This window comes from Oncorhynchus mykiss, chromosome 29 (genome assembly GCF_057628025.1).
Source record: "Oncorhynchus mykiss isolate SJ-2025 chromosome 29, ASM5762802v1, whole genome shotgun sequence".
Lineage (NCBI taxonomy): Eukaryota > Metazoa > Chordata > Actinopteri > Salmoniformes > Salmonidae > Oncorhynchus > Oncorhynchus mykiss.
Genome location: NC_143050.1, coordinates 16,462,105 through 16,745,189, shown reverse-complemented (window position 1 = coordinate 16,745,189; position 283,085 = coordinate 16,462,105). Strand labels below are relative to the sequence as shown.

At 42.7% G+C, this 283,085-nt stretch overlaps 21 protein-coding genes, 2 long non-coding RNA genes and 1 pseudogene across 47 annotated transcripts; 10 read left to right on the top strand and 14 right to left on the bottom strand.

Moving 5' to 3' along the window:
* The first annotated feature begins 55,756 nt into the window (after positions 1–55,756).
* Positions 55,757–59,974, top strand: LOC149970376 (uncharacterized). Its single transcript, XR_016493143.1, has 4 exons — positions 55,757–56,046; positions 58,170–58,259; positions 58,372–58,461; positions 59,137–59,974. It is a non-coding gene; the product is annotated as an uncharacterized LOC149970376 (long non-coding RNA).
* A 19,858-nt stretch (positions 59,975–79,832) lies between these two features.
* On the bottom strand, positions 79,833–82,713 carry tnfsf13 (TNF superfamily member 13). 6 transcript variants are annotated; one of them, XR_016493127.1, is made up of 6 exons: positions 82,331–82,650; positions 81,036–81,109; positions 80,908–80,955; positions 80,420–80,541; positions 80,196–80,334; positions 79,833–80,071 (listed from the first exon to the last, which is right to left on the bottom strand). XR_016493127.1 is itself a non-coding variant. In XM_021590213.3 (6 exons), exons 1-6 carry the CDS (start codon positions 82,527–82,529, stop codon positions 79,962–79,964), a joined length of 708 nt encoding a protein of 235 aa, XP_021445888.2. In that variant the 5' UTR covers positions 82,530–82,713; the 3' UTR covers positions 79,833–79,961.
* A 557-nt stretch (positions 82,714–83,270) lies between these two features.
* LOC118945265 (uncharacterized) lies at positions 83,271–85,997 on the bottom strand. Its single transcript, XM_090226667.1, has 6 exons — positions 85,267–85,997; positions 85,032–85,154; positions 84,845–84,920; positions 84,513–84,733; positions 83,767–83,938; positions 83,271–83,666 (listed from the first exon to the last, which is right to left on the bottom strand). Exons 1-6 carry the CDS (start codon positions 85,365–85,367, stop codon positions 83,502–83,504), a joined length of 858 nt encoding a protein of 285 aa, XP_090082793.1. The 5' UTR covers positions 85,368–85,997; the 3' UTR covers positions 83,271–83,501.
* LOC110510028 (proteasome subunit beta type-6) lies at positions 85,891–88,959 on the bottom strand. The gene is made up of 6 exons (XM_021591302.3): positions 88,791–88,959; positions 88,448–88,515; positions 88,142–88,273; positions 87,780–87,909; positions 86,618–86,762; positions 85,891–86,210 (listed from the first exon to the last, which is right to left on the bottom strand). The coding sequence occupies exons 1-6, from the start codon at positions 88,884–88,886 to the stop codon at positions 86,083–86,085; spliced, it is 699 nt and encodes a 232-aa protein (XP_021446977.3). The 5' UTR covers positions 88,887–88,959; the 3' UTR covers positions 85,891–86,082.
* Positions 88,960–97,540: 8,581 nt separating this feature from the next.
* LOC110510029 (voltage-gated potassium channel subunit beta-3) lies at positions 97,541–114,861 on the top strand. The gene is made up of 14 exons (XM_021591306.3): positions 97,541–99,062; positions 108,113–108,156; positions 108,320–108,357; positions 108,870–108,949; positions 109,099–109,143; positions 109,460–109,504; positions 109,596–109,639; positions 109,816–109,902; positions 110,112–110,197; positions 110,321–110,441; positions 110,526–110,620; positions 110,784–110,904; positions 111,331–111,419; positions 113,568–114,861. Exons 1-14 carry the CDS (start codon positions 98,809–98,811, stop codon positions 113,655–113,657), a joined length of 1,239 nt encoding a protein of 412 aa, XP_021446981.1. The 5' UTR covers positions 97,541–98,808; the 3' UTR covers positions 113,658–114,861.
* Positions 114,862–118,506: 3,645 nt separating this feature from the next.
* spag7 (sperm associated antigen 7) lies at positions 118,507–123,103 on the top strand. The gene is made up of 7 exons (XM_021591307.3): positions 118,507–118,857; positions 121,449–121,516; positions 121,726–121,814; positions 121,954–122,038; positions 122,219–122,308; positions 122,670–122,826; positions 122,938–123,103. Exons 1-7 carry the CDS (start codon positions 118,701–118,703, stop codon positions 123,057–123,059), a joined length of 768 nt encoding a protein of 255 aa, XP_021446982.3. The 5' UTR covers positions 118,507–118,700; the 3' UTR covers positions 123,060–123,103.
* A 2,136-nt stretch (positions 123,104–125,239) lies between these two features.
* On the top strand, positions 125,240–131,977 carry chrdl2 (chordin like 2). Of its 2 annotated transcripts, none has more exons than XM_021591308.3 (11): positions 125,240–125,906; positions 126,481–126,593; positions 126,828–126,921; positions 127,168–127,313; positions 128,050–128,143; positions 128,238–128,299; positions 128,540–128,708; positions 128,932–129,120; positions 129,222–129,404; positions 129,524–129,616; positions 129,992–131,977. In XM_021591308.3, exons 1-11 carry the CDS (start codon positions 125,831–125,833, stop codon positions 130,123–130,125), a joined length of 1,353 nt encoding a protein of 450 aa, XP_021446983.1. In that variant the 5' UTR covers positions 125,240–125,830; the 3' UTR covers positions 130,126–131,977. The 2 variants fall into 2 exon arrangements, with proteins under 2 accessions (XP_021446983.1, XP_036823931.1); XM_036968036.2 differs by having other exon boundaries at positions 125,712–125,906; positions 129,527–129,616.
* Positions 131,978–141,338: 9,361 nt separating this feature from the next.
* On the bottom strand, positions 141,339–145,244 carry LOC149970375 (uncharacterized). 4 transcript variants are annotated; one of them, XR_016493248.1, is made up of 10 exons: positions 145,080–145,244; positions 144,436–144,535; positions 144,017–144,141; positions 143,649–143,855; positions 143,475–143,547; positions 143,205–143,381; positions 142,637–142,734; positions 142,422–142,522; positions 142,202–142,289; positions 141,339–141,966 (listed from the first exon to the last, which is right to left on the bottom strand). It is a non-coding gene; the product is annotated as an uncharacterized LOC149970375 (long non-coding RNA). The 4 variants fall into 4 exon arrangements; XR_016493250.1 differs by having other exon boundaries at positions 142,637–142,731; positions 143,649–143,902; positions 145,080–145,240; XR_016493247.1 differs by having other exon boundaries at positions 142,637–142,731; positions 145,080–145,240.
* Positions 145,245–145,364: 120 nt separating this feature from the next.
* On the bottom strand, positions 145,365–151,269 carry xrra1 (X-ray radiation resistance associated 1). The gene is made up of 17 exons (XM_021591309.3): positions 150,719–151,269; positions 150,382–150,560; positions 150,157–150,228; positions 149,940–150,012; positions 149,732–149,829; positions 149,377–149,525; positions 148,875–148,976; positions 148,541–148,719; positions 148,401–148,453; positions 148,159–148,281; positions 147,985–148,078; positions 147,295–147,413; positions 146,774–147,073; positions 146,490–146,655; positions 146,259–146,374; positions 146,003–146,108; positions 145,365–145,897 (listed from the first exon to the last, which is right to left on the bottom strand). The coding sequence occupies exons 1-17, from the start codon at positions 150,810–150,812 to the stop codon at positions 145,743–145,745; spliced, it is 2,178 nt and encodes a 725-aa protein (XP_021446984.2). The 5' UTR covers positions 150,813–151,269; the 3' UTR covers positions 145,365–145,742.
* A 29-nt stretch (positions 151,270–151,298) lies between these two features.
* On the top strand, positions 151,299–154,174 carry neu3.1 (sialidase 3 (membrane sialidase), tandem duplicate 1). Of its 2 annotated transcripts, none has more exons than XM_021591310.3 (3): positions 151,299–151,471; positions 151,692–151,940; positions 152,080–154,174. In XM_021591310.3, exons 2-3 carry the CDS (start codon positions 151,710–151,712, stop codon positions 153,073–153,075), a joined length of 1,227 nt encoding a protein of 408 aa, XP_021446985.1. In that variant the 5' UTR covers positions 151,299–151,471; positions 151,692–151,709; the 3' UTR covers positions 153,076–154,174. The 2 variants fall into 2 exon arrangements, with proteins under 2 accessions (XP_021446985.1, XP_021446986.1); XM_021591311.3 differs by having other exon boundaries at positions 151,301–151,471; positions 151,689–151,940.
* A 2,249-nt stretch (positions 154,175–156,423) lies between these two features.
* Positions 156,424–161,155, bottom strand: LOC110510035 (integrator complex assembly factor WDR73-like; annotated as a pseudogene). Its single transcript, XR_016493246.1, has 4 exons — positions 161,034–161,155; positions 157,823–157,863; positions 156,986–157,353; positions 156,424–156,833 (listed from the first exon to the last, which is right to left on the bottom strand). The product of XR_016493246.1 is annotated as an integrator complex assembly factor WDR73-like (transcript).
* A 1,142-nt stretch (positions 161,156–162,297) lies between these two features.
* On the top strand, positions 162,298–174,468 carry st14b (ST14 transmembrane serine protease matriptase b). Its single transcript, XM_021591313.3, has 18 exons — positions 162,298–163,072; positions 165,237–165,396; positions 167,349–167,482; positions 167,569–167,639; positions 167,848–168,041; positions 168,259–168,294; positions 168,408–168,642; positions 168,815–168,957; positions 169,047–169,144; positions 169,247–169,356; positions 169,497–169,630; positions 169,907–170,014; positions 170,102–170,218; positions 170,315–170,437; positions 170,670–170,853; positions 171,048–171,319; positions 171,449–171,585; positions 171,691–174,468. Exons 1-18 carry the CDS (start codon positions 163,028–163,030, stop codon positions 171,850–171,852), a joined length of 2,463 nt encoding a protein of 820 aa, XP_021446988.2. The 5' UTR covers positions 162,298–163,027; the 3' UTR covers positions 171,853–174,468.
* Positions 174,469–174,576: 108 nt separating this feature from the next.
* On the top strand, positions 174,577–200,305 carry nfrkb (nuclear factor related to kappaB binding protein). 7 transcript variants are annotated; one of them, XM_090226664.1, is made up of 26 exons: positions 174,577–174,665; positions 175,057–175,201; positions 175,371–175,572; positions 175,670–175,797; positions 176,129–176,300; positions 176,429–176,533; positions 177,000–177,073; positions 177,203–177,287; positions 178,438–178,630; positions 187,014–187,125; positions 187,533–187,659; positions 187,767–187,844; positions 187,956–188,035; positions 188,135–188,181; positions 188,313–188,373; positions 188,494–188,668; positions 188,759–188,865; positions 188,947–189,070; positions 189,184–189,263; positions 191,452–191,642; positions 191,744–191,996; positions 192,242–192,451; positions 192,622–193,332; positions 194,515–194,621; positions 195,905–196,040; positions 196,179–200,305. In XM_090226664.1, the coding sequence occupies exons 2-26, from the start codon at positions 175,076–175,078 to the stop codon at positions 196,314–196,316; spliced, it is 3,822 nt and encodes a 1,273-aa protein (XP_090082790.1). In that variant the 5' UTR covers positions 174,577–174,665; positions 175,057–175,075; the 3' UTR covers positions 196,317–200,305. The 7 variants fall into 7 exon arrangements, 6 of the variants coding, with proteins under 6 accessions (XP_090082790.1, XP_090082791.1, XP_036823728.2 ...); XR_005040432.2 differs by having other exon boundaries at positions 174,588–174,674; positions 188,310–188,373; positions 195,876–196,040; XM_090226665.1 differs by having other exon boundaries at positions 174,588–174,674; positions 191,455–191,642.
* Positions 200,306–200,312: 7 nt separating this feature from the next.
* On the bottom strand, positions 200,313–205,300 carry tmem45b (transmembrane protein 45B). Its single transcript, XM_021591314.3, has 6 exons — positions 205,143–205,300; positions 203,773–203,975; positions 203,451–203,663; positions 203,066–203,250; positions 202,809–202,951; positions 200,313–202,502 (listed from the first exon to the last, which is right to left on the bottom strand). The coding sequence occupies exons 2-6, from the start codon at positions 203,960–203,962 to the stop codon at positions 202,400–202,402; spliced, it is 834 nt and encodes a 277-aa protein (XP_021446989.1). The 5' UTR covers positions 203,963–203,975; positions 205,143–205,300; the 3' UTR covers positions 200,313–202,399.
* A 5,239-nt stretch (positions 205,301–210,539) lies between these two features.
* gng8 (G protein subunit gamma 8) lies at positions 210,540–212,085 on the bottom strand. The gene is made up of 3 exons (XM_021590274.3): positions 211,975–212,085; positions 211,071–211,189; positions 210,540–210,890 (listed from the first exon to the last, which is right to left on the bottom strand). Exons 2-3 carry the CDS (start codon positions 211,152–211,154, stop codon positions 210,762–210,764), a joined length of 213 nt encoding a protein of 70 aa, XP_021445949.1. The 5' UTR covers positions 211,155–211,189; positions 211,975–212,085; the 3' UTR covers positions 210,540–210,761.
* Positions 212,086–213,917: 1,832 nt separating this feature from the next.
* sycn.1 (syncollin, tandem duplicate 1) lies at positions 213,918–214,589 on the bottom strand. The gene has a single exon (XM_021591315.3). The coding sequence runs from the start codon at positions 214,542–214,544 to the stop codon at positions 214,149–214,151; it is 396 nt and encodes a 131-aa protein (XP_021446990.1). The 5' UTR covers positions 214,545–214,589; the 3' UTR covers positions 213,918–214,148.
* A 7,178-nt stretch (positions 214,590–221,767) lies between these two features.
* selenow1 (selenoprotein W, 1) lies at positions 221,768–224,455 on the bottom strand. Of its 2 annotated transcripts, none has more exons than XM_090226663.1 (6): positions 224,262–224,455; positions 223,960–223,984; positions 223,790–223,843; positions 223,586–223,660; positions 223,377–223,489; positions 221,768–223,166 (listed from the first exon to the last, which is right to left on the bottom strand). In XM_090226663.1, exons 1-5 carry the CDS (start codon positions 224,420–224,422, stop codon positions 223,412–223,414), a joined length of 393 nt encoding a protein of 130 aa, XP_090082789.1. In that variant the 5' UTR covers positions 224,423–224,455; the 3' UTR covers positions 221,768–223,166; positions 223,377–223,411. The 2 variants fall into 2 exon arrangements, with proteins under 2 accessions (XP_090082789.1, XP_021446992.1); XM_021591317.3 differs by having other exon boundaries at positions 223,393–223,489; positions 224,262–224,454.
* A 334-nt stretch (positions 224,456–224,789) lies between these two features.
* Positions 224,790–229,829, bottom strand: ehd2a (EH domain containing 2a). The gene is made up of 6 exons (XM_036967487.2): positions 228,959–229,829; positions 228,658–228,834; positions 228,252–228,349; positions 227,309–227,721; positions 226,984–227,148; positions 224,790–226,559 (listed from the first exon to the last, which is right to left on the bottom strand). The coding sequence occupies exons 1-6, from the start codon at positions 229,180–229,182 to the stop codon at positions 226,020–226,022; spliced, it is 1,617 nt and encodes a 538-aa protein (XP_036823382.2). The 5' UTR covers positions 229,183–229,829; the 3' UTR covers positions 224,790–226,019.
* Positions 229,830–231,307: 1,478 nt separating this feature from the next.
* On the bottom strand, positions 231,308–235,286 carry zbed4l2 (zinc finger BED-type containing 4-like 2). Its single transcript, XM_021591318.3, has 2 exons — positions 234,941–235,286; positions 231,308–234,333 (listed from the first exon to the last, which is right to left on the bottom strand). The coding sequence occupies exons 1-2, from the start codon at positions 235,167–235,169 to the stop codon at positions 231,827–231,829; spliced, it is 2,736 nt and encodes a 911-aa protein (XP_021446993.2). The 5' UTR covers positions 235,170–235,286; the 3' UTR covers positions 231,308–231,826.
* Positions 235,275–245,630, top strand: napaa (N-ethylmaleimide-sensitive factor attachment protein, alpha a). 5 transcript variants are annotated; one of them, XM_090226661.1, is made up of 12 exons: positions 235,350–235,490; positions 236,932–237,014; positions 237,109–237,225; positions 237,410–237,456; positions 237,610–237,716; positions 237,807–237,835; positions 238,000–238,055; positions 238,185–238,269; positions 243,686–243,790; positions 243,876–243,944; positions 244,109–244,159; positions 244,240–245,630. In XM_090226661.1, the coding sequence occupies exons 5-12, from the start codon at positions 237,677–237,679 to the stop codon at positions 244,339–244,341; spliced, it is 537 nt and encodes a 178-aa protein (XP_090082787.1). In that variant the 5' UTR covers positions 235,350–235,490; positions 236,932–237,014; positions 237,109–237,225; positions 237,410–237,456; positions 237,610–237,676; the 3' UTR covers positions 244,342–245,630. The 5 variants fall into 5 exon arrangements, 4 of the variants coding, with proteins under 4 accessions (XP_021446995.2, XP_090082787.1, XP_036823083.1 ...); XR_016493245.1 differs by having other exon boundaries at positions 235,356–235,490; positions 237,610–237,664; positions 237,807–237,896; XM_036967188.2 differs by having other exon boundaries at positions 235,356–235,490; positions 237,610–237,664.
* Positions 245,631–245,756: 126 nt separating this feature from the next.
* rsph4a (radial spoke head component 4A) lies at positions 245,757–251,789 on the bottom strand. The gene is given in 8 exon segments (XM_090226659.1): positions 245,757–246,087; positions 246,205–246,322; positions 246,460–246,601; positions 246,717–246,951; positions 246,953–247,161; positions 247,247–247,537; positions 251,141–251,360; positions 251,443–251,789. Coding segments are annotated over 8 exon segments (1,548 nt in total). The 5' UTR covers positions 251,544–251,789; the 3' UTR covers positions 245,757–245,855.
* Positions 251,790–252,005: 216 nt separating this feature from the next.
* On the bottom strand, positions 252,006–263,383 carry sympk (symplekin). 2 transcript variants are annotated; one of them, XM_021591323.3, is made up of 27 exons: positions 263,198–263,383; positions 262,862–262,972; positions 262,681–262,746; positions 262,359–262,412; positions 261,438–261,511; positions 261,191–261,317; positions 260,836–261,085; positions 260,028–260,198; positions 259,580–259,819; positions 259,283–259,434; positions 259,039–259,189; positions 258,636–258,864; positions 258,388–258,538; positions 257,609–257,844; positions 257,421–257,502; positions 257,200–257,313; positions 256,972–257,119; positions 256,719–256,879; positions 256,471–256,579; positions 256,257–256,357; positions 255,767–255,857; positions 255,582–255,683; positions 255,257–255,444; positions 253,304–253,480; positions 253,049–253,144; positions 252,704–252,934; positions 252,006–252,462 (listed from the first exon to the last, which is right to left on the bottom strand). In XM_021591323.3, the coding sequence occupies exons 1-27, from the start codon at positions 263,219–263,221 to the stop codon at positions 252,295–252,297; spliced, it is 3,804 nt and encodes a 1,267-aa protein (XP_021446998.2). In that variant the 5' UTR covers positions 263,222–263,383; the 3' UTR covers positions 252,006–252,294. The 2 variants fall into 2 exon arrangements, with proteins under 2 accessions (XP_021446998.2, XP_021446999.2); XM_021591324.3 differs by having other exon boundaries at positions 262,862–262,969; positions 263,198–263,363.
* Positions 263,384–263,712: 329 nt separating this feature from the next.
* Positions 263,713–273,396, top strand: hnrnpul1l (heterogeneous nuclear ribonucleoprotein U-like 1 like). Its single transcript, XM_021591325.3, has 16 exons — positions 263,713–263,896; positions 264,339–264,598; positions 264,828–265,199; positions 265,308–265,545; positions 265,650–265,723; positions 267,419–267,558; positions 267,690–267,789; positions 267,900–268,012; positions 268,116–268,382; positions 268,513–268,635; positions 268,726–268,854; positions 270,207–270,375; positions 271,074–271,343; positions 271,417–271,583; positions 272,013–272,222; positions 272,310–273,396. Exons 2-16 carry the CDS (start codon positions 264,376–264,378, stop codon positions 272,427–272,429), a joined length of 2,715 nt encoding a protein of 904 aa, XP_021447000.2. The 5' UTR covers positions 263,713–263,896; positions 264,339–264,375; the 3' UTR covers positions 272,430–273,396.
* A 391-nt stretch (positions 273,397–273,787) lies between these two features.
* On the top strand, positions 273,788–277,939 carry im:7138535 (protein FAM98C). Of its 2 annotated transcripts, none has more exons than XM_090226657.1 (8): positions 273,788–273,950; positions 274,206–274,312; positions 274,812–274,947; positions 275,041–275,309; positions 275,411–275,491; positions 275,608–275,724; positions 277,075–277,221; positions 277,325–277,939. In XM_090226657.1, the coding sequence occupies exons 4-8, from the start codon at positions 275,046–275,048 to the stop codon at positions 277,499–277,501; spliced, it is 786 nt and encodes a 261-aa protein (XP_090082783.1). In that variant the 5' UTR covers positions 273,788–273,950; positions 274,206–274,312; positions 274,812–274,947; positions 275,041–275,045; the 3' UTR covers positions 277,502–277,939. The 2 variants fall into 2 exon arrangements, with proteins under 2 accessions (XP_090082783.1, XP_021447001.2); XM_021591326.3 differs by having other exon boundaries at positions 273,892–273,950; positions 274,812–274,931.
* The last annotated feature ends 5,146 nt before the right edge of the window (positions 277,940–283,085 follow it).

Genomic DNA, 283,085 nt, shown 5'->3' with positions numbered 1-283,085 from the left:
ATAGGGGACTGCCTCGGGCCTAAACTCAATCTTGACCGGTTCACAGTTCAGTAGCCCTATCTCCCCAAGCACATCTGTGCTGATCTCATCTGGTCTGAGGACCAAACCCATCGTGCATGCAATGGTTCTGCTAAGTAGGTTATTAGCATATGGTCCTCGAATCCCAAAGATCCAGAATTTGTACTTTCTTTCAATCGTGGCTATTGGAATTTCCCCATACAATCAATCCTGCCACCTGGGCTGCGAACATCAATTTCAATGTTAACCAGGAGGGGATGCTGTGGCAAGCTCTGGAAAGTGCTCTGAGACGTCAATGTAATATCAGCACCAGTGTCCATTTTTTGTGCCATTCACTGGGAGCTCAACTTGCCACTGATCTTCAGAATCAGACTGCTTATTAACTGATCCTAAAAAGAATGCCCCTTGCATTTCCTCTTCATTCTCAGCTGTAATGTCTTTGACCATTTTTGTTTTGCACACAAATCTCAAAATGTCCCATTTTGTTACACTTCCTGCATCTTTTGTGCATGCTGGACAATCTTCACTGTATTCATGGCTACGGTTACAACGTGAGCAATTTCCCTGTTTTGACTGACTGTTTCTTCGCTTACACTGTTTGATCTGTTTGTTGTAACGCTGTAGTTTGGGTCTCACCTCATCAATGTAGTTCTCAGCTCCCACGTGCATGTCAGCGTGCTGCTTCTTTATCTGCTCTGACTGGAGCATGCTGCTTCTTTATCTGTTCTGATTGGAGCGTGCTGCTTCTTTATCTGCTCTGATTGGAGCATGCTGCTTCTTTATCTGCTCTGATTGGAGCATGCTGCTTCTTTATCTGTTCTGATTGGAGCATGCTGCTTCTTTATCTGTTCTGATTGGAGCGTGCTGCTTCTTTATCTGTTCTGATTGGAGCGTGCTGCTTCTTTATCTGCTTTGATTGGAGCATGCTGCTTCTTTATCTGTTCTGATTGGAGCGTGCTGCTTCTTTATCTGTTCTGATTGGAGCGTGCTGCTTCTTTATCTGTTCTGATTGGAGCGTGCTGCTTCTTTATCTGCTCTGACTGGAGTGTGCTGCTTCTTTATCTGCTCTGACTGGATCGTGCTGCTTCTTTTTCTGCTCTGACTGGATCGTGCTGCTTCTTTATCTGCTCTGACTGGATTGTGCTTCTTCATTATCTGCTCTGACTGGATCGTGCTGCTTCTTTATCTGCTCTGACTGGATCGTGCTGCTTCTTTATCTGCTCTGACTTGTCATGACGTTGGCTTCTTTGGGTATAGCAACCCCATCCCCCTCTCCCTGCCTCCACCTTGCCTCCTGCAACTAGGCTGCTGTGGTCAGAGGTCGTAAATTCCTGAGATGATATAGATATACAGTTATAGAGAGTAGTTTTTCATGGAGAACAAATGAAATCCTTCCACCTCACAGAGCTTGAGGTACGAACAAATTTCATGTTCCGGAGAAGTTATAAAAGATCGGTGAAGAATCCAGCTACGAATTGGTCCGTTTGTCACAACTTGGGAAGCTCATGGGAGACCGTGTGGCCACATTACCATAACACTGTTTAAATAATAGCCTCAGATATGAGGTTTACATCTAATTGTTGTATAAGATGAATGAGTGAGTATGATACTGTTTGAATAATGGTGTAATATGATTGCGGACTGTTTAATGAAGAAAAATACAATTCCCTTTTGATTTGAACTAAATCAGAGGACTGCCCCTGAGCCCAGTTAGGGTCAGACATCCTGGGACAGCCCTCTTCGGCCCTTCCGAATAAAACCCCACCCGGGTTTTCGATCAGCAGACCAAGCTTACCTCAAATACGAGATGGCTTAAGGTTGCAGACCATGTTTTCTCCATTAGGAGGGACAAAGGTTGTGGACCATTGCAGAATCTTTTAACCATACCACGTGGTTAGACTCTTAGACTAACGATACCGACAGAATGGGAACAAGTCTTTGATATTAATTACTAGTCTGCAGCTGGGAATTCGGTATCATTGAACGCGAAGAACAACAACCGCCGAAACATCCATTCTATAATCAATGTAACTCTGAACTATCCCCTCTAACCACAACCGTGAGAGAGGGAGAGAGACGGAAAATTCTACAAAAGAAACAGACTTTTCACCAGCGATCAAGATGACACACTGAGCGGAAATATATATATTGATTGCAATTGTTCCCGAATGAGTGATATTACATAAAGATGTCAAGATGCAGTAGATGATATAGAGTACAGTAAAAACAAATGAGATGGGTAATGTAGGGTATGTAAACATTATATTAAGTGGCATTGTTTAAAGTGGCTAGTGATACATTTTTTACATCAATTTCCATTATTAAAGTGAGCTGGAGTTGAGTCAGTATGTTGGCAGCAGCCACTCAATGTTAGTGGTGGCTGTTTAACAGTCTGATGGCCTTGAGATAGAAGCTGTTTTTCAGTCTCTCGGTCCCTGCTTTGATGCACCTGTACTGACCTGTACTGACCTCGCCTTCTGGATGATAGCGGGGTGAACAGGCAGTGGCTCGGGTGGTTGTTGTCCTTGATGATCTTTATGGCCTTCCTGTGACATTGGGTGGTGTAGGTGTCCTGGAGGGCAGGTAGTTTGCCCCCAGTGATGCGTTGTGCAGACCTCACTACCCTCTGTAGAGCCTTACGGTTGTGGGCGGTGCATGGCCACGCAGTCGTGGGTGAACAGGGAGTACAGAAGAGGGCTCAGAACGCACCCTTGTGGGGCCCCAGTGTTGAGGATCAGCGGGGTGGAGATGTTGTTACCTACCCTCACCACCTGGGGGCGGCCCGTCAGGAAGTCCAGTACCCAGTTGCACAGGGCAGGGTCGAGACCCAGGGTCTCGAGCTTGATGGCGAGTTTGTAGGGTACTATGGTGTTAAATGCTGAACTGTAGTCAATGAACAGCATTCTCACATAGGTATTCCTCTTGTCCTAGATGGGTTAGGACAGTGTGCAGTGTGGTTGCGATTGCGTCGTCTGTGGACCTATTGGGGCGGTAAGCAAATTGGAGTGGGTCTAGGGTGTCAGGTAGGGTGGAGGTGATATGGTCCTTGACTAGTCTCTCAAAACACTTCATGATGACGGAAGTGAGTGCTACGGGGCAGTAGTCGTTTAGCTCAGTTACCTTAGCTTTCTTGGGAACAGGAACAATGGTGGCCCCTCTTGAAGCATTTGGGAACAGCAGATTGGGATAAGGATTGATTGAATATGTCCGTAAACACACCAGCCAGCTGGTCTGCGCATGCTCTGAGGACGCGGCTGGGGATGCCGTCTGGGCCTGCAGCCTTGCGAGGGTTAACACGTTTAAATATTTTACTCACCTCGGCTGCAGTGAAGGAGAGTCCGCAGGTTTTGGTAGTGGGCCATGTCAGTGGCACTGTATTGTCCTCAAAGCGAGCAAAGAAGTTATTTAGTCTGTCTGGGAGCAAGACATCCTGGTCCACGATGGGGCTGGTTTTCTTTTTGTAATCCGTGATTGACTGTAGACCCTGCCACATACCTCTTGTGTCTGAGCCGTTGAATTGCAACTCTACTTTGTCTCTATAGTGACGCTTAGCTTATTTGATTGCCTCCACAAGCAGCAAAATAACTCAGTTTGAGTCATCAGGAAAGCTGATGACAGTGTGTTGGTCTCAGTCTCAGTAGCCTACTCTCTGTAAAGCAAAGTTATTATGAAAAGTTAGCAGAGTATTTGCTCCTGCTGAGATAGGCTCCTTTTATCAGTAGATTCTTACTTCATCATTCTAGTATCTGTTGTAGATACTGAAAGGGTTCTTTGGCTGTCCACGTAGGATAACCCTTTTGGGTTCCATGTAGAACCCTCTGTGGAAAGAGTCCTACCTGTAACCAAAAGGGTTCTACCAGGAACCAAAAAGGGTTCTTCAAAGGGTTATCCAATAACCATTTTCTACAACCAATAACCATTTTAGGTTGTAGATAGCACATTTTTTCTAAGAGTGTAGCTGACTAAGAAATACTAGCCAGAGCCCTTCAACATAATGCCTTGATCACAAATCAAGTGTACTTCTGGTGTACAGAAATGTACTTCTGGTGTAAATTTTGGTACACCAGAGGTACATTAATTTCCAATGGAACGCTACAATTGCCCTGCAGCATTGCACTGCAGAGGCATTAGCAATGTGTTCTGCTTTGTGTGGTGTATACATTGGATTTATCGAACATATGCATCAACTTGTATGCGTAGACGGCTTGACAGAAATGGTAGCAGAAGGTGAATGTTGAACTTGGTTGCATACATATCCAGATGATGCTGTGTACCATTTTGCAATGATTTTGTAGGTGTAATCCAGGTGTTAGACTGCTGCAATAGAAGTCTCTGTCTCAGAGAGTCGGTTTTTGTTTTGGGGATGTCTGTAGACATGACAGCAGTCACGGGACTGTTTTAAAATGGCCTTTTGTCTGGCATCAAGCAAACACACTGTCATCAGCTTTCCTAATGACTCAAACTGAAATATTTTGCTGCTTGTTCACTACATTGTGGAGAAGAAACTAATGCCTCGAAATGAATATATTTCTGGTTAACCAAAACTAAATGACGCTGTCGGTGTGATCGAGGCTTAATGTCTGTGGGCTTGGCAAAGCCTTTGGCCAGAGCAGGGGGTTTTGGTAGCAGGCCACTGAGGTATAAAATACTGGAGACAGCATCCAAGATGGCCAACCGTTGTTTTCTACATCATAATGTAGTCAGTTTCGCATGGGCTGTTTTGTGGCTGGTGGCATCTTGCTAGTTCCAGTTTTACAGGGACTACTCCACCTGCACACCCTACCAGAGCAACATGAACACGAGCAACAACATCATCATGAGCATGAGCGCTGAGCGTGGGAAGCTTTTGGCCATTCTGTCAGTGTTGCCAGGGGGAGGTGGATCTGTGTGGGTTGCTGGATCTGGGTGGGTTGCCAGGGGTAGGTGGAGCTGAGTGGGTTGGGGGAGGGGAAATCTGCTTTTGCACCACCGCCAGTAGGGGAGGGGAAATCATTCACAACAATACATATGACTTGTTATAAAATGGTGAAAAAAGTTTCTGCTAAAGTTATGCAGTTATGATTTGCCTGTTAATAATTTGAACTGTGTCCCAATGAATCAGTCAATGAATCAGTAAAGTGTCCTGTTATAACAACATTAACACAAATTCTAAGTGTCATGGTTTAAACATTTGAAACCATTTTAAACCACGTCAATCCAAGATGGTGTTGCAGTCAGACGTCTTTGTCCTCTCGTGTCCCTTGTACACCATCCTTTTCTTCACATATCTTTTAAAAATATTTTCCTAAACCTCAATTTCTAAACACTCTCCTGTAACCAGCCTCACCCAATCCGGCGTGGATCTGTTTTTTTTCTAAAGTATTTCTATTTACTTCGGATCTGGAATCCCTCAACTGAAGCTAGCCAGCTAACTAGTTACCAGCTATCAGTCAGCAAACCATTGCTAGCGGTCATCAGCTAACCTTTAGCTCGGAAAGCTCTCGCCAGTTCGTACAACGTGACTCAAACCAGAGCATTATTTATTATTTATTTTCTCTCCATATCCCCGGATTCCTAACGCAAACTCTGAACATTTTCATCTGGATCTTCACAGCTAGCTAACCGCAATCCCGGGTGACTTCTCCTGGCTAGCGTTTCCATCCCGGAGCAAGCACCAATTAGCCTGAAGCTAGCCCGGCTAGGGCTTCTGTGCTACCACCGAAGCCCACAAATGGGCTACAATATCCGGACCCCTTCTACTGCCGGTACGGGGCACGGAACCCCGCCAATCCTCTACGACTGGAATATTGACATAATCTGCCCGAGGATTCCAACAGGCCCCTCAGGCGTGATGTCCGCTGAAGGCCCATTCTGCTAACCGCGGCCTGCTAGCTACCTAGAGCTACTTGGAACCCTGCTAATCCACGACTGGTCTATCAACGTCACTGCACAAAGAGGCAAAAACCGACTTACCTCCATCACGACGTCCCCCAAAGGCCCTTCTGCTAACTTGCTAGCCCCGGTCTGCTAACTGCTAGCTTGCTTGCCCCGGTCTGCTAACTGCTTGCTTGCTAACCCGGTCTGCTAACTGCTAGCTTGCTAGCCCCGGTCTGCTAACTGCTAGCGTGTTTAGCCCCGGTCTACTAACTGTTAGCTTGTTAGCATCGGCCGACTAACTGTCTGAATTGCCGTGTTCCCAGCCAGCCCAACCACTCACTGGACCCATATGTTCACTTGGCTACGCATGCCTCTCTCTAATATCAATATGCCTCATCCATTACTGTCCTGGTTAGTGATTACTGTCTTATTTCACTGTAGAGCCTCTAGCCTTGCTCAATATGCCTTAACCCACCATGTTGTTCCACCTCCTACATATGCGATGACATCACCTGGTTTAAACGTCTCTAGAGACTATATCTCTCTCATCATTACTCAATGCCTAGGTTTACCTCCAATGTACTCACATCCTACCTTACTTTTGTCTGTACACTATGCCTTGAATCTATGCTATCGTGCCCAGAAACCTGCTCCTTTTACTCTCTGTTCCGAACTTGCTAGACGGCCAGTTCGTATAGCCTTTAGCCATACCCTTATCCTACTTCTCCTCTGTTCCTCTGGTGATGTAGTTAATCCAGGTCCTGCAGTGCCTAGCACCACTCCCACTCCCCAGGTGCTCTCATTTGTTGACTTCTGTAACCGGAAAAGCCTTGGTTTCATGCATGTTAACATTAGAACCCTACTCCCTAAGTTTGTTTTACTCACTGCTTTAGCACACTCTGCAAAACCGGATGTTTTAGCCGTGTCTGAATCTTGGCTTAGGAAAACCATCAAAAAACATTTTTCAAACAGAAATTTGCATCCTGTAGTACAAACAAAAAAAAGTTCTGGGACACTGTAAAGAGCACCTCCTCCAAGCTGCCCACTGCTCTGAGGCTAGGAAACACTGTTACCACCGATAAATCCACTATAACTGAGAATTTCAATAAGCATTTCTCTACGGCTGGCCATGCTTCCCACCTGGTTACCTGCCTGGCACCCTCCACAGCAACCCGCCAAAGCCCCCACCATTTCTCCTTCACCCAAATCCAGATAGCGGATGTTCTGAAAGAGCTGCAAAATCTGGACCCCTACAAATCAGCCGGGCTAGACAATCTGGACCCTCTCTTTTTAAAATGAGCTCCCGAAATTGTTGCATCCCCTATTACTAGACTGTTCAACCTCTCTTTCGTATCGTCTGAGATTCCCAAAGATTGGAAAGCTGCCGCGGTCATCCCCCTCTTCAAAGGGGGTGACACTCTAGACCCAAACTGCTACAGACCTATATCTATCCTACCCTGTCTTTCTAAGGTCTTCGAAAGCCAAGTTAACAAACAGATTACCGACCATTTCGAATCCCACCGTACCTTTTCCGCTATGCAATCTGGTTTCAGAGCTGGTCATGGGTGAACCTCAGCCACGCTCAAGGTCCTAAACGACATCATAACCGCCGTCGTTAAGAGACATTACTGTGCAGCCGTATTCATCGACTTGGCCAAGGCTTTCGACTCTGTCAATCACCACATTCTTATTGGCAGACTTGACAGCCTTGGTTTCTCAAATGATTGCCTCGCCTGTTGTTTGTACCTCTGGTAGTCTCTATGGGGGTACCACAGGGTTCAATTCTCGGGCCGACTCTGGTGATTCTGTGATCCACCTCTACGCAGACGACACCATTATGTATACTTCTGGCCCCTCTTTGGACACGGTGTTAACTAAGCTCCAGACAAGCTTCAATGTCATATAACTCTCCTTCTGTGGCCTCCGACTGCTCTTAAATGTAAGTAAAACTAAATGCATGCTATTCAATCGATCACTGCCCGCACCTGCCCGCCCGTCCAGCATCACTACTCTGGATGGCTCCGACTTAGAATACGTGGACAACTACAAATACCTAGGTGTCTGGCTAGACTGTAAACCCTCCTTCCAGACTCACATTAAGCATCTCCAATCCAAAATTAAATCTAGAATCGGCTTCCTATATCGCAACAAAGCTCATGCCGCCAAACATACCCTCGTAAAACTGGCCATCCTTCACTCATGCCGCCAAACATACCCTCGTAAAACTGGCCATCCTACCGATCCTCGACTTCGGCGATGTCATCTATAAATTAGCCTCCAACACTCAACTCAACAAATTGGATGCAGTCTATCACATTGCCATCCGTTTTGTCACCAAAGCCCCATACACTACCCACCATTGCGACCTGTACGCTCTCGTTGGTTGGCCCTCGCTTCCTACTCATCGCCAAACCCACTGGCTACAGGTTATCTACAAGTCTCTGCTAGGTAAAGCCCCGCCTTATCTCAGCTCACTGGTCACCATAGCAGCACCCACTCGTAGCACGCGCTCCAGCAGGTATATCTCACTGGTCACCCCCAAAGCCAATTCCTCTTTTGGTCGCCTTTCCTTCCAGTTCTCTGCTGCCAATGATTGGAACGAACTGCAAAAATCACTGAAGCTGGAGACTCATATCTCCCTCACTAGCTTTAAGCACCAGCTGTCAGAGCAGCTCACAGATCACTGCACCTGTACATAGCACATCTGTAAACAGCCTGTCTATCTACCTCATCCCCATACTGTATTTATTTATTTATCTTGCTCCTTTGCACCCAAGTATCTCTTCTTGCACATTCATCTTCTGCACATCTACCATTCCAGTGTTTAATTGCTATATTGTAATTACTTCGCCACCATGGCCTATTTATTTCCTTAACTTACCTCATTTACACTCACTGTATATAGACTTTTTGTTTTCTTTTGTTCTACTGTATTATCGACTGTATGTTTTGTTTATTCCATGTGTAACTCTGTGTTGTTGTATGTGTCGAATTGCTATGCTTTATCTTGGCCAGGTCGCAGTTGCAAATGAGAACTTGTTCTCAACTAGCCTACCTGGCTAAATAAAGGTGAAATATATACATTTTTAAATATGTATTTCTGTGACAAGCTGTCCATTCAGTAGTGCTGCATTTCAGGCTCAGCTGAGCTCCTTCATGCATAGATTTGTATTTTTGCCACTTGTTTGCAATTCCTCCTTTATAATAATAGCCTTTATTCCAATGAATTACATTTATCCGTTCACTTAACATTGTTTGCTTTTGTCAGTCAGCTGTTTAGAGCACTTATTGCTATATTTTCAGGAGTGCGCGGGTACTGTTGTTCTCCCTGCCATCCATGGCCAGAAGTACTAGACCATTTATTTAGCTTTATTACTTTCTATCAATATTTTGTTGTCTTTCCTGAATCGGATGATGGTTGACAATATCACTAGACAACAATGCACATCCAGTCCATTCAACAAGTATATGTTCATGACAGTAGGCCTATAGTTACATAGGCATAGTTACACTTACTGTGCATTTTCCAAGATTTCCAAGATCCATGATTCGTACAGGGTTTAAGTTCAATGTTCTAATTAAATTGTTAAATGCTTAATAATGACAAATAACACTGTCATTTATGTTATTCATGTAAGGAAAGAGGGTATTTTAAGTTACACAGTCTGTGAAAACTCTAAGCATTAACTCGTGAATTATGGACAACTCATATGCTAGGGTGTAAAACATGTTTTGATTCAACTCATGTATTATATTAAATGTAGGATTCCTTTTGTGCGTGTGTTCATTTGTTTAAAATTGCCTTGACTGAGATGGTAGGCTACCGGCAGAGGTTTAGGCCTAGTAGAGGGTAAACGCAAGTAAATGCAGTTTACCCACCTTAAAAAAATGCATTGAAAGTATAGGAAGGGTCATTCTTTTCACTGCGACCAGCAAACAGAGTTTATCCACCTATTTTTTTAAACACTACATCACTGGGTATAGGTCTATTAGAAGTTCATGGTAATACACATTGTAGCTGAGTTTAGTTGACAGTGTGTGCTAGGGTGACCATCCTTTTAGAGTGATTTGTTTGACAATCAGATTAAACTATAATGACTGGTTGTGTTCATGCCCCATTAAAAGGTCATTCCTTTTTACCGTTGAAATGACGTCTTTATTACTAGGGCCAATTATTAGGGCAAGCGTGTGCACTCAATTAGGGGGTCCAGCCTTTCTAACCCCTGCCAAGACATCTTTTGCTTTGCAACGCTGCCTAGAAGCCCAGCATCCCGGAGTCGCCTCTTCACTGTTGACATTGAGACTGGTGTTTTGCGGGTACTATTTAATGAAGCTGCCAGTTGAGGACTTGCGAGGCGTCTGGTCATATGTAATAACTAACTGATAACTAATTATGAGCAGATAAGCAATGAAACTGTTTGTTGCGCAGTACAGCCCACAACTAACCTGCCAGCTTCTAAGAAATACACACAAATTGTTAAAGGGTTTGTGCATTAAAACATTCACCCGTTCGGTGAAGCGCCAATTGAGAAATGTCTCCCCTCCAGAGATTGGACAGCTTAATGAGCTGATCTGGTGATCCCTGTTCTCTACGTCTGGGGGTATAGTGTCCATCAACAGGGCATGGATATCATCAGCCTAAAGGAGGAGTTACTAGGTGTGACAAGGGGTTTCCCCAAATACTGTATATTGGATGGCAATTATTGTGACCAGACTACCTCATTAAGTCAGACACAGTTGTGTCCATGTGCTGTAGATAGAGAGAGAGTGAGAGAGAGAGACAGAGAGAGAGAGAGAGAGAGAGAGAGAGAGAGAGAGAGAGAGAGAGAGAGAGAGAGAGAGAGAGAGAGAGAGAGAGGCATGTGAGCTTTCACATTTTTCAGCATGTTTTTTTTTTACAAAAAGATAGATTTGGAGTTAGATCAACTTGGATTTTTTGGCAGGGACATATACAGGATGCTACCACCCACAGCATAACCTTCACTCCAGATTAAAAACTCCAAACCTACAACCTAATTTTTTGACAAAATTACCTGGAAGGATTACTACTACCAAGGATTCATTTTCTAAGCAAACAAACAGCAGAGACCTGAGGACACCATCCAACCTGGAACTGAGACAGACCAGATACAACTTCAATTAGCACTGAGGTGTGACGTGAAAGGTGTCGAAGCCTTTGAGCCCAACAAATGGCAGGAGTCTCTCACAGCCTATCACACCATAATTTGCAAATAAATTCATAAAAAATCCTACAATGGGATTTTCTGGATTTTTTTCCTCATTTTGTCTGTCATAGTTGAAGTGTACATATGATGAAAATTACAAGCCTCTCTCATCTTTTTAAGTGGGAGAACTTGCACAATTGGTGTCTGACTAAATACTTTTTTGCCCCACTGTATATCCAAAATGTCCATTTATTTGGCGCGTTTGATCCAGAAAAACACCAGTTCCAACTTGCGCAACGTGACTACAAAATATCTCAAAAGTTACCTGTAAACTTTGCCAAAACATTTCAAATTACGTTTGTAATACAACTTAAGTATTTTTTAAAGTAAATAATCAATCAAATTGAAGACGGGATGATCTGTGTTCAATACAGGAAGAAAACAAACTGAAGCATGCTTTCTGGTCATGCGCCTCTATCAAACAGTACACATGAAGTGACCCTCATTCAAGATGGCCGTAATTCTTCATTACACAAAGGAATAACCTCAACCCATTGAAAAGAGAGTGACCTCAAAAAAAAAACTATCTGAATGGTTTGTCCTCGGGGTTTCGCCTGCTACATAAGTTATTTTATACTCACAGACATTATTCAAACCGTTTTAGAAACTTCAGAGTGTTTTCTATCCAATACTAATAATAATATGCATACCTTATCTTCTGGGGATGAGTAGCAGGCAGTTGAATTTGGGCATGCTTTTCTTCCAAAATTCCAAATGCTGCCCCCTATCCTAGAGAAGTTAAACACGACTTTATTAAGTCAGGATTCCTATTTGACTCAGCCATGCCTCCTTGCCCACCCAACATTTCCTTATCTCCGACTCCTTCTAATGCGACTAGCCCCGATGCTCCTCCCTCTTATCCCTGCAGGCAGTCAGTCAGTCCGAGGTGCTAAAGGAGCTCCATAAACTTGACCCCCAAAAAAACATCTGGGTCAGATGGTTTAGACCCTTTCTTCTTTAAGGTTGCTGCCTCTATCATCGCCAAGCCTATCTCTGACCTTTTTAACCTGTCTCTCCTTTCTGGGGAGGTTCCCATTGCTTGGAAGGCAGCCACGGTTTGTCCTTTATTTAAAGGGGAAGATCAAGCTGATACTAACTGTTATAGGCCTATTTCTATTTTGCCCTGTTCATCAAAAATGTTGGAAAAACCTGTCAATAATCAACTGACTGGCTTTCTTGATGTCTATAGTATTCTCTCTGGTGTAAAATCCAGTTTCCATGTCACTCCAACCTTAAAGGTCCTCAATGCTGTCACCATTGCCCTTGATTCTAAGCCCTTGATTCTGTGAGCCCTTGATTCTGTGCTGCTATTTTTATTGACTTGGCCAAAGATTTTGATACGGTAGACCATTTCATTCTTGTGGGACGGCTAAGGATAATTGTTGTCTCTGAGGGGTCTTTGGCCTGGTTTGCTAACTCTCAAAGAGTGCTGTGTAAAAAGTCAGAACATCTGCTGTCTCAGCCACTGCTTGTCACCAAGGGTGTACCCCAAGGCTCGATCCTAGGCCCCACGCTCATCTCAATGTACATCAACAACATAGCTCAGGCAGTAGGAAGCTCTCTCATCCATTTATATGCAGATGAGAGTCTGCAGTCTTATACTCAGCTGGCCCCTCCCCGGATTTTATGTTAAACACTGTACAACAAAGCTTTCTTAGTGTCCAACAATATTCCTCTGCCCTTAACCTTGTTCTGAGCTCCTTCAAAACAAAGTTAATGTGGTTTGGTAAGAATAATAATAATAGTGTGATTTCTGCCTCTGAGGGTTTAGAGGTAGTCACCTCATACAAGTGCTTGGGAGAATGGCTAGACATACACTGTCCTTCTCTCAGCACATCTCAAAGCTGCAGGCTAAATTTAATCTAGACTTGGTTACCTCTATCGTAATCGCTCCTCTTTCACCCCAGCTGTCAAACTAACCCTGAAACAGATGACCATCCTACCCATGCTAGACTATGGAGACGTAATTTATAGATTGGCAGCTGAGGGTGCTCTCGAGTGGCTAGATGTTCTTTACCATTTGGCCATCAGATTTGCCACCAATGCTCCTTATAGGACACATCATCACAGTCTATACTCCTCTGTAAACTGTTCATCTCTGTAGACCCACTGGTTGATGCTTATTCATAAAACCCTCTTAGGCCTCACTCCCCTCTATCTGAGATATCTACTGCAGCCCTCATCCTCCACATACAACACCCAGTCTGCCAGTCACATTCTGTTAATATGTCCCCAAAGCACACATATCCCTGGATCGCTCGTTTTTCAGTTCGCTGCAGCTAGCGACTGGAATGAGCTGCAACAAACTGGACAGTTTCATCTCAATCTCTCCATTCAAAGATTCAATCATGGACACTCTTACTGACAGTTGCTTTGTGGGATGTTGTGCTGCCCTTTGTGCTGTTGTCTGTGCCCAATAATGTTTGTACCATGTTTGTACTGCTACCATGTTGTGGTGCTGCCATGTTGTGTTGCTACCATGTTGTTGTCATGTTGTGTTGCTATCATGGTGTCTTGTCATGTGTTGCTGCCATGCTATGTTGTTGTCTTAGGTCTCTCTTTATGTAGTGTTGTGTTGTCTCTCTGGTCATGATGTGTGTTTTGTCCTATATTATTACTTGTGTATTATTGTTTTTATCCCAGTCCCCGTCCCCACAGGAGGCTTTTTGCCTTTTGGTAGGCCGCCATTGTAAATAAGAATTTGTTCTTAACTGACTTGCCTTGTTAAATAAAGGTGAAATAAATCAAATAAAAACAGGAGAGACAGGGGAGAGGAGTGACAGAGAGGACAGGAGAGACAGGGGAGAAGTGACAGAGAGGAGAGGAGTGACAGAGAGGACAGGAGAGACAGGGGGAGGAGTGACAGAGAGGACAGGAGAGACAGGGGAGAGGAGTGACAGAGAGGACAGGAGAGACAGGGGAGAGGAGTGACAGAGAGGACAGGAGAGAGGAGTGACAGAGAGGACAGGAGAGACAGGGGAGAGGAGTGACAGAGAGGACAGGAGAGACAGGGGGGAGGAGTGACAGAGAGGATAGGAGAGACAGGGGAGAGGAGTGATGGGGAGGAGTGACAGAGAGGACAGGAGAGACAGGGGAGAGGAGTGACAGAGAGGACAGGAGAGACAGGGGAGAAGTGACAGAGAGGAGAGGAGTGACAGAGAGGACAGGAGAGACAGGGGGGAGGAGTGATGGGGAGAAGTGACAGAGAGGAGAGGAGTGACAGAGAGGACAGGAGAGACAGGGGAGAGGAGTGACAGAGAGGACAGGAGAGACAGGGGAGAAGTGACAGAGAGGAGAGGAGTGACAGAGAGGACAGGAGAGACAGGGGGAGGAGTGACAGAGAGGACAGGAGAGACAGGGGAGAGGAGTGACAGAGAGGACAGGAGAGAGAGGGGAGACGTGACAGAGAGGAGAGGAGTGACAGAGAGGACAGGAGAGACAGGGGAGAGGAGTGACAGAGAGGACAGGAGAGGTAGAGGAGAGGAGTGATGGGGAGAAGTGACAGAGAGGAGAGGAGTGACAGAGAGGACAGGAGAGACAGGGGAGAAGTGATAGAGAGGAGAGGAGTGACAGAGAGGATAGGAGAGACAGGGGAGAAGTGATAGAGAGGAGAGGAGTGACAGAGAGGATAGGAGAGACAGGGGAGAGGAGTGACAGAGAGGACAGGAGAGACAGGGGAGAAGTGATAGAGAGGAGAGGAGTGACAGAGAGGATAGGAGAGACAGGGGAGAAGTGATAGAGAGGAGAGGAGTGACAGAGAGGATAGGAGAGACAGGGGAGAGGAGTGACAGAGAGGACAGGAGAGACAGGGGAGAAGTGACAGAGAGGACAGGAGAGACAGGGGAGAGGAGTGACAGAGAGGACAGGAGAGACAGGGGAGAGGAGTGACAGAGAGGACAGGAGAGACAGGGGAGAGGAGTGACAGAGAGGACAGGAGAGAGGAGTGACAGAGAGGACAGGAGAGACAGGGGAGAAGTGACAGAGAGGACAGGAGAGACAGGGGAGAGGAGTGACAGAGAGGACAGGAGAGACAGGGGAGAGGAGTGATGGGGAGGAGTGACAGAGAGGAGAGGAGTGACAGAGAGGACAGGAGAGACAGGGGAGAGGAGTGACAGAGAGGACAGGAGAGACAGGGGAGAAGTGACAGAGAGGAGAGGAGTGACAGAGAGGACAGGAGAGACAGGGGGGAGGAGTGACAGAGAGGACAGGAGAGACAGGGGGGAGGAGTTATGGGGAGAAGTGACAGAGAGGAGAGGAGTGACAGAGAGGACAGGAGAGACAGGGGAGAGGAGTGACAGAGAGGACAGGAGAGACAGGGGAGAGGAGTGATGGGGAGAAGTGACAGAGAGGAGAGGAGTGACAGAGAGGACAGGAGAGACAGGGGAGAGGAGTGACAGAGAGGACAGGAGAGACAGGGGAGAAGTGACAGAGAGGACAGGAGAGACAGGGGGGAGGAGTGATGGGGAGAAGTGACAGAGAGGAGAGGAGTGACAGAGAGGACAGGAGAGACAGGGGAGAGGAGTGACAGAGAGGACAGGAGAGACAGGGGAGAGGAGTGATGGGGAGAAGTGACAGAGAGGAGAGGAGTGACAGAGAGGACAGGAGAGACAGGGGAGAGGAGTGACAGAGAGGACAGGAGAGACAGGGGAGAAGTGACAGAGAGGAGAGGAGTGACAGAGAGGACAGGAGAGACAGGGGGAGGAGTGACAGAGAGGACAGGAGAGACAGGGGGAGGAGTGACAGAGAGGACAGGACAGACAGGGGAGAGGAGTGACAGAGAGGACAGGACAGACAGGGGAGAGGAGTGATGGGGAGAAGTGACAGAGAGGAGAGGAGTGACAGAGAGGACAGGAGAGACAGGGGAGAGGAGTGACAGAGAGGACAGGAGAGACAGGGGAGAGGAGTGACAGAGAGGACAGGAGAGACAGGGGAGAGGAGTGATAGGGGAGAAGTGATAGAGAGGAGAGGAGTGACAGAGAGGACAGGAGAGACAGGGGAGAGGAGTGACAGAGAGGACAGGAGAGACAAGGGAGAGGAGTGACAGAGAGGACAGGAGAGACAGGGGAGAGGAGTGATAGGGGAGAAGTGACAGAGAGGAGAGGAGTGACAGAGAGGACAGGAGAGACAGGGGAGAGGAGTGACAGAGAGGACAGGAGAGACAGGGGAGAAGTGACAGAGAGGAGAGGAGTGACAGAGAGGACAGGAGAGACAGGGGGAGGAGTGACAGAGAGGACAGGAGAGACAGGGGAGAGGAGTGACAGAGAGGACAGGAGAGAGAGGGGAGACGTGACAGAGAGGAGAGGAGTGACAGAGAGGACAGGAGAGACAGGGGAGAGGAGTGACAGAGAGGACAGGAGAGACAGGGGGGAGGAGTTATGGGGAGAAGTGACAGAGAGGAGAGGAGTGACAGAGAGGACAGGAGAGACAGGGGAGAGGAGTGACAGAGAGGACAGGAGAGACAGGGGAGAGGAGTGATGGGGAGAAGTGACAGAGAGGAGAGGAGTGACAGAGAGGACAGGAGAGACAGGGGAGAGGAGTGACAGAGAGGACAGGAGAGACAGGGGAGAAGTGACAGAGAGGACAGGAGAGACAGGGGGGAGGAGTGATGGGGAGAAGTGACAGAGAGGAGAGGAGTGACAGAGAGGACAGGAGAGACAGGGGAGAGGAGTGACAGAGAGGACAGGAGAGACAGGGGAGAGGAGTGATGGGGAGAAGTGACAGAGAGGAGAGGAGTGACAGAGAGGACAGGAGAGACAGGGGAGAGGAGTGACAGAGAGGACAGGAGAGACAGGGGAGAAGTGACAGAGAGGAGAGGAGTGACAGAGAGGACAGGAGAGACAGGGGGAGGAGTGACAGAGAGGACAGGAGAGACAGGGGGAGGAGTGACAGAGAGGACAGGACAGACAGGGGAGAGGAGTGACAGAGAGGACAGGACAGACAGGGGAGAGGAGTGATGGGGAGAAGTGACAGAGAGGAGAGGAGTGACAGAGAGGACAGGAGAGACAGGGGAGAGGAGTGACAGAGAGGACAGGAGAGACAGGGGAGAGGAGTGACAGAGAGGACAGGAGAGACAGGGGAGAGGAGTGATAGGGGAGAAGTGATAGAGAGGAGAGGAGTGACAGAGAGGACAGGAGAGACAGGGGAGAGGAGTGACAGAGAGGACAGGAGAGACAAGGGAGAGGAGTGACAGAGAGGACAGGAGAGACAGGGGAGAGGAGTGATAGGGGAGAAGTGACAGAGAGGAGAGGAGTGACAGAGAGGACAGGAGAGACAGGGGAGAGGAGTGACAGAGAGGACAGGAGAGACAGGGGAGAAGTGACAGAGAGGAGAGGAGAGACAGGGGAGAGGAGTGATAGGGGAGAAGTGATAGAGAGGACAGGAGAGAGGAGTGACAGAGAGGACAGGAGAGAGGAGTGACAGAGAGGACAGGAGAGACAGGGGAAAGGAGTTGTTGGGTGGTCCTTTGCATGGGGGGATGTACGTTTCCTTTAACAATCAGTCTTCCAGATAGATGACACAGACACAGGAACCTTGGTATAAAACTCTTTAGTAATAAAATGCAATTGCAGACAGAGATTCACATACAGAATACCTCAGTAGTCAAAGTAAAGATCTGTGTGTCGAAACAGGAGACAACACTCTTTATATAACCTACCGTCAATCATATCTTAACATTGTTGCATTGGATTAGATACAAAGTATCTAAGATGAGAAAACATGTCTTGACTGTGGTTTCTCACTCTACTATCTCGGCCTTGAGGCTGTGTGACTATCAGCAGGTGCAGACAATTCTCATCCTGAGAACTAAAGCAGTACATCTCCATTTACCCAGCACTTTTCCATCATTGCGCATTGCAAGCATACAAAGGTTATCACATACAGTTGATGTCAGAAGTTTACATACACCTTAGCCAAATACATTTAAACTCCGTTTTTCACAATTCCTGACATTTAATCAGAGTAATAATTCCCTGTCTTAGGTCAGTTAGGATCACCACTTTATTTTAAGAATGTGAAATGTCAGAATAATAGTAGAGATAATTATTTAGTTCAGCTTTTATTTCTTTCATCGCATTCCCAGTGGGTCAGAAGTGTACATACACTCAATTAGTATTTGGTTGCATTGCCTTTAAATTGTTTAATTTGGGTCAAACGTTTTGGGCAGCCTTCCACATGCTTCCCACAATAAGTTGGGTGAATTTTGGCCCATTCCTCCTGACGGAGCTGGTGTAACTGAGTCAGGTTTGTAGGCCTCTTTGCCACTCCAATACCTTGACTTTGTTGTTCTTAAGCCATTTTGCAACAACTTTGGAAGTATGCTTGGGGTCATTGTCCATTTGGATGACCCATTTGCAACCAAGCTTTAACTTCCTGACTGATGTCTTGAGATGTTGCATCAATATAGCCACCTAATTATTCTCCCTCGTGATGTCATCTATTTTGTGAAGTGCACCAGTCCCTCCTGCAGCAAAGCAACCCCATAACATGATGCTGCCACCCCCGTGCTTTACAGTTAGGATGGTGCTCTTACGCTTGCAAGCCTCCCCCTTTTCCTCCAAACATAACGATGGTCATTATGGCCAAACAGTTCTATTTTTGTTTCATCAGACCAGAGGACATTTCTCCAAAAAGTGCGATCTTTGTCCCCATGTGCAGTTGCAAACCGTAGTCTGTCTTTTTTCTGGCGGTTTTGGAGCAGTGGCTTCTTCCTTGCTGAGCGGCCTTTCAGGTTATATCGATATAGGACTTGTTTTACTGTGGATATAGATACTTTGTACCTGTTTCCTCCAGCATCTTCACAAGGTCCTTTGCTGTTGTTCTGGGATTGATTTGCACTTTTTGCACCAAAGTACGTTCATCTCTAGGAGACAGAACGCGTCTCCTTTCTGAGCGGTATGACGGCTGCATAGACCCATGGTGTTTATACTTGCATACTATTGTTTGTACAGATGAACGTGGTACCTTCAGGCGTTTATAAATTGCTCCCAATGATGAACCAGGTCTACAATCTTTTTCTGAGGTCTTGGCTGATTTCTTTTGATTTACCCATGATGTCAAGAGGGGCCTTGAGGCCCTGAGTTGGAAGATAGGCTTTAAAATACATCCACAGGTACACCTCCAGTTGACACAAATTATGTCAATTAGCAATTGTTAGAAAAATTACTTGACTCATGCACAAAGTAGATGTCCTAACCGACTTGCCAAAACTATAGTTTGTTAACAAGGAATTCCATATTGTATATAGACTACATTATATATATTGTATATACAGTGCCTTGCGAAAGTATTCGGCCCCCTTGAACTTTGCGACCTTTTGCCACATTTCAGGCTTCAAACATAAAGATATAAAACTGTATTTTTTTGTGAAGAATCAACAACAAGTGGGACACAATCATGAAGTGGAACGACATTTATTGAATATTTCAAACTTTTTTAACAAATCAAAAACTGAAAAATTGGGCGTGCAAAATTATTCAGCCCCTTTACTTTCAGTGCAGCAAACTCTCTCCAGAAGTTCATTGAGGATCTCTGAATGATCCAATGTTGAGCTAAATGACTAATGATGATAAATACAATCCACCTGTGTGTAATCAAGTCTCCGTATAAATGCACCTGCACTGTGATAGTCTCAGAGGTCCGTTAAAAGCGCAGAGAGCATCATGAAGAACAAGGAACACACCAGGCAGGTCCGAGATACTGTTGTGAAGAAGTTTAAAGCCGGATTTGGATACAAAAATATTTCCCAAGCTTTAAACATCCCAAGGAGCACTGTGCAAGCGATAATATTGAAATGGAAGGAGTATCAGACCACTGCAAATCTACCAAGACCTGGCCGTCCCTCTAAACTTTCAGCTCATACAAGGAGAAGACTGATCAGAGATGCAGCCAAGAGGCCCATGATCACTCTGGATGAACTGCAGAGATCTACAGCTGAGGTGGGAGACTCTGTCCATAGGACAACAATCAGTCATATATTGCACAAATCTGGCCTTTATGGAAGAGTGGTATTTCTTAAAGATATCCATAAAAAGTGTTGTTTAAAGTTTGCCACAAGCCACCTGGGAGACACACCAAACATGTGGAAGAAGGTGCTCTGGTCAGATGAAACCAAAATTGAACTTTTTGGCAACAATGCAAAACGTTTTGTTTGGCGTAAAAGCAACACAGCTGAACACACCATCCCCACTGTCAAACATGGTGGTGGCAGCATCATGGTTTGGGCCTGCTTTTCTTCAGCAGGGACAGAGAAGATGGTTAAAATTGATGGGAAGATGGATGGAGCCAAATACAGGACCATTCTGGAAGAAAACCTGATGGAGTCTGCAAAAGACCTGAGACTGGGATGGAGATTTGTCTTCCAACAAGGCAATGATCCAAAACATAAAGCAAAATCTACAATGGAATGGTTCAAAAATAAACATATCCAGGTGTTAGAATGGCCAAGTCAAAGTCCAGACCTGAATCCAATCGAGAATCTGTGGAAAGAACTGAAAACTGCTGTTCACAAATGCTCTCCATCCAACCTCACTGAGCTCGAGCTGTTTTGCAAGGAGGAATGGGAAAAAATGTCAGTCTCTCGATGTGCAAAACTGATAGAGACATACCCCAAGCGACTTACAGCTGTAATCGCAGCAAAAGGTGGCGCTACAAAGTATTAACTTAAGGGGGCTGAATAATTTTGCACGCCCAATTTTTCAGTTTTTGATTTGTTAAAAAAGTTTGAAATATCCAATAAATGTCATTTCACTTCATGATTGTGTCCCACTTGTTGTTGATTCTTCACAAAAAAATACAGTTTTATATCTTTATGTTTGAAGCCTGAAATGTGGCAAAAGGTCGCAAAGTTCAAGGGGGCCGAATACTTTCGCAAGGCACTGTATGTATACATTGTATATAGACTTATTTTTTTCTACTGTATTATTGACTGTATGTTTGTTTTACTCCATGTGTAACTCTGTGTCGTTGTATGTGTCGAACTGCTTTGCTTTATCTTGGCCAGGTCGCAATTGTAAATGAGAACTTGTTCTCAAATAGCCCACCTGGTTAAATAAAGGTGTTCTCAACTAGCCTACCTGGTTAAATAAAGGTGTTCTCAACTAGCCTACCTGGTTAAATAAAGGTGTTCTCAACTAGCCTACCTGGTTAAATAAAGGTGTTCTCAACTAGCCTACCTGGTTAAATAAAGGTGTTCTCAACTAGCCTACCTGGTTAAATAAAGGTGTTCTCAACTAGCCTACCTGGTTAAATAAAGGTGTTCTCAACTAGCCTACCTGGTTAAATAAAGGTGTTCTCAACTAGTCTACCTGGTTAAATAAAGGTGTTCTCAACTAGCCTACCTGGTTAAATAAAGGTGTTCTCAACTAGCCTACCTGGTTAAATAAAGATGTTCTCAACTAGCCTACCTGGTTAAATAAAGGTGTTCTCAACTAGCCTACCTGGTTAAATAAAGGTGTTCTCAACTAGCCTACCTGGTTAAATAAAGGTGTTCTCAACTAGCCTACCTGGTTAAATAAAGGTGAGATAAATAAATACAAAATACAAATATCTAGGAACTTTCATCACAGTGTGGGTGTTATGACAGAACCCAGTAGTCCAAATCAGAGTTACCAGTTGGATTGTTTTCTGTGGGAAAGGGACCATCAACAGCTTTAATAATAACTTTTAGAAAACAGTACTGTATGTCAGATTTATGGATAGCATTATCAAAGGTTTGTGTGTTATACTTCTAAAGCCACACGGTTATGCCACTCATCAAAGCTCATAAAACATCTTAGATGCACACAAGCACCAGTGTCAATCCAAATGTAGAGGAGAATATAAAAGAGAAACGCTATACCGTTGAGGATATACTGCATGGTTTGTTGTATTGGATCCTCTGCTCAGCTGAGGTGTGGGAACATTGCCTGGTGACGTCAGTGGCCTGCAGCTCCACTGTCGTCAGCCAGGTAGCTCTCTGGTAGCGAGACCTGGAATCAGCAGCGGTGGCAGCGTTGCTTCAAGACTGAAACACACAAGAGGACCTCAGGTAGGTGTCATGTGAACACAAATTAATCTTCCCTCTTTGCAGGGCTTCCTCATCTGCAGATACCAGCCAATTCCAGGCCTCCAGGTGGGTAGAGCTGCCACACTGTTTCCGAGTCAGGGTACCTGAATATAACAAAAGCTGCCATAAAAGCAGACCTAGTGGCACACAATAACAGGAAGACTGGAGTAGTATTCATAGTTCAATTCACAGTGAATATCCAATAATTACTCACTCAGTCATGTTAAATAGTTAGGTTGCAGCTGTGACAGTCACGACAATCACACCTGGATCCATAAAAGTCCTGCAGAAGCAGGAGAGAAAAGGCGCATACACACAGATGGTTATCTGAGCCTTATAAAGTAATGATAAATGAATGGCTTGTCTTGGTTTAAAATATCTTAAATGTAACTAAATTAAATCTACGAACCCCCAAAAGTAATTATTTATCATGAGACTGCCATAAACAATAACTAGTAAAGCTGCATACTCCAAGAAAGGTTCAAATCTCACCTTTCTGGTAAAAATAGTTATAAATTGCTGAGGTGTAGTCACTTTTGAGGACACAAGCTCAAGTACACACTATAAAAATGGCAAATAAACTATGTAAACATGAAATAAAACTATGAATAAGGCTTGAAATGACTTGTATTTTTATAACTGTAAAATACATATTTGTATATTTAGTGTTAGAGAAAATGTGCATATTTTCTAAAGTTCTCTCTTGATCAAAACGTCTGCCCTCGTTGCTGTAAATGTCTCACAAAGCTCTAGCTTGTCTTCCTGAACTCTTTAGGAACTCACCTTTCATATTTATATTGTCCCTCTAAGACAAAAATGACGTGTTCTTTGGGGGGGACGAGACCCGTAATCATCTGTGCAATCCACAATGGCACGAAAGCCAAAACACACAGCACGGGTACTCACACGCACCAACGGACATAGTAACAATAATTGACCCCCAATGGAAACCAAAATCACATATATACAAATACTAATCAGTGGGAATAGGGGACAGGTGTGCGTGATGAAAGTTCCCGTGGGATCCGTTATGATGTAAGGATTCCAGGCAAATTAGTTGTTAGTGGGGCCTCCCGGGTGGCGCAGTGGCATAAGGCACTCTGTGCCAACAGAGACTCTGTTTTGGAGCCCAGGCACTGTCGCAGCCAGCCGCGACCGGGAGGCCCATGGGGCGGCGCACAATTGGCCTAGCGTTGTCCGGGTTAGGGAGGGTTTAGACGGCAGGGATGTCCTTGCCTCATCGTGCACTAGCAACTCCTGTGGCGGGCCTGACACAGTGCACGCTGACCAGGTCGCTAGGTGTACTGTGTTTCCTCCGACACATTGGTGCAGCTGGCTTCCAGGTTGGATGTGCGCTATGTTAAGAAGCAGTGCGGCTTGGTTGGGTTGTTTCGGAGAACGCATGGCTCTTGACCTTTGCCCCTCCCGAGTCCGTGCGGGAGTTGTAGTAATGAGACAAGACAGTAACTACTAACAATTGGATACCACGAAAAAGGGGGTAAACATTTTTTTTTTAATTAGTTGTTTGTGGCTGTGACTTACATAGGGTTCAGCCAGGACTTGATGAACAGTCAGAAGATAAGATCTTCTGGACATCAGAACTGGGATTACTCACAACGGACTGGAAGAAGCTTTTTACTCACAACGGACTGGAAGAAGCTTTTTACTCACAACGGACTGGAAGAAGCTTTTTACTCACAACGGACTGGAAGAAGCTTTTTACTCACGATGGACTGGAAGAAGCTTTTTACTCACGATGGACTGGAAGAAGCTTTTTACTCACGACGGACTGGAAGAAGCTTTTTCCAAAAGTCCAACGAGAAAGATATACTGCTCTCCCGGGAACAGACCCAGACCCAGCCTTTTGTGAAGAAAAGACGGAGGAAAAGAGGATGAGGCTCAGGCTGTCTTTTGAGAATCCGTAGGCAAATGAGTAAACTCCCATTGCCATCAAATCTACTTGCTAACATGCAATCATTGGAAAATAAAATGGATGACCTACGATTACGATTATCCTACTAACGGGACATTAAGAACTGTAAAATCTTATGTTTCACCGAGTCATGGCTGAACAACGACACGGACGATATAGAGCTGGAGGAACTTTCAATACACAGGCAGAACAGAGAAGCTACCTCTGGTAAGACGCGGGGTGGAGTTGTGTGTCTTTTCGCCAGTAGCAGCTGATGTGCGATGCCTAATATTAAAAGAAGTCTTGAGGTGTTGCTTGCCTCGAGTACCTTACGATAAACTGTAGACCACACTATCTACCAAGAGAGTTCTCATCTATATTATTCGTATTCATCTATTTACCACCACAGACAGATGCTGGAACTAAGACCGCACTCAACCAGCTCTATAAGGCCATAAGCAAACAAGAAAATGCTCACGCAGAAGCGGCGCTCCTAGTAGCCGGGCACTTTAATGCAGGCAAACTTAAATCAGTTTTACCAGCATGTCACATGTGCAACCAGAGGGAAAAAAATTCTAGGTCACCTTTACTCCACACAAAGAGATGCATACAAAGCTCTCCCCCGCCCTCCATTTGGCAAATCTGACCATAATTCTATCCTCCTTATTCTTGCTTACAAGCAAAAACTAAAGCAGGAAGTACCAGTGACTCGCTCAATACAGAAGTGGTCAGATGACGCGGATGCTATGCCACAGGACTGTTTTTCTAGCACAGACTGGAATATGTTCCAGGATTCATCCAATGGCATTGAAGAGTATAGCACCTCAGTCATCGGCTTCATCAATAAGTGCATCAACGACGTCATCCCCACAGTGACCGTACATACATATCCCAACCAGAAGCCATGGATTACAGGCAACATCCGCATTGAGCTAAAGGCTAGAGCTGCCGCTTCAAGGAGCGGGACAATAATCCAGACGCCTATAACAAATCCTGCTATGCCCTCAGACGAACCATTAAACAAGCAAAGCGTCAATACAGGACTAAGATTGAATCCTACTACACCAGCTCTGGCGCTCGTCAGATGTGGCAGGGCTTGGAAACAATTACAGACTACAAAGGGAAACCCATCACCATCCTTCTTGGTCAAAGAGCCCTTATACAGCCTGGAGGTGTGTGGGGTCATTGTCCTGTTGACAATGGTGTATCGCTGCAGAATGCTGTGGTATCCATGCTGGTTAAGTGCACCTTGAATTCTAAATAAATCACAGACAGTGTCACCAGCAAAGCAGCCCCACACCATCACACCTCCTCCTCCGTGCTTCATGGTGGGAAGCACACGTGGAGATAATCCGTTCACCTACTCTGCGTCTCACAACGACACAGCGGTTGGAACCAAAAATAAAAAATTTGGACTCATCAGACCAGAGGACAGATTTGTACCTGTCTAATGTCCATTGCTCGTGTTTCTTGGCCCAAGCAAGTGTCTTCTTCTTATTGGTGTCCTTTAGTAGTAGTTTATTTGCAGCAATTTGACCATGAAGGTCTGATTCACACAGTCTCCTCTGAACAGTTGATGTTGAGATATGTCTGTTACTTGAACTCTGTGAAGCATTTATTTGGCCTGCAATCTGAGATGCAGTTAACTCTAATGAAATTATCCTCTGCAGCAGAGGTAAATCTAGGTTTTCTTTTCCTGTGGCGGTCCTCGCCAATTTCATCATAGCGTTTGATGGTTTTTGCGACTGTACTTGAAGAAACTTTCAAAGTTCTCAAAATTTTACGGATTGACTGTCTTAACTAAAGTAATGATGCACTGTCATTTCTCTTTGCTTATTTGAGCTATTTTTGCCATAATATGGACAATTTTGCCAAATAGGGCTATCTTCTGTATACCACCCCTACCTCGGCACAACACAACTTATTGGCTCAAATGCATTAAAGAAGGAAATAAATTCCACAAATTAACTTTTAACAAGGCACACCTGTTAATTGAAATACATTCCAGGTGACTACCTCATGAAGCTGGTTGAGAGAATGCCAAGAGTGTGCAAAGCGGTCATCAAGGCAAAGGGTGGCTACTTTGAAGAATCTCAAATATAAAATATATTTTGATTTGTTTAACACTTTTTTGGTTACTACATGATTCCATATGTGTTACTATATAGATTGATGTCTTCACTGTTATTCTACAATGTAGAAAATAGTAAAAATAAAGAAAAACCCTGGAATGAGTAGGTGTATCCAAACTTCTGACTGGTACTGCATACTGTACAAAAATATAAAAGCAACATGTGAAGTGTTGGTCCCATGTTTCGTGAGCTGAAATAAAAGCTCCCAGACATTTTCCATACACACAAAAAGCTTATTTTCTCACATTTTGTGCACAAATTTGCTTACATCCCTGTTAGTTAACATGTCTCCTTTGCCAAGATAATCCATCCACCTGACATATCAAGAACCTTCTGCAGGGGACAATAAAAGGCCACTCTAAAATGTGCAGTTTTGTCACAGATGTCTCAAGTTTTGAGGGAGTGTGAAATTTGCATACTGACTGCAGGAATGTCCACCAGAGCTGTTGCCAGAAAATGTCATGTTAATTTCTCTACCATAAGCCGCCTCCAACGTCATTTTAGAGAATTATGCAGTATGTCCAACCGGCCTCACAACCGCTGACCACATGTAACCACGCCAGCCCAGGACCTACATGTCTGGCTTCTTAACTTGAGGAATCGTCTGAGACCAGCCACCTGGACAGCTGATGAAATCGAGGAGTATTTATGTCTCTACTAAAGCCCTTTATTGGGGAAAAACTCATTCTGATTGGCTGGGCCTGGCTCCGCAGCAGGTGGGCCATTCTCCCAAGTCGGTAGGCCTATGCCCTCCCAGGCTCACCCATTTCTGCGCCCCTGCCCAGTCATGTGAAATCCATAGATTAGGGCCTAATGAATATATTTCAATTGATTGATTTCCTGATTTGTACTGTAACTCAGTAAAATCGTTGTTTTATATTTGTATTCAATATAGTTACGGCCATGAGTACTATTACAGCTGTTATAATATTACAGTGCCGTTACAGTTATACAATTGCAGTGCTATTATTTTACTACTGCCAAGGTGATTACAGTGCTACACTATATTATTTCTGCCGTGTGTTTATTAGAGAGAGAGAGCGAGAGAGCGAGAGAGCGAGAGAGAGAAACGACGTTCGTCTGTAGGAGGAGAAGCGGACCAAAAAGCAGCGTGGTGGTTATTCATGTTCTTTAATGGAAAACTGAACGATACATGAAATAACTCAAATCTACAAAACAACAAACGGAACGTGAAAACCTATACAGCCTATCCTGTGACAACAAACACAGTGACAGGAACAATCACCCACAAACACACAGTGAAACCCAGGCTACCTAAGTATCATTCTCAATCAGAGACAACTAATGACACCTGCCTCTGATTGAGAACCATACCAGGCCGAAAACATAGAAATGCCCCAAAACATAGAAAAACAAACATAGACTGCCCACCCAACTCACGCCCTGACCATACTAAATAAATACAAAACAACAGAAATAGAGGTCAGAACGTGACAGTACCCCCCCCAAAGGTGCGGACTCCGGCCGCAAAACCTTGACCTATAGGGGAGGGTCTGGGTGGGCGTCTGTCCGCGGTGGCGGCTCTGGACGCGGACCCCACTTCACCATTGTCTTAGTCCGCCTTATTGTCCGCCTCCCTGGCTTACTCACCATGGCCACCCCTCTCAATGACCCCACTGGACAGAGGGGCTGCTCGGGACAGAGGGGCAGCTCGGGACAGAGGTGAAGCAGCTGCTCGGGACAGAGGGACAACTGCTCGGGACAGAGGGGCAGCTGCTCGGGACAGAGGGGCGATAGCAGCTCGGGACAGAGGGGCGATAGCAGCTCGGGACAGAGGGGCGATAGCAGCTCGGGACAGAGGGGCGATAGCAGCTCGGGACAGAGGGGCGATAGCAGCTCGGGACAGAGGGGCGATAGCAGCTCGGGACAGAGGGGCGGCAGCTGCTCGGGACAGAGGGGCGGCAGCTGCTCGGGACAGAGGGGCGGCAGCTGCTCGGGACAGAGGGGCGGCAGCTGCTCGGGACAGAGGGGCGGCAGCTGCTCGGGACAGAGGGGCGGCAGCTGCTCGGGACAGAGGGGCAGCTGCTCGGGACAGAGGGACAGCTGCTCGGGACAGAGGGACAGCTGCTCGGGACAGAGGGACAGCTGCTCGGGCGGCCCCTGGCTGACTGACGGCACTGGCGGCCCCTGGCTTACTGGCGGCCCCTGGCTGACTGGCGGCACTGGCGGCCCCTGGCTTACTGGCGGCCCCTGGCTTACTGGCGGCACTGGCGGCCCCTGGCTGACTGGCGGCACTGGCGGCCCCTGGCTGACTGGCGGCACTGGCGGCCCCTGGCTGACTGGCGGCACTGGCGGCCCCTGGCTGACGGGCGGCACTGGCGGCCCCTGGCTGACGGGCGGCACTGGCGGCTCCTGGCAGACGGGCGGCACTGGCGGCTCCTGGCAGACGGGCGGCACTGGCGGCTCCTGGCAGACGGGCGGCACTGGCGGCGCTGGGCAGACGGGCGGCACTGGCGGCGCTGGGCAGACGGGCGGCACTGGCGGCGCTGGGCAGACGGGCGGCACTGGCGCCGCTGGGCAGACGGGCGGCGTTGGCGGCGCTGGGCAGACGGGAGGCTCAGCTGGCGCTGGGCAGACGGGAAGATCCGGCAGCGCTGGACTGAGTAGCTCTCGTAGCGCCGAACAGGCGGGAGACTCCGGCAGCGCCGGAGAAGAGGAAGGCCCTGGTAGCGCCGGAGAGGCCGGAGACTCCGACAGCGCTGGAGAGGAGGAAGGCTCCGGCAGCGCCGGAGAGGCGGGAGACTCCGACAGCGCTGGAGAGGAGGGAGCCCCTGTAAGGATGGGCCGGAGAGACAGCCTGGTACGGGGGGCTGCCACCGGAGGGCTGGTGCGTGGAGGTGGTGACGGATAGACCGGGCCGTGAAGGCGTACTGGAGATCTTGAGAGCAGGGCTGGCACCAACCGCCCTGGCTGGATCTTCACCCTAGCCCGGCAGATGTGGGGAGCTGGGATGTAGCGCACCGGGCTAAGCACGCGTACTGGGGACACCGTGCGCACAACTGCATAACACGGTGCCTGACCAGCACCACGCCCGCCACAGTTAGCACTGCTAGGAGCACTGTAGTGCTGAGATGGCACAGGATGTGCAAGGCTAGGGAGATGCACAGGAGGCCTGGTGCGTGAGGCTGGCACAGTCTTCACCAGACCCCTCGCACGCACCTCAGGATGAGTATGGAGAGCTGACCCCGGTGCCATTAAATCCCTGACACGCTCCGTCGGGCGAATGTCGTGCCTCATGCACCAAACCAGCAATTCCCTCATATCTCTCTCCTCCAATTTCCCCATTAACTCCTTCACAGTCTCTGCTTCGCTCACCTCCAACACCAGCTCTGGATCTGAGCTCCTCCTTGGCTCCTCACGATAAACGGGGGGAGTTGGCTCAGGTCTGACTCCTGACTCTGCCACACTCCCCCTGTGCCCCCCCCCAAGAAATTTTTGGGGCTGACTCTCGGGCTTCCGTCCGCGCCGCCGTGCTTGCTTCGCCAACCTCATTCTCCTGTAACCTTCCACGCACTGTTCCATCGAATCCCAGGCGGGCTCCGGCACTCTCCCTGGGTCGACCGCCCACCTGTCTATCTCCTCCCAAGTTGTGTAGTCCAGATTCTGCTCCCATGTCCCAAAATCCTGATCTCGCTGTTGCTGTTCCTGCTGCTGCTGCCTCTGTTCCTTCTCCTGCTGCTGCTGTTGCTGTTGCCCGTTACCACGCCGCGTGGTCCTGTTTGGGTGGGTGATTCTGTAACGACGTTCGTCTGTAGGAGGAGAAGCGGACCAAAAAGCAGCGTGGTGGTTATTCATGTTCTTTAATGGAAAACTGAACGATACATGAAATAACTCAAATCTACAAAACAACAAACGGAACGTGAAAACCTATACACCCTATCCTGTGACAACAAACACAGTGACAGGAACAATCACCCACAAACACACAGTGAAACCCAGGCTACCTAAGTATGATTCTCAATCAGAGACAACTAATGACACCTGCCTCTGATTGAGAACCATACTAGGCCGAAAACATAGAAATGCCCCAAAACATAGAAAAACAAACATAGACTGCCCACCCAACTCACGCCCTGACCATACTAAATAAATACAAAACAACAGAAATAGAGGTCAGAACGTGACAGAGAGAGAGAGATGTTTAAGGCTTTATTGGCATGGGAAACATATGTTAACATTGCCAAAGCAGGTGGAGTAGATAATAAACAAAAGTTAAATGAAGAATACATTGCATCTGGTGCAACCAATTACCTACAGAAGTCACATAATTACTTAGATTGCACACAGGTGGACTTCATTTAAGTGTCTCATGATCTGTCACATGATCTCAGTATATATACACCTGTTCTGATAGGCAACCAGAGTCTGCAACACCACTAAGCAAGGGGCACCACTAACCAAGCGGGACTATGAAGAACAAGGAGCTCTCCAAATAGGTCAGGGACAGAGTTGTGGAGAAGTACAGATCAGGGTTGGGTTATAAAAAAATATCTGAAACTTTGAACATCCCATGGAGCACCATTAAATCCATTATTAAAAAATGGAAAGAATATGGCACAACAACAAACCTACCAAGATAGGGCTGCTCACTAAAACTCACGGACCAGGCAAGAAGGGCATTAATCAGAGAGGCAACAAAGAGACCAAAGATAACCCTGAAGGAGCTGCAATGCTCCACAGCAGAAATTGGAGTATCTGTTCATAGGACCACTTTAAGCCGTACACTCCACCGAGCTGGGCTTTATGGAAGAGTTGCCAGAAAATAAATAAGCAAACATATTTGGTGTTCGCCAAAAGGCATGTGGGAGACTCCCCAAACATATGGAAGAAGGTACTCTGGTCAGATGAGACTAAAATTGAGATTTTTGGCCATCAAGGAAAACGCTATGTCTGTTGCAAACCCAACACCTCTCATCACCCTGATAACACCATCCCCACAGTGAAGCACGGTGGTGGCAGCATCATGCTGTGGGGATGTTATTCATTGGCAGGGACTGGGAAACTGGTCAGAATTTAAGGAATGATGGAGGGCGCTAAATACAGGGAAATCCTTGAGGGAAACCTGTTTCAGTCTTCCAGAGATTTGAGACTGGGATGGAGGTTCACCTTCCAAAAGGACAACGACCCTAAGCATACTGCTAAAGCAACACTCGAGTGGTTTAAGGGGAAACATTTAAATGTCTTGGAATGGCCTAGTCAAAGCCCAGACCTCAATCCAATTGAGAATCTGTGGTATGACATAAAGGTTGCTGTACACCAGCGGAACCCATCCAACTTGAAAGAGCTGGAGAAGTTTTGCCTTGGAGAATGGGCTAGATGTGCCAATGGGCCAGTGGCTAGATGTGCCAAGCTTATAGAGACATACCCCAAGAGACTTGCAGCTGTAATTGCTGCAAAAGGTAGCTCTACAAAGTATTGACTTTGGGGGGGTGAATAGTTATGCACGCTCAAGTTTTCTGGGTTTTTTTTGTCTTATTTCTTGTTTGTTTCACAATAAAAAAAAATATTTAGCATCTTCAAAGTGTGTATATCAAATGATACAAACACCCAACAATCTATTTTAATTCCAGGTTGTAAGGCAACAAAATAGGAAAAATGCCAAGGGGGTGAATACTTTCGCAAGCCACAATAGGTCAGTCACAGTGATCAGGTATTCTGCCAATGTGTACTCTCTGTTTAGGGCCAAATAGCATTCTAGTTTGCTCTGTTTTTTTGTTGTTAATTCTTGCCAATGTGTCAAGTAATTATCTTTTTGATTTCTCATGATTTGGTTGGGTTTAATTGTGTTGCTGTCCTAGGGCTCTGTGGGGTCTGTTTGTGTTTATGAACAGAGCCCCAGGATCAGCTTGCTTAGGGGACTTCTCCAGGTTCCTCTCTTTGTAGTTGATGGCTTTGTTATGGAAGGTTTGGGAATCGCTTCCTTTTATGTGGTTGTAGAATTTAGCGGATCTTTTCTGGATTTTGATTATTAGCGGGTAACGGCTATTTCTGCTCTGCATGCATTATTTGCTTTGTCTCTCAGATTGTTCACAGCTTTGTGGAAGTTAGCTGTGGCACTGCTGTTTTGGCCGGGGTCTTGTTATATAGATGGTATTCTGATGCCTTGGACAGTCTTTGGTAAATATAGCCATCATCTGGTTTTATACCCATGACAAACACTAGTTGAATGTGTTTATGTCTTCGTTTACAAAACTCCAGTCTCGTAAATGAGAGACAATCATGGGTATCTGAGGAAATAAAGGCTACAAACACCAGAGTGGTATTCAATAACATTTTTACTACCAATATTGCCAGTTAAGGCATTTAATATGCAATACATGTCTGACAGTGCAAAATACTTCTGGTTTCCATATTCCATTTCTGAAGTATTATAACACAGACGGAAGGGGAAACCTTTCATTAGCTATGGGCTGGTTATCATAATCTTTCATTACACTCTAATACAACACCGACACCGTGTGGTGTACACACGAAGTACAACCACACAAACTCTTCCAGGCTTTGTAATCAATCGCTGAGTCACCGGTTGGTTTAACGAGACCGGGATTGATTCGTCATGCCCTTATCGTCTCCAGACAGTCTGTTTCAATGGGCGCGTTCGACTTGTTTTGAAAGCTCGGAGTCGGAGCTAAATTTGATCGAGGGGTTTGAAAAAGATGCCGAACGATTTAAGTTAATGTTGCCCGATATTTCTTCATTCATGTACAATGAGTATTGATTGTGTGGAGAATCGATGCTGCGAACCATTGACGGTATAGCCAGCGAGTAAGCGACTTTAGGAACATTACTCTTTGGCTAACATCCATCTCGTTCAGTCTTCTCTCACTGCCAGACAGAGGGCTTCCTCTCACTACCATATTTGTGACTGTAGTTAATGGATAGCTGTTTGCAATTGCGTGTAGTGACGTAGTCCAGCTAGCTACAGGCAACTGCCAAATAAAGTAAACACTTGAGTAAATGAGGAACGAAGTATAGACCCCTTTCTGTGTTTACAAATATTGCCGCACGAGGGCGATGCGCGCAAGTTTGTCAGAACTCTGGGGCGTTTAACATTATATAGAATGCCATACAAAAAATACTATGTCCATGTTGCATTTCACCCTACTGCTTATTTTAGGCTCGTATGAACGTCCTGTTTTATATGTTTGTATCATCATCGCAAATCAACTGCATTATACTTTTTTTTTTAAAAACACTTCAACCAGTAAAATGCCTCTTCAGCTAGCTTTTGCTACAGCCTATGTCAATGAGCGTTAGTATTGTAGATAGCAATTTTTGATGCAGCAGTTATTTTGCAAAGATCACAACCAAATATAATCTTAGCGACTGTTGAAGCAATAATCAAAACATAATTGTAAGCTTATGAGAACCCCACAAAGTTATTTTGTTTAGAAGTAATAACGTAAATGTAGTCTATGTTGAGTCTATGTCCATGGCTTTCTTACTGCAGCTAACGCGCATCTGTGCATGACGTCAGTGTGTCATGTGCTGGAAACGGGTCTATATTGTAACAACCCTGGGTTTATAAGCGCGGAAATCGATTCTGCCGCACGAATTTAGCAGTAGAGACGGTTGAACAGGAGCTGCTGTTTAATGGAAACCGAGAACGAAAACCTACCGGCCATGAGGGGTATTATCAACAACGTATTAACTAACACACACTACACAGGAATTACAACCAATCATAACGTTAAGAAAAGTGCAAGGGTGACAATATACACTGCTCAAAAAAATAAAGGGAACACTAAAATAACACATCCTAGATCTGAATGAAATATTTTTATTAAATATTTTTTTCTTTACATAGTTGAATGTGCTGACAACAAAAATCACAAAAATGATCAATGGAAATCAAATGTATCAACCCATGGAGGTCTGGATTTGGAGTCACACTCAAAATTAAAGTGGAAAACCACACTACAGGCTGATCCAACTTTGATGTAATGTCCTTAAAACAAGTCAAAATGAGGCTCAGTGTGTGTGGCCTCCACGTGCCTGTTTGACCTCCCTACAATGCCTGGGCATGCTCCTGATGAGGTGGCGGATGGTCTCCTGAGGGATCTCCTCCCAGACCTGGACTAAAGCATCCGCCAACTCCTGGACAGTCTGTGGTGCAATCCATTGGTGGATGGAGCGAGACATGATGTCCCAGATGTGCTCAATTGGATTCAGGTCTGGGGAACGGGCGGGCCAGTCCATAGCATCAATGCCTTCCTCTTGGAGGAACTGCTGACACACTCCAGCCACATGAGGTCTAGCATTGTCTTGCATTAGGAGGAACCCAGGGCCAACCGCACCAGCATATGGTCTCACAAGGGGTCTGAGGATCTCATCTCGGTACCTAATGGCAGTCAGGCTACCTCTGGCGAGCACATGGAGGGCTGTGCGGCCCCCCAAAGAAATTCCACCCCACACCATGACTGACCCACCGCCAAACCGGTCATGCTGGAGGATGTTGCAGGCAGCAGAATGTTCTCCACGGCGTCTCCAGACTCTATCACGTCTGTCACATCTGCTCAGTGTGAACCTGCTTTCATCTGTGAAGAGCACAGGGCGCCAGTGGCGAATTTGCCAATCTTGGTGTTCTCTGGCAAATGCCAAACGTCCTGCACGGTGTTGGGCTATAAGCACAACCCCCACCTGTGGACGTCGGGCCCTCATACCACCCTCATGGAGTCTGTTTCTGACCATTTGAGCAGACACATGCACATTTGTGGCCTGCTGAGGTCATTTTGCAGGGCTCTGGCAGTGCTCCTCCTAATCCTCCTTGCACAAAGGCAGAGGTAGCGGTCCTGCTGCTGGGTTGTTGCCCTCCTACGGCCTCCTCCACGTCTCCTGATGTACTGGCCTGTCTCCTGGTAGCGCCTCCATGCTCTGGACACTACGCTGACAGATACAGCAAACCTTCTTGCCACAGCTCGCATTGATGTGCCATCCTGGATGAGCTGCACTACCTGAGCCACTTGTGTGGGTTGTAGACTCCGTCTCATGCTACCACTAGAGTGAAAGCACCGCCAGCATTCAAAAGTGACCAAAACATCAGCCAGGAAGTATAGGAACTGAGAAGTGGTCTGTGGTCACCACCTGCAGAACCACTCCTTTATTGGGGGTGTCTTGCTAATTGCCTATAATTTCCCCACCTGTTGTCTATTCCATTTGCACAACAGCATGTGAAATGTATTGTCAATCAGTGTTGCTTCCTAAGTGGACAGTCTGATTTCACAGAAGTGTGATTGACTTGGAGTTACATTGTGTTGTTTAAGTGTTCCCTTTATTTTTTTATTTTATATTTTTGAGCAGTGCATTTGGCCACAATTGTATCTGTAGAACCAACCATGATAACATAGAAAATGTCATGTCTACCCTAAGTTTTGATGGTGCCAACAGTGCCATGTATAACATCATAAACAGTTCAGATTATATAATGTTGGACTGCCATGGCAAAAAAAGGCTGTTCTGACAATGTTTACAATAGAAAATGATTTCTGCGGAATATAAAGTCTTATAGTTGTCTACTGCTGTTGTCGTTCCCCTTGCTGTGAATGTGGATACTGTGTGACACTGTAAATTCATGGAACACAGGAAGGCCTATGAAATGGTCTGGACCCAGGGACTTGGGGATTTCATGGGCACGTACAGTATGGACCTCAAGTGCCTGTGGGTTCCAAATGCTACTCATCAAATTATATTTGTTACGTTCACCAGCAAGAAAACCAAAAATGTCCCTCAAACAGAAGTCACTGATAACAATCTAAATGAAACAGGAGTGGTTCTGAAAGACACATGGGGGTGTCCACAGAAAGTTGCATAGCAACAATAACTGGGACCTAAAAGACACACCATGAGCGGCCACAAAATTTGCCCAATAAAAGAAAAACCCACACCAAACTTTAAGACAGGAAGAAAACCAAAAAGTGAAGCAATACAAAAACACAGAAGATCAGATAAAGGACTTAGTTATCTAGAAACAAATAGGGCGAGCCAACTAAAGGTGTTAACCTTCCACATCTCTCAAGACAACTGGAGCACTGGGCCACCCACTCTTAAATATCACCTCGGACAGCACAGGTGAAACACCTTCCAACTAACGAGATGAACAAGCCAGCACATGTGTAACACGTACTGACTAACGATGTGACAGCAATTGGTGCGCCCGACGTGCTAACGTGCTAACTTCCAACCTCGAAATGTAAAAGGAAAAACCAAAGCCTGCAACATCTTAACAGAACATTTCCATTTTGGAGTAATTCACAATTCTCCTTTATGATTGCACTAACAGTCAAGATGACAACATCAATCAAGCTCATTTGGAGATGTTCATGATGAAAGGAACAGAAAAGGAGTGAATCCTCCCACAAATTATGCATTTGTGCCGCACTTCAAAATCAGTTAACACAAATTGTCCTTTTCACAACAACTATTGTCACGGAGCGCTTTACAACAAACCAGCCAGACCCCCAAAGAGCAAGCGGCAGCTAAGTAAACATTAAAATATGAAACTAGGTGAGACAAACGGTCAATATTCTAGACTTCAATCAACTTCATTCCCATTGAGACTGAAGTCCATAATGAGTGTATCTGGGCATTCTGAGAACGTGACCAAGCCACCAGAGTCATAGTCTCTTGATGTGCTCGGTGACATTTTGACAACTGGTCTTCTTGTATAGCTTACTGTAGTGTATTTTATTCGGCCAGAAGATTCTGTTGAGACATCCACTGCTAAAAGACTCCATCCTTCTCCTGTCATTCTTGACAACACGGCGACACTCCAAACTATACAGCAGAACAGATTTGACGTTGCTGTTGTATTATAGGCGGATATTTGTTTTGAGGCTGTTCTGCTCAGACCTCCAAATGGGCCAATGAGAGATTGTTGTCTAGAGATCCTACAGCTGGGGAGAACAGGGTCCTCTCAATACCTCTGGGTTGTATGATGTGGTTTTAGCCATGAACCAGTCAGTGGTAATAAGGCTGTATCCCAGGCTGTATCACACCCGGATGTGATTGGGAGTCCCATAGTGCGGCGCACAATTGGCCCAGCGTCGTCCGGGTTTAGCCGGGGCAGGCCGTCATTGTCAATAAGAATTTGTTCTTAACTGACTTGCCTAGTTAAATAAAGGTTACATAAAAAAATAAAAAAAAATATATATGTATAAATATATACAGTATATATATTAAATAAGTAAGACGATAGGAGAGATGAGTGTCTCACTACAGACTGCATAGGGAACCACCTGGAGATGGTACTGCCAAAGATCTGCATGTTGCTCATGTGCAGGCTGTCAAATCAAGATTATATCAAGTTGTTTTTGACCAATGAAAACGTGTCAGTTTGTCGCTTTCACAAGTTTGTAGTAACGACATGTTTAGCTACTTGAGAAATTGGCTTGAATATAGGTTGAGAGAAAAGCAACTACTAAGAAAGAAATGTTCACTTCTCCCATTGACTCCCCAACCCCCAGCTGGTCTGTTGAGTCTGCTTCACGAGATGTTGCCGGTAGTATTGGCCACTTGGAACTCTGGGTTTGAAAACTCTTTGGTTTTGCCCATAAGGACATGACATTTGAAGTAGTTGAAAAATGGCCCTATGATTGTATCAATCTTGATTAGAATACCATAGAATCTCAGAAACTTGCAGCCTTTTTTTTTACTGTTTTATGAGGTTTAGGAGTAGCAGTGTGCAGTTGCTCCTGCCTTAGGTGGGTGTCAATGGTGACTCCATGCATAGATTTTTTGTAAAGCAGAATACATTAAAAATAAAAAATGAATGCAATCCAATTTTCAAATCAACAACCAAAATAATATGATATTGTCCGAGGATGCTACGTTGTCCCGAAACAGCGTTTTGATAGGATTTCTTCCCATGGCCGTCCACCATTGCATAATAATCTGAACTGTTTATGTTATTTTAATCATTTGCCATCAAAACATGGGGTAGACATCTTTTCTGTGTTATCATGTTTGGTTAAACTGATATAACAGACAATACATTGTCCGTTTATGACGGAATAGCAACATGGCCGCCTGTAGTTGTTTCTGATGTTGTGCGTGCATAAAGGAGAATTGTGAATTGCTCCAAAATGGAAGTGTTCTCTTCTGAAATATAATTAGAGAAGTGGAGGGTGGAATTTGGAACCCACAAGCACTTGAGGTCCATACTGTACGTGCCCATGAAATCACCAAGTTCCTGGGTCCAGATAATTTCAAAGACCTTCCTGTGTTCCATGAATTTACAGTGTCACACAGTAAACACTTTCACAACCAGGAACAAGACGACAGCAGTAGACAACTGTATGGCTCTGTATGCCACATAAATAATATTCTATTGTGTTTACGTTGTCAGAAACTGCGAATATATAATAAATCAGAAATGTGTACGATGTTGTACATGGCACCATTGTATTCATTGACCTGAGCTGTAGACATTAAAACATAAGTGTAGACATCAGCTTTCCTGTGGTATCATGGTTTGTTCTACAGATATGAAGGAAAATACATTTTCTGATTATGGCGGAATAGCAAAATGTCCTCCATGGCCACCTGAAGTAGTTTTTTATGTTCTGCATGGCATTATTGTAATCCTTGTTTCATCATGTTCATTCAGGAGATATGACGCAAAATACATGATTTGGTTATAGTGGAATGGAAAATGTCCCCCACGGCTGCATGGAGGCATTTTTGTGATGGCTACATATCTGAAAATGTTCAGGGCCCCAAACATGTTCAATTGTACTAAATGTCATGCTTTTATGAAAAAGTTAACATATCACCTTGACATTTGGAAACACAGGATCTTTCTCAATTCGTCTTTCTGCTATTTCTCGCCTCCTTGTCAACCGCATTGGTGGAGAAGGTCTAAGGTCCCTCCCCTAGACCCCTTATCCAATGTGATTTGATTTGAGGAGGCGGTGAGGAGACAGGATGCAAGAAAAAAACTGTATTTTCTCGATTGGATTTGCTAAACTCCTGCGTCCTCTCTCCTATGTCCTCTCTCACTTTTTTTTTTTTTTTTAAAAGGTCAAATGTAATCGAGGAGAGAGAGCGTGGACAAAAATGTGGTGGTATGAAATTAGACTCTCCTTCTCAACTTGTGCAGTATCAGGCAAATGCTGTTTTCAGGGGTTGATCCCAAAATAAATGTGTTAACCTCTGCGCACGGAACCCGGTAGCGGGCTGAAATTCCACAACATACGGTGATCGCTACATAAATAGTCATATTAAACATTCATGAATATACAAGTGTCTCACATGTATCGAAAGCCTAGAATCTTGCTAATCCAACTGCGTTGTCAGATTTAAAAAATGATTTACTGCGAAAGAATATGATGCGATTATCTGAGGATAGAGCCCCATAAAAAAACTATTTCAACCAGCACAGACTAGCTAACAAAATCACAAACTGCATTAAAATAAATAGTTTACCTTTGACGATCTTCATCTGTTTGCAATCCCAATGCTCATTGTTACACAATGAATGATCTTTTGCTTGATAAAATACGTTTTTATAGCCTAACACGAAACATTTTGTGAACCGCTTGTGTCCTGAATTCCGTCTCATTCCATTTTCGACGGCACATTTCGAGGGTTAATACCCACACAAAACGTGACTTTTCCAGTTATGTTTGGTTTCATTGCAATCAACTGGTTTGTTAGTAACACAACCAAACTTGATGGGCCATTTTGCGGGACGTATTGACTGAAAGAAACCGATTTGAAGACAACAAGTAATGACATCACTGTGCACCAATGATATGACCACTGTTTCGTTGATTGACTGTATTTTAACCCAATGACCACTGATCGTCTTGAAAGCTAGCTGGGTAGATAGCCAATGAGCTGAGGTAAACGGCAATATGCAATGGTTATGTGTTGAAAGACCAACCCATTGTAGTAAACACTGCGTAAAGAGAGTCATTCTCTATTGAAGTTTTATACCGGAAGGAGCTATGCATATTACGCACAGTATTGTTTGGTAAATGCGCAGATTCAGCTGTTTATATATCAATCAATATGGCGACTAAGTCAGGGAAAGCTAAATCGAAGTCTAGATATACAGGTGTACACACAATTTTAGAAGAAATTGATCGGAAAAGTGAGACAGAGATTGTTGTAGTACAATTCATTTAGCGATTCCCAAGTGGAGGAATATTTTTTGAACAGTGAAGACATGTTTTGGACTGGTAAGTTCTTCTCATGCTAATGCCCTTGTTTGAAATTATTAATATAAAATATTATTTGTAATTGTATTTATTTTAGAAGCAATATACAGTATAAAAAATGTAATATAATGAAATGTGAGATGCGTGTGTCTGCCGCCCCACCCCAACCCACATGAAATAGCCTATTTGAGGCTGTTGAGGGGAGGGCAGGCCCACAACAATGGCCAAGGTGAAATGGAGACAGTAGATACAGCTGGTCTGTTGTAATATAATAAAGACAGTAGATCTAGCTGAAATGTCATAATATAAAAGAGACAGTTGATCTAGCAGGTCTATAATAATATATTCAACCTTATGCTCTCTGTACTCTCTCTATATATATATCTGTTTATTATACCTGTTGATACTTTACAGCAGAAAGAGACTGCTATGGCACCTGGCATCAGCAGCACAATATTATGTAGAGCTTTGGCAAAGTGGGTGGGGTTATATCCTTCCTTTTTGGCCCTGTCCGGGTGTCTCATCGGATGGGGCCACAGTGTCTCTTGACCCCTCCTGTCTCAGCCTCCAGTATTTATGCTGCAGTAGTTTATGTGTCGGGGGGCTAGGGTCAGTTTGTTTTATCTGGAGTACTTCTTCTGTCTTATCCGGTGTCCTGTGTGAATTTAAGTATGCTCTCTCTAATTCTCTCTTTCTCTCTCTCAGAGGACCTAAGCCCTAGGACCATGCGTCAGGACTACCTGGCATGATGACTCCTTGCTGTCCCCAGTCCACCTGGCCTTGCTGCTGTTCCAGTTTCAACTGTTCTGCCTGCGGCTATGGAACCCTAAACTGTTCATATTTACTCTTTAGGTGCTGTCCTGTTGCAACCTCTACAACTACTGTGATTATTATTATTTGACCCTGCTGGTTATCTATGAACGTTTGAAAATCTCGGCCATGTTCTGTTATAATCTCCACCCGGCACAGCCAGAAGAGGACTGGCCACCCCTCATAGCCTGGTTCCTCTCTAGGTTTCTTCCTAGGTTTTGGCCTTTCTTGGGAGTTTTTCCTAGCCACCGTGCTTCTACTGTAACGACGTTCGTCTGTAGAAGGAGAAGCGGACCAAAAAGCAGCGTGGTGGTTACTCATGTTCTTTAATGGAAAATGAACGATACATGAAATAACTTAAATCTACAAAACAACAAACGGAACGTGAAAAACCTATACAGCCTATCCTGTGACAACAAACACAGTGACAGGAACAATCACCCACAAACACACAGTAAAACCCAGGCTACCTAAGTATGATTCTCAATCAGAGACAACTAATGACACCTGCCTCTGATTGAGAACCATACTAGGCCGAAAACATAGAAATGCCCCAAAACATAGAAAAACAAACATAGACTGCCCACCCAACTCACGCCCTGACCATACTAAATAAATACAAAACAACGGAAATCAAGGTCAGAACGTGACAGTACCCCCCCCCCCAAAGGTGCGGACTCCGGCCGCAAAACCTTGACCTATAGGGGAGGGTCTGGGTGGGCGTCTGTCCGCGGTGGCGGCTCTGGCGCGGGTCGCGGACTCCACTTCATTATTGTCTTAGTCCGCCTTATTGTCCGCCTCCGTGGCTTTCTCACCATGGCCACCCCTCTCAATGACCCCACTGGACAGAGGGGCTGCTTGGGACAGAGGGGCAGCTCGGGACAGAGGTGAAACAGCTGCTCGGGACAGAGGGACAACTGCTCGGGACAGAGGGGCAGCTGCTCGGGACAGAGGAGCGGCAGCAGCTTGGGACAGAGGGGCGGCAGCTGCTCGGGACAGAGGGGCGGCAGCTGCTCGGGACAGAGGGGCAGCTGCTCGGGACAGAGGGGCAGCTGCTCGGGACAGAGGGGCGGCAGCTGCTCTGGACAGAGGGGCGGCAGCTGCTCGGGCGGCCCCTGGCTGACTGGCGACACCTGGCTGACTGGCGACACTGGCGGCCCCTGGCTGACTGGCGGCACTGGCGGCCCCTGGCTGACTGGCGGCACTGGCGGCCCCTGGCTGACTGGCGGCCCCTGGCTGACTGGCGGCACTGGCAGCCCCTGGCTGACTGGCGGCCCCTGGCTGACTGGCGGCACTGGCGGCCCCTGGCTGACTGGCGGCACTGGCGGCCCCTGGCTGACTGGCGGCCCCTGGCTGACTGGCGGCCCCTGGCTGACTGGCGGCCCCTGGCGGCCCCTGGCAGACGGGCGGCACTGGCGGCTCCTGGCAGACGGGCGGCACTGGCGGCTCCTGGCAGACGGGCGGCACCTGGCAGACGGGCGGCACTGGCGGCTCCTGGCAGACGGGCGGCACTGGGCAGACGGGCGGCATTGGCGGCACTGGGCAGACGGGCGGCACTGGCGGCGCTGGGCAGACTGGCGGCACTGGCGGCGCTGGGCAGACGGGCGGCACTGGCGGCGCTGGGCAGACGGGCGGCACTGTCGGCGCTGGAGAGGAGGAAGGCTCTGGAAGCGCCGGACTGAGTAGCTCTCGTAGCGCCGAACAGGCGGGAGACTCCGGCAGCGCTGGAGAGGAGGAAGCCCCTGTAAGGATGGGCCGGAGAGACAGCCTGGTACGGGGAGCTGCCACCGGAGGGCTGGTGCGTGGAGGTGGTGACGGATAGACCTGGCCGTGCAGGCGCACTGGAGCTCTTGAGCACCGAGCCTGCCCAACCTTACCCGGTTGAATGGTCCCGGTCGCCTTGCCAGTGCGGCGAGGTGGAATAGCCCGCACTGGGCTACGCAGGCGAACTGGGGACACCGTGCGCAAGGCTGGTGCCATGTAAGCCGGCCCAAGGAGACGCACTGGAGACCAGTTGCGTAGAGCCGGCTTCATGGCACTTGGCTCGATGCCCACTCTAGCCCGGCCGATACGCGGAGCTGGAATGTACCGCACCGGGCTGTGCACCCGCACTGGGGACACCGTGCGCTCCACCGCATAACACGGTGCCTGCCCGGTCTCTCTAGCCCCCCGGTAACCACAGGAAGTTGGCTCAGGTCTCCTACCTGGCGTAGCCATACTCCCTGTGAGCCCCCCCCCAATACATTTTTGGGGCTGACTCTCGGGCTTCCATCCGCTCTGCCGTGCTAGTTCCTCATAATGCCGCCTCTCTGCTTTTGCTGCCTCCAGCTCGGCCTTGGGGCGGCAATATTCTCCTGGCTCTGCCCAGGTTCCTTTCCCGTCTAGAATCTCCTCCCAAGTCCATCTCTCCAAGTAGTGCAGCCTCTCCCACTGCTGATTTTGCTGCTGCTGCTGTTGCTCCTCCTGCTGCTGCTTTTGCTGTTGCTGCTGTTGCTCCTGCTGCACCAGTCGCTTCTCCTGCTGCTGCTGTTGCTGCTGCCTCTGTTTACCACGCCGCTTGGTCCTTGGTTGGTGGGTGATTCTGTAACGACGTTCGTCTGTAGAAGGAGAAGCGGACCAAAAAGCAGCGTGGTAGTTACTCATGTTCTTTAATGGAAAATGAACGATACATGAAATAACTTAAATCTACAAAACAACAAACGGACCGTGAAAAACCTATACAGCCTATCCTGTGACAACAAACACAGTGACAGGAACAATCACCCACAAACACACAGTGAAACCCAGGCTACCTAAGTATGATTCTCAATCAGAGACAACTAATGACACCTGCCTCTGATTGAGAACCATACTAGGCCGAAAACATAGAAATGCCCCAAAACATAGAAAAACAAACATAGACTGCCCACCCAACTCACGCCCTGACTCCTCGACCACTCAACCACTTATTGGTTTCTGTGTGATGGAGGAGAGAGAATGGAGTAGAGAGGGTGGAGGACAGACTTTTTCCCAAATTAGAAATGGCCAAGGAAAGATGAGTTGAGAAAGAGCTATCAGTCTTAAACATGTCTAGATTGATGTCCACCAACTGTCTGCGTTCGATGATGTCATCAGACATATTAACAATGCATTCGGAAAGTACTCAGACCTCTTGACTTTTGAAAAGGCACACACCTGTCTATCCCCCAGTTGACAGTGCAAGTCAGAGCAAAAACCCAGGATTGTGTCGAGGCACAGGTCTGGGGAAGGGTACCAAAACATTTCTGAAGCATTGAAGGTCCAAAAGAACACAGTGGCCTCCATCATTCTTAAATGGAAGAAGTGTGGAACCACCAAGACTCTTCCTAGAGCTGGTCGCCCGGCCAAACTGAACAATCAGGGGAGAAGGGCCTTGGTCAGGGAAGTGACTAAGAACCCGATGACCACTCTGAACGAGCTACAGAGTTCCTCTGTCTTGATGGGCGAACCTTCCAGAAGGACAACCATCTCTGCAGCATTCCACCAATCAGGCCTTTATGGTAGAGTGGCCAGACGAAAGCCACTCCTCAGTAAAAGGCACAACAGCCCGCCTGGAGTTTGCCAAAAAGGCACCTAAAGGACACTCAAACCATGAAAAACTAGATTCTCTCGTCTGATGAAACCAAGATTGAAGTCTTTGGCCTGAACTGAAGGCCAAGCGTCACATCTGGAGGAAACCTGCCACCATCCCTACGGTGAAGCATGGTGGCAGCATCATGCTGTGGGGATGTTTTCAACATAGGAGTCTCTGAATATCCTTGAGTGGCCCAGTCAGAGCCCGAACCCGATTGAACATCTCTGGAGAGACCCGAAAATAGCTGTGCAGCGACTCTCCCCATCCAAGAGTCACACCCAAGAAGACTCGACGCTGTAATCGCTGCCGAAGGTGTTTCAACAAAGTACTGAGTAAAGGGTCTGAATACCTATGTAAATGGGATATTTCCGGGGGGGGGGGGGGGGGGGGGGGGTTTAATACATTTTGCAAGAAATTCTAAACCTGTTTTTGCTTTGTCATTGTGGGGTATTGTGTATAGATTGATGAGGGGGGAAAATAACAATTTAATCAATTTTAGAATAAGGCTGTAATGTAACGAAATGTGGAAAAAGTCAAGGGGTCTGAATACTTTCTGAATGCACGGTACGTTCAGTATATTGTGAGTTTGACATGGATGACTTTTGCCCCGCAGACTGAACTAACACACATCTGGGTTCTGCTGTCTCTCTCCTTCTGTTCTCAGGAACATTGAGAAGGAAAGAAGAGAACAGACAAGCTGCCTGATAGGACAGACAGAAACAGGTAGTTGGACGGATGTGTGTATGACATCTGTCCTGTATTCTGTTACTGGTTGTTTTCAGATGTGTTTAATGTAATTCATAATAATAATTAACAATTGATTGGATTTCATGAAGCACTTTTTTAGTTTAATGTAACTTCATTTAAACAAGCAAGTCAATTAAGAACAAATTCTTATTTACAATGATGGCCTGTCCAGAGGTGGAGACGACAGTTAAATAGAACACAACACACAGAAATCACAAGAGATTAGCAAGACAGATATACAGTACGATTCAAAAGTTTGGACACACATACTCATTCCAGGGTTTTTCTTAATTTTTACTATTTTATACATTGTAGAAAAGTAGTGAAGACATCAAAACTAGGAAATAGCACATATGGAATCATGTAGTAACCACAAGTGTTTAACAAATTAAAATATATTTGAGATTCTTCAAAGTAGCCACCCTTTGCCTTGTTGACAGCTTTGCACACTCTTGGAATTCTCTTAACCACCTTTATGAGGTAGTCACCTGGAATGCATTTCAATTAACAGGTGTGCCTTGTTCATTTGTGGAATTTCTTTCCTTCTTAATGCGTTTGAGCCAATTAGTTGTGTTGTGACAAGGTAGGGGTGGTATACAGGAGATAGCCCTATTTGGTAAAATACCAAGCCCATATTATGGCAAGAACAGCTCAAATAAGCAAAGAGAAATGACAGTCCATCATTACTTTAAGACATGATGGTCAGTCAATCCGGATAATTTCAAGAACTTTTAGTTTCTTCAAGTGCAGTCGCAAAAACCAAACTATGATTAAACTGGCTCTCATATGGACCGCCACAGGAGAGGAAGACCCAGAGTTACCTCTGCTGCAGAGGAAAAGTTCATTAGAATTACCAGCCTCTCTTGTCGGCAATTAACTGCACCTCAGATTGCAGCCCAAATACATGCTTCACAGCGTTCAAGTAACAGACACATCTCAACATCAACTGTTCAGAGGAGACTGCATGAATCAGGCCTTCACGGTCGAATTGCTGCAAAGAAACTACTACTAAAGGACCAATCAGAAGAAGAGACTTGCTTGGGCCAAGAAACGCGAGCAATGGTCATTAGACCAGTGGAAATCTGTCCTTTGTCTGAGGAGTCCAAATTTGAGATTTTGGTTCCAACCGCCGTGTCATTGTGAGACGCAGAGTAGTTGGACGGGATGATCTCCACATGTGTGGTTTCCACCGTGAAGCATGGAGGAGGAGGTGTGGGGGTGCTTTGCTGGTGACACTGTCAGTGATTTATTTAGAATTATATTCACACTTATCCAGCATGGCCACCACAGCATTCTGCAGTGATACGCCATCCCATCTGGTTTGTGCTTAGTTGGACTAACATTTGTTTTTCAACAGGACAATGACCCAACACACCTCCAGGCTGTGTAAGGGCTATTTGACCAAGGAGATTGATGGAGTGCTGCATCAGGTGACCTGGCCTCCACAATCGCTCAACCTCAACCCAATTGAGATGGTTTGGGATGAGTTAAACAACAGAGTGAAGGAAAAGCAGCCAACAAGTACTCAGCATATGTTGGAAGACTGTTTAAAAAGCATTCCAGGTGAAGCTGGTTGAGAGAATGCCAACAATATGCAAAGCTATCATAAAGGCAAAGGGTGGCTACTTTGAAGAATCTCAAATATAAAATTACCGTACGGGCGTGATTTGGCCGATCCGGTGTGCACGTTCTCCGCGCTACAGTCCGAGTACGGCCTGAAGCCACACTTCCTGCAGAACCTCTCAACAGCCGGACTCAGCATGCACGCACACACACACACGCACACACGCACACACACACACACACACACACACACACACACACACACACACACAGCTGAATGACTGCCTATGAATATATGTAATGTAACACAAAGCCTTCTTGTCTTTGTATGTATCTTGAGTCTCTCCTTCCCCAGGGTCGTGAGTTGTTGGCGGGTGCTCCAACAGGTTCTGTCTCCCTCTCCTCACACACCTCCAACAGCCTGCTAACCTGGGCTTCAGAGCACTGGTCATCTCCCCAACCAGAGAACTGGCCAGCCAGATACACACACACTCTCCTTAAATAGCCAGCTAACCTGAGCTTTATTTAGAACAGTGTTTCCCAACTCCAGTCCTCCAGTATGCCCAATAGCACACATTTGTGTTACGGGCCCAGCTCCAACAGTAATATGGTAAGAAATACAGGCCCAGCTCCAACAGTAATATGGTTAGAAATACAGGCCCAGCTCCAACAGTAGTATGGTAAGAAATACAGTGTCATGTATTGTCATGTTGTGTCTTGTTTCTGTCCTTTCCTTTCACCCTGTCTCCCCCTGCTGGTCGTACTAGGTTACCGTTTCTGTCCCTCTTTCCCCCAGCTGTTCCTTGTCTTCTCTGACTACCTCATTCACCCCTTTTCCCACCTGTTCCCTTTTTCCCTCTGATTAGGTCCCTATATCTCTCTCTGTTTCTGCTCCTGTCTTTGTCGGATTCTTGTTTGTGTGTCTTATGCCTGAACCAGACTATCATCGTGTTTGCTGCAACCTTGTCCTGTCCTGTCGGAATCTACCTGTCCATCTGAGCCCACGTGTGTTCATCATTAAAGAAACTCTGTTTGTTAATTCGCTTTTGGGTCCTCATTCACGCACCGTGACAGAAGAATCCGACCAAGAATGGACCCAGCGACTTCGGATCCTCTCCACTCAGCCGTCGAGATCCAGGGAGCGATGCTAGGCAGACACGAGCAGGAATTGTCTGCTGCTCGACATGCCGTTGAGACCCTGGCCACCCAAGTCTCCAACCTCACAGAACAGGTTCACCATCTCCGCCTCGATCCACCGGCCACTTCCAGGGCTTTCGAATCTCCGGAGCCCAGAATCAATAACCCGCCGTGTTATTCTGGGGAGCCCACTGAATGCCGCTCGTTCCTCACCCAGTGTGATATTGTGTTTTCTCTCCAGCCCAACACTTACGCCAGGAGCACTGCTCGTGTCGCCTACGTCATATCTCTCCTTACTGGACGGGCTCGTGAGTGGGGCACGGCAATCTGGGAGGCAAGGGCTGAGTGTACTAACCAGTATCAGGACTTTAAGGAGGAGATGATACGGGTTTTTGATCGATCTGTTTTTGGGGAGGAGGCTTCCAGGGCCCTGTCTTCCCTATGTCAAGGTAATCGATCCATAACAGACTACTCTATTGAGTTTCGCACTCTTGCTGCCTCCAGTGGCTGGAACGAGCCGGCTTTGCTCGCTCGTTTTCTGGAGGGTCTCCGCGCAGAGGTAAAGGATGAGATTCTCTCCCGGGAGGTTCCTTCCAGCGTGGATTCCTTGATTGAACTCGCTATTCGCATTGAGCGACGGGTTGATCTTCGTCACCGAGCTCGTGGAAAGGAGCTCGCGTTCTCCGTTGCCCCCCTCTCCGCATCACTACCATCTTCCTCTGCCGGCTCGGGTGCTGAGCCTATGCAGCTGGGAGGTATCCGCATCTCGACTAAGGAGAGGGAACGGAGAATCACCAACCGCCTCTGTCTCTATTGCGGTTCTGCTGGTCATTTTGTCACTTCATGTCCAGTAAAAGCCAGAGCTCATCAGTAAGCGGAGGGCTACTGGTGAGCGCTACTACTCCTGTCTCTCCTTCAAGATCCTGCACTACCTTGTCGGTCCATCTACGCTGGACCGGTTCGTCAGCTTCCTGCAGTGCCTTAATAGACTCTGGGGCGGAGGGCTGTTTTATGGACGAGACCTGGGCTCGGGAACATGACATTCCTCTCAGACAGTTAAGGGAGCCCACGGCCTTGTTCGCCCTGGATGGTAGTCCTCTCCCCAGGATTCAGCGTGAGACGCTACCTTTAACCCTCACTGTTTCTGGTAATCATAGCGAAACCATTTCTTTTTTAATTTTTCGTTCACCTTTTACACCTGTTGTTTTGGGCCATCCCTGGCTAGTTTGTCATAATCCTTCCATTAATTGGTCTAGTAATTCTATCCTCTCCTGGAACGTCTCTTGTCATGTGAAATGTTTAATGTCTGCTATCCCTCCTGTTTCCTCTGTCTCTTCTTCACAGGAGGAGCCTGGTGATTTGACAGGGGTGCCGGAGGAATATCACGATCTGCGCACGGTGTTCAGTCGGTCCAGGGCCACCTCTCTTCCTCCACACCGGTCGTATGATTGTAGTATTGATTTCCTTCCGGGAACCACTCCCCCCCGGGGTAGACTATACTCTCTGTCGGCTCCCGAACGTAAGGCTCTCGAAGATTATTTGTCTGTAGCTCTTGACGCCGGTACCATAGTCCCCTCCTCCTCTCCCGCCGGAGCGGGGTTTTTTTTTGTCAAGAAGAAGGACGGGTCTCTGCGCCCCTGCATAGATTATCGAGGGCTGAATGACATAACAGTGAAGAATCGTTATCCGCTTCCTCTTATGTCTTCAGCCTTCGAGATCCTGCAGGGAGCCAGGTTTTTCACTAAGTTGGACCTTCGTAACGCTTACCATCTCGTGCGCATCAAGGAGGGGGACGAGTGGAAGACGGCGTTTAACACTCCGTTAGGGCACTTTGAATACCGGGTTCTTCCTTTCGGCCTCGCTAACGCTCCAGCTGTCTTTCAGGCATTAGTCAATGATGTCCTGAGAGACATGCTGAACATCTTTGTTTTCGTTTACCTTGACGATATCCTGATTTTTTCACCGTCACTCCAGATTCATGTTCAGCACGTTCGACGTGTCCTCCAGCGCCTTTTAGAGAATTGTCTTTTTGTGAAGGCTGAGAAGTGCACTTTTCATGCCTCCTCCGTCACATTTCTCGGTTCTGTTATTTCCGCTGAAGGCATTAAGATGGATCCCGCTAAGGTCCAAGCTGTCATTGATTGGCAAGTCCCTAAGTCACGCGTCGAGCTGCAGCGCTTTCTCGGCTTCGCGAACTTCTATCGTCGTTTCATCCGTAATTTCGGTCAGGTGGCAGCTCCTCTCACAGCCCTTACTTCTGTCAAGACGTGCTTTAAGTGGTCCGTTTCCGCCCAGGGAGCTTTTGATCTCCTCAAGAATCGTTTTACATCCGCTCCTATCCTTGTTACACCTGACGTCTCTAGACAGTTCGTTGTCGAGGTTGACGCGTCAGAGGTGGGCGTGGGAGCCATTCTTTCTCAGCGCTCCCTCTCTGACGACAAGGTCCACCCATGCGCGTATTTTTCTCATCGCCTGTCGCCGTCGGAACGTAACTATGATGTGGGAAACCGCGAACTGCTCGCCATCCGGTTAGCCCTAGGCGAATGGCGACAGTGGTTGGAGGGGGCGACCGTTCCTTTTGTCGTTTGGACTGACCATAGGAACCTTGAGTACATCCGTTCTGCCAAACGACTTAATGCGCGTCAGGCGCGTTGGGCGCTGTTTTTCGCTCGTTTCGAGTTCGTGATTTCTTATCGCCCGGGCTCTAAGAACACCAACCCTGATGCTTTATCTCGTCTCTTCAGTTCTTCAGTAGCCTCCACTGACCCCGAGGGGATTCTCCCTGAGGGGCGTGTTGTCGGGTTGACTGTCTGGGGAATTGAGAGGCAGGTAAAGCAAGCGCTCACTCACACTCCGTCGCCGCGCGCTTGTCCTAGGAACCTTCTTTTCGTTCCCGTTCCTACTCGTCTGGCCGTTCTTCAGTGGGCTCACTCTGCCAAGTTAGCCGGCCACCCTGGCGTTCGGGGTACGCTTGCTTCCATTCGCCAGCGTTTTTGGTGGCCCACCCGGGAGCATGACACGCGTCGTTTCGTGGCTGCTTGTTCGGTCTGCGCGCAGACTAAGTCCGGTAACTCCCCTCCTGCCGGCCGTCTCAGGCCGCTTCCCATTCCCTCTCGACCATGGTCTCACATCGCCTTAGATTTTGTCACCGGACTGCCTTCGTCAGCGGGGAAGACTGTTATTCTTACGGTTGTCGATAGGTTCTCTAAGGCGGCTCATTTCATTCCCCTTGCTAAGCTTCCTTCTGCTAAAGAGACGGCACAAATCATCATCGAGAATGTTTTCAGAATTCATGGCCTTCCGTCAGACGTCGTTTCAGACAGAGGTCCGCAATTCACGTCTCAATTTTGGAGGGAGTTTTGCCGTTTGATTGGGGCTTCCGTCAGTCTCTCTTCCGGCTTTCACCCCCAGTCTAACGGTCAAGCAGAACGGGCCAATCAGACTATTGGTCGCATCTTACGCAGTCTTTCTTTTCGCAACCCTGCGTCTTGGTCAGAACAGCTCCCCTGGGCAGAATACGCCCACAACTCGCTTCCTTCGTCTGCGACCGGGCTATCTCCTTTTCAGAGTAGCCTCGGGTACCAGCCTCCGCTGTTCTCATCTCAGTTCGCCGAGTCCAGCGTCCCCTCCGCTCAGGCTTTTGTCCAACGTTGCGAGCGCACCTGGAAGAGGGTCAGGTCTGCACTTTGCCGTTATAGGACGCAGACTGTGAGGGCTGCTAATAAGCGTAGAACTAAGAGTCCTAGATATTGTCGCGGTCAGAGAGTTTGGCTCTCCACTCAGAACCTTCCCCTTAAGACGGCTTCTCGCAAGTTGACCCCGCGGTTCATTGGTCCGTTCCGTATTTCTCGGGTCATTAATCCTGTCGCAGTTCGACTTCTTCTTCCGCGATACCTTCGTCGCGTCCACCCGGTCTTCCATGTCTCCTGTATCAAGCCCGTTCTTCGCGCCCCCGCTCGTCTCCCCCCCCCCCCCCCCATCCTTGTCGAGGGCGCACCCATCTACAGGGTCCGTAGGATTTTGGACATGCGTCCTCGGGGCCGTGGTCACCAGTACCTCGTAGATTGGGAGGGGTACGGTCCTGAGGAGAGGAGTTGGGTTCCCTCTCGGGACGTGCTGGACCGTGCGCTGATCGAGGATTTCCTCCGTTGCCGCCAGGTTTCCTCCTCGAGTGCACCAGGAGGCGCTCGGTGAGTGGGGGGGTACTGTCATGTATTGTCATGTTGTGTCTTGTTTCTGTCCTTTCCTTTCACCCTGTCTCCCCCTGCTGGTCGTACTAGGTTACCGTTTCTGTCCCTCTTTCCCCCAGCTGTTCCTTGTCTTCTCTGACTACCTCATTCACCCCTTTTCCCACCTGTTCCCTTTTTCCCTCTGATTAGGTCCCTATATCTCTTTCTGTTTCTGCTCCTGTCTTTGTCGGATTCTTGTTTGTGTGTCTTATGCCTGAACCAGACTATCATCGTGTTTGCTGCAACCTTGTCCTGTCCTGTCGGAATCTACCTGTCCATCTGAGCCCACGTGTGTTCATCATTAAAGAAACTCTGTTTGTTAATTCGCTTTTGGGTCCTCATTCACGCACCTGACATACAGGCCCAGCTCCAACAGTAATATGGTAAGAAATACAGGCCCAGCTCCAACAGTAATATGGTTAGAAATACAGGCCGGGCTCCAACAGTAGTATGGTAAGAAATACAGGCCCAGCTCCAACAGTAATATGGTAAGAAATACAGGCCCAGCTCCAACAGTAACATGGTAAGAAATACAGGCCCAGCTCCAACAGTAATATGGTTAGAAATACAGGCCCAGCTCCAACAGTAATATGGTAAGAAATACAGGCCCAGCTCCAACAGTAATATGGTAAGAAATACAGGCCCAGCTCCAACAGTAATATGGTAAGAAATACAGGCCCAGCTCCAACAGTAATATGGTTAGAAATACAGGCCCAGCTCCAACAGTAATATGGTAAGAAATATTCCCAGCACCAACAGTAATATGGTAAGAAATACAGGCCCAGCTCCAACAGTAATATGGTAAGAAATACAGGCCCAGCTCCAACAGTAATATGGTAAGAAATACACGCCCAGCTCCAACAGTAATATGGTAAGAAATACAGGCCCAGCTCCAACAGTAATGTGGTAAGAAATACAGGCCCAGCTCCAACAGTAATATGGTAAGAAATACAGGCCCAGCTCCAACAGTAATATGGTAAGCAATACAGGCCCAGCTCCAACAGTAATATGGTAAGAAATACAGGCCCAGCTCCAACAGTAATATGGTAAGAAATACAGGCCCAGCTCCAACAGTAATATGGTAAGAAATACAGGCCCAGCTCCAACAGTAATATGGTTAGAATTACAGGCCCAGCTCCAACAGTAATATGGTTAGAAATACAGGCCCAGCTCCAACAGTAATATGGTAAGAAATACAGGCCCAGCTCCAACAGTAATATGGTAAGAAATACAGGCCCAGCTCCAACAGTAATATGGTGAGAAATACAGGCCCAGCTCCAACAGTAATGTGGTAATAAATACAGGCCCAGCTCCAACAGTAATGTGGTAAGAAATACAGGCCCAGCTCCAACAGTAATATGGTAAGAAATACAGGCCCAGCTCCAACAGTAATGTGGTAAGAAATACAGGCCCAGCTCCAACAGTAATATGGTAAGCAATACAGGCCCAGCTCCAACAGTAATATGGTAAGAAATACATGCCCAGCTCCAACAGTAATATGGTAAGAAATACAAGCCCAGCTCCAACAGTAATATGGTAAGAAATACAGGCCCAGCTCCAACAGTAATATGGTAAGAAATACAGGCCCAGCTCCAACAGTAATATGGTAAGAAATACACGCCCAGCTCCAACAGTAATATGGTAAGAAATACAGGCCCAGCTCCAACAGTAATGTGGTAAGAAATACAGGCCCAGCTCCAACAGTAATATGGTAAGAAATACAGGCCCAGCTCCAACAGTAATATGGTAAGCAATACAGGCCCAGCTCCAACAGTAATATGGTAAGAAATACAGGCCCAGCTCCAACAGTAATATGGTAAGAAATACAGGCCCAGCTCCAACAGTAATATGGTAAGAAATACAGGCCCAGCTCCAACAGTAATATGGTTAGAATTACAGGCCCAGCTCCAACAGTAATATGGTTAGAAATACAGGCCCAGCTCCAACAGTAATATGGTAAGAAATACAGGCCCAGCTCCAACAGTAATATGGTAAGAAATACAGGCCCAGCTCCAACAGTAATATGGTGAGAAATACAGGCCCAGCTCCAACAGTAATATGGTAATAAATACAGGCCCAGCTCCAACAGTAATGTGGTAAGAAATACAGGCCCAGCTCCAACAGTAATATGGTAAGAAATACAGGCCCAGCTCCAACAGTAATGTGGTAAGAAATACAGGCCCAGCTCCAACAGTAATATGGTAAGCAATACAGGCCCAGCTCCAACAGTAATATGGTAAGAAATACATGCCCAGCTCCAACAGTAATATGGTAAGAAATACAAGCCCAGCTCCAACAGTAATATGGTAAGAAATACAGGCCCAGCTCCAACAGTAATATGGTAAGAAATACAGGCCCAGCTCCAACAGTAATATGGTAAGAAATACAGGCCCAGCTCCAACAGTAATATGGTTAGAATTACAGGCCCAGCTCCAACAGTAATATGGTAAGAAATACAGGCCCAGCTCCAACAGTAATATGGTAAGAAATACAGGCCCAGCTCCAACAGTAATATGGTAAGAAATACAGGCCCAGCTCCAACAGTAATGTGGTAAGAAATACAGGCCCAGCTCCAACAGTAATATGGTAAGAAATACAGGCCCAGCTCCAACAGTAATATGGTAAGCAATACAGGCCCAGCTCCAACAGTAATATGATAAGAAATACAGGCCCAGCTCCAACAGTAATATGGTAAGAAATACAGGCCCAGCTCCAACAGTAATATGGTAAGAAATACAGGCCCAGCTCCAACAGTAATATGGTAAGAAATATATGCCCATCTACAACAGTAATATGGTAAGAAATATATGCCCATCTACAACAATAACTACAGTCCGTAGGCAGGGAATATATTCAAATGATATATAAGTACACTGAGCTCTTTCTTTTTTTTCTCTCTCTCTCCCTTCCCTCTCTTCCTCTTCCTCACAGCCAGGGGAAAGAAAACAGCAGTAAACAACTGTATGGCTCTTTATTCCACAGAAATAATATTCTATTGCAGATGTTGTTAGAAACCATTGATTTCATTGGATTCTTTGTTTTGTTGAAGTCAATTAAGAACTAATTATTATTTACACTGACAACCTGTCCAGATGTGGAGACAACAGTTAAATAGAACAACACAACACACAGACATCAGACATTAAAAGAGATCACCATGACAGATACACAAGACAGATATACATGGCAACAGGGCTTTCATTGTTAGCAGTACTGCTAAAAACTCTGTGCACCTTTATGGAGTCGAATAGGTTTTGATTTTGCATTTTTTTGCATATGTTGATAGAATGATAGAAACCATAGTGCTCGTCAGATCTGTTGTTACTCAGACTTGTAGAAAAACCTCTGAGTTTGAGCACCTCGTTTTGTAGATTTTGTAATGTTATTGATCTTCAACCAGATATGAAGGGGAAAGAGGAAGGTGGAAGTCTCCGGGATTGAACCCTTACCACTAGGATTACATCCTGAATCCAGGATGCAACACTACCACTAGACCAAACTCAAACTAGTCATGGAAGAGATAAAGTTATTTTACAGTTCAACCTGATTACATTATTTTACAGTTCAACCTGACCAGATGTCCACATAATGGAGAAGCAAGGTATGTTGGGACAGTTTACCTCACTATTAAACTTGAGGGGCAGTGTTTCCAGACTCGTATTAAGCCTAGTCCAAAACTAAAACACTTTTAATGGAGATTCTCTATTGAGAATTTGTGGGATCAAATTTTTGGGCAACATTTTTTAACACACTGCAATGTATGCAGGGTAATATCATTTGAAATAAATTAAAATATATATATATAGAGAGACAATTTTGTTTGTACGTCACTAGGTCCAGCGATGGATACTCAAGTCTCTTCCGGTAATATCTGCCACGTTATACAAGCTTCAGACAGCAAGGGACGTAGCTCTGTCAAAGTTTAAAAAATCAGTTCAGTATTCAACCTATTGTACCATGGTGGTAAGTTGATTAGCTAATATCATATTTTGTTAAAGGTTTACTATTGTATATGTTGTGAACTGGGAGTATATCATTGAACTTTCTCTGATGTGCAGCGGTTTCCATCTTGTGCAGCGCAAGTGATTGCAGCAATTCCCAGACCATGCTAAGTTAGCATTGACTAAATTATAACAGATTCTACCTATGAATGTTGTAAATATATGTGGTGATATGGCTAGTCAGCAGACATCCGGGCTACAGTACTTTGTTCTGATCTGATGCTTGTGATAAACATTTGAATGATTAGAAGGTTTTAAGTTTGGGATGAGGCCTGCTAATGACACAGTAACACCACGTGTCGAGCAGATCAGCAGACAAAAGAGGGACAAAAAGTTGTGATTCACAAATACAGTATATTACAATACAGCTTTTAGAAAAATAAATGAACAAGTGTTTAGATTTGGCCTTTTGGTATTTTTTTGTGAAGAGAATTTGGTGTTTCAGGTACCATTGTTGAACTCCAGAGCTGGGACTGACATCCTTAGCCTATAAAGGTGCAGTTTATAAAGATAATATAAGCATATTTGGATGAAAATGTGTTGAGGGTAGATACTGCTATTTTACAAGTGTAGTAGTATTGTGTATTACGCTTGTTTTATTGCAGCCAATGTTTTGTCTCCATTGCACTGCCTTTTCAGACATGAGATGTTTTATTGCATCGTGGTTGTAAAACAGATGTTTTATTGCATCATGTTTGTAAGACAGATTATTTATTACATTGTGGTTGTAGGACAGATGTTTTATTGCATCATGTTTGTAAGACAGATTATTTATTACATTGTGGTTGTAGGACAGATGATTTATTGCATCATGGTTGTAGGACAGATGTTATATTGCATCGTGGTTGTAGGACAGATGTTATATTGCATCATGGTTGTAGGACAGATGTTTTATTGGATCGTGGTTGTAGGACAGATGTTTTATTGCATCGTGGTTGTAGGACAGATGATGTATTGCATCGTGGTTGTAAGACAGATTATTTATTGCATCGTGGTTGTAGGACAGATGTTTTATTGCATCGTGGTTGTAGGACAGATGTTATATTGCATCATGGTTGTAGGACAGATGTTATATTGCATTGTGGTTGTAGGACAGATGTTTTATTGCATCATGGTTGTAGGACCGATGTTTTATTGCATCGTGGTTGTAGGACAGATGTTTTATTGGATCGTGGTTGTAGGACAGGTGTGTTTATTGCATCGTGGTTGTAGGACAGGTGTCTTTATTGGATCGTGGTTGTAGGACAGGTGTATTTATTGGATCGTGGTTGTAGGACAGGTGTGTTTATTGCATCGTGGTTGTAGGACAGGTGTGTTTATTGCATCGTGGTTGTAGGACAGATGTTTTATTGCATCGTGGTTGTAGGACAGATGTTTTATTGGACCGTGGTTGTAGGACAGGTGTCTTTATTGCATCGTGGTTGTAGGACAGGTGTGTTTATTGGATCGTGGTTGTAGGACAGGTGTGTTTATTGCATCGTGGTTGTAGGACAGATGTTTTATTGGATCGTGGTTGTAGGACAGATGTTTTATTGGATCGTGGTTGTAGGACAGGTGTGTTTATTGCATCGTGGTTGTAGGACAAGTGTGTTTATTGCATCGTGGTTGTATGACAGATGTGTTTATTAGCTAATGGCATCTTGTTTTATTCTTCTACCTCTCAATCATATTAACATGTCTTGATTACTTATTACAATGTAATAAATTATAACCTAATTCACAGAATGAACACTCAAATGATCAACTTGACCAGGCAGTCCCAGAACCCCTCTCTGGAGAGACCAACCCTCCTCCCAGCATCACCCCTCCTCCTGTGAGTGTAGACATACACACAAATTGGCAAATAATCAGTGACTATGGTTAAAAACAGTTTTCAGACACATTGATACTGTAGGTTACTATGTTTACTATGTGTTGTGTTTCAGGGTCCAGTCCAGTGTGTAGACAACCCCTCAGGTGATCCTGGAGAGGTGGTCTATGACACAGACACATTTCCCATCAGACATCAGCCTCCTGTGAGTAAAGTGTGACAGTTCAGAGACCTTCAGTTCATATCTGGCTGTTGTTTGGTTGTCTGACTGCTGTCTGTGAAAAATAGAGGTAGGGTTGTAGAGAATCGAAGGACCATGAATGTAACCACTTTAGAATGTCCGGTCAGAACAAGGATGAGGTGGCTTTCCAGGTTAAGGGGAGTTTAACGGAAGAAGATGTCCACATTCACACGTCACACACATCTGACCACTCATGGTTCTGAGAATCATGTCCAGTGAGAACTGACATGAACTATATGTTGTTTAGATGCACACACAATTAAACATCAGACATACAGGGATTCAGTCCACAGGAGGAAAAGTGCAACAGGAGGGTAAACTGTGGAAGTGCTCATCAGGATAGGGAAAGCACGTCTTTGACCACACAGTGTGCTGGGGTCAGACTAACTAAAACTGTAGTCCCGGGAATCAAGGCTGCTGATAGGCTGAACGAGAAGTGGTGATAAGTATTTGGCGTGACCTTGACCAATAAGACACTAACAAAAGTGGGGGTCCTCTGAATAGGAGACTAACACCGTACCCAAACCGGCCGCAGGTGTGCGCTGTCTTGCGCAAATAGATTTTGTTTTTATGGTTAAAAACAGTTTTCAGAAACATTGATACTGTAGGTTACTATGTTTACTATGTGTTGTGTTTCAGGGTCCAGCCTTACACACCATGAACAATCAGATCCTCTCACGGTTGGGTGCCTCAGGCTCTGCACACTCTTGGCTTGCAGATTGTAAAATAAACAAACATTTTTGCTAAAATGATGATTGTATTATTGATTGATTGACTATGGCTTTTCAAATCACCCAGTATTGCTATCTGCAATGTTAGTTCTAGGCAAATGTTGCATTTCTTCAGCCATTCCTGGACCTGTGACCAAAAACAAGCTACATGTGGACAATACCAAAATAAATGATCCAATGACTGCCTCCTCTCAGCAAGATCTGCAGAGCTTGGTTGCAAGAATTTTGTATAGTAATTTAAATTAAACAATGTAAAGCTTTGAATCCAGCGTTGTTTTGCGTATCAATTCATAAACCATGTGCCATGGAATGGGTCGAAAAACATTGAAAATCTCTTCCCAACTATTTTGCAATTTATATGGCACAGCTGTCAGTGTTTTGGTCCTTAAATGAAATTGCTATATGTTTTCATTTATCACACACGACATATAAATTCCTTACTTTTTTCTCCTTCTACTTGCCTCTTCCATTTTTTGTTGTAATTTTGGGTAGAGCAGACATTTCTATATGTGTGTGTTAACTGCATGTGTAACATAACTCCACCAGTCCTATTTATGATATCATTCACTAAGATTATACCTTTTTTTAAAGTTTCTTCGAAAAATACGTATTTTTTGTATTATACATTTGCATATTCGAGTTTAACCACAATATTAGTTGTATTATTGTTCTGTCTTTTCAGATGGATTAAACTGAAATTGCAACCAACTTTCTAAGGCTTGTTTAAAAAATAAAAACATTTTTGAGATTATTTCCTTTTCAAACAACCGGAAGTGAGCAAGTGTAATCTGAATAAATGGGAAAAGGTCATTCTTGAACATAGCATGAGACATTCCTATCAATTTACTAGAGAACCAGTTTGGATTTAAGTATAACTTCTGTATGACTGATGCCTTTAGTGAGAGGTCTAATGCTTTAATATTTAATCATTTCTGCCCTCTGAATTCATATTCGTAATATAAAGAGGCCCTTTTAATTTTGTCTCGCTTGCCATTCCAAATCAATATTTTTTGTTGTTGATATAATTTAAAAAGCAGGTCACTAGGTGTAGGCAAAACCATAAGAAAATAGATAAACTGTGATACGACTAAAGAGTTAATCATGGTGATTTTTCCACAAATAGACAGGTATTTTCCTTTCAAAGTTAGCAAGATCTTTTCTATTTTTGCTAACTTTCTATAAAAATGTATTGGAGTGAGAATGTATTTATTTTGGGATTTGTTTTCCGAGTATGTCCACATCTCCGTCAGACCATTTAATTGGTAAATTGCAAAATGTGCATTTTTTTGTGATCCAATATGTAATACTTGGTTTTATGTCATTTGGCTTTCCAGAGAGGATAGCAAAAGTATCTAGATCCTCTATGAGGCCGTGGAGAGATTCTAATTGTGGTTTAAAAAGAAACGTGAATCATCAGCGTACAATGACACCTTCGTTTTTAAACCACGGATTTCTAATCCCTTAATATTAATGTTTGATCTAATTTTAACAGCTAACAACCTTGTTTTACTCCTCTAGATAGTTTAAAACTTTCTGAGATGTAGCCATTATTTACTATTTTACACCTAAGGTTACTATACATAACTTTTACCCATTTTATAAGAGATTCCCCAAAATGGAAATATTCTAGGCATTTATATATAAACTCCAGTCATACTTTATCAAAAGCCTTTTCAAAATCAGCTATGAAAAGTAGGCCTGGTGTCCCCGATATTTCATATTTGTCTTCATATTAGTAACCCAATAGTTTCCAGTAGTTGTCTTATATTATCTCCAATGTATCGTCCATGTAATAAACCTGTCTGATTAGGATGAATAATATTTGACAATATATTTTTTTATCTATGCGCCAAGCATTTTTGCATCACAACACTGACATGTAAGAGGCCTCCAATTTTTTTTAAATAGACTGGATCTTTATATATATACCACTTGGGTCCTGTTTCAGTAATAATGATATCAGACCTTCTTGTTGCGTGTCTGATAATCTACCATTTATATAGGCGTGGTTAAAACATGCCAATAATTGTCCTCTAAGTGTATCAAAAAACGTTGTGTATACTTCCACTTCCACTACATCCAGCCCTGGAGTTTTCCCAGCCATAAAGGCTTTAATTGCATCAAGAAGTTCCTCCTCTGTAATTTGGCTTTCACATGAGTCTTTCTGTACAGATGTTCCTTTTACATTATTATTAGGGAAAAAATCCATACAATTAGCTTCGGTTAGTGGAGATGGAGGAGACTGAAATGAAAACATATTCTTAAAGTACTTTACTTCCTCTTTCAAAATATTATTTGGTGAATCATGCGTGACTCCATCATTTGTAACAAGTTTCAATAAAAAACTGTTGGTAGCATTTCTATACTGAAGATTGAAAAATAATTTGGTGCATTTTACCCCATATTCCATCCAGTTCGACTTATTTTTTATAATATATTACACTGGATCTTTCTTTAAACAAGTTCCTCCATTTCTTTTTGTTTTTCCTCTAACTTATTATGTGGCTCTATGGTACAGTTTTATTGCTATCTAATTGTACTGTTAGTCCTTCAATTTAATATGGACTTTTTTTAAATCTAAATTGCTTTTGTTTTATAGATGAGTACTGAATTGCATGGCCTCTAAATGAACATTTAAAAGTGTCCCATACAATAAGGGGATCTGCTGTACCTACAGTGCCTTGCGAAAGTATTCGGCCCCCTTGAACTTTGCGACCTTTTGCCACATTTCAGGCTTCAAACATAAATATCAAATAAAATAAAATCAAATAAAATAAAATGTATTTATATAGCCCTTCATACATCAGCTGATATCTCAAAGTGCTGTACAGAAACCCAGCCTAAAACCCCAAACAGCAAGCAATGCAGGTGTAGAAGCACGGTGGCTAGGAAAAACTCCCTAGAAAGGCCAAAACCTAGGAAGAAACCTAGAGAGGAACCAGGCTATGTGGGGTGGCCAGTCCTCTTCTGGCTGTGCCGGGTGGAGATTATAACAAAACATGGTCAAGATGTTCAAATGTTCATAAATGACCAGCATGGTCGAATAATAATAAGGCAGAATAGTTGAAACTGGAGCAGCAGCACAGTCAGGTGGACTGGGGACAGCAAGGAGTCATCATGTCAGGTATTCCTGGGGCATGGTCCTAGGGCTCAGGTCCTCCGAGAGAGAGAAAGAAAGAGAGAATTAGAGAGAGCATATGTGGGATGGCCAGTCCTCTTCTGGCTGTGCCGGGTGGAGATTATAACAGAACATGGCCAAGATGTTCAAATGTTCATAAATGACCAGCATGGTCGAATAATAATAAGGCAGAACAGTTGAAACTGGAGCAGCAGCACAGCCAGGTGGACTGGGGACAGCAAGGAGTCATCATGTCAGGTAGTCCTGGGGCATGGTCCTAGGGCTCAGGTCCTCCGAGAGAGAGAAAGAGAGAGGGGAGAATTAGAGAACGCACACTTAGATTCACACAGGACACCAAATAGGACAGGAGAAGTACTCCAGATATAACAAACTGACCCTAGCCCCCCGGCACATAAACTACTGCAGCATAAATACTGGAGGCTGAGACAGGAGGGGTCAGGAGACACTGTGGCCCACTCCGAGGACACCCCCGGACAGGGCCAAACAGGAAGGATATAACCCCACCCACTTTGCCAAAGCACAGCCCCCACACCACTAGAGGGATATCTTCAACCACCAACTTACCATCCTGAGACAAGGCTGAGTATAGCCCACAAAGACCTCCGCCACGGCACAACCCAAGGGGGGGGGGGGGGGGGCGCCAACCCAGACAGGATGACCACATCAGTGACTCAACCCACTCAGGTGACGCACCCCCTCCAGGGACGGCATGAGAGAGCCCCAGTAAAGCCAGTGACTCAGCCCCTGTAATAGGGTTAGAGGCAGAGAATCCCAGTGGAAAGAGGGGAACCGGCCAGGCAGAGACAGCAAGGGTGGTTCGTTGCTCCAGAGCCTTTCCGTTCACCCTCCCACTCCTGGGCCAGACTACACTCAATCATATGACCCACTGAAGAGATGAGTCTTCAGTAGAGACTTAAAGGTTGAGACCGAGTTTACGTCTCTGACATGGGTAGGCAGACCGTTCCATAAAAATGGAGCTCTATAGGAGAAAGCCCTGCCTCCTGCTGTTTGCTTAAAAATTCTAGGGACAATTAGGAGGCCTGCGTCTTGTGACCGTAGCGTACGTGTAGGTATGTACGGCAGGACCAAATCAGAGAGATAGGTAGGAGCAAGCCCATGTAATGCTTTGTAGGTTAGCAGTAAAACCTTGAAATCAGCCCTTGCTTTGACAGGAAGCCAGTGTAGAGAGGCTAGCACTGGAGTAATATGATCAAATTTTTTTGGTTCTAGTCAGGATTCTAGCAGCCGTATTTAGCACTAACTGAAGTTTATTTAGTGCTTTATCCGGGTAGCCGGAAAGTAGAGCATTGCAGTAGTCTAACCTAGAAGTGACAGAAATATATAAAACTGTATTTTTTTGTGAAGAATCAACAACAAGTGGGACACAATCATGAAGTGGAACGACATTTATTGGATATTTCAAACCTTTTTAACAAATCAAAAACTGAAAAATTGGGCGTGCAAAATTATTCAGCCCCCTTAAGTTAATACTTTGTAGCGCCACCTTTTGCTGCGATTACAGCTGTAAGTCGCTTGGGGTATGTCTCTATCAGTTTTGCACATCGGGAGACTGACATTTTTTCCCATTCCTCCTTGCAAAACACCTCGAGCTCAGTGAGGTTGGATGGAGAGCATTTGTGAACAGCAGTTTTCAGTTCTTTCCACAGATTCTCGATTGGATTCAGGTCTGGACTTTGACTTGGCCATTCTAACATCTGGATATGTTTATTTTTGAACCATTCCATTGTAGATTTTGCTTTATGTTTTGGATCATTGTCTTGTTGGAGGACAAATCTCCGTCCCAGTCTCAATCAGGTCTTTTGCAGACTCCATCAGGTTTTCTTCCAGAATGGTCCTGTATTTGGCTCCATCCATCTTCCCATCAATTTTAACCATCTTCCCTGTCCTGCTGAAGAAAAGTAGGCCCAAACCATGATGCTGCCACCACCATGTTTGACAGTGGGTATGGTGTGTTCAGGGTGATGAGCTGTGTTGCTTTTACGCCAAACATAACGTTTTGCATTGTTGCCAAAAAGTTCAATTTTGGTTTCATCTGACCAGAGCACCTTCTTCCACATGTTTGGTGTGTCTCCCAGGTGGCTTGTGGCAAACTTTAAACGACACTTTTTATGGATATCTTTAAGAAATGGCTTTCTTCTTGCCACTCTTCCATAAAGGCCAGATTTGTGCAATATACGACTGATTGTTGTCCTATGGACAGAGTCTCCCACCTCAGCTGTAGATCTCTGCAGTTCATCCAGAGTGATCATGGGCCTCTTGGCTGCATCTCTGATCAGTCTTCTCCTTGTATGAGCTGAAAGTTTAGAGGGACGGCCAGGTCTTGGTAGATTTGCAGTGGTCTGATACTCCTTCCATTTCAATATTATCGCTTGCACAGTGCTCCTTGGGATGTTTAAAGCTTGGGAAATCTTTTTGTATCCAAATCCGGCTTTAAACTTCTTCACAACAGTATCTCGGACCTGCCTGGTGTGTAGGAACATCTTCATGATGCTCTCTGCGCTTTTAACGGACCTCTGAGACTATCACAGTGCAGGTGCATTTATACGGAGACTTGATTACACACAGGTGGATTGTATTTATCATCATTAGTCATTTAGGTCAACATTGGATCATTCAGAGATCCTCACTGAACTTCTGGAGAGAGTTTGCTGCACTGAAAGTAAAGGGGCTGAATAATTTTGCACGCCCAATTTGTCAGTTTTTGATTTGTTAAAAAAGTTTGAAATATCCAATAAATGTCGTTCCACTTCATGATTGTGTCCCACTTGTTGTTGATTCTTCACAAAAAAGTACAGTTTTATATCTTTATGTTTGAAGCCTGAAATGTGGCAAAAGGTCGCAAAGTTCAAGGGGGCCGAATACTTTCGCAAGGCACTGTATATCTCACTAGGTCAGGGTATTTAAGCCTCCATATAGCCACTAATTCAAATATATCCATGACATTCATGATTTCCTTAAGTGCCTGAGGGTGATAGTTTGTAGTGTGATTTCCTTTACGATCCATAGAGGTATTTAAAACCGTATTAAAATCTCCCACCATAATAATAGAGTTTAGTGTTGCTAGTAGAGTTGATCAATTCTTATATATATTTTCAAAGAAGCTTGGATCTGTAGTATCTGGGATCTACATCTGTTTATATTAGTTACTGTGCTGTATTACGGCAGTGTTACGTTACTACACCTATTAGGAAATGCACATGCGCACTGGGGTGCCGGGAACTGTAGAGCACGAGGGGTTTTGACTAAAGGAAAACTAACTGTACTCCCGTCTCCTGCCTGGTCATTTCTCCACAACACAAATATTACAGTGGCGACGAGGTGATTAAACTTCTTAAACGGACATTGCTTGAAGGGAAGAATGTTGCGTGAGTAATGAAACTCAAAATAATTATGTAATTCTTCAGTTATTTTTTATTTTCTTTCGCCAGTGGAAAAGGCTAAGCACTGCTAGTAGGTGTTCAGGAGCTGCCAAGTAGCAAGACTATTGGAGTCCAGAATAGCGACACTGCCCTCTGGTGGTTAAATAAATAAAAAACGAATTGAACCTATTGAAATTAGGCGATCTCAGTGGAGAAATATTGGGGGGATAAAAGGAAGAAGGAACGTAACACGGTGTGTACATTATTACAAATGAGTACAGTGAATGAAGTAATTGCAGAAACTTCTGAAGTGAAGAATTAGAGGAAACTGCAAATGAAATCAAAGATGAAAAGAAAGCAGACGTATTTCTCAGTGGTTTGGGTCCAACTGAGTATGAATTGCTGAAAGGTCTCATTGAACCAATAAAAGAAGTGGAGTTGAACTATGCAGAACTGACTGAAACTCTTTCAAGCCAATTCTCATTGCAGAACGTTTCAGATTTTACCAACATCACCAGAGTCAAGGGGAAACCGTGGCTGACTACATCCTTGCTTTGAAAAGGCTGGCAAGTACATGTGACTTTGCACGATTTCTTGATGATGCTCTTCGAGACAAGTTTGTATGTGGTCTCACAGGTGAAGCATATCACAGAAGGCTTTTGTCAGAGAAGGATCTGACCTGTAAGAAAGCCTGTGATATCGCACTTGGACTCGAGCTTGCCCACAGGAATACTATTGAGCTATCGGGACATGCAAAACGTCAGAAAGGTGTTCACAAGGTCAGTGATGCACGTGGTGAAAAAGGCTCACAAAAGTCACACTTTTCTCAGTCCCGTCCTCAAGGTTACACAAGAACAAAGCAGCCCACATCTCAAAGGTCTAAGCCAAGTTGCTACAGATGTGGGGGAGATAATCATCAGCCCAGTGAATGTCAATTCCAAAATGAAAAGTGCCACAATTGTGGAAAGGTTGGACATTTACAGAGAGTGTGTAAAGCTCCAAAATACACAGCAAGAGCGCACAAAGTGTCAGACGCAGCACAAGAAGAGGAAGGTACACCTGAAACAGTATTGGAACAGTGTGCACAGCTCAACAACAAAAATATGGAATCTATCTCAGCATGGAGTTAGTGGGAAAACCAGTAGTCATGCAGCTGGACACCGGAGCGTCTGTATCTCTGGTTCCAGAGAGACTCTACAAAGAAAAACTGAGTGTGCCCTCTTCAGCCAGCGTCCATCCGCCTTTCTTCATATACTGGTGACACTATTCCTGTGTTAGCACAGATCCAGGTACCAGTCCGGTACTGCTGCAGGCAGTTGGTGAACTTGGCGGAACTTGGTGGAATGGGTCCCCACAACACAGAGATTAAGCTGAGACTCACGTGTGATGCATCTCCATACGGAGTAGGAGCCGTCATCTCACATGTTCTACCGTCAGGTGAAGAACACCCTATTGCATTTGCATCATGGACTCTGTCACCAAGTGTGAAAAATTATGCTCAAATTAAGAAGGAAGTCCTGAGCATAATATTCGGAGTGAAGAAGTTTCACAAATACCTCTACGGAAGGAAGTTCCAACTGCTGACAGATCACAAGCTGTCAGCCAAGCTGTCGGCTATACCAACCCTTGCTGCACTTCGAATGCAACATTGGGCTCTGATATTGTTAGCCTACGACTATGAGATTGAGTACAGCGAGCACCATCCCCCGCTCTCTGCTTCTACAACCAGACTGCTGTGGTCAAAGTGAGGTCGTAAATTCCTAGGGAATACCCTGCCATATGGCCACACTGTATAGAGATAGAGTGAAGTTTCATAGAGAACAAAGGAATTTCTTCCACCTCACAGAACTTGAGGGCTGAACAACGTTTACGTTCCGGAGAAGGTATAAAAGATCGGTGAAGAATCCAGCTGGTCCGTTTGTTACAACTTGGGGAAGCTCATGGGAGACGGTATGGCCACATTACCATAACGCTGTTTATATAATAGCCTCAGATATGAGGTTTACATCTAATTGTTGAATAAGATGAATGAGTGAGTATGATACTGTTTGTAAAATTGTGTAATGTGATTTTGGACTGTTTAATTGTTGCAGGAATTAAATTCCTCTGTTTTAATACCCAATTAAAATGAAACACTCTGTCAATTCATAAGAATTTGTATGACTCTTATTTGTATAAAATGGACAGAGCCCAGTCTTAAAGTCAACCAGCAGCGTTTATTCACGAGAGTACTGCCCATTATACATTTTATCACAGGTTATAAACTGAAAATGACGTCAGCGTTTTCTAAACTGTTCCGTCTCTTCTCGACACTGGTTCAAAGGCTGTATAATTATCAAGTCTTCCCATATCGTCTAGAGCCAAGGTCAGCCTGTGTAGATAAGCATTCTAGCCAGTCTGGCGATATAGTTCATTCATTTCTACCAAGGAACAGACAGTCATTGTTCTAATTCTTGATTATATTTACACACATTATATTCAGTACTAGGATTAAAAAGAAAATTCATACATATACAGTAACATAATAGTATTCTGATTAGTACATATACAGTAAAATAATAGTATTCTGATTAGTCAGTCCTGATTTAAATGTATACATAATTAGTCATTATTGATAAAAAAAAATCCCTTAACATTAATGAAGGAAATTCCAATACCCTTTTGAGTTGAACTAAATCAGAGGACCGCCCATGAGCCCAGTTAGGGTCGGGCATCCTGGGACAGCCCCTTTTCTGCAATTCCGAATAAAACCCAACTTTGAGAAATTCTCAGCAGACTATGTTTCTCTCAATCACGGGTGGACGAAGGTTACAGACCATTGCTGAATCTTTTAACCATACCACGTGGTTAAACTCTTAGACTATCGATACCGACAGAATAAGAACAAGTCTTTGATATTAATTACTCATCTGCAGCTAGGAATTCAGTATCATTGAACGCGAAGAACGACAACCGCCAAAACATCCATTCTACAACAACATGAATGAATGTCACTCTGAACTATCCACTATAACCAGGACTAAGAGAGACAGACGGACAATTCTACAAAATAAACAAACTTTTCAACAGCGATCAAGAAGACACACTGACCGTAAATATATACACTGCTCAAAAAAAATAAAGGGAACACTTAAACAACACAATGTAACTCCAAGTCAATCACACTTCTGTGAAATCAAACTGTCCACTTAGGAAGCAACACTGATTGACAATAAATGTCACATGCTGTTGTGCAAATGGAATAGACAACAGGTGGAAATTATAGGCAATTAGCAAGACACCCCCAATAAAGGAGTGGTTCTGCAGGTGATAACCACAAACCACTTCTCAGTTCCTTTGCTTCCTGGCTGATGTTTTGGTCACTTTTGAATGCTGGCGGTGCTTTCACTCTAGTGGTAGCATGAGACGGAGTCTACAACCCACACAAGTGGCTCAGGTAGTGCAGCTCATCCAGGATGGCACATCAATGCGAGCTGTGGCAAGAAGGTTTGCTGTGTCTGTCAGCGTAGTGTCCAGAGCATGGAGGCGCTACCAGGAGACAGGCCAGTACATCAGGAGACGTGGAGGAGGCCGTAGGAGGGCAACAACCCAGCAGCAGGACCGCTACCTCCGCTTTTGTGCAAGGAGGAGCACTGCCAGAGCCCTGCAAAATTACCTCCAGCAGGCCACAAATGTGCATGTGTCTGCTCAAATGGTCAGAAACAGACTCCATGGGGGTGGTATGAGGGCCCGACGTCCAAAGGTGGGGGTTGTGCTTACAGCCCAACGCCGTGCAGGACGTTTGGCATTTGCCAGAGGACACCAAGATTGGCAAATTCGCCACTGGCGCCCTGTGCTCTTCACAGATGAAAGCAGGTTCACACTGAGCACGTGACAGACGTGACAGTCTGGAAACGCCGTGGAGAACATTCTGCTGCCTGCAACATCCTCCAGCATGACCGGTTTGGCGGTGGGTCAGTCATGGTGTGGGGTGGCATTTCTTTGGGGAGGCGCACAGCCCTCCATGTGCTCGCCAGAGGTAGCCTGACTGCCATTAGGTCCCGAGATGAGATCCTCAGACCCCTTGTGAGACCATATGCTGGTGCGGTTGGCCCTGGTTCCTCCTAATGCAAGACAATGCTAGACCTCATGTGGCTGGAGTGTGTCAGCAGTTCCTGCAAGAGGAAGGCATTGATGCTATGGACTGGCCCGCCCGTTCCCCAGACCTGAATCCAATTGAGCACATCTGGGACATCATGTCTCGCTCCATCCACCAACGCCACGTTGCACCACAGACTGTCCAGGAGTTGGCGGATGCTTTAGTCCAGGTCTGGGAGGAGATCCCTCAGGAGACCATCCGCCACCTCATCAGTAGCATGCCCAGGCATTGTAGGGAGGTCAAACAGGCACGTGGAGGCCACACACACTACTGAGCCTCATTTTGACTTGTTTTAAGGACATTACATCAAAGTTGGATCAGCCTGTAGTGTGGTTTTCCACTTTAATTTTGAGTGTGACTCCAAATCCAGACCTCCATGGGTTGATAAATTTGATTTCCATTGATAATTTTTGTGTGATTTTGTTGTCAGCACATTCAACTATGTAAAGAAAAAAGTATTTATTAAGAATATTTCATTCATTCAGATCTAGGATGTGTTATTTTAGTGTTCCCTTTATTTTTTTGAGCAGTGTATATTGATTGCAATTCTTCCCGAATGAGTTAGTGTTCATGTGTAAAGGATTAGCATTTCAATTGTTATAATTAACTCCGTAGTGACTTCTTAGTCGACCCCCACTTCCCTTTTGTCTAACAAGCCGCCATGCCGGTTTAACCCACTAGGGCACATTCTCCTACCATTTCTTGTAACCATATCTACTTTGTTGTTTTGTGTATGCATTTCTGTGAATTACTTAGTTAGTAATAAATAAATGATTTAAGACAATTGATGTATAGATGACTCATAGTGAAGACTGCGTTCGTGCAGATAACCAACAATTTACGACGTTTGGAATGAGACTAACGTGAGGTAAAGTAAATAATTCATTAATCAGAAGACTATGGATCAGATATGAAAATACCTGAAAAGTTATTTTAGGAAATGATAACTTTGTAATCTGAATATTTTCCTTGGTGCCCCGACTTCCTCGTTAATTACAGTTACATGATTAATCAGTTTGATTGCGTAATACTAATTACAGAGAATCTTTGATTAAAAACTAAGTCTTCAAGATCATCTGCTACGGTCCAACACCCCAGCAGAGACATGCCGAGAGAACAAGAACAATAACGACCCCCAGGACTAGTCTCCTGACTGTGGACGTACGGGAGAGACAGAGCCTGACCATCTACCCGAACCTGGTCCACCACCGGAAGCCCAGGAGGAGCGGAGATATCCTATTCGACAGTGAAGGGCACCTCAAAAGCTTGACCTGTGAGTTGAGCTGTTTAAGGAGGTAACAGTGTCACGACTTCCGCTGAAGTTGGCTCCCGGTGCTCGGTGGTCATCGTCACCGTCCTACTAGCCGCCACCGATCCCTTTTTCGTTTGTCTGTTTGTTTTGTCTTATTAGTTTCACCTGTGTTCTGTTGTATGGCTTAATGAGCTTCCCTATTTTAAGTACCTGTACCCGCCCTTGTTTTGTGCGGGATTGTCTTTATGATACGTGTGTGCGTTTTAGGTAGAGGTGGTTATATTTTCTGGACTTGGCACCCTGTGTTTTTGGGTAGTCACTTTGTTGTCTAATAGGAAATGCACATGCACACTATTGTGCCGGGAACTGTAGAGCACGAGGGGTTTTGACTAAAGGAAAACTAACTGTACTCCCGTCTCCTGCCTGGTCATTTCTCCACAACACAAATATTACAGGATCATTATTATTTTGACCGTATAGGTTAATAAGCCATATCTGTTTATTGCCCAAAAACATATATAAAATAATCTATCTACCATGATGATCTGTTTGGACAATTTGCACATTTGGATCAAAATTACTGTTAATTAAAACAATCACCCTTTTTGAATTTCTTTGCCCATGGGAGAAATATATCCCCCCCCCCCCAGACCTTTTTCCACAAAACGTCATCTAAAATTGTTGAATGAGTTTCCTGTAAACAATAGATATTATATTCCTTCTCGGTTAGCCAGGTAAATACTGATTGTCTTTTCTTATTATCTGCCAAGCCATTACATTTGCAACTGGCTATACTTATTTCACCACTTACCAGAAAGAGTTGCATCCCGATAGGCCATGTATCGAGCTAGAAAGATCTGCGGATGTACGGTGGAGTTCAAAATCAGGGTCTGTGAGTAAAGTGCTGTTACTGCTAGATGTCATTTTAGAGGTTCTTTCAGGGTTTTCAGAGGCTTGTGGACAAACCAAATTAGAACCAAATTTTATTCCTATTAGTCACGTTTAGTAAATTGTTTGACACTAGTGATTTTGCTACAGTACGAAGCGATTACAAAGCTCTACATTGTCTGTGATGGACTGTATCGGTTTAATTGAAATCTTCAAAAGCAGCTTTTCTACGTTCAGAGATAACTCAGGGGGGACTTTGATAAAGTTCTCAAGCTAACTGAAGAGATGATGATTAAGCATGATATTAGTAATTGGGATGTGAGCGCATCACGGCAGCAAAAACTTCCTGTAAATTGTCAGACAGTGTAGTCACAACTTCATTAGGGAAAACATCCAGCATCAAGAGTGACAGTGACCTGAGGCAATTTTGGAACAATATTCTAGAAAGACAGATTACTGAGTTGAACTCAAGATTTCAAGAACACACATAGGGGATCATGCAAGGGCAGCCTCCTTTTCCAAAGAATTCAAAACCTGAGGCCTTAAGGAGCACCTGAAGACCATGTTTCCTCCTTACATCACACACATAGTATCAAATTTATTTATATAGCCCTTCTTACATCAGCTGATATATCAAAGTGCTGTACAGAAACCCAGCCTAAAACCCCAAACAGCAAGCAATGCAGGTTTAGAAGCACGGTGGCTAGGAAAAACTCCCTAAAAAGGCCAAAACCTATTAAGAGAGAACCAGAACCAACCTAGAGAGGAACCAGGCTATGAGGGGTGGCCAGTCCTCTTCTGGCTGTGCCGAGTGGAGATTATAACAGAACATGGCCAAGATGTTCAAATGTTCATAGATGACCAGCACGGTCAAATAATATTAATCACAGTGAACAGGTCAGGTTTCCATAGCCGCAGGCAGAACAGTTGAAACTGGAGCAGCAGCATGGCCAGGTGGACTGGGGACAACAAGGAGTCATCATGCCAGGTAGTCCTGAGGCATGGTCCTAGGGCTCAGGTCCACCGAGAGAGAGAATTAGAGAGAGCATACTTAAATTCACACAGGATACCGGATAAGACAGGAGAAATACTCCAGATATAACAGACTGACCCTAGCCCCCCGACACAAAATACTGCAGCATAAATACTGGAGGCTGAGATAGGAGGGGTCAGGAGACACTGTGGCCCCATCCGATCATACAGGGCCCCCACACCACTAGAGGGATATCTTCAACCACCAACTTACCATCCTGAGACAAGGCCGAGTATAGCTCACAAATATCTCCGCCACGGCACAACCCAATGGGGGGCACCAACCCAGACAGGAAGACAACGTCAGTGACTCAACCCACTCAAGTGACGCACCCATCCTTGGGACGGCATGGAAGAGCACCAGTAAGCCAGTGACTCGGCCCCTGTAATAGGGTTAGAGGCAGAGAGAATCCAGGTGGAGAGAAGGGAACCGGCTTGGCAGAGACAGCAAGGGCAGTTTGTTGCTCCAGTGCCTTTCCGTTCACCTTCACACTCCTGGGCCAGACTACACTCAATCATAGAACCTACTGAAGAGATGAGTCTTCAATAAAGACTTAAAGGTTGAGACTGAGTCTGCATCTCTCACATGGGTAGGCAGACCATTCAATAAAAATGGAGCTCTATAGGAGAAAGCCCTGCCTCCAGATGTTTGCTTAGAAATTCTAGGGACAATTAGGAGGCCTGCGTCTTGTGACCGTAGTGTACGTGTAGGCCTGTACGGCAGGACCAAATTCTGAAAGATAGGTACGAGCAAGCCCATGTAATGCTTTGTAGGTTAGCAGTAAAACCTTGAAATCAGCCCTTGCCTTAACAGCAAGCCAGTGTAGGGAGGCTAGCACTGGAGTAATATGATCAAATGTTTTCGTTCTATTCAGGAATCTAGCAGCCGTATTTAGCACTAACTGAAGTTTATTTAGTGCTTTATCCGGGTAGCCGGAAAGTAGAGCATTGCAGTAGTCTAACCTAGAAGTAACAAAAGCATGGATGAATTTTTCTGCATCAAGTTTGGACAGAAAATGTCTGATTTTTGCAATGTTACGCAGATGGAAAAAGCTGTCCTTTGAAACAATCTTGATATGTTCGTCAAAAGAGATATCAGTGTCCAGAGTAAGGCCGAGGTGCTTCACAGTTTTCCTTGAGACGACTGTACAACCATCAAGATTAATTGTCAGATTCAACAGAAGATCTCTTTGTTTCTTGGGACCTAGAACAAGCATCTCTGTTTTGTCCGAGTTTAAAAGTAGAAAGTTTGCAGCCATCCACTTCCTTATGTCTGAAACACAGGCTTCCAGCGAGGGCAATTTTGGGGCTTCGCCATGTTTCATTGAAATGTACAGCTGTGTGTCATCCGCATAGGAGTGAAAGTTAACATTATATTTTTGAATGACATCCCCAAGAGGTAAAATATATAGTGAAAACAATAGTGGTCCTAAAACGGAACCTTGAGGAACACCGAAATTTACAGTTGATTTGTCAGAGGACAAACCATTCACAGAGACAAACTGATATCTTTCCGACAGATAAGATCTAAATCAGGCCAGAACTTGTCCTTGTAGACCAATTTGGGTTTCCAATCTCTCCAAAATAATGATGCAGAGCCTCGGTCTGACGCCATTAAAAGGTAATTTACCACCTTCACAAGTGCAGTCTCAGTGCTATGATGGGGTCTAAAACCAGACTGAAGCATTTCGTATACATTGTTTGTCTTCAGGAAGGCAGTGAGTTGCTGCGCAACAACTTTTTCAAAAATGTTAGAGGAATGGGAGATTCGATATAGGCCGATAGTTTTTTATATTTTCTGGGTCAAGGTTTGGCTTTTTCAAGAGAGGCTTTATTACTTTATAGAGAGCCGTTTATTATGTTCAACATAGGAGGGCCAAGCACAGGAAACAGCTCTTTCAGTAGTTTAGTTGGAATAGGGTCCAGTATGCAGCTTGATGGTTAAGAGGCCATGATTATTTTCATCATTGTGTCAAGAGATATAATACTAAAACACTTGAGTGTCTCCCTTATTCCTAGGTCCTGGCAGAGTTGTGCAGACTCAGGACAACTGAGCTTTGGAGGACTACGCAGATTTAAAGAGGAGTCCATAATTTGCTTTCTAATGATCATGATCTTTTCCTCAAAGAAGTTCATGAATTTATTACTGCTGAAGTGAAAACCACCCTCTCTTGGGGAATGCTGCTTTTTAGTTAGCTTTGCGACAGTATCAAAAATAAATTTCGGATTGTTCTTATTTTCCTCAATTAGGTTGGAAAAATAGGATGATCGAGCAGCAGTGAGGGCTCTTCGATACTGCACGGCACTGTCTTTCCAAGCTAGTCGGAAGACTTCCAGTTTGGTGTGGCGTTCCAATTTTCTGGAAGCTTGCTTCAGAGCTCGGGTATTTACTGTATACCAGGGAGCTAGTTTCTTATGACAAATGTTTTTAGTTTTTGGGGGTGCAACTGCATCTAGGGTCTTGCGCAAGGTTAAATTAAGTTCCTCAGTTAGGTAGTTAACTGATTTTTGTCCTCTGATGTCCTTGGGTAGGCAGAGGGAGTCTGGAAGGGCATCAAGGAATCTTTGGGTTGTCTGAGAATTTATAGCACGACATTTGATGCTCCTTGGTTGGGGTCTAAGCAGATTATTTGTTGCGATTGCAAACGTAATAAAATGGTGGTCCGATAGTCCAGGATTATGAGGAAAAACATTAAGATCCACAACATTTATTCCATGGGACAAAACTAGGTCCAGAGTATGACTGTGTCAGTGAGTAGGTCCGGAGACATGTTGGACAAACCCAACTGAGTCGATGATGGCTCCAAATGCCTTTTGGAGTGGGTCTGTGGACTTTTCCATGTGAATATTAAAGTCATCAAAAATTAGAATATTATCTGCTATGACTACAAGGTCCGATGGGAATTCAGGGAACTCAGTGAGGAACGCTGTATATGGCCCAGGAGGCCTGTAAACAGTAGCTATAAAAAAGTGATTGAGTCGGCTGCATAGATTTCATGACTAGAAGCTCAAAAGATGAAAACGTCATAGTAACTCCTCTTAATGACTCATCCCCTCTGGCATTTAGCCACCGTTATCTTTTTGCCATGCACTCATTTTCATTTGGTTTCACATTAGGGCATGGAAAGTTTAGAGCCATAGCAATGTTTAAAAAATAAACAGTCATGATTGATTTGCACTTTCCGCACAAAAGTACATTCATCTCTAGGAGACAGAACACGTCTCCTTTCTGAGCGGTATGACGACTGCATGGTCCCATGGTGTTTATACTTGTGTACTATTGTTTGTACAGATGAATGTGGTACCTTCAGCCGTTTGGAAATTTCTCCCAATGATGAACCAGACTTGTGGAGGTCTACATTTTTTTTCTGAGGTCTTGGCTAATTTATTTTGATTTTGCCATGATGTCAAGCAAAGAGGCACAGAGTTTGAAGGTAGGCCATAAAATACATCCACAGGTACACCTCCAATTGACTCAAATGATGTCAATTAGCCTATCAGAAGCTTCTAAAGCCATGACATCATTTTCTGGAATTTTCCAAGCTGTTTAAAGGCACAGTCAACTTAGTGTATATAAACTTCTGACCCACTGGAATTGTGACACAGTGAATTATAAGTGAAATAATCTGTCAGTAAACAATTGTTTGAAAAAGTACTTGTCATGCACAAAGTAGATGTCCTAACCGACTTGCCAAAACTATAGTTTGTTAGCAAGAAATTTGTGGAGGGGTTGAAAAACGAGTTTTAATGACTCCAACCTAAGTGTATGTAAACTTCTGACTTCAACTGTATATGTAGCAAAACAAATGAAAAATCAACAAAGATAGTTGTCCTCCAATGAGGGGTGGAGGGGTTAAAAATAGTAATAATAATACATTAAAAAATAAACACACCCAAGCCCCCACCCTGCCACTGATTAGATCCTTTGAACCATCTGTATATATCCTTAAAAACAAATAAAACCTATTCTCTCTCCACACCTCTTCTCACGTCCTCACCCCCTTTCTCCTGCCCTCAATCATGTCCACATCTACACTTGGTTTCGGAAACAGCCACGGAGGAACATTCCCCGGTGCAATTGCTGGCCCTCTCTCTCTCTCCCCAGTCCATATTCTTGTTAGAGGTGCACACCGTCACCTACTGTACGGGTTGTAAACTACGTGCGTATGTATATACAATGGGGCAAAAAAGTATTTAGTCAGCCACCAATTGTTCAAGTTCTTCCACTTAAAAAGATCAGAGAGGCCTATAATTTTCAGCATAGGTACACTTCAACTATGACAGACAAAATTAGAAAAAAAATCCAGAAAATCACATTGTAGGATTTTTAATGAATTTATTTGCAAATGATGGTGGAAAATAAGTATTTGGTCACCTACAAACAAGCAAGATTTCTGGCTCTCACAGACCTGTAACTTCTTCTTTAAGAGGCTCCTCTGTCCTCCACTCGTTACCTGTATTAATGGCACCTGTTTGAACTTGTTATCAGTATAAAAGACACCTGTCCACAACCTCAAACAGTCACACTCCAAACTCCACTATCGCCAAGACCAAAGAGCTGTCAAAGGACACCAGAAACAAAATTGTAGACCTGCACCAGGCTGGGAAGACTGAATCTGCAATAGGTAAGCAGCTTGGTTTGAAGAAATCAACTGTGGGAGCAATCATTAGGAAATGGAAGACATACAAGACCACTGATAATCTCCCTCGATCTGGGGCTCCATGCAAGATCTCACCCCGTGGGGTCAAAATGATCACAAGAACGGTGAGCAAAAATCCCAGAACCACACGGGGGGACCTAGTGAATGACCTGCAGAGAGCTGGGACCAAAGTAACAAAGCCTACCATCAGTAACACACTACGCCGCCAGGGACTCAAATCCTGCAGTGCCAGACGTGTCCCCCTGCTTAAGCCAGTACATGTCCAGGCCCGTCTGAAGTTTGCTAGAGAGCATTTGGATGATCCAGAAGAAGATTGGGAGAATGTCATATGGTCAGATGAAACCAAAATAGAACTTTTGGTAAAAACTCAACTCGTCGTGTTTGGAGGACAAAGAATGCTGAGTTGCATCCAAAGAACACCATACCTACTGTGAAGCATGGGGGTGTTTGGGGCTGTTTTTCTGCAAAAGGACCAGGACGACTGATCCGTGTAAAGGAAAGAATGAATGGGGCCATGTATCGTGAGATTTTGAGTGAAAACCTCCTTCCATCAGCAAGGGCATTGAAGATGAAACGTGGCTGGGTCTTTCAGCATGACAGTGATCCCAAACACACTGCCCGGGCAACGAAGGAGTGGCTTCGTAAGAAGCATTTCAAGGTCCTGGAGTGGCCTAGCCAGTCTACAGATCTCAACCCCATAGAAAATCTTTGGAGGGTGTTGAAAGTCCGTGTTGCCCAGCAACAGCCCCAAAACATCACTGCTCTAGAGGAGATCTGCATGGAGGAATGGGCCAAAATACCAGCAACAGTGTGTGAAAACAGAAAACGTTTGACCTATGTCATTGCCAACAAAGGGTATATAACAAAGTATTGAGATAAACTTCTGTTATTGACGTATTTTCCACCATAATTTGCAAATAAATTCATTAAAAATCCTACAATGTGATTTTCTGGATTTCTTTCCCTCATTTTGTCTGTCATAGTTGAAGTGTACCTATGATGAAAATTACAGGCCTCTCTCATCTTTTTAAGTGGGAGAACTTGCACAATTGGTGGCTGACTAAATACTTTTTGCCCCACTGTACAGTGCATTCGGGAAGTATTCAGACCCCTTAACTTTTTCCACATTTTGTTACATGTTACATTACAGCCTTATTCTAAAATTGATTCAATTGTTTGTTCTTATCAATCTACACACTATACCCCATAATGACAAAGCAAAAACAGTTATTTAGAAATGTTTGCAAATGTATTACAAATAGAAAACTGAAATATAACATTTCCAAGTGTTCAGACCCTTTACTCAGTACAACGCTCCCCATCCAACCTGACAGTGCTTGAGAAGACCCGCAGAGAAGAATGGGATAAACTCCCCAAATACAGATGTGCCAAACTTGTAGCGTCATACCCAAGAAGACTCTAGGCTGTAATCGCTACCAAAGGTGCTTCAACAAAGTATTGAGTAAAGGGTCTGAATACTTATGTAAGTGTAAATAATATTTCCGGTTTTTATTTTGAATACATTTGCAAAAATGTCTACAAACCTGTTTTTACTTTGTCATTATGGGGTATTGTATGTAGATGGATGATTGAAAAAAAAAAACTATTTAATCAATTTTAGAATAAGGCTTTAACGTGACAAAATGTGGAAATAGTCAAGGGGTCTGAATACATTTTGAACGCACTGCATTGACCACAAGAGGTCCCTGTTGGATTATACATCAGTCTTCAATAGACAAGGATGGCAAACTGACAAAGTAACTGACAAAGTTTAATTTAGCAGAGGGAAATTCACAATGATGCTGTACACTGTACTCATATTGGGTCACCACTCACTGTACTGTTTAGAGCTAGCAAGAAAGACATTTCACTGTACGTGTACGTGTGTACGTATCATTAAAACTTGAAATTTGATATTGGGTCACTGTACTACTGCACTATTTTGCTTGATTAATATCCTATGTATTTTCTATCATGGAATTAAAACATTACATCTGTGCACTTTCCGATGCTAAAATAGGCTACATTTTGTGATATTTGGTGACTGTTCTGTATCAGGCTACCGCAATATGAGTGCTGAAAGGAAAACACTGGCTGAGTAGTACTTGCAAAACTTTTGATATAGATAAGAGTTTATTAAATATCAGGCAACACAATGCAGTAGGTCAGCATGTCGGGTTATTATAGGCAGTGATTGTAGGGTACTGGAGAGACATGGTTTTGTGTTAGATCGTCACTCAGTGTCAGATCCTGAACATGCCAAGGAAGGTGGAGTGAGGCTTGAGGACAAGCCCAGCAGATTTCCTGGGAATGGAGAGTTCCAGAGTGGATCCTGGCTCCAGGTAATGGACACCTGGGAGAGAAACACCAGTAACTTCAGCACTGGGTGTAGTAGTGCTGTAATTGTGTTCCGTATTCTAAGTAATTAATTAGAATGTTGTTTGTAACACACGCTGGCCGGGGTTGAGTCGACTCACCGGCTGTGTAGCAGGTGTTTTGGGCCACAGTGATGTTGCTGGGCATACTCTGTATGCACTTCATCAAGATGGTCTCAATACCATGTAGACGCTTCTTGATGACATGACCCATAGTCCATGTGGTGTCTTTATACAGCACCTGTACACAAACACAGTGATGGTATAGAGGGACCTTGGCTTGACCGCCTCTCAAGAGATGACAATGTCTAGTTTTAATAGGCTACCTGACTGTAGATGAAGTAAGTCCCTTCGGTTATCACGGTGACCTTTTCTCCAAAGACCTGCAGCCCCTCCCCTAGACGACTCAGTCCTAGAGCCCATTCTACCAGAGTGTAATCATCTTCATCTGAGACAACATAGTGGTTAAAAACATGGAGTATGTGTATGTTGGAGACAAAATCATGTTTGAGAGTATTGTAGTTAATGCAAAGCGCCGTTTATACCGGGTTCTAACATGCGTCCTTTTTCCAGATGTTGTCCACATTCCGATTGTGCCCACATTTTTAGCCAGGTGTAGACAATTAAAAGACGCATAGTGATCTAATTTTGAAAATATCTTATAAGTTTAAACGGGCATAATCAGGACAAGATAAGGACGCATGTTAGTGACAGGTATAAACAGGGCTATAGCGTGTGTGTGTGTGTGTGTGTGTGTGAGAGAGAGAAAGAGAATGTACAGTATAGATGTGAATTCATTGCCCATTCGACTCACCATATGAGTGTGATGACAGAGGAACAAGATGAAGAAAGGCACTACTTCCTGCTGGATGACATGGAAATTATAAATGATTAAGTAAATTGTGTGTATGTGTGTGTGTGTGCGCGTCGGAAGGGACTGACCAGTGCGCCGCTGTCTCCGTCTCCCATGTCTTGAAATCTCCCTCTTTCCTCGAATTCCATTCCATTGTGTATGTCTGTGAGAGTCAGATATCTGTGTCAAATGCCAGATGACATCAGATGTGAACCTCATAGTGTGACAAGAATCCGTTGTTTCAGATATGTGGTAAACAATCAAGTAATTGTCATCCTTTTCCAGACTTCAACTCCATTGAGAAGTGTGGTGGATAATAAACCTTATTGCTCGAACTCCAAAGCATTAATAACTTAGAAATAGCCCAGTAGCCTAAGAATATTCATTGATGTCTCATAAATTCTCAAATCCTACTTTACACATCAGCTGATAGCGTGATAGGAGTCAAATGTTTCAGATATGTAGTAAATAGGGTTGGTGTAGGTTACTTTCTAAATGTAAACTGTTCCAGTTATTAGTTACCTGTCCAAAATTGTAATCAGCAACGTAACTTTAGGATTACTCAAAATTAGTAACGTAATCAGATTACTTTGTTACTTTTGGATTATTTTCCTCTTATGGGGCATGAGGTGGGGTACTCCAGTCCTCGCGCATGATTGTCACACTTTCTCTCCATCCCTAGAAAACACAGTTGATTAATTGCAAATTGCATTCTGAACTGAAGATCATGATTAGGTGATTATTGGAGTCAGGTGTGTTAGCTGGACATGGGGAAAAACTGTGACACCAATCAGGCTCTCGAGGCCTGGAATTGCCCACCCCTGCAAGACTAAAAGGATCCATCAAATGCATTTGGTGTGTCATCGTAGTGGTCTCTGGCTTGTGGTCAGGCTGAACAAAGTTAAACTTGCACCTATTTTAGATTCTGAATTGAATGTCATTGAGGAAACCGAAAGGTATGATCATGTATTTTTTCACAAACATCCTTTCTGGCTTTAAAAGTAATCCAATAAATAATCATCTAGTTTTCCAAAAGCATGTCGTCTGATTTCAATATTTTTCCAGGTTATTTTGTAATCACATTACATGTAACAACTACCCAACCCTGGTGGCAAACAATTAAGTCATTGTCATCATTTTCTAGACTTCAACTCCATTGATAATTGTGGTGAAATTGGCCTTATTGTTCTAAGCATTAACAAGCATCTGGATTCCTTACTTCAAAATCTGAAATTTCCTAGTGGGTAGGCCTAGCCTAAGAATATTTATCGACTTCTTATAAATTCTCAAAAACATAGAGCTACTTCACACATCAAGCAAAGTTTCACAATAGTGTTTTCTTTTTCGTGTAGCCTATAACCTATTAGTAAATGTACGAACTCACCTACCCCGCAGCGCGAGATATCAGTAGACGATTCCTTTATGTCCCCGCACACCAGACTGGTCCACTGACGCAGCTCCCGCAGTTCGACCTGCATCTCTCTGACCCGGTTGGACTGCAGGACCATCAAGCAGGCCAAGAACAGCGACACAGCGTACAGCAGATATGAGCCATGAAAATGTACTGTATAACGGTTTGTCATTATGTCACACAGGCGATACCAACTGTTACGAGGACGAAGGGATGGCGTCCTTTTTCAATGAAGGCTTTGTCAGGGCCGTAATGATCCCGTTACAATGTGCACTTTCACTTTCTTCATGTCATCATCCCATCATCTGGAAAACGATGACTCATGCAGTCTCGGATTACAAAACTGCTATAAAGACCTGGAGGACGTGTGAAAACAAAGTCATAGGCTACAGTAGGCCTACAAAAGTCTGAAGCTAAAGTTCATGTCTTTATTAAATGTTTGTACTACAATTTGTTTTGAGAAAGGCAGTGACCAAGACAGGCAAGTGGTTCATAAAAATAACTGATTGTAATAACTTAATGAAAAGGGAATACAGTTCAGTAGGTTTGAAGCACTGTAGACTACATTATAATTAATGAATGTATATATGCTTGGCTCTCGAGGGAAAAGGAGTACTTGATAGCCAAACATGAATACATGTACTTCTAGTCAGGCCTATGTGCTTGTCTGGCTATGACAGAACAGGTCAAAGGGTCCTTTGAGAGATGGACTCAGTTGAAGGCTGATGCCACCAGTTTCGCACTCCACTACCTCAAAGACCGCCTCGCCAGCCCTTCGGGAACTTCTCAGAGGAGAGGGATGGGCTCTGTCTGTCAAAACAGGAGCAGGGTGAGCAACCAAGTCAAATCCTTTTTTTTCTCCAATTCATTTCTTCATATAACGCTCCCCAGTTGAAGACCATACTAGTCACACTGGAATGCAATGTTATGTATTTATTTACTTTTTTTCTCCATTGCTTGGCTATCCAGTATAAAATGAACTGACCAAATGTTGTACATCATTTTTAAGCAGTAAAATCTTAACAAAGTAATTGTAACATTGCAAAACATATCCCTTAAACTCTGAATCTGATCAATACAAACTATGAGCCCTTATACAATGTGAACTCTACAAGTGCTTTGGAGAAATGTAACAAAAATTCAATTATTCCTCTGGAGTGTGCCCAATACCCCAAAATTCATTGTGGGACAGACGAGGGCCTTGCCAACCCCCCTTGGCTTGTCTATCAGCAGTTGCCAGGACAAATGACAGCATCGGATTTCCTCCAGGAGCAAGATGGGATGCTTGTTCAAATCCTCCAAACAGACCCTGCAAAGACATCACAGTCGAATAAGGGATATCCACATTTGCTTCCTCAATTCCAGTTACTCTTAAATATAATATCAGTCAGTGAGAGTTGAGTCCATGCCTCCTTCTGGGTGTAAGGACGAGTGAGGGTTGGACTGAGGTAGTCCGTAGCTTCATCCTGCTTCTCCACTGTGGTGCTGATAGTCATGCTGCTGTCATCTGCTTGCCTCTGGGAACGGCCCTTTTCTGCCTTACACCTGGGTTTGGAGCCCCACCAACTCCCCCGCTTCAACCTGGGACATGATCGTGTTTGGGTTCATTTTAAAAACTACTGTTCTATATTTAATGCTTATCATCCAAAGTCAACCAACAATGGTAAAAGTAGGAATAATATGAGTTTTTCTGTTTTATTTAGTCACCTATGATATTCTACTATGACTCAACAGCCTTTCAGAGTTGCCTTTGTAGATTTCTATCCCTGTGTAGCACATGGGGATGTGTGAAACTTAATCCTCAGCCTGAAGTGTCCCCACTTGCACCAGCGAATAGCTACAGTAGCTTTTTGCGTGGCGCTGACTGGTAAGACGGTTCAGGAGGGCGGTCACGTGTCCTAGCAAGGCAGAGTTCCTGCCAGGTATGGGCCGAATCGGTAAGAAGTGGTATTCGCTAAGCAAGCAGCATGATGTCCTTTACACCTGCACTGAATGTATAACCACATTTCTGCCCCCATTGCATCCAATTAAAATCAGTTTCCCCTCATTCTACCCTGAGGGCACAGTAAAACCAACAAGTAATACCAACGAGCCACAGGCCATCCATCTCCAATGTCCCCTCTGCACTATCTAGCATCAGAAACCTTTCACTTACTGGTCAATAGAGCTCTGTCTCCTGCGGAGGTCCCCAATGTGCTGCAGCACTGCTGCCACCCTGGGTTGCACCACCTGGCTGCTCTGTGCTGCACCCCCTGTCCTCCCCTTCTTCTTCCGGCCCATCAGTTCCACTGGAGAAGGTAGCTTTCCTAGACCCAGCCTTCCCCCTTTTTTAACTCTCTGTCCTGCTGGAGGTGATCCTGCCATGTCCACACCAACCTGCGTGTAAACATAATGGCAAAATAAAATCTGAAAACTCAATCGTAGGATGTGCCATTTTAAAAATGACAGCCACAGTGAAACATGTTTACCAAGTCTTAGGGTACTCACTAGTCCTTCAGGTTTATTTGAGAACATCTGCATCTGAACTGGGCCGTAGGATGGGGTGGGCTCAGGAGACACTTCACTAAGAAACAGCATATTCTATCAGTAAGAGTGAATTTGACTGGAGCATTTCTAAACCTTGTGTTAATAAAAAAGTGAGATTGTTGGTGGTGAAAGTGAAGAGGACATCCACCTTGGCTGACATAGAATCCTGTGCCAGAAATTGTCTCTACTCTGAGACAAGGAGCTAGACTGTGGGGGAGGGCTAGGCTCAGTCTCCATCTCTGAACACTGACGCTGCACAACCTTGGACCTCCTGAGGGTGTGAAGAATACAACACAAAGCAAGCCTCATATTACCTGAAATAATGGCTTAACTTTTAAAAAAATAAAATAACGTTCTGAACTCTTGCAACATAAGCAACTCACTTGGCAAACGAGAGGAACTGATCACCATCTTCTGCCTCTGGTTGTTCTACCGGAGTAAAATGCCCAGCATTATTAACAACTCTGTCTGCTAGGTGCCACATTGCAGAAATAAAATAAAACTATTAAAATAAAACTATTGCCTGGTATCCTAGCCAATACCAGAACGACCCTACAATAAAAACAAATTTTAATAGGCTAACGTTAGCCAGCCGGTTTCCAATCCAGCCTGTATTTAAGGCCAACAAACGATATCAAAGTCCCGCGCAAAACGTGAGCGCGTGCCATAAAGTCAGCAGCACGAGAGGAAAATACACAGCAGATCAACGTAATAGATCTACTCCTTGGCGTCACCTCTTCAAGTGGGTATTGCTTGGCATGCAACATTTCTCGGGGTAGTTTTTGTTAAAAGTCCTCCCCATGATGTCTGTCTGCATTCCTCACTATACATCTAGGAAATGGTGTTGTGTTTAGTCTACTTCCAACTCACTGCAAAGAAGGTGAGATCACCTCTGAAAATGTTATGCCAATTATCTCTTCCAGTTATCCTTTATAGTCTTGTGTGCAGTTTCACTCAATTTCCAAGAAATAATAGCTAATGAAAAACAGGCCTGAGAGACGGAACACAAATGTATCTAAGGTTCAGTATTTTTTTATTGCATGACAAATCTTAGTTTGCAAAACAAAAATAAATGAGACACATTCACACTGCTTTCCAAAGTCCTACACTGCACAGGACTAGGTATAGCATTTAAGTGGATGGACTTGACAGGGGGTGCGTTGTCTGCACAGCAAAGGAATTTCCCCTCTGCTCCTTGTCTAGGCGTTGGAGAATTTGGGCAGCTGGTTTCCCAGAACAACCCGCCTCTCCAGGCCCTCCTCTGTGATGGCTGCCAGACGAGCCACTCCTCCACTAGAACCGTCCCGCTCCATGGCCAGTGCCAAGGCTGTATGGAGAGAGAGACATTAACAACACCTAGATGTGACCCGACAACCAACATATTACAGATCCAACTATCAAGTATTTTCAGTTCAGTTGTCATGACATATGGTGGAAGAGAGATTAGAAAAGCTACAGCTGAAGATATTTTAAACAGCCTAATGACAGTGTAAAGATCATAGGTGGGCTACAGGGTCCGCTGTGCTTGTGCAGGCAAATGTTCCTTCCCAACAGATTCAAATAATCTACTTATATAATAATCTACTTATCTACTTACATTTTAAACAACGCTATTAGGTATATTTCAATCAGCTTTGTTAGTACAGGGCTCAAACAATTGCCTGCAGACACTGTTGCTCTCCAGGATTGGAATTACCCACCACTGTGCTAGACTCAACCTCTGGTCCAACTCACCCTGGGTACAGAAGTGAAGACACTCCTCCTTGGTCATCCCAGGCTTGTAGTTAGAATCCATGAAGCCATATATGTAGGAGCTGCCAGAACCACCTACTGACACTGGCTGCCTCACTATCATACCTCCCATTGGGACTGTGTACACCTGTGTAAGAGGGAAGGGTCACTGGAGAGTCAATCCATGTAATCTCAGCAAGCCATGACACCCACCACCAGGGCCTAAAATGTCATTTTTGGTCACCAGCCACTGTGGCAGGTAGATCAAAAAAAATATACATCTACCAGCTACTAGGATTTTTACCAGCCAAAATATGTTTTCACCATAATTACATCAAAAACACAAAATGGATGACCATGCTTTGTAATGTTTCTAAAACAAGAAATGTATTAGTAAGAAGTAATGTGGTATATTGCTCAATTTCCATTTATTTTTGGTGACCTGAGTCTTTTAATCAAAATATGCAAGACAAAATGTTTAGCTGCCCCTTTAATGATGTGAGTTTACCATGGTAACGACACCACTTGATTCCTGTCACGATTTGAGATCTGACTAGTGTGTGTCTTCACTATCAGTTGAAGCAGAAGACTCAAACTACCATTGAAAAACAACTGAGCTTGAGGGCTAAATGTAAATTGCCAAAAAAACATAAGGACAAAGTCTTACATAGTAGACTTTTGAGTAAATTAGACCAACTTTTATGCCTGTGGGCAGTGCTTTCAAAAAGGAATCCATCAGCTCCTCATTCATTGCACACAGCAGCTCCCCTGTCAGGCAGTGTTCAGTGCGAGGTGGGATATAGTATTCCTATTTCTTTGTGTATTTAATATCTAATGAAACAAAACAGCTACTGCAGAATTTTTCTAACCCTAACTCGTATGTGCTCATACTTTACTATTTTTTTTATTTGCAAATGTAATGCTCTCACTGTAGAGCCCTGCAAATTGACCAACATGGCTGGTGAAACATACATTCTTACCCACCAATACCCAGATCTTCCCACATTTGGCAGGTGCTAATTTTATACCCTACCCACCACCATCCCAGATTGTTCTGAAATCCTTTCTTTGCTTTTTGCAGTGGAATGACCCTACACATTTCTCTGAGACAGTGGGGGAAAAGTGGTTGGAGTGTATGATCCAAATACAGATGCTGATAACTCACCTGTCCACCCCTTCTTTTGTCCCAGCCAGCCACAATGATGCCAGCCATCAGCTCCTCTCTGTATCTGTAGCACGTCTGTTTGAAGAGATTGGCTGCCGTTTGCACAAGTGGAGGCTCATCCAGCTCAATACTGCAGCAGGCACAGAGGGAGAGATATTTCACAGTGAATAAATATAGAAGGACACTCAAGAAAGGCATTTCACTGTGCTTGTACATTAAAACTTGAATCAGACACTCAAAACAATATTTTGATAGTTCTCAAAGCACTTATTTTATCCTGGGAGTGGTATGAAGATAGCCACTAACTATATAGCTGTGTGAAGAGTTTTGATCTTTGTGTAGAGGTATAGCCGGTGTGTTACCTGTGAAAGCCCAGCTGATAGGTGACTATATCAGCAACAGCCTGTGTGTCAGCTGCAGAACCAGAGCGGCAGCAGAAGATGCGGTCGTGAATGGGAGTCAACTTGTCAGTAACTCGATTGGCAATGTAAGCACTACAACCAGTTGGGGAAAAAAATAACGATTGGGAGTATTAGGCAGCTCTAGCTATAATGTTTTCAAAACACAAAAATGTCAATGGAATAGAGGCCGACTTAATCAGCAATCTATTTCTATTAGGCAGGAAGCCGGTAAGACACAGTTGCTTGATTTAAAGTAACTTAACGTACCCTGTTGTTGTTCTGGAGTCCGCGCCAATCACAACCCCTCCATCAAACTCCACTGCCATAATGGTAGTCTGCGATTAGACATGAAGAATCAGAACAACATTTTTGCTTTATTTATGTGAAAATAATCCCAAGGACATTATGTAGAAAGAAACGGTAATGGCTAGCTGGCTACCAACAAAATCAGCTGTAAAATGCTATAGCTAGGTACATACATGGCGAGCGCTTCTGCAGTCTCATTGTTAGCTAGCTAGCTAGCTGAAGTGGCATGTAAATGCCTGTGTTCAGTTTGGGCAACGCAATCAAACCTATGTAAAGTGAACGGTGCTATACTACATTTCCTCACCCCAGTGCTAACTTCTTCTTGTGCCCACTCTGGCACCAAATCAACTGTACTAAAAGCATTTTCGGACCGGTTCGCTGACATGTACACAGCAGCCATCTTGACAGTTGATGAAATAATGTTCTTCTTCCCTGGTCTGGTTTAACAAATTATGTTGTGCTGACTATCGCCACCTGTTGGATTGCATGAGAATAACAACTTCAAAAATCAAATCAAATTGTATTTGTCATGTGGGCCGACTACAACAGGTGTAGTAGACCTTACAGTGAAATGCTTACTTACAAGCCCTTAACCAACAATGCAGTTTTAAGAAAAATACAAACAAAAATAAGAAATATAAGTAACAAATAATTAAAGAGCAGCTGTAAAACACCAATAGCAAGGCTATATACACGCAGACCCGGTATAGAGTCAATGTGCGGGGAACCAGTTAGTCGAGGTAATTGAGGTAATATATACATGTGGGTAGAGTTATTAAAGTGACGTATACATAGATAATAACAGAGAGTAGCAGTAGCATAAAAGGGGGGGGGGGGGCAATGCAAATAGTCTGGGTAGCCATTTGATTAGATTTTCAGTAGTCTTATGACTTGGGGGTAGAAGTTGTTTGGAAGCCTCTTGTACCTAGACTTGGTGCTCCATTAGCGCTTGCCGTGCAGTAGCAGAGAGAACAGTCTATGACTAGGGTGGCTGGAGTCTTTGACAAGTTTTAGGACCTTCCTCTAACACCGCCTGGTATAGAGGTCCTGGATGGCAGGAAGCTTGGCCCCAGTGATGTACTGGGCCATACGCACTACCCTCTGTAGTGCCTTGCGTCGGAGGCCGAGCAGTTGCCATACCAGGCAGTGATGCAACCACTGGTGCAGCTGTAGAACCTTTTGAGGATCTGAGGACCCATGACAAATATTTTCAGTGTCCTGAGGGGTAATAGGTTTTGTCGTGCCCTCTTCATGATAAAGGTGGGAGTGCCAGTTCTAGATGATAGTCAAATCATGAATTTAGAAAATTCTCGATTTTCAGTATATATGAGCAAGCCTAATGCCAGACTTTCTTTAATTATTATTGTATGCTTTGATAACAGGATATGAAGGGAATTCTCAAATATTCTCAGTAAGATTATTTGTGAAACACTGAACCACTCTCTGGTATTGGATCTGCTACAACTATTTCTTAAGGCGAGATTGAATTTTGCTCCAGGGATTTTGCTATTGATTGGGATGATGGTTAAAACATGTAGTGTGATTCATGGGGAACTGAGGAAAAGCTTTGCAAGAGTACTGTATAGATGGGAGTACTATGAAAGAGCAGCAGATTTGATTTGATTTGACTGCAGAAGATGGAAGTGACCATTAGTGTTCTGGCCATTCATTCAAACCATTCATTGTTCTTTAAAAAAAAAACTTGAATACATTACTTTTACTTTTTTCAGAATAGAAGAAGGTCTGCACAAGGTTGAATGCAACTCTAAACTACCATTTCTAAAGACTTCTGGTGTGAATAAACGGATTGTGTTACAAGGACTATGACGCAAATCGCCATTTTTAGGAAAAAAACACCCGATATTGTGTATTTGTAAGCTGTGAGAGAGCCTCAGGATACCCACAGATGTGATGGTGGTGGTACTCTCGCTGCATTGCAGATGTAGTCACCGTGTCCTCTGGCTGTTCCTGTGCCCTTCTAGGTCCATCCTGTCTCAAACAATCACATCCGCTTTCTTATTGTGTGTGTGTGTTTCTATTTGCAGGCATCTGTAGGATTATCAAAGTGCCAGGTTCTTACATCTCTATACAGTTATGCAGCAGATAATAATACTAATAACCAGCACTGCAGTGGAGGCTGCTGAGGGGAGGACGGCTCATAATAATGGCTGGAATGGAGTAAATGGGATCGTATCAAACACATGGAAACCACATCTTTGATGTGTTTGACACCATTCCATTGACTCCATTCCAGACATTATTATGGGCTGTCCTTCCCTCAGCAGCTTCCACTGCTGCACTGGATTAGCCTAGGTAATTATTTGAGGGCATCAAATTGGGGATGAAGCACACAGACGCACGCTATATGTGCACACTCATTTTGTTTGCAAAAGAAAATGCCTTAATCGTCCAGACTGACCTCTTCTTCTGTGCCTTGAGGCGCAGGTCAATATAGGCAGACGGCGAATAAAATGTGTTTTAGGTCAAACTCGTGTAATGTGAGTATGAAACATAACCTGAAATGTACTCCACTGCAGTCCTGGAGGCACTGAAGGAGAATAAAGACCGACCCAGTATTTCTGTTTAAAACAGCCTAGATCCTAGTAATGCATACACACTGGCTCTCTCCCTCGCTAGTAGTAACCATGGTTTCCTAAGCTCTAAGGTGCCTAGTTGTTAGAGAACCTTGGGGTCTGTAATGTTCAACGGGAAAAGAGAGATTGGCCTTAGCCAGCTGCCAGTGTGATTTGAGTCAATCAAAAGAGCGCTTAGAGAAGCTTAATCCCAGATAATCGCCACTGCAGCATAGACCAGGACTAACACAGCATTGAAATAGTCCCTACTGACATCTCCACAAGGTTAACCGATGGCCCTGCACAAGACAGACATATCAAAAATAGACCTAATGATAAATCCACTCAAACATCAATGAGTTTTGATGGAATCACTGAGTTGTTCTGTATTGATGCTCACTTGTCTTGTCTGCTGTCATCTCAGAGGGACATAAAGAGAGAGAGAGATGCAGATTGTTGTTTCTGTCCATCTTCAGTAAAAGAAGCAATGCTCATAAATCCGTCTCCGTGTTTGAATGTTGTTGTCACTTTAGGATTGATTTAGATTCATTCTGGATTAAGACATCAGAAAAGAGCAATCAAGACTTGTTTTGAATCAGCGGGACCAGTGAAGAGTTTTTTCTGCTTCAAGATGGATTTTTTAACTCTTCATCTCAGCCATATCCTACCTGCATAAACATGTAGATCTGTAACAGTGATACTGGTTTGCATAACCTTTTTGGTGGGCATATTTTTTGCTACTTTTTGGTCACATAAATGCAAAAGAAAGAGGACTTGTAGGCAACAAGTAAGAGCAGAGGAGTGAGTCAGAGCTGGCCTCCCAAATCCTGGAGGCCACCCACAGGCTGGTGGAGAAAGGCAGACTGATGCTGTACCTCAGAGAATGTGCAATCTCCCTGACTGACTATGAGGCTGAATGCACTTCCATGATATACAGGTGAGAGAGAGAGGTAGATGGAGAGCACTGCCATGATATTCAGGTGAGAGAGAGAGGTAGATGGAGAGCACTGCCTTGATATTCAGGTAGGAGAGAGGTAGACGGAGAGCACTGCCATGACATACAGGTAGGAAAGAGGTAGACGGAGAGCACTGCCATGATATACAGGTAGGAAAGAGGTAGACGGAGAACACTGCCATGATATACAGGTGAGAGAGAGGTAGCCCGAGAGCACTGCCATGATATACAGGTAGGAGTGTTAGACAGAGAGCACTGCCATGATATACAGGTAGGAGAGGTAGACAGAGAGCACTGCCATGATATACAGGTAGGAGAGGTAGCCCGAGAGCACTGCCATGATATACAGGTAGGAGAGTTATCCAGAGAGCACTGCCATGATATACAGGTAGGAGGAAGGTAAACGGAGAGCACTGCCATGATATACAGGTAGGAGAGTTAGACAGAGAGCACTGCCATGATATACAGGTAGGAGAGGTAGACAGAGAGCACTGCCATGATATACAGGTAGGAGGGAGGTAAACGGAGAGCACTGCCATGATATACAGGTGAGAGAGAGGTAGCCCGAGAGCACTGCCATGATATACAGGTAGGAGAGAGGTACACGGAGAGCACTGCCATGATATACAGGTAGGAGAGGTAGACAGAGAGCACTGCCATGATATACAGATAGGAGAGAGGTAGACAGAGAGCACTGCCATGATATACAGGTAGGAGAGAGGTACACGGAGAGCACTGCCATGATATACAGGTAGGAGAGGTAGATAGAGAGCACTGCCATGATATACAGGTAGGAGAGGTAGACAGAGAGCACTACCATGATATACAGGTGAGAGAGAGGTAGCCCGAGAGCACTGCCATGATAACAGGTAGGAGAGGTAGACAGAGAGCACTGCCATGACATACAGGTAGGAAAGAGGTAGACGGAGAGCACTGCCATGATATACAGGTAGGAAAGAGGTAGACGGAGAACACTGCCATGATATACAGGTGAGAGAGAGGTAGCCCGAGAGCACTGCCATGATATACAGGTAGGAGTGTTAGACAGAGAGCACTGCCATGATATACAGGTAGGAGAGGTAGACAGAGAGCACTGCCATAATATACAGGTAGGAGAGGTAGACAGAGAGCACTGCCATGATAACAGGTAACAGATAACGCAGACTGATGCTGTACCTCAGAGAATGTGCAATCTCCCTGACTGACTATGAGGCTGAATGCACTTCCATGATATACAGGTGAGAGAGAGAGGTAGATGGAGAGCACTGCCATGATATTCAGGTGAGAGAGAGAGGTAGATGGAGAGCACTGCCTTGATATTCAGGTAGGAGAGAGGTAGACGGAGAGCACTGCCATGACATACAGGTAGGAAAGAGGTAGCCCGAGAGCACTGCCATGATATACAGGTAGGAGAGTTATCCAGAGAGCACTGCCATGATATACAGGTAGGAGGGAGGTAAACGGAGAGCACTGCCATGATATACAGGTAGGAGAGTTAGACAGAGAGCACTGCCATGATATACAGGTAGGAGAGGTAGACAGAGAGCACTGCCATGATATACAGGTAGGAGGGAGGTAAACGGAGAGCACTGCCATGATATACAGGTGAGAGAGAGGTAGCCCGAGAGCACTGCCATGATATACAGGTAGGAGAGAGGTACACGGAGAGCACTGCCATGATATACAGGTAGGAGAGGTAGACAGAGAGCACTGCCATGATATACAGATAGGAGAGAGGTAGACAGAGAGCACTGCCATGATATACAGGTAGGAGAGAGGTACACGGAGAGCACTGCCATGATATACAGGTAGGAGAGGTAGATAGAGAGCACTGCCATGATATACAGGTAGGAGAGGTAGACAGAGAGCACTACCATGATATACAGGTGAGAGAGAGGTAGCCCGAGAGCACTGCCATGATAACAGGTAGGAGAGGTAGACAGAGAGCACTGCCATGATATGCAGGTAGGAGAGGTAGATAGAGAGCACTGCCATTGATATACAGGTAGGAGAGGTAGACAGAGAGCACTGCCATGATATACAGGTAGGAGAGGTAGACGGAGAGCACTGCCATGATATACAGGTAGGAGAGGTAGACAGAGAGCACTGCCGTGATAACAGGTAGGAGAGGTAGACAGAGAGCACTGCCATAATATACAGGTAGGAGAGGTAGACAGAGAGCACTGCCATAATATACAGGTAGGAGAGGTAGACAGAGAGCACTGCCATGATAACAGGTAGGAGAGAGGTAGATGGAGAACACTGTCATGATATACAGTTGAGAGAGAGGGAGACAGAGAGCACTGCCATGATATACAGATAGGAGAGGTAGACAGAGAGCACTGCCATGATATACAGGTAGGAGAGAGGTAGACGGAGAGCACTGGCATGATATGCAGGTAGAAGAGGTAGACAGAGAGCACTGCCATGATATACAGGTGAGAGAGAGGTAGACTGAGAGCACTGCCATGTTATACAGGTAGGAGAGGTAGACAGAGAGAGAGAGAGAGAGTGAAGATAAAGATGAAAGAGAGAGTGTAGCCCCACTCTCTCTAAAATTAGTGTTACATAGTATTCAAATGTTTAATGGTAAAAAACATAATCATCTCCTTTTAACACCTTGTATGTCCTGTCCTATTATCAGTGGTAGTACACTCTTTAAAAAAAAGTGCCATCTAGAATCTAAAACGGATCTTTGGATGTCCCTATAGGAGAACCCTTTGAAGAACACCTTTTTGGTTCTGGGTAGAACCCTTTTGGGTTACATGTAAAAACCCTTTCCATAGAGAGTTCTACCTGGAACCAAAAAAGGGTCCTCCTATGGGTACAGCCAAAGAACCCCTTTGGAACCTTTTTTTCTAAGATTGTAGCCTAAAAAAGGAATGTATGTTCTCATCACTTTCACATTGATTCCATCAATCTGTAAATGATAATAGGTTTATATTCCAATGTGTTTTAAATCGGATTTCCTAGTGTAGTGGAGGTAAGCCTCCTGATTTCACACACACAGAATCAAATGAATTCTGAGAAAGAGAGAGAGGATGGGATTATGTTCTTATAAGAGGAAGGGAGGGAGGGCGTACGGTGTGGGTTGTGACAAATCAAACATCAGTCTTTGGCAGAGCAACAGACAGGGGCACAGCCTGCTCTCATTACTCCTGCTATCTGTGGCTAATACACTGGCAAACTGTTTTAAAAATACATTTTTGGTATGGAGTTGTCACTTTGAATGGCCTGTTGTTGGTGTGTGTGTTGTTTTCTACTCCAGAACCCAGGTGAAAGCCCCTGGCTTGTTTATCATCACTAAGAGATGATGGTGATATGACCTAAAAGAGAGTGACAGATGTGCATGCTGCTTGTGAAAAATGTTCTCCTTGCAGTTATACATTTCCCCCACTAGAGACCAACAGAATGCCAGTGTGTCCCTATAGCCCAGCACCGGATAACAGGATTTCAACACACAGATGGTGTAAAATATGGTTGTGTGAACCATTTTTCTGACTGTAAAAATGTTTGTGCCTGACATCCTAATCATGTCAGTGTTAGTAGGATGTGAGTCGCTTGTCACACTCTTACCCTCAGTTTGACAGGGTTATGGTTAAGGTTAAAGGTCAATGTTAGATACATGATTTTACAGCAGAAGGTTAAGGTTTGGACTAATGCTAGGTTTAGGGGTCAAAGGGTGTGGTTGAGGTCAGGATTATGTATTTTCAGTATCATCAGCTGGATAGGGACCTGGCCATGGTGCTGCAATTATTCCAGGTATGATTTCCCAGTTTAGGCCCAATATAGTCAAAATGCTTTTTAAAAAATCTGTGTTTTATATCATATGGTACCACAGCTGATGAAACTAACAAAAAAGTGTGAAAACATTTGATCAGTGTTATTTCCTGATAGTTGCTGGTTGAAAATACAATCTACACAGGACCTTCTAATCAGCAGGTTTTCATGGGCGGGAGTTTTGGCTTTCCATGGTGACATCACTATGCTGTAAATTGGTTAATAGACCAAACCTCTCTGTCTGTAACAGCTATACTGAACAAAAATATAATTGCAACATTCAACAATTTCAAAGATTTTACTGAGTTACAGTTCAAATGAGGAAATCATTCAATTGAAATAAATTCATTAGGCCCTAATCTATGGAATTCACATGACTGGGAATACAGATATGCATCTGTTGGTCAAAGATTCCTCCCCAAAAATGGGTCTCACAATAGGCCTCAGGATCTTGTTGCGGTATTTCTGTGCATTCAAATTGTCATTCATAAAATGCAATTGTGTGTTATGCCTGCCCATACCATAACCCCACCTCCACCATGGGGCACTCTGTTCACAACTTTGAAATCAGCAAACCGCTTGCCCACACGACGCTATATACATGGTCTGTGGTTATGAGGCCGGTTGGATGTACTGCCAAACTCTTTAAAACAACGTTGGAAGCGGCTTATGGTAGATAAATTAACATTAAATTAACATTAAATTATCTGGCAACAGCTCTGGAGGACATTCCTGCAGTCAGCTAATTGCACACTCCTGTAAAACTTGAGACGCCTGGGGGAATCATCATCCATATGCTTGAGTATTTATTGAAAAGGGAGTGGTCATTAAGGGTTTATTGAAAAAAGTGAGGTTGCTTTTAACAGACATGCGTCTGCGTGTATACAATGTATTGAATTTAAGGCTGGCAGTGCAGTCCCGGTTTATCGATGTGTATGCCTGTGCACCAGTGAAAGGGAAGAATGAGATTCTTTATTTGTGAATTGTCAGACTGGTCTTATAGACTAGACGTAACATAGTACATGTAAATCCGGGCCACTGAAGTTAGTTTAATATGTTATGTTTGGTATGGTTACATAAGATATAAGGTTACTTAAGGCAAACATGAAAGGAAGGTCGTTGGGTAGGCGTGTAACGAGAACTTCTAGCAACCCGAAGATTCTATGTTCAGATCTCATCAAGAACAACATAGTATTTGAGCTAATTAGCAACTTAGCATGTTAGCTAACCCTAACCTTAACCCTTTAAACTAACTCCTAAATGTAACCCTAACCCCTAACCCCTAGAGCTAGCTAACTAGTGGTGCAGCGGTCTAAAGGCACTGTATTGCAGTGCTAGAGGCGTCACTACAGAGCCTGGTTCCATCCCGGGCTGTATCACAACCGGCAGTGATCAGGAGTCCCATAGAGGTGCGCACAATTGGTCCAGCGTCGTCCTGGTTAGGGTTTGGCCAGTGTAGGCCGTCATTGTAAATACTAATTTGTTCTTAACTGCCGAATTAAGTAAAGGTGGAAAAAATTGCCACAATAAATTGGAATTCGTAACATATCATACGAATTCGTAGCGGATGATGGACGATGATGATGGACGTCCACAAATTGACACATGCCATACAAAATGTACCATATCATACTTCGAGTGTCTCGGATTTGCTTACAGAATCATATGAAATGCCCTAAAACCACGTTGGAATTGTGCTATTACAATAGATTGTTATTTTCTGTTAGAAAGCACCCGTTTTGTTAAATTTGTACAGAGTGTGTGAGAGGGGGGGGGGCGCCTTTCGCAATCATCGACTTTGAATGTTTCATGATTAACACGTTGGGACCCGCTGCAAGGAGAACCAGGGATTGGAATGATACTTCTGAAGAGAATTGCCACCATCATCAGCATCTCAAATGAAACAGATGGGACACAGGGTAACTGTGGCATCGATTTATGCATTTGATTAAATGATCACATTTTTGCCGATCATGCCAACTATGCTGTGAAATGGTTACTGTGTGCCAGGATCCTTTTCGATTGGGGAAATGTATAGCCTGACTGATATCCGAAATAGATTATTATAGCAGTTATGCTATTGACAATATTCAACAAAGTGGATAAAAATTACCACACGATTTGGAGCTGCTGATGCTGCCTTTTGCATCAGTTCGATGTTGCATGAGTTTGGGCACTGTGCCAGATAGGGGAAATACACTGGATGTGTGCATTAGAAGACTATGGTGTTTTAGCGCGTGTTGAATTCTGTTAGCATATACATTTATGGGAATATGAGAAAACATGTCTGAAGCTCATCTACAGTGTGGTTGTTGCGAAGCACTCCAGGGCTCAAGCTGGGCTCGACACTGATAGACTAACCTACGTTTGTAGCTGAAGAGGAGACAAGCAAGCTGATTAATGCTTTACCACCCTGCCTATCAATCAAGCTGTATCAAAAACATATAGCAAGCGTCTTCCTCGCCACCACGATCTTTCCGGATGTCTCTGCAAGACTAGGCAAGTCAGTCAAGTGAGGAATCTGTTGCGCTCGCCGTCCGTGGAGAGCGCGGTTCGAGAGGTAGCCTACCCGAGCCCGTGGAGCTGCGCCCCTTGATCAGCCTACGAGGACGACACTATGTACCAGCTCCCCGCTGATGATGATGGGAGGAATCAATGTTCACACTAGAAACCTCTTGAGACTAAGCGAACTCTGAGGAGCTCTGCCTGGACTGCAACAGGACCAGACAGGAGAGAAGAGACTGAGACAGACCAGACGCTGACTGCATGCGCCAGGTTGGGCCTGAGTTCTTGCCTGCTCCTGTGGCTCTGGACAGATAAGACAAACCTTCCCTGTTTGGGCATTTGTCTGGACAGGTACATCTTAGCTCTATCCCATCTACACTCTACCAAAGCAACTTTAAGTTGTAGCATCAATTTAGCAGACATTAGTATTTTGGGGTCTGACCCTAAGCCGCATCCCAAAGAGCCTCTCCAGGGGCCAGTTTTGTTTACCAGACTAGGCAGTGGTCACCATGCAGGTCTCTTTTGCCTGCACGGAGCACAATCTGAAGAGCCGCAGTGAGGACCGGCTTTGTGGTCTTCGCACTGCGCCCCCCCCTGGGGGAAGCAGTGGGGGAGGTGGTGGAGGGAGCAGCCAAGGGGGTAATGGCAACTACAACACCCAGGGCTCAGCCAAGTCCAGGGAGCAGTCAGGGTCCCGCCCGGTCCCCCAGGGCCATGCCCACATGAAGGAGGCAATAGGGCGCCACAGCAGTATGAAATACAGGTGAGCAGGGGGAGGGAGGGATACGGAGAGGAGTGCTGATTATTTGGGGTGGAGAGTCAAAGGGCATGCCAACAGAGTTGGCACAAACAGGTTGGGAGGGTATCTGATTCAATTAGTGTTTTTTTTATGTTGTTCCTGAAGAGTAATGAAGGCTCATGAACCTCTACCTAAACGATGGATGATTATGATGAAGGACTCAGACACTGCCCTCTCTCTCCCTGGAACATGATGGCAGCTCAGGTTACCCCAGAGCACTTCCACTTACCATGAAGGGCCTCTCAGACAGCACCGGCTGCCAGGGGTAACTTCATTGTATTTCAGTTAACACCTGAGTTGTTGTGGACAGTGAGCAGCTGCATGAGGATGACATCATTTATGGGGCTGGGAGTTTTGGTGTTTGTGTCTCTCATGTCTGTTCTTGCATGTATGTGTAAGCTACGGTGAAAATCACAACAGCCTCGTCATATTTAGATGGTTTCCCGAGCATTTATAAATGTTAAATTCATCCAGCTGTGAACGTTATAGTGGGAAGTACAGTACGTACTATGTGCTCCTTTGATAGAATTAGCATCACCAGATAAAAACAATATTGGTCTGTTTCTATTTCACATATTGTGATATTGAAATGCAGCAGACAGACATCTCTAATCCCTTTTATTCATTCCAGAATCAGATGGAATGTGATAGAATTGAACAGTCTTTATCAGATTGAAAGCTGCCTATACCAGATGATGTAGGAAGGCAGCTATATTCTGGATGGGTAAAGGAACATGCCCCTTAGCTCAATCCTGACACCATTCTCTTCACTCAATTATGTTTTAATTTAAGAGGCAGTTTAAGTAGGGAATGAGGCTCAGGAGGAAATGCCAGGACATAGTGGTTTATTTCATTTATGCATATATTGATTTAATTGGATGGGGAATACTACCCCTGAAGGGGTGACAGGTAGCCTAGCGGTTAAGTGCGTTGGGCCAATAATCAAAGGTCACTGGTTTGAATCCCTGAGCTGACTAGGTGAAAGATCTGTCAATGTGCCCTTGACCAAGGAACTTAACCCTAATTGCTTCTGTAAGTCGCTCTGGATAAGAGCGTCTGCTAAAATGTAAATGGTTCTGTCATAGTTTTTTTGTTGTTTTTATGAGGTTGCAGCCAATAGGCGATGGAATAGTGACAGCCGCTCCAGTTGCCAACGGTAACACCCCTGTGGTGCCTAGTGCCCACAGTTTGTGTTATTTCCAAAAGCAGAAGACTTATTAGTCTGCCTCTACTGGAGCACTCATCTCAAAATTCACCCTGCTGCCACCACCAGGGAACAGTGTCACTAAGCCTCATGTGCAAGGATGATTATCAGAGAGCACTTTATATACATTTATATAATTATTATTAATCTGAAACATTCTTTTGACCCAAACATTTTGGACACATGTTACACCAAAATGTTATGCATGAGAATCAGTTTGAATATGATCATAGAATATGAAGTCCTTTTCCCACGCTAACTAAAATGGCCAGCGAAGACTAGGCCTTCTCTCCTAAAACAAGCTTAATCAGCATCACTATCACTATCCCCACCATCATAAAGTGACTTTACCGCACACACGTATCTACTATAAGACATGCTCATTTCACTTCTCGTAAGGAGAACAGCAGACAGTGATGATACTGATTGTAGTGAGCCCCGCTGTGTTGACTGTGTGAGTCTTCTCCTTCTGAGGGAAACAGCTGAGAAAGGGGAGGAGAGGTAGAGGTTGGGGAACTCACAACCTCCCTTTTCTCTAATTGTTCCTTATAACTGCATATTTGAACTCATTAGCCAGACTATTCATCAGAGCTGAGAGGGAGTCCTCTTTGGCAGGTTGCAAAATAGAGGAGAAAAACACATGTACAAGTGTGTATATTATACACGGGTGGAAATGTTTATTTATTTTTAATAATCTATTTCAAACATGCATATAATACACACTTGTACATGTGTAAAACAGGACAAATTTAAGCTCCCACCAAATTATTATAATTATAAATCACACCCTGGCCACCAGTCCCACTAACGCTCTATCTATCTATCTATCTATCTATCTATCTATCTATCTATCTATCTATCTATCTATCTATCTATCTATCTATCTATCTATCTATCTATCTATCTATCTATCTATCTATCTATCTATCTATCTATCTATCTATCTATCTGTCTATATATCTGTCTGTCTGTCTGTCTGTCTGTCTGTCTGTCTGTCTGTCTGTCTGTCTGTCTGTCTGTCTGTCTGTCTGTCTGTCTGTCTGTCTGTCTGTCTGTCTGCCTGCCTGCCTGCCTGCCTGCCTGCCTGCCTCTATATTGTTGTCTCTCTCTCTCACTCCTGTCTCCTGTCTAATTCTCTAAATGTTCTCTCTCCCTGTAATCTCTCTTCACCATTCTACCCCTCTCTCTTTTTCCCTGTTACACTCCCTTCCTCTCCTCTTCTCAGCCAACACTTGCGGTGCATTGCAGCATTCTCTGCACGGTAGTCTTGAGAATCTGTTGTGTGTATGTGTGTGTCTTTGTATAAATGTGTGTGTTTTATATTAGTTTTCATATAGAACGTCAGTAGGTGTAGATGTTGTATGAGAGTATGCATGCATTAGTATGTATGAACATAAAGGCTTGTTTGTATTATGTGTGTGTGTGTGTGTGTGTGTGTGTGTGTGTGTGTGTGTGTGTGTGTGTGTGTGTGTGTGCAACACATCTTCATGTGTTAAACCACTCCTTTGGGTGATGTTTAAGTAATGCAGTGTACATGTATATTTGCATACTCTGCCTATCCAGTTTGAGATGAAACTCCCCTGTCTTGTTGCATGTTCCAGTTCTCTGAGTCTTGGTGTGAGTTGGAGCAAAATGGTTCTTCGGCTGTCACCATAGGAGAACCGTTTTTGATTCCAGGTAGAACCATTTTGGTTCCAGGTAGAACCCTCTGTGGAAAGTGTTCTACATGGAACCCAAAAGGGTTCTAACTGGAACCAAAAGGGTTCTACCTTGAACCAAAAAGGGTTCTGCAAAGGGTCCTCCTATGGGGACAGCTGAAGAACCCTTTTAGGTTTTAGATAGCTCCTTTTTTTCGGGGTGTAGTTTGAGGGAAGCCTCCAGGACCTGGTTTCTCCATAGCGATGGAACTTAGGCTTACTAGTGTTTTAACAATGCATCTTACTAGTGTTTTAACAATGCATCTTACTAGTGTCTTTAACAATGCATCTTACTAGTGTCTTTAACAATGCATCTTACTAGTGTCTTTAACAATGCATGCCAAAGATGTAACATGTGTTTCCCAAAACACCACACAGAGAGATCAGTGTGTCGTTGGAGCATGTGTCGATACTGATAGGATCAAAAGAAAGACAGCACTGTTCTCGGATCAGCTTTCTCAATTTAAATCTTACCTTGACATTAGAATTATTTCACAATACTGAAGACGAATCAGCAAGAGATGTTACCACATATGGCTTCAACAATTGAGGCAGCTTTTTCTAATAAATTCTTACTCAATTAAAATGCACTAAATGACAGATTTGGCACGTCATTGTGCATGTTAGGCTACGCATCATGAAATATATTGAGACAAATTACAGACGGTAGCCCACAAGTAGCAAAATAGAATTGATTGAACATTTATTTCAATATGAATGAAATGGGCCTATAGCTTACTGTAGACTATTTATATTTGAATGCGGTCATCTCGGTTTTCATTTGAACCATCTTTTTATATGTGGCTTGTTTGTATCAATTGCAAAGACAATGGCAACTTTGTTCTGAAGTTATTGGTGGTCACAGAGAGACAGATAAACCATATGATTCTATGTTTAGCGGAGATCTTCTGTGTATAAAGTGACGCGGGAGGGCAAAAATGCATCTAACAAAGCACTTAGCTGTTCTACGAGTGGTCTGAGGCAGGCTGCTGAATGTTTTCAAGAGCAACGTTAATAATGATGGTTTCAGCTCGGAGAGTTAACAATGCTCCTACAAAGGTTATAAGAAGTGCTAAGCATTAAGATGCTTTCAGGAAACCGGGCCCAGGATTAGAAGAACAAGGTCAGGGTAGGGTTGTTAGGAGAAGGTTGTGTGGAGACCAGCTCACAGTCCAGCTCACAGACCAACACACAGAGCAGCTCACAGACCAACACACAGACCAACACACAGACCAGCTCACAGACCAACACACAGACCAGCTCACAGACCAGCTCACAGACCAGCTCACAGACCAACACACAGACCAACACACAGACCAACACACAGACCAACACACAGACCAGCTCACAGACCAACACACAGACCAGCTCACAGACCAACATACAGAGCAGCTCACAGACCAACACACAGACCAACACACAGACCAGCTCACAGTCCAGCTCACAGACCAACACACAGACCAGCTCACAGACCAGCTCACAGTCCAGCTCGCAGACCAACTCACAGACCAGCTCACAGACCAGCACACATACCAGCTCACAGACCAGCTCAGAGACCAGCTCACAGACGAACACACAGACCAGCTCACAGACCAACACACAGACCAGCTCACAGACCAGCTCACAGACCAACACACAGACCAGCTCACAGACCAGCTCACAGACCAGCATACAGACAAGCTCACGGAACAACACACAGACCAGCTCACAACCATCTCAGACCAGCTCACAGACCAACACACAGACCAGCTCAGACACCAGCTCACAGACCAACACACAGACCAGCTCACAGACCAGCTCACAGACCAACATACAGACCAGCCCACAGACAAGCTCACAGAACAACGCACAGACCAGCTCAGACACCAGCTCAGACCAGCTCACAGACCAGCTCACAGACCAGCTCAGTCACCAGCTCAGACACCAGCTCACAGACCAACACACAGACCAGCTCAGAAACCAGCCCACAGACCAGCCCACAGACCAGCTCAGAGACCAACACACAGACCAGCTCAGAGACCAGCTTACAGACCAACACACAGACCAGCTCACAGACCAACACACAGACCAGCTACCAGACCAGCTACCAGACCAACACACAGACCAACACACCGACCAGCTCACAGACCAGCTCACAGACCAGCTCACAGACCAGCCCACAGACAAGCTCACGGAACAACACACAGACCAGCTCACAGACCATCTCAGACCAGCTCACAGACCAACACACAGACCAGCTCAAACACCAGCTCACAGTCCAGCTCACAGTCCAGCTCACAGACCAACACACAGACTAGCTCACAGACCAGCTCACAGACCAACACAAAGACCAGCTCAGACACCAGCTCACAGACCAGCTCACAGTCCAGCTCACAGACCAACACACAGACCAGCTCACAGACCAGTTCACAGACCAACACACAGACCAGCCCACAGACAAGCTCACAGAACAACACACAGACCAGCTCAGACACCAGCTCAGACCAGCTCACAGACCAGCTCAGACACCAGCTCAGACACCAGCTCACAGACCAGCTCACAGACCAGCTCAGAGACCAGCTCAGAGACCAGCTCACAGACCAGCTCACAGACCAGCTCACAGACCAACACGCAGACCAGCTCACAGACCAGCTCACATGTACGCATGTTTTATGCTCATATACTGTAGTATAAACTGTAGTATGTACTGTAGTATGTGCTGTAGTATGTACTGTAGGCTATATAAGGTAGTATGTACTGTAGCATGTACTGTAGGCTATATACTGTATTATGTACTGTAGTATATACTGTAGTATGTACTGTAGGCTATATACTGTAGTATGTACTGTAGGCTGTATAATGCTGCATGTACTGCAGTATATACTGTAGTACGTAATATAGTATGTAATGTAGGCTATATACAGTAGTATGTCAAATCAAATCTAATCACATTTATTTGTCACATACACATGGTTAGCAGATGTTAATGCGGTTGTAGCGAAATGCTTGTGCTTCTAGTCCCGACAATGCAGTAATAACCAACGAGTAATCTAACCTAACAATTCCAAAACTACTACCTTATACACACAAGTGTAAAGCGATAAAGAATATGTACATAAAGATATATGAATGAGTGATGGTACAGAGCGGCATAGGCAAGATGCAGTAGATGGTATCGAGTACAGTATATACATATGAGATGAGTAATGTAGGGTATGGAAACAAAGTGGCATAGTTTAAAGTGGCTAGTGATACATGTATTACATAAAGATGCAGTAGATGATATAGAGTACAGTATATACATATACATATGAGATGAGTAAAGTAGGGTATGTAAACATTATATTAAGTAGCATATGTACTGTAGTATGTACTGTAGGCTATATACTGTAGTGTATACTGTAGTATGTGCTGTAGTATGTACTGTAGGGTATATACTGTAGTATGTACTGTAGGCTATATACTGTAGTATGTACTGCAATATGTACTGTAGGCTATACACTGTAGTATGTTCTGCTGTACGTACTGCAGGCTATGTGTGTTTATGTGTGTACTATATGTTTATTTGTGTATGTTTTGTTTCTCCTTATGCTTTTTTCTTTCTGTTAGCGTGTGCGTGTGTGTATGTGTGTGTGTGTGTGTGCCTATAGTCCCCCACAGACTGACAGACAGCAGCTTTGTGGATCACAACACTGCAGAGGGAGGAGGGGGGGTACTTGTCACACATACTGACAATGACAGTGACACTCCATCACCCTGAACCCAATATAATAATAAGAATAATATTAATAATATGAATATGAACAATGTATATGAATATTGATAATACGTGTGTTTTGCATATCTAGCAGTGGCAGCTCTAATTCATATATGCCCCTCTGTTTGTGTGTTTGTCTCTCTGACTGTCTCAGGGCCAGATATTAACTTGATTTCAACTCTCAAAGTGACATTGATGCATGATATACGCTAAAGGCTCCAGCCTCAGTTTGTGTTCTCCAAAGGAATTTGAGGATATAATTAAGCAAGCATATTGAGCTACACTCTTAGAAAAAAAGGTGCTATCTATAGCCTAAAAGGGTTCTTCGGCTGTCCCCATAGGATAACCCTTTGAAGAACCCTTTTGGGTTCCATTTAGAACCCTTTCCATGGAGGATTCTACTGTACATGGAACCCAAAAGGGTTCAACCTGGAATCCAAAAGGGTTCTCCTATGAGGACAACGGAATAACACTTTTTTCTAAGAGTGTAGGTACATGGGAGCTGTAAAAACATAAGCTTTCAGGAAAGGCTTGAGATTTTGTGTAGATATCAGCTAAATTGTAATATATCTGTGTTGATGTGGTCAGTATGTTGTGATTTGAATCCCTGTCAGCGTTGAAAGTGAGAGCTAGACTGTTGCCCAGAGGCTGGATTATTTGGGGGAAATAGAATGACTAATGTAATTTACAAAAAAGTACTCCATCCTCTCCTTGCAGATACATCTACATTGGATCAATTACACATGTGTTATTGCTTGAGAGTACATGTGACAGGCACACAAACACACAACATGCCTATGTACGTACACACACAAGGGCACACAAAAGCACAATTCTAAAAATAGCTGGCCAGGCAAATAACAATAGAGCAGGGAAAATAAAGCATCTCTCGTCTGCCTCGATCTAAACGCTCTGACAGTCTGTCTCTTTCCATAGAGCTATTTGTAGCGGACGCAGACAGACAGACAGACAGGCAGGCAGATAGACAGGTGTACAGACAGGCAGACAGGCATGGAGGTAGACAGGTATACAGGCAGACAGACAGGCAGGCGGGCTGGCAGATAGACAGGCAGATTGGTAGACAGGCAGGTTGACAGACAGGCAGGCAGGTAGACAGACAGACAGTTTGACAGGCAGGTAGATAGGCAGTCAGACAGGCAGGCAGATAGACAGACAGACAGTTTGACAGGCAGGTAGATAGGCAGTCAGACAGGCAGGCAGATAGACAGACAGACAGACAGCGAGGTAGACAGGCAGGTAAACAGAAAGACAGGCAGATAGCCAGGCAGGTAGACAGGCAGACAGGTAGACAGACAGTCAGATAGAGAGGCAGGTAAACAGGCAGGTAGACAGGCAGGTAGACAGGCAGGGAGGTATATAGGCAGACAGGTAGAGAAGCGAGGCGCTGGAGATGAAGACAGTGAGCAGCAATGAGTTCTGCTGCAATTCTGCTGCCTTCCCAGCTGGCTCCTCGGCTAATTAGAATGGAGGAGAGCGCCAGCAAAGGAGGGGAGTAGGAGAAGGAGGGCAGGGATGAAGCCCGCAGAATTTCTGTGGCACATGCTTGCATGACCAGGGCTCACTGCAGCTCTCTGATTCCAGTTCTATCCTTCCCTTCAACAATCAGCTTTCTGGTAATCAGATGTGGCATGCCCAGCACTGGACTCCAACCATATAAACTATTTCAGTCAACCCATGTGGAAAGGAGAATGTTATTATGGATATACAAGTATATACTGTACAGCTTTATCCGGTGTAGGGGTTAAACCACCCAGTGCCCTATTGTTATAGCCAAGTACACTATATTACACTGAACTGTTGATGTGAGAAGGGTAGAGGTCACCTGTTCAACAGGGGCCGTCTGGGTACTCAGGCGTTAATCACTGCCAGAAATACACTCACTTATCCAGATTGATAAAGCAGTTATTCAGAATGCGTATCTGCAGATTGTGTTGTAAAATTTAGTTGAGAGGTGTAGACGTTGAACCTAGTTATTTAGGAACCTCATTCTGTGACTGTGCGTACTATGCTAGAAAGCACAAGAAGTGCAAACGTAGGTAGATTTTGGGGTAAATGTCATGTCCCTAAGAAAGTGTTCATAACTCTTATTGTCATCGGATAGGGAACTGTGGATCTGTCTCCGTTCATTCGTACGTTAGTCACACGCGATACCTCAGAAAGCACTGGGATGATTTTGATGAAACTTGATGGTGAATGATGCGTCTTGCCATAGAGATCGGGCATTTACAAAGTTACACTGATTACACACGCGATATCTCAATTGGCCCATGGGGGGGAGGGGGGGCTGCATAATTTGTGGGGGACGACATGTTTACTGTTGCCTTGTTTTCTCTTCCCTGACCCCTGTCTTTCTCAGGAACCTGGGGAAGTCTGGTCTGCGTGTGTCCTGCTTAGGGCTGGGTGGGTACAAAATAAATGGACCAGAAAAATATGCATTAGAGACTCCCTGAGCAGTGTAACCGAACTGATAACAATATGCATTAGACTCCCTGAGCAATGTAACATAACTGTCTCTCGCCATCTGTCTACCTGTCTGTCTGTCTCTCTGTCTGTCTGACCGTAGGCACCTGGGTGACATTTGGATCACAGATATCTGACGAGGTGAGTTATGTAACAATGTTTTGGGACACCCTGTTTAATTACTGCAGTTTGCTAAACCAGGGTCCCACAGAGTGTTTCTTGGTAGTCTTAAACAAATCTACTTTGAAACAAAAGTACACACCTCACACACATGGTTATGGGCTTAACAAAAAGAGGACACCTGTACCATGTCAGATATTTTGAGTTTCCATCCCAATATTACACTTTATATACATTACTGAAATATAACAAAACTGTTTGACTTAGGTTTTTTCTAATAATCTTTATGAATTATGTAATTATAAAAAATATTAATTACATTCCACCCATGAGGCCAAAGAGAGCGTTTTTGGTCATTGACTGCAGGAAAGGGCTACCCCATTCTGAGGCTGCACCTTTTTGACCTCTCAGTCTCTCTATCACAATGTTAGTGTCTATGTCTGTCTCACTCTGTCTCTTTCTCTCTCTCTCGCTCTGTCCACTGTCTCTCCCTCAGTTTCTCTCTCTCAGTGTCTGTCTCTTTGTCCCCTCAGATGGCTGAGAACTTGATGACCATTGCCTATGAGGCCGGGGTGAACCTCTTTGACACAGCAGAGGTGTATGCCTCCGGCAGGTCAGCTTTTCACACCTCCTTTCACTGCTCTCTTCTATTCCTTATCTTTGTCTGTATACACTTCCTGCCTCTGTCTATCACTCCATCTTTTTCTGTCAATCTTTCTGTCTCCCCACTGATTTTTATTCCATCACATCCTCTCTCCACAGGGCTGAAATCACCCTAGGGAACATCGTCAAGAAGAAAAGATGGAGGTGATATTACTCATATTTCTAATGTGACTCATGTGGATATGAATAGCTGTCTGTCTAACTATATTACATCACAAATATTTTTCTGTGAACTTTGCTTTTCACATTTATTAAGAACAGACGGACCTTTATTTTTAAATATGATAGATTGTTTGAATAAGAAGATTGTTTATTTTCATACTTGTTTTATTATTTCTGGTTCTGTTGGCACTTTTTATAATGCTTTTAGTTTCTCTGTGGTTGACATCAAATTACTATGTGATGAAAAGATAGTCTATTTCCTTGTCCCCTCTAACCTCTCCTCCCATTTCTTTGGCAGGCGTTCTAGTTATGTTGTGACAACCAAGATCTATTGGGGAGGGCAGTAAGTATCCTGGGAAAAAGATGCCAGATATAACAGTCATAAGTTCTTCATTGTTCTGACAAAGTGACTCTGTATTGTTGCTGTCACTCAGGGCAGAGACAGAAAGGGGACTCTCCAGAAAGCACATCATTGAAGGTAGAGTCAAGTTGACTTATAATAGGATACAGTGGCAATAGTGATTATGAAGATGATGACGACAATGATGAAGATGAGGATGTGAATGATGAGGATGATGACCAATGATGAGGATGATGACCATACTGATGAAGATGATGATGAAGATGATGATGATGATGCCCATTACATTGCAGGTTTGAGAGGATCCCTGTCCAGACTCCAGTTAGATTATGTGGACATTGTCTTTGCCAACCGGAATGACGTCAACAGCCCTATGGAAGGTCAGTCATAGTCACACCAGTCCTTCGACTTTATTGTCCATCTGTTACAACGGAAATGTGTCTCCTGCTCTGCTCACAACCCTTTGTGGCATTTATTGCTGAATGTACTCGTTAAAAAGTGTCTTCATGTTTACATTCTAAGCATGCAATATCTTTGTTACAGTATGTTTATTACCCGCGTGTAACAAGTTGGTTCATGTTATTTGCAGAGATTGTCCGGGCCATGACCTTTGTAATAAATCAGGGCATGGCAATGTACTGGGGCACCTCTCGCTGGAGTGCCATGGAGATCATGGTTAGTCCCCTGTTATTGCTCCCTGTTACCTAATACATTCCAGTCAACCTGCTCTTGTCAGTCAATGACGTAAGGCCATGGGTTCTCTGTGGTGATGGTGTTATTCTGTTTTCCTGCCACCAGGAGGCGTACTCAGTGGCGCGTCAGTTCAACCTGATCCCACCTGTATGTGAGCAGGCTGAGTATCACTACTTCCAGAGGGACAAGGTGGAGGTGCAGCTCCCTGAACTCTACCACAAGATTGGTCAGTCATCCACACTCACACAGCCCAGCGAACAGCACCGGATGTCCTCTCAACAGGATCTCTCTCTCTCCCTCTCTTGTCTAGGTGTAGGGGCAATGACCTGGTCCCCCCTTGCATGTGGACTGATCACAGGGAAGTACAGTGAGGGTGTACCTGACATCTCCAGGGCTAATATGAAAGTGAGTTCTCCAGAGAAAATAAACATGTTTTTAATTAGTGGATGTGTGTTTTCTATTTAATTGGAGTTCTGTAGGTGCTCCCCGACTGTGTGTCTATTAGGCCTACAACCGTGCATGACACCGTTAAATATTTCCGGGTTTGTTCCGTTTAATATTGGTGCAGGGTTACCAGTGGCTGAAGGAGCGTGTCAACAGTGAGGAGGGACGCAACCAGCTGGCCAAGATTAAAGAGCTCCACCTAATGGCCGACAGACTGGGCTGCACCGCCGCACAGCTAGCCATCGGTATGGTGTGTGTTTGTGTATGCGTGTGTGTATGTGACTCTGTGTGTGACTCTGTGTGTGACTCTGTGTGTGTGTGTGTGTGTGTGTGTGTGTGTGTGTGTGTGTGTGTGTGTGTGTGTGTGTGTGTGTGTGTGTGTGTGTTAATTGTTTTGTCCATCTCTGTTATCTTATGACTGTCTGACACTCAGAGGGTGCGTTTAAACAGGCAGACGAATTCTGATATTTTTTTCAGTTAATGGTCTTTTGACCAATCAGATCAGGTCTGAAAAAGATCGGATGTGAAAGACAATATCAGAATTGGGATAAACGTAGCCTAACATACTGTTTAGAATTGTTTTAATTAATTAAAAAGGATGTGTCAATGTGCCACATCCACACAGCCTCCATCTCTAAGCTGTGTTCTCTCCCTCTTTTCTGTCCTCTCAGCCTGGTGTCTGCGCAGTGAGGGAGTGAGCTCAGTGCTGATGGGTGTCTCCAACACTGACCAGCTGGTGGAAAACCTGGGTGCCCTTAGGGTAACCACCCTCCCCTCAACATCACACCATCTTGATGTTACACTGCAATGCACACTCAATCAGAGCTCATCAAACTAATGACATTGTCGTGATATAAGCATACCTGCATATACATTAATATACAGTGGGGAGAACAAGTATTTGATACACTGCCGATTTTGCAGGTTTTCCTACTTACAAAGCATGCAGAGGTCTGTAATTTTTATCATAGGTACACTTCAACTGTGAAAGACGGAATCTAAAACAAACATTCAGAAATTCACATTGTATGATTTTTAAGTAATTAATGTGCATTTTATTGCATGACAAGTATTTGATACATCAGAAAAGCAGAACTTAATATTTGGTACAGAAACCTTTGTTTGCAATTACAGAGATCATGCGTTTCCTGTAGTTCGTGACCAGGTTTGCACACACTGCAGCAGGGATTTTGGCCCACTCCTCCATACAGACCTTCTCCAGATCCTTCAGGTTTCGGGGCTGTCGCTGGGCAATACGGACTTTCAGCTCCCTCCAAAGATTTTCTATTGGGTTCAGGTCTTGAGACTGGCTTGGCCACTCCAGGACCTTGAGATGCTTCTTACAGAGCCACTCCGTAGTTGCCCTGGCTGTGTGTTTCAGGTCGTTGTCATGCTGGAAGACCCAGCCACGGCCCATCTTCAATGCTCTTACTGAGGGAAGGAGGTTGTTGGCCAAGATCTCGCGATACATGGCCCCATCCATCCTCCCCTCAATGCGGTGCAGTCGTCCTGTCCCCTTTGCAGGAAAGCATCCCCAAAGAATGATGTTTCCACCTCCATGCTTCACTGTTGGGATGGTGTTCTTGGGGTTGAACTCATCCTTCTTCTTCCTCCAAACACGGCGAGTGGAGTTTAGACCAAAAAGCTCTCTTTTTGTCTCATCAGACCACATGACCTTCTCCCATTCCTCCTCTGGATCATCCAGATGGTCATTGGCAAACTTCAGACGGGCCTGGACAAGCGCTGGCTTGAGCAGAGGGACCTTGCGTGCGCTGCAGGATTTTAATCCATGACGGCGTAGTGTGTTACTAATGGTTTTCTTTGAGACTGTGGTCCCAGCTCTCTTCAGGTGATTGACCAGGTCCTGCCGTGTAGTTCTGGGCTGATCCCTCACCTTTCTCATGATCATTGATGCCCCACGAGGTGAGATCTTGCATGGAGCCCCAGACTGAGAGTGATTGACCGTCATCTTGAACTTCTTCCATTTTCTAATAATTGCGCCAACAGTTGTTGCCTTCTCACCAAGCTGCTTGCCTATTGTCCTGTAGCCCATCCCTGCCTTGTGCAGGTCTACAATTTTATCCCTGATGTCCTTACACAGCTCTTGTCACGGCTTTCTTCTGTTGAAGGAGAGGCGGACCAAAACGCAACGTGGTTATTTTGATACATCTTTAATCAAGATGAAAATAGAACAATATACAAAAACAAGAAACGTGGAAAAACAAAAACAGCCCTATCTGATGTAACAAACACAAAGACAGGAACAATCACCTACAAAACCAAACACCAAACAGGCTACCTAAATATGGTTCCCAATCACAGAAACAGACAAACAAGACATCCAACATAGAATGCCCACTCAGATCACACCCTGACCAAACAAAACACAGAACATACAAAGCACACTATGGTCAGGGTGTGACAGCTCTCTGGTCTTGGCCATTGTGGAGAGGTTGGAGTCTGTTTGATTGAGGGTGTGGACAGTTGTCTTTTCTACAGGTAACAAGTAAAAAAAGGTGCAGTTAATACAGGTCTGTGAGAGCCAGAATTCTTACTGGTTGTTAGGTGATCAAATACTTATGTCATGCAATAAAATGCAAATTAATTACTTAAAAATCATACAATGTGATTTTCTGGATTTTTGTTTTAGATTCACAGTTGAAGTGTACCTATGATAAAAATGACAGACCTCTACATGCTTTGTAAGTAGGGAAACCTGCAAAATCGGCAGTGTATCAAATACTTGTTCTCCCCACTGTATATATATTTATGATTTAAAAAAATGTCAAAAATGTAGGCGTTCTTATTAATGTCACTTAAAATTCCATTATAGATTGCGCAAACAAGCAAGCAATCACCAAATCATTATGTCCTAGTCCTAAACTGACATGCCATGTTATGCCTGCAGCTTATTTCACAGATGACTCCTCAGACCGTGGCTGAGATTGACTCACTTTTGGGAAACAAGCCCCACTCTAAGAAAGAGTCGCGAGCATGAAGAGGAAACGATGGAGCCAAAGACAATCAGAGAAAGATGAAGAACAGCCGAGGAACATCGCTCTTTCACCATCCAGTATAATCAAAAACGTGCATGTCCTCAGTAACATTTTGCTTCAAGAATTTGCGCATATCCATTTTGCGCATTGCATTGTACCATGTATGAAAAAAGGAAATATTTGAACGTGCAAAAACAAAGATTATAAACTGGGTGGTTTGAACCCTGAATGCGGATTGTCTGAAAGCCGTGGTATATCAGACCGTATACATCAGGTATGACAAAACGTTTATTTTTACTGCTCTAATTATGTTGGTTACCAGTTTATAATAGCAGTAAGGCACCTCGGGGGTTTGGGGTATATGGCAAATACACCACGGCTAAGAGCTGTGTCCAGGCAATCCGTGTTGCGTTGTGCATAAGAACAGCCCATAGCAATGGTATATTGGCCATATACCACACCCCCTCTGTGCCTTATTGCTTAATTAGATCATATATATTACAGATCCCTCACTGACTGATCATGTCCACAAACAGAGGGTGAGGCCAAAGCATGGAGCATTAGGTTTCTGTCTTCCAGAGAGACCAATGAGGGCAAAGTTGGAGATGGAGAGAGATGGTGGTTGAATGAAGGAGGTGTTGCACTCTACTTTATCAAACATGATGGTGTTATCAATGAAAGGAGAACTCTTTGATGCCACGAAGCAACATGAGGCTCAGCTCTCTCACTGAATGTGTGACCAGCTCTACCATAGGACACTCTTTCTCTGCAGCTGCCTCTGAGTCCGCAGAATGCCTAGTACCCAGCAGAAAGCCAAAGGTTAGCATCACCTCGTCATCTCCGTATGTGACTGGCCTGTCACTCTATGTCCTTTAACAGCAGTTTCTTCCTTTTTATCTTCTCTGTGTGTAAACTGTGCACATGTCCCTTTAAGAGAGACCAGCCCAAGCAGGGTGTAAATGTGGCATGGCTTTAGTTATTTGGGCAGATTTGCAGTGCCCCTGTAAGCAGTCTTTTTGCACTAGCAGGTGGGATGGGCTGATCCAGGCTCTGCACTGGCAGGCACATCATGGAGCTACGCTTTATTCACTGTTTGCAGCCCGCTGACATGGTCTGTGTCCATGTGATGTGTATTGTCCTCCATATCAAACCATTTCTGCGTCAATGACAATTAAAACCAAGGCTTTCCCTGCTTGTTTGGAAGAACCTCTTTACTCCTTCATTAAAGACTGGAGTGTGGACCACATAATGAGAGGCACAGTAGATCATTCCTACTCAGCCTGAGACACAGGGTAGAACCCACTGTGGTAAACTAGCAGTATTTTAATGTGTTACGATGCTTTGTTTTAGCAACAAAAACATTTAAATGAGGCCAGATAACATGCAAATCATAACCTTTACATCAAGAATTCCGCTGTCCTCAAAGTGCAATGTTCACCCCATAATATTGTCTGTGTTCAGTCTCACTGGGACTGAGTCAGACAGAGAGATTGGTAGCAGAGTGATGTCAAGGCCCACTGGGCAAAAACTGGTTGAATCAACGTTGTAATTTCCAAAATAATCAATGTTATAATCAATGATTTGTAAAAAGTAATCAATGTCGGGGAATATCGTCTTTTTTTCACCCAACCTTTAACCTCAATCCAATGACAGGGTGCCATTGTTGTTGATGATTTAAACTTGAATTCACACTATTTGACAACTCAACCAAATGCAACTCAAAACTAGACGTTGAACTGACGTCTGTGCCCAGTGGGGTGTTTGAATTGATGAGACTATCATTTTAGACATAGGAAGTTAGGAACTCTTTTAGCAGTGGACAAATGATGGGTGAGCACACTGACATACAACACAACAGAAACACATGTACACACTCGCTTACTCTGTCATCAGCCTGTGAAAAAATATTTCTATATGTTGGAAAAGATGCAAATAAATGCACAGGACCTAAGGGCGATCAGGATTTAGACTGGTGGGAGGTGTTATATTTGGGGGCAGGGACATAAATGATGATTCTGTGTCACGGCCGTTGAAAGAACTATACCAAGGTGCAGCGTGGTGAGCGTACATTTTATTTTTTATTAGAAAATACGCCGAACAAAACAATAAACACTACACCACAAACCATGCCACTAAAGGCTATAAACAAAGTCAACTTCCCACAAAGACAGGTGGGAAAGGGCTACCTAAGTATGGTTCTCAATCAGAGACAACGATAGGCAGCTGTCCCTGATTGAGAACCCTACCCGGCCAAACATAAAAATATAAATAATAGAACATAGAATACCCACCCCAAATCACACCCTGACCAAACCAAATAGAGACATATAAAAAGGGTCTCTAAGGTCAGGGAGTGACATTCTGACTGATTGAGAACCCTACCCGGCCAAACATAAAAATACAAATAATAGAACATAGAATACCCACCCCAAATCACACCCTGACCAAACCAAAGAGAGACATATAAAAAGGGTCTCTAAGGTCAGGGAGTGACATTCTGACTGATTGAGATTTAGACTGTTGTTTTGGAAGCACATTATATTGTGTATTTTATTGGACAGCTTGGACACACAGCTGCTTAGCATATTTCTGTAGCTCATTGTAGTTTTTCTTTCAAAGCAAATATAAATATTGTCGAATCTCTCCCAATTGTATTATATATTTCTGTCAATTTTCGTCACTATTTTAACATCTGTTAATTACATGTAGATATTACCCCCAGTGTCAGGATTTACTCCTGCTATGTGAACCTGTCATGTAAACCCTTGGTTTGTGATACGGCTCAGGAAATACTCCAGGGCACTTGTGAATTTGGAATGAGAGAGATTTGTTCCACCATTGTTATCCCCCTGTCATTACTGATGAGTGTTCCCGGTGCTTTTTGATACCTGTCTGTTCATGTTTTAATCCCTGGTGTATGTAAATACTTTACTGTTATTAATTGGAATATGTTGAATTCATGTGAAGATTCTGAAGTGAGCAAATGACAGATCCAACCAGCTTGACATGTGGTTTTGTTCTGTGTTTCTGTACCATTATTAACAGAATCTAAGTTGAACTGAAAATCAACTACCCAATGAACATAAATGCCTAGACTGTAACTTGCCTGCATAACTTATATTTTACTGTCTTGAAACAAAGAAACGTTTTTAAAAAAGAGAGTAAGAATCCCTGTTTTGAATGTATTATGCTCGCCCTTAAAATATCAGAGAAAATGATATCTCATATAACTCCTATGTCTTTTGTAGGTGGCCATGCAAACAGATATACTGGCAGCTTGGCAGGGCCTCACACACACAGCAGATTTCATGGTCTGTCTGCCTTCCGACTATTGTGAAAATTAAGATAAATATTTTTCATTTATTTGAAATAATATCAAGCTTCCGTACTGTATATCCATGTTTCCACAATAACCATTAAATGGCTAAAGTGTTTTACAATATTACATTTTTTAACAGGGAAGAGCAGTATTTCAATGACAGGTAATGTTGATAGTTATTGCATGCTACAAACAGGTTATAGAAAATATTCTAGTGGCTTTCTATTAATGCATCCCTTATACTGTATGCATCAAATCTGATGTTATTTACATACTCATCGCACACAGTCACTCATTTAGCGATCTGGTTATCCATTTGTGTGTGAGCAGAAAGAAAACAAGGTGGTTTACATTTAGCAGACAGCCTTGTGTAAGGGGAACGTCAAGAGAATCATTACCCTGGCAGCAGTGGACAGGGGTATTTTGGAGATGAGACGACAAGACATTCATCATCACCACTTTGTGCCTGTGTGATTAGATGGACTGGTCACCACCTGCCGTGCTCACCATCCCTAATGGACACACCTTCATGGACCCACACCTGTTCCTAGTGCATTTTACAGGCTCTTCTCAACCATGTGGAATGTATTTTTCACAGGACACAGACACTATGTGAGTGAATAATAGCCAGCCAGAGTACAGAAGTGTCCTGGTGAGTCTGCTTGCACTCTCACTGCTGCACGTCACATCTTCCCCCTCCAGTCTGCTGTCTGTCACTAGTCTGTCATCACTACTTCCTTGACTCTCTCCTTCTGCCTCACTTCCTGTGTTGAAGTAAACCCTCGAGACAACTGGAGGTCTGACCTTTGCAGAGTGAGAAGTGGGGAGTGGGGAGAGACATCAAGGTTACTTGTTGTGTTGCCAACACTGACCGCTTCTGTGTTATGCACTGCACATACTGGAAAACCAGAATTTATGTCAGATTACATCGTTGAAACACCATCATTTTGCTGGAAAAGTTATACAAGTGCTACAAGTTCTACTTGCTGCTCCTTCCATTTGTGTGTGAATGAAAGAGCTGATTCATACCTCATCTTAAGATCAACAAGATTCTTCACCTCTTGACAGAGAGAAATCACATTGACTGATACAATGCCAATGAAGTTCAATGTCGCATACGTATATACACACTGCATGGTTTACTGTTTACGGAGGTCCTCTTTTCATACATTTAGTGTGACTTTAACTGTAAGATATAATCCTCCCTTCATCTGATCAATCGCCAGTTGTATTTTTTCATGAATAGGGATATTAATGCTTTATATTTAATGTTTTACATTTTAGCAGACACTCTTATCCTGAGCAATTAGGGTTGATCACTAGGCTCAAGGGAACATAGACAGATCATTCACCTAAACTCCTTGGCTCAGGGATTCGAACCATCAACCTTTCGGTTACTGGCCCAATGCTCCTAACCACTAACGCTGGGCTACCTGCTATTTATTTCATGAAGAAAATGTTCTATCATTGATTAGAGCTATTATTAAAAAAAATATAAACGTATATTGCAAATTGCAATACATTGAAAAAACGTGTTTTTTATTTACATTTTTCTGTGTACTGTAGCATACACAGACAATTTAAGACAACAACAAAAAAGGCACCGTAATTAAACTCAAGAAACAAAAAATATATATTATTTCAGTACATTCACTAATACAACCCACCATTTGTCAATAGAAGGCTATAATAAATAGCCTGTTAGTCTAATATTTTTTTTGTTGATATGCGCATGCGTATTCCCTCCCCACGAATGATTTTAAACATCATGCTTCCGGTAGTGATCATTCAGTCCAAAATGGCGGACCTCCTGGGCTCAATTCTGAGTTCGATGGAAAAACCTCCCACAGTCGGCGACAAGGAGAGCCGACGAAAGGCCCGAGGTATATTCAGTATTTCTCTACAGTTATTTATCCCCAATTCGTTTGTGTTATTCGATTGTAAAGATAAGAGTATTTCGTAAATGTAGCTGTTTACAGGATCCCTTCCGTGGAGTTCTCAACCTCCCTATCGTCTGTACAGAAAAGTATCCAGTCACGAACGAGTATTTGCCCTTGTAGTGAATTACGTTTTTGTATAAAATGCATCCTATTGGTCAAAGTCAGTCCTCTCATTGGCCAAATGAGCCATCATTCATTTTTGTTTGCACACGCAAAGCAGCACAAACTGGTTGAATCAATGTTGTTTCAATGTAATTCGACAACGTGTTGTGACGTTGAATCTACGTAAAAAAATACATTTGATTTGAAAAAAATCATAAACTTAAACTACATGATTATGTCCGCATGGTTACCAAATATTAAAACAGACAAACATTGTATAAAATGTTGAATGTATGCCTATTAAAATAAGACTTTCAACATCTGCTATCAGAAAACAAAATAGTCAGGGCAGCACCTCCTACTGGAGAACTATCTATCTGCCCTTTGGGCTCCCTTCAAGGGTTTTAACCAAGCCCAGCTATGTTTGACACTGACTATTACCCATGCACTATCGAAGTCATTCCAAAGAGTAGGTTTAAGAGAGCAAATTAAATGGGACCTTACTTTGTCAATCACCAACTATGTTTTTTAGGCCTACAGTGCATACGGAAAATGTATTCAGACCCCTTGACTTTTTCAACATTTTGTTACGTTACAGCTTTAATCTAAAATGTATTTTTGTCCCCCTCCTCAACCCACACAATTCCCCATAATGAAAAAGCAAAAACTGGTTTTAAACGGTTTTGAAAATGTATTACAAATAAATAAAATGAAATATCACACATACATAAGACCCTTTACGCAGTACTTTGTTGAAGCACGTTTGGCAGCGATTACAGCCTTGAATCTTCTTGGGTATGAGTCTCAAATCTCTGGAAGACTGAAACAGGTTTCCCTCAAGAATTTCCCTGTATTTAGCGCCATCCATCATTCCTTCAATTCTGACCAGTTTCCCTGTCCCTGCCGATGGAAAAACATCCCCACAGCATGCTGTGCTTCACTGTGGGGATGTTGTTCTCGGGGTGATGAGAGGTGTTGGGTTTGCACCAGACATAGCTTTTTGTCCATCAAGGGAAACGCTCAATTTTAGTCTCATCTGACCAGAGTACCTTCTTTCATATGTTTGGGGAGTCTCCCACACACCCTTTGGAGAGCACCAAATGTGTTAGCTTGTTTTTTTTCTCTTTAAGCAATGGCTTTTTTCTGGCCACTCTTCCGTAAAGCCTAGCTCGGTGGAGTGTACGGCTTAAAGTGGTCCTATGAACAGATACTCCAACCTCTGCTGTGGAGCTTTGCAGCTCCTTCAGGGTTGTCTTTGGTCTCTTTGTTGCCTCTCTGATTAATACCCTCCTTGCCTGGTCTGTGTGTTTTGGTGGGCAGGTTTGTTGTGGTGCCGTATTCTTTCCAATTTATAATAATGGATTTAATGGCGCTCCGTGGGATGTTCTAAGTTTCAGATATATTTTTTATAACTCAACCCTGATCTGTACTTCTCCACAACTTTGTCCCTGACCTGTTTGGAGAGCTCCTTGGTTTTCATGGTGCCACTTGCTTAGTGGTGTTGCAGGCTTATGGGCCTTTCAGAACAGGTTTGTGTGTGTGTGTAGTGAGATATAAATATATATATATATATATATATATATCTGAGATCATGTGACACTTAGATTGCACACAGGTGGACTTTATTTAACTAATTATGTTACTTCTGAAGGTGGGCTTCATAGCAAAGGGGGTGAATACATATGCACACACTTTTCTGTTTTTTTTGGGTGGGGGGGGGGGGGTTTGAAAAAAATGTCACCATGTTTTTTTTTTCCACTTCACCAATTTGGATAATTTTGTATGTCCATTACATGAAATCCAAATAAATAAAGAAATCATTTAAATTACAGGTTGTAATGCAACAAAATAGGAAAAATGCCAAGGGGGATGAATACTTTTGCAAGGCACTGTTACCTTTATTAAACTTTTAAATGGGTGAAAGTGCTGTAATTGGCATTTGGGTGAAAACTAAACAAAAAACAGACATTGTTTTTCCATTGGAATTTGGTTGTGCTTTTAGATAACACATTAGAAATTCAACTAACTTATAGGTTATCTTATTGAACAACGTCTCAACCAAATATTATCCACATTGAAATGACGTAGTGTGCCCAGTGGGTGCATTATTTGGTAATAATGAACATCATACTGAACACCTGTTATGCAAGTCGCATGTGCTATGTCAGTAGTCCCTCATCCAAAAATGATGTGAATTACACTTAAGCAGCTATAGCATAGGATCTTGTTGCTCTTTGGATTCATTTGCTCAGATGACACTAAATCCAGAGTTTACCAACATAATTAAAGTGATGTCCAGGTAATTAAAGTATGGTATAGGAAATAGATGCTATTCAGACAATCTGTTATAACATCTCATGGGAATTAATAGGCCTATATTTTCAGTATGAAAACAATTGAATAATATAACCTTGTTTTCTATCCCTCAACAGAACAGGCAGCAAGAATGAAGAAGATGCAGGAGGATGAGAAGAAAAAGAAAGCCGAGTTCAGGAAACGGGTGAGAGGCTCTGCCTGCAGTCAGACAGAATATAATCCTCCATCTCCTTTGTGGGGTCATTTTCTGCTCATCCAGCTGAATGTCCAGTCAGTAACTTGGGCAACCCAAATCCCAAGAAACAAATCCAAGAATTGTTTCCAATTCTTCGTTGACTGATCTTTGGTGGGTAAAGAACAATCCAGTTTATACTGCCGTCATCTCTTTTTCAGATGGAGAAAGAGGTGTCAGAATTCATTCAAGACACTAAGCAACAGAAGAGGAAGTACAATCCCATGGGAAAGATTGAAAGGAGCATATTGTAAGTGAAAAATGATAAATATATCCTTGAATCTATAAATAGAGAGCATTATGTAATACTTTTATTTTATGAGAGGACTACAAACATAATATTTAACAGTTTGCATGTAAACTTTTACTGACATCCTGGCTTGTTAAAGGCATGATGTAGCAGAAGTTGCTGGTCTGGCATCGTTTTCTTTCGGAGAGGATGAGGAAAGCAGATACGTCATGATTTTTAAGAAGGTCAGACCTCTTTTGGATGTTCTTTATGGCTGCGTTCACAAATATCACCAGATGTACATGCCCTTCCCATGAGTTGCACTATTATTTTAGTGCATAGTGGTGGCATTTTATTATGTGTTGTATATGTGTTATTCTTCCTGATGCGTAACTGAATCTATGTATTCAAAATGACTGTGGCAGGAGTTTGCTCCATCAGACGACGAGCTGGAGGCTTATCGGAAAGGAGAGGAGTGGGACCCCCAAAAAGCTGAATACCGCCGCAGACTTAAAGTACGACTGGAGACTCAGTCACACTCACCGAGGAACAAAACTGAATAGAAACACACACTCTAGTATACATGTCCATAACTGTATATCATTTGGCAGAATATGTTCATTTACACAGTGAAATCTGATTTCAAGTCATATAAACTTGTTATAACATTGCAAGTACTGATGGTTCACACTTTCTGCACCTTAATAGATCTAATCACTCTAGCTGTAGTCCTTGACATGTTGCAGGTAACCCTTTGCTCTATAATATGTTGCTGGGTTTTGTTCACTCAGCATAATATCTACGGAGTATAGGTTGGGTTCAGAGCTATTGCTCAAAGAAAGTGTTTGATAATTAAACCTGTCCACTGCTCTTCAGGAGCAGGCTGCGTTAGAAGAGGAGACCACCGGTAAGACACAGAAGAGGGCAGCGTCTCCCAGCTCCAATTACCGTGACAAGTACAGCCATCTGATCGGCACCTCTTCTGCTAAGGATGCAGCACATACGCTAGAGGCCAACCAGGCATATGGCATGGGTCAGTGTGAAGAGGCTCAGGATTGATTTCTCATCCTCAGTGAATCACATCTCCTCATGGTGTGTGCTGTGTACTTTGCCTAACAAAATGTATTTGTCTCTCCTCCCTCAGTACCTGTGGCCAACAAAAGGGACACCCGCTCCATAGAGCAGGCCATGAATGAGATTCGGGCCAAGAAACGTCAGAAGACAGGAGATGAAGACACCGGGGCAGGGAGCACCTCCACCTCTTGAGAGGGCTTTTGCGCATGTGTGTGTGTGTGTGTGTGTGTGTGTGTGTGTGTGTGTGTGTGTGTGTGTGTGTGTGTGTGTGTGTGTGTGTGTGTGTGTGTGTGTGTGTGTGTGTGTGTGTGTGTGTGTGTGTGTGTGTGTAAAAGAGAGAAAACAGCAGTTAGTCTGAGTGTAAAAGTGAGACAACGTATGAGGGGCACAGAGGGAGTACCTCAAATCTGTATTAACCTACAGGAGGCCTACTACATTGAAAGGTCCTACATGTTTCCCAGGACATATACAGTAGGTGAAACTTGTGGGTATGTAAGGAAGGTTCTTGAATTATGTTTCTCCTCTGTCCTTGACTCGGGTTGACTGTTTTTATGTTCCAACCAAATTGGTCGTGTGGAAGTCTGATTAAGGGCATTTTGTCTATTGGCTTTCTTTCTGTCTACCCCAAAGTCCTGTAATTTCTCCCACACAAAGTCATCCTTTTTCTCAGTGAACGTAAAGAGGAGAGTAGCACAACCATGAGGGGCAACAGTAGGTTGCCGGTAGATTCGCATTTGTCTGTTTTCACCTTTACGAGGAAAATAATTCCTATTGTGACATATCGTGGCAGTTAGGAGTTACAGGATATGTTTTTATTCTATTTGTTTTTAGCTACATTGTGGGCTCTATTCAGTCTCATCGCTGAAGCGTTACAGATTACCTGATAGAAAGGTCATTTCAGATTGAGCTGACATATGCAGCGTTTACTGTGAATGCAGTCTCTGCTAAATGTCAGTCACGCTGTACCCACTTGGACACACACTGGTTGAACCAATGTCTTTTCCACGTCATTTCAATGAAATTACGTTGAACCAATGTGGAATAGATGTTGAATTGGCGGCTGTGCCCAGAGGGTAACACTGAACTTCTGCAGTACGGCTTGAATAGAGCCCTAAGTCTTTGTTCTCAGGCCCATATAGTGTTTCCATCCCACAAATGAAAAGTGAATGGAGGCTGAAGATATCATTTGAGAATGAAACCACTGCAGTTTGTAGGCCTACATGGTAGATATACTAGCAAACATCAAGTTGATGATGATTACATTTCTGGGGTCATATTCATGGGGAAGTGTCTCATTTAGAGACGCAAAGCACTGTTTGAATCTCACTGTCTATAAATCATTGTTACCTTCAGCAAATGTAATACAGCTCTGCTCTGTTGTGTAGTCTGGTCAAACTGAATCAGTCACATTTTTAAATGAGGATTGAAATAAGTGTCCTATGCTATGTGGACAATGCTGTGTTGTCAATGTTTTATTCTATGCGCTCTTTCACTTGCTCAGTGTGTAAAGATGTTGGCATGATGGCATCTAGCTGTAACCATTTTAATCCCTTTGTTTCCTGTATGTTTTAATAAATTGGGAGAAATGTTGATTTAATAGGCCTTTTATGTTGTGTCCCATAACATTGCAGTGTGTTGGTAGCACTTGTAGCCTCTTTCACCATTTTTAGGAGGGTAGCTAGATGTCTAGCGAACAAAAACAGTAGGCCTAAAAGTATCTTTACAAATGTTTTAATGCTTTGAGGCTTCAATCTGCACTTTCATTTCTAATTGGGCAATTCTCCAACACGAAGTACCACGCGTCGGCCCTTCAGTCCTCGTCTCACATCTGCGAATGATCTTGACTGTGGAAGCAAGCTTAATCGTTTTCGTGGCCATCTCCATTTCTCAACCATCGGACCCACTTGACATCGGGGGCGTCGACTCCAAGGCCTCTCTCTCTGAGGTCTGTCATGACGGGGCCTCAGACTTTGTGGCCCTCCACGACGACCCAGATGCTGGTCGTTGCGTTGAGCAAGCAGCGCCACTTGCGCACGGGTCCTAACCATTGTGCTCCAGTAGGAATGTGGTTCTCCGTATTGAAAGGTCTTACCTGCCTTAGAATCTTTGACAAATTAGTGGCAGGCTTTTGACCTCAAGGAGGTCATGTCATTTAAATTATGACATCATAGGCTCCCATCCCATTTTTAGTATGACATCACAGGCTCCCATCCCACTTTCATTAGCGGGTGTGTTCAATCTGGAGTGCCAGAGTGTGCTCTGGGTGTTCGTAAATTGAGTGTTCTAGCTGAGGGTTGATCGAGCGTTCTGACCTCACAACGGCAGTCAAGCACCCAAGCTAACATTGGCTAGTTTGCTCTACTTCCAGACACAAATTAGAGAATCTCATTCTGACCATTTCACTCGCCCTAGCAGAGTTGGTTAGGGTGTTATGTTGTCCAGAGCGTTGGTGACTAACTGCTGTTGACAATTTAATTGTTTTTTTTTGCCGACGTTTACTGACACTGGCTATATTCAACGGGGTTTTGTAAATTAATCAGTTATTCTGCTCTCTGGCACACAGACGAGAGTGCTCTGAAATCGGAGTAGATAGCCAGAGTGAATTTGCTAGACACTGACATATCTAGCAGGGTGTTATACTGTTTATGTTAGGGCTACTGTGCATTTGAGAGACACTAAAATGTTCTGCCTCCAATAAGTTATTTGACAATATATATAGGCTTTATTCCTACTTTAGGCCTACTTGACAACCAACAAACTTAGACTTATTCATTCCATTTTCTTTGACATCACATCATTCACTTCACCCAGTTTATAAATTGGCGTATTCTTCCTGTAGGAGGCGCCTTCGATGAAAACCAAGAATAAATTCGTGATTTTATGGGGAGTTTCACACTGTCCTGGGGTTTGCTGTCGCAGTTGCTGCAATTTCATTTCATATTGACAAGGATTTATCCCCCAACATGAAGCATATATTCTTATTAATTAGCATCTGTTTGTTCGTTGGTTGTGCTTCGGATGTTATAAGAGCAAGAAAAGGTAGGACAGACTTTCTCTGCAAATCTAAAGTTAAACCGTTATCCACAATTGATGAAATGCGCCTGTAGCTCAAATCAAACGAAGAGTTTTACTATAGGTATACACTACAACTACTCACAACTGGCGATTAAACATGGGTTTATGTTATTTTTTTCCTTTTCTGGATTTCATCATTGTTTCAACCAAATTTAGAAAAAAATATTTGGCAAGTTTATACCGCATGTATTTCTAGCCTGTCTATAAGGTCAGTGTAGTATTAAACTGTATTTAGTATTCAATTGTGCTAATTCCGGTTGAAATGTATTAATTATATAACCACAACATTAATTATATAACCACATAACATCAATTATGACAGTATACTGATTTAATCCGCGTGTTTTTTTTGCCAGAAGATATTAGCAGTTATTACTCTGACAGGTTTGTGAGCCATGGAAGATACTTTTTTATTAGATTAGTCTCTTTCGTTTTCTGTTTATGAAAATTCCTGCTTTGTTTCATATTAAAGTGCTTCTACTGCTAAAATAACTTTCCATCTTACCTTCCATCTTTACTTTCCATTTTTTTCACCCAGTGTCTGCAGTGTTCTGTTCTTTCAAAGAGAAAACATACAGTCCTGGAGACAGCTGGCATCCTTATCTGGAACCCTTTGGTTTCATGTTTTGTATGCGGTGTTCCTGCACTGAGGTCAGTTTTGTCACATCTGTAGCCTAATATGAAACCATGTACAAGTGTACCAAAAGAAGCCCAACACTGCCCTATACTCTACTGTATCAAACTGTCCAAATCTGAGTATTGGATTGTAGGCTACTGTGTGCAAATAGGATTTAGGCTACACATCCTATTGGCAGTTGCTTTAAAGGGTTCTGGTGGGTGGGATTTCAAGGTATGCCCCTAAACCATGTAACGTTTCCCTCATAGACAGGCCATGTGAAATGTAACACAATTAAGTGTCCTACTCTGCGGTGTGACAACCCAGTGACTGACTCTCAGCAGTGCTGCCCTCGCTGTACAGGTAGGATCAAGCATTCTCATACAATAAGCACACACAGGCAGTACAATAAAGTTATTTAATCATTTCTATGACACCATTTGGTAAAGTAGTACCTGTGTGCTTTTATGCCATGTCTAGTCACAGGACTTCAATTGCATACACCAGTTCTATCCTTGAGGGGAAAAAGGCTAGAGGTGTGTAAAACAAAAACATCCTGCTTTGGCATTCACTTATTCATCTTGTGCTTACCATTCATTATCTGCTCAGATGAGCCTAGGATTCCAGCAGGCTTGAGAGCCCCAGTGAAGTCCTGCAGGTATAATGGAACTTTCTACCAACCAGGGGAGACCTTTGCCAACCATGACCTCTTCCCATCTCGACAAACCAACCAGTGTGTCATGTGCACATGTTCAGTAAGTCACACTCTCTCTTCCTCGTTCTCACTCTGAGAACGTAACTGGAAGTTTTTCCTCGTGTGTCAGCCATAATACTGGCAGTAAGCGACTCTTTTTGATTTTTTTTTAGAAACTCAGTTTGGTCTCAACTTATTGTTGAGAGTTAGAATAGTAGAATACACAAGGGGCAATTTCAGAATGTGGTTGTGCATCAGCAGTTTTTTTCTTGTTATATCAGTCACTGACAATCACTCAATTAGCCCATGTCAGCAAAACATTTTCAGATTGGTATGTTAGTCTAGCCAACTATCTAAACTTGTAGTAATCATGGTTGAATTATCGACCGGGCAAGAAAGGGTATGTGCCCACATTTTTATCCATTGGTTTTGTTAGTCACTCTCACTCAGATATCATATTAACATGGCAAAGTGTGTAGAACTGCAAGAAATTAGCTTTAAAACGGCACAAATGTATCCCCACCCTTTGGCATTGCACTGAATTGCAAGAAATAGGCTTTAAAACTGCACATTTCTATCTCCGCCCCATGGCAAAATGTGTAGAATTGCAGGAAATTAACTTGTAATAAAAATGATCTCTCTGCCGTCAAGAGGGAAGCCACTAAAATGTTTTGCTCGGGAGTTGGGGACCCCGAAACAACATTTAGCTTAGGGCCCCCAAAAAGCTAGGGCTGGCAATGTCTACAATCACTTCTGTTCTTCCTTCACCTTTGGCTTTGTTCCACATTTGTTTTTAGAATGGAAATATTTTCTGTGCTCTGAAAAGTTGCCAGCCGCTGACCTGCTCCTCACCAGTCTCATTCCCAGATACCTGCTGTCTGGTGTGCAAAGGTGATCACATTTGTTTCTTACCACAGCAGATTTTCACCCTACTTTCTATTGTTATCAAAGTCAATGTATATCCTCTTCATTTGTCTTTGATTAGATGGTGGCATTAATGGGTACTCATCAGTGGAGGATGTAGGCCAACAGCTGAACCGAGGCGTTGTAGGTGGCTTTCTGTTAATTCCTTGATGGGTTTAGTCTTGTAGATTTGTCCAACCATAACATCCAAAACACCACACATTTGCAGAGAAGACAACAACTAATATTGAATCTTCATTTGTGGGGCATGTAAATCAAGTTTACCTGGAGTGGGGTGGGGTTCCAACTCACTGGCATCGGAGCTGCACATACATCCAAAATAACCCCATAATAACTGTCTATTTGTCTCTGTGAATACACAAGAGGCATTCAGTGGACCAGTGTGCTGGAGAGCAGTTCCGAGGGCGGTCTGTCCGCTCTACTCCATCCACAGTCAGGGGTACTCCCAGAGGCCTGAGCCTGCCCAAGCTCCACTTCAAAGGTGCTGCAGAGACCACTGTGAATTTCCTGCTGCAGAAAAAGCACCAGAAGGGTGAGAGTTAAATGATAGCCCTACAATAATTAATAATATTAATTAATGCTATTCATCTTCTTCTTATTATTATTATCCTATTAATAGTAGTACTATTTTCATGGCCTACAATAGGGAGTCACTTACCTGGTCATTGAGCAGTCAATGTATTCTAACTCTTACAGCTCTGTGATTGTAATAATATGTAGTACTAGAGCATATATGTTGTTCCTATTTCTCTCAGCATGTCAGTACAGCGGCAACACCTACTCTCATGGTGATGTGTGGCACCCAGTCCTGGGGAAGGTCCTGGAGTGCATTTTGTGCACCTGTAAGGATGGCATACAGGACTGCAAACGCCTCTCATGTCCCAGCCAGTATCCATGCCAACATCCCATTAAAACCGTGGGGAAATGCTGCAAGATTTGTCCAGGTACTATAGCTCAGCAGTATTTACAATGCACTTCCGAAAATTATTTTAACCATAGGTTTTGAACAATATACATTTTTAATCTCTCTGATTTCTGCCCCTAGAACATAATGCTGAGAGCAACAGGACTGACTGTTACATGAATCTTGGACATGACAATAACAACCTCTTGGTGTACAAAGTTAAGCCATCGTCAAAGGTTCACACAGAGGACACAGTTAGGATAATTGCTATTGAAAGACAAGGGACTGCTGAAGTTGAAGTGCAAGTATGGAAGACAGTAGGAGGTAATAGGAGGGGGGACGTATTAGAGGGCACTAGCATGGCAGTGTTAATAACAAAGCTACAGCTGTGGATTACCTAACTATTTAGAATGTCACCCAATATGTATTTTCACTTTTCCCAGAAGTTTTACAATTAATGGAAACTGGGGAAGTTCTGAAGAAAGATCTTCTAGATAATCCAGATAACTACACTTTACTGGCGACATTGGATGAAGGTGAGTTTATCCATGTTTTTTGTGTGTTTTTTGTTGTTTTTGTATGCATACCTTTATTTTAAAGTAATTTAAAAGTTATCTAGGTATAAATCTTGTAATACTTTAGTTTATTTTAAGTAAAGCTTTTCCATTGTTTTTACAATCTGAATTGTTAGGCAATATAGCTCAATCCATTTCTAGACATAAGGTCATAGACCAACCAGACATATTGTAGACCAAAGGAAATTTCATTTCATTTCAACTGATTAAAAAATGTCTGCTTCCTCTTGTCAGTGACCATCTTGTTTCCTGCTGAGGGAAAAAAAGTTATGGATTTGTACGTTTTTTGTCTGCTGTTGGATGGCAACATGTCAATTCTTTGTTCTTTTTACACAGAGACTTGGAAAAGATTCAAGGAGGAAGAAGACAACCAGAAGGAATTTCCCAAGACCAGGACCTGTGAGGATGGTATCAGGGAGGTAGTGAAGTTCTTGTATCCAGACCAGCTAGAAAGCCTGTGCTCTTCTTAACTCTCATCCCCTGACTTTGACATCAATGGAAAATGCACAGCATTCATATGCATTTCATTAAACATGAAACATAGCACTGCTTATTGGTTATAGAATAACAAGCTTTTGTTTATTTTTAAATGTCATCATAACTCATTACAATGTGATGTTCCATATTCTCAGTAACAATTAGTCAGCAGAATTGTCAACATTGTTGGTAGCATTTGGTAGTAGAAGAAACCAAAATGGAAAAAATACTTTAAATGAATTACAGTTGTATCTCATTTTTGTTTTCTGGCATACTGGAATACAGTAAAAACAGTATTATCTAAAAAATACAGGTGTACATGTATATAATAGAAAAATACACTGGGCAAATTAGACAGCCATCTGGCAATAACACCTTTATAGAGTAGACCATATTTACAATCACTTTACTGTTCTGCTAAATACTGCTGTTTGAAATTGTATGCCTTTTCAGAATGTACCGAGAAATATTCATTAACATATTTATTGTAAATACAAATATGCTAACAGATGTCATTTTGAGGCAGAGCGTACAACATTGGTTTGTTTAACATGTTTGTTTGTACATTCTGTAGACATTTGAGTGTGTACTGGAAGGTCCTTGCCTGAGACGCCATGGCTTCAGTTCATTGGGCTATACTGCCCTAGCAAGCAAAAAGGCAGTAACTGCTCATTTGGTTGAAAATTAGTTAATGTCATTTTTCTACATTAAATACATGCCTAAACATGTGGACTTGTATCCTGCCTCTATTGTATTGTGTTTTGGAGAAAATGGGGGTCATGTTAGCAGTTACTGCATAAAGTTACTGTGAAACCAAGGTAAATAAAAACCATTTTTCTCAGTTCCACGCTGTGAGCAGTTACTGCCTTTTTGCTGGTAGGGCAGTATACATATAGGGCTTTCCTCAGAAAACGTGGGTTTGATATCTGGGCATCGGTATTGCCCTGCAACAGCAGTTGTATCTGTTCTTTCATAAGAGTGGCTACATTGGTTTGCTGGAACTTCTTTCTATTATGTTCTCTGAGGTGTTTATCATTATGTTTGGACAGTTTTCTACAGACTAAGTTTCCATAGGATTATGTGTGATTTCAGTACTTGATGCATCTTTTTTCCCTTTGCACAGTGGCAAGGCATTCTTGCACGTGATTGACAAGGCTAAAAGTTGGAGCCAACCAAAAATATGATATAGTTGAGCTCTACCTGAGGCAAGAATTCCTGCACAAATCAGGCTGTTGTTATTCCTTGGACTACCCTCCAGTGAACCCAGTCGGACCAGGGGAATTTCTCCTTTATAAATTGTGCCTGTAATTTGGATTTGTGCTCCAGTGCTATAGTTTGTTTTCTCAAGGGTTGTAATGGCCTAACAGGATGAGCACAACAATAGAGCTCTGTTAATTTGATATAAATGTAGGTCATGAGTTGGAAGGACACCAACATTTTCCAATACAGAGAACTGAAGAAGAAGAGAGGGCTCAGGGAGGAATAATATTGAAAAATAAGAATACTGTTGATGGAGGACCCAGTCTTTAAAAAAAGGTATAGAGCATGGTTTCCCAAACTCAGTGTTGCCCCTCAGGTACACATTTTGTTTTTTGCCTTAGCGCTACACAGTTGATTCAAATAACAAACTCATCATCAAGCTTTGATGATTTGAATCAGCTGTGTAGTGCTAGGGCAAAAAACTAAACGTACACCCAGGGGGGGCCCAAGGACCAGGTTTGGAACACACTGGGATAGAGCACAACAGTAACATGCTTGTCAAATAGTTAGACACAATTAGATGATTTGCCGTATGTATAATACACCAAACCCAAGAAAAATAAATCCTTGGTCTTTAAAAATGTAGGATATTATTGGAGTGTTCTTCTATCACATCAAAGAACTATTATGAAACGTTATTGAGATAGCATGTCATTACTGTTCTACACACATTGAGATAGCATGTCATTACTGTTCTACACACATTGAGATAGCATGTCATTACTGTTCTACACACATTGAGATAGCATGTCATTACTGTTCTACACACATTGAGATAGCATGTCATTACTGTTCTACACACATTGAGATAGCATGTCATTACTGTTCTACACACATTGAGATAGCATGTCATTACTGTTCTACACACATTGAGATAGCATGTCATTACTGTTCTACACACATTGAGATAGCATGTCATTACTGTTCTACACACATTGAGATAGCATGTCATTACTGTTCTACACACATTGAGATAGCATGTCATTACTGTTCTACACACATTGAGATAGCCTGTCATTACTGTTCTACACACATTGAGATAGCATGTCATTACTGTTCTACACACATTGAGATAGCCTGTCATTACTGTTCTACACACATTGAGATAGCATGTCATTACTGTTCTACACACATTGAGATAGCATGTCATTACTGTTCTACACACATTGAGATAGCATGTCATTACTGTTCTACACACATTGAGATAGCATGTCATTACTGTTCTACACACATTGAGATAGCATGTCATTACTGTTCTACACACATTGAGATAGCATGTCATTACTGTTCTACACACATTGAGATAGCATGTCATTACTGTTCTACACACATTGAGATAGCATGTCATTACTGTTCTACACACATTGAGATAGCATGTCATTACTGTTCTACACACATTGAGATAGCATGTCATTACTGTTCTACACACACTGAGATAGCATGTCATTACTGTTCTACACACATTGAGATAGCCTGTCATTACTGTTCTACACACATTGAGATAGCATGTCATTACTGTTCTACACACATTGAGATAGCATGTCATTACTGTTCTACACACATTGAGATAGCCTGTCATTACTGTTCTACACACATTGAGATAGCATGTCATTACTGTTCTACACACATTGAGATAGCCTGTCATTACTGTTCTACACACATTGAGATAGCCTGTCATTACTGTTCTACACACATTGAGATAGCATGTCATTACTGTTCTACACACATTGAGATAGCATGTCATTACTGTTCTACACACATTGAGATAGCATGTCATTACTGTTCTACACACATTGAGATAGCCTGTCATTACTGTTCTACACACATTGAGATAGCATGTCATTACTGTTCTACACACATTGAGATAGCCTGTCATTACTGCTCTACACACATTGAGATAGCATGTCATTACTGTTCTACACACATTGAGATAGCATGTCATTACTGTTCTACACACATTGAGATAGCATGTCATTACTGCTCTACACACATTGAGAAGCTGGCTTATGATCACATCATCTGAAATCCATGTTTGCCTTTGAGTTGAGCTGCCCTGTGAACAGCTTGTCAAAAGGCTTGTTTAGGTCAACAGGTGTAAGATAAGCCCATTTGTCCCTGTGCCATTTTCATTGCAGTAAACAAGTGCCATACACCGAGTCCTGTCGATATGGGAACGGTGCACAGACTTGTGACTAATATCCCTCATCTGTGAACCCCAACAGTCCACTCTCTCCCTTCACAGCTACAATGACTCATTGTGTTGGCTTCACACATTGCGCCAGACATTGCTGCCCATCTCTCACTAAAGGCCTGACAAAATATTTTGAAACAGAAGCCCCTCAGTTGTAGACCTTAATAGTTTTACAATGAAGCTGTGACTTATTTCTACAGGCTGTTGGACTTGACAGTTCCTGGCAATATCTTCTTTTGAGAGGTTCAAGGTGGTCCTCTTCCATAAAGGAGGTAGATGTGCCTCTTTCCACTTCTCCATAAAAAAAAACACATCTTATTTCTCTTCCAAATTGATGAATGAGAAAGTATTTGTAGAATGCAGTGTTATATTTAGAGGAAGTAACTTGATCCCGGATAATAACGCAAAGTACAACATCCCTCATTGTGGCAGGCCAGGTAGTGAACAGGGGTGGTGGGACTGAATTTTTTTGTCACATTGACATTTTTATACCTCAAGGTTCTATATTTTATTGCTGGTGGAAAATCTTGAAACTTTTCAGCATTTATATGGTCTGTTAATTTTTTGGAGGGGAACGTTTCAAATTCCCTCTAAGTAGCATTTGGCCAATTCAGCTATGCATGCTTAGTCTTGGCTCAGGCAATAGTAACAGCTGGGGGCAGTCAGTGGGTATAAATCAGGTAGTGGGGTCAGCTCTCTGTAGGAGCATGTCTACTCAACCCTGCTGCTGCCCATTGTTAGAGAATATGTCAGACCAGGGAATTTTCCCAGAACTGAAGAAACCTCACCATTTCAAGTACATTAAGGGTTAGAATCGGAGTAAGAATATTTACTACAATACTGTAATTACATCTGTAGTGTTATTGAAAAGTGTCTCAACGTGTGAGTAGCCAAAATGTAGCCATTTCCTGTGGATAACGGGCTACAGCGAGCCGTTAGTTGCAGTAGATGGAGGCAGGTGAGGTGAGCAAACTAAATAAATATTAGAAATATCTGTCCCTAGGCTGCTACACCATAATTATGGTGCCTCACAGAAACAGTGTTTGTGAGGAACTGAAGCATTGAAAATCAATCAAGCAGTCTTTTGATTCAAAGGGAGCCAAATTGTGTTAAGTTAATTAAGTCTGATAGATGTGTTTGCTTTCATAGCTGATTAAGGTGTTCAAGAGAACCCCTGAGTTTTTGCTTCATCAAAATACTTCCGAAATCTATTAAGGGCACTGTTTTTTACACCCTACCCCTTTCCTTAATTAAGTTGGCCCTGATCATTTCAGCTGATGATCTGGGCAGTGCCAAGAAAATATGGACAATACTGGGATTCATGTCATTAACACTTCAGTCATTACACCCTCTTTCCTGAACCCCACTGTTAGAGGTTCACATGTTTAAACACATGCTTGTGATGGAGGCATGATTGATAAACCAAGACCACGTTTCACAGGAATATTTTTGTTCGTCGCTGAAATTATTATTGCTCAAGAGAAAAATGTACTACAAATGTACAATTATGGACCATTCAATCACTCTCCCTATGATTTCATGTTAAGTGTGTACTACAGTTTCTAAGTATACTTGTGCATCAAAAAGACTATGATGAATGGGGCCAATCTTGAATAAACTAATTTGGCACATTGATTAATGAGGAGTGTTGGTGAGGTAATCAGCTGCTTGGCCTCAGAGCCAAATGAACTGTTTCAGCCTCCCCACACAGTAGTATTCTCCTAATGTTAGGCCTCAATTTATGATCCAAAACAACAGTTGTATCTAAACATCTCTCAGGCTTGATTGCAACGATTAAGCCAGATGTGGAGATACTGGCGCACCCAGATACACTGAAATTGACCCGAGGATATAAATTCCTGAAGATCCTCAGACTCCACATTGCCTTTCCCAGCTATGTCTGCCTATGTTTTCTTTTGGACAGAGAGCAGAGCCAGGTTCTATTACATCACCAAGTCCTAAGAGCATGTGTAAAAACCTGCTTTCAATTAATCATTTTCTTTTGAAGAGTTTTTCAAGAAGAGAAAGAAAGGGATTATAAAAGTAAATTACAAGTGAATGTTTATTTGCCTTTAAAGTTGTTTGTTGATATTAATCTGAACAAGAACTCAAAATAGACAAGAACAAAAACTTTTTTTCTCTCAAACTGTTTTTCTCAAACGCAATTCACAACCACATGTTTCTCTAACATCTAGAATCAGAGCGAGAGAGATCTGTTCAATAAGGATTACTGGCAATAGGTGCCTTTGCAATTTAGTCAATTGTATCAAGAGGTTGAGCAGTGGCTGTGCCAGTAGTCAAATGTGTGCTATATTTGTATAGTGTGGTATGTCTTCACATTGTAGATGTAGATCTATTACAGCTTGCTTTACCTTGAGATAACTGCATACTTATGGTTTTATGCGGAACCTAAAATAAACATAAATATAACCACAAACATTATTTTATACATAAAAACAAACAGGAGAGCAATGAACCGTCTAACAACCTCCAGATGTACTCGGTAAATCATAGGATTTCATGTGATGATGACAGATAGTATCTAAACGCAACTCAACATATGTATTATTTGTATGCTTGAAATCAATCATAGATGTTTTTCTACAGGCAAGTGTTTTTTGATAACACTTCTAACTCAAATGTGCAGGTAAAATGTGCAGGTAAATTACCATGTCATATTATCTTCTGATTTCAACATGTATTTCTGCTTGTTAGAATATGAATGTAATGTATGTTAGTTGTTTTATGTGATTATTGACAGAGAATTAAGACTGCAGAAGGAATGTGCATGGGCTGCGCATGCTTACCACAGACAACACCATATCTAATGTATTCAGAGACTGGGAAGAAATCCAGTGCTCAAGGCCTGTTTGAATATAGTAATGTGGAATCACTTGATATATTTTTTTAAATGCCCACTGATTTATTCCACCTGGGTTTTAAAGTGCATTCCACATCTGCCTAGCTGGAATATCATTTCAATCGTACGGTGGGCAAGACCATGCAATCAAGGAGAAGGAAAGAACAAGGGATGGACAGAGAAACCAATATGTGGAAAGAACAAGGGATGGGCAGTGATCAAGGGATGGGCAGTGATCAAGGGATGGGCAGTGAGTGCACATTCAGTACCACATGCAGGTGGTGTGGCAACACTAAACCACAATTACAGAGTCGGAGTACTTTGTAATTGACTATGTTACACAGTAGAGATCTTTAATCTACGCTGATTGTATAACTAATTCTGAAATTTGTGAAATAATGTCCCTCCTTTAGCAAACACACAGCAGTGTTTTAATTTCTTTCATTGAATTGAGGATTTAATCAGCCTGTCAGTTTTGAATAATACACGTTTTTAATAATACATAATGCTATAGGCTTCTAGACTCCGTAGGTAACTATCTGTAGATTTGATGCTGTGCTGTTGTTGGGTTCGGAAACTTCAGATCTCCAAATAAGTCATTGTGTTTTCACTTTTATTTGCCTGGTTTAATTTGTTTTGTTCACAGCTTTCACCGTGTTTCTTTAAGTATCACTTTTATCAGTCTAGATGCAGGGATTTTGACTGTTTTGTTTTATGTACCAAAAAAACAAAGATTCATTAGTCCACATACCTGCATGCCCCATCCTCTCGTAAAGAGTTATTTCCTGCTGTGTGTGATAGTGTATGAATCTCCCAGCCCCTCCCTCACACGAATGTACCTTTGAAGAAACCTGGAAACAGTTCATCATGTTCCCTCATTGCATAGCCAAGTCATGGAGAGGGAACCCTGCCTCAGTTTAGACCATCCGTGGCCTGTTTTTCCATTGCATGGGTTTGCTCAACAGTTGCCTTTTACTCATGAAAGCAACTCTGCTTACTGCATGGCACACGCAATGTGTTATTTTATTATTCACTAATATGATATATTACAAATGTGTAATGTCTTACGTTGGCATCTAAAATAAGACAACTTTCATGCTCTTGACCCAGAGCACCTAAAGTAAGATTGGGGTCAGTTCAGATTTGGTAACTGTTGATTGATGAAATTAATCCAAACATACATTCCCAAATCACATGAATGTCATTTCATCTGGTCCTGTGAAATTCAGAGAGACAGTTTCAATTGATAAGCCTGTCAAAGGGACAGGGTACTATCCTGCATCAAGGGACGTTGCAAGCCGTGCAGCAAGCAATAACACGGCTGTGGCACTGGATCAGACACCAGTGGATTCCAAAGTGTGCTTCCAGAGTTAAGCCCTGCCAAAGGCAGACCATTGTGTATCAAACATAACCTGAGTGCCTCATTGTGCCAAAGTGATATCATGCATGTCAAAACCATAGGAAGCAAACCTATTACTCAAAGATACGATGCATCTAAAATGCCACCGCTGTGTTTTCTACACCAGTGGTTCCCAAACTTTATAGTCCTATACCCCTTCAAACATTCAACCTCCAGCTGCGTACCCCCTCTAAGCACCAGGGTCAGCACACTCTCAAATGTTGTTTTTTGCCATCATTGTAAGCCTGCCACACACATACATTATACAATACATTTATTAAACAGAAGAATGAGTGTGAGTTTTTGTCACAACCCAGCTCGTGGGAAGTGACAAAGAGCTCTTATATGACCAGGGCACAAATAATAATATGATAATAATCAATAATTTTGCTCTTTATTTAACCATTTTACATATAAAACCTTGTTTTTTAATCGAAAATTGTGAATAACTCACCACAGGTTAATGAGAAGGGTGTGCTTGAAAGGATGCACATAACTCTGCAATGTTGGGTTGTATTGGAGAGTCTCAGTCTTAAATCATTTTCCACACAGTCTGTGCCTGTACTTGGTTTTCATGCTAGTGAGGGCCAAGAATCCACTCTCACATAGGTACGTGGTTGCAAAGGGGATCAGTGTCTTAACAGCGCGATTTGCCAAGGCAGGATACTCTGAGTGCAGCCCAATCCAGAAATCTGCCATTGGCTTCTGATAAAAATCAATTTTCACAGAACCGCTTGTTGCAATTTCGATGAGGCTCTCTTGTTCAGATATTGGTAAGGGGACTGGAGGCAGGGTATGAAAGGGATAACCAATCCAATTGTTTGTGTCATCCGCTTCGGAAAAGTTCCTCCGTAATTGCACACCCAACTTACTCAGGTGCTTCACTATATCACATTTGACATTGTCCGTAAGCTTGAGTTCATTTGCACACAAAATATCATACATTGATGTAAAGACCTGTGTGTTGTCATTGTTAATGCAGACAGAGAAGAGCTCCAACTTCTTAATCATAGCCTCAATTTTGTCCCGCACAGTGAATATAGTTGTGGAGTCCCTGTAATCCTAGATTCAGATCACTCAGGCAAGAAAAAACATCACCCAACTAGGCCAGTCGTGTGAGAAACTCATCATCATGCAAGCGGTCAGACAAGTGAAAATTATGGTCAGTAAAGAAAACTTTAAGCTCGTCTCTCAATTTAAAAAAAACGTGTCACTACTTTGCCCCTTGATAACCAGCGTACTTTTGTATGTTGTAAAAGCGCTACATGGTCGCAGCCCGTATCATTGCATAGTGCAGAAAATACGAGAGTTCAGGGGCCTTGCTTTAACAAAGTTAACCATTTTCACTGTAGTGTCCAAAACATCTTTCAATCTGTCAGGCATTCCCTTGGCAGCAAGAGCCTCTCGGTGGATGCTGCAGTGTACCCAAGTGACGTCGGGAGCAACTGCTTGCACTCGCATTACCACTACACTATGTCTCCCTGTCACGCTAAAGGTCCTAAAAGATATCTTAACTGCCATCGATAAGAAACATTACTGTGCAGCTGTATTCATCGACCTGGCCAAGGCTTTCGACTCTGTCAATCACAACATTCTTATTGGCAGACTCGACAGCCTTGGTTTCTCAAATGATTGCCTCGCCTGGTTCACCAACTACTTCTCTGATAGAGTTCAGTGTGTCAAATCGGAGGGTCTGCTGTCCGGACCTCTGGCAGTCTCTATGGGGGTGCCACATGGTTCAATTCTTGGACCGACTCTCTTCTCTGTATACATCAACGAGGTCGCTCTTGCTGCTGGTGAGTCTCTGATCCACCTCTACGCAGACGACACCATTCTGTATACTTCTGGCCTTTCTTTGGACACTGTGTTAACAACCCTCCAGGCAAGCTTCAATGCCATACAACTCTCCTCCCGTGGCCTCCAATTGCTCTTAAATACAAGTAAAACTAAATGCATGCTCTTCAACCGATCGCTACCTGCACCTGCCCGCCTGTCCAACATCACTACTCTGGACGGCTCTGACTTAGAATACGTGGACAACTACAAATACTTAGGTGTCTGGTTAGACTGTAAACTCTCCTTCCAGACCCATATCAAACATCTCCAATCCAAAGTTAAATCTAGAATTGGCTTCCTATTTCGCAACAAAGCATCCTTCACTCATGCTGCCAAACATACCCTTGTAAAACTGACCATCCTACCAATCCTCGACTTTGGCGATGTCATTTACAAAATAGCCTCCAATACCCTACTCAACAAATTGGATGCAGACTATCACAGTGCAATCCGTTTTGTCACCAAAGCCCCATATACTACCCACCATTGCGACCTGTACGCTCTCGTTGGCTGGACCTCGCTTCATAATCGTCGCCAAATCCACTGGCTCCATGTCATCTACAAGACCCTGCTAGGTAAAGTCCCCCCTTATCTCAGCTCGCTGGTCACCATAGCATCTCCCACCTGTAGCACACGCTCCAGCAGGTATATCTCTCTAGTCACCCCCAAAACCAATTATTTATTTGGCCGCCTCTCCTTCCAGTTCTCTGCTGCCAATGATTGGAACGAACTACAAAAATCTCTGAAACTGGAAACACTTATCTCCCTCACTAGCTTTAAGCACCAACTGTCAGAGCAGCTCACAGATTACTGCACCTGTACATAGTCCACCTATAATTTAGCCCAAACAACTACCTCTTTCCCTACTGTATTTAATTGATTTATTTATTTAGCTCCTTTGCACCCCATTATTTTTATTTCTACTTTGCACATTCTTCCATTGCAAATCTACCATTCCAGTGTTTTACTTGCTATATTGTATTTACTTTGCCACCATGGCCTTTTTTTGCCTTTACCTCCCTTATCTCACCTCATTTGCTCACATCGTATATACTTGTTTATACTGTATTATTGACTGTGTTTGTTTTACTCCATGTGTAACTCTGTGTCGTTGTATGTGTCGAACTGCTTTGCTTTTTCTTGGCCAGGTCGCAATTGTAAATGAGAACTTGTTCTCAACTTGCCTACCTGGTTAAATAAAGGTGAAATAATTTTTTAAAATTTTGCATCATCAGTACAGATACCAACATGAGCAGCAGCTACATAGTTAGTGAAATTCCCAGGAGAGATTAAGGGTTAATGTGATTGGATGTTAATTATTTGATATGGCTACCTATATTTGACATGGTGTTATTTCACTGAATACTAGATGGTTTAATTTGATTTTTGGCAGTGAAACGAGGCTACTCAGGCGAGAAATAAACCTCACCCAAATGTATAGCCCCGCTGGAAAATATAAATCGACTGTTTAAAAAAAAAGTTATTTTTAAAAATGTGATTCACATTTTTATTTCACACCCCCCCCCCCCCGACAGCATTGCACCCCAGTTTGGGAATACCCATTTTCTACACATACCATTTCCGTGATTGATCAGTGTATATTGTGAATATTGAAAATGTTTCAACTTGGCTTTAATATACTGTAGCGAACACAAGTAAATATATGAAAACACTATCTTTAATGAAAATGCAGATTAAACATTCAAGTTAATTTTCTACCATAAAAAAAATAAAAATGCATTCCGACAGACATTTTTTTCCCACAAGACCCAAGGAAAGGCACCAGTTGAGGAGGCAGGTAAGAGCGTGCCGTACTGCGGCTGTTCAGAATCTGTTCTGGTCCCCCCCCCCCTTCAATACTTGCAGAATTGTAACCAATTTCAAACCCACAAAATAAATGCTACAATAACATGGCAATGGTCAACTATCTCTGACAGTACTTTACAATGTGTTGTGGATATATTTATGCAATAATGTTGCCGGGACATTTGATAATGTGCGTCAGTCTAGATTCTCTCCACCTGGGCCTCAAGTCCCTCAAAACGGATGTTAATCTTCTCAGTGTTCAGTACATTGAGAGTAGGTCGATCATTTATTTTGAAAGAATCCCATAATAGAAGCCTGCTTAGTTGATTTATTAGAGGCTGCAACATTCTTCCTTCTCTTGTCCTCCCCTTTCTTGCCAGTTGATGGTTTTGGTGGGTCTGGATTCAGCTGGGATGGTTTACTTGTCTTAAAGTCATCCTCCGTCTCAGAGTAGGATTCACTCTCATAGCCTTTCTCAGTCACTGGAAGGTAGACAGTTTAAAATGGTTTTGAGATGAGACATCATTAAGACATTGAGATAGATATATATATAATATATATATATATATATATATATATATAGATATCTCTCATCTTAGCTTTAACAGACACACACTTCGAGAAGAAATAGGCGTCATGTGTATGTCAGAGGCGTTATACTTAAGCAAAATGTTTACAAGAAAAAGTTTAATAGAAAAAAAACACAAAATATTTTACCAATGCACCCCTAGTCATCCAAAAAGGTGCGCGGTTTCAAGACAGGTCTCCTCTTCCTCCTCTTACAATCCGAAAGCTCCTGCATGGACTGATAGGTAGATAACGATCATTACAAATTGGTGATAAAAAAAAACAGATAAAAAAATAAAAAAATGTCTAACTAATAATATCCTGCAACTTCAACAGTTTAGTACTTAAATAAAAAAATGTGAACACTTACATCTGAATGAAAAATAGCAAAAGGTTCTTTCTTTTTTTGATTCAGAAGGCTTGGTGATGGGCCCCTCTGTTCTTGCAACCTCGGAGGAGAATCTGGAATAACTAACATAGAATAGTTCTGTTATTAACCATGAAACAGTTGAACTCTGAAGTCCAGTGTGAATGTCGAGGGGAGCCTGAGCAATAAGCATGCCCTCCCTTTACAGCTCATCTTACCCTCATCATCAGTACTGTCTGACTGGGGCTTCTTTATCCTCCAACGCTTGTTCTTCTTCTCTTCACTATCGGAATGGTCAAGACGCTTGCTCTTACTACTGAAAGGAAAATATTCTGTTAAAGCATATTCTGGAAATGCCATTCAAAACACTCACCGTTCACCAAGATGACAAGGTTTCTGCGAGATGTTGGTTCTGAGCAGGGATGGAAGTTAAGCTAGCCCGCTAGCACTTTTCAGACTGGGCTAGTAGAACATGTGCCAAATAGCCCGGTGGCCAGGGAATTATTGTTATTTGATTATTATTTTTTTTTACAAGTATCGCTCGGCACAGACTTTGAATACGAATAAGACCCAGGCTAGTAAAAAAAACACAAAAAAACTGTCTACTAGCCCGGCTGGATGGTGACCAAAATCCTTAAGATTCATCACTGGTTCTAATATACTATACAAGCCCTGTGTCAAACAAATACTTCCTCTTATAATCACTGCAGTGCCCATGGTATTTTTTTATTAGGACACAAGTTGTATATTCATACAAGGACTCCTACAAGAGTTAATAATACACACCTAATATCTTTCTCAACCACAGCACCTTTTGGTAGTTCCTCCTTGACAGGAGTCTCTGCTTTACAGACTGGGCTTGAGGGCTTCTCATCCACTGAAGAGGACATATGGGCTGCTTCTACCTCTTCCTTGATGGATTTGTCAGATGTAAGCCAGATGTGGCGGACATACAGGATTTATCTTAAGAGATGTAAAGGACAATAGTACAGTATTTACATGTGAAATTATAGAACGATATCCCCATATATGATATGTGAATGTTGAAAAACTCACTGGTTGCTTGATTCCCAAAGAAGTTACTCATAGGATGTGTCTTTGGAGCTGGTTTAATTTTGGAGGGCTCAACCTACAATATCAAATAAATGTGACATCACAAGGTATAGCATTATGGGTTGTACTGGATGAAATGAACATCACATGGCTTTTGCAGAGCACAGAAACACGCACCACAGGTGCATCCTCTCTCTGCTCCAATGTTCACTCTTTGCTTGACTCTTGATTCTTGGAGACATTCTTGTTTGCAAACATTCCCATAATGCCTTTGGACTGCTTGGAGGTGGGTTTAGAGGCCAGACTAGAATGACCATTGATGCCAGATTTGGTGTGCAACGTCTCTAGCGGTGGGGCCTGTGTCATCTCATGAGCCTGCTGCACCTGTCGAGGACATGGATACTGCATCAGCACAGCAAATTGCACTGTACCTGCAAATAGATAGGTACGTTCGGATAAATAACTCACCAAACTTTATATTTAACAGTAATTTCTTAATCTATTATTTTGACTGAGTCAAGTAAGAAGTGTGAAGACGGATATACCTGCTGCAGTTCCTTAGGTTCTCTTTCACAGCATCATAATCCGCACTGTACAGGGGACCACTGTCTTCCAGCACTGCCTTCTGAACACTGTACACTGACGGTCAGGCTCTGCTTCGACTTCACATCTACAACACATGACATTTATACATTCACAACACTTCATATTCATCTAGATGGAGTTAGGAAAGGAGGCAGGTGAACTGGTCATTTACCCTCCAACTGATCCTCTTGCACTAATGACACCTTGTGACACTTAAGGGGAAAAAAGCATTGAAAAATAACCTAAGTACAAACTCAGACATACCAAAACAAAGCAAGAATCCTATGTCCAATGTTGTTTCCAAATGGGCCCACTGTTTAATGTCGAGTTGTGTAGGGGCATGGTGAATGAAATTGGGCATTTTGGCTTGTTCTCTTACCGTGGTATCATTCTTGACAAACTTGCCAGACACAAGGTAGGTAGCATGGAGCAGAGCTGAGCTTTCGTTCCTCTTGCGGTCCAGGTAATGATATAGCATTCTGAAATGTACACATCATGATGGACTCGGTTGTAAAAGGCAGTTTAGGAGGTTAGATCTGGATACACATTGCTTGGCTAAATTGACATGGACCCCAAGAGTGAGACTCAGCCATTAGTATGTCACCTGTTAGCACACACACAGTTTAAAAAAGTATGTTGTCAACAGAGATCTGTGGGATCCATACAAATCAAATTGTATTGGTCACATACACAAGGTTAGCAGATTTTAATGCGAGTGTAGCGAAATGCTTGTGCTTCTAGTTCCGACCCAATTTATGTAGTTTACCCTGAGACTTGCAAGCTCGATCTGGTATGTTATATTCCTATCTTATAGGAAGGAATACTGCTCGAAGTTTCCCCCAACCGACTGTGTAGTCACACAATTTCGGGACCTGATGCAGTCTTAAAACTACACTGCATCATTCGACAATAGCAAGGTGGGCAAGTGATAGCTATCTAGCGTAGCTAGCCTGAGCAGTCAGGTAGCTGACCCGAACAGCTAGTTGGATCGGTCGAGATAGATTAGTTAGCTAAGTGACTTACGATAATATACTGGTCGTTGACAAATTCATCAATATTATCCAAAGAAAGGTCATCTATTGTCCAATGTATGTTGCTATCTATTCGATAGCTCTTTTGCCTCCGTTTCAGGCGGGAACACACCGACGTCACTTACGGTCCTTTATTTACTTCCTGCCATGAGTGTTTGCGCGGGATATGTTCAAGAGTATCAAGCGTTCAGGTCTGTTGCATAGTATTTGTACAGAATCATAACGACACACAAAGTTGAAGTGATGACAGGTCACCCCATATCACATTGGCACCTTGTTAGATTGTTTTAGCAACTATTTTATTAAAACAGATTTTATTGATACCCCACTGAAATACAAAACTGCCATGAGCCTGGGTGACAGTGTCTCCATTTGCAAGATCCACTGTCACCTTCTTGTCAAGGTTGAATAAAGTTGAAACAGAGCTATTTAATAATGAAAGACAAACAAATGCATGATGATAATGTTATACATATACATTATGTTATACATTAACAGTTGTCATAGATGGGCTAAATAAACTCAATAAGAACGTTTTCCCTTCAGCCCAGAAATAATTTGTAGCTGATCATTCTCTTCACCTAAATTGGAAGAAGAGTGTTTGGTTGATTGTTTAATGTTCATGTTTCATGAAAGTAACAGAGTTTGTGAATCTCTACTTGTGGTTGGTGGTCCTCTCATACTCAATATGTGTTGCTTGCTCCACTGCCTTCATGTGAACCATCTTGTACCTTTTCTTCATATCCCTCAGCAAAGTCAAAGCCTCTTCATACTCATCCTTGAAGACGCCCTTGCCTTCTAAGACGTTAGCTATGAAAGAACAGGATTACATACTTAACAAATAATATTACATATAATAAATAGATAGATATTCACTTCCCATGTTATTGATGACAATAAAAAGAGGTTTAGTACTTAGAGGGATTTCGCTGATTGTTTTCCTCTCGTTTATTTGTATGAGCATCTCTTCAACTCTTTCTCCTCTCTGCTTTCTTGGTCTCAGAGATGGTAGATTTCCAATCTGAGAATTAAAGGTTGTTGTTGTTTTATTATTAAATATGGATGACTGACACACAACTCAACAGGTTGAAGCAGATAACACGTGACAGATAAGATCATATGACATTTTCACTAGTAGGCATGTGCTTCGAATGTTATTCACATAGCTCACCCTTTTCTCCTTCTCTTCATATGGCTTCTGCAGGCAATCAAGGTTAGGTTTGGAATCTCTGTAAACTAGGAGATTCTTGAGTTTTTGTTCCAACATTCTCACAGTGTGTTGTAGTCCTGTAGAACACATAAGATTACATTACTTAAGGGAGTGCAGCATTGAAATTGCCCACAATCCCGTTGACTCGTAGGAAAATTCGACTTAAATGATTCATAAAAGGGTCCTCCTCACCAACAGGCTCCACCATGTCTGGATCTGGTTTGGCATCCAATAGCAATTCAAAGCCTCTGAATTTTCCTGGAATTGCATTTGACTCATTTTTCTCCTCAATCTCTTTGACTTCTTCTGTCTCGTCAGATAGCAGATGGTATTCAGATTCATCATGTAAATCTGTCACCTGAGAATAACAAGTTAACTATTATACTCATGTCACCATACTGTACTGTACATTGGCATGTTCAACCAAAGCAAATAACTGTCCTCCTGAATATCATGAAAGAGACCATGCAAATCACCTGCGTCACAAAGAATGACTCTCCATGTTGGAAGGTATCATCTGATGATTCTATTGCATCCTCTATGGCCTCGACTCTATGAGCAGTTCCCATGGATTCCTGTTTATTTTCCTCATCCATTGCGTGTGAGGAGCAGCCAGACTTTTCTGTTGACTTTCTCTCTACTGAGAGAGGATTCGTACAGTGATCTTCAACATGCTTCTCCTCCAGAGAGCCAGGATCAAGTAAGGCAGGACTAGAAGGTTCTTCAAGGAGAATCAATAAAGGCACCTTTGTTACCTTTGGGATTTTGTTTTTTACCTGAAGAAAAATATAAATGTGAATGTTCCTCAATTAGTTTCAAAGTCAAAAGTTAGCCTCTGTTAGACCCGAATGATGTCAGATGCTTGAAACATATTGTTTGAAACATATTGAAATGAAAAGTAAGACAGTGCAGTCAAAAAGGTGCAGTTATATCCTACTTCCTAGTTAAATGAGTATGTGCTATGCCAAAATATGGATTAAGAATATTGCATTCAAACCTTTCGTTTTGAGTCAATACATAATATCAAAGGGGGCTTCACAACTTCTGATGCCTTTTTGCGCCTAATTCTAATACCCAACCTTTCCTGGAGAAAGTATGTCAGAAGTGGTGGGTCACCTGGATGGAAATACAATAAATGACAAGAATAAAAAGTTAAAGGCCCAGTGCAATCAAACACTTGATTTCCTGTGTTTTATATATATTTCCACTCTATGAGTTAGGAACAATACTGTGAAATTATAAAAATTCTGATAAATGCCGTTTTAGTGTAACAGCTGTTTGAAAAGACCGCCTGAAATTGCAGCCTGTTTTGGTGGGATGGAGTATTGGCTTTCCTGGTGACATCACCAGGCGGTAAATTAGCCAATAAGAAAGAGAGTTCCAAACCTCTCTGCCAACAGCTAGTTTTAATTTTTCCCCTACCCACTCAGACCACTCCCAGACAGTCCTAGCAGACAGTCCCAGACAGTCCTCCCAGACAGTCCTAGACAACCTTGAGAAATTGCTCTTTGCTAAGAAGCTATTTTTGGTTATTTGTTTACCATATTAAATGATTTGATATTGAGATTCAAATGGCTGCATTGGAACTTTAATAACATGTCTGTGTTCATACTTAAATAGATTATTTAACAAAAGCTCAAATTCATATCTAATAAAGGCTTCAAATAAATATAGAGAGTCAACATACCACTTCTCTGTGTGGTCAGTGGGTTGGAGTGAATAACAATCTCACTGAGCATAGGAAACAGGGCCACAGACAACAGTGCTTCTTCCTCAACAATCTGGAGGCAATAATGAGACACAAGTGACTCCACTTACTCACAGTATAGTCTTCCCAAATATATTCAGACAATATACAGACCTTATTGTCAGCCAGATTGAGGAAACAAAGCTCTGGTAGTGGCAAACCGTATGCTCCAGAAAATTCCTCAGTGTCAAGGGATATGCGAATGGGGGAATCGTTTTTGGATTGACCACACTCATCCTATAATAGAAAGAACATGCAGAAAAAAGAGCAATAAGTTGCAAGTGTTAGTGTTATAGAGTATGAAGGAGTAATAAAAGCACAAAGAAGTGATACAAATCACCATAACAACTTTGTACCTCTGAACTGTTCTTGATATGTTCATGCTGGTTTTCCGGAACACCGGAGACGGCTAGATTTAAGAAATAGTAAACACATGAATATTGTCCAAAGAAGTGTAAAAGCCAGCTACGTTATTTTAAAAATATAGCATACCAACCATTCATGTATTCAGTCTCTAACCCCTCAAAGACACGGTGATTCCTGAGGTCCTGTAGGTCACAATTTTGTTTGTGAAACACCTGCTGGTGTTGCAGATATCCCTTCTGTTGCAGGTTCCTCGGCAACACCTCTGGTACCTCTGAGATACGATTCCCTTGCAGGTTTAAATGCTGTAGCCTAAAATGGACATGCCATATTGCTATGGAAGTTTACAGATATATACAGTAGGTATACAGGTAGGTGTGTATTATGCACTGTAATGTATTGGAGTATTTTCTTAATTTACCATACTGTGGACAGTAAAAGTACTAACTTTATAAACAATGACTGACCTTTTCAGGTTGGCAAGGCTGCTGAAGACACCAGAGGACAGCTTATTGTCATCTAGCATCAGCACTTCAAGAGTTTGAAATCGCATGCCATTATCCTTTGCGCTATTCAGTAGGAGTAAATATTAGCTTATTATTCCACATACTTATAGTTTTCATAAAATTACTTTAAGTGTGTATTGTCCATCACTGTTTGCAGGTATTCAGTGCAAACTTGTATAACGAGACAGAATGTAAATCTCTCTTCTTTGTAATTCTATACTGCCACCTAATGGAATGTAGGGTACTACACCATAAACTGTAAGCAGATAACAATTAACAAGAGCCACGTTTCTGAACACTTGCACACCAGGAAGCCACTAATTTCATTCCTGTCGTTAAACCCTGTTGAGTAGGAATATTTCATCAATGACTGGGTGAACTAAACCAGAAAACTGCACCTACCTACAGTAAAAAATGGACTATTTACAATAAAAACAATTTGATTCCAGTAACATAAACTTACCGTTGTGAGGGGCCATGGGGAGGGGCTGCCAGGTTGGGAGGAAGAAACTGAAGTTGATTCCCGGTGAGATGAAGGACTTTCAGACAGGGAAGTAGACCAACGGACATGATGTCATCACCAGACAGATTGTTGTAAGACAAATCCAACACCTGTGCCACATGAAATACAGTTAAACATAATTTAGTTGGGACAGATTAAGGTAATTCCTTCTCAATCCAAGTCAGTGTAGTGATTCAATTAGAACATCTAAAAACATCTGGCTTAAACAATGAATGTATCTGCCTTTCCAATATAGCTTTGCTAACATGTTAATTATGAGAGTACAGGGTATTGTAGAACCATAGTGTCATTTTACCTCCAGGTGAGGGAAGTCTTCCGCATTGAGTGTCACATTGCAGAGGCCATTCAAGGATAGCTCAAGTTCCCTCAGGGAGGGGAATTTACCAAAAGGCTCTGAAACAGAAAATCATTTTTGTTGTTGTTACTTTTCTATTCTGTTTAAATGAACATTTATGTATAAGATGTTAAATAATGAAGAAAAAGCACATAATTACATGATATACCTATGGTAAGACTGTTGTCAGATGCGTTGACATAAGCAACATTCTCAAAATCCAGGAAGTCTTCTGTATTGATCTGTTGAAGAAAGAAAAAAACTTCAAACATTACTGAACTTTATGAAGCTATGTGTCTACCTATAAACTATCTCCCATTGGAATTAAGACTGTTTGAATTCATCCAACACTAAATTAAATGAATCGCTCAAAGAGAAAATCTTACCAAATTCAATCTCTGCTCACTGATGTCAACAGAGCACAGGTCAGATGGCTTGTCCACACAATGCAATGACAACTACGAGGCAATATAAAACAATCTCAAAATAGTTATTTTTATTAACTAATGAAATTAAATATATTATTTCATATATACATTGTTCATTGTTTACTGCATGGATTTGCGATTTTCTGAAAAAGAGTTGTAAAACCAAATGTGTTCTTTGCTTACCAGGAGAGGAGCATCCAATGTGTAGCCAGGAATATCTGATGTCGCACACTCTTCAACCCGTGTGCACTCAGACACAATTGAGTTTGAGGCAAAACTGTTTCCCTCTGATTTCTTAGTTCGTGTATTTTTGTATTTATGTTCCACTGCATTTCGGTGAGCAACCAGCCAGTGACCAGCCCCTAACGAATCAACAGAAAACAAGCACCATGCTGAATAATTTTATTCCAGACAGTCTTGGATAGATTAATCAAATGCCATTCGATAGGCCTATCAGTGAAGTGATAAAACTACAGTGAACAGTGAATACTATTGCTGTTAGAGAGTGGTGAATTCATACCGTTTTTTCGTTGATGAAACAATGGTCGGATGGGAAAACAATTGGCGGGGTAACTGTCTCCCACATCTAATTTGTAGAGTCCGGCTGCAGCCATTAACGTCCACTGTTACATCTACAGCAAGTACCTTTTTGTTGAGCGCTATCCAGATTATTTACACAATTTACAGCCCAAATTGACCTATTTTACCATAACTGTTAATTTACCAGCCAGACATAAAAAACAAACACATTTTTCATGATGTGCGTACATGGATAAACATCCAATCAGTCAAGACTCCGGTATCCTAGCAACACGTCAACAAGTCGGGACTACATTCCCTCCAGCTGTTGGCAGTATAGAATGTTTTGGTCTCTTTTGCCGCCACTGACTTTCACACAACATGGGTGTATTCAGTACAGCAATTATGTTGTAAAACGTTTAGCAACAGACACGTTTACTCCAAATGGAAATGTGCAAATTTGCAACAAAAACGAGAGTTTCAATTGGACAAATTCATGTTGGTAGCGGTGTTGTTCCATATGCTCTGTTTGCCCCCGTTTGGTTCTTCAACGGTAAACGGTTTCCGTTGCAGGACGTAATGAATACACCCCAGACGAGCTACGTACGCTGTTATTTCACGACACGCTTCCACATTTAACAGCGAAAGGAAAAATAATAATAAGAAATAGTTTTAGAGGTAGCTAACGCTATGCTCGTTTTAACTGGGTCTCACGACTCAACGGTGTGATTTGTAGGCTAAGAAGCCTGCTCCTGTAAGTATGTGTTCTGGCTTATAACGACGTCGACGTAGTAGACCATCTTTTTGCATGTAAAATGGCTTGATGATTTACTTGAATGTAAGCTAGCAGTCGTGCGAAGCGTTTATCCGATTCAACCTATACGCCTTACTTTCATGTCAAGGGAATAAATATAGTGAATTTAGTGGCTCAGGTGATATGTCATGTGTGTTTGAAGTAATCCCTCTGTTAGTAGGAACCAGCAATTTCAGCTATGGGGAACACATCATCAAGGAGTTATTTACCAGGAATCGAAATGCAACCTGCAAAAACAACTCTGTTCAAACAGGAGCAAACTGGGACAAGATACAGAATTCCAGCTCTCATTTACCTAAAAGAGAGTCAGACATTCCTTGCCTTTGCAGAAAAGCGCTCTTCCCTCAGTGACAGTGATGCAAAAAGTATTGTTATGAGGCGAGGAACTCAACAAAATGGATCCACTCAGGTAAATGTCCCCTCCAAATCTAAACACATCACAGTCATAATACACAGTTGAAGGTGTTCATCTTTAATTGAGTTGTTTCATACAGCTTACAGTTTCTACTTGTTCATTTTTGTTTAAATTATTTTCCATTGTTCCCCAGTGGTCAGAATCCCAGGAGCTGTTGTCAGCATGTTTACCAGACCACCGCACCATGAACCCCTGCCCGGTGTATGAGAAGAATACCAAGACTCTATTCCTGTTTTTCATCTGCATTTTAGGGAACACTTCAGAGCACCATCAGATCAGGACAGGCAAGAATAAGGCCCACCTGTGCTACATCACCAGTAATGATGAGGGCCAGAGCTGGAGCCCGACAAAGGACTTGACAGAGAGTGTGATTGGCAAAACGGTCAGAAGGTGGGCTACATTTGCTGTGGGACCAGGCCATGGCATTCAAATGGAGAGTGGAAGATTGATCATACCTACCTATGCCTATTATATCCACTTCAAATGCTTCTCCTTCCCCTTCCCCTTCACGGTACAGCCTCATGCTCTCTCAATATACAGTGACGACTTCGGTCAGACATGGCAAATGGGCAGGATGCTTCAAAGAAAGTCCTGTGAGTGTGAGATGGCAGAGATCATAGACCACGAGGGCAGGAGTCACCTGTACTGCAACGCCCGCCATGGAGGACATAGAGTGGAGGCTCTGAGTGAGAGCAGTGGGGTTTACTATGACAAGCCTCGCTTGGCTCCGAGGTTAGTGGAGCCAGGCCATGGTGGTTGCCAAGGTAGTGTGATTGGCTTCCCTGCCCCTGAGCAAGGTGAAGAGGGCATGGGTGGTACCACATCATCACCACGGGCCTCAGACACGCAAACCTGGCTTCTCTTCACCCACCCGACCAATAAGAGGACGAGGAAAGACTTGGGAGTGTATTTGAACCGTTCCCCACTGCACACGTCAGGTTGGGACCGGCCCTGGATCGTCCACAGTGGACCCAGTGGTTACTCAGACCTGGCCTACAGTGAGGACACTGAGCACTTTGCTTGCCTGATGGAATGTGGGGAGAAGAGTGAGATTGAACAGATTGCTTTTGTGTCTTTTCCACTCAGTGATGTCATGCAGACCATTGATGAGAAAGAAAAGACCTTCTAGGTTTTCGTTAGGGTTGTATTTCAGAAATACACTCTAACTCCAATCAGATTCAGTGGTCAGTAGATGCATTATCATCCCTATACTTTATTAGTATAGAAAAATAAGCAATCTGAAAAGAATATGATCATTTATATCAAAGTCGTTTTGTGTAGAAAAGGCAACTTACACTAAAATGTAATTGAAATGCAATCATAGTTAAATGTGATGTAATCTGTAGATGTGATCATTTTATGAAGTCGGACTATGAACTGCAATGCATGCTGTCATGGGACGACAGTCTATTTAAACAGCATACGTTTGTTACTTAGTTCTGCAATGTAACTCTTTTCACCTCTACATTGATTCAAAGGATTCAGTTCCTCATGCTTGTCAAGCACACTGTGAAGAGAACAACCTGCTCAGCCACAACTCTGCTCCCTGTTGAATGAACAGACATCCCTCGATCATGAAGTTGTTTGTTATCTACTGTGACTCATCTGTTCAAACTGCATGGGCTTCCCAATGCCACACTATCCAACCCTGTCTTTATGCACATTGTATCCCTGTCTGGACAGTTCAAACATTCCCCATAGCATTATAAATGTTATGACTATGTCATTTGTGAATGTTATTGATGTAATTTATGCTGTTGTTCAGACCCTCTGTAATGACAGTGAGCCACTCTGAAAAGTGTCTGCTAAAGGACAGATCAGCTTCATTTGCTGAGAACTCCAATGTGCCAAATTAGATTATTTTTCCCTGTCTCTAAGTAATGCTACAATATTAGTCCTGTCTCAACTATCTGCACAATCCTGTCCCTGCCTGTATCCTTGGCTATGCAGAAAACATATTGTTAATCATTTATGTGAATGGCATGCAGAACTATCTTTTGAAAATAAATGTAAAAAATCTGATAAACTATGTTTAGCTTTTTGATTTACAAAGTGTTGTGAGAAAACAATGTGGTGCAACTGCCTTCCACCTTTATCTCCAGGCCAGGGTTGAACTTATTTAGCAGGTACATGAAGAAATCAGTTTACTTATTAACATGTTATTATCAATTATGTAACAAAAGTGAACAATCTTGCTTTCTTATAAAATACAGTGCATTCGGAAAGTATTCAGACCCTTTGACTTTTTCCACATTTTGTTACGTTACAACCTTATTCTAAAATTGATTAAATGGCTTTTTTTCACATCATTAATATACACACAATACCCCATAATTACAAAGCAAAAAGAGGTTATAATTTTTTGCAAATTTATAAATAAATAAAAATATTCATATTTACATAAGTATTCAGACCCTTTACTCAGTACTTTGTTGAAGTACCTTTGGCAGCGATTACAGCCTCAAGTCTTCTTGGGTATGACGCTAGAAGCTTAGCACACCTGAATTTTCCCATTCCTCTCTGTAGATCCTCTTATGCGCTGTCAGCTTAGATGGGGAGCGTCGTTGCGCAGCTATTTTCAGGTCTCCAGAGACGTTCGATTGGGTTCAAGTCCAGGCTCTGGCTGGGCCACTCAAGGACATTCAGAGACTTGTCCCGAAGCCACTCCTGCATTGTCTTGGCTGTGTGCTTAGGGTTGTTTCCTGTCGGAAGGTGAACCTTTGCCCCAGTCTGAGGTCCTGAGCGCTCTGGAGCAGGTTTTCAACAAGGATCTCTCTGTACTTTGCACCGTTCATCTTTCCCTCGATTCTGACTAGTCTCCCAGACCCTGCCGCTGAAAAACATCCCCACAGCATGATGCTGCCACCACCATGCTTCACTATACAAGGTTTCCTCCAAAAGAGTTCAATCTTGGTTTCATCAGACCAGATAATCTTGTTGAGAATCTGTTTCTCATGGTCTGAGAGTCTTTAGGTGCCTTTTGGCAAACTCCAAGCAGGCTGTCATGTGCCTTTTACTGAGGAGTGGCTTCTGTCTGGCCACTCTACCATAAAGGCCTGATTGGTGGAGCACTGCAGAGATGGTTGTCCTGGAAGGTTCTCCCATCTCCACAGAGGAACTGTCAGGTTCTTGGTCAAATCCCTGACCAAGGCACTTCTCCCCCGATTGCTCAGTTTGGACCGTCAGCCAGCTCTAGGAAGAGTCTTGGTGGTTCCAAACTTCTTCCATTTAAGAATGATGGAGGCAACTGTGTTCTTGCGGGCCTCCAAAGCTGCAGAAATGTTTTGGTACCCTTCCCCAGATCTGTGCTTTGACACAATCCTGTCTGCGAGCTCTATGGACAATTCCTTTGACCTCATGGCTTGGTTTCTGCTCTGACATGCACTTTCAACTGTGGGACGTTATATAGACAGGTGTGTGCCTTTCCAAATCATGTCCAATCAATTGAATTTACCACAGGTGGACTCCAATCAAGTTGTAGAAACATCGCAAGGGTGATTAATGGAAACAGGATGCACCTGAGCTCAATTTTGAGTCTCATAGCAAAGGGTCTGAATACTTATGTAAATAAGGTATTTCTGTTTTTATTTTTTATACATTTGCAAAAATGTATAAAAACCTGTTTTCGCTTTGTCATTACGGGATATTGTGTGTAGATTGATGAGGAGAAAACATATTTAATCAATTTGAGAATAAGGCTGTATCGTAACAACATGTGGAAAAAGTCAAGGGGTCTGAATACTTTTCGAATGTATTGTATAATAATATAAACTCAGAATACCTCTTCCATAATGCAACGCTGTGTACAGTTTAAGAATAACTACTCATAGTATGTAATAACTACTCATAGCATGGAACAACTACTCATAGCATGGAACAACTACTCATAGCATGGAACAACTACTCATAGTATGTAATAACTACTCATAGTATGTAATAACTACTCATAGCATGGAACAACTACTCATAGTATGTAATAACTACTCCTAGTATGTAATAACTACTCATAGCATGGAACAACTACTCCTAGTATGGAACAACTACTCATAGTATGTAATAACTACTCATAGTATGTAATAACTACTCATAGCATGTAATAACTACTCATAGCATGGAACAACTACTCATAGCATGGAACAACTACTCATAGTATGTAATAACTACTCATAGTATGTAATAACTACTCATAGTATGTAATAACTACTCATAGCATGGAACAACTACTCATAGTATGTAATAACTACTCATAGTATGTAATAACTACTCATAGCATGGAACAACTACTCATAGTATGTAATAACTACTCCTAGTATGTAATAACTACTCATAGCATGGAACAACTACTCCTAGTATGGAACATCTACTCATAGCATGGAACAACTACTCATAGCATGGAATAACTACTCATAGCATGTAATAACTACTCATAGCATGGAACAACTACTCATAGCATGGAATAACTACTCATAGCATTGAATAACTACTCATAACAGTGTATTTTTACATCATCTTATCCCATCCCAATAAATTGTGCTTTACAGAGGATGTTTTTTCCTTACATATTTACATAATGAAAAAAATATTTAGACTTCAGGCAAGGTCCAAAGCTGCGTAATGATTAACATTGAACTGTAAGTTTGTTTGAATGTCAACAGCTGGCAGTGGCTTTGTCGACCCAGTCCCATACATGCACAGACCCGTCTACAGCAGCAGAGAGGACAGTCTTAGGTCGACTTGGATGCTAAACATGAGTTGTGACCACAGCTGATGAAGTGTCAAACTGATCCCCAGACATCATGTGACCACGGTGGACAAAAATAGGCTGGAATTCCACCAACTCCGGTCTCCAAGAGGCAGTGTTGTAGATTTGCACCATTCCATCAAAACCTAGAAGAGGAGATAAATTAAATTGGTAATTGAGGAAAAGTTGCTTTATTATGACAGCCGTTCTAAAAAAGCAAGAACAGCTTTGTTCTGTCCATAAGACATTCATTAATGTCATTAATCCAACAAAAATGAAAGATTGACATGGTGCTTACCTGAAACTGCAAGGCAGTTGTCTAAAGCTGGCGCCCAAGTCACCTTCAGGAAGTCATTATCGGTAGTTTTCCTCTGGACATCAAGCTGGGCTTTACTCACGGGGGCTCTTAGGTCCCTAAGATCAGACACAAACACTTGGCAGGAAGAGGAGAGCCGTGCTACACTACAGGAGGATGGGTCTGATGAGAACAGGTCTGTCAAACACCCATACACCATTGGGCTCCCTCTCTCCCTCCACCTGGGGTTTGCTGAAGAGCTGAAGGCTTCCGTGTGTCCCCCACATACAGGTCACCATTGCAGGCACAAGCGAGAAATACAGTGTCACTCACAAACTGCAGGGAGCTCAGTGCATCTGGACTGTCTGTTTCTGTGATAGAAGGAAACAAAATAACTGTTATAGATGTGTTTCTACACCCAATATCATATTGTAAAGGAAATTATAAATCGACACAGTCCAAAAAGGCTACAATGTATATAAAACAGGTTATTATCTACAGAGTAAAGTGGTTTCCCTGACATCAGCTCAGTCAGTTGAATATCGCTGATCTGAGAGCCATGGAGAATGCTGGGGTTTCCAGTTCATCCGGAGGCTGCCTTGACACCTTTATCTGACCCTCTTTAGTTGTATGTCTCCAGTACTCTTTATGACATCTATCATTTGACGACAAATCAAGCAACAGAAATGTGCTTTCAATGTGGGCAAGACCAATGTGTACTGTGACCTAATCAGCTTGTAAATCATCCATGCCTAGTGGATGTAGCTACAGTATAAAGTGGAGAGTCGATTACACTGTAATACACTGAAAATATGACGAAGAGACAGTAGGTTTACTCACCACAATCACCTCCTCCTAAGTCCCACACCAGGAGCTTGGAGCTGAAGCCATCATTGGTAACGACACAAGAAACAAGAGTTTGAAAGTAAGCCATTTACAGTTTTTTCAAATGCGTACAAGCATTTTTTGGAACAATGTTGTCGATTTTAAAAACAGAGTCCACAAGACACAGAACTCTGTTGCAAAACAGTAAATGTGTTTTCAAAATGTAGTTGCCTTCCTAAAATATAAATAGTCATCGAAACTATATTATACTGTCATAATAGCAAATACATTCATTTCAAAAAATGACTGCCTGCAAAAAGTCTAATGCAACCATACTTATCTCTTGGGTCCATGCAGACAAAAAGACTAATGCAACCATACTTATCTCTTGGGTCCATGCAGACAAAAAGACTAATGAAACCATACTTATCTCTTGGGTCCATGCAGACAAAAAGACTAATGCAACCATAGTTATCTCTTGGGTCCATGCAGACAAAAAGACTAATGCAACCATACTTATCTCTTGGGTCCATGCAGACAAAAAGACTAATGCAACCATACTTATCTCTTGGGTCCATGCAGACAAAAAGACTAATGCAACCATACTTATCTCTTGGGTCCATGCAGACAAAAAGACTAATGCAACCATAGTTATCTCTTGGGTCCATGCAGACAAAAAGACTAATGCAACCATACTTATCTCTTGGGTCCATGCAGACAAAAAGACTAATGCAACCATAGTTATCTCTTGGGTCCATGCAGACAAAAAGACTAATGCAACCATACTTATCTCTTGGGTCCATGCAGACAAAAAGACTAATGCAACCATACTTATCTCTTGGGTCCATGCAGACAAAAATACTAATGCAACCATACTTATCTCTTGGGTCCATGCAGACAAAAAGACTAATGCAACCATACTTATCTCTTGGGTCCATGCAGACAAAAAGACTAATGCAACCATAGTTATCTCTTGGGTCCATGCAGACAAAAAGACTAATGCAACCATACTTATCTCTTGGGTCCATGCAGACAAAAAGACTAATGCAACCATAGTTATCTCTTGGGTCCATGCAGACAAAAAGACTAATGCAACCATACTTATCTCTTGGGTCCATGCAGACAAAAAGACTAATGCAACCATAGTTATCTCTTGGGTCCATGCAGACAAAAAGACTAATGCAACCATACTTATCTCTTGGGTCCATGCAGACAAAAAGACTAATGAAACCATACTTATCTCTTGGGTCCATGCAGACAAAAAGACTAATGCAACCATACTTATCTCTTGGGTCCATGCAGACAAAAAGACTAATGAAACCATACTTATCTCTTGGGTCCATGCAGACAAAAAGACTAATGAAACCATACTTATCTCTTGGGTCCATGCAGACAAAACAAAAAGTGAATCTGTCTTTTAAAAATCCCAGTACATTCTTTGCAGTCACTAAATCATGATGATCAAAATTGGAAGTACAACTATCCAAAGGTGCAGAATTCTGGGTAATTACTGTCCTTTCATGCATATTTCAGGAAACAATTCCATACACATCAAATCAAATATTAATCCTGATAAAAAAAAGAAAAGAAAATAAGCACATTGTGTGCAGGACTTATTCATCACATACCAATTCCATGTATTCCATACATACAGTGCATTCGAAACACCCCTCCCTCCCTTTATCCTCATTTTGTTACATTACAGCCTTATTCTAAAATTGATTAATTAAAAAAAAAAATCTTATCAATCTATACACAATACACCATAATGACAAAGCAAAAACAGGTCTAGACATTTTTGCAAATTTATATTATTTACATAAATATTCAGACCCTTTGCTGAGACTCAGGTGCATCCTTTTTTCCATTGATCATCATTCTACAACTTGGAGTCCACCTGTGGTAAATTCAATTGATTGGACATGATTTGGAAAGGCACACACCTGTCTATATAAGGTCCCACAGTTGACAGTAAATGTCAGAGCAAAAACCAAGCCATGAGGTCGAAGGAATTGTCCGTAGAGCTCCAAGACAGGATTGTGTCATGGCACAGACCTGGGGAAAGGTACCCAAAAAACTCTGCAGTATTGAAGGTCCCCAAGAACACAGTGGCCTCCATCATTCTTAAGTGGAAGAAATTTGGAACCACCAAGACTCTTCCTAGAAGAGAGTTCCTATTGCCTAGGTCTTTCCCTATATTGTACATGGTATGAACCTGATGGGATGATTAGAAATGTAGTGCAGTAGTATTTACTGATTGCTGTAAACAGTGAACACAATTGCAGACATTTCTCATCTGATTAAAACAATGTGTTAATATTTTGTAAACAAAACACTTAAGTGTGTTTTGTATTTACTAATGACATTTTGTATTTAAAGTTTTGCAAAAAGTGGTTTAAGATATGCAAGTGAGGTACAAAAAAAAGAAAATGAACAGAAGTTGTGTATATTTGAGCATTTGGCCATTGCTGTTCTGCTATAGATGCGTTTCAACACATATCCCAAAATGACTTGTACGCGATTGAGAAAAACTGTAAGAAGATGAATATTAATGACAGCAAAAGGAAGTTACATAAGCAATGGCTACTATGATCCATCTACCTTGTTCCTGGAATGTGTTTAAGGCAATGAACGGCGCCATCTGAGAAACCTCCATGGACCACTTTGACATCTCGCACTGCACAAAGACCCTGCACACCTTGAATAGACAGACACCTTGGCAGTCACTGACATTCCAATTCATCACTGATATCGTGAAGCATTTATCATTTCAATCCATTACCTAATTGTCATCAGCAAAGAGCTTCAGAGGCAAAAGCAGCTCTAAAATGTCATTTTTAGATCAACTGTAACCTGCGACACAGATAGCTGTGAGGTAAAGACAAAAGGGCAATAAAACACAATCAATGTTGTTGGTTATAATCCAAATGTACTGCCTTATAACATGGGCCAATTATGAATAGGCCTACCTTTTTCTGTGGTCCATTCAATTACTTTTGTAGGATGTTCAAGTTGATACTCATGAATATTATTGTATCTGAAAGGGAGGTGTATAGGGGCTACTTTGATCTATAACCTAGTCCTATCTACAACGTCCTAAAACGTTACGCCTGTGAATGTACCCCTGTTGTTTTCCTGCAGAGACGTGTGATGTGAAGCATCATTTATGCAACTAAAAGACATCATGGAAGTCTCAACTCACTTTCACAAAATACCTCGTACTTACATTTTCAAAGACTCGATAAACCAGTCATCAAATTCCTTCTCATCCAAGCATGTTTCACCCATCTCGTCCAGGCCTCATCCACCGCTGAACAACTTCTGTAGTGCACTGCCGGTATTTGGTTAATAGTAGATAAGCAGCCGTGTTGCCACCTACCGGATTGGAGTGTTGGCCACAGTCTAGCAGAGTCAGAGCCACACTCCATAATGTGCATACAATCCCAGAGTGGGCCAGGGCCACCAACCAAAACAGACAATGAAGCAACTACATCCCATTAGATTTCCACAATGGAAATAGCACTTGATTTCTATAATATACCTGTAGTTTTCAAGAAATTACATTTTAAGAGAGAATAATCACTTTAAAAATATATATACATCATACATTATTTGTCTTTCATATGACAACCTAAACATAAACAATGGTGTAATAGATAGGATTTTTTCTTAGTTTAAATTACTGGAAATATAACAGACTGTCGCTGCAAATCATGGTCAACCCCTGACCCCTACTTTACCTTCATCTTGATGCTTAGCCTACCATTGATTTGAACTTGCAACTTTCCATTTACTAGTCCAACGCTCTAACCACTAGGCTACCCTGCCACCCCAATGCTTGGGTTGTGGGTTTGATTCCCACTCTGGATAAGATCGCCTATGGAAAATAGACCATTTCAGTTTTCACAATATGTTGCATTTGCAAAGTATTTCAAGAAACTGGAAAAAATACACCAAGCAAGTATTTTTATATTCCGCAAGTATTATCAGATTAACTCAAGTTGCAAATGCTGGTAAACACTCAAATATATTTAGTTTACATTTTATTTCCACAAAAGTAGTGCACTGGGCCTTTACTAGTCCTGTATTAGAGGACCAATATTGACTCTTCAGCGGGGGCAAAAAAACTCGCAGCACCCCACCCACAAACTACTTCCTGCGGCTATGGTGAATTATCTCAATAACTATTTGATTAAGATACAAACAACTCATCCAGCTGTGTCGTTTCCACAGTGTTTAATACTGGTCTTTCAGTACACCGCTCGGCCCAGATCTAAATATGGCTGTCGTTTTTATGATACTGCCAATGCAGTCAAACTGCAATGAAACTGCACGAAACACACCACTCTGATGACGCAGGAGCTATTGTTAACTGCACAACAACCGCGTAGACTCACTGACATATTGAAATGGTATACTACGCCCTCTAGTGTTGCGGGATCAGACAGACTACTGGCCCTTCAGTGAGAGACAAATACCGTATAATATACAGTGTGTGGTCTAAGCATACCAATTTGTAGTCGTATAATGACATCGGTTTAGGTCCTCAACTAGCCTACTTCTTTCCATATCTTTATTTGATCTAAATGGCAGTGATTTGTCTTCTGTTTGATAGTCACTAGCCCTGAGAGGAACTCAGAGCTGTTGGTCCTGCAAACCAGACATTTTATGGGATTCAAAATGAACAAATATTACAGGATACAAAACTATGACCAGGAAAGGGTAGTCTAAACTGAAGACATCAGGATTGTAATAGTAACCTATGGGTGAGCAGAATATATGCCACAGGTTTTATTTCCTCGTTCGTCTCTATTCCGTCAGTAGCCTTCACCCCCACTGTTCAGTGTATCACCTGTACACAGGAAGTCGAATGGATAGGCGGCTTGGTTTCTGTCTACAATAGGCTTAATATCGATTTTTTTTTTAGTTACACTAAATAAACACAAATTAGTGTCGGAATTAATTAACTTTTCGGTTGTTCTGATATCCTTCGGAATACTTTCTATAGGGGAAAAATGACAACCAATTCGTAATGACTGGTGTGGATTTACCTGCGAGACACCTGTCGCTGTTGCCATCCTATTGAAGACAATGGACCGAGGCTGTCGATAATCATTCTAAAGGCTTGTAGAATTTGACCGAGACTAGACAAATAATTAAAAATTTCAAGCACAGTGAAATCCAATTTGGATCAATTTCCAAACGTGACGTTCTTCTGTCATGGATTTGTTGGATTCTGGAACGAAGTTTACCCCGAAAACGCAGGTATTGTAATGCTACTAATACAGTTGTTATAACGCAATCGATAATCTATTTTGTCTAATCTAAGCAAATCTTTATAGCAAGTTTCATCAAATGTAGGCTATGTGTAATTGTAATATAATTGTGTGAATACACCCCTGATTTCCACTCTAGAAATACACTGACTGTACAAAACATTCCTACATACATACGCACAGTGTATTTCTAGAGTGGAAACCAGGGGTTTCAGTAGTCTTTGGCATTTTCACTGTGAGTATATTGTCCACCTTGACTAAATCCCTGTAGAGCCATTACCCATTATTATAGTTATTCTGGTCCCATTAGTATACTTATTCTGGCCTCATTAGTATACTTAGTCTGGTCCCAGTAGTATACTTATTCTGGTCCAGGTAGTATACTTATTCTGGCCTCATTAATATACTTATTTTGGTCCCATTAGTATACTTATTCTGGTCCAGTAGTATACTTATTCTGGTCCCAGTAGTATAATTATTTTGGCCTCATTAGTATACTTATTCTGGTTCCAGTAGTATACTTATTCTGGCCTCATTAGTATACTTACTCTAGCCTCATTAGTATACTTATTCTGGTCCCAGTAGTATACTTATTCTGGTCCCAGTAGTATACTTATTCTGGTCCCAGTAGTATACTTATTCTGGTCCCAGTAGTATACTTATTCTGGCCTCATTAGTATACTTATTCTGGTCCCAGTAGTATACTTATTCTGGTCCCAGTAGCATACATATTCTGGTCCCAGTAGTATACTTATTCTGGTCCCAGTAGTATACTTATTCTGGTCCCAGTAGTATACTTACTCTAGCCTCATTAGTATACTTATTCTGGTCCCAGTAGTATACTTATTCTGGTCCCAGTAGTATACTTATTCTGGTCCCAGTAGTATACTTATTCTGGTCCCAGTAGTATACTTATTCTGGTCCCAGTAGTATACTTACTCTAGCCTCATTAGTATACTTATTCTGGTCCCAGTAGTATACTTATTCTGGTCCCAGTAGTATACTTACTCTAGCCTCATTAGTATACTTATTCTGGTCGCAGTAGTATACTTATTCTGGTCCCAGTAGTGCACCGATTCTGTTTTTAAAAAAGCAACAGAAAATCAACAAAACCATTTTACTCCAAAAGCTGTTGAGTTCTGTTTTGTTTTTAAACAGATGTTGTAGTTCTTAAACAAAACAAGAGAATGGGATAATTTGGATGGAACCCCGTGGACTTCACTCCAGTCTTTGTGGGGCATGCTCTACAAGGTGTCGAAAGCTTCCACAGGGATGCTGGCCCATGTTGACTCCAATGCTTCCCACAGTTGTGTAAAGTTGGCTGGATGTCCTTTGGGTGGTGGACCATTCTTGATACACACGGGAAACTGTTGAGCATGAAAAACCTAGCAGCGTTGCACTTCTTGACACACTCAAACGGGTGCGCCTGGCATTTACTACCATAACTTGTTCAAAGCCACTTAAATATTTTGTCTTGCCCATTCATCCTCTAAATGGCACACATACACAATCCATGTCTCAATTGTCTCAAGGCTTAAAAATATTTTAACCTGTCTCCTCCCCTTCATCTACACTGATTGAAGTGGATTTAACAAGTGACATCAATAAGGGATCATAACTTTCACCTGGATTCATCTGGTCAGACTATGTCATGGAAAGAGCAGGTGTTCTTAATGTTTTGTATGCAAGGTGTATTATGTGAGCAGCATTCCTTTCAGTGCTGCTCCCTTTGAATTGGAATGTCTGGTAGATCATATGGCCTAGGCTGCATGTGAGTCAATTTGTCAAAAAGGGTATGGCTCTTTAGACACATAAGAGTAGTCTATAACTGATACGTTCAAGTAGGGTGTGGTTGTTGGAAAATGTAGTAACTGTTGAATCTGACAGGACTTGACTTGCACTGGTTAGTTCAATTGCAGTAACAATTAATATAACTGTGTTATGCAGGCACCATAAGTAGTATAACACCCAAGGACAGATCATTTGACAAGTTAGTATATTCATGTTGTCATGGGATTGATTGAATGTGCTGTCGATATAAACCCAATTACTATCTAGGGAGACATTTCTCTTTTGCTGCCATTGACATGAGCACTGAAATGTTTATGTTGAAATGAAATGCAAGTAAAATAACATTATTTTCTCACTTGTAGGATGATGACTGGGAAAATTCTGTCACATTCTTGCCAGCCCCAGACACCAAGAAGCTGGAGAAAAATAGAGGGAGTAAAACACTTTTTGTTGGGATTGGCCTCGTGGGGTTGGCAGCAGTCATTGCGCTGACGACAGGCCTGCTGGTTTGGCATTTTCACTGTGAGTATATTGTCCACCTTGACAAAATCCCTGTAGAGCCATTACCCATTATTATAGTTATTCTGGTCCCATTAGTATACTTATTCTGGCCTCATTAGTATACTTAGTCTGGTCCCAGTAGTATACTTATTCTGGTCCAGGTAGTATACTTATTCTGGCCTCATTAATATACTTATTTTGGTCCCATTAGTATATTTATTCTGGTCCAGTAGTATACTTATTCTGGTCCCAGTAGTATAATTATTTTGGCCTCATTAGTATACTTATTCTGGTTCCAGTAGTATACTTATTCTGGCCTCATTAGTATACGTACTCTAGCCTCATTAGTATACTTATTCTGGTCCAGTAGTATACTTATTCTGGTCCCAGTAGTATACTTATTCTGGTCCGATTAGTATACTTATTCTGGTCCAGTAGTATACTTATTCTAGACCCAGTACTATACTTATTCTGGCCTCATTAGTATACTTATTCTGGTCCTATTAGTATACTTATTCTTGTCCCAGTAGTATACTTATTCTGGTCCCAGTAGTATACTTACTCTAGCCTCATTAGTATACTTATTCTTGTCCCAGTAGTATACTTATTCTGGTCCCAGTAGTATACTTATTCTGGCCTCATTTGTATACTTATTCTGGCCTCATTAGTATACTTATTCTGATCCTATTAGTATACTTATTCTGGTCCAGTAGTATACTTATTCTGGCCTCATTAGTATACTTATTCTGGTCCTATTAGTATACTTATTCTGGTCCCAGTAGTATACTTATTCTGGTCCCAGTAGTATACTTATTCTGGTCCAGGTAGTATACTTATTCTGGCCTCATTAATATACTTATTTTGGTCCCATTAGTGTACTTATTCTGGTCCAGTAGTATACTTATTCTGGTATAATTATTTTGGCCTTTAGTATACTTATTCTGGTTCCAGTAGTATACTTATTCTGGCCTCATTAGTATACTTACTCTAGCCTCATTAGTATACTTATTCTGATCCTATTAGTATACTTATTCTGGTCCAGTAGTATACTTATTCTGGCCTCATTAGTATACTTATTCTGGTCCTATTAGTATACTTATTCTGGTCCCAGTAGTATACTTATTCTGGTCCCAGTAGTATACTTATTCTGGTCCAGGTAGTATACTTATTCTGGCCTCATTAATATACTTATTTTGGTCCCATTAGTGTACTTATTCTGGTCCAGTAGTATACTTATTCTGGTATAATTATTTTGGCCTTTAGTATACTTATTCTGGTTCCAGTAGTATACTTATTCTGGCCTCATTAGTATACTTACTCTAGCCTCATTAGTATACTTATTCTGGTCCCAGTAGTATACTTATTCTAGTCCCAGTACTATACTTATTCTGGCCTCATTAGTATACTTATTCTGGTCCTATTAGTATACTTATTCTGGTCCCAGTAGTATACTTATTCTGGTTCCATTAGTCTACTTATTCTGGTCCCAATAGTATACTTACTCTAGCCTCATTAGTATACTTATTCTGGCCTCATTAGTATACTTATTCTGGTCCCAGTAGTATACTTACTCTAGCCTCATTAGTATACTAATTCTGGTTCCATTGGTATACTTATTCTGGCCTCATTAGTATACTTACTCTAGCCTCATTAGTATACTTATTCTGATCCTATTAGTATACTTATTCTGGTCCCATTAGTATACCTATTCTGGTCCCAGTAGTATACTTATTCTGGTCCTATTAGTATACTTATTCTGGTCCAGTAGTATACTTATTCTGGTCCAGTAGTATACTTAATCTGGCTTCATTAGTATACTTATTCTGGTCCTATTAGTATACTTATTCTGGTCCCATTAGTATACCTATTCTGGTCCCAGTAGTATACTTATTCCGGCTTCATTAGTATACCTATTCTGGTCCCAGTAGTATACTTATTCTGGTCCTCACTCCTGTCCCTCTCTTATTTTGCAGTGAGGAGAGGAGAGGTGCGATTGACAAAGATGTACATTGGCTCTATGAGTATCACCAACCAAAGATTTATAGATTCCTACGACAACCCCAACAGCAATGAGTTCAAACAACTGGCCATGCAGGTGTCACAGCAGGTAAGACAGGGTGATGATGACCTTCTCTATCATTTGTAGCAAGTACTGGTAGCTACAATAACGCGTTTCATCTTGCTGCTTTTCAGCTGAAGGGAATCTACTCTAAATACAAAGATCTGGATAAATATTTAGTGGGATCCACAGTGCAAGCCTTCAGGTATTTGTTCCCCATTTAACCACTCCCCTAAGGTCACTTTGAAATTCAGAGATAGTTATGGTTGCTTACTGGAAGATGATGACATTATAAAGACATTACAACAAAAGGTAGCAGACAGTACATTTGTTTCAATTCAACCCACAATTGTTATGTTTTCTTGCTGCTTAACATATTCAAAAATACAATGCACTATGTCTTTCCACTGTAGTGAAGGCAACAGAGGGAGTGAGGACAATGTAGTGGCCTACTACCTGTCTGAGTTTGATGTACCGATCGGTCGGGGGTCTGCAGTGGATGAAGCTATTGGCACCATGGATCCGATGGAGGGAAGTCTGAAGGGGAGGATGGGGAAGGGTCGCCGGCCAACCAGCTCCCTGCTCATCAACAACGTCATGTCTGGAGGTACAGTAAAGGGTGAACATCACTCTGCCTTTGGATGTGAAAAGTTACCTATACTCTTGTATGCATCCCTGTTTATTAAGGCCTATGTTAATAGGAGCTTTTGTAGTCATTTCCTTCACATTCTCTATCCCTCAGTTAAAAAAAGAGCTGTTAAAGGTCAGAGCAGATGTTTTTATTTGCTCCATGCTAATGTCTCATATGTGCTTCCATTTCACAGCTCTGGATGCACGTATGACAAAGGCCTTATTGACTGGTGAGAAACAACATTCGCTGTTATGGTTTCAACTACTATCTTTCTGGATGTCACAGGCCGTCCTTGTACAGCTCACTGAGCTTGTCTACTGTATCTGTCTGTCCGTTTCCCAGCCTCCCAAACCTATTCCTATCACATCAGTGAGAATCACACGGGCACATTACAGTCACCTGGCTTTCCTGATTCTCCATACCCTCCAAACACATATGTGTTGTGGAGACTACATGCTGACCGAGGCTACAGGATTAAACTGGAGTTTGACACCTTCAACTTGGAGGCTGACTGTCAGAACGACTTCATCAAGGTGTATGACTCCCTGGTGCCATTGGAGCAGAAGGTCATGGCAGAGTGAGTAGTGAGGAGTTGTACAGTACTTTTAGGATCAAGAGAAAGTGGAGACAAGAAACACAGTCAACATTTTCCCATTGATATTCCCTTCAGATACTAGCCTCATGACTAATGAGTTCCATCCAAGTGCAACTGTCTGCCTCAGTTAAGTCATGTGTTGATCTCTGTCCAGGAAATGTGGATATTACACTCGCAATGAGCCACTGTCGTTCATTTCCTCTGGAAACGTCATGCTGCTGACACTGGTAACCAACAAGGAGAAGAACTTCCCTGGCTTCAGAGCCACCTACTCTCAGGTTCCCCTCAATAGCCAAGGTGCAGCTACTATTATGATGATCACGGGGTGTACCATGTTGTGTCCCTAATGGTCATGAGACTCATTATCTGTTACTCTTTCTGTGTAGATTGTGGTGGTCAATTATCAGGACTTAATGGCACCTTCACATCTCCAAACTTTCCCTCCCATTACCCACCTCTGACCAAGTGTGTCTGGGATATTGAGGTAAACAAATGTTCAATTTGTGTTGTGGAGCCTGCTGCTGACCTTTTAGAGTGAGAATATGTTTATTTCTGAAGTTCCACCTACCATTCTATTCTCTTTCAGGTCCCAAAAGGGAAGTCTGTCAAGGTGCAGTTCAACAAGCTGTTGATGTCTGAGCCAGGACAGAACAATAATAATTGTCCTAAGGACTACGTAGAGATCAACAGTGAAAAGTGAGTCATGGGATCTTCTTGGTGTCAGTATATCCGTTAGGAATTTGGAAGAATTTACTATTAACATCAGCAATGACTCTGCAATGTCCCTAATTGATGAACATTGTTGATCTTTGCCTCTTTAACCTTTTGTGTTGCAGGCTATGTGGCGATAAGCCCTACAGCACTGTGGTCACCAGTACAGTCAACAAGATAGTCGTGATATTTAACTCTGACATGTCCTATGTGGATTCAGGTTTCACTGCTGAGTTTGAAGCCTTTGTGCCAACTACTCGTAAGCCAGAAACATTGTTACCAGTACACAGTTGTTTCTTAAACTAACATCTACAGTGTATACTTTAAAACCTGTTATCAGTACAGATCTGCAGTGAGTACAGACCTATAACTACGTTATAACGTGTCTATTCTTCTCAAGTGTTTCCATCTGAGTGTGTTTAACTTTTATAACGTCACCTTAGTAAACAGATGCTTGATTTGTCTCTACAAGAGAGATTAGGTTACCTCCAAATGATTATGATGTAATCTGAGTTGATGTCTTGTCTCTGTACAGAGTGTGAGCCAGATCAAATCAAATGTAGAAATGGTCTTTGTAAAGTCAAGTTCTGGCAGTGTGATGGAGTCAATGACTGTGGGGACAGCACAGACGAGGAAAACTGTGGTAAGTCAACACTATACATCAGTAGAGAGGTCACACAATATTATATCATCATTGTTACCACTGTGTATTACTGTGTCCTCTCTGTAGGGAGTTGTAAATCAGGTGAGTTTACCTGTCGGAATGGAAGCTGTATCTCCGAGAGACTGAAATGTGATGGCCGTGCTGACTGTGCTGACGGCTCTGATGAATCAAATTGCGCAAAATGTACGTATCCAAAGATAAATAGCTGTAGTAGAATACAACCATATAAACATGACCTTTGACCTTTGTGTGACTGACTCCTCATCTCCTTGTATCCAGCTCTAGCCCTGCAATGCTCAGAGTATACTTACAAGTGTAAGAACAACATGTGCATCAGCAAGCTGAACCCAGAGTGCGATGAAGAAGAGGACTGTGATGATGGCTCAGACGAGGCAGACTGTCGTAAGTTTAGATATCTCACACAGCTTCCTCTACATCACCAGACCATATTTTACCACCATTACCCTGACTTCTGAATGTAATTTGGATTACATTTAATTTGACTATTTAAAACAACAGGCAAGCAATACATGTACCAAGATCACAGAGGGTTATGTAGACAAAAAGTCTGACTTGTTTCCATTGTGGTCCTCCTTTATTTACTGATTGTTTTTGTGTGTGTGTCTGTGTGCAGAGTGTGGTATACGGCCTTATAGACACTCCCGCATTGTGGGTGGACAGGCCTCCATTGAGGGGGAGTGGCCCTGGCAGGTTAGCCTTCACATCCGAGGGTCTAGCCATGTGTGTGGAGCCTCAGTTATCAACGACCGCTGGCTCGTCACTGCTGCCCACTGTGTCCAGGATGACGTCAAAGTCAAGTACGTCAAAGTCACGTGCTCACCTTATTGTTCCTACTCTTTCTACGTTTAATTCACACCATTGTACGTTTCCCCAATTGATTAACTGCTCTAAGGACTGTTCCCTGTAACCTCTCCTGTTTACAGTTCAGCTTTCAAAATCTTTGTGGTCTTGAGGATTGAGGACCGTGAACTAAGAGTATGTTTTCTAACAGATATTCTCAACCTCAACAATGGGAAGCATACCTTGGACTTCATGTTCAGAGTCAGACTAACAAGTGGACGCTGAAGAAGAACCTTAAACAGATCATCCAGCACCCTGGCTACCAAGCCCAGACTTATGACAATGACATAGCTCTTATGGAACTGGACAGTCCTGTCACACTCAACCAGAACATCTGGCCAATCTGTCTGCCCACGGCCAGGCATTACTTCCCTGCTGGCAAGCCAGTGTGGATCACTGGCTGGGGGACCACCAGAGAGGGGGGTGAGTTGAATCCGGTGTATAACTGCAGTAGTTTCCCCCACCTTGTTCTGTAGTAATACACTTGACATTTCCTCATGTTTTAACCTCTGACTACTGTTGATGCTGACTGAGTGTCATTCACTATCCCAGGTTTCGAGGCATCAATGTTGCAGAAGGCAGAGGTCCGTATCATCAATGCCACAGTATGTAACACCCTAATGGAAGGACAGACCACTTCCAACATGTTATGTGCTGGTGTACTGGACGGAGGAGTAGATGCCTGTCAGGTAACCCCGCCAGCAGCTAGATGATCTTTCTTGTTGCATATTTACTTTCCCCCTCTTTACGTCATCATCATCATCATGCTGTCTTTGCCCTGCTCTTTTTGTCAGGGAGACTCTGGAGGTCCGTTGTCCTCCATGGAGAACGGTGGACGTTTCTTCTTGGCTGGAGTGGTGAGCTGGGGGGACGGCTGTGCCCGCAGGAACAAGCCTGGCGTCTACACCCAAGTCACCAAATACAGGGACTGGATAAAGCAGAAGACCGGAGTGTAGCTGAGAAGACCAGGGTCTAGCTGAGTGGGAAACCTGATAAAGCAGAAGACCGGAGTGTAGCTGAGAAGACCAGGGTCTAGCTGAGTGGGAAACCTGGTTGTCAAGCCTGAGCAATACTTAGCCCTCAGAAGATTGGTCTTTGTCCAAGTTCTTAAAATCCTCAGACCTTTGATTGGTATGCATTAAGGTTATTATAGTAAACTAATGCAGAAACTAAAACAAAAATTAATCTTGAAAAAACGATTTAGTAAATTGAAATAAAATAATGAACAAACCTGTTTCAAAAAACTAAAACTATACTGAAACGATTATCTTTGACTCCAAAACTAAATAAAATAAAATAAAAACCATAATGAGTTATGTTCAGTTGTAGTTTTTTTCTAAACTTCTGATTGGGTTTTCAATGGGGTTCAAAGGTGGATGAAGGCTGCAACTGATACCTGACAAATGTATGCACTCAATACCCTAAGTCGCTCTGGATAAGAGAATTTGCTAAATTACTCAAATGTAAATGTAAAACAGTTGTGAAGCTTTAGGGGGGGGGTTTAAGCTACTGAATCTGGTGGGTAAATGCTTCCAGGAGATGGTGATGTTTAAAATAGGCCTAGTTTGTGCATCACTATCCCTAGCTATCACTAGCTAACAGGGGAAAAAAAGTCTAGGTAACTAACTTGATTCCTCTTACATGTACTACTACGTTTTTAAAAAGCACTGGATATATGGGGTTTCCTTCTACATTATTATTTTTCACCAGTCTCAGCTCTATTACCTTTAAATCCAAGTCACAATGAGATTGACTTTATAATATAAACCTATCCTATGAGCTGACCCATCACCTTGTGTATAACTGCCCGTGGTCATGTAAAACTATGTAGAACTATTTCACACTGGGAATATTTTTACAGTGTGAAACATTTTTACCTTCAGTGGTAAGAAGTGACATCCCAAAAACAACACACATGCTATACAACCCAAATGGCTCATAGCAATACTAAAACTGAAACTAAATAATATAAAAACTAAATATACACATTTCTAGCAAATTCAAACTAAATAACAAACTAGCAAATCAGGTCCGAAAACTAACTTAAAATAAAATGAATTTCAAATGTAATTTTTTTTAACGAATATAAAAAAAAACTAATTTAAAAACAAAACTATAATAACCTTGGTATGCACACTACAGTATGTGACTACTGGGACTCTACAAGGAGTTTTCATGATTTTACACTTATGTTGTAAATGGTGTTTGGTTCTATCCAAAAGTATTACTTTATACAGAATATACCATTCTTACATACTTATACATACACTTACTTAAAAATAGACTGGGCATTACATTAGCTGTGTTATTATCTTGCTTAAATAAATATTTAGTAAGCATTGGTTGCAGGTTAAAGACGGATTTTTGCACCCAAGTGCATTAAATTGCCTGCTTTTGTGACCTTGTGGGCATTTTTCCACCCTGGGTTTCTTTATGTAGAATTTGCTTTGTTCATGTGTTAGAATCCTTATCCTTACATTGCCTAGGCAATCGTTTGTTTTTCCAAAAGTGATATGTTATATGAAGTTTTGTGGATTCTTAAAATCTCATATGTCTTTGTATTTTTATATTATGTTTTGTTAATGTAGGTGTTTTCTTTTTAGGATATGTTTTCATTTCCTGTTTATATTTATTTTTTAATTGATCTTCAGACTGCTGTACCTCAGTAAACGTGACAGCTTGTGTACCTGATTTTTTTTTTACTGTCTAATATGCTCTGAGATGTTTCTGAGATACCATATGACTAAAAATGACTGTCCTGGGTACTTAGTTAATGGTTTGATTGAACAGGGAAATGGTAAAGGAAAATATAAACTCAGTTCATTGATTTTTATATTTTCTTCCCGAGACATATTTAAATTTGTAAACAATATGTAAATGTCATAGAGCATAGAGAGCTTTTGGTGTGTAATATATTTCTGGTTTATATTATGTCAATATGGTTGGTTGCTTGGTCCTTGTCTAGGTTTATACATTAGTTGAAAGTACATCTCATTGCTCCTCGTACACATTTTAACAAGTGATGTTAACATTACTATGGCAGCGTTTACACAGGCAGCCCAATTCTGATCTTTTTTTTCCCCAGTAATTGGTGTTTAGAAAAGATCTGATTGCTCAAAAAAGGAAACAAATATCAAAATGGCCTCTTTTTTTTTTTAAAGCAGCCTATATACTCTGTTCTATGTATCCATTCCATTCTGGTGCTTACAGGATATCATTAATTAGTTGTTGTATGTAAATTAGATATTTTTTTCTTGTGTACAGTTTAGGAAATTTTTATTGATCATTTTAAAACGCGTATGTTGTGTGAGTGTCAAGCTGGGCTTGTAATACACAAAGGCCTAGTAACAACACCAAAAAGACTTGTACTCGCGTATTTGTGGAATTTCAGGGTCCTGACAACCTGTGCTTTTACTTGAGTTTGTGATTATTGTAATGTACTTTACAGTAATTTCACCATTCTCTGAACATTTTAGATTGTGGGAGTGCCAATGTGCCTTATTTCAGTGTAATTCTATGTAAAGACTAGTTTCATATTAAATTACAATACCCTGTATGATTGGGGAAATGAGTCTGAAGTGAAATGTCTTTTGTTGTGTATTATCTAAAGAACTTGTTTTAATTTCGTGCATCGAATGCAACCAGAATCGAGGAAATTGGAAGTACTCACGGTAGACTTAGCGGACGGGACGGAAACCGTATTGGTACGTCGTTGTTATGATTCCCCTCTCAGTTTTTTTATCCGATGTCCAGTGTGCTCTATTTTCTGGTAAACTAGGTAATTTTGTCTTTGTTAGCTAAACGAGTTATCTATTGGTTAAGCTCACATTGCTAACTAGATAATCATATCCAAAGGGCGCAGAATACTTCATTGAATCGTATTTTTCCTGGTTTAGTTATCTTGCCTTGGGTAGCTGGCTAGCATAATTTAGCTAGTAGCTCACGTTGACATGTGTTTTTGGTTTGTATTTCATCCTTGGCATGATAATGTAATATCTAGTTAGCCAGCCAACAAGGTCGATAATGTTTTCTGTAGAAATGCAGCCTAAACTGTTCTATTTTACGTTAGCTAGCTAGCTAACAAGGAAAATGGACTCGTGATTTTAGTTAGATAGCGAACGTTACTGTAGCTACCAATGCAATTCATTTTTTTTCTTCAGATTGTGAAGGAAGATCAGAATGGATGCACTTGATCACATGCTGACCGACCCCCTAGACTCAGGGGAGGGCAGTGATGGGCGCATCACTGAAGAGTGCATGTTGGGAAACTGTCAAGTGAGTCTTCCAGAAGACCTGCTTGAGGACGTGAGTAGCTAATAATAGCATACTGCAGTGATTTCTGTGTTAACTTTATCATATGCTGTTTATCCATTGTGTACACTGCATAGACAGTATATATAAAGGTGTACTGTATGTCGATTGTTGCATTTACAGTTCTGTTTATATATATTTTTTGTTTTTGTTGGGCAAACAGCCTGAAATATTCTTCTCTGTGCTGAGTGAAAGCACCTGGTCTGAAGTACTGACAGATGACCAGAGGCAGCATCTCCGTCAACTGTTACCACACTTTCAAGAAGACAACACTTGTGAGCAGGACAGCACCATCAGCAAACTCTTCAACAAACAGAACTTCTGCTTCGGAAACCCCTTGCACCTTGCACAGAAACTGTTCCAAGGTAACATTCCGCCTCTCTCAAACGGCTTGATTTTGAGTGAGTTTTTGGACTGTTTATGGCATATCAGTGATATCATGTACCACTGTGCTCTCCCCAGATGGCCATTTCAATCCAGAAGTGGTTAAGTACAGACAACTGTGTGCCAAGTCCCAGAAAAAACGCCAGCTGAACTCGTTGCAGCAGTACTACCACAAACTCCTTAAACAGATCCTGGTCTCTAGAAAGGTATGTGTAACAGTATTGCTTCCGTCCCTCTCCTCGCCCCTACCTGGGCTTGAACAAGGGACCCTCTGCACACATCAACAACAGTCACCCATGAAGCATCGTTACCCATCGCGCCACAAAAGCCACGGCCCTTGCAGAGCAAGGGGAACAACTACTTCAAGGTCTCAGAGCGAGTGACGTCACCGATTGAAACGCTATTAGCGCGCACCACCGCTCCCTAGCTAGCCATTTCACATCGGTTACATATGCATATATCTTCAAGCTTCAGTCTCAAGCACAAGGTGAAAAGCCTTCCTCAGTATGTTCACGTATATCATTTCTTTGTGTTTAGGAACTGCTAGAGTTGGCTGTCCGCAGTGGCCCTGACATTGCGGTGAACAGAAAGTATCCCACCCAGACCCATGGTGAGGTGCAGGAACAGAGGGTCAGAGGAAGAGTGTGCCGGATACTGAGGGAAGTTAAAACTGAGTGTGGAGACAGCAATGCCTCATCTGACGATGATGGTGAGTCTGCTTTCATCAGCCTAGAATGTTGAAATGTAATTGCATTTAGCAGCATTGAATAAGTGTCAGAGTTCCTCTTTCAATGTTTTCTCGATGTCACATACTTGTCCTTTGCATTGTATTTGCAGATACAGCCTCTTGGCTGCCAACACCTCAATCTCCTTCCTCTCCAACACCCACAGTCTCTGTCAGGGTTTTGCCCAGTCTCTCCACCCAGGACATGAAGACCACCGGTCAGTTACAGTAGATCTATACAGTTACTGTATAATGATTGGGGTAAAACATTTATGGTTACATATCGCAATATTGTTTTGGGCGATATTAAATCGATACTTTGACTTCCAAGTATCGATTTTGCTAGATCGCACTATCTTGCGCTAGTCAGTTAGCTGTAACTGCGCCAAAACTCCAGTATTTTTCGTCCTATAGCTTTTTCTCCATCTTTCTAAAATAGTGAGCCAACATGTTTTCAGCACTTGTATTTCCATGACTGATCAAAACTCTCTGCCTCGCTGCAGCAGACTATATAGTGAACAATATGTTTTGAACATCGAATCGCAATACATATCGTATCGGCACCTAAGTATCGTGATAATATTGTATCGTGAGGTCCCTGACAATCCCCAGCCCTACTGCTGTAATGTACATAAAGACTCTGCAGATGTAGTGATTGAAGATATGTGGTGCCTGCTTACACAGATAAGCAAGAACTGGGAGAGAAGGACATGAGAGCCATGCTACGGAGACATAGAGAGAAGAGGAGACGACAACCGGTTAGTTTCTTCTTTGCTTCTCCATTCACAAAAACAGCAGAGAATTCTGCTATCCACTGTTTATCTACCTAATATCATCTTGTACAACATTTACTTGTATCCTAATCCTAGTCATTCTTATTTGCACAGGATCATCCAGACTTAATGACTTCTGACATCCGTCTGGGTGACATGATGTCTAGAGTGAACATAGGTCGTAAAGGCTCCATGATGAGTGAGTACAAGTCAAGTCTATAACCAAAACACCAAAATCATAATCATAAAGACAAATGAATCATGCTCTACTTGGCCAAAAGTGTGTGGACAATTGCTCGTCAAACATCTCATTCCAAAATCATGGGCATTAATGGAGTTGGTCCCCCCTTTTGCTGCAAAACAGCCTCCACCCTTCTGGGAAGGCTTTCCGCTTGACGTTGGAACATTGCTGCGGGACACTTCCATTCAGCCACAGGAGCATTTAGTGAGGTCGGGCACTGATGTTGGGCGATTAGGTCTGGCTCGCAGTCGGTGTTCCAATTCATCCCAAAGTTGTTCGATGGATTTGAGGTCAGGGCTCTGTGCAGGCCTGTCAAGTTCTTCCACACCGATATTGAGAAACTATTTTTGTATGGACCGCTCTTTGTGCATGGGGGCATTGTCATGCTGAAAGAAGAAAGGGCCTTCCCCAAACTGTTGCCACAAATTTGGAAGCACAGAATCGTCTAGAATCATTGTATGCTATAACGTTAAGATTTTTCAGAATTTCCACTGCTCCAGTCCACTGGCGGCAAGCTTTACACCTTTCCAGATGACTTTTACGGCTACTTGGCCATGGAAACCCGTTTCATGAAGCTCCCGATGAACAGTTATTTTGCTGATGTTTCTTCCAGAGGCAGTTTGGAACTCGGTAGTGAGTGTTGCAACTGAGGACAGACAGTTTTTGGGCGCTATGCCCTTCAGCACTCGGCGGTCCCGCTCTGTAAGCTTGTGTGGCCTACCACTTTGCGGCTGAGCCGTTGTTGCTCCTAGATGTTTCCACTTCACAATAACAGCACTTACAGTTGACCTGGGCAGCTCTAGCAGAGCAGACATTTGATGAACTGACTTGTTGGAAAGGTGACATCCTATGGCGGTACCACATTGAAAGTCACTGAAATCTTCAATACAGGCCATTCTACTGCTAAATGTTTGTCTATGGCTGTGTGCTCGATATTTTACACCTGTCAGCAACAGGTGTGGCTGAAATAGCCGAATACACTAATTTCAAAGGGTGTCCACATACTTTTGGTTAGTAGTGTATGTAGCTAGATTCAATTAGATCCTCTGAATGATGTAAGGCACAACTAGTGTAGAAACATTCTTAACTAGTATCTTCTATGATCTAGCACTGTTTGACCTGGCTCTGCCCAAGAGGAAGATGAGGGAGGAGAGGAGAAAGAAGAAGATGAGGACAATTAAAGTGGAGTCTGAGGATCCCTGTGAGGCTCTGATGCCTTCAGAAGCCCCAGCTCCATCAGTTAACATCACAGCTGCTCTGCCTGAGACCCCAGTCACTCCACTGCCCAGTGTCAAGGAAGAGTGAGTCAATTTGATTTGATTCATTAGCAATATAGTTTACATGTTGTCAACAATCTAAGCCAACACCATCTGTTTTGCCACATAGTTAAGCATGTGTAGGTTTTGTTGCTAAACAACCAACCCCTCTAGGGTTAGCAGAAACCCAGCCTAAACCCTAAACAGCAAGCAATGTAGATGTAGAAGCACGGTGGCTAGGAAAAACTCCCTAGAAAGGCAGGAACCTAGGAAGAAACCTAGAGAGGAACCAGGGGTGGCCAGTCCTCTTCTGGCTGTGCCGGGTTGAGATTATAACAGAACATGGCCAAGATGTTCAAATGTTCATAGATGACCAGGAGGGTCAAATAATAATAATAACAGTGGTTGTAGAGGGTGAAACAGGTCAGCACCTCAAATGTCAGTTGGCTTTTCATAGCCGAGCATTCAGAGTTAGAGGCAGCAGGTGTGGTAGAGAGAGAGAGAGTCGAAAACAGCAGGTCCGGGACAAGGTAGCACGTCCTGTGAACAGGTCAGGGTTCCATAGCCGCAGGCAGAACAGTTGAAACTGGAGCAGCAGCACAACCAGGTGGACTGGGGACAGCAAGAAGTCATCAGGCCAGGGAGTCCTGAGGCATGGTCCCAGGGCTCAGGTCCTCAGGGAGGGAGGAAGAGAATTAGAGGGAGCATATTTTTTTAGTTTTTAGAGGGAGGATCAGCTTAATATTGCGGAAAGAATATTGCTTCCAATGTAATTGTCTGCATCATTTCCAATCCCCCATATTTTTTGGGTAAATATATACAGTGCCTTGCGAAAGTATTCGGCCCCCTTGAACTTTGCGACCTTTTGCCACATTTCAGGCTTCAAACATAAAGATATAAAACTGTATTTTTTTGTGAAGAATCAACAACAAGTGGGACACAATCATGAATTGGAACAACATTTATTGGATATTTCTAACTTTTTTAACAAATCAAAAACTGAAAAATTGGGCGTGCAAAATTATTCAGCCCCCTTAAGTTAATACTTTGTAGCGCCACCTTTTGCTGCGATTACAGCTGTAAGTCGCTTGGGGTATGTCTCTATCAGTTTTGCACATCGAGAGACTGACATTTTTTCCCATTCCTCCTTGCAAAACAGCTCGAGCTCAGTGAGGTTGGATGGAGAGCATTTGTGAACAGCAGTTTTCAGTTCTTTCCACAGATTCTCGATTGGATTCAGGTCTGGACTTTGACTTGGCCATTCTAACACCTGGATATGTTTATTTTTGAACCATTCCATTGTAGATTTTGCTTTATGTTTTGGATCATTGTCTTGTTGGAAGACAAATCTCCGTCCCAGTCCCAGGTCTTTTGCAGACTCCATCAGGTTTTCTTCCAGAATGGTCCTGTATTTGGCTCCATCCATCTTCCCATCAATTTTAACCATCTTCCCTGTCCCTGCTGAAGAAAAGCAGGCCCAAACCATGATGCTGCCACCACCATGTTTGACAGTGGGGATGGTGTGTTCAGTGTGATGAGCTGTGTTGCTTTTACGCCAAACATAACGTTTTGCATTGTTGCCAAAAAGTTCAATTTTGGTTTCATCTGACCAGAGCACCTTCTTCCACATGTTTGGTGTGTCTCCCAGGTGGCTTGTGGCAAACTTTAAACTACACTTTTTATGGATATCTTTAAGAAATGGCTTTCTTCTTGCCACTCTTCCATAAAGGCCAGATTTGTGCAATATACGACTGATTGTTGTCCTATGGACAGAGTCTCCCACCTCAGCTGTAGATCTCTGCAGTTCATCCAGAGTGATCATGGGCCTCTTGGCTGCATCTCTGATCAGTCTTCTCCTTGTATGAGCTGAAAGTTTAGAGGGACGGCCAGGTCTTGGTAGATTTGCAGTGGTCTGATACTCCTCCCATTTCAATATTATCGCTTGCACAGTGCTCCTTGGGATGTTTAAAGCTTGGGAAATCTTTTTGTATCCAAATCCGGCTTTAAACTTCTTCACAACAGTATCTCGGACCTGCCTGGTGTGTTCCTTGTTCTTCATGATGCTCTCCGCGCTTTTAACGGACCTCTGAGACTATCACAGTGCAGGTGCAATTATACGGAGACTTGATTACACACAGGTGGATTGTATTTATCATCATTAGTCATTTAGGTCAACATTGGATCATTCAGAGATCCTCACTGAACTTTTGGAGAGAGTTTGCTGCACTGAAAGTAAAGGGGCTCAATAATTTTGCACGCCCAATTTTTCAGTTTTTGATTTGTTAAAAAAGTTTGAAATATCCAATAAATGTCGTTCCACTTCATGATTGTGTCCCACTTGTTGTTGATTCTTCACAAAAAAAAAAACAGTTTTATATCTCCATGTTTGAAGCCTGAAATGTGGCAAAAGGTCGCAAAGTTCAAGGGGGCCGAATACTTTTGCAAGGCACTGTATATATCCATACACGCATGCATACATATACACATATACACATACCTATATAGACATACATACTTTTTTAAAGAATATACCTTTATTAGAGGGAGCATACTTAAATTCACACAAGACACCGGATAAAACAGGAGAAATACTCCAGATATAACAAATGAATGTTTCTTATGAGGACAAGAAATATCAACAGCCACACCATTCATTACCAGATTCAGCTGAGGTATAGAACATAGGGAATGATTTGAACCAAATACAATGCTCTTCGTTTTAAAGATGTTCAGGCCCAATTTAGTACTGGTCACCCATTCCAAACAGACTGCAACTCTTTAAGGGTTTAGCTGTGGTTGCTGATGTGTACAGTGCATTCGGAAAGTATTCAGACCCCTTGACTTTTTCCACATTTTGTTACGTTACAACCTTCTACTAAAATTGACAAAATGTTTTTTTTTTTCCCCTAATCAATCTACACGCAATACCCTATAATGACAAAAACAGGTTTTTAGATTTTTTTTGCAAATGTATTACTTTGTTGAAGCACCTTTTGACAGCATTACAGCCTTGAGTTTTCTTGGGTATGACGCTACAAGCTTGGCACACCTGTATTTGGGGAGTTTCTCCCATTCTTCTCTGCAGATCCTCTCAAGCTCTGTCAGGTTGGATGGGGAGCGTCACTGCACAGCTATTTTCAGGTCTCCAGAGATGTTCGATCGGTTCAAGTCCAGGCTCTGGCTGGGTGACTCAAGGACATTCAGAGACTTGTCCCGAAGCCACTTCTGCGTTATGTTGCCTGGGTTCTTAGGGTCGTTGTCCTGTTGGAATGTGAACCTTCGCCCCAGTCTGAGGTCCTGAGCGCTCTGGAACAGGTTTTCATCAAGGATCTTTCTGTACTTTGCTCCATTCTTCTTTCCCTCGATCCTGACTAGTCTCCCAGTCCCTGCGGCTGAAAAACATCCCCACAGCATGATGCTGCCACCACCATGCTTCAATGTAGGTATGGTACCTGGTTTCCTCTAGACGTGATGCTTGGCATTCAGGCCAAAGAGTTTAATCTTGGTTTCATCAGACCAGAGAATCTTGTTTCTCATGGTCTGAGAGTCCTTTAGGTGCCTTTTGGCAAACTCCAAGTGGGCTGTCATGTGCCTTTTACTGAGGAGTGGCTTCTGTCTAGCCGCTTTACCATAAAAGCCTGGTTGGTGGAGAGCTTCATAGATGGTTGTCCTTCTGGAAGGTTCTCCCATCACCACAGAAGAACTCTGGAGCTCTGTCAGAGTGACCATTGGGTTCTTGGTCACCTCCCTGACCAAGGCCCTTCACCCCCGATTGCTCAGTTTGTCCGGTCAGCCAGCTCTAGGAAGAGTCTTGGTGGTTCCAAATTTCTGCCATTTAAGAATGATGGAGGCCACGGCCTCCCGAGTGTCTGCATCGCAGTGCTAGCTGTGCCACCAGAGATTCTGGGTTTGAGTCCAGGCTCTGTCGCCACCGGGCGCAACCGAGACCCATGGGTCGGCGCACAATTGGCCCAGCGCCGTCTGGGTTTGTGGAGGGTTTGGCTGGCAGGAATGTCCTTGTCCCATCGCGCACTAGCAACCCCTGTGGTGGGCCGGGCACAGTGCACGCTGACACGGTCACCAGGTGCACAATGTTTCCTCCGACACATTGGTGTGGCTGACTTCCGGGTTAAGTGGGCATTGTGTCAAGAAGCAGTGCGGCTTGGTTGGGTTGTGTTTCGGAGGAGGCAGGGCTCTCGACCTTCGCCTCTCCCGAGTCCGTATGAGAGTTGCAGCGATGAGACAAGACTGTAACTACCAATTAGATACCACAAAATTGGGGGTAGAAAAGGGGTAAAAATATGGAGGCTACTGTGTTCTTGGGGACCTTCAATGCTGCAGAAATGTTTTGCTACCCTTCCCCTGATCTGTGCCTCGACACAATCCTGTGTCTGAGCTCTACGGACAATTCATTCGACCTCATGGCTTGCTTTTTGCTCTGACATGCACTGTCAACTGTGTGTGCTTTTCCAAATCATGTCCAATCAATTTAATTTATCACAGATGGACTCCAATCAAGTTGTAGAAACATCCCAAGGATTGTCAATGGAAACAGGATGCACCTGAGCTCAATTTCGAGTCTCATAGCAAAGGGTCCGAATACTTATGTAAATAAGGTATTTTGCAAATATTTCTAAAATCTTTTTTGCTTTGTCATTATGGGGTATTGTGTGTAGTTGTATTGGTGAAAAAAAATATTTAATCAATTTTAGAATAAGGCTGTAACGTAACAAAATGTGGAAAAAGGGGGGCATTTAACTGTATATGGTTGAATCATCAGCATACATGGACACACATGCTTTGTTTAATGCCAGTGGCATGTCATTAGTAAAAATAGAAAAGAGTAGAGGGCCTAGAGAGCTGTCCTGCGGTACACCACAGGTTTGACATTAGAGAAGCTTCCCGTAAAAAAAACCTCTGAGTGCTATTAGATGGATAGCTCTGAATCCATGATATGGCAGAGGTTGAAAAGCCATAACGCACAAATTTTTTCAAGAACAGGTTATGTTCAATAAAGTCAAAGACTGCACTGATCTCCAACAGTACAGCTCCCACAATCTTCGTTTTCCCAATTTCTTTCGTCCAACCATCAGTCATTTATGTCAGTGCCGTGTTGTGCCCTTCTCTATAATCATACTGAAAATCTGTTAATTTGTTACCAGAGAAGTAGCATTGTATTTGCTCTAACACTCCCAACGAATTTCACTCCGCATCTCGCTTCCCAAACCGATATTCCTACCGCATTAGTGACGTTGGAAGCCGAGAAGGCATCCGACCTTCCTGAACTTGGCACTTAAGTAATTCGGTTTTAGTGCATACAGTTGAAGTCGGAAGTTTACATACACTTAGGTTGGAGTCATTAAAACTCATTTTTCAACCACTCCACAAATTTCTTGTTAACACACTGTAGTTTTGGCAAGTCGGTTAGGGCATCTATTTTGTGCATGACACAAGTAATTTTTCCAACAATTGTTTACAGACAGATTATTTCACCTATAATTCACTGTATCACAATTCCAGTGGGTCAGAAGTTTACATACACTAAGTTGACTGTGCCTTTAAACAGCTTGGAAAATTCCAGAAAGTGATGTCATGGCTGTAGAAGCTCCTGATAGGCTAATTGACATCATTTGAGTCAATTGGAGGTGTACCTGTGGATGTATTTCAAGGCCTACCTTCACCTCAGTGCCTCTTTGCTTGATATCATGGGAAAATCAAAAGAAATCAGCCAAGACCTCAGAAAAAATATTGTAGACCTCCACAAGTTTGGTTCATCCTTGGGAGCAATTTCCAAATGCCTGAAGGTACCACGTTAATCTGTACGAACAATAGTATGCAAGTATAAACACCATGGGACCACGCAGCTGTCATACCACTCAGGAAGGAGACACGTTCTGTCTCCTAGAGATTAATGTACTTTGGTGCGAAAAGTGCAAATCAATCCCAGAACAACAGCAAATGGCCTTGTGAAGATGCTGGAGGAAACAGGTACAAAAGTATCTATATCCACAGTAAAATGAGTCCTATATCGACATAACCTGAAAGGCCGCCCAGCAAGGAAGAAGCCACTGCTCCAAAACGCCATAAAAAAGCCAGACTACGGTTTGCAACTGCACATGGAGACAAAGATCGTACTTTTTGGAGAAATGTCCTCTGGTCTGATGAAACAAAAATCGAACTGTTTGGCCATAATGACCATCGTTCTGTTTGGAGGGAAAAGGGGAAGGCTTGCAAGCCAAAGAACACCATCCCAACCATGAAACACGGGGGTGGCAGCATCATGTTGTGGGGGTGCTTTGCTGCAGGAGGGACTGGTGCACTTCACAAAATAGATGGCATCATGAGAAAGTAAAATTATGTGGATATATTGAAGCATCGTCTCAAGACATTAGTCAGGAAGTTAAAGCTTGGTCGCAAATGGGTCTTCCAAATGGACAATGACCCCAAGCATACTTCCAAAGTTGTGGCAAAATGGCTTAAGGACAACAAAGTCCAGATATTGAAGTGGCCGTAACAAAGCCCTGATCTCAATCCTATAGATAATTTGTGGGCAGAACTGAAAAAGCGTGTGTGAGCAAGGAGGCCTACAAACCTGACTCAGTTACACCAGCTCTGTCAGGAGGAATGGGCCAAAATACACCCAACTTATTGTGGGAAGCTTGTGGAAGGCTACCCAAAACGTTTGACCCGAGCCAATTTTAAGGCAATGCTGCCAAATGCTAATTGAGTGTATGTAAATTTCTGACCCACTGGGAATGTGATGAAAGAAATAAAAGCTGAAATAAATTATTCTCTCTACTATTATTCTGACATTTCACGTTCTTAAAATAAAGTCGTGGTCCTAACTGACCTAAGACAGGGACTTTTTACTAGGATTAAATGTCAGGAATTGTGAAAAACTGAGTTTAAATGTATTTGGCTAAGGTGTATGTAAACTTCCGACTTCAACTGTAATTTCTGAATTTGCAGTAAATCAGCCAGTCAGATGTGCAGCCAGACTTATTAGCCACTCCCTTTGCCCCATCTCTTTCAGCTTCAGCCATAGTTTTTCAATTCCTCATCAATCCATGGAGCCTTAACAGTTATCACAGTCAGTTTATTAATAGGTGCATGTTTATCAATAATAGGAAGAAGTTTCATAAATTCATCAAGTGCAGCGTCTGGATGCTCCTTTTCACATCAGACCAACAAATATTTTTTTAACATCATCCACATAAGAGTCACAGCAAAAAAATGTGTATGATCTCTTATACACTATTTTAGCCCCAGCTGTCGGAACGTTGTCTTTCCTGGATATGGCCACTATATTGTCATCACTGCATCCAATGGGTACAGATACAGGTTTAGAACAAAGCTTTACTGTACTAGTAAAAATGTGATCGACACATGTGGATGATCTTGTTCCTGTAGTGTTTGTGAACACCCTTGTAGGTTGATTAACAACCCAAACCAGATTACAGGCACTGGTAACATTGCGAAGTCTTATGTTCTCATCCCACAAAGATGGCACTTTAACCTGACATGTTAGTAATGAAATATCGCATGCTACAGCAGAGTAGGGTAGAGCTCAGCAGAGTAGGGTAGAGCTCAGCAGAGTAGGGTAGAGCTCAGCAGAGTAGGGTAGAGCTCACCAGAGTAGGGTAGAGCTCAGCAGAGTAGGGTAGAGCTCAGCAGAGTAGGGTAGAGCTCAGCAGAGTAGGGTAGAGCTCAGCAGAGTAGGGTAGAGCTCAGCAGAGTAGGGTAGAGCTCAGCAGAGTAGGGTAGAGCTCAGCAGAGTAGGGTAGAGCTCAGCAGAGTAGGGTAGAGCTCAGCAGAGTAGGGTAGAGCTCAGCAGAGTAGGGTAGAGCTCAGCAGAGTAGGGTAGAGCTCAGCAGAGTAGGGTAGAGCTCTGCAGAGTAGGGTAGAGCTCTGCAGAGTAGGGTAGAGCTCTGCAGAGTAGGGTAGAGCTCTGCAGAGTAGGGTAGAGCTCTGCAGAGTAGGGTAGAGCTCAGCAGAGTAGGGTAGAGCACAACAGAGTAGGGTAGAGTAGGGTAGAGTACAGCAGAGTAGGGTAGAGTACAGCAGAGTAGGGTAGAGCTCTGCAGAGTAGGGTAGAGCTCTGCAGAGTAGGGTAGAGCTCAGCAGAGTAGGGTAGAGCTCAGCAGAGTAGGGTAGAGTAGAGTGGCTAGGAGTTTTTCTACATCTGCATTGCTTGCTGTTTGGGATTGTAGGCTGGGTTTCTGTATAACACTTTGACATCGGCTGATGTAAAAAAGGGCTTAATATATACATTTGATTGATTGATGCTGTTGTATGAACAGACATGTTCTAACATGACATTCAATGAGTGAAGCAAAATGACAGCTTGACTGATTTTCTTGTGCTCCGGACATTTAGATGCTATCATGAATTCAGTTGCACACTGCACACCGTACTTTTCTCTCTGCAGGCCGATGGAGGAGGTGCAGAACAGCCCTGTCATGGTGGAGGAGATCGCAGTGAGCTTCTTCAACCTGCTGGAGAACATCCTAAAACTAGACGGCCTCGCCAGCACCACCATGGTATTCAATCAGTTATACCATCACAAGTATATTGCTAGTAGGTTTGGCGACATGGTGGCGTATGTGATCAGTAAGGAGCTTTGCACAAGCGAGGCAGAAAGGCTCATAGGATCAGGAGCCTATTTCCTGTTTCTGTAGCATGAGGCAGCTTGATGTACAAGCACACCCCCTGGACAGGACGCTAGTCTATCACAGGGCCTTTCTACCCCCAATCCATCTCCTTATTTCCGAGTGCCAAGCAGAGTTGCATCAGGTCCCATTTTTACTGTCTTTGGTATGACTTAGGGCAGACACTAACCACAAGACCACTGAGTGATGATGATGTGATGAGCTGAACTGTTACTTTGAATTGGAACTGTTGTAACACTTTAAGAGTATATAATGAATCATGTATGTCCTGTTGTTAGTTGGAGGAGAAGGTCCAACAGTGGCAGACATCTCCAGCTAGTTCCCTGAACCCCTGGTTCTCCTCGGCCTCCTGCTGGTCAGAGATGGTGCTGCCGGCCCTGCACTTCCTGGCTGGGGAGACTAAAGGTGACCAGGCAGACATCCTCTTCTCTGCATCGTTAAAGCAGTAATATCATCATCCTCTCATCTTTCTTCTCTCTTCTTCGCTCATTGTCTTCCTCTCTCTCACTCAGTCGGTATGTTGGTTCTTCCCAGTGGCTTCACTCCCTATGTTGCGTTCAGGGAAAACTCACAGCGATGGAAATGGATTGGTAAGATCTCCTTTTTGTCAGTCAGATGAGCTGTCCAAATTCTGTCACATTGCACGTTAAAATATTTATAGTTTGAGACATAGAGGTTTGTCTCGATCTCGTGTCTCAAAGGTCCCAGTCAGGATGGAGAGAAGGATTTGAGTGCTCTGTGTCAGCTGTGGGTCGACTCCAAGGACTTGGTTGTGGTCAAGGTATTGCAAGTACACATTTCCATATCTCACTACTCTGTCAGTATGGTCGTTTTCTGTTCCCTCTAATGCACTTGAATAAAAAAACAATGTCCTCTATAGACAGAATGTGAAGAACTAACAGAGATGACTTCTCCCACCCCTAGAGTGTAAGTTTCCACTTTACTCAATTCACAAATGCTCTTACTCTGAATGACTTGGGTAGTGTATGTGTTTATTGCCATAGTGGGATTTAGATTTGATTGAATTACTGTTTGCTGTTCTCTCTGTAACTAAGCAGTTGGACTGACTTCGTGGTGCGGCCCAGCACAGGAGACGAGAGGCATGTTTTCCAAGTGCAGGTCCATGTCACGTCTCTACCTTTTTAGTCTAGGGTTTGTTCTGTATTGAGTATTATTCACAACGATCACACAGTGTTCTCTGTAATCATTATGCGTCCATATTCTTGTTTTGATCATCAGGAGCAGCAGCGGTATGACCAGCCACACAAAGCCTTCACCTTCAGAATGCATGGCTTTGAGTCTGTGGTGGGGCCTGTTAAGGGGGTCTTTGACAAGGAGATGTCTCTCAACAAAGCCAGAGAACACACTCTGCTGCGCTCCGACCGCCCAGCTTATGTCACCATCCTCTCCTTGGGTAAGACATGTATACACCTGCCATCAGTATGTGGTGTTGTTGCAGTAGCCACAGGTTAGATAGGACTATTCTGCTGCTCCTCTCCCTCAGTGCGGGACGCAGCAGCTCGGCTGCCCAACGGAGAGGGGACCAGAGCTGAGATCTGTGAGCTGCTCAAGGACTCTCAATTCCTGGCACCAGATGTCACCAGTGCTCAGGTTAGATCCTCACGGCGACTGGGTTATTGTTATCGGTTTGTCTGTGACTGAGCACTGCACCTCATGTAATGTTTCCTGCAGGTGAACACGGTTGTGAGTGGGGCTCTGGACAGGCTGCACTATGAGAAGGACCCCTGTGTAAAGTATGACATCGGCCGCAAGCTGTGGATCTACCTGCACCGCGACCGCGGCCAGGAGGAGTTTGGTGAGCAGCACTTTCTACCAATGGAAAGTGATAAGATCTGAATGTGGTTGACATTTCTTTCCTCAGTAGCCCACAGGCACATTGTTACAACTAATAATTCTGTCCTCATCTAGAGAGGATTCACCAGGCTCAAGCTGCTGCTGCCAAGGCCAGAAAGGCTCTGCAGCAGAAACCTAAACCTGCGTCTAAGCCTGTGAGTCCCACTGCCTCTACTCTGCTGTAATTGCTGTACCTCTGACAAATTGAGGTTTTATACCCTCTCAGCTCATGTACACTGACATCCCCTCTCAGCTCATGTACACTGACATACCCTCTCAGCTCATGTACACTGACATACCCTCTCAGCTCATGTACACTGACACACCCTCTCAGCTCATGTACACTGACACACCCTCTCAGCTCATGTACACTGACATACCCTCTCAGCTCATGTACACTGACATACCCTCTCAGCTCATGTACACTGACATACCCTCTCAGCTTGTATGTAGACTGGAGAATGTGCAACTTTGTCTTGCTAAAACACTTGTCATTTCTGTCTAGAATCCTGATGGTAGGCTGATACTATGGAATGAGCTCTGTTGTTGTCTAACATACAGTTGCATCAAAATATATTGGCACCCTTGCACTGTTCTTAAATAATTACCTATTTCTTCACAAATATACTGAACAAAAATATAAACGCAACATGTAAAGTGTTGGTCCCATGTTTCATGACCTGAAATCAAATATCCCGGAAATGTTCCATACACACAAATTTGGGCACAAATTCATGGGCACAAATTTGCAGTGGTGTAAAGTACTTAAGTAAAAAGTACTACTTAAGTAGTTTTTTGGGGGTATCTGTACTTTTACAATTTTATATTTTTGACAACTTTTACTTCACTACATTCCTAAAGAAAATCATGTACATTTTACTCCATACATTTTACCCAACTGGGGTTCCTAAGTGGCACAGCGGTCTAAGGCACTGCATCTCAGGGCTAGAGGCGTCATTACAGACACCCTGGTTTGAACCAGGCTGTATCACAAGCAGCCGTGATTAGGAGTCCCATAGGGCGGTACGCAATTGACCCAGCGTTCCCTTGGTTTGGCTGATGTAGGCCGTCATTGTAAATAAGAATTTGTTCTTAATTGACTTGCCTAGTTAAATAAAGGTACATATATACAAAAACATGATGCATGTTTTTGAATATTTTTAATTCTGTACAAGCTTCCTTCTTTTAACTCTGTCATTTAGGTTAGTATAGTGGAATAACTACAATGTTGTTGATCCATCCTCAGTTTTCTCCTATCACTGTTTTAAAGTCACCATTGGCCTCATGGTGAAATCCCTGAGCGGTTTCCTTCCTCTCCGGCAACTGAGTTAGGAAGGACACTTGTATCTTTGTAGTGACTGGGTGTATTGATACACCATCCAAAATGTAATTAATAACTTCACCATGCTCAAAGGAGTATTCAATGACTGTGTTTTTTTATTTTTTACCCATCTAGCAATATGTGCCTTTCTTTGCGAGGCATTGGAAAACCTCCCTCGTTTTTGTTGTTGAATCTGTGTTTGAAATTCACTGCTCGATTGAGGGACTGTACAGATAATTGTATGGCAAATCAAATCACATTTTATTGGTCACGTACATGTTTAGCAGATGTTGTTGCGGGTGAAGCTAAATGCTTGTGTTTCTAGCTCCAACAGTGCAGTAATATCTAACAATTCACAACAATACACACAAATCTAAAAGTAAAATAATAGAATTAAGGAATATATAAATATTGGGATGAGCAATGTCAGAGTGGCATAGACTAAAATACAGTCGAATAGAATACAGTATACACATATGAGAAGAATAAAGCAAAGCTATGTAAACATTATTATACACGTGTGGGGTACAGAGATGAGGTAGTCATTAAAACAATTATGTTAAATACTTATTGCACACAGAGTGAGTCCATCCAACTTAAATGTGTACTCCTGATGAAGGAAAGGGGTGTGAATACTTTCTGAAGGCACTGTAGACATGGATAGTATATGAATAGAAAAGGTGTGTACAGAAGTATTTATATAGGATGAGCCTTCACTAGAATAATGTATGTGGAACGGTGTGAAAATATTATTAAAGTGACCAGTGTTTAATGACTATGTACATAGGGCAGCACTTTCTAAGGCGCAGGGTAGAGTACCGGGTGGTATCCGGCTAGTAACAGTCACTAAGTTCAGGGAAGAGTACTGCTCAGAGGCCGGCTATTAATGGCTATTTAACATTCTGATTGGTTCGAGGTAGAAGCTGTTTTTATATTTGCAATGGTGCCAATATAACTGGCTGTAACTGTATGTCATGGTTGTGGTATGTGTTGATGGTGACTATGCACCCTGTGTGTTATAGAAGTCTGGAAGTAAGGAGGGGGGTGGTAAGACCCCTGGAGGCCTGGAAGCAAGTGATGTGGGGGGTCCCATGTCCCCAACTCCGACCACCCCCACTACCAGCACGCCTGGAACCCCCAAATCACCCCTCGCCCCTGTAGCCACAACCCCCACCAAAGCTGGGATCCCAGATTCAGTCAAGACCAGTCCTGGGTCGGTATAACCCAGATACCATGGATGAACTCTTATCAGACTCAATTATAGAACTTGTTTATGTTATGATAGTACTAATCCACTGCTCTCTTCACCCTTAGTGTTCTATTGGTGTCTCCTCCCCCCATGCCCCAGCTGGGGACCCTGTTGTCCAGCAGCCAGTCTGGCCCCCAGGTCTCTCAGCCAGCTACCTCCCAACACACAGCCAGGATAGTGGGCCACCAGTCAGGCACTCTCCCACAGGTACGAGTGGTTTCTTCCCAGACAGCAGGAGGACAGCATGCCACACTGGTGCACCAAACCCCTCATCAAATCAGAGTGCCAGTCACCATGGGAACCAAGGGCATCACACAGGTTAATCACTGACCATTCTGTTACCCACAAAACAATGCAATGTTTACTATCAAGAGAGCTGAGTCTCTTCAGTGTGACATCGATTTTGAGTAGAGTTAAAAACATTTACCTGGAATTTGCACCATATTTAAGTGTATTAATCAGACATGGTCTTGAACCACAGATAAGGCATTTTTTGCTGTAATACACTGGTGCATGTAATTGAAGGGTTGCGTTTCTCCTTTCTCCACCCTGTAACTGAGCAGGCTGTGGTGTCATTACCACTGAGGACCCAGTCTGCTGGTAGCCCCATCCAGGTGCAGGCATCCAGAGGGCAGACAACCCTGTCAGTGTCAGGCCTGACCACTGCTGTTACTGTACTCAAACCTCAGACTGCATCCCCTGGCAGCCCAGCACACAACCCTACCTCCCCCGCTGTCCGACAGGGAGTCACCAGCCAGAACATCATCAAACAGGTGAACAGGAAGTTATTACAGTTCATTAGGAGGCATTTAAGGATTTACATGTAAATAAGGTTTCAGATATTTATAGTTTCGCTGTAATGTGTTCATGAAAGAGAGTTGTTTTTTTATTTGTCAGAGTATTTCCTGTATGTTTTATTCTCATGTAATTTATCTCTCTAAAGGTGGCTATCACAGGCCAGTTGGGCATAAAGTCTCAAGGTAGACCGGGTCTTCCAATAACAACTACCAATCTTCGCATCCAGGGCAAGGATGTGCTCCGCCTGCCCCCCTCCTCCATCACCACAGACTCTAAAGGACAGACGGTGCTGCGGATCACTCCTGACATGATGGCCACCCTAACTAAGTCCCCTCTCACCACCGTCAAACTCACCCCCGACATGTTAGGCACTGCCACTACCAAGAGCATATCTGCTACTCTCCATGTAGCCCCACCCCACTCCACCTCCAGCCCAGCCTCCTCCTCGGGTGAAGTCCGGACCAGCAAGGCCTCTGCTGGCACCACCACCCTGTTGAAGGCTGCAGGGGACACTATCCGCCTGATGCCCACCCTAGCAGTCACTATGGCCGAGCAGAAGACCAGAACCTTCTCCACCGTCTCCTCGTCTGACTCGAAGAGTGGCACCACCATACGGATCATGCCCGGCCTCGGGGTCATCCCACAGAAACAGGGCCAAACCATCACCATGACAACCACCACTGGCAGCAAACCAGTCTCCACTGGAGCCGCCACTGTCACCATAGCCACCAGCGGACTGGCCGGAGCTAAAGGGGTGACGGTGGGCTCTTCTGCCTCAGGCTCCCTGACTCTGGGAACAGCCACAGCTACTGTCCGCCAGGTCCCCGTCACAGCCACAGTGGTGTCCACACAACCAGTAAGACCCACAGCTTCATCAACATCACCATTAACTCCCCTCTTATATCTACTGTGGGATTCAGGATGGTTGTGTAATAACTCTTTATCCAGATACCTTCTCTGCCTCTGTTGGGAGGGCTAACGTGGGATCTCTCTTATTTTCAAGACATTCTCTATAGCCACATTCTCTATAGCCACATTCTATATAGCCACATTCTCTATAGCCACATTCTCTATAGCCACATTCTCGATAGCCACATTCTCGATAGCCACATTCTCGATAGCCCCATTCTCGATAGCCACATTCTATATAGCCACATTCTATATAGCCACATTCTCTATAGCCACATGCTCTATAGCCACATGCTCTATAGCCACATGCTCTATAGCCACATGCTCTATAGCCACATTCTATATAGCCACATTCTATATAGCCACATTCTCTATAGCCACATTCTCTATAGCCACATTCTATATAGCCACATTCTCTATAGCCACATTCTCTACAGCCACATTCTCTACAGCCACATTCTCTATAGCCACATTCTCTATAGCCACATTCTCTATAGCCACATTCTCTATAGCCACATTCTCTATAGCTACATTCTCGATAGCCACATTCTATATAGCCACATTCTCTACAGCCACATTCTCTATAGCCACATTCTCTATAGCCACATTCTATATAGCCACATTTTCTATAGCCACATTCTATATAGCCCCATTCTCTATAGCCACATTCTCTATAGCCACATTCTCGATAGCCACATTCTCTATAGCCACATTCTATATAGCCACATTCTCTATAGCCACATTCTCTATAGCCACATTCTCTATAGCCACATTCTCTATAGCCACATTCTATATAGCCCCATTCTCTATAGCCCCATTCTATATAGCCCCATTCTATATAGCCACATTCTCTATAGCCACATTCTATATAGCCCCATTCTCTATAGCCACATTCTCTATAGCCACATTCTCTATAGCCCCATTCTCTATAGCCACATTCTCTATAGCCACATTCTATATAGCCACATTCTATATAGCCACATTCTCTATAGCCACATTCTATATAGCCCCATTCTATATAGCCACATTCTCTATAGCCACATTCTCTATAGCCACATTCTCTATAGCCCCCACCACCCCACCTTTGAAAGGATCATCCAATGATTGTCTCCCTCTTTTATTTCCCCAGGGGAAGTTACCAGCTCGGTTCACAGTGCCTCTGTCTGTCCTCAGCCAACCACTGAAAAGTAAGAGTGTGATGACCACGCCCATACTGAAAGGAAACCTCAGTACCAAGTGAGTCCTCATGTTCAGTTCAGCTTTAAAGGAAAACTCTACCCCAAAACTATCTTTTAGTCCATTGTTGACATAGTCCCAAAATGTTTTGCTTGTCAGCAATCAAGTTTTGAAGATATGTAACTTTAAAAATACATAAATCATTCCCGAATTGTTAAATTATTATTTATTATCATACGATGCAAAAGGCAGCATCCTATGAAGCAAAACAAATAGAATATGTTTGTAAACACGTCTACATTAATGTGGATGCTGCCATGATTACAGATGTCCTGAATTAATTGTGTATAATGATGAGTGGGTAAGTTAGACACACAAATAACATACTACTAACACATGCTAACCTCTCACCATTACCAATAACAGGGGAGGTTAGCATTTTTGGGGGGGGTATGATATTTATGCCTCTAACTTTCTCACTCATCGTTATTCACGATTCATTCAGGATGCGTGAATTTGTCCCAAGACTTTTGGTCCCCTAACATGGGGGGACTATGTACAAAAAGTGTTTTGGTCCCCTAACATGGGGGGACTATGTACAAAAAGTGTTTTGGTCCCCTAACATGGGGGGACTATGTACAAAAAGTGTTTTGGTCCCCTAACATGGGGGGACTATGTACAAAAAGTGTTTTGGTCCCCTAACACGGGGGGACTATGTACAAGAGTGTTTTGGTCCCCTAACATGGGGGGACTATGTACAAAAAGTGTTTTGGTCCCCTAACATGGGGGGACTATGTACAAAAAGTGTTTTGGTCCCCTAACATGGGGGGACTATGTACAAAAAGTGTTTTGGTCCCCTAACATGGGGGGACTATGTACAAAAAGTGTTTTGGTCCCCTAACATGGGGGGACTATGTACAAAAAGTGTTTTGGTCCCCTAACATGGGGGGACTATGTACAAAAAGTGTTTTGGTCCCCTAACATGGGGGGACTATGTACAAAAAGTGTTTTGGTCCCCTAACATGGGGGGACTATGTACAAAAAGTGTTTTGGTCCCCTAACATGGGGGGACTATGTACAAAAAGTGTTTTGGTCCCCTAACATGGGGGGACTATGTACAAAAAGTGTTTTGGTCCCCTAACATGGGGGGACTATGTACAAAAAGTGCTGTAATTTCTGGATATATGGATGAAAATACCCTCAAATTAAAGCTGACAGTCTGCACTTTAACCTCAGTCATTTGATCATTTCAGAAGTGCTGGAGTACAGAGCCAAAACAAACAAAAATGTTTCACTGTCCCAATACTTTTGTAGCTCACTGTGTATGTATATGGTCGGTGCAGTATCAGCAGTCTCGGCAGGAACATCATCCTCACCACCATGCCTGCCGGTACCAAGCTGATAGCTGGGAACAAGCCAGTCAGCTTTGTCACGGCTCAACAGTTACAGCAGCTGCAGCAGCAGGGACAGGCCACACAGGTCAGTCAGCAGCTCACCTGTTATCCAAACTGCATTTTGTTGCAGGACAAGAATTGTTCCTGACCATATGATGGGGGAACACCTGACCCATCAGGTATAGTAGTTGGTAGGAGTGGCTGATGTATCTGTCTCCTCCAGGTGCGGATCCAGACGGTGCCAGCCCAGCAGCTCCAGCAGCGCTCTGCAGCAGGCTCCCCCAAGTCAATGTCCACTGTCGTAGTCACCACCGCACCCTCACCCAAACGGGCCCCGGACCCGCCACCACCAGCCCAGTGACGCGTATTCCCTAAGCCAGCTGCTGCTCTGTGCAGTGCCACCGCTCCAGAGGCAGGTGATGCTGAGGAGCCATAGCCCAACTCTGCTCTCTCAATGTTTAGGACGGATGTCTGGAGATGAACACAGGAGTAATCTGGCAGCAGATGAACATAGGAGAAATCCCAGGACAGCATGTCACTAGACCATTTATAGACAGTGGTTTCACCTGACATGTCTGTTGTGCAAGGCTAAGTTTCAGCAACACTACTGAAATAGCCTGCATTTATTGAGTAAACGTTATTTATGATAAGGGTTACATGGAGAAAATTGGACCACTTTGAAATGAAAATGTATGGCCCTCCCTTCAGCAAAATATATTTGACCTAAAAACCCTCCCTGAACACACAATAATAATAAACCTAAGTGGATAGCAGAGTACGTCTAGCATTTAGCCTCACTTCTGGGACAGACCAGAGTCTTACATGTGCAGTTTTACAAACTGTTCTTCGTCCTGTAAGCATTACATGGCAACAAATGACTTTTGAGAGCGCACATGGCTGAGGCTAGAAGGTTGTGGGTTCGCAGACCAATGTGAACCAGAGTAGTGGTAGAAAGATCTCCTTTATAGTAAAAGCATTGCATGAATCTATTATCATGTCATGCAGTTCTACGTAATTTTACATATTCAAATATTTTTTTAATGCTGCACAAATTACCAAACGAAGGGACGGAGAGAGAGGCCTATCTGTTCATCTTGTCATATTTCTCTACTGTCAAATCAGTGTGTCTTGTTTGCAACAACACTGGCCCTGTTTGCAAATAATTAAATCTGAGATGTCATTATGAATCTGAACATGGTACTTTCAAAAGTTAGGCCTACCTTTTCCACCCCAGACAGAGTAGGCCTACCTTTTCCACCCCAGACAGAGTAGGCCTACCTTTCCACCCCAGACAGAGTAGACCTACCTTTTCCACCCCAAACAGAGTAGGCCTACCTTTTCCACCCCAGACAGAGTAGGCCTACCTTTTCCACCCCAGACAGAGTAGGCCTACCTTTTCCACCCCAGACAGAGTAGGCCTACCTTTTCCACCCCAGACAGAGTAGGCCTACCTTTTCCACCCCAAACAGAGTAGGCCTACCTTTTCCACCCCAGACAGAGTAGGCCTACCTTTTCCACCCCAGACAGAGTAGGCCTACCTTTTCCACCCCAGACAGAGTAGACCTAACTTTCCACCCCAGACAGAGTAGTCCTACCTTTTCCACCCCAGACAGAGTAGGCCTACCTTTTCCACCCCAGACAGAGTAGGCCTACCTTTTCCACCCCAGACAGAGTAGACCTAACTTTCCACCCCAGACAGAGTAGGCCTACCTTTTCCACCCCAGACAGAGTAGACCTAACTTTCCACCCCAGACAGAGTAGGCCTACCTTTTCCACCCCAGACAGAGTAGGCCTACCTTTTCCACCCCAGACAGAGTAGGCCTACCTTTCCACCCCAGACAGAGTAGGCCTACCTTTTCCAACCCAGACAGAGTAGGCCTAACTTTCCACCCCAGACAGAGTAGGCCTACCTTTTCACCCCAGACAGAGTAGGCCTACCTTTTCCACCCCAGACAGAGTAGGCCTACCTTTTCCACCCCAGACAGAGTAGGCCTACCTTTTCCACCCCAGACAGAGTAGGCCTACCTTTTCCACCCCAGACAGAGTAGGCCTACCTTTCCACCCCAGACAGAGTAGGCCTAACTTTCCACCCCAGACGGAGTAGGTCTACTGACACAGAAAAATGTAAGCTTTAACTGCTGGCTACTCTTCCTCCATGGCTTAACCCAGTGAGAGAAGGTCGTAAGTGCTTCCCTCAAAGCTGTCTGAGTTTAAACATATTTTATTGTACAGAAAGTGAATAGCTCAATCAATTGATAGTGACAGAATTAGATTGCTTCCCAAGCAAAGTCATTTTTTTGTCTTCTCGGATATAAGAGGTTGTAGATCAGCCTCTCAAAGTCAAAGAAACGAAACAATGATATCCCCAATGATACAGATTGTTTCTAGCATAAAGCATCGCGGACGAAAGCGATTTTATAGATCACCCTATATAATCGGATCCATTCTATTTTCTTCAAAATCTTAAGATAACAAGGGGTAGGGCTGTGCTTTTTGCCATTCTCTTTAGTAAAAAGTAGGCATATGACATAGCATAGCAGCCTAATTTCTTCTGTCAGACAGGTAGGCCTACTTCTTATTTCTTAAATAAGAAGATACAGGCTCCAACACAAAGCCCTCTTGTTAGTAAAGTCTAATAAAAATGAATATGGTTCAAATGAACTATGGCTACTTTCAGCACCATGAGCTGTTTCTGATTGATTGTGCCGTGGCTGCTGCTCCAAGTCTCAGCACCACAATGTAAGTTGCTGGAACCTGGCTTATTATTTACCTCTGGTAAATAGGCCTACATAATGGGAAAGAAACATATCGTTTTTAATCAAATCTATTATAATAGCAAGCTATCAAAGTATACCTCCGATCCTCCTCATCTTCACGCTCTCCTTCTCAAACTGAACTGAACAGAACATGGGCAAGATAGTCCATTTTTTTGGACTAGGCCTAATAAAATATTATTTTTGGAAGAAGCCTTTGACTTTCCTCCTGAACTGACACCTTAGGCCTACACACCACAGCATTGGTTAGGCAGTACACAAAAAAGGTTTTTGATCAGCAAGAGCAGAGCAGGCCGGGGCTCAGGGTTGGAATATCCATTGCGGTGTGTAATGCAGCCTAGTTTTATTGACACCATCCCGGCAGCTATCTTAGAAATATAACTTTGTTCTGTGCTTGTCTGAGGATGCACTTCGTAGCCTATAGCAGGGATCATCAACTAGATTCAGCCGCGGGACAATATTTTTCTGGAGCGGATGGTCAGGTGGCCAGAACATAATTACAAATCATTTGTAGACTGCAAATTGACCACAAGAAGCCCAAACAGATATAATGTTTGACTAAAACATAATCATTTCAAACCTTACTTACATTTGTATATGATCACGTGTCTATTATGCGTGGAAATACTTGGGAACAGATTTCTTCAATTAAAACCACTTGGAGCTGATTTCCTGGTGTCTTTACAGTCTTTTATGTCCAACAATGAAAATTCCACACGCAAAAAAAAAACTTGTGGGACCAAATAAAATGTGGCCCGCGGGCCGCCAGCTGGAGAACCCTGGCCTATAGGGTATGGGTCATTTGATTGAGACCATACTAAATAGCTTATAAGGGCACTCAAATAGCATGCCCAGTGGAGAATCATAGATGAGGGGTGGCATCGGGCACACATCAAGCATCGGCACACATCTCCTTATAAGCAACTAATTCTAAAACACTGAGAAATATAGAAATTTCATCAATTACAAATGATGATGCTCCCCTGGACTAGATAGAAACAAATGCTAAACACTCCTCTTGAATAAAATTGACTAAGCATGACCCTCCTTCATTTTCCTCCAGGCACCCATTTATGTCAATTTCAATCCATCCTTACTGTAAGCTTTCTTACAGTAGGTGTCAGGCAAGGCTCGGTCAACAGCTTGTGCATGTCACTATGCAAACTAGACTGAAACTAGCCTAGTTTTTACTAATGGTAAACAGACAAAGTGTATTTTCACCTTCCTCATTGATCTTTATAAACAAATTCAAATTGATTGCTATTTATTTCTATCCAATTTAAAGCCAGAATGGTATGATGTCTTATCCAGTAAGCAGATACATTGTTCTAGGTATCCTTCATCTCTAAGTCTATGGAGGGCCTTATCATTGCAATTACTGACGATTTGAATGCAAAGTTTGTGGTTCCATCTTTAAGACATGGTATAAAAATATGATCGCAGTGTAACCTCTCTTGACATCCTTGTCAGTGATTTTTCGTTGTTCATTTCATGATGATTCTGGTTGTAATATAGTGTTCTTTTTTTCTGTGGTTGTGAAAGTAGTATACCTAAAAAATAAATAACTACAGTACAATGAATGATTTGGGTTTTTTTTTTCTTCGATTTATTGAAAATATATACTGAAGAAAAATATAAATGCAACATGCAAAAATGTCTAAGATTTTACAGAGTTACAGTTCATATAAGGAAATCAGTCACCTGAAATAAATTAATTATCCCTAATCTATGTATTTCACATGACTGGGAATACTGTTGGTCACAGACACCTTTGGTCATGTAGTGTATGTGGACATCTGCTCGTCGAACGCCTCATTCCAAAATCATGGGCATTAATATGGAGTTGGTCCCCCCTTTAACAGCCTCCACTCTTCTGGGAAGGCTTTCCACTAGATGTTGGAACATTGCTGAGGGGACTTCCATTCAGCCACAAGAGCATTAGTGAGGTCTGGCACTGATGTTGGGCGATTAGGCCTGGCTCGCAGTCGGTGTTCCAATTTATCCCAAAGGTGTTCGATGGGGTTAAGGTCAGTGCTCTGTGCAGGCCAGTCAGGTTCTTCCAAACCAATCTCGACAAACCATTTCTGTATGGATCTCACTTTGTGCACGGCAGCATTGTCATGCTGAAACAGGAAAGTGACTTCACCAAACTGTTGCCACAAGAACCATGAAAAACAGCCCCAGACCATTATTCCTCCTCCACCAAACTTTACAGTTGGCACTATGAATTGGGGCAGGTAATGTTCTCCTTAGTTGATCAGGCTGTTGATTGGGGCTTGTGGAATATTCCTCCCACTCCTCTTCAATGCCTAGTTAAATAAATAAGAAAAATGGCTGCACAAAGTTGCTGGATATTGGTGGCAACTGGAACACGCTGTCATACATGTCGATCCAGAGCATCTGGTGAGTATTCAGGCCAAGGAGGAACTGGGATATTTTCAGCTTCCAGGAACTGTGTACAAATCCTTGTGACATGGGGCCGTGCATTATCATGCTGAAACATGAGGTGATGGTTGCGGATGAATGACACGACAATGGGCCTCAGGATCTCATCACGGTATCTCTGCATTCAGATTGCCATCGATAAAATACAAATGTGTTTGTTGTCAATAGCTTATGCCTGCCCATACCATAACCCCACCACCACCATGGAGCACTCTGTTAACAAGGTTGACATCAGCAAACCGCTCGCCCACGCGACTCCATGCACGTGGTCTGTGAGGCCAGTTGGACGTACTGACAAATTCTCTAAAATGACTTTGGAGGCGGATTCTGGTAGAGAAATTAAAATTAAATTATCTGGCGACAGCTCTGTTGGACAATCCTGCAGTTAGAATGCCAATTGCACCTTGCCTCAAAACATGAGACATCTGTGGCATTGTGTTGTGTGACAAAACTGCACATTTTAAAGTGGCCTTTTATTGTCCCCAGCAGAAGGTGCACCTGTATAATGATCATGCTGTTTAATCAGCTTCTTGATATACCACACATTCAGATTGGAAACAGGATCAACACTTTACATGTTTTGTTTCTATTTTTGTTCAGTGTATTATCTTTGGTAATCGATTAGACATTCTGTTTTTTCCAGGATGGAAGGAAGTACGTTGCTCCATAGCCACAGGCGGGATGAGCAAATGTTTAAACTGTCTTAAGAGGAGAGGAAACCCTGTCAGGTAACAATGTCCGGTGTTAATGTTTCACTTCAGGAAAGAAACCTCAAAAGAATGCTAGTACATTTCACTTATCTTGACAATCATAAATGAGCTTTTATACTTTGAATTACATGCATTTGTAAATTTTATTTGCAATTAATTTGGCCTTAATCTGAACTCAGCTATTGCACCTCATTATTTCATTGAAAATCATCACTCAAAATAAAAAATACACACGCTAGCACTGATACAAACAGGAAAAAACTGTTAACCAAACTTCAGACAAAAAAAAACTATTGGGGAGAAAACAATAACAGTGATCTACTACTGAACACACCAGTGGAAGCTGGTGAGGGGAGGACGGCTCAATAATGGCTGGAACGTAGCTAATGGAATGGCATCAAACACTTCCATGTGTGTTGATGTAGTGTATTTGATACTATTCCGCTCCAACCATTACCACTAACCCGTCCTCCCCAGTCACCAACCTCCTGTGTTACACTTCATGATCCATCTGCTTACTCTTCATCGGAATCCTGTAGCAGAGCCTTCTGGGAGCTGAATGTCTTTCTCATCCCGATCTCTATGTCACCTCCCTTCCCTGCACATCTTTGTACACAGCTGTTAGGACCAGAGAAGAAGAAGCCATAGGTGGAAGTTGGCTCATACTGGCAGTGAATTTACCCAAGCTGTATTATTGTAATGACTTAGTTTATTTCATTCAAGTTAAACTGACATTTACATTTTAGTCATTTAGCATTCATCTTAAGATAGCTAGGTGGGATAACCACATCTCAGTCATAGTAAACACATTTTTCCTTAACGTAGCTGTCAGCAAATCAGTGCTAGTAGGGATAAAGTTAACTGACCTATTTGGAGACGGTATAAAAGCATATGGGTGAAATGCGGATAAAGGAAGATGCTCACCACCAGCCCATCCAGTAGTTGATGCCAACGATCAGCAGGGCCACAGCTAGATGCCAGCAGAAGCACATGGTGACGAACATGGTGTTATCGTGTGCCTTCAGATCCCACTGTACTCCGTTTAATGGGAACAGCACGAATCCAATCTGAAAGAACAAACACATATTTGCTCAGTTGTTCTCTGTGAGAGTGTGATTCATGAGATCGACTCGTTTGAAAATGAAAGTGTTTTTTTTGGTGGTGGTTTGCTACTGTATTACCTGAAAGAACCAGGAGCCTTGCAGGATGGTTAGGCTCACCCTGAGCAGCTCCAGTAGGATGTTATCTCGCATGAACACCTCCAACAGGGTGCTGGCCGCCACACCAAACACTGCCACAAACAGCAGGGAGTGGATGTGGGTATCCAGAGGAGGGCGCATGTGCACATGGAAGTAAAACAGAAACCCTGGAGGGGAATGGAACATCCTGGAATATTAACACAACATGACGATAACATCTAGTCAGTGTCTACAGTTCAAACAGCAGGGAAATGTTATTTGTAATAACTATAACAATTATCCTGATGGTAAGAATACCTGCAAATTAAAATACGCCTCAAGTCTGCTAATGACTAGAGATGTACAATCAACCTTTTTGACACTGTACCTTCAATGAAGAAAGCCAGAGAGAGAGCAAGACGGTCAAGACCAAGTGGGACTGGAAGCGGTGACATACTGAGGACTTTAACAATTCCCCAGATGCCGAAGAAGAAGTACATTGTGCTGTGCTGCCAGTTCATCAGCTTCACCCAGGACTTAGTCTCTCTGAGGTACAGGTGGCCATGGGGCCCATCTGGCACAAACTGCTCTGCCATGATGCCTACAGAATGACAGAACAACATCCCGGTCAAAAGTGGTTGAGAGATTCCATAGTGTAAAATCCTGAAAGAGAGAGTGGTACAAATAAATTCACCAAGGAAGACACTCACCCACAAAGGCTAAGAAAATAATGAGTGCCCCCTCGATTAAGTCGATTCTGTTAAAGAACAGGGGCAGTTTTTGTCTTCCTTTAGGCTGACGCCTCCTCCAGCAGTGTCGGAGAGGGTACATCACTGACCAACACAGGCCTAACAGCAGAAAGCAGCTGCCGGGAAGGGCATGTCCCTTGAAATTGGCCATCCTCCTGTCAAAACTGAAAAATTTGAAATATGAATGATACATTAAATGAGAAACAAATCATAAACAAGTTGTTTTGTGATAATAGAAAGTACCACAGAGAGTAATTGTTTGAGCAACTTTACAATTTTCACAACTTTAATAAAATATCCAAAAAAGGTGCGTATGAGCTAAACGATGCAGATGGAAATGATTTTGTACTAGGCTTATTCAGTCATCAAGAATTAAAGTATATTTGTTTTTTTATCTTGAGGTCAATTTAGAACACGCAGTGAGTCCTGGCAATGACTCCCATGTATCCGGGAGATAGATACCAGTCCTAAAGACATTTGTCTAGCAAATGAAAATGCAAATCCATTTGTGCAGTCCGAAAGAGAGCTAGATGGTTAGAGAGAACCTAGAGGTGCATAGTAAAGAGAGAGACCAAAGCAAGAAAATGTGTAGTTTCCAGTCATGTCAGATAATTGACCCAAAAAAAAGCACTTGTGTGATCATAGCAAATTTTACCTTTAATAAAAAGGCTGTACTGAGTTGAATATGTATGTGCTGTTTATAATAGGTCAATGTTTCTATGTTGTCTGTACTGTGGTTGTGCGGGTGATGTCCTTTAAGTCATGCTGGTGGGATGTCTCTTACTTATTAGGCATCACAGTAAGCTGGAGTTCCATCCTTTTATTTTTTGGTTGTTGGTGTAATGTATTGTATACTTTTGGTTGGTTACTGTTTATTTTAGTTTCGACAGAGTGTGTGTGTGTGTGTGTGTGTGTGTGTGTGTGTGTGTGTGTGTGTGTGTGTGTGTGTGTGTGTGTGTGTGTGTGTGTGTGTGTGTGTGTGTGTGATCTAAAAAAGAGGAGTGGTAAGCTATCTGTCAGACAAGTTTTTCTCGACTGTTCGCCTTGCATTCGCTTTCAACATTGCATAAAATATTGCCTTATTTTCTGTTCTCATCACAATTAAAACTAAGAATGGTTGATTTTGAGTTTCATTTGAGTATTTCTCCTTTTCTGTCTGGTCCTATAAATTAAGCCGTCAGACTTGTTGACATATGGGCTGTTACCGGATTAACACCAGAGACTTTATACCCTTACTCATCAATCATGAAAGAACACTGTTTTTCTCCACTATTAATAAACTGTATACAAAACAACCATAACAATCCAGAGAAAGTTTCAAATGTGCATACCTTGTTTATTGTTACAGAGCAGCTGGACGACTGCTCCCTCTCAAATCAGTGAATCCTGTTAGTTGTGATGAATTGCAATAACAGTAGCCTACCTGTCCGCACACTGTGCACACCTGCTCGTCTACCTGTATTGAAAGCATCATGTGACGCTGCTCTTGCTTGCTCTGCATGACTTGACTGCGACCAATGAGCACAGCCCCCAGGGTTCTAATTACAAATGGAAACACATGGTATGCTTATTTTAATGATCTATTTATTAAATTAATGTATTTTTTGTTGATCATTCTAGTGCATCAATGGAATTATGTGAGACACCTGCAGTGTTTATGCCTACTTCAATAGGCTAATAAATACCGGTTCCATATGCAAACAGTTTGATCTAGTAATATACAGAGCCTTCAGAAAGTAGTCACACCCCTTGATTTTTCCCCCCACATTTTGTTGTGTTACAGCCTGATTTTAAAATGGTTTAAATTGAGATTTTTTTGGTCACTGGCCTACACACAATACCCCCTACCCCATTTTCAAAAATTGTACCAATTAATTATGAAAAGCTGAAATGTCTTAAGTCAAGTATTCGACCCCTTTGTTATGGCAAGCATAAATAAGTTAAGGAGTAAACATTTGCTTAACAGGTCACAAAATAAGTAGCATAGACTAGCTCTGTGTGCAATAATAGCAAATACTTTATAACTAACCCAAGATAGTTCAAACGGGTGCTTCAGCTTTACAGCCCCTGTGATATGTCTGGGTTACCCCTTCTGTCTTTGATAATAGTGTTTAATGTGATCTTTGATTGACTACCTAATCTTTGTTCCCTATACATACAATTATCTGTAAGGTCCCTCAGTCGAGCAGTGAATTTCAAACACAGATTCAACCACAAAGACCAGGGAGGTTTTCCAGTGCCTCGCAAAGAAGTGCAGCAACAGTATTGGTAGATGGGTTAAAAAAAAGAAGCAGACATTAAATATCCCTTTGAGCATGATGAAGTTATTAATCACACTTTGGATGGTGTATCAAAACACCCAGTCACTACAAAGATACAGGCGTCCTTCCTAACTCAGTTGCCGGAGAGGAAGGAAACTGCTCAGGGATTTCACCATGAGGCCAATGGTGACTTTAAAACAGTTACAGAGATTATTGGCTGTGACAAGAGAACTGAGGATGGATCAACAACATTGTAGTTACTCCACAATACTAACCTAATTGACAGTGAAAAGAAGGAAGCCTGTACAGAATAAAAACAAATCCAAAACATGCATACTGTTTTCAACAAGGCACTAAAGTAATACTGCAAAGAATGTGGCAAAGCAATTAACTTTTTTGTCCTGAATACATTTGGGGAAAATCCAATAAACCACATTACTGAGTTGCACCCTCCATAATTTCAAGCATAGTGATGGTTGCATCATGTTATGGCATGCTTGTAATTGTTTTTCAGGATAGAAAATAAACAGAATGGAGCTAAGCATTGGCACAATCATATAGGAAAATCTGGTTCAGTCTTCTTTCCGCCATATACTAGGAGATGAATTCACCTTTCAACAGGACAATAACCTAAAACACAAAGCCAAATCTATACTGGAGTTGCTTAGCAAGAAGACAGTGAATATTCTTGAGTGGCCGAGTTACAGTTTTGACTTAAATCTACTTGAAAATCTATGGCAATATCTGAAACAACCAATCTGACAGAGCTTGAAGAATTTAGAAAATAATAATGGGCAAATATTGCACAATCCAGGTGTGCAAAGCTCTTCGAGACACCCAGAAAGACTCACAGCTGTAATCGCTGCCAAAGGTGCTTTTACAAAGTGTTGACTCAGGGGTGTGAATACTTATGTACATGTATGTAAAATATTTCTGTATTTCGTTTTCAGTAAATGTGCAAAAATGGCTAAAAACAGGTTTAAACTTTGTCATCATGCTTAGATGGGTGAGAGAAAAAAAAAACGGATTGAATAAATGTTTAATTCAATTTCCATTCCTAACGCTAACGTTTTCCGCCAAGATAGAACTGCCAAAGGGGGCGGTGTTGCAACCTACTGCAGATATAGCCTGCAGAGTTCTGTATTACTATCTAAGTCTGTACCCAAACAATTTGAGCTTCTACTTCTAAAAATTCACCTTTCCAGAAACAAGTCTCTCACTGTTGCTGCTTGCTATAGACCTCCCTCTGCCCCCAGCTGTGCCCTCGATACCATATGTGAATTGATTGCCCCCATATATCTTCTGAGCTCGTGCTACTAGGTGACCTAAACTGGGACATGCTTAACACCCCGGCCATCCTACAAACTAAGCTTGATGCCCTCAATCTCACACAAATTATCAATGAACCTGCCAGGTTCAACCCCAAATCAGTAAACACGGGCACCCTCATAGATGTCATCCTAACTAACTCGCCCTCCAAATACACCTCTAACTGTTTTCAATCAAAATATCAGTGATCACTGCCTCATTGCCTGCATCCGTAATGGGTCTGCAACCAAACGACCACCCTTCATCACTGTCAAACGCTTCCTGAAACATTTCTGCGAGCAGACCTTTCTAATCGACCTGGCCGGGGTATCCTGGAATGACATTGACCTCATCCCTTCAGTAGATGATGCCTGGCTATTCTTTAAAAGTGCCTTCCTCACCATCTTAAATAAGTATGCCCCTCTCAAAAAATGTTGAACCAGGAACAGATATAGCCCTTGGTTCACACCAGACCTGTCTGCCCTTGACCAGCACAAAAACATCCTGTGGCGTTCTGCATTAGCATCGAATAGCCCCCGTGATATGCAACTTTTCAGGGAAGTTAGGAACAAATATACACAGGCAGTTAGAAAAGCTAAGGCAAGCTTTTTCAAACAGAAATTTGCATCCTGTAGTACTAACTCAAAAAAGTTCTGGGACACTGTAAAGTCCATGGAGAATAAGAGCACCTCATCCCAGCTGCCCACTGCTCTGAGGCTAGGAAACACTGTCACCACCGATAAATCCACTATAATTGAACATTTCAATAAGCATTTCTCTACGGCTGGCCATGCTTTCCACTTGACTACCCCTACCCCGGTCAACTGCCTGGCACCCTCCACAGCAACCCGCCAAAGCCCCCACCATTTCTCCTTTACCCAAATCCAGATAGCTGATGTTCTGAAAGAGCTGCAAAATCTGGACCCCTACAAATCAGCCGGGCTAGACAATCTGGACCCTCTCTTTCAAAAAAATATCTCCCGAAATTGTTGCAACCCCTATTACTAGCCTGTTCAACCTCTCTTTCGTATCGTCTGAGATTCCCAAAGATTGGAAAGCTGCCACGGTCATCCCCCTCTTCAAAGGGGATGACACTCTAGACACAAACTGCTACAGACCTATATCTATCCTACCCTGTCTTTCTAAGGTCTTCGAAAGTCAAGTTAACAAACAGATTACTGACCATTTCGAAACCCACCATACCTTCTCCGCTATGCAATCTGGTTTCAGAGCTGGTCATGGGTGCACCTCAGCCACGCTCAAGGTCCTTAACGATATCATAACCGCCATCGATAAGAGACATTACTGTGCAGCTGTATTCATCGACCTGGCCAAGGCTTTCGGCTCTGCTAATCACAAAATTCTTATTGGCAGACTCGACAGCCTTGGTTTCTCAAATGATTGCCTCGCCGGGTTTACCAACTACTTCTCTGATAGAGTTCAGTGTGTCAAATCGGAGGGACTGTTGTCCGGTCCTCTGACAGTCTCTATAGGTGTGTCACAGGGTTCAATTCTCGGGCCGACTCTCTTTTCTGTATGCATCAATGATGTTGCTCTTGCTGCTGGTGATTCTCTGATCCACCTCTACGCAGACGACACCATTCTGTATACTTCTGGCCCCTCCTTGGACACTGTGTTAACTAACCTCCAGACGAGCTTCAATGCCATACAACTCTCCTTCCGTGGCCTCCAACTGCTCTTAAACGCAAATAAAACGAAATGCATGCTATTCAATCGATCACTGCCCGCACCTGCCCACCCGTCCAGCATCACTACTCTGGACGGCTCTGACTTAGAATACGTGGACAACTACAAATACCTGGGTGTCTGGTTAGACTGTAAACTCTCCTTCCAGACTCACATTAAGCATCTCCAATCCAAAATTAAATCTAGAATCGGCTTCCTATATCGCAACAAAGCATCCTTCACTCATGCTGCCAAACATACCCTCGTAAAACTCACCATCCTACCGATCCTCGACTTTGGTGATGTCATCTATAAAATAGCCTCCAACACTCTACTCAACAAACTGGATGCAGTCTATCACAGTGCCATCCGTTTTGTCACCAAAGCCCCATACACTACCCACCATTGCGACCTGTACGCTCTCGTTGGTTGGCCCTCGCTTCATACTCGTCGCCAAATCCACTGGCTACAGGTGATCTACAAGTCTCTGCTAGGTAAAGCCCCGCCTTATCTTAGCACACTGGTCACCCGAGCAGCACCCACTCGTAGCACGCGCTCCAGCAGATGTATCTCACTGGTCACCCCCAAAGCCAATTCTTCCTTTGGTCGTCTTTCCTTCCAGTTCTCTGCTGCTCATGACTGGAACGAATTGCAAAAATCTCTGAAGCTGGAGACTCACATCTCCCTCACTAGCTTTAAGCACCAGCTGTCAGAACAGCTTACAGATCACTGCACCTGTACATAGCCCATCTGTAAACAGCCCATCTATCGACCTACCTCATCCCCATACTGGTATTTATTTATTTTGCTCCTTTGCACCCCAGTATCTCTACCTGCACATTCATCTTCTGCCGATCTACCATTCCCGTGTTTAATTGCTATATTGTAATTACTTCGCCACCATGGCCTATTTATTTCCTTAACTTACCTCATTTGCACTCACTGTATATATACTTTTTGTTTTCTTTTGTTATACTGTATTATTGACTGTATGTTTTGTTTATTCCATGTGTAACTGTGTTGTTTTATGTGTCGAACTGCTTTGCTTTATCTTGGACAGGTCGCAGTTGCAAATGAGAGCTTGTTCTCAACTAGCCTACCTGGTTAAATAAAGGTGAAATAAAAAATGTAAAAAATAATTCAGGCTGTAACAACAAGGCTGTTTTTTGTTTCTACCTGGTAGTTAATTGCACTCACCTGGTATCCCAGGTCTGAATTAGTACCTGATTAGAAGGAAAGGATGAAAACCAGAAGTGGCTTCACCCTCCATGACTGGAGTTGAACAGCCCTGTTCAACACTGCTGTGTAACCTCTGAAAAGGGTCATAGAACTCTCAGATGTCAGGCATTTTACAGTAGAGTATTGCTGTTTTTAGGAGGACTTAGGCGCAATTTCAGTTAATGTCTTACTTTCAGGGAGGTGTTTGCTGGAAGGTAGAGGCCAGTGTAAATGCCAGACTCAAATGAAATTAGCTCCCATCATCAATAAGTTTATTTCAGTCAATCAGATCAATCCAGATCAATATTTAAAGCATTTACTATACAGGTTTTTAAATACAAAATCATCACCCTGACTAGGCATAACAAAACCAACATTTTCAAGTGTTCTTCACTGTTACTATCAGATTTATTCCTTAGAACGGCCAATTAATTCTTGCTAATAATGACACAAAACTTGGGGTTATAAGTGTGGGGATCAGAGTATTGCACAGAAGAATTTCTTCTCCCGAAAGGGGTTCTCAGAGGATGGCACTGGTGTCACCAGCGGGTCCTCCTTGGCATGAGCCTCACAGAAGGCCATTAGATCAGCTGCTGCTTTGGACACCTGCACATATAAAACATGCTTAACAAAGACAAAGATACAAGATTGGAGAGTGGGGGAAAAGACAATGTGCTCTATTTACAATGTAGTTACTGATAATCAGCAGTTTATTCGGTAACATGAAGAGATATAATCTACTACTGGTACTCCAGCGCTTATGCCCTGTAACCATTCGCTGCTCACCATCATTCTTTCAATGTTGACCTCCAGTTTCAGCTGTTCCACTGTCTTGCGAGCATCTGCAATCTTAGCCATGTTATTGGACATCCTGCTTCCTCTCGCTGTACCTCAGCCTGGTCCAACTGTTTGTAGATCATGCATTATGTTAATGCAAAATCACACTTTTCTTAAAATCCATTACACGGGTAGTGCCATTTTCCATCATACATACATGCCAAAGAGATAGTGTGTAATGGTTTCATGTGCTTGTTATTCCTTCTGCTGCCTGGGTCTCAGCTGGAAGTGTTACAGTGAGGGCCTCAGAGGGAGAGGTGCAGGGAGGGGCATGCATAGGCAGCAGCATTTCCCAGGGGGCACCTCACTTGTTTCTCTGTATCTGTATATGTATCTGTAAATGACATTTGCTGAACACTTATTATCCTTTAATGAGGACCGTACTGTATTTGTGATGATTAAAAGTAGCATTCGTTCTCTTACACATTGCATGTGAATAAAGAAAAATAACAACCACCTCTCTCATCCCTCCATTTACAATGCCCAATTTTGTTGCTGGTAATCATGTAGCGGTTTGTCTCTTGATGACCGTTGCCCACTATGCCCATTCAGAGGGCAGTGAAACATCCAAACTTAACTGCAGTTTATTTTCTCAGTCTTTTCTTTCATCGACAACGGAATGAACTGATGATGAAAACTAGTTTTGTTTTTGACATGAACATTTACATAACATGACCTGCACTTTAATGGGCTGTACTACACAAGAATATGTACAACTTTATAAATATTTTCCTATATCAGAACACAGTCAAATGTATGTTTTATTTACCAAAACACAATGCCACTGTCACTATGGTCTACAACACATAAACATCAAAACAATTTCATTCAAAGAGTCTAATTAGCCACTTACCGCAAAAACAAGACAGACGGGTTGGTAGGTCCAGGGTTCTACAGTTGAGGTGTGATAGTTGAACAAGGCACACTCCACCCACTTAGAGTTCCAAATGGAGAGAGATTAGGGGTAAGATGGGGAGGAGTGCTTGAATAGGTTGCCTCCTCTTATAATTAGCTGTCTTTCTACCCCCATGTTGGGCTCAATGCAACAGTAGTAGCAGGCGACATGGGGTGTGACCTTCCTTTCTTTATCATTTGCTTGTCATCAATTAGACTAGCATTTGATCTGTTTACCTTAGACAACTAGATTGTTCTTTGGAAAGGAGATTGTCATTTTGTTGTAAAGGTTGTACATTTTTTCTCATAATAATTTTTCTTGCAAATTTGGGTAATGCTTATTGGAGTTAATTATTTAAGCCAGTGATCTGCGTGTAACCAAGAGCCTTAGGCAGGACTGGTGTCTTGAAAGATACGCCCAGTGGTTGTTTTCCCACATACTCCCACAACAAATATGTACCTGCAAGATTACACAAGACTCTACACATTTTATCTGTTGGGATTGAAGGGAGAGAATATCATCGTTATCTTAAAATACTCTTGATGGAGTGTAATACGGAATGTCTAATACCATATAGCTGGCCTATTATCATAATTCATTGTGCGGCTAGGGATCCTGACAATCTGATATAGCATGTGAAGTGAAATCTCTCAAGGGGCAGTTACAGTAGGCTTACAGTAACTCATAGTACTGCCTGGATTGTCAGTATCTCCAGCAGGGCTTGCAGGGTTGCCAGACAACAGCAGGGGGCACAGTGGCTGCCTCATAGTTGAATGCCAAGCGTCTCATTAGCAGGTGTTTTCCTGCATTAATTGGTCGTCTCACTGCAAGTAGTGGGCTCCAACCAGCCCAACCAGCTAGCTCTTCTACACTAACCCTTTCTCTGCTGCTGGGGCAGAGGTGGATAGTTTGCCCACAGAAATGTGTTCTGTTAAATGGTGATTTTTTTTATTGAATTCATGTTATTTTATGAAACTTTTACTCTAGAGTCTAGACCAGGGGTACTGAACTCTGACCCTACGAGGTCCGGAGCCTTCTGGACTTCTGTTCTACCTGATAATTAATTGCACACACCTGGTGTTCCAAATCTAAATCAGTCCCTGATTAGAGGGGAACTGGCTTCGAGGTCCAGATTTCAGTTTGAGGGGTCTATACCATGGTGTAATGATATATCATACCATGTCTCGAAGTTGCCACAGAGGGCCAAGCAGCTGGTGAGTCATTGAGATGTTTAGAGGTTAAATAACAGCAGTTTATGTACACTTGTTGATTATATAATTGTTCTAGGCTAGGTCTTTGTGCAGCCCACCGGAGTTGGATGTGACCTGGAGGCACCAACCTCTGTTGAAGACCATTTTCCAGCCCAAGCACTACATGCACTTTTTTTGCTATATAAATGAACTCTATTATTATGTTTTATTATTATATATTGTGCTAAAATCTATACTTCACATTGAACTGAATTAATTCTGCAGATGATAATGACGGCCCATTGTCAGACACTAACTTGTTCAGATTACACCTGAGACTATTCTGGTGCATTTTAAACTTGTTTTCTTCACTGACTGGCCATTTCGGGGCGGCAGGGTAGCCTAGTGGTTAGAGCATTGGGCTGGTAACCGGAAGGTTGCAAGTTCAAATCCCCGAGCTGACAAGGTACAAATCTGTCGTTCTGCCCCTGAACAGGCAGTTAACCCACTGTTCCTAGGCCGTCATTGAAAATAAGAATTTGTTCTTAACTGACTTGCCTGGTAAAACTAAATAAAAAAATTCCCCTAATCCCTTTCTTTGAATACATTCAAAACACATTTTTAAAAGGGATACTTTGTTTTAAGGCCTGTTATTATGAACTGACCTGGACAAAACATTTTCCCTGAAATAAATTCACATAGGCCCAAAGATGATATGCAGAAAAACATTTATTCTCCAGACACAGGATATCATTATCATGCACTCAACATAGTCTCTGTTTTGATTGGCAGACTCTTCTGTTGGCAGACTCTCCTGTTGGCAGACTCTCCTGCTGACATACTCTCTTCTTGCATGATCTCTAAACTCGTCCTCGGGCTAATTGCGCATAACAATTCTGAGGAATGGGTAGAAGTGTCTGGTGAACGTGATGATGTTGGCCTCTAGCACACACAGTAGTATCCAGAGATGTCGTTTTCCCAATCGCCGAAAAGACCTTGCATCGTTTCTTTGAGGCGATATTTGATTCCAGCACCGAATTTAGATTTGCTTCCTCTCTTCTTGGTGTATTTCCAAACAGTAAGGCTGCAACCTCTTGACACCACCAAGGAAGAGATGCGGTTGTTCCAGCGCCATGGGATGATAGGGACGTCCTCACCTGGGTAAGCATCAAGGTACTCTCCCCCACAACTCTGCTCGTAATAATAGTGACTGTCCTCGAACATACGTGCGCAAAGCTTCACGCCATCTGCGTCTTTCAACGCATTGGCTTCTGGGCATTGGGCATTGAGGACTTCAAAGCACAAAGTGCTCAGAAGCAGAGCGATCATCACCTTCATGGTTGCTTCGTTGGTGTCTAGACAGAAGGGGTGCAGGTGTCTCCTTAAATAGCCTTAATAACATCTGACCATGTGGATGTTTAGTCATGTGTGAGAATTTGTGTGTTTAAGCAGGTGTCCTGAAGGTTTCTCTTTTTGAACCAGATTAGAACCAGTTCAGAAACCAACATGATACATATTGACCTAGCTATATTACTTACAAATAGGCTATATCTTTTAGCCAAATAATGTGTAATACTTAATAACTTTCATGAACAATCCATTTTGCGGTTTTATAAATGTTTATAAATGCTTTATAAATTATTATTTCCTTTAACTCCAAGAGCAGAGGGGTCGCCATCCTCATCAACAAAGAAACACCATTTAAACTAATATATTTTTAGGGTGCTTCATTTTAATTCATGGTACAATCAACAATCAATCATACACCATGCTGAATTTATATGGTCCCAAAACTGACTATCCTCAATTTGTCCATTTAATCGTAAAGCATTTACAAGATTTTACCAACTCCAGAATTCTAGTTGGAGGAGACATTAACGCTGTTATTGATCCACTAGCTGAGAAGTCCCATGGCAGTGCGCACATGCATTCAACAAGCGCTCCAGGAACCATTAAAAGCTGCATGGTAAAACAAGGTATGGTGGATATTTGGCGCCTCTTCAATCCGGACGAGAGAGAGTATAACTGTATCTCACATCATAAAACGTAATCCCGTATAAACCTTTTCATCCGTAATGCATTTTTGCAATCCCAAATTTCCAAACCCCAAATTCATTCGAGTAGCACCTCCGATTACGCATTGATCAGCCTTGTCTTAACCATCAAATCCGAACGTCATCCTTCAATATGGAAATTTAACACCTTGCTTCTATCAGATTCCAAATTCGATACGCATTTTAATGGGAAATTGAACAAATTCATTGAGTTTAAATGCATGGGAGTGTATCTGAGCCAGTGTATTTCAGTAATTTCAAATAATTTCCAAGTGTATTTAATAGCACATCTGAATGTACGCCGACACTACTCTTAGAAACTGCAAAAGTTGTACTTAGAGGAAAAAATATGTTTCTGCTCAGCAAAGAAGAAAAAGGGAAATAAAAAAAGTTGAATTTGCGAAAATTGTCAAGGAGCTTGATACCCTCTTTACATCTACTCAAACGGATGATATAAGCGACTATTACAGGCCAAACTCAAATGTAATTTAATTATTTAGAAACAGAGGCTTTAATTATGAGAACGCAACAAAATGACCCTGAACTCGAGGATAAGTCCGGAAATTTCTTGGCTAATATGCTTAAACATAACAAGGAAATGTTGGTAATCCACTCTATTAAAAACATTGAAGGTAACGTAACCAAAATGAAAAGATGAATTCCATCTCCAAAGTATTTTATTCCAAACTACTATATATACTGAGCTAACTCCCAACGGATTTCACTCCGCATCTCGCTTCCCAAACCGATATTCCTACCGCATTAGTGACGTTGGAAGCAGAGAAGGCATCTGACAGACGATCTGACCTTCCTGAACTTGGCACTTGAGTAATTCGGTTTTAGTGCATACAGTTGAAGTCGGAAGTTTACATACACTTAGTTTGAAGTAATTAAAACTCGTTTTTCAACCACTCCACAAATGTCTTGTTAACAAACTATAGTTTTGGCAAGTCGGTTAGGACATCTAATTTGTGCATGACACAAGTCATTTTTCGATATAAGACTCGAATATATGTCGATATAGGACTCGTTTTACTGTGGATATATTTACTTTTGTACCTGCCAAAACTATAGTTTGTTAACCAGAAATTTGTGCAGTGATTGAAAAACAAGTTATAATGACTCCAACCTAAGTGTATGTAACCTCGGACTTCAACTGTAGCTCACCACAAGCCTCCGTATATACCAATTATATAATCTCATATCTGTTCAAATTACTAAATGGGACCAGACAAGGCTGTCCAATGTCTCCACTTCTGTTTAAAAAAAAATCTTGAACCCTTGGCTGCTGCTGTTTGCCAAAACAGTTAAATCATAGGCGTCCGATCCCCAAACATAACTCACAAAATAAGTGTCTATGCTGATGATATTCTGATGTTCGTACAAGAACCCGATTGATCATTAGAACACTTGCTCTCGACAATCAACACATTCGGTAGTACAGTATATCAGGATATAAGATTAATTGGGGCAAATCAGAGATCCTCCCCATAAATCAATTTAATTGGAAGTCTTTAGCCAAAACAAATCAAAAATCCTACATAGATTCCACTATACCAATAGAATGTTGTCACCAATGGGGCTTGTTGATTCACCTCTGTGTCCATTCTGCCAAAAATACCTTCCAGACACTCATCTCCATGCATTCTGGTTTTGTCCCATCATTGAGAATTACTGGAAAAAAACATTCTCTCAGACGTCCTCCATATTACAATTCCTGCATCCCCAATCACTCTGTATACTGCATTACTTTGATGATGACGTCCCCTGTGTTTTTGCTATCCCCAAGGACAAAAAACTGTTCCTATTAATTTCATTAACAATCTTCAAAAAAAGTGATACTGTTAAAACCAGATCCAATGTTCCAACCATACACTGGCTTAGTTTACTGTCTGACCTGGCCTCCCTGGAGAGATCCACCTTCAAACAAAATAACAACTGAAGGACTTTAACACAATCTGGGAACCATTCCTATACTACATTCCCCCAGGCAACCCCAGACAAGATCAAATATGGCACATCCTTCCTGTCCCGTTCCGTTCCATTCTGTCCTGTCTTCTCCAGTCTGGTCATCTCTTGTTTTGTCCTGTTTTGACTTCTTCCTTATTTTTAGCTTCCTCTTTTTTTTTTTTTTTACCCAACCGTTCTGCTCTTTCTTGCTTTTTAGTTGCAGTTGACCTTCTTCACTAATAAATAAACAGTTATATGTACTGTTGGATGGTGGGATGGGGAGGGTAAAGAGGTGGTAGAGCTATGTGACGGGAATGGGTATCAAGAAGATACTAGCTCATATTTGGTGCCTGGTGTACTTGCTTTTATATACAGTGCCTTCAGAAAGTATTCAGACCCCTTGACTTTTTCCACATGTTTTACGTTACAGCCTTATGTTTTTATCTCAATCTACAAACAATAACCTATAATGACAATGCAAAAACAGTTTTTTTGACATTTTTGCTACTTTATTCAATTAAAAACTGAAATATCACATTTACATAAGTATTCAGACTCTTTACTCAGTATTTTGTTGAAGACCTTTGGCAGCGATTACAGCATCGAGACTTCATGGGTATGACACTACAAGCTTGGCACACCTGTATTTGGGGAGTTTCTCCCATTCTCCCATTCTTCTCTGCAGATCCTCTCAAGCTATTTCAGGTCTTTCCAGAGATGTTCAATCGGGTTCAGAGACTTGTCCCGTAGCCACTCCTGCGTTGTCTTGACTGTGTGTTTAAGGTCGTTGTCCTGTTGGAAGGTGAACATTCACCCCAGTCTGAGTTCCTGCGCACTCTGGAACAGGTTTTCATCAAGGATCTCTCTGTACTTTGCTCTGTTCATCTTTCCCTCGATCCCGACTAGTCTCCCAGTCCCTGCTGCTGAAAAACAACCTCAAAGCATGATGCTGCCACCAGCATGCTTCACCGTAGGGATGCAGCCAGGCTTCCTCCAGACATGACGCTTGGCATTCAGGCCAAAGAGTTCAACCTTGGTTTCATCAGACCAGAGAATTTTGTTTGTCATGGTCTGAGAGTCCTTTAAGTGCCTTTTGGCAAACTTCAAGTGGGCTGTCATGTGCCTGAGGAGTGGATTCCATCTGGCCACTCTACCATAAAGGCCTAATTGGTGGAGTGCTGCAGAGATGGCTGTCCTTCTGGAAGGTTCTCCCATCTCTACAGAGGAACTCTAGAACTATGTCAGAGTTACCATTGGGTTCTTTGTCACCTCCCTGACCAAGGCCCTTCTCCCCTGATTGCTCAGTTTGGCCGGGCGACCAGCTCTAGGAAGAGTCTTGGTGGTTCTCCCATTTAAGAATGATGGAGGCCACTGTGTTCTTGGGGACCTTCAATGCTGCAGAATTTTGAGTCTCAGGGCAAAGGGTCTGAACAGTTATGTAAATAAGGTATCTGTTTTTTATTTATAATAAATGTGCAGAAATTTCAAAAAACGTTTCCCTTTGTCAATATGGGGTATTGTGTGTAGATTTCGGAGAAAATATATTGAATCAATTTTAGAATAAGGCTATAACTGTGGAAAAAGTCAAGGATTCTGAATACTTTCCAAAGGCGCTGTATATTTGACCCACTCTACTGACTCTATCTGAAACACCCTGTTTTAAAATACATCTAAATAATGAAGTTGTCCTCCCATTATGGAGGGTGGAGGTGGGTAAAAAATAAATAAATAAATGTAAATGCCTAGTGAAACCACAAAAGCTACAAAAAAATAAACATTATTTACACGGTACTTGTGTACACTACAATAATGAAAATATAAAATGTTCTTATTCAGTGTAACTTATAGGCCTGTCCAATGGTGGAAATGTACTGGATTCACTGAGAAAACCCAACAAAGGGTCATCTGGGTTCGAAATGAATGCTGAAATAATTCACTCCCTGAATCCCTCATTTCCACCACTGCCAAAATCAAATTACCATTGACTCGGTCCTTAGGGGGACACAAAATCAGATCTACCTGCTCCATATGTTATTGCCCTCAATGTATTTTAAATGTGTTGATTTTTTAAATTTAACTAGGCAAGTCAGTTAAGAACAAATTGTACTTTACAATGACGGCCTACCTCGGCCAAACCCAGAAGACGCTGGGCTAATTGTGCACCGCCTTATGTGCCCTATGGGACTCCCAATCACGGCCGGGTGTGATACAGCCTGGATTCGAACCAGGGACTGTAGTGACACCTCTTGCACTGAGATGCAGTGCCTTAGACTGCTGTACCACTCGGGAGCCCTCTGGGCCACCATAACCACAACTTTCTTCAACTGGTCATTCAGTACAGTACCAACTCCATTGAATTAAACGTTGCACACCATTCTGTTCACTGAACATACCCCAAGTGAGTTCTGGGAAAGTAAGCACATGTCCTGGGAATGACTGCCATCTGGGTTACTTTCATATACAACACTCCGTTAAAGACAAAAGGTCAGATGCACTTATGTTACTGTTGAGAATAACCCAGATGGCAGTCATTCCCAGGACATGTGCTTACTTTTACTTGACCATGAGCAGTCAGTGACTCACCTGGGGTATGTTTAGTACAACATAACGGTGTGCAACGTTTAATTCAATGGAGTTGGTACTGTACTGAACAACCAGTTGAAGAACGTTGTGGTTATGGTGGTCCAGAGGGCAATTGTGTTACGGTGTGCTACAGGAGTTTAGAGATTTAAAAAATGGTCACGCCCATATTGATCAGGTCACACCATAGAAAGGGAGCAAACATACCTCAAAGGAATCAAACTGAACTCACCCCTGGGAAAGTACATGTGTCTATCGTGTGCAAACAGTTGGACACGTTCTTGTATCTAGGGCACTATATCTCCCTTGTCCAGCAAGGTGTCGTGTTCAGTATTAACATATCACAGAACTGCAAATGTCACATTGTCAGTGCACCCACAGATCTACCTGTTCTGAAGCCAGGAGGCTAGTATCAGCTACATTTATGCCTATACTAGACTCTGGGGATATTTTATATGAAAGCTTCCGCTCAGTTTTCGAGATCAATTGACACCCTTTACCATAGCATTGAGATTTATTTTATACTGCAAAATCCTTTCTCACCACTGCACTTTATATACCAGGGTTGGCTGGCCTTCTCTAGTCACTCGTAGGCTCAGTCACTGGTATACTGGTATACTTATTTACAAAGCCATTTTGGGTTTACTACCATTTTTATTTGGGCATTTTTATTGTTCAGAAATATGGTGGGTACTCTCTTCGTTCGCTGGACTTTATCCTGCTAACTGTTCCAAATGTCCGAGCTGAATTTGGTAAAAGGGCTTTTATGTACTCTGCGCCATCGGCTTGGAACACCTTACAAAATACTTTTAAACTGGAAGACCTTGTCCCGATTGGTATTTTTAAATAATTGATGAAGGATTTTGAGGTTGATTCCGAACTGTCAATATTTTTAATTGGCTGTTTTCTGATTTTGTAATACTCTTGTGAATGCTGTGGTTTTTTACTATATTACCTGTAGATTACTTTACTAGATTATCTGTCTGTAATTGTGTAATGACTTGGTGCTGCCTATCTAAATTTCAATGAGCCCTTCCTGGTTAAATAAATACAAATAAAATTGCTTATGTTCTTCTTGAACTTTGCTGTTAAATATATTTTCAATATAATGTCTGGAGTTCAAACATATTGGTTCCCTGCCACCTTTTTGGCTAAACGGCTTATCAAATTCATAGACAGGGCTATAGATGAAGGACATGATAGTTTTAATAATGTTTTGAAGCTATAGTGTTTTTTAGAATTACATTGTTTACAATGGAGAAAAACAAGCTTATGTTTCAGGTTCTGATGGAGTGACAGACAGTTGAACTAAGCTCATGAGGCTTAGTTTGATTTATTTTTCAAGAATCAATATATAGAATTAATTTAAAAGTCAAATGTATGTAGCATTCACATATTGCCACTTTAATGAAGTGGTTCCCAAATGTTTTCGGTGACTGTACCACCAATTTAATTTTGCTCTGCCCGGAGTACCCCTGAAGTACCCACTCATGTACATTATACCAGTAAGCCTATGGTCTCATGAGTCTTCTCAAGTACTCAAGTCCTAGTATTCCTGGTTGGGAACCACTGCTTTAATGCATCAAATGCATAGGTTGTTCTACCTTAATTGGAGACGGTTACCAGGGAGAAAGAGGCGAAGCGAGAGGGTACCCTCCCGTCAAAATCTGTCCACGTGGGAATACAGTGATTCTGCTTATCTGTCAAGCAGAGCGACTGCCTTCTTGCCTTTGGGACAACGACTCCCATTGTTGGGGTGGAGACGAGACCATCTCATCACTATATACAGTATCTCTGCTGTTACTGTTGAGAATGAACCAGATGGCAATCCTTCACATAGGTACACTTACATCTGCCACTATCTGCAAAATGCTCATTTCTGCCTTTTACCAGCTTCACTCTGAAGGTGTAGTGATGTACCCTTTTGAAAACAGATGTTAACTGACTTTGGTATCCTGAACTAATATTCAGAATGACTAATGAAAACCTAACTTTTATTGAGGGGTTGGATATAGAAGATTACATCACAGGACCTTGAAGAATCACATTTATAATAAAATATCACAGAAGTTTGTTGATGGATAGACATGTGAAAATGAGAATGTGTCTGGACATGTGCCATCTTGGTACACTGAGTGTACAAAACATTAAGGACACCTGCTCTTTCCAGGACAAAGACTAACTAGGTGAATGATATGATCCCTTATTGATGTCACTTGTTAAATCCATTTCAAATCAGTGTAGATGAAGGGGAGGAGACTTGTAAAAAAAAATACAAATTTAAGACATGAGACAGATTGTGTGTGTGCCATTCAGAGGGTGAATGGGGAAGACAAAAGATTGAAGTGCCTTTGAAATGGGTATGGTAGTAGGTGCCAGGCGCACCGGTTTGTGTCAAGAACTGAAAAGTTGCTAAATTTTTCACACTCACACCCAAAACCCAAATGACACTCAGCCAACTTACTACAACAGCGGGAAGCATTGGAGTCAATATTAGGAAGGTGTCCTTAATGTTTTGTACACTTAGTATACTCCTCTAACAAGTGCACAACCTACTGGTATCTACCATACCCAGGCAAGGGGATCATGTTTCACATGCTTGTCTCAGATATCACATCAGTTTCAACTTTCATTATGCATTAAACATGATCTAGTTTAAGAGAAGATACATGTAACACCAATCTTGAATGTAGATTAAAACTACTGTAATGTTTATAGAAATGTGTATAAAACCCCCAAATGAATGTAACACTAAATGGTTAACAGTCTTGTTTTTACACTAAATAGATGCTGTTTAAGATGAAAATGTATCCTATTTATCTGTCATAGAAAAGACACTCAAGAACCAGACAGTGCAGCTCTATAACTTTCCTTGAAGCATGTCTACCAAGGGTGTCACTGTCACTCACTAGTCTACTGGGCATTGCAATATGCATTTCTATTGTCGAGGTGTTGTGTCTTCCTTTCCTTGTTTAATCAAAACATCAGGCCTTTTTAAAATACAGACAAACTAAGAGAACAAAGTGGACATATAAACAAAATATAAGTTAAGAACTTGCATTTCATAGTCGCATCAACATTTGGGAAGATACATACAATGTTAAATGTTTTAAAGCTTGCCCATGCCTAAAAGTTAAAATAATGGAACAATGTAAGAAGCTCAATTGAAATGTTATGTTTCAATGACAAATAAACAGTATATTCTCCCTTTGTTATCACCCACCATCTTACAAAAGCAGTGCCACTGTAGGAGTTGAAGCAATCTGCAGGGCACCTCCCTGGCAGAGCAGGTTTCATCAAGCAGCACCCATGTCTTTGACAATTGGAGCACCACCATCATTATGCAATGTCAAGGAGATGACAAACAGAGATCAGACTGTGGAAAGAGAAAACGATCAAATTAAGAAAATGTACGTATGCTGCTACCAGTAACAGTGTACAAGAAAGAAGCCAAAGCAATATACAAAATTACATTGTGTAACAATCGTGGAAACCATGTGTTAGATGTATTTATTTTGTAACATTCCACCTATTCCACTCCAGCCACTACCATGAGCCCGTCCTTCCCAATTAAGGTGCCACCAACCTCCTGTGGTTCATACCTCCATAATCAGCACTATCTTATTTCCCCAACACCTTATCAATGGCATCAACCAATGTTGCCATTTTCTGCTCGTTGTCCACAAAGCCTGACCCCTCCTGCAGAAAGCAAATGTTTGATTGATACAATATTTTTTAAATACATACTGTGCACACATGTTTTGTTGGGTGAAGAAACACTGTTTGATACGGTACCTTCTTTGAGTGGACCAACTTGCCATTCACCTCCACCTCGAACCACCCAGAGGTTGAAGGTGTGCTTTCACCAGTCTGGTGAGTGAGTGGTGGATAGAAAGGACGTGAGACAGAAAGAGGGGTGTCAGTATAGTAACTTGAAACAAACATCTGGTAACATCCATCTGCAATTTTCTGCTCTTTAGGCTACTTAAAATGACTCACAATCTCAAGATCACCTGGGAATTCATCCTCAAGCTGTGTCTTGAGTCTGGTGAACTAAAATTTAAAGCATACATACCACTCAGATGTAGAAAGAATGATTTAATCAAAAGATTCATTTTTAATCAAATTGTACTAGCACATGTTTTAATACAGATTTAATGGACACGTACCTTGGGCCTGTACCCTCATCCACCGCTAGGCATGAGAAACAGAGAGGATTAGTGTCAAACAACTGTGTCAAACAAACAGCATGCTTTCCCTTCACTGTGCCATGTCTATGCAACTTTATTAGCAAATAGCTCCAGCAACTCATTTTCAGAGAACACACACATTTGGGCGAAGGCCTACGATTTCTCCTACCTAACAATCAATCTAGCAATTTGCAAACGCAACCAAGCGGTAATGTTACCTAAATAAACCATTGCATGGAGGATAAACTGTACCGTCAGCAGTAGTAAAAATAGCAACCTACCAGTAGATGATATGAACTTTGACTCCCATATCGCAAATCGCAGCAGCCCTTCTCCGAGAGAGATAGTAGTTGCAAAAGGGTTGTCGGTGTAAGGCAATTTCCTTGATATTTGACGTTGTTATGAAATAAATAAGGCGGAGCGACCCACGAATCATCTTCATGAGGTCCCCGTTCACACAGGAGAGAACACATCTTTACCAAGGAGGAGAGATGTGTTTTTTGCATTACCAAAATATTTCACATGAAAACAAGTATGGCAAGAATAAGTGCATGTTCTAGTCTTGATTATTTGTATGCATATACATAACGTTTTCATACATAGATTTATTCACATAAGTAAATATCTAAAACAGTACATTTTGTCTACCCCTAAAAGCTTGCATCAAATGGTTTGGTTGGGAAATTCGACCTTCCAACTACGTCATCGTTGCGTTCACGTGACCACTAGACTTTAGAGAACGAAGCCCTTTTAGCCTGGAAACTGCGTAATGTCCACATTTTCTCCCACCACAAAATCTTCAACAAAGATAGTTAAAAACAAGTCTTTATTCTTCCCTAAGTGATTTGAAATAACCATTATATTTTTGCTTGATTTATTTGATAAAGGGAATATACTCTCTTATAGAATGTTCTTAGCAACATAACTTCTCATTACATTAAATAATTTAATTCTACATGCAAAGCAATACCTTCAGGATTTACTCAATTCATTCAATCTAATGTGTTTTGTAGAACATGTCAAGATAGAGGCACAATTTATGTTGTATGGTTGCCCCCAGCTGGATAAGAAATGTATTAAGGGAACATTTACGTTCCAAGAACAAGATCTCTCTCTGGGGGAAATTCTTCTGGAATGTAGACATTACTGAAATTGAATGGAAAAAAGCTTGGTTGCTCCCTCACAAATGTTGTATTTCAAATGAAGTAAAACAAATTAACTTAACTATTGCACAAACTATGCCATTGTAATAACTTTTATTAGCATGTTTTGTGATTTAAAAAAAAGGGGAAACTACACGTTTTATGAGTGCGACTCTGTGAAGTTATTTTGGCGCGAGTTAAGTAATTACATGTGTTATCTCATTAATAAGACCCATGTATTTACAATGAAAGATGTAATATATTATTCAAATGAAAACAAGCTACTGAATTAGTTGTTCATTTCTTAATTCTCTCTCGTCCATTTTACATACACAAAAACAAATATTTGAAATCTGTCCCCATACAATCTCTAGAATTAGTCAATGACAAAACAATGTATTCTTACAACTCTATCATAGTTTGATACAATTGTAACCCTGGACCTTTTTCCTGATTATTTTATTTGAGATACTTGCATTTCTGTGAAATTGTTGTCACTGGCAATTCCCTTGTAGTGATTTGTATTTCTTAAAATGCAATACAAATATACATATAATCAAATCAAGAAATTACAGAATGAGTCCAATTCACAATCCAGCGATCTATTGGAGTGAACCAGTGTCAGGATCCACAATATAAATGCATAGTGTTTGTAGACAGTACATAATTTGTAAGAAAAATCCTGCCAGGATTGTGGTTTCCCAGGGAAAATCAGTGGGTGGCCTGACATGACCAAGTTGTTGGAAATCTATCCTGTACAGTCATTTTTTCTAGGAACAAATGTTTTGTTGAATTATTTCTCTTCATTCAAAAGTGTTGATGTTTTTGACTGCATTATTTGATGTTCTCTAGTTTTGCTTTGCCCAGCCCATCATAGGTTTAACCTGCCAGACTAAGCTAAACAGCTAATCCTTTATGCAGACGTTTCGAAGGGGGCACCAGGTGGGCAGGCAGCTCTCCTGGGAGCCCATGGCCCTCCAGCTTGGCCTCAATGAGGTGGATGGCTAGGGCAAACTCCTCATCATCCAGCATGCCATCACAGTCCACATCAGAAAGCCTCCAGATATGGCCAAGTACTGAGTTTGGCAGGTGGGTGCTGACCATCCACTCCTTGGCCTTAGTACCGCTCAGTTTGCCCTCATTTGGACAGAGATTGTAGAATATCTCATCATATTTTTGTTTATCTTTTGTCACCACCCACTCATCATTCTGCATTTCCCTGCTTACTCCACTCTTTGTAACTTGCTCAAAGAGAGACCAAGAAGGTTCTAAGAAGGTTCCATCTGGAATCCCTGGCAGGGAAGCCTTCTTCAGATCCTGTTGATGTAGTAAAGGCATCAGCTTTGCAATGTCATTGGACAGTAACTTGTCCAAGGAAGCCATTAGGCTGGGCTTGAGTGTCTTGAACTTTGTGAAATCTTGACCCATTAGCCGTTCCTGAGAACAGAAAAAAGCAGGAAAGTCATACAAGCATGATTTTGAGTAAGTGATAATCAACTAGTCTGATTTTCTAGAAGTTGTACTGATCCTGAGAGCTTTCTGTTTCCTGTAATAAACACATCAGCAATAACCATTATGAGTAGGGCCCTGTGTTTTGTGCAATCATGTGACATGACTGGATTTTAACCTTTATTTTAAGCTTTTTCATTACATTTTTCCCTTTTGGTACAGCACCATTGTCAGACAATTGCTTAATTTTTTTTGTGGAATTCTTATTTCTGGATGGCTTAAAATACAGGATAAAATATTACTGTGTCACATTATGACTGCACAAAACATAGGACTCTAATTATGAGTTCTTGGTAAATGGAATAGGTAATCCAACCAAATATGCATGCAACAAAATGGGAGGGTAGCAGACCTGCATCTTGGCACAGTCAGGAAAGTCACCAGCTGGTACTCGCTGTTGCTGTTGAATCTTGGAGAAGATGAGAGGAAGCTTATAGATCAGGTTCTGCTTCTTGCTCTCCTTGCAGAAAAGTGTGGGCATCTCCTGCTTGAGATGGTTAATGATATGTGCATGGGCCTAGAGTGAGGAGGACAAAGATGGGAAGCACTTAACCTTTGTTTCAAAAGAGTCGATCATTTTTATAGATTCATGCCTGTGCAAATGCTCTCCAAGTATACACTTATGTTTATTTATAAACAATTATATCAAATGAATATAGACAATAAACGTGCCTCACCCTAACTAGGCGTGCCCTCTTAACTAGGTCATTAAGTTTCCGTACGGCAGCATTTCGAGGCAGGTTCCGGATATCCGCCAAAAGATCCAGTTCCTCAAGCTCCAGCAGTTGACAGTGGTCAGACAACAGACGTGGCTGTGACCAGAGGGAGACGATGTAAACCCGGAGTATTTCAGGTGTTTGAAACACCTTCCCCAGTGACCACATGAGAGCACCATACACTCGCATCAACTGTTGAGAGTCGACCCTGTCTGCTTTATTCAGTACCACACGCAGCTTGTCTTCATAGCCACACAGAGCCCCAAAGGCACGTGTGAGCTCATCAGAGAACTCCAGTTTATGTGCATCAAACAGAAGGATGATGTGGTCCACACGTTCTGCAAACCAGCGCAGCACTGCTGGGAAATCATATCCTAAATTAAGAAAGAATAGCACAGAAGTTGTATGAATCCATTAAAAGAAGTGGAACACTGAAATTGAATAACTATGAATTAGGTCAACATGCATAATCCCAGTGGACCTAAAATATTTAATTTGATTGAGCGGCTGTTAGCAGCTCCACCCTTTGATTAATATCCCCACAGAGTCAAAATAATCTGCACAGTCCTCCCATACAGTAATTTGACATCCTACATTCTGCTTCAAATCAAGACCCACCCTCTCTCTGAGGACCGAGGGTGTCTCAGGGAGAGTTGGGATATCCCCCAAAAACATTTCCAATTCACAAGTGTATTAAACACACAAATATAAGCACTCTCCAAATTATTATTATCGTTTTTTAATCAATATTAGTCTTACAAGTCAAAATTCCAGCAGGATAAGGTATACGCAGAATACATGGACTACTGAAAAGTTTTTCAATTCAAACAATTGATTTGAGATAATATATTAGGACAGTAGGACTTCTCCATCCCCCATTCAATGCATCTTTCTTGCATCTGACCTCGACTCATTCTCCTCTTAGCCGAAGATAAGATGCCTGGTGTGTCAATAATGCTGATACTCTCCAGGACTTGATTTGGCAGCAGGGCACACTGGAATCTTGGGGAAAGAGAAAACAAGAATTTGACTGTCTGCATCAAACTTTGCATGTTTTTCAAACATCACCGAAGAAGCAATATGTGTTGAAATTGAAATTCTAAATAACATTTCCAAACTTGTCCTCTTTGGTAGCACTAAAGTTAATGCAGCTCACTTTTTCATTTCTCATGTCCCCCCTTTCCCTATTCTCAGTTTTCCATCCACTCCTTGATTTGCTTTGTTGGCATGGTTATATTTCCTGTCCCTGCACCCGAATTAAAACATTTATTTTGCCAACAGCCACTAACTTTGCCCTGATGTCCTCTTACCTGTTCAGGAAGGTATTTCCAAAAGAGTTGAGGTGGCGAAAGGGCTTTTTGTGGTCTACTGACAGAGCATTGCCTGGGATCAGTTGTTCTACTTCCCCATGCATGATGGCAGTGAAGCTGTCTGTCGTGGGCTCTGGACCAACACGGCTACCTGGAAAGTCTTGCTCAAGGAGATATCTTTATCACACACAAAGAGATAACCAATATACATACAAATGTCTTTCTTTATACGGTGTATGGCAAATACTGTCTGTGCCATAGGCCCGTGAGCCCTTACAATAGATTAAATAATTTAAGTCACCTGATAAAAGTAGTCTTCCCTGTCGAGTATTGACCCATCACCAGCACCATCGGTTTGTTGTCAAAATCGGCTTCCTCAAAGCTGGGAGAGTGAAAGTGTTGGAAGCCATATTGCTTCTCTATGGGAAGCAGCCTCTTATAGTAAAGATACTTGAGCTCTTTTGTGACTGTGTTGACATCCTCCAGTGTTTCAGAATTTCTGTCCTTCAGCCCCCCACTAGACATGATGGTGGAATAATATAGAACAAAAAGGTACTTGAAGTGTTGATGAGTCTCTTATTCTGCTGTAGAAGAATGTGAAAAGTAGTGACTGCAAAGAATGAGCTGTAAATTGTGAATAGAACACAGTGGTCTGAGCTGCCTGAGCCTATGCTGCCTCGGGGACATGCTCAGAGGGTGGAGATGGGTGTTGACCACAGCTGTTCAAGTGCACCTAACACAGACATATCAATTGGGATTGGGTGGAGGAGTGAAACAAGGCAATTTTCTACTGAGAAGGCGATTAAAAAAAGCTCAGACACACATGGTACCAATAAAAATTGTCAGCCCTGGCCTCCCGAATGGCGCAGAGGTCTAAGGCACTGAATCGCAGTGTTGCTGCGTCATTACAACCTGGGGTTCGATCCCAGGCTGTGTCATTACTGTCCGTGACCGGGAGTCCCATAGGGAGGCGCATCGTGCTCCCATAGGGAGGCGCATCGTGCTCATCGTGCTCTAGAGCCTTCTTATAGTGGGCTGGGTGCCTGCAAGCTGACACCGGTTGTCAGTTGAACAGTGTTTCCTCCGACACATTGGTGCGGCTGGCTTCCGGGTTAAGCGAGCGGGTGTTAAGAGACGCGTTTTGGCGGGTCATGTTTCGGAGGACGCATGACTCAACCTTCCCCTCTCCCTCTACCGTTGGGGAGTTGCAGCGATGAGACAAGATCGTAATCACGGAATTGGAAGAAAAAAAAAAGGGTAAAAAAATGGAATAATGATATTTTATTAAAGTTGGCAGCCCTTGTGCCAAACCAGAAGACTAATAGTATGCCTATGCAATTCATCAGCCAGTCAGGCCAGTTAGTTTGGCAGACTGGTCTCATAGACTATGCCGTAACATAGAAAACATAAATCCGGGACTCAAATTATACTGAACAAAAATATAAAAACATGAATTTAAAAGAGTTACAGTTCATATAAGGAAATCAGTCTATTGAAATAAATAAATGGAGGCCCTAATCTATGGATTTCACATGACTGGGAATGCAGATATGCATCTGTACCTTAAAAAAAATAACAAATAATTTAAGGTTGGGGCGTGGATCAGAAAACCAGTCAGTATCTGGTGTGATCACCATTTGCCTCAAGAAGCGTGACATCTCCTTCGCATAGAGTTGATCAGGCTGTTGATTGTGACCCGTGGAATGTTGTCCCACTCCTCTTCAATGGCTGTGCAAAGTTGTTGGATATTGGCGGGAACTGCAACACGCTGTCGTAACATGCTCAATGAGTGACATGTCTGGTTAATATGCAGGCCATGGAAGAACTGGGAAATGTTCAGCTTCTGGGAATTGTGTACAGATCCTTGATGCATGGGGCCGTGCATTATCATGCTGAAACAGAAGGTGATCGCAACGGAAGAATGGCACGACAAGGAGCCTCGGGAAGTCATATCTCTGTGCATTCAAATTGCCATTGATAAATTGCAATTGTGTTCGTAGCTTATGCCTGCCCATACCATAACCCCACCGCCACCATGGGGCACTCTGTTCACAACATTGACAACAGCAAACTGCTCGTCCACACAACGCCATACATGTGGTCCGTGGTTGTGAGGCTGGTTGGACACACTGCCATATTCTGTAAAAAGACTTGAGGCACCTCATGGTAAAGAAATGAACATTCAATTCTCTGGCAACAGCTCTGGTAGACATTCCTGCAGTCAGCATGGCAATTGCACGCTCCCTCAAAACTTGAGACATCGGTGGCATTATGTTGTTTGACAAAACTGCACCTTTTAGAGTACACCTGTGTAATGATCATGTTGTTTAATCAGCTTCTTGATACGCCACACCTGTCTGTTGGATGGATTATCTTGGCAAAGGAGAAATGCTCACTAACAGGGATGTAAACAAATTTGTACACAAAATTTGAAAGAAATAAGCCTTTTGTGCACATGGAACATTTCTGGGATTTTTTTTTCTGCTCATGAAACATGGGACCAACACTTTACATGTTGGGTTTATATTTTTGTAGTTCAGGAAGTGTCCTGGGCTTTAACTAAGTGGTATTTCCTCTATTGTGTGAGTGTTGATGAAAGTTACATTTGTCTCACTCAGGTGTTGTTTTAAAATAAATGTTATTTAAATACTTTTGTTTGTTTGAAAATTGTTTGAATGTTCTTGAACCATTCCTTTAATGCAACAGTTCTTTACGGATAGTGTTCGAGACATTTCTTACTTCTAAATGAACATCATGCTGCAATTATTGTACAAGCTTCGCTGCTGAACCTGTGTTTTTACTTCATGCAAACCAAGGACAAAGTGCAACAACTCCTCACAACTTTACATATAGGATACATATTATTTGGTATGGTACACATTGAAAGCACTTTACGACGACTTATGATGAAAATTCACAGCTCACATGTAGATATGTGGGCCAGACGCTAGTAGGCCAGACACTTTTTTTACATGTAAAAACAGACAAGTGTGGCTTTGAGCCCAAAAGCTGCATTATTTGTTTGCCTTGTCATTGATTTTTCAACTTTTTACCTAGATGAGTTGAAATCAGCTAAATCTTAAGCAGGAATGGATGGATATTTTCTCTCAGGCCTATGTTGAGTGTACATATCCACAACTCTGTTCTTACTATGATACTGACTACAAGCTCACAACTCCTCCCCTCCCACCCAAGTCTTGCTCTCATAGGACACTAAAGACTGATACAGAGTCTCTCTTGTCTTCTTGGCTCCATTCTTGTCACTGCCCCGTTCTCCATGCACCGTAGACCCTCCCATCAGTTTCTCCACATAGTCACTGTTCTGGTGAAGGAAAAGAATATGATCCAAATGCTGGGGCCCCAGAATGGCCCTGCGTTGAGCAACAGTAGTCTCTCTAGGAGCAAAAGCTCTGTCTGCAGCCACAGCCGTAGTAGGAATAGCCAGAAATGTACGGGCAAGTCTGGCCACGGCAGGGAAGCGATGCTCCTTAGAGTGCCACCAGTGGAGAGGTGACAGGCTACGTTTGCACAAAGGCTCTGCAATGTAGTTCTCCAGCTGTTGGTGGACCTCAGGCATTCGCTCAGTGGGATCCTCTCCTAGCAGTATGTCGTACATGGTTTTGGCCACCGGGCTCACTTGATTATAAGAAGGGGGCTGCAGATGAACGATTGTTGACTGAGAGTTCATCAATCTCATATTAGTCACTCCCCTTTCCCTTCCCTCTTCGCCCTTCTCATCATCACCGCCTTTATCACGCTCTCTGCTTATTTCCTCTGCCTTCATTTGCACTTGAGCAGATAACAGTTCTTTAACCTTGTCGTGCAGCTTACTACGTGCATGTGGGCTGAGGAAGCGCAGCTCCTTAAACCTCGGGTCCAGGAATGAGGAGAGGACGGCAGGGCTGTCCAGTAAGGCCTCCTCTTCACCCAGTCTCCACTGTCGCTCCATTCCTGACTGCACGGTCTCCATGACTCCTCGAGCCACAGGGCAGCTACTCTCTGCGATGTGTTGCCTTAGGACACGGAATACACCATGCAGGCACGGCATAAGGGCGGAGATGGACACATTTATGTCCTCACTCAAAAAGGAGGCAGCGATGCGCATGGTCTTAAGAACTGGCACCAGCTCCTGGAGAAGACGCCACTGGTGGTCCACTAAGTTTGGAGCAGCTTTCTGCTCCTCTAGAACGGAGCTCACCACCCATTTCAGCCCTAGCAGACTTTCACACATGTCGATAGTAGTTGCCCAGTGCCCTGGGTCATCCAGCGCCAGACAAGCACCGGCTTTATTAGCAGCTTCTGCTTTGTGGATCAGAGCGGCAGCAGCAGGTGTGTCATGCTGGAAATGTGAAATAATCCTGCGGGCCTCAGAAAGAGCCTGTCTGACAGGTTCCATCCATAGTCCTTCCTGGATGCAGAGCTTGAGGGCTTCCCCTGCACAGTGTAATGCTACCCAGCTCTCTGGGAGATCCTGAGGTGATTGGCCTGGTCCAGCAATTTGATTTTCTTTCTGAAGTCCCATATTCGCAGTCCCTCTGGCCTTTGAGGTCTTGGGAGTATTGTGCACAACACAGAAAACAGAGCTCTGGGGGAGATGGAAGTCAGAGAGAACTGCCTTTAGGGTGTCACCAAATTGAGTGAACCCACTTCCACAAGCCCTCTCTCTGATAACGGTCATGGGACGGGTCTGCAGCACACAACGGGCCAAGCGCCAGTCTTTGTCAATAAAATGTGCACTTACAGTTAAGAACACCCGGCCGCTTGCTCCCACCTCACAACCTGCTGCTGACCTCCAGTATTCAGTGCAAAGTGATATGCCACGTGGTGCCAGGCCAGACTGAAGACACTGCTGCAGTTGCAGTTTAAGCACATCATAGCGATGCCAAATAATGCTGCCGAGCTGAGAGGGAGATGGCACTGGGTACTGTGGTTCTAAGCAGCTCAATAGAAGACGAAATCCCCTCTCCTCCACCACAGACAGTGGCTGCAAGTCCCTGTACACCACTTCTAATATTAGGTCAGTCAGGAACCCAGTTCGCTTATCATTGGATTCCTTGATACAAGTGCCACTGCGACTGCTATCACCAAAGTGGTTGTTCTCACTGTATAGTAATCCAGTATTTGAATTTGACGGTTCCAAATCTCGGCTGCAGACAGGGTTGGCATTGGCACCGCCTCCTACATCTGGGGGAGCACATGTGATTCGTGAACGTTTGGCCGTCCCTTGTTCAGGAGATAAGTCAGCATCCTGCTGCTCCTCTTTTACAACTACATGCAAATCTGGCTGGAACATGAATGTGTTGGCAGTAGTAGATGTAGTGGAGATGTTGCAGGGGAATCTGGGCTGGGCCATTGGCTGAAGTGATGTAGCTGGAATCGGGGCCAAGGCCACCACTGTGTTATGGAGTACAGGTGGACCATTGTCACGTATATTATGTTTGCGGACAAGGTGCTCCCTCATAGTCGTAGTGCGGTTGTGAAAAGACAACTGTCTCTTGCATATATTACACTCAACATACATCTCATTAAGCTGGATATAGTAATTCCAAACTGTAGACTTGCGTCTATCCAGAACCAGTCCTGGTGGTCCCCGATCCCCCCTTCTCCTCAAATTTGGTCCCAGACTGCTGGACAACGGGTACCCTCGGAAATCCATGTTAGAGTTGTCAGAGATCACTGGAATGCAAGATAAATACACATTTGTTCAATGTTAGGTCAATCTGTGACTAATTGCCATTTAACTACTTTGGCAATAACAACTAATTAAAAAGGGCACAGAAAACATGCACTAATTGTATGATACACCATAATGTATCATGCATATTGATTTCCTTTTCTATCTCAAAACGTGACTAAGGATCTCAAGATGTTCTCCTGACAGAAATATTTTCTCCACCAAAGAGTTAGAGGTCCCTTTGCACCTGCCCTGTCTGTCAGTTCAGACTAGGGTCCATTGATCTTTGATAATGGTATATTTCACCTGAGATGAACGACTATATCCAACTACTAATTATCTCGAGTCCAGAAAAATGTGATTATTATATACATTTCATTTTTTTAAATGTATCACAAATATCGGAACTCCATCTGAATACCTAAATAAAATTACAGCGCCCGTAGATTCAAAATAAGGCCATCTCTATCAAACTAGAGACCTTTGAACGGGAACTGATCAAACACTTTGGGTTACAGTCAAAAGTGCATGCGCTGAGTTAAAAGAGAAACATTCAAATAACCAAATACAATTTCGACCAAATGAATGCATATGATCATGCAAAAATACCTGTGATTTCCGAGTCGGACTCTACATCTTCACTAGGTGTAGCTTTAGTGACAAGAGGATGTTTTTTTCGCAAATGGTATTGCAAGCTTGTTTTGCTGCGGTGGTAGGAAAAGCTCTGTTCGCAATGGAAACAGTAAACTATGCTTTTGTCTGTTAAGATTCCTTTCGCATCCAATTTAAAGCCAAAACTTCCATATAAACTTCCTTTGAGTGGTTTATAGCCTTCCATTGTTAGTAGTAATGGTCAATTATATAGATAACCATTGCTAAAATGTCTCACAAAAGTACCATACTACCATGTGTTTTTATTACTGATCACCTGATTTTACACTTCCGGTTTCAGTGTGACGTGACGCATAGTTAAACATAAATACATTTGACTGAGTTTACTGTTTTCTGCAGTGGACACCACGTACGATTTTCAGAGATCACGAATAATAATTTGTTTTAAAAAGATGGATAATTCCGGGAAAGAGAAGGAGGCTTTGACTCTCATGGCCGAGGCTGATAAAAAGATGAAATCCTCACGAGGATTTGGGACGTTGTTCGGGTAAGCTCAAACTGGCCTAGCCAACCTTTAGTAGCTATCGTTAGCGTGTTTGTTTTGTATTAGCTAACGTTCGCTACTTGTTCCAGATCCCATACATGTATTTTAACAAGAAAGTATGTAGCTGCGAAACAAAATAAAAATTACTAAAATAATAACGTTATGTACAGTGACGATAACGTTAACTAACTAACACCAAATGTTTAGCCACAGTCTACTCAGATTCCCTATTCAACTGTGGTCTACTGACAGTGTTGTCATGTCACTTTGCTGGTTTAGCCAACTCATTTTTGCCTCCCCCAAAATGTGTTGTTGTTGTCATCTTGTTTAAAAACATCTCTGTTCCTTTTCTGTTTCATGAGTTAGTAGTTTAGCATCATCTCTTTCTTTTTTTTTCTCTCTCTTTTTGAATTATCTTTATTCCATACTTAATAGTCAACGTATATATTATTAGGATATTTTTTTTTCCCTATATATTTCTCTAGTTTTTGGAATCAAACGAGGAAATTAGCATCAAAACATTCCTTACATTCCTTTCCTTACAATCAATCTCAAAAGAGGATTTGAGATTGATTGTAAGGAAAGTTAAAATATCGAGAATATCCCATAATTTGCCGCTTTCTTAATCATAAACTTTGTTAGCATCCAATTGGCAACAGATTTTCATGCTACTATTGAAAAATCTGCGTTAAAAACTGTGCATTTTCCAACAGAGATGTTTCCATTAAATTGGACTTGTTGCAGATAAAATACTGTGCGCGATGACGTAGTGCAAATAAAATACATTTTGCAGTTAATTTCCCATGTACGGAATAAAACATACACGTTAAATGGGTTTCCATCGCATTTTCCACTCTACTGATGGATATATCACACATTTTTTTGTTGCTTTATATAGTCTGCTATTGGCAAATGCGCTCTATCCCACAGCGCTATCGATGGTCTTATTCTGGTGACGCTATAATCGATGTTTGGCTGCCATTTGACAAACAGAAATAGTCTCGCTCTTTTGTCCATAATAATAATATCATGTAGGCTACATGTGCACTCTAGCCAACAGTGCTGTTGGTTAGAAACACGTGCCAATACCAGAGTTGGCACACTCGCTATATATCGCTATATTGTTTGCAAACCCATTTAACTTGTATTTTTTATTCAGTACATGGGAATTTAACTGCAAAATATATTTTATGTGCACTACTTCATCACGCACAGACTTGTATACGCAACAAGTCAATTTGATGGGAACATCTCTGTTGGGAAAATGGGCATATTGTTTTTAAACGGATTTTTGAATATTTGCATAAAAATCTGTCTCCAATTGGATGGGAAAAAATATCCGCAACACCTTTTTTTGTCTTGTTCCCTCATTGTCATGACCAACATGTTTTAATAGTGATATGTAGTATAAGGTCTAAATAACATTTTCTGTCTCTTTCTCCAGAGGTTCATCCCGCAAGTATGAGGAAGCCTGTGACATATATGTGAGGGCAGCAAACATGTTCAAAATGGCCAAGAATTGGAGTGGTAAGATTTGGTTAGAATTGAATAGTGGACATTTAGAACTGCAAGGGGTGTGGGGTGTAACCAACATAATATCTTGGTTCATATTTTGTTCCAGCTGCTGGCAACGCATTCTCTCAAGCAGCACACCTTCATCTGCAGATGGACAACAAACTTGATGGAGCCATCAATTTCCTTGATGCAGGCAATGCTTTCAAAAAAGCAGACCCACAGGGTACATCCCGTTTTACTTTACACCCTGAAAAAGATTACTGTTGCATTATCAAGATTATTGGGGTTATGGGACAGACATGCATAAATGTTATTCTATTCTCAAGGGTTGAAAAATGTATGCCACTGTATATGCCCTATTATAATGTAACTGGGTTTCTAATTGAATGTACTTTTTATCTCCACAGAAGCCGTCAACTGCCTGAACCAAGCCATTGAAATTTACACAGACATGGTGAGAAGCTAGGAGTATTTCTGCACTCACTACACAGTGTAATAATAAAGAAGTACATCTCAAGCCTGCTCAATGATAGACATTTGTGCCTAGTGTTCAGGAGCACTAGTTGTATGGTGTGTTGATTATTATTTCACTTCTTCTTGTCTGCAGGGCCGTTTCACCATCGCAGCCAAACACCACATATCTATTGCTGAGATCTACGAGAGTGAGCTATTAGATGTTGATAAGGCCAGTCACTCATAAGAGCCTAATAGCCTGTAATGTATTTTATATATATTTTTTAAATTTATTTAACCTTTATTTAACTAGACAAGTCAATAAGAACAAATTCTTATTTTCAATGACAGCCCACACCGGCCAAACCCGGATGACACAGGTCAGCGCACAATTGGCCCAATGGGACTCCCAGTCACGGCCGGTTGTGATATAGCCTGGATGTACTGTTTTCATAGATCTTTCGCACATATTTCAGCCTTTGATATCATTGAGAGGCCAGGGAAAGTAAATGTGATTTTTTTAAATATATTTTTTTATCCACAGGCCATTTGTCACTATGAACAGGCAGCAGATTACTACAAAGGGGAAGAGTCAAAGAGGTATTTTAACCTTCTTGCATAATCCCTTATGGGATTTACTGGTGTATTCCATCCCAATTTTCATACCTTTCTCTTGGTGTTGTGTAAATGTCTTTTGAACTGATGATCTACTTGCCAATCTAATTGTAGTGCTGCAAATAAATGCCTTCTGAAAGTTGCCACCTACACTGCCCAACTGGAACAGTACCAGAAAGCCATTGACATTTATGAACAGGTGTGTATTAACTCATGTACATTGCATTCAGAAAGTATTCAGACCCCTTGACTTTTTTTCCCACATTTTGTTACGTTACAGACTTATCTGAAAACGTATTGAATTGTTTTTCCCCCTCATCAATCTACACACCATACCCCATAATAACAAAGTGAAAACAGGTTTTTAGAAATACTTTATTTACATAAGTATTCAGACCCTTTGCTATGAGACTTGAAATTGAGCTCGGGTGCATCCTGTTTCCATTAAGCATCCTTGAGATGTTTCAACAACCTGAATGGAGTCCACCTGTGGTAAATGCAATTGATTGGTCATGATTTGGAAAGGCACACACCTGTCTATGTAAAGTCCCACAGTTGACATTGCATGTCAGAGCAAAGACCAAGCCATGAGGTCAAATAATTTGTCTGTAGAGCTCTGAGAGAGGATTGTGTCGTGGCACAGATCTGGAGAAGGGTAGCAAAATATTTCTGCAGTATTGAACGCCCCCAAGAACACAGTGGCTCATCATTCTTAAATGGAAGAAGTTTGTAACCACCAGGAATCTCCCTAGAGCTGGCCGCCCGGGAAAACTGAGCAATTGTGGGAGAATGGTCTTGGTCTGACAGAGCTCCAGAGTTCCTCTGTGGAGATGGGAGAACCTTCCAGAAGGACAACCATCTCTGCACTACTCCACCTTTATGGTAGTGGCCAGACGGAAACCACTCCTCAGTAAAAGGCACATGACAGTCCGCTTGGAGTTTGCCAAAAGGCACCTAAAGGACACTCACCATGAGAAACAAGATCAAATCAAATTGTATTTGTTATATGCGGTGAATACAACCTTACCGTGAAATGCTTACTTACAAGCCCTTAACCAACAATGCAGTTCAAGAAATAGAGTTAAGAAAATACTTACTAAATAAACTAAAGTTAATTTTTAAAAATAAATAAAAATAAAGTAGCACAAGAAAATTACATAACAATATTGAGGCTATATGCGGGGGTACAATTTAGTTGAGGTAATTGTAAAGTGACTATACATAGATAATAAACAGTGAGTAGCAGCAGTGTAAAAACAAAGAGGAGGGGTCTCAATGTAAATAGTCTGGGTGGCCATTTGATTGAATTGTTCAGCAGTCTTATGGCTTGGGGGTAGAAGCTGTTAAGGAGCCTTTTGGTCCTAAACTTGGCTCTCCGGTAGCAGAGAGAAGAGTCTGACTGGTGACTGGAGTCTTTGACAATATTTTGGGCCTTCCTCTGACACCGCCTAGTATATAGGTCCTGGATGTCAGGAATCTTGGCCCCAATGATTTACTGGGCTGTACCTACTACCCTCTAGCGCCTTACGGTCAGATGCCGAGAAGTTGCCATACAGGCGGTGATAGAAATGGACAGGATGCTCTCGATGGTGCAGCTGTAGAACTTTTTGAGGATCTGGGCACCCATGCAAAATCTTTTCAGTCTCCTGAGGGAGAAAAGGTGTTGTCGTGCCCTCTTCACGACTGTCTTGGTGTGTTTGGACCATGATAGTTCATTGGTGATGTGGACACTAAGGAACTTGAAATTCTCGACCCGCTCCACTTCAGCCCTGTCGATGTTAATGGGGGCTTGTTCGGCCCTCCTTTTCCACGTTCAGCTCCTTTATCTTGCTCACATTGAGGGAGAGGTTGTCTTGGCACCAGACTGCCAGGTCTGACTTCCTCCCTATAGGCTGTCTCATCATTGTTGGTGATCAGGCACTGTTGTGTCGTCAGCAAACTTAATGATGGTGTTGGAGTCGTGCTTGGCCACACAGTCGTGGGTGAACAGGGTGTACAGGAGGGGACTAAGCACCCACCCCTGAGGGGCCCCATTGTTGAGGATTAGTGTGGCAGATGTGTTGTTGCCTACCCTTACCACCTGGGGGCAGCCCATCAGGAAGTCCAGGATCCAGTTGCAGAGGGAGGTGCTTAGTCCCAGGGTCCTTTGCTTAATGATGATCTATCTTTGTGGGCACAATGGTGTTGAGCTGTAGTCAATGAAAAGCATTCTCACATGGGTGTTCCTTTTGTGCAGGTGGGAAAGGGCAGTGTGAAGTGCAATAGAGATGGCATCTGTGGATCTGTTAGGGCAGTATGTGAATTGGAGTGGGTCTAGTGTTTCCAGCATGATGGTGTTGATGTGAGCCATGACCAGCCTTTCAAAGCACTTCATGGCTACCGACTTGAGTGCTACTGGCGGTAATAATTTAAGCAGGTTACCTTCGCTTTCTTGGTTACAGGGATTATGGTGGTCTGTTTGAAACATGTAGGTATTACAGACTTAGACAGGGAGAGGTTGAAAATGTCAGTGAGGAAACTTGCCAGTTGGTCCACGCATGCTTTGAGTACACATCCTGGTAATCCATCTGGGCCTCGGCTTTGTGAATGATGACCTGTTTAAAGGTCTTACTCACATCGGCCACGGAGAGCGTGATTACACAGTCTTCTGGAACATCTGGTGCTCTCATGCATGCCTCAGTGTTGCTTGCCTCGAAGCGAGCAAAACAAGGCATTTGGCTTGTCTGGTAGGCTCGCAGCACTGGGCAGCTCGCTGCTGGGTTTCCCTTTGTAGTCCGTAATATTTTTCAAGCCCTGCCACATCCGATGAGAGTCAGAGCCATTATAGTAGGATTCAATCTTAGTCCTGTGTTGACACTTTGCCTGTTTGATGGTTCGTCTGAGGGTATTTTGGGATTTCTTTATAAGCGTCCGGATTAGTGTCCCGCTCCTTGAAAGCGGCAGCTCTAGTCTTCAGCTCGGTGCGGATGTTGTCTGTAATCCATTAATTCTGGTTGGGACATGTATGTAGTACTGTGTGGACGACGTCGATGCACTTATTGACGAAGCTGGTGACTGAGGTGGTATATTCCTCAATGCCATTGGATGAATCCTGGAACATATTCCCGTCTGTGCTAGCAAAACAGTCCTGTGGCGTAGAATCCGCATCATCCGACCACTTCCATTTTTGAGTGAGTCACTGGTAATTTCTGCTTTAGTTTTTGCTCGTAAGCAGGAATCAGGAGGATAGGATTATGGTCAGATTTGCCAAATGGAGGGCAAGGGAGAGCTTTGTATGTGTCTATTTGTATAGTAAAGGTGTTCTAGAGTTTTTTTTCCCTCTGGCTGCACATGTGACATGCTGGTAGAAATGGGGTAAAACGGATTTAAGTTTCCTGCATTAAAGTCCCCGGCCGCTAGGAGCGCCACTTCTGGATGAGCATTTTCTTGTTTGCTTATTGCCTTATACAGCTCGTTGAGTGCGGTCTTAGTGCCACCATCGGTTTGTGGTGGTTAAGATGGCTACGAATAATATAGATAAGAACTCTCTTGGTAGATGGTGTGGTCTACAACTTATCATGATGTATTTTTCAATCAAGGGATTTTCTTTATTTGACTATTTTCTACATTGTAGAATAATTGTGAAGACATCAAAAATATGAAATAACACATATGGAATCATGTTGTAACTAAAAAAAAAGTGTTCATCAAATCATTTTGATATTCTTTAAATAGCCACCCTTTGCCTTGATGACAGCTTTGCACACTCTTGGCATTTCTCTCAACCAGCTTCATGAGGTAGCCACCTGGAATGCATTTCAAATAACAGGTGTGCCTTCTTAAAAGTTCATTTGTGGAATTGCTTTCCTTCTTAATGAGTCTGAGCCAATCAGTTGTGTTGTGACAAGGTAGGGTGGTATACAGAAGATAGTCCTATTTGGTAAAATACCAGGTCCATATTATGGCAAGAACATCTCAAATAAGCGAAGAGAAACGACAGTCCATCATTCCTTTGAAAGTTTCTTCAAGTGCAGTCGCAAAAACTATCAAGCGCTATGATGAAACTGGCTCTCATGAGGACTGCCACAGGAATGGAAGACCCAGAGTTACCTCTGCTGCAGAGGATAAGTTCGTTGGAGTTACCAGCCTCAGAAATTGCAGCCCAAATAAATGCTTCAGAGTTCAAGTAACAGACACAGCTCAACATCAACTATTCATAGGAGACTGTGTGAATTAGGCCTTCATGGTCGAATTACTGCAAAGAAACCACTACTAAAGAACACCAATAAGAAGGAAAGACTTGCTTGGGCCAAGTATTACGAGCAATGGACATTTAGACTGGTGGAAATTTGTCCTTTTGGTCTAGAGTCCAAATTGGAGATTTTTGGTTCCAACCGCTGTGTCTTTGTGAGACGGTGTGGGTGAACGAATGATCTCCGCATGTGTGGTTCCCAACCTTAAGCATGGAGGAGGAGGTGGTGTTATGGTGTGGGGGTGCTTTGCTGGTGACACGGTCTGTGATTTATTTAGAATTCAAGGCACGCTTAACCAGCATGGCTACCACATCATTTTGCAGCGACACGCCATCCGGTTTGGGCTTAGTGGTACTATCATTAATTTTTCAACAAGACAATGACCCAACTCACCTCCAGGCTGTGTAAGGGCTATTTTACCAAGAAGGAGAGTGATGGAGTGCTGCATCAGATGACCTGGCCTCCACAATTCCCTGACCTCAACCAAATTGAGATGCTTTGGAATGAGTCGGACTGCAGAGTTAAGGAAAAGCAGCCAACAAGTGCTCAGCATTTGTGGGAACTCCAAAACTGTTGGAAAAGTATTCCAGGTGAAGCTTGTTGAGAGAATGCCAAGAGTGTGTAAGGGTGGCTATTTGAAGAATCTCAAATATAAAATATATTTTAATTTAACACTTCCTTTTGGTTACTACCTGATTTCATAGTTTCGATGTCTTCACAATTATTCCACATTTGTAGAAAATAGTAAAAATAAAGAAAAAAACATGAATGAGTAGGTGTTGTAAAACTTTTGACTGGTAGCGTATAAGCTCTGTCCTGACGATGTCGTTGTTCAGCCACGTCTCGGTGAAACTTCATATTTTACTTTTATGTAATGTCCGGTTGGTAGGATAGTCTTAATTGTAGATCGGCCAGTTTGTTTTCCAATGATGGCACGTTGGCCAATAATACGGAGGGAAGTGGTGGTTTAACCACTCGTCTGTGAATTCTTACAAGGCACCCTGCCCTCCTCCCCCTTTTCCTCTATCTTTTCTTCACGCTGATGATGGGAATTTGGGCCTTGTCTTGACAAGAAAATTATCTTTGTCCAGTTCGAGGTGAGTAATGGCTGTTCTGATGACTAGAAGCTCTTTTCGGTCATAATAGATGGCAGCATCAACATTATGTACAAAATGAGTTACAAACAATGTGAAAATACAGAAATAGCCCATTTTGGTTAGGAGCCCGTAAAATGCAAAGGCTGTAACGTAACAAAATGTGGAAAAAGTCAAGGGGTCGGAATACTTTCCGAATGCACTGTAAATTATGGTGATTTAAGTCACCAATTAACTTAGTGGGCTTTCCCAATTACCTCATTATAAGTTTGTTTTGTGTAATTCCTAGATCGGAACATATGCAATGGACAGCGTCCTGTTGAAGTATGGCGCTAAAGACCACTTCTTCAAAGCAGCTCTTTGTCACTTCTGTGTGGACATGCTTAATGCAAGGGTGAGCTTTTTATTTCTGTATACCTACATGACACAGCCTCTATGTACTAGTTTTGACCCTGTTCATATCTCTTTTCTACCAACAGCTGTCTGTACAGAGATATGAGGATATGTTTCCAGCCTTCTCAGACGCTAGAGAGTGCAAACTGGTTAAGGTAAGTCTATTGTGTTTCAAAGTTAAACAGCCATTTAAATCGCTTTTTATCTGAGTGGATACTGAATATAACATTTCTGGTTATTAGTAGAAACCTAAAATAAAACATGGCATTTCCTGAGTGTTGTATTGTCTACAATACATGTCTTATGCTTATTTTAACAGAAACTTCTAGATGCATATGAGGAGCAGGATGTTGACGCATTCACTGATGCAGTAGGTTTTTCTTTTACTTGCCATTCCCATGATAACTGATTTATGTTTGTCTATTAAACCATTTCTACTTCTCTTAACAGGTGAAGGACTTTGACTCCATCTCAAGATTGGATCAGTGGAACACTACTATGTTACTTAGGATAAAGAAACAAATACAGGATGACGAGAGCGACCTTCGCTAATCCCCTCCCCTCTACTAATCATCATCATCTCCCTCACTACTCCTGGAACTTTATCACATCACATTCCTGAATAACTTACCAATCTTACATTTTTCTCTCCGAGTGGTTTCATCCTTTAATCACCAGGCATTGAACCCTTTAGTGTTTCATAACTGTCTATCCACTTATCAATCTGTGTGACGTGTTGTCAAGCAATATGGGTCCTGGCCCAGACCCCCCAAAAACTACTGGCTAAAACCTGTGTAGAATAGCACCAGGTAGATAAAGGTGTAGCCTACTGTACTAGCTAGCCCATCAAATGAGGTGGATAATAACTTTGTAGTTTATTTCTGTTGTGTTGTTTTCTGTAATAGTACCTCCACACAACTGTCTTAAGTGTTAATGGTTTTAGGTAATTTCTGACCTGGACATTTCCAGAGGCAACAGTATATTCTACTAGAACATACAGTATATGTCTTAAATTGGTTAGTTCATTAAAAATAGTGTTTGTCATTGAGGCTTCTACTTTGAAATATATTGGTCATTGCTCAATTATGCTGCTGTTGTGTTACCCAGTAGCAAAGTCTCATCAACCAAAAATGTGTTAGTTGCTATCTTATATTGAATTAAGACTTTGGAAGAGATGGAACACGTGTTTTTAACTCTGAGTATAATTATTTCAGTGGGTCTACTAGCAGCCATTCCTCTTTTAATCATTATTATCATCACTGTGAACATTTAGAATTTTGTTTAATTATTATACTGTAGATACTATTTTTGTTGTCATTCCAAAGGAGATCTCTTAATTCTTCCGCAGGAAGCTGGATTACCTCAGTGCTATTTGCAGAACTAGGATGATTCCATGGATTAACCTGTATTATCCCATGTTTCTTCTGGCTTATCTTCTGTTATCTTCTGGCTTGATTAATAACAGGTAACATGTTGTACATTAATGTATTACTCAAACAGCTGTATTACACAGCTACAGATGACTGTGATTGAAGGATGTACAAGTTTGCAGTGAAACAAAAGCAGTTCTTTATCCATATAATTGTCTGCCTCATTTGATCTACAGAATGGATTTTAACCTAATTCACTGGGATGGCAGATTAATCAAATATGAATTAGATTAATTTTAAAAATGATGTATTTTTCTTATTCTCTGTAGTTTCTGTCATGCTCATTTATGGTTAGAGCTATCTTATTGAAGGAACACCCCACACATTCTGACAGGTCTTATCATTGAGGTAATGAGTTCCTTGTCTGCTTCATATTGAAATTAATAAACAGTGGAGTCTGCCATGCCAACACATCTGACTACGCTCTGATGTCCAAGAAAGATTATTCAACAAAAAGATGTGACTTAAATGCACAATTTTCTCAGTTCATCTTCAAAAACAGCTTTGTGATTGTAAAAAAAAAAGAGGCACGGGACATTGCTCTGCGAATTGTTTAATTTGTGCTTTCTTGACAAATTATGGCTTTAGTCAACATTCAATTTTGTAATGTAGTGTCTGTTTCCTACAAAGTCTTCCTCAATCATCATCCTCCTCTTCATCTCCACCCAGGCCCTCTGTCTCATCTTGGTTAGCCTTCTGCTCCTCCATGGCTGCTTTCAGGGCCTGCTCTTCCTCCAGACTGGGGTCCAGGGCCTCTGTAATCTCTGGCCCGCTGGTGTATTCTCGCTGGGGCATTGTTGGAAAAGTTGGGGTGTAGGCTTCCCCTGCAAATTTTAAGCCCCAGCCAAGGTATATGTTCTCAAACTTCCTAAATTCGGAAACAACAAAAACATTTGATTGGGGATGTTGTCTATGCCACAGTTACAACAACATATAACAAAACATTCCCTGAATAACATTCAGAAAATAAAGAACCCAAACTTACTTTCCACTGGCATAAGCATAAGCCCCTGGCCAGAGGTTGGAGCGTAGCACTGCAATAGCAAACTGAGAGATGAGGGTGGAGGACATCTTGGAGCTCCAGGGAGGGGTGGTGGTAATCTCTGAAATGCACATACAAGCAAACAGTCAAAATTGGTTTAATACATAAAATGTTTTATAACAGACAGCATGCTACCAGAATCGAGTGAAAATGTCTCTTCACCTTATCCTAGGCCAACACAGACTAGAATATACTGACCTGCATCCTCAGAGAGTGGTGTGAGGAGGGGTGGGCCCACCTCTGGCTCAGGCTCATCAGCCTCCTCCTTCACCTCTTCATCTGCTTCCTCCTCAAAGTCATCCTCAGGCTTCTCAGCCAGGTTCACCCACACACAGCGACCCTATGAGAGGCCATATGATCATTTACAGGGCAAAAAAAAAATGGTCTGGAGCATACCTGAAAATGGCTGATCAAAATCATGCAGAAAAAAATGAATGTTTTTGAGTCAGAGTTACCTGTTGGAGAATGTGCTGGACATGGTGCACCCAGGTGGATAGAGATTCTGCCATTTCAGGAACAGGAATACCCTCAAAGTCAGGATTCTCTTCAAAGCTGTCCCGGGCTCCCTCCTCTTCCTCCTCACCTTCCTCCTCTTCAAACTGGTAGAACCCGAGGGGACTGACCTGTGTGCCGGCAGAGATGCGAGCAATTTGGGCTCGCAAATAGTTAGCCTCATTGCCAGGGAAAGGAGCTGACAATGGGGGCATCCAGTCTCCCTGTGAAGAATTTGCGGATGTGGCGCGCAGCTGTAATCTGGGTAGGAGTGACAGTGGGCAGCCTCATCCAGCGAAGGCCAGACTCTCTGCACACAAAGTAAGTGAATTTGTTCACACCTGTGCGGTTGTACTCCTTTGGCACCACAGGTGGCGGCTTGAAAGTGGATCTTGGGAGTGTATCAATCTAAAAAGCAAAGTCATTATACATTTTTCATAAAAGAAGAAACGTAATATGAAAGCAACATAGACAGGTTTTTTCAGTAACTCACTACTTCCACCACCTCAGCTTCCTCATCATCATTCCGAGGTTCTCCTTCTGCGTCTTCCGCTGTTTCCTCATTAATCCCTTCCTCCTCATCTCTGTACTCACCCTCAGCAACAAGATAGTTGCCCTCAGTGCCCAGGATTTTACCCCAGAGTCGGCAGCGTGCTAGTGGTTGGGAATTTACCAACTGCTTGAGTGCCAGGAAAACCCTCAGCGTCTCCTCTCTGCCCAGTCCCACTCCAGCCTGCTCCAGTAAGAAGCCAACTTCACTCACATTGGGGAGCGGTGTTTCTACCTAATGAGACATAGGCACATTGAAATAATTATTGATCACACTATACAACTTGCTCATCCAATCCCCAGATCAGTCTTTGGTAAAGTGAATGGACCACTATCTTATTTGTTTTCTTACCAGTGACCTGATTTTGTAAAAGAAAATGAGGGGTGTCACTGCGCAGAAATATATAAAAAACATTGGAATGGAACTATATTTTACTATCAATTTTCACTATAGCACTTATCAGGGCCGGTTCTTGCCGTTCTGCCAGACCAATGTTGCCCGAAACCTGGAATAGTCCCTTTAAGCAAAATGAAAGGTGAAAATATATTTTCTGTATGTTTAAAATACATATTTTCCAGGACGTTGAAAAGGCATCTTTTTCGGACGTTGAAAAATAAGTATTTTCCGGATGTTGGAATCAGGTTCGTTTTGGGTTCTGAATGAAAGTTAAAAATACTTATTTTCCGGATGTTGAAAAACGCATTTTCCTGACGTTGAAAATATGTATTTTCCGGATGTTTAAATCAGGCAAATGTTTGGTTCTGAATGCAAGTTGAAAATAAGTAATTTATAGACATCTGTTTGGGCCAAATCAAGGCTGGTCCAGCCTGGACAATTTAATTTTATGAATGCCCATCCATGTGGTATAGGCTCAGCGTTTGTAAAACAGGCCATTACATCGGCTTTATTAGTCCTGATTCCTGTGACAAATCAATTTGGCTATTTAAGCTCTGAATATCTGCTACCAAACGTTATAAGGAGTTATAGTGAGCCTATTCGCGAGAAATGCAGAATAATTGTATTTTTCGTTATGATCAGCTTGTCAAGAATGTATGGATACAAACAGGAAACCACACTGATCGTGACAATGGGGTGAAACTCAAGGACAACAGTTGTCATTGTCCATTCCATATTGTCCATTTTACTTTGACCTGTGCTGTTTTTAGGGTATGTTGTTTGTTAAAATGACATCGCTTTTTTTATTTGATTGAGTGCCATTTAGGTTAGGCTATTTGATCTGAAAAACCTGCATGATGTAAAAAGTGTCTCATAACATTGTCATACATTTTTATCTCCAGCATGTAGGCTAATGAAAATGTCACAAACTATTTCTACCATATCTTATATCTGCTACATGATTTATGTTAGATTTTTGACGGAACGTTGGTGGAGCGCTGCAGCGATGCATCTCTCCAACAGCACCCTGGAGAGGCGCGCTGGGAATGGACAAGCGGTCACGGCTTGTCACAGGGCGACATCAGCGCACACCTAAAAAGCCCATATGCCACTGTTTGAGAGAAATTGTAATTATTTTTTGACAGAATTATGTGAGTTTTTTTGTGTTGTTGTTGGTGGTGCATATCGGCTAGTTTAGCTCATAAAATGCCACCCTCATCAATATGCCACCATAGGCGGCTGCCCGTGCCCAATGAGCGGACCGGCAGTGAGTACTTTCAAGTAACGTAAACTCACCCCATTCAGTTCAAATGTGCGCAACCGCAACATTCAAACGAGGCAACAAAGAAACTAATGGGATTGTAGCGACTGTGTTGACGTCAAAATCGGGGGTGTGAACTAGGTTTCTATTCAAGAGTTGATCGACATGGTAATGGCTCTATAGTATTGGAGAAAAGTTGAAAAAACGGACTCTCCGTTACATCGGGACGTGTCATGTCGTAACGTACAGTACGCATAAAGCAACTATTTCTGTCTTACAATCTCTCTCCACGAGGTGTAGCACTTCTATCACCCTTTAAAAACAAGAAACTGACAGTGACGGGGGTATACCTAGTCATTTTTTTCGTTATCATTGCATGCGATCATCATTCTCAAAGCCGCTGTTTACTTCTAAGATCACTTTAGCACCGCCCTAAAACCCGATTCAAATTCGACACAAACCTTCAAATAGGTATGTAACGACACATTATATAAACTCTTTATAGTGTTTTATTTACATTTTAGAGGCGATAAGTTGGGCAGATCGAGTGAAAAAAAGCTATTTTCCCACACATCTCTCCTTCTCACCATCACGCATTAGTCCCCCCCCCCCCCCCCCCCCCCCCCAAAAAAAAAAAATGACCCGACGGGGCTCATTGCCTGCTTGAATTATGCAGAAAGGGGCAACGTTTAGGTCATGTAATTGATTTTGTTGGAAAGGGGAGAAATTGTGCTTTACAATGGTATTGACATTACAGTTGATCTGGAAGTATTACGTTTTTGGGGCGCTAAAATAAGGGCAATTGTACGGACCAAGGCGATGTACGAGTTTACGTTACTTGTATTAATTATAACACAAAAATGTATTACCCCTCCATCGTTTTATTAACCTTAGCCTATTTAGTAATTTTTTAATTACCCACGTTTGGTAGCCTATGCTGTTGGACGCACTTTCTGACCATGGGCATGGTTGATCATGCGGTGGTTACAATGTATCACTAACCAAACGTTCTCATAGAAGGTCGGCTGCAAAGCCGCTGGAGCAAACGAGTTGGGTACAGGGATATACAGCATTTTTACATGCGAATATAGCGTTTTATTATTGATAGGCTGGCTATATCAGCCTCAATTTAACTTCAGTTGCTTTTTTCTTTCTGAGGACTAACCAGGGACATTTCCGGGGACAGGACACCTAAATCGGGGTCGTCACTGGTTACCACAGCCACAAAGAGTTATTTCTAAAATGTATCTTAAAATCTCATGTTAAACCTAACCCCACTGCTAACCTTATGCCTAACCATAACCTTAAATTAAGACCAAAAATTACATTTTTTTCCCTCAATTAATTTTGTACAATATAGACATTTTGGCTGTGGTAAATAGTTCCAAAATCATTGCCATTATTATGGAGTTGGTCCTCTCCTTTGTAGCTATAAAAGCCCCCACTCTTCTGGGAAGGCTTTCCACTAGATGTTGGAACATTGCTGAGGGAACTTGCTTCCATTCAGCCACAAGAGCATTAGTGAGGTCTGGCTCGCAGTCTGCATTCCAATTCATCCCAAAGGTGTTTGATGGGGTTGAGGTCAGGGCTATGTGCAGGCCAGTCAAGTTCTTCCACACCGATCTCGACAAACCATTTCTATATGGACCTTGCTTTGTGCATGGGGGCATTGTCATGCTGAAATAGGAAAGGGCCTTCCCCAAACTGTTGCCACAAAGTTGGAAGCACAGAATCGTCTAGAATGCCAATGTATGCTGTAGCGTTAAGATTTCCCTTCACTGGAACTAAGGGGCCTAACCTGAACCATGAAAAACATTCCCAGAACATTATTCCTCCTCCAACAAACTTCACAGTTGGCACTATGCATTCAGGCAGGTAGCGTTCTCCTGGAATCCTCCAAATTCATCCATAGACTCTCAGATGGTGAAGCGTGACTCATCACTCCAGAGAACATGTTTCCACTGCTCCAGAGATTGCATGGCTGTGTGCTCAAATCCATACACCTGTCTGCAATGGGTGTGGCTGAAATAGCTGAATGCACTAATTTGAAGGGGTGTCCACATACTTTTTGTATATATTGTGTGTTTGTTTTTCAACAGGTCATTCAGTACTGCAGCGTTTCCGTTCAATTGAACGCTCTATTACATTTCTGCTACTGAACGTAGCCCTGGCCACCTTACCTCTTGGTCACCATCATCACCCCCTCCCCGTGAAAACAGCAACATCTGCTGCTCAGCCAGGAGCTGTGCAGCAGGCGACGGAGGTATGTCTCTCAATGTGCTCTGCTTGTCCAGCAGCAATCCCCGCTTCACCTCATGGCTCATGTCTTCAATTACGTCAACCACATTTTCTGGGCGCTCATCCATCACCTTGGTCAGTACCCGTGCAAAATGGTCATAGCTGGAAAGGTTAGAGAAGAGTGTCATACTTTACTTACACGCTAGCATCACCCATCCACCCTGGCACTCATACAAATACTCACAGGTTGAGGTTACTTTGTGTACTATTTTTTAGCATAAATGCCTTGAAGCAGATCGATGTCTGCTCCCTTTGATTGTTCAGTGGTGCTCCCTCTGACTCCATATTTCTTTCGTTCCCAACAACACAACAGAAAACGGTCCTGTTGTGAAAACTCGCTAACACCCAGTACGCCACAGTGTCGCGGTTAAGTTTAGATTGTTTATCATGCGTCAAAATCAAAACTTTTCCAAAACATTAAAAAGGCCAATATCAACAGATAGCTTTTGAAAGTTGCTATCCAAGTTCCTTACCAGAAAGTCCACGTTACCAGCGGCCTGTTTCTAGGGTAAACAATACTGTTGCTGTGGTACTTCACGCATAGAATGTCCACCAGTCGCAGCATATCCTCCACTCCTAACAGTCTTTAAAAATGTAATGACATGCAGGATCTTGCTGCAGGTTGTCTCAATCGAAGCATGAAATAAAAGGTTGAATTCACTGACCACCTTTGACAGAGAGTTGATCAGTAAACATTGGCTATACCTAGTTGTATAATTAGGGCCCAATAAAAAGACATGGAACAAATAAACAAAAATCTTTTATTTTCATGACAAATACATTTTCTATTAAGGACTTTCAAAAGTAAAATAAATTGTAGTAAATATTTTTCCTGACTAGAGTTCCGCAGTGCATTTCGCAATTTCGACAAATACAAAACTAAGGACACATAACATAGATATTTTTGGATGACCAAGAATGTGTATGTTCAAGAGGTTCATACAGGTAAGAGCCAGTACAAACACAGAGGTGAAGTCAAAACAATTTCGCAACGGTTCATTATGGTCTACTTTATGACTTCTCCTTAGATGGAACATCATTCTGTATCTCCTGTGCCAGTCTCAGGTTCTGTGGTACCTTCTTTGGTGACATCCTTTAATTGGTCAGTGACATCTGAAGGTTCAGTAGGTGCCTCCTCCATTGGTTCCTCCACGGTCTCTATAGGATCCGGAGTGGGGTTTTCTTCCACTACTGGCAAATCCACCTGGTAGAAAACATCATTGATTAGAGTTATATTATACACACACACTATCTTTATGTAATAATATTTCAGCATGGCTTTTATACGTGCTATTTTGAGGGGAAGCTCAGTGACTGTAGATTATTCTGCTGGTTGTCAGTTGCAAGACACCAGTTGTGTCAATCTACACCTTTTCAAAACATTCCACATAAATACAACCAACTTCTGTAACGGCGACAAAAGGATGACAATAGTCTCGACTTACCTGTAAAGTGGTGTCTGCAGTTTCCTCTTGACAAGCGGGGGCCGTCTCTCCTTCCTCCATGGGCTCCTCTTCCTCTTTTTTACTTGGCAGATACTGCTGGAGTGCTGGCTCTGGATCTCTCAGCGGTACTGGAATAGGTTCTGCCCGTACTGGAGGGGTTGCAACAGGTGTGAAGGTTGCAACGGGTGTAATGGTTACATTGGCTGCGATGGTTGCAATGGGTGTCTCAACCTGTATGTAGTGAAAGAAGGGTGGTATAGAGAACAAAATCAAGTAAAAGACAGAGTTTAAACATGACAATTGTTAGTGACAGACATAGCCATCTGTTGTTTTTGTGCCCATTACCTGTCTCTCCAATACTACAGGCTGCATGGCCTCTGGTTCTGGCTGCTTGCTGTTGGCCTCCAGGACTGTCATGATGGAGGCGGGAATGTGGGCTTGCTGTAACAACAACCAGGGAAGGTTTTGTTATGAGAGACTGATAACATAAGGACACTGGATCAGTTTGATAAACAATAGACTTTCTTACACTGGTGCATTTCATTGGTATGAGCTTAAAATGTCTCCCACTAAAATAAAGAGATAACGTTAGCTAGCTACCTGGTGGGGGGTAAAAGAGTGTACGTGCTGTAGAAGAGGTTCCCTCATCTCCGGGCAGCGCTCAAACACACTGGTAAGCTGGGCTGGTGGGAGCTGCAGCAGCACGCTGTAGGACTGCGGCTTGGTCCTCTGGCAGCACTTCACAAAGCCCTCCCACACCTTAGGATACTTCCACACCTGCACAACAAACAGAGACACATATGTATATACAGTAGCAGTCAGAAGTTTGGACACACCTGCTCATTCAAGGGGTTCTCTTTATTTGTACTATTTTCTACATGGTAGACTAATAGTGAAGACATCAAAACTATGAAATCACACGTAAAAATAATGTAGTAACCCCAAAAAAGTGTTAAACAAATCTAAATATATAGCGTAGTCATTTACAACATTAACAATGTCCACTATATTTCTGACCAATTCTATGTTATTTTAATGGACAAAATATGCTTTTCTTTCAAAAACAAAGACACTTCTAAGTGACCCCAAACCTTTGAATAGTAGTATATAAAAGTTTGTGGTCACTTAGAAATGTCCTTGTTTTTGAAAGAAAAGCACATATTTTGTCCATTAAAATAACATCAAATTGATCAGAAATACAGTGTAGACATTGTTAATGTTGTAAATGACTATTGTAGCTACAAACGGCTGATTTTTAATGGAATATCTACATAGGCATACAGAGGCCCATTATCAGCAACCATCACTCCTGTGTTTCAATGGCACGTTGTGTTAGGTAATCCAAGTTTATCATTTTAAAAGGCTAATTGATCATTACAAAACCCTTTTGCAATTATGTTAGCACAGCTGAAAACTGTTGTCCTGATTAAAGAAGCAATAAAACTGTCTTTCTTTAGACTAGTTGAGTATCTGGAGCATCAGCATTTGTGGGTTTGATTACAGGCTCAAAAGGGCCAGAAACAAAGATCTTTCTTCTGAAAATCGGCAGTCTATTCTTGGTCTGAGAAATGAAGGCTATTCTATGTGAGAAATTGGCAAGAAACTGAAGATCTCATACAACGCTGTGTACTACTCCCTTCACAGAACAGGGCAAATGGGCTCTAACCAGAATAGAAAGAGGAGTGGGAGGCCCTGGTGCAGAACTGAGTAAAATGACAAGTACATTAGAGTGTCTAGTTTGAGAAACAGATGCCTCACAAGTCCTCAACTGGCAGCTTCATTAAATAGTACCCACAAAACACCAGTCTCAATGTCAACAGTTTAGAGGCGACTCCGGGATGCTGGCCTTCTAGGAAGAGTTGCAAAGCAAAAGCCATATCTCAGACTGGCCAATAAAAAATAAAAGATTACGGTGGGCAAAAGAACACAGACACTGGACAGAGGAACTCTGCCTAGAAGGCCAGCATCCTGGAGTCGCCTCTTCACTGTTGACGTTGAGACCGGTGTTTTGCGGGTACTATTTAATGAAGCTGCTAGTTGAGGACTTGTGAGGCATCTGTTTCTAAAACTAGACATTCTAATGTACTTGTCCTTTTGCTCAGTTGGGCACCGGGGCCTCCCACTCCTCTTTCTATTCTGGTTTGACCCAGTTTGCGATGTTCTGTGGAGGAAGTAGTACTCAGTGTTGTACAAGATCTTCAGTTTCCTGGCAATTTCTCAGATGGAATAGCCTTCATTTCCCAGAACAAGAATTGACTGACGAGTTTCAGAAGAATATTATTGGTTTCTGTCCATTTTGAGCCTGTAATCGAACCCACAAATGCTGATCAATTGATGTTATTCTAATGGACAATTATTTTAGCTTTTCTTGCAAAAACAAGGAAATTCTGAAGTCACCCCAAACTTTTGAACGGTAGTGTATAATAACATATAGCAGGTTACCGGCATCCTGTGTTCTTAAACAGCAAAGCCGTCAAATCAAGTCTGTGTCTAAATGTTGAGTGCCAAGCAACTGAATGCTCAGTGTAGGAGAAACACTCCTAGTTTACTGACCTGCTTGACAATGAGTCGGGACAGGATGTTCATAACGAAGCCTCCCAGGCGGGGGTACATGCTGAGGGACTGGATAACTGTTCTCATCAGCAGAATGGGGAGAGGACTCTGCTCCATCAGCTGCTGCATTACCACAGCCAGGACCTCTGACGTGTACACATTCTTCTCCCCAAAACACAGGTTGGTGGCTGCAGACATGGACACACAAATAATACACTTTGATCAACTCAGACATGGTCCAACAGAAAAATATCACTGGTGACAATGTGTAACAGTGTACCAGAGAAAACAAAACTGAATGGTTGTTAGGTAGAAGACAACTTACCTTTTATGATGGACTTCATGTCACACTTTGTTGAGTCAACATTGTGTAAAGAAATTAGAAGCTCGCCAGGGGTGAGAGGAGACATTGAGGAACTACCCTCGCCTAGTAACGAGAGATGACAAGTGTTATTACATGTCATTCACACTTGTGACATACAATCACTGTAAGATGTGATGGGATCTTACTATGCTGGGTGCCCAGGAGACGGTTGAAGACTTCCTTCACCACAATGGGGTTGAGCTTGATAAGCTTGGGAAGAGCCTGGGTCACCTCTTTCTGTACACAGAAACACAGCGAACTCTGTTTATGATATATCCTGATTGCCCAGTCACTTTAACCCCTACCCATATGTACACACTGTGTTACCTCAATCTCGTACCCCTGCACATTGACGAGGTACTGGTACTCCTTGTATATAGCTTTGTTATTGTTTCCATTGTTACCGTTTCCTTTTTTATTTAGCAAATACGTGTCTTACATTTTAATTCTGCATTGTTGGAACGGGCTTGTAAATAAGCATTTCACTGCAAAGTCCACACATGTTGTACTAGGCACAAGCGACCAATAAAATTTGATTTCATCAAATTAACACCGCTCCTGTTGTTTTAAATGTCACAGTTATCTCCCTATTGTAGCACTTTGAGAAAGACACCATTGTTTTTTTGAGGAACTTACCTTTTCCAGGCCGTTGATGACAGGAATTAGGAAACGAACATCGGGCACTCGTTTGTGATACAGGTCCCTCACTCTCTCTACCAACTCTGGTGACGGAGGCACTAAGGAAAGACAAGAGTCCATGTAGAAGCTGACATTCCCGTCTCATCTCCCTTTTGCCAAACACACAGACCATCTGCGAATAAGCTGGGCAGTGGAGTGAAATACACTTTACCTTTATCAGTGAGAATGTGCAGGCAGCGAGTGACCAGAGTCTCTGCTCCTTTAGGACAGTTTTCAACCAACAGCAGAAGCTGTGGAGACTTCATCCCCATTCCACGGATCTATTGGGCAGGGAGAAAACTCACGAACACACACTGGTAGACAAGCAAGCCAAACGGCAGAGAGGACCAAAGACTGGTGCAGGGAGAGTGAAAGGAATTAGACAAAACTAAAGAGAGTGGGTAAGAAGAAGGGGCTTACTGGCTGCTCTATCACTCGAAGCACACTGCGCTTGATGTCGGCAATGGCTTCAGTGTAGACAGAGGCCAGCTCATGAACCAGGCGGTGGTTGAGAGGCAGAAGGGACAGGTAGAGGTACAGGCACTGCCTCACTGTGTCCTCTGTCCAGGGGGAGGCCACCTCTGTGGGAGTGAGAGGGACAAACAATTGTTAGGTCAGTGGGGAAGAGAGAGACATTGCCGTGTGTGTATAAAAGTTAAACTGGAAGTCAAACCTGTATCCTTGTCAGCCCCAAAAAGTAACGACGGAGGGTTAGGGTGTACGAGGAGCTGCATGTAGTTCAGGGCAAACTTCTCAATATAGTCCCTCAGCTGGTCTTTCTCATACATCCGCTTTATGAAGGACAGTGCATTGGAGCGCACCTGGACAGAAAACAGTTAACGAAAGAAAAACACAAGCCAGCAGCAACAGAGACTCAGTTTTGTTCATTTTACTACGTTACCTTCTCCTTTTCATGTGAGCTGAGATCCAGAAGCACATGGAGATACTGGAACTGCCTTGAGGGCCGTTTTACAATCAGCTCTTTTAGAGTAGTCATGCCGAGGTACACCCGCGACTGAAACGCATTCAACCAGAAAGGAAATCACTAGTGGCATGATGACAGAGCCGGTACGTCTGTTGAATTATTTGCTCAAGTTTAAAAGACCAATCAAATGTCATTACCTCATCTTCACAGTACCGTCGTATTACTTCCAAAGCAGACTCTGTAATTAACGGAGCCTCCAGCACAATCTTTGTGAAAAGCCTAGGAGAAGGGATAGAAATGGATAGGAAAGTGGATTAGATAATTGCTATTTGACTGCGGAGCCCTTTAGCTGGTGTCCACAGAAGAACAACGTAACTGTCCTCACCCATCCCTCTGCTCGGGCTTCTCCTGCAGGCCGGACAGTAGAGTGAAGAGGCAGTGGTCGTAGCTGTCCAACAAGCCAGTGGGCTGCTGACTGAGGTATGTGTTATACTCCTGGTAGAGAAGAGAGAAGGCCAGGTCGCTCCTGGTCCTAATGTCCTCCAGAATGAACTCCAGGACATCATCCTTCATCATCCCCTCAAACTGAGTCACAAGTCTGGACAGCAGCTTCACGCGCACCTGCCAGGAAGAGCACATATATATTTATATTCCGGACTCAGACATCACTCGTTCTAATATTTCTAGATTTCTTCATTTGAAGCAGTACAACTAATTATACTGTACTTCACCTCCAGCCAGTTCACCACTTATTCAAAACCAGATTCTGTACTCAAAATAGGGAGACCAAGATCCTTTTCTGGGGCATTGATAACAAAAAAAAAACCTTGCTTCAGGTATCATACACATAAGTATGTGATCTTGTGTTTAATCTCACTGTAGTACCATACCATTCTAATATTTCTAGATTTTTTTTCATTTTTATTTGGGGGATTTGCATGCATTGTTAGATATTAATGCACGGTTGGAGCTAGGAACATAAGCATTTTGATACACCCACGATAACATCCGCAAAATGTGTACGAGGCCAATCAAATATGACATATGTCTACATCATAGACTTAAATAAGATGTTTGTCTCTTCCTATAGATGTTAGTTACTATGGAAATTGAGGCCTTTTATTACTTCTCTACTGGAGAGGAATAATGTTTTGAAACACTCACATGGGCCATCCCACTCTGTGCTATAGCTTTTTCTGAGTGCAGGATGCGCTTGACAGCCATGTTGGTCAACTTTTCAAGCTGGGTGTCTGTCAAAGGCTGGATCACATCAGCTAATCTGAACACTTTCCTCTTCCCACTTGTCCCAGGTGTTCTAAAAAAAATCAAATCAAATGAAACAGTCAGAATGGTTAAATGGCAGGGTACTGGGTTTGCTTTTATGTGTGATAGTTGTACTGCTTCAGACTCACTTGATCTGTGTGGAGGGGAGGATGGGCTCAGGCAGCCTCTTGACCTGGGGGGCTTCCCCCGTTTCAGTTTGGCTCTTATCTCCATAGCCTCCTCCAACCACAGAGATGGCTTGACCCATAACTGGTACTTTACGCTTGATGAGCAGGTCTTTGGAGGACTCCCCTATGCCTTCATCCATGCCCTCCTCCTTTCCAGCTTTCTCATCTCGTGCTTTGCACTGCTCCAGTCCTAAGGGATAGATTGGAGAAGATTTTATTAGAATTAAGAATTTGGAGAACAGATTTTCAGAAATGAAAATCAACATTTCCATGTTTGAAATCTGTGAATTGGGTGGCCCATTATGCTCAGTCATTTTGCTATCTTTATTTCATTGTTCTAGTTCCTTCTCCCTCTCCCTTTAACCTGGTCCAACTCCCGCTGCTGTCATCTGAGTGGCCATCATTCTGGCCAAGTGTTTGATTTGGGCATCTGTTCCTGCAGACTCCACTGGCGTGTATGTGGCCTGGAAGGACGCTGGCATGACATCAGGCAAGTACACCATGCTGATTAGAACCTGTATGTGGAAGAGGAACACAAACATGAGAATGGCCCTCACATCCTCCAGGTGTCAAAAATGAATAAATCACATTCTACCACAGCAGTTTACCAGATTGGCCACGTTCTCTGGGGAGAGCAGGGGGCGCAAGAACTCTGCAGTGAGGTCGATGGCTGACTGGACTACTGGCACAGAGGAGGGCTTGGAGATGGAAGGGGGGGCTGGCTCTTCTTTATCTTCATCATCTTCTATAAGAGCGGGCTCTGAAAGTAAGACAACATTAGATTACAGATCTAGCATATGGAACCGCAGGTTGATTCTGGATTTATGGGGTGTGGGAGTCAACTAGGTACTTCTAAAAAAGGTATCAGTCTGAATGGTAACCGGTGCAATATCTTCACAACTAACCAATCTTGAGCTTTTTGCCCTCTGTGTATGGCTCATGGCGGGGCCTTTTGCGCGGTTCACGTGGGGCTGGCGTGTGACGGGTTATTTCATTCTGGGACATCCCCAGGTCTAGGAGCAGAGTGCTGATTTGTCCCTGGAACTCCAGGCTGCAGGGGTGCTTGAGCACTGCCATCAGGTGTAACTTTAGATTCTTGCGTACACTGCTCACCTGAGACTTGGCCAGTGTTGGGGGTAGGTTGGCTACAAAAACAAGTGAAATATGATTTAAATTATACTGAACTTCACCTCCATCCAGTTCACTTACTCAAAATCAGATTCTGTACTCAAAATAGGAGACCAAGATCAATTTCTAGGGCATCGATAAAGAAAGAAAAATGTACTTTGCTTCAAGTATCATACACATAAGCTTGAGATCTTGTGTTTAATCTCACTGTAGTACCATACTGACCATGCAGAGTCTCATAAGCCTGGACCACTTCAGACATAAACATAGGCCTCTGTCGAGCCAGTGTGGCCAGGGAACCCAGGGCTGTGGTCAGGTTGATGCTGGAGATAGCAGGGTGGACCATGAACTTCAGAAGCTGCTCCAGCGCAGACTTGCCCTCCCCACACAGGGTATCTTAGGAAGACATTGCAGACACTGTGTAAGGTGAATCAAGACATGTAGAGACAGCAATGCTACATTTAAGCAATAAAGCACGAGGGGGTGTGGTATATGGCCAATATATCACAGCTAAGTGATGTTCTTATGCACGAAGCAATGCGGAGTGCCTGGATACAGCCCTTAGCTGTGGTATATTGGCCATATACCACAAACCCCAGAGGTGCCTTATTGCTATTATAAACTGGTTACCAACATAATTAGAGCAGTAAAAATAAATGTTTTGTCATACGGTCTGTTATAAATTGGGTGGTTTGAGCCCTGAATGATGATTGGCTGAAAGCCGTGGTATATCAGACCATATACCACAGGTATGACAAAAGTTATTTTTACTGCTATAATTACGTTGATAAATAGTTTATAATAGCAATGCGTCGAGGATAACAGCAGCCCTTAGCCGTGGTATATTGGCCATATACACCACACCACCTCAGGCCTTATTGCTTAAATATACCACGGCTGTCAGCCAATCAGCATTCAGGGCTCAAACCACCCAGTTTATAATCCTGCACAACACATTGGGGGAAAACTCAACTGAAAATGTATGTATGTAAAGCTTTAAAATGTCCCGGTAAAGAAAATCATCCCCTCTCACCGTAGCGGATATAGGCATGGTCTTTGGAGATTTTATCCAGGCTGATGTCTCCCTCTTGGCGCTTGGGAGTGTCAGAGTCTGACGTCCTCGGTGAAAGAGTGATGATGAGAGACTCTGTGAACTTGATAGCATGAGTGCGGACTCCATCATTGTCAACTTCCAGCATAGCCAGAACTTCCTCCTTCATCTGAGTCACCATGTCCCAGCATGCTTCCTGCATGTCTGACATGGTCTTGGAACGCACAAACCACTGGCATAGAAAACAAACAAGCCTCAGTACAGCAACACACATGGGTACATAATATGGGTTGAATGGGATAACAATGAGAAGGCATTGATTAATGAAAGTGTGTACCTGCAGCGCCACTTTGTAGAGCTGAGTGAGTGTGAGGATAGCCTTCTTCACCACATTGACACTTTCGTCCTTCAGCAGCATGTTCAGGTTGGCAATCAGTTTAAGCAGGAGCTCGTTGTCCCTCTTACTGTTAAGACAAAAACAACCCAAGTTAAAAATATCACATTTATTGAACAAGACTATCGTGAACTTGATATTCTAACAACTGTTCTACATTTGTGTGTGTGTGCGACTGATGAACACTTACCATGCTTCCTCAATGAAGCCAATGACAAACTTTCTTACTTCCATTGACTTATCTGTTTGAAAGGCTATGATCTCCTACAGACACAGGGTGACAATGAGAGACAGAGAGAGAACACATTTTACACTTAAACAATAAGGCCTGATGGGGTGTGGTATATAGCCAATATAACACAGCTAAGGGCTGTTCTTATTCACGACGCAACGCAGAGTGCCTGGATATAGCCTTTAGCCGTGGTATATTGGCCATATATCCCAAACTCCAGAGGTGCCTTATTGCTATTATAAACTGGTTATACGGTCTGATATACCACAGCTTTCAGCGAAATTAGCATTCAGAGCTCGAACCACCCAGTTTATAAAAGTGCTTTTACAACTGGTGTTAACCTAGCTCAGAAACGCTTAACTTTGTTATATTATATCAAGGCGGAGTTGGTCGCACGGTTTGCTAGCAACAACATTGCGTCACCATCAGTCAATACTTGTAAAATGACAATTCTGAAAAAGCTTAACTGTACCTATGTTTCTCCGCAGTCCTTTCGCAGGGTGCTGAAATTCCTACTTTTAATAAAAACTTATTGAATACAACCAATGACTTTTTCCTCATGTGTGACAACTCAGCGCGAGTGCACGTGCCAATTGAATCTCAGCTTACATGGTGTCAAGGCCACTACGTCTCCAGTTGAGCAACACAAATTAGGAAAAAGTCAGTGGTATTCGATAAAAGTTATACAAGACAAACATAGGTACAGGTAAGCATTTTCAGAATTGACATTTTTACAAGTATCGACAGATGGTTCAATGTTCTTCCTAGCAAATTGTGCAACCAGTTATCAAAACTCAACTCCGCCCTCAATACAAGAGAATGGAGCTGAGCGTTCCTCGGCTAGTGGTAACCAAAATACATCTATAACTACATACTTACATCTAAGAAATTGTCAAGTAAAGAGGGGTCCTTGTTGATGATCAATTCCTGGACCTGAATAATGAAAAGACACTTTTAAATATTATATATTTAAAAATATATTTTTTACCTTTATTTAACTAGGCAAGTCAGTTAAGAACATTCTTACATTCTAACCACTAGACTACCTACTCTAACCACTAGACTACCTGTCGCCCCATATATATTACAGGTCTGAAGAAAAGGGTAGAATGTATAGCCGTCCTAACATTCCTATCTGATCCCTTGAAGGAGCTTATTACTGATGGCCTTATACTGGCCTGCCAGAGAGCTGATCACAAACCTGTTTGAGAACCGTGAGTTTGCTGTCTGTAGCAATAAGAGCTGCTTGGTTCAGGAGATCAACAACCTGTGGGTTGAGAACAGACAATCAGGTACATATGTTGGAACTATCAAACATAGATAATTTGACGCGATTTTATTCAAATATGGACCAAATCATTCCAAGGTTTGTTCGGGGATACCTTTTCACTGGTGGTCATATCGACAATAGCCGTGTCCTCGTCTTCATTGAAAAACTGTGATGCCACACTGGTCCTCACACCAGCACTTTCTCCGTTATTTGAGGCCATCTTCTAAATATACACGGAAACAAAGTTAAATTAAATAATAACATTACATGAACTTACTAGTTAGTTACATGCGATGCAAAAATAAGTGCAAACCCTGGCGCACTTTGGTTAGAAACACAACGTTAGCCGGCTATGCTAGTTAGGTGACGGAAGTTAGCCGTCACCTGCCCTGCAAAATAACTTTACTGACAACAACAATTACAGCACAAAATGAGGAAAACACATTACCTTATTAGATCCTTTATTATTCATAAATTAAAATGAAATATTTGCACTGGTGTGACGAGTAACAAGGGCGCAACTTCGCTAATACACCGCCATATTTGGCGGAAGTACTAATAATGCAGCTGTGCAACAAAAGCTTCCATCGGCTGCAACAACAGTTGGGTGTTTTAAGTTCCCCTTTACGCATAACTAGATACATTTACCTAACAAATGGGCAAATATCTAGGATTTTAAACCCCTGAACCTATTATATACAGATGTTTTACTTATGTTTTTATGTGCAAAATTGTAGCCTATAGAAGGACACGTGAGGAAAATCCATACAACTTGTAAAGGGTTGCAAACTGTACATAAAAAAAACACTTGTCGGGATATTTACATTTAAAAAATACAGTACACCAAAGCCAACCCATTTCATCTGTCTGAACCATAGACCTAACATAATAACGCATCTATTTAATTGCTTGCAATAATTGTATTACGCTGTAACAAACAGCAACCCTTCCTCGCCCTCTGCTGCCTGTAGAGAGGCACAGCAACTGGAACACTGTTGTTCAAATATTACCTACAAGGCCTCTAGCCAATCACAGAGCAGACGGCAAGCGCTAACCTTTTCTGGCTACAACAGAATCGTCCATTTTGTTTCAGTTGAGTTGGTCGCTGCATGAATCAAGCAAGGAAATTATAAGAGTGAGAAAAGAGGTTAGTAATGTACGCTAGTGTATTTTGAATGTAAACTCGCATGATTTACAAATAGTAGCGACGCTAGCTATCATGCACATTTGTTTGTATGCAGCTAGCTAGCTATGACGTTTCAGAATCCGTTGTTTTGGTGTCCGACCTTAGGTGACTATCCTGTAAAAATGTGCCTAGTTGCTAATGCTAACTACCGGTAGTTGGTAAGCAATACCGGCGTAGCAAATACCGTAGTGAAGTCTATAATGTAACTAGGAACTAGCTAGTTTTATGAAAACTGTTGGCTTTGGACCTATGCGTTGTTTTGCCGGGGGTTTTATGTTTCTGTTAACAGGAGCGATGCTCATGTAAGATTTTGTAATGCAACGAAATGGCTACAGTAGCAAACATTGCCAATGCTAGACGTCTACTAAACTACATTCCTTGTCTGTAAACTAATTTCTTACAGATTGGAATTTCTGATCACTGAATAAGTTGCATGAAAGATGAGTGGAATCAATGTGAAGAAGCTCAAAGTCAATGAGCTGAAAGAGGAACTTCAGCAGCGAGGCCTGGATACTCGTGGGCTGAAGGCGGATCTTGTCATAAGGTTGCAATCAGCACTTGAGGCCGAGGCTGCAGGTGAAGAGGGCGGGCCACCGACTGCTGATGTTGGGGGGGATGAGGAACACGATATTGGCGCAGATGGCGACGACTACTCAGATGAAGGTAAACAAATATTTAGGGGTTTCTATGTGTATGTAGACAGTTGTACGATTTCATTGGTAGAGCCACGTTGACTGTTGTTCACAGATTTTCCGTTTTTAAATGGGGCTGGTACTGTTTGTTTCAACGTGACTAGTGGGCTGTCAATTGTAAACATGCGGATGAAACTGCTGTTATACCAAAGTTGTAAATCAAGCAGGTTGTGATACTGACACTATGTTTTCCATACTAGTTAAAGATGATGGGGAAGAAGACCAAGATGGTGAGGACGATGAAGTACAGTTTGTCCCGCAGGCTAAAGAAGAAAAGTTTAATGAGGAGAAAGGTGATGGTGAACATAGTGAAGATGAGCAGGAAGAAGACAGCCGGGATGGGGCACAGGAAGACAGCCGAGAAGGGGCACAGGTGTTAGAACCAGAGAGAGCAGAACCAGAGATGGAGGAACCAGAGCCACCACAACCAGAACCTGTGCAACCAGTACTTGTGCAATCAGAGCCACCACAACCAGAGGCTATGAAACCTGAATCAGTGCAACCTAAGCCAGTGGACCCAGCATCAATTGAGCCTGAAGCAAAGTGTGTGGAGATGTCTGAAATTAAGTCAGGTCAGTAATAACATAACTCAAATGAACAGATTAGTGCTTAGTATATTCTCTTAATTCACCCTGCTGCTCACGCTGTAATTATTGACAACATTGTCCTCTTTGGTGCAGATGAGTTTGTGATGAAAGCAGATTTGAAAAAAGAGGCAGATGAACCTCTGCAGCAGGAGCAGTTGAAGAAGGAGCCAAAGCAGCCAGAGGCACATCTTCCAGATGCTGCCAATGAATGCGAGGCCATGGAGGCTGAGCAGGTGAGCCAAGCAAAAACGGAGGATGACCGATGCAACCGTAAGAGGCCATACGATGAAGGCCGTGGCTATGGCTATTATGAACACCGAGAGGAAAGAAGGTAAGTGTGGGGGAACAGGTTTGAAAACTACTTCACTAAAGTGCCTTGAAAACATTCTTCTGAACTATAGCCCTAGCTTATGCTCCACGCTCTCGCGCACACAGGGCACGTTCTCCACAGCCCCCAGCAGAGGAAGAGGAAGAAGATTTTGATGACACTCTTGTGGCTATTGATACGTGTAAGTGAAAGTACTATGTTTGTTTTGTGATGGTAGTAGGATTTGTGTTGAATGGTTTATTGTGTGCATTAACAACATACAGTTGAAGTCGGAAGTTTACATACACTTAGGCCGGAGTCATTAAAACTTGTTTTTCAACCACTCCACAAATTTCTTGTTAACAAACTATAGTTTTGGCAAGTCGGTTAGGACATCTACTTTGTGCATGACACAAGTCATTTTTCCAACAATTGTTTACAGACAGATTATTTCACTTATATTTCACTGTATCACAATTCCAGTGGGTCAGAAGTTTACATACACTAAGTTGACTGTGCCTTTAAACAGCTTGGAAAATTCCAGAAAATTGTGTCGTGGCTTTTAGAAGCTTCTGATAGGCTAATTGACATCATTTGAGTCAATTGGAGGTGTACCTGTGGATGTATTTCATGGCCTACCTTCAAACTCAATGTCTCTTTGCTTGACATCATGGGAAAATCAAAAGAAATCAGCAAAGACCTCAGAAAAAATATTGTAGACCTCCACAAGTCTGGTTCATCCAAACGCCTGAAGGTACCACGTTCATCTGTACAAACAATAGTACGCAAGTATAAACACAATGGGACCACAGCAGTCATACCGCTCAGGAAGGAGACGTGTTCTGTCTCCTAGAGATTAAAGTACTTTGGTGCGAAAAGTGCAAATCAATCTCGGAACAACAGCAAAGGACCTTGTGAAGATGCTGGAGGAAACGGGTACAAAAGCATCTATATTGACAGTAAACGAGTCCTATATCGACATAACCTGAAAGGCCGTTCAGCAAGGAAGAAGCCACTGCTCCACAACCGCCATAAAAAGCCAGACTACGGTTTGCACATGGAGACAAAGATTACTTTTTGGAGAAATGTCCTCTGGTCCGATGAAACAAAAATAGAACTGTTTGGCCATAATGACCATCGTTCTGTTTGGAGGGAAAAGGGGGAGGTTTGCAAGCCAAAGAACACCATCCCAACCGTGAAGCACGGGGGTGGCAACATCATGTTGGGGGGGTGCTTTGCTGCAGGAGGGACTGGTGCACTTCACAAAATAGATGGCATCATGAGGAGGGAAATTTATGTGGATATATTGATGTAACATCTCAAGACGTCAGTCAGGAAGTTAAAGCTTGGTCGCAAATGGGTCTTCCAAATGGACAGTGACCCCAAGCATAAGGACAACAAAGTCAAGGTATTGGCGTGGCCATCACAAAGCCCTGACCTCTATAGAAAATGTGTTGGCAGAACTGAAAAGGCGTGTGCGAGCAAGGAGGCCTACAAACCTGCCTCCGTTACACCAACTGTCAGGAGGAATGGGCCAAAATTCACCCAACTTAGTGTGGGAAGCTTGTGGAAGGCTATCTGAAACGTTTGACCCAAGTTAAGCAATTTTAAGGCAATGCTATCAAATACTAATTGAGTGTATGTGAACTTTTGACCCACTGGGAATGTGATGAAAGAAATAAAAGCTGAAATAAATCTTTCTCTCTATTATTCTGACATTTCACATTGTTAAAATAAAGTGGTGATCCTAACTGACCTAAGACAGGGCATTTTTACTATGATTAAATGTCAGGAATTGTGAAAAACTGAGTTTAAATGTTTTTGGCTAAGGTGTATGTCAACTTCTGTCTTCAACTTTATTTACTTACTTTTGGGGGTATGGTTTTGTTTTTCACAGATAATTGCGATCTGCACTTCAAGGTATCACGTGACCGGTATAGTGGATACCCGCTCACCATCGAAGGTTTTGCATACCTGTGGTCAGGTGCACGAGCTTCCTATGGTGTCAACAAAGGGCAAGTCTGCTTTGAAATGAAGGTATTTCCTGTTTAAATTAAGTTGCATTTCACTTAGGTGCTTTGTAGATGGAATATTCAGGTTGTGTTTTCCGATTGAGGGGTCTCATCGGTTTGAGTAAATATGAATTTGGTGCATGTTTTGTTATCCAGATAAACGAGGAGATCTCTGTGAAGCACCTTCCCAGCAGTGAGCCTGATCCACATGTAGTGCGCATTGGCTGGTCCTTGGATACCTGCAACACCCAGCTCGGTCAGTTTGTGAAAATGCTTCTGTACTTGATTTTGGATTATCTCATTGTTATTGAATATTTTATGCGATTTGAAACTAACAAAAACTCATTGTTTTTTACTCTATACCAGGTGAAGAACATTTCTCTTATGGCTATGGAGGAACTGGCAAGAAATCTTCAAATTGTAAATTTGAGGATTACGGGGAAAAGTTTAGTGAAAATGATGTCCTTGGATGCTACATTGTAAGTATTTGTGATAGTACAGAAGATTCACTTAGATTCATCTGCCTAATAAAAGCTGAGTACTCAATAAGCCTAAATGTTTTCCTCTCCATGTCTGGTTCAGGACTTCGATAGCGGTGAGGAAGTGGAGATGGCCTTCTCAAAGAACGGCAAGTGGCTGGATGTGGCCTTCCGTGTGTCACGGGAGGAGTTAGCTAAACAGCCACTCTTTCCCCACGTTCTTGTGAAGAACTGTGCAATTGAATTTAACTTCGGCCAGAAAGAGGAGCCCTTCTTCCCCCTGCCTGAGGGATACACCTTCATTCAGAACGTCCCTCTGGAAAACAGGATACGGGGAACAGTTGGGCCTGCAACCAAGGCTGACTGTGAGGTGAGTGTCTGCTGTATTGGTTCATTGAGTGGATTGTTGATTTGGATCATAAGACTAGATTCCTTCTGTCGTCAGTAGCTGTGAGATGCCAGGACTAATTCCTCATGTTTGTCTCTTGTTTTTACCTCAGCTCTTGATGATGGTTGGCCTGCCTGCATCTGGGAAAACCACCTGGGCCTCAAAACACGCGACAGAGCACCCTGCAAAGAAATACAACATCCTCGGCACCAATGCCATAATGGAGAAGATGAAGGTCAGTTATCTTTGTTTGAACACAGAATCCTTCAGTTTTGGGCTTCAGTGTCAAGTTCTCCACTAACGTAATGAAAACCTCCACCCTCAGGTGATGGGACTGCGTCGTCAGAAGAACTATGCTGGTCGCTGGGATGTCCTGATCCAGCAGGCCACACAGTGTCTGAACAGGTTGATCCAGATTGCTGCCCGCAAGAAGCGTAACTACATCCTGGATCAGGTATCTACTTTCTGATTTCTCACCCCATTCTATGTTAATGTGCTCAACCTCCCGCCCACTGCTGTTCACTGATGCACATGTCCATTAATGCACTCTTTGATATACTGTCTCTAGTGTAGAAGCCTTGATCAACAACTCATGGAAGTTATCACACTTTTCATTGTCCTGAACATGCTGCTGAAATCATTATTTCTGTTTTCGCTTAAATGAAAGCAGTATTGACATTGTATGTTTTTACTCAATATTTTTTATTTCCTCTCTGTATGTCCTGTTGAAAAAGAGCTCTAAGCTGTACAAATAGTCCATGTCTATAATAAGATGTTGAAAAACAAGTAAACACTGCCGGGTGGTGAGTAAGAAATACACCTTCTGTTGTTCGTTAACTGTAAGATTAGTTCAAGTTCAAACTCACATCACCTTTGATGTAAGATAGCTGATTTATACATACAGACAGCATATGGAACTTTTGAATGTTGTATGTAAAATGAATAAAACATTAAGGTAAGTGAAAACTAACATGTTTGAATTTTCAGGGCGTTTGCTCAAGTTACTCAAGGTAGGTAAGGTCTTGGACATTCTTATGGATGCCATGGAAATAGTGAGTATTGACAGGTAGGTAGTGTATGTTGTTATTGTCATGACAGATGGACTATTGACAAACAGGTAAGTTCTGGTAAGTAAATAGGGGGACCCTGTTATTGTAGGCAAGATATTACACAGCTTTATAAACTATGAATTGTTCGTTTATTCAGCCAGTTACATTAAATCAATGACCGCACAGAGAATAGTTTGAAAAGCAGTACATTGATTGCCCTAAAAGGGTTTACCCGGAGACAATTCAATTGATTTTCCAGATGTTTTTCTTCTGTTAATTGTATGAAAGTGAATGTGAGCTCTGTGGAAGAAGCGATTAACGGGAACATGCATCTATTTGCTCAAGCTTGTAAGAGTGAGCTGTCAATATGGCAAAAATAGATTCAAAGATAGAACATATTTAAAGATTCTACTATTTTTTTTGTAATGTAGTATTTTGCATTTTAAGTAGCTAACGTTCTTAGCTCTTCATTGGAAATGTTGACCGGTTGAGAACTTGCGAGAATTAACCCAATAGATGACTAACATGGGTCCCCAAAGTTCTTTCTCACAGGAAATGCATTCCAGACACAACGGTAAGTTGTGAGAGACAACCATATGTAGTTCCAGAACAGTAAATATAGGCATGAAGGAAAAAAACTCTCACTTTCATCATTGCAGGAATCCAATTTCCCTCCTATGGAACGCAAAGCTGTAACAAAACCAGACAAGTGAACAATAATGAACAGCTTCTACTTCTTTCTTGTCAACTTTGCTAGACAAATGTATATGGATCAGCCCAGAGACGAAAAATGCGTCCTTTTGAAGGTTTTCAACGCAAGGCTATTGTAATTTGTCCCACGGACGAGGATTTAAAAGAGCGAACGTTAAAGCGAACTGATGAGGAAGGGAAGGATGTGCCCGATCATGCCGTATTAGAAATGAAAGGTAGGAATTCCATGGATAACAAAATTTAAAAAGACAATGCATTTCCTATGTATTTTTTTATTTTTTATTTTATGGAAACTTGGAAGATCCCAACCGTCCCCTTCCCCTCAGAGAGCTATTCCCACTTTCCCCCTATCATCCATCATTCTCTTATTTGAACCATTTCTGTCAAACTTCTCGTTCCTCTATTTAGCACTGCAAACTCAGGGTGACGTCCATTTCAAGTGTTGGTTTTGATTCTGACCCTTGAAGGATGAGATTTTAATAAGAGTATCAATTTAAATTTTAAACAAAACCATTGGCAGTGCAATTTCCATAACCAAGGGAGGAAATATTGAACATTTATCACTTAAGAACTGAGGACATACATACGTCCATAGGCTATGCTCCCATAGGCTATGCTTGTGATTTGCAGTTGCAAACTTTCCCCTATCTACATATCCATAACTCTCTTTAGTTTTGCTATTTTATTTTTCTCTATTTCCTTGTCCTCCCTAAACTGGAGCAAATTCTCCCCTGTCCCTTGAGGTAATGTTTTGCTCCAATTCTGGTGCAACTCCACTCTCTCCCCCACTTCCCTCTTTCCCTTTCTACCCCTTCCTATTATTGTCTATCAGATAGTAATAATGATTTTCTTTGTCTTTCGACGGCGCCGCTATACTCGTCCTGACAACGTCCAACCCCTGTGCTTCCTGTAGCCAACTTTGTGCTCCCAGAAGCTGGTGAGTTTCTTGACAACGTGACTTTCATCGAGCTTCAAAAAGAAGAGGCTGACACGCTGGTGAAGCAGTACAACGAGGAGGGCCGCAAAGCCGGCCCACCCCCTGACAAACGCTTCGACAACCGCCAGGGAGGTTTCCGTGGTCGCGATGCACCTTATCAGCGCTATGACAACCGTGGTGGCTCCCAAGGAGGAAGGGGAGGCTACCAGAGTCGTGGTGGACCCCAAGGTGGCAACTTCAGAGGAGGTGAGGAGCAAGGTTTATTTTTCTAAATTTGTGTTATGAGCCTACTTAACTTCCTGCCCTTTATACATGACAGGCTATAACCGTGGAGGCTACCAGCAGAACCGTTGGGGAGGCAACCGGGATGGCGCAGCAGGAGGGCAACATGGCTACAACCGCAACCAACAATCTGGAGGGAGCTACAATCAACACCGCCAGGGACAATATAACAAGGGAGCCACTGGCAGTTACAGCCAAGGACAGGTAAGCTGTCTTAATATATTGGTTACTTTGTTTTTTAAGGGGAGTCTTCACACATTTTTCAACTTCATATTCATCGTCTCCAGTACCACCCCAACATCAACATGTGAAAATGCTGTGTTTATGTTTTGTAGTAAAACGAATGACATCATCAACTAATTAGTAGGCAATGCCCACTCACAATTGGTCAAAGTCACACGACTCGCACTCATGATGTAAATGAAAACACTTGTCTTCCTATCTCTTTTTACAACAAAACATAGAAATGCACCATTGTCACACGTTGATGTTGGGGTGGTGCTGGAGACAATGAATATGAAGTTGCAAAATGTTGGTGTTTCCCTTTAATGGCATCTCCTTATATGTGGTTCTTCCTCTGTCAACACTTCACCAGTCTTTCCAACTTTCTGACATTGTATGTGTTAACTATAGCCACAGACATACAATCAGGGCTATAATCAAGGCTACAATCAAGGCAACTACAACCAAGGTTACAACTACGGCAGCTACAGCCAGTACCCAGGTTACAGCCAGAGCTATAGCCAAACTCCTGCTGCTCCTGCTGCCGCTGCTGCTGCTCCTGCCGCCACTGGACAGACCTACAGCCAGCAGCAGCAGAACTACAACCAGCAGTATCAACAGGTGACTAGCTAGTTTCTTATCAATGTTAACCTGTCACCGGTCTAAAACTCACCTCATAATGTCTTGCTCTCTTTCCCTCTGATCCAGTATGCACAGCAGTGGCAGCAGTATTACCAGAACCAGAGCCAATGGAATCAGTACTACAGCCAATACGGCAACTATGGCAACTACAGCCAGGGTTCTCAGGGCTCCCAGGGCACGCAGTAGGCCTACAGTAGTGCACTGATGAGACGGATCCATTCCCTGAGCAGCATTCCATTGCTTATCCTGCCTGCAGGCTACACCTGTCTTTTCGTCCTCATCTCCTTAATGATTAGTCTTCCCTTTCTTATAGCTAACATTTTCAAGGTTTTCTTTTCAGGGTCTAGTGGTTTTTCTCCCTGCCTTTCTGGTATAGGATTTATTTTTTCATGTCACGCCACAACATTAGCATTGTTTTTGCAGTAGGTCCTGCAACCATTTAGTAACATTAAGCTTATTTGTCTTGCCTGTTTGTAGACCCTGGCTATTTTAAATGAGCAACAGTGGTGTAGTTTAACATGCATATGTAGTACACTTTTCAGTGTTGTGCAGTGAATGTTTATTAGAGCTCATAAAAGGTAGCTGGGATTTGCATGTGTACATTTCAATGTGTTTTTAAGAGAGATGGAAGATTGTAGGAGAACATTTTGTTTTTGTTTTAATATTTTGCTGTTTACGTGTCATTTTTAGTTTTAGATGTTAGATCAAAGAACCATACATTTTAAAGAAATTGGTGTAGAGTCTGGACTAATTATATATATAAAAAAAAAAATGTATCTTCAACTGTTGAGGTTTTGATTTAATCCATTAATATTTTGCCCATATTTATTGAAATTAAAGTCTTGAAGACAAACATTTTGATTACTTTTTTCTATAACCTGTATAAAGAGAGCTTGTAAAACAACATTTACCAAAATGTATTGTTTCACACCATTTAAAACGTTCTGTAACAGTGGTGGTCATCTATTGTCCCTCCAACTTGTTTTTCCAATCTTTGTGATCATTAACTAGTTTCATGTGTGGTTGTAAAACTTTTTTATACCATATACCATGTATGTAAAACAGTATCTGCATGTGGTTCTGTGTTAAATCAAAACTTACTCTTTTTGTATTTGAGAATAAAATCTGAAGACTTTGTCTCTAGTTTATATTATTTTTTCTGTCTTGTTTCTTGATTACTGGTCACAAGTTGATTTTAATTATGGATCATTATAAGACATACATAGCTATAACAACAGATACGGTTAATTAACCCCTTTCGGCTGTGGCTATAACCTTTGAAACCTGTTTTAAGGGCACAGTGTAAAGGAGTAAAACATATATTGCAAAATAACACCTTTAGGTAACTGATATTACGATAAATGCCCCAATGCACAATAATTATTGCAATTTACCTACAGAAATTAACAGCTACACTGGCTCTTTCCTCAATGCATATGTCCTGTAATGCGTTATTCATAAAATGTGACATTCGCATCAAAGTGGATTGTCGATCTATTAACCTTGCCTTGAATCCATTGTATACATACAGAACCCGGAAGTACAGAGCTTCTGCAACTTTTTAACTAAACATTTGGGAAAGACGGGAAAGGAAAATTACTTGTTGCGAATGCAATAGCTACATGTTTGGATACATGTTTCAATGTGTTCTATTGAGTTTGTAATGGAGAGAGATATAGGAACGATATATGCTATAAGGGCTCTTGGGTGAGTATGTAGGTTTATTTTGAAAACAGATTAGATTGTGTCTCCTACCTAGCTAACGGATGTCAGAAGCCTAGCTAGCAGACGTACTGCACGTGCCAGATGGGCTAGACAAGTAAACAGCACAAGTAGCTCAGCTAGTCGCTTAGAGGCCCAGTTTAATACGTTTGCTTTCGCTACTGTGTGTTTTCTGAACCTTATCTTTCTAGTTATTACACGTGTTGCTTGATCTCGGTCATTACTTTAACATTATTTCAGGTACACAAGCAGTGTCTGTGTCAGACGGTGCAGATGTGATGAGCTTCCTTGTCCGCTGCTCACTTGGCTGGCGTCAGAATTGAGGGCTGTCTGCACAGAGTTACAGGGTATATAACCTTACAACTAAGTCATCATGCAATTGTACATGATACAAGGGTAGCAACTAGAAGGTGCACCTACAGACACTTGCTATATATATATATATATATATATATACACACACACACACACACACACACCTACTAGTTTGGACACACCTACTAATACCAGGTTGTTGTTTAAAAAATTCTCTACATTGTAGAATAATAGTGAAGACATCAAAACTATGAAATAACATATGGAATCATGTAGTAACCAAAAAAAGTGTTAAATCAAAATGTTATATTTGAAATTCTTCAAAGTAGCCAACCTTTGCCTTGATGACAGCTTTGCACACACTATATTAATATATATGTATACATGTTTTATTTTCACATACACAGGACAGGTGAAGTTAAATGTGTTGTTTTACAGGGTCAGTCATAGTAGTACGGTGTCCCTGAAGCACATTAGAGCTAAGTGCCTTGCTCAATTATGGTGTTTGTGTTTGGTACGCACGCATTTCAGACCAAAAGACTGGTATTGTCCTAGTGGGGGAGTTGCGGACCCTGCTGACCGAGCTACTTTGTCCCTACACTGCACTGACCACAGATCCACTGAGTCCTCCTCTCCTCAACAAAGTCACTGGTGAGAGATTAGGCAGGTGGGAGTTCTTGAAATGTAAAAGTGTTGAAACGAAGTGAATAATGTATGTTGTGTATTGTTGATGCTATTATCCTGATGGTCTTATTTGTAGAGTACATGGTGTCAGAATTACAAGCAGCACGTATACTTCAACATAAAGAATTACATCCAGAAGATGAGAAGAGTGAAGATAAATCTGAGAAAGAGCAGAGAGCGGAAGATCCCAGCATTGTTGATACAAAGAACTGGTGTAAAGAATATGAAGATGGCCAGGAGATGGAACAAGGTGACAGGAAGGAAGAAACAGAGCGTGAATTGGCTCTGTTGCTTCAAACCCTAAACATGGACGAGTCTTCACGGCTTACAGATGTGTGCCATCAGGTAAGGAGGAGACCGACTCAGACAGGATGTGATATGAAAAGTGTCTGTAGAATGTTGCTGTTGATACAGTTCCCACTTCTCTATCACACTTTACTATTCAGGTGGAGTCACGTCTTGCGGTATTGCCGTGTGGCGATATGACAGAACCTCTGCTGGACACTAATCTCAACTCTGAGCAATGGGTAGGTTGTCAAAGGGGGGGGGTTCCTCATGACAGTGCTGAAGGTTGTCAGTGTATTTGGTACCTTATTTATTCACCAGATTATTCATTTCTGTATTGGTTTTTCCACCTATTTAGAGGCAAGTCCAGAAGATAAATCAGGCTCTATTAGAGGACTATCATTGTCGACGCCAAATGATGATCAAACGTTTTCAGGTCACACTTCAGTCCTTTGCCTGGGGAGAGAAGGAAAAGGTATGCAACACGGCCTCTACTAAACGTTACTTTATATGCAGGCTGAATCGATACTGAGTGTACAAAACATTACAATCACCTTCCTAATATTGAGCTGCACCCCCTTTTGCCCTCAGAACAGCCTCAATTCTTTGGTTTTGAAAGCATTCCACATGCTGGCCCATGTTGACTCCAATGCTTCCCACAGTTGTGTCAAGTTGGCTGGATGTGTCCTTTGGGTGGTGGACCATTATTGATACAAACGGGAAACTGTTGAGTTCTTGACACACTCAAACCAGTCTGCCTGGCACCTACTACCATACCCCGTTCAAAGGCACTTCAATATTTTGTCTTGCCCCTTCACCATCTGAATGGCAAACCTACACAATCCATGTCTCAAGGCTTAAAAATCATTCTTTAACCTGTCTCCTCCCCTTCATCTACATTGATTGAAGTGGATTTAACAAGTGACATCAATAAGGGGCCGTAGCTTTCACCTGTCAGTCTGTCATTGGAGAAAGCAGGTGTTCCTAATGTATGTCCATATTAAAAGCACTAGAGTGCAAATTACTTAATTGTAGTCAATGGGGCGCAAACGCAAGGCCACTTCGAGCAGAATTAACAGGCATGTGCACAGCACAGGAACAAAGTCCATTTCTATCTTCACAGCTTCATGCTGCACCCCATGTGGAACAGTCTGTAAGGCGTTGCCAGCACTGACCTTTGGATCATACCTGCTAAATATGACAGTGTGATAAGATCTCCAACTCCTAAGGACCATATTCCATCAGACCTGGGTCTCTAGAATAAGTCCCAAAAATGTTTGGAGTTGCAAGAATCAACAATTGTACTCTACAAAAATACATACAGTATAAAACAAACATAAACATGCCCTTTTCTTGCATTGGCGCAATGTTTCCCTCCCCTCCCCCCTGGATACCAGGTGACAGGTTTTCATTGAATAGGGTCAGACAGAGGATCTTGAGGGAGAGTCTTCGCAGTAAACAGCAAGTTAAGGCATGTCAGTCAGGAGCAAAAAGTTGAAGTCCTCAGATGTAAAATCAAGGAAGAGGATTGAGAGTTTCTCCATGGTGACATGAGGTGTGATGAGCAACAATTTTTTGCATTCAGTGAGCATTTACTGAGAGCACAGCGAAGCGCAGGGACGAACTCAGAACCAGTAGTTCCACAGTCAGCAAAAAAATTAGGATTGACGATCTGTGTAAGTCAGCGTTAACTTTTTGCATATATATCTGAATATTGACTTGACAGTAACACAGATCCCAAAAATATATTGTTTAGTTTTATATTCCTTTATTGTTAGTAGCTACATGTATATTAATGGCAAACCTGTTTCCATGTTCTCCACAGGAGCGCAGTGAAGTGCTTGCCTCAATACCTCCACTCTCATCACTTCCCCTCATATCCCAAGTCTCCGTGTCTCTTCTGCTTGCAGCAAGAAAAGACCAATCTTACATTTTACCAGTAAAAGCAGGGGAAAGCACTAAAGTCTACAAGGTATGCTGTAGCTAACTAGCTTTGAGTTTTGTTAGATTTTTAGAATGAAGATAAAGAGATGAACTATTCTGATTATTCTGTCTTCTCCTCTGTCTCTGTGAAGGTATTGATGGGCAGTGTACCAGACCGGGGTGGACGGCCAGGAGAAATTGAGGCCCCCATGCCCATGTGGGAGGGACGGAGAGAGGGAGGGAGGGGTCGTGGAGGAGGACGTGGAGGGCCACGCGGAGGGGGTGGTCAGAAACGACAGAACTTTTCTGGAAAAAAGAGAAACAAATGAGAGTAACACAATAGGTTGTATGAAGGAAATGACAAGGTAGAATTTAGCGACATGGCGATAGAGACAAACCCACAAGCAAGAAGATTTCAATATCAAAATACATTTTGTTTAACATTTATATAATTTATGCAGATCCACAAAGGTGCAGTCCTGAAATTTTGCTCAAAGTCAAATTCGACAACAAAATGTGTTGATGTGGAATTTAAATTAAATTGAAGAAATATGTTAATAAGGATAGGCTATAATCGATTTGTGATATTTTTGAGGGGGACAAATAGGAAGTTGATTATGTGGATTAAAAGAAAGTGTCTTTTTTTAAATACTTGAGAATATATTGCTTATGTTAGAAACCTGTAGAGTCTATTTGTTTGATTGATTACTTCAATATCGTTTAAATGTCACTATCTGTTTAAATAAAGCCTTAGGTACTTCCTTGTACTTTTGTTTTATCATCATTAGAAAACACAGATATACATGTCATAGTCCTGTATGGCAGGTATGTAGGAGGATGAAACATAACTCTGGATGAGCACCTATACATTATAGTATCTTTTCCATTATATACTGACCACTTCAAATGATTAAAATATACACAGATGACTGATGGGGTCCGATGTTGAAGCCACCGTGCCTCTGTAACAGGGTTCTATTGGTGATTCCCCTTGCCACTTTATTGTTAAGCCAATGGGTTTTGGGGTTTTATTTTTGTCTTGCCTTCACCTACTCAACATGGCATCTTATTGGCTGGTTTGCTCGGCTTGCTTACGAGGGTGGATGTTTCAGTTAGAATCGTCCCAGTAAACCAGCAGTAAGTTGTTGGTTGCAAAGCACTACGTCAAAAGTGATTTATTTAAATGTACAATTCATATCAATTTGTAAATGTTATTAGAACACCACACATAAGATGTCGTTTTGGTGCATATTTGTTGTGCATTTTGTTGTAGAGAATTCCAGCTAATACTAGCTAGCAACTTACTGTGTCTGGTGGGGGGGGGGGGGGGGGGGGGGTTCGTATATTTTGTACAGTGCAGTGCGTGAGTACAGAGTTGGATGGTGAGCCGTGCATTGCATGACGTGCAATTTTGTGTTGTTTCTATCAGAATAAATCTTCATGACTGATGCTACAAGTTGGAGTTCGTGTCGATGATTTATTGTACACAACGCAAGAAAAAACGAAAACACTGCACCTGCTGGAGAGGATAGATTTTGGGCCCAGCTATCCCTCTAGCTTCGTCTCTTCCTCTGTTTGAGCCGATGTCGTAGTGGATTTTGAACAGCGCGGGCCAGCCCGGTTACAAAACGAATGCAATCACTGTTCACTTGGTGCAAACTCCTCTCACCGGGGTAACCCGGGCCAGATAATCGAATCCCCTCAGTGGTTTAATTTTGTACTTTTTATTAACAAATATCAACAAACGAGGAATAGTCACAAGCAAACAAACTATTTACATTGCCAGGAATCCTAAACAAACTAATCATATTCATTAATAATACAAGTTTTAATTGCCTGTTTGTTTTTCATTTTAGTTAAAATAGTGCCATATTGTTTAAACTAATTTATAAAGTGAAAAAAAGTTAGGTTTTGACTTAGACCATTTGGATTTGTGAATATGAAATGTACCTAGTATTATTAGCAGTTGAATTAAATTATTACATCTTTATCCATGTCAGAATGTCTGAAATAAATAATTATATCAAACCATTAAATAGTACAATCGGTCCTATTCTTTTTGTAACAAAATTCTGTATGTCAATCCAAAAAATTCTACTAGAAATACAGTCAAAAAACACATGCAAAATGGTCTCCTCCATTCCACAGAAATCACAGTTATATTCAATATTCAGCTTGAATATTTCCAAAACATGTTTCACAGGATAAATTCTATGTAACATTTTAAGTGAAACTTCCTTTACGTTGTTACTGATACAATATCTGTTAGCAATTCTCAATGCTTTCCCCCCATTGTATATAGATATTTGACCAAAATAATCTTGCTGAGGGAATTGTAGTATCACAAACAATATTCCTAATCGGTTTATTACTACATTTATCTTTGATGTTAATATTGCCAATGCATATATTTTCATGTAAATCTATGTTACTTACATCAATCACAGAGGAATTTCAAAGAGATACAACACCCCTTGGAATCGCATCAAAAACAATTGCATATTATTTTGGGGTTATTGGAAATGTAATCTTATCAAGAAATTCCCTAAATGAGTAGATATCCATCCTCATTCAGTAACTGACCAACCAAAGTCATTTTATATTTAATTTTAACAGTTATGAAAAAAGAGACTTATTTTAAAATCTTATATCTTTGTTGTTCCATAAAATGTATCTGTGAGGGAAAGAATTGTGTTTATACGCTAACATCCAAGCTAAAATTGCCTGCTTATGGAATTTGGCCAACTTTACTGGGATTTTATCAACATCAAAATTACATCGAAGCAAAAATTCTAAACCACCACCAGAGTCAAATAAATACTTAGGGAAGACATTCCAAATACTGTTCTGGTTCTTAACATACTTCTGTCATGTTGTGTCTTGTCTCTGTCCTTTCCCTTCACCCTGTCTCCCTCTGCTGGTCGTATTAGGTTACCTTTCTCCCCCGCTTTCCCCCAGCTGTCCCTTGTCTCCTCTAACTACCCATTCACCCCGTTCCCCACCTGTTCCCTTTTTCCCTCTGATTAGGTCCCTATATCTCTCTCTGTTTCTGTTCCTGTCCTTGTCGGATTCTTGTTTGTGTTTCATGCCTGAGCCAGACTATCGTCATGTTTGCTGTAACCTTGTCCTGTCCTGTCGGAATCTGCCGGTCTATCTGAGCCTACCTATGTTTTGTTATTAAAGAAGCTCTGTTTAAGTTAGTTCGCTTTTGGGTCCTCATTCACTCACCATAACAGAAGAATCCGACCAAGAATGGACCCAGCGACTTCGGATCCTCTCCACTCAGCCGTCGGGATCCAGGGAGCGATGCTAGGCAGACACGAGCAGGAAGTGTCTGCTGCTCGACATGCCGTTGAGACCCTGGCCACCCAAGTCTCCAACCTCACAGAACAGGTTCACCATCTCCGCCTCGATCCACCGGCCACTTCCAGGGCTTTCGAATCTCCGGAGCCCAGAATCAATAACCCGCCGTGTTACTCTGGGGAGCCCACTGAATGCCGCTCGTTCCTCACCCAGTGTGATATTGTGTTTTCTCTCCAGCCCAACACTTACTCCAGGAGCACTGCTCGTGTCGCCTACGTCATATCTCTCCTTATTGGACGGGCTCGTGAGTGGGGCACGGCAATCTGGGAGGCAAGGGCTGAGTGTACTAACCAGTATCAGGACTTTAAGGAGGAGATGATACGGGTTTTTGATCGATCTGTTTTTGGGGAGGAGGCTTCCAGGGCCCTGTCTTCCCTATGTCAAGGTAATCGATCCATAACAGACTACTCTATTGAGTTTCGCACTCTTGCTGCCTCCAGTGGCTGGAACGAGCCGGCTTTGCTCGCTCGTTTTCTGGAGGGTCTCCGCGCAGAGGTAAAGGATGAGATTCTCTCCCGGGAGGTCCCTTCCAGCGTGGATTCCCTGATTGAACTCGCTATTCGCATTGAGCGACGGGTTGATCTGCGTCACCGAGCTCGTGGAAAGGAGCTCGCGTTCTCCGTTGCCCCCCTCTCCGCATCACTACCATCTTCCTCTGCCGGCTCGGGAGCTGAGCCTATGCAGCTGGGAGGTATCCGCATCTCGACTAAGGAGAGGGAACGGAGAATCACCAACCGCCTCTGTCTCTATTGCGGTTCTGCTGGTCATTTTGTCACTTCATGTCCAGTAAAAGCCAGAGCTCATCAGTAAGCGGAGGGCTACTGGTGAGCGCTACTACTCCTGTCTCTCCTTCAAGATCCTGCACTACCTTGTCGGTCCATCTACGCTGGACCGGTTCGTCAGCTTCCTGCAGTGCCTTAATAGACTCTGGGGCGGAGGGCTGTTTTATGGACGAGACCTGGGCTCGGGAACATGACATTCCTCTCAGACAGTTAAGGGAGTCCACGGCCTTGTTCGCCCTGGATGGTAGTCCTCTCCCCAGGATTCAGCGTGAGACGCTACCTTTAACCCTCACTGTTTCTGGTAATCATAGCGAAACCATTTCTTTTTTGATTTTTCGTTCACCTTTTACACCTGTTGTTTTGGGCCATCCCTGGCTAGTTTGTCATAATCCTTCCATTAATTGGTCTAGTAATTCTATCCTCTCCTGGAACGTCTCTTGTCATGTGAAATGTTTAATGTCTGCTATCCCTCCTGTTTCCTCTGTCTCTTCTTCACAGGAGGAGCCTGGTGATTTGACAGGGGTGCCGGAGGAATATCACGATCTGCGCACGGTGTTCAGTCGGTCCAGGGCCACCTCTCTTCCTCCACACCGGTCGTATGATTGTAGTATTGATCTCCTTCCGGGAACCACTCCCCCCCGGGGTAGACTATACTCTCTGTCGGCTCCCGAACGTAAGGCTCTCGAGGATTATTTGTCTGTAGCTCTTGACGCCGGTACCATAGTCCCCTCCTCCTCTCCCGCCGGAGCGGGGTTTTTTTTTGTCAAGAAGAAGGACGGGTCTCTGCGCCCCTGCATAGATTATCGAGGGCTGAATGACATAACAGTTAAGAATCGTTATCCGCTTCCTCTTATGTCTTCAGCCTTCGAGATCCTGCAGGGAGCCAGGTTTTTCACTAAGTTGGACCTTCGTAACGCTTACCATCTCGTGCGCATCAGGGAGGGGGACGAGTGGAAGACGGCGTTTAACACTCCGTTAGGGCACTTTGAATACCGGGTTCTTCCTTTCGGCCTCGCTAACGCTCCAGCTGTCTTTCAGGCATTAGTCAATGATGTCCTGAGAGACATGCTGAACATCTTTGTTTTCGTTTACCTTGACGATATCCTGATTTTTTCACCGTCACTCCAGATTCATGTTCAGCACGTTCGACGTGTCCTCCAGCGCCTTTTAGAGAATTGTCTTTTTGTGAAGGCTGAGAAGTGCACTTTTCATGCCTCCTCCGTCACATTTCTCGGTTCTGTTATTTCCGCTGAAGGCATTAAGATGGATCCCGCTAAAGTCCAAGCTGTCATTGATTGGCCCGTCCCTAAGTCACGCGTCGAGCTGCAGCGCTTTCTCGGCTTCGCGAACTTCTATCGTCGTTTCATCCGTAATTTCGGTCAGGTGGCCGCTCCTCTCACAGCCCTTACTTCTGTCAAGACGTGCTTTAAGTGGTCCGTTTCCGCCCAGGGAGCTTTTGATCTCCTCAAGAATCGTTTTACATCCGCTCCTATCCTTGTTACACCTGACGTCTCTAGACAGTTCGTTGTCGAGGTTGACGCGTCAGAGGTGGGCGTGGGAGCCATTCTTTCTCAGCGCTCCCTCTCTGACGACAAGGTCCACCCATGCGCGTATTTTTCTCATCGCCTGTCGCCGTCGGAACGTAACTATGATGTGGGTAACCGCGAACTGCGCGCCATCCGGTTAGCCCTAGGCGAATGGCGACAGTGGTTGGAGGGGGCGACCGTTCCTTTTGTCGTTTGGACTGACCATAGGAACCTTGAGTACA

What these genes read in the sequence shown, in the direction of transcription:
- xrra1 (XM_021591309.3), bottom strand. Translation starts at nt 150,812, where the DNA reads ATGGCTGCAGCCGGACTCTACAAATTAGATGTGGGAGACAGTTACCCC. An exon ending in GTATTGACTCAAAACGAAAG is followed by an intron (nt 147,074 to 147,294) that starts GTTTGAATGCAA and finishes ATTTTTCTTCAG; the next exon opens with GTAAAAAACAAAATCCCAAA. An exon ending in AGTCATTCTTTGTGACGCAG is followed by an intron (nt 146,656 to 146,773) that starts GTGATTTGCATG and finishes TGTTATTCTCAG; the next exon opens with GTGACAGATTTACATGATGA.
- nfrkb (XM_036967831.2), top strand. Translation starts at nt 175,076, where the DNA reads ATGGATGCACTTGATCACATGCTGACCGACCCCCTAGACTCAGGGGAG. An exon ending in TGCCTCATCTGACGATGATG is followed by an intron (nt 176,301 to 176,428) that starts GTGAGTCTGCTT and finishes TTGTATTTGCAG; the next exon opens with ATACAGCCTCTTGGCTGCCA. An exon ending in ACAGCGATGGAAATGGATTG is followed by an intron (nt 187,845 to 187,955) that starts GTAAGATCTCCT and finishes CGTGTCTCAAAG; the next exon opens with GTCCCAGTCAGGATGGAGAG.
- tmem45b (XM_021591314.3), bottom strand. Translation starts at nt 203,962, where the DNA reads ATGGCCAATTTCAAGGGACATGCCCTTCCCGGCAGCTGCTTTCTGCTG. An exon ending in TCTGGCTTTCTTCATTGAAG is followed by an intron (nt 203,251 to 203,450) that starts GTACAGTGTCAA and finishes ATTCCCCTCCAG; the next exon opens with GGTTTCTGTTTTACTTCCAT. An exon ending in AACTACTGGATGGGCTGGTG is followed by an intron (nt 202,503 to 202,808) that starts GTGAGCATCTTC and finishes TGGTCCTAACAG; the next exon opens with CTGTGTACAAAGATGTGCAG.
- hnrnpul1l (XM_021591325.3), top strand. Translation starts at nt 264,376, where the DNA reads ATGAGTGGAATCAATGTGAAGAAGCTCAAAGTCAATGAGCTGAAAGAG. An exon ending in GTAACTACATCCTGGATCAG is followed by an intron (nt 268,855 to 270,206) that starts GTATCTACTTTC and finishes CAACTTTGCTAG; the next exon opens with ACAAATGTATATGGATCAGC. An exon ending in TGCCGTATTAGAAATGAAAG is followed by an intron (nt 270,376 to 271,073) that starts GTAGGAATTCCA and finishes TGCTTCCTGTAG; the next exon opens with CCAACTTTGTGCTCCCAGAA.
- ehd2a (XM_036967487.2), bottom strand. Translation starts at nt 229,182, where the DNA reads ATGTCTAGTGGGGGGCTGAAGGACAGAAATTCTGAAACACTGGAGGAT. An exon ending in GGAAATACCTTCCTGAACAG is followed by an intron (nt 228,350 to 228,657) that starts GTAAGAGGACAT and finishes TCTTTCCCCAAG; the next exon opens with ATTCCAGTGTGCCCTGCTGC. An exon ending in CTGACTGTGCCAAGATGCAG is followed by an intron (nt 226,560 to 226,983) that starts GTCTGCTACCCT and finishes TTCTGTTCTCAG; the next exon opens with GAACGGCTAATGGGTCAAGA.
- LOC118945265 (XM_090226667.1), bottom strand. Translation starts at nt 85,367, where the DNA reads ATGTGGCACCTAGCAGACAGAGTTGTTAATAATGCTGGGCATTTTACT. An exon ending in CAGTTCCTCTCGTTTGCCAA is followed by an intron (nt 85,155 to 85,266) that starts GTGAGTTGCTTA and finishes TCACACCCTCAG; the next exon opens with GAGGTCCAAGGTTGTGCAGC. An exon ending in AGGATTCTATGTCAGCCAAG is followed by an intron (nt 84,921 to 85,031) that starts GTGGATGTCCTC and finishes GCTGTTTCTTAG; the next exon opens with TGAAGTGTCTCCTGAGCCCA.
- neu3.1 (XM_021591310.3), top strand. Translation starts at nt 151,710, where the DNA reads ATGGGGAACACATCATCAAGGAGTTATTTACCAGGAATCGAAATGCAA. An exon ending in AACAAAATGGATCCACTCAG is followed by an intron (nt 151,941 to 152,079) that starts GTAAATGTCCCC and finishes ATTGTTCCCCAG; the next exon opens with TGGTCAGAATCCCAGGAGCT.
- st14b (XM_021591313.3), top strand. Translation starts at nt 163,028, where the DNA reads ATGGATTTGTTGGATTCTGGAACGAAGTTTACCCCGAAAACGCAG. An exon ending in TCCACAGTGCAAGCCTTCAG is followed by an intron (nt 167,640 to 167,847) that starts GTATTTGTTCCC and finishes TTTCCACTGTAG; the next exon opens with TGAAGGCAACAGAGGGAGTG. An exon ending in AGCCTTTGTGCCAACTACTC is followed by an intron (nt 169,631 to 169,906) that starts GTAAGCCAGAAA and finishes GTCTCTGTACAG; the next exon opens with AGTGTGAGCCAGATCAAATC.
- tnfsf13 (XM_021590213.3), bottom strand. Translation starts at nt 82,529, where the DNA reads ATGACAAACCGTTATACAGTACATTTTCATGGCTCATATCTGCTGTAC. An exon ending in TCTGTCATCACACTCATATG is followed by an intron (nt 80,542 to 80,907) that starts GTGAGTCGAATG and finishes ATGTTGTCTCAG; the next exon opens with ATGAAGATGATTACACTCTG. An exon ending in AAACACCTGCTACACAGCCG is followed by an intron (nt 80,072 to 80,195) that starts GTGAGTCGACTC and finishes TTTCTCTCCCAG; the next exon opens with GTGTCCATTACCTGGAGCCA.
- sycn.1 (XM_021591315.3), bottom strand. Translation starts at nt 214,544, where the DNA reads ATGAAGGTGATGATCGCTCTGCTTCTGAGCACTTTGTGCTTTGAAGTC.
- spag7 (XM_021591307.3), top strand. Translation starts at nt 118,701, where the DNA reads ATGCGCATGCGTATTCCCTCCCCACGAATGATTTTAAACATCATGCTT. An exon ending in AAGATTGAAAGGAGCATATT is followed by an intron (nt 121,815 to 121,953) that starts GTAAGTGAAAAA and finishes GGCTTGTTAAAG; the next exon opens with GCATGATGTAGCAGAAGTTG. An exon ending in ACGTCATGATTTTTAAGAAG is followed by an intron (nt 122,039 to 122,218) that starts GTCAGACCTCTT and finishes TGACTGTGGCAG; the next exon opens with GAGTTTGCTCCATCAGACGA.
- napaa (XM_036967188.2), top strand. Translation starts at nt 235,396, where the DNA reads ATGGATAATTCCGGGAAAGAGAAGGAGGCTTTGACTCTCATGGCCGAG. An exon ending in TATTGCTGAGATCTACGAGA is followed by an intron (nt 237,665 to 237,806) that starts GTGAGCTATTAG and finishes TTTCAATGACAG; the next exon opens with CCCACACCGGCCAAACCCGG. An exon ending in GAGAGTGCAAACTGGTTAAG is followed by an intron (nt 243,945 to 244,108) that starts GTAAGTCTATTG and finishes TTATTTTAACAG; the next exon opens with AAACTTCTAGATGCATATGA.
- gng8 (XM_021590274.3), bottom strand. Translation starts at nt 211,154, where the DNA reads ATGTCCAATAACATGGCTAAGATTGCAGATGCTCGCAAGACAGTGGAA. An exon ending in TCAACATTGAAAGAATGATG is followed by an intron (nt 210,891 to 211,070) that starts GTGAGCAGCGAA and finishes TTATATGTGCAG; the next exon opens with GTGTCCAAAGCAGCAGCTGA.
- zbed4l2 (XM_021591318.3), bottom strand. Translation starts at nt 235,169, where the DNA reads ATGGAAGGCTATAAACCACTCAAAGGAAGTTTATATGGAAGTTTTGGC. An exon ending in GTCCGACTCGGAAATCACAG is followed by an intron (nt 234,334 to 234,940) that starts GTATTTTTGCAT and finishes CTTGCATTCCAG; the next exon opens with TGATCTCTGACAACTCTAAC.
- im:7138535 (XM_021591326.3), top strand. Translation starts at nt 273,907, where the DNA reads ATGGAGAGAGATATAGGAACGATATATGCTATAAGGGCTCTTGG. An exon ending in TATGCTATAAGGGCTCTTGG is followed by an intron (nt 273,951 to 274,205) that starts GTGAGTATGTAG and finishes ACATTATTTCAG; the next exon opens with GTACACAAGCAGTGTCTGTG. An exon ending in ATCTCAACTCTGAGCAATGG is followed by an intron (nt 275,492 to 275,607) that starts GTAGGTTGTCAA and finishes CCACCTATTTAG; the next exon opens with AGGCAAGTCCAGAAGATAAA.
- LOC110510029 (XM_021591306.3), top strand. Translation starts at nt 98,809, where the DNA reads ATGCAGGTCTCTTTTGCCTGCACGGAGCACAATCTGAAGAGCCGCAGT. An exon ending in CGTCAACAGCCCTATGGAAG is followed by an intron (nt 109,903 to 110,111) that starts GTCAGTCATAGT and finishes TGTTATTTGCAG; the next exon opens with AGATTGTCCGGGCCATGACC. An exon ending in TGAACTCTACCACAAGATTG is followed by an intron (nt 110,442 to 110,525) that starts GTCAGTCATCCA and finishes TCTCTTGTCTAG; the next exon opens with GTGTAGGGGCAATGACCTGG.
- chrdl2 (XM_021591308.3), top strand. Translation starts at nt 125,831, where the DNA reads ATGAAGCATATATTCTTATTAATTAGCATCTGTTTGTTCGTTGGTTGT. An exon ending in TGTTATAAGAGCAAGAAAAG is followed by an intron (nt 125,907 to 126,480) that starts GTAGGACAGACT and finishes TTTTTCACCCAG; the next exon opens with TGTCTGCAGTGTTCTGTTCT. An exon ending in TGCGGTGTTCCTGCACTGAG is followed by an intron (nt 126,594 to 126,827) that starts GTCAGTTTTGTC and finishes TTTCCCTCATAG; the next exon opens with ACAGGCCATGTGAAATGTAA.
- sympk (XM_021591323.3), bottom strand. Translation starts at nt 263,221, where the DNA reads ATGAATAATAAAGGATCTAATAAG. An exon ending in GGCTTCATTGAGGAAGCATG is followed by an intron (nt 261,318 to 261,437) that starts GTAAGTGTTCAT and finishes TTGTCTTAACAG; the next exon opens with TAAGAGGGACAACGAGCTCC. An exon ending in TTCGAGTGATAGAGCAGCCA is followed by an intron (nt 256,580 to 256,718) that starts GTAAGCCCCTTC and finishes CCTGCCCAATAG; the next exon opens with ATCCGTGGAATGGGGATGAA.
- LOC110510028 (XM_021591302.3), bottom strand. Translation starts at nt 88,886, where the DNA reads ATGGCTGCTGTGTACATGTCAGCGAACCGGTCCGAAAATGCTTTTAGT. An exon ending in GACTCCAGAACAACAACAGG is followed by an intron (nt 88,274 to 88,447) that starts GTACGTTAAGTT and finishes AACTGGTTGTAG; the next exon opens with TGCTTACATTGCCAATCGAG. An exon ending in TCTTCACTTCTGTACCCAGG is followed by an intron (nt 86,211 to 86,617) that starts GTGAGTTGGACC and finishes CTCTCCATACAG; the next exon opens with CCTTGGCACTGGCCATGGAG.